Below are 288,358 nucleotides of genomic sequence, written 5' to 3'. Positions count from 1 at the left end.
AGTCTGTGGTCAGTATTAACAACAAGATAGTCGATCATTAAATATGTATGGACATTAGTCCCTAAACAAGGTGCTTCAGGATTGATTCAGTTAAAATCTGCAAAAATACAACTACAGCATGATCTTGCCAATCTAAGGTATTTTAAGTGACAATGTGGCAGACATGTTCATTTTTTCAGTTCATTTACTTCTCAGTCATCGACAAGGAGCGAAATGGCTTATCTCTGTCACATTTTTTACCAAAATTACAAGGCCATTGCACCGCAGGACCCAACCAGTAACCATCAGCCAACTGAGAGTGTCACAGTTGATAATGATGCTCATTTCAAGACACATGATAAAACAAAACAAAGTCAGCACGTAGAAAGCCAACCTCCGATCAAGATTGTCCAGTGCCAAATGAGCATCGCCAGTGCAGCTTTAGCAATTCAAATCACCTCTCTGCTGTGCTTTGCATTAGGATGCGGCAGAGAGAAAAACCTTGATAATGGTTTTCATTTACCCCCCAGCCAGACTAATCACACCAGCATTGGTTCCACTCACTGCTCTGGCTGATGCATTGAAAATACTGCAGCCCAACACTGTAGGTGGCGGTGGAGCAGGTCGATGCCCCCGCATCACCCTGTGTGCCAGTGCCAGTTTTCACCATACGACCTCGGGGCAGGAGCGCAGAGGATCTGCGCAGATTTGTCACAGCTCATACAAAACACTCACACATACAGTAAACACGCAATGAGTCCACGTATGGAAGTGCTTTTGCATGCTAATGTGTGCAAACTCATCACCAGGGGCCAAATGCATGAACGTTGCACATACACAAAGACCATGCATTCGTAATTTTTGTGATATTTATAAGGAAAGAATATACAGTAAGAGTGTGTGCACCACCACTTTAGACCATGCATGCATTTCTATAGTAAGGAGAGTGTAATACTGTATGTTAAAGGGGAAATGGAAAAATAATGCCAGAAACCGAATCTAATATGCAATGTTATTCTCTTAGGCTTGCTTTGCATCAGGATTGCTGCTCTGGCACTGTTGGAGGACCTCGCCAATGGGCTTTGATGGAATTGCGCTTCTTCTTTACAGTTGTTTTCACTGAGTCTGATGGAGACGACGGAGCTGCTTTTCTGCAAATAGCGTTTTTAAGGGTAATTATGATGTTGTGGATGATTTCATTAAACAAACTACATGTTATGGATTTAGCATATAACCAGCCTGCACACCAATTTTGTTGCGATGTATAACACCACTGAAGTATTGGGACATGTAGAGTGTGCAAAAATTAAATATATTAAGAATGTATATGGTGTGAAGATATTAAAGTTAAAGAAATACAGCCGAAACACTCTGAGATCAGGTTTTTCCTCCATCTCCATTAGAATGAGATCATGAAAAGTTTTAGGTACTTTCCAGACCCCCAGTTACAGTGAAAAAACTAGCCTAGACTGGTCAAGACTAGTTTGAACAGGCTCAGGCAGGGAGAAAAGGGGATTTCCAGAAACCAGACAAAGTGGTAGAGCGGGTCATCCACCAATCGGAAGGTCCGCAGTTCGATCCAGGCTTCCCCCAGCCCACATGTCGAAGCATCCCTGGGCAAGACACTGAACCCCAAATTGCTCCCGAGGGCTGTGCCTTCGGTAGTTAATGAATGTGTGTGAATGGGGTGAATGTGTAGTGTGAAGTGCTTTGAGTGGTCAGAAGACTAGAAAGGCGCTATACAAGTACAGTCCATTTACCATAAAAATGGAATTCATTTATAAATAGGTCATAACTATAAATGTAAAAAGGCTAAAAGCTTTAAGTTATAAAAACAAAGTAGTGTGAAAGAGGTTAAAACGTTTAAAAAGAGTTTAACAGGGTTAAAAACTTTAAAAAGTAGAAGGATTCCTACCTGCCAGGGGTGTTAATTTATGATCTACTTGTTGAGCCTTTTTGAGAGATGACGCTTATGATTGATTAGTCATGCCTGCAGAGGCCGGAAGGGGGAGCGCTCAGCCACGATGCCCCATTCTCAATGAAGCTGCCAGAGGGGAAGCATTGTATCCAAGCATCTTTATTGATATCTCCCCTTTTCAGGTAGAAAATGAATATTTATGCTCTTGAACGTTGGAATATGTTTGCTAAATTATTTTGTTTGTGTTTTATTAACGTGCTGACTGAATGTTGAGTGTTTTGGAAGCATTATTTAGATGTTTAGATTGTTAATTGGTATACTGTTAAGCAGCTAGCTAAACTTGGTTCCCTCAGTGGCTGGCACAGAGCGGCATGAGGCCAGCATAGGTGCAACTCATATTGGGTGCATTTTGATTTGTTTAGCTCAGTAAGACACACATACCAAGTATCAGGTTGCTAATGTGTATATGTGTGGTTAATTTTTACTGTTACGGTTAATTTTTACAGTGATGTTGACAGGTTTTAAATGTAGCGACCCACAGGTGTTTTTTGACAAATTGTAATGTTCTTCATTACATGTGTATCATTGGGATATTATCGATACTACTACTCTTATAGATACTTTTATCGGTTCTCTTCATTACTAAATAATTGCTTTTAAAAAATATATTATTTAAAAAAAAAATTCAGAACAGGATTGGAATTTAATATTTTAAATATTAAATATAATAACTAAATGTTGTTTCTAGAGCAGCAACAGTAATGTTTACAACAGCAAAGTCACTGTATAAACTTAATAATATCTCACTGAAAACAAATCTAAAATGTCAGTAAAATAAATCATATTCCTGACATCAAAATACTGAGTGCTGTCTGTGTTCTTCATTAAACTAACTAACCTAGACAGTTAGACTACATACAGACAGCTTTGTTTTAGCTTCTTTGTAACAATTCGCCATTAGCCGAGCTAGCTCCCTGTGCTTGTATAAAACATATGAGAGACTGCAGACAGAGCAGATTAAAATATTGCTTTCTACATGTTCACGTTTATTCTTGTTGAACCGGTGTATTGATAAAGTACTGCTTTTTACTCACAGAGGTTTTATTGCTCTTACTTACAGTAACGAGCGTAGTTGTTGTCAACTCGAGTAATCTCCACCGCCTCTCTGCTCTGTCTACTCCGTGTGTGTATTTGTGTGCATGTGTGTGTGTTCTCAGCCCCGACACAGAGAGCAGGTGAGAGGCTGCAGCTTGATAATAAATTACACCAATTTTTTTTGACAGCAAGGTTTCTTAGTTTCTAGTTTATTTCTATGATTTCAACACAGATTTGTTGTTCACAATGTAGCATTATTAGGGAAAAATTAGGGTGTCAATAGAGAGTTGCGTACTTTCGGATTTGAATGCATCAGAGACGCAGGATGTGTACCTAGCAACATCACTGTTTGTGTGTGATTAATTACTAATGCGTTTGTGTGTTCATTTCTAAAGTAACTGTCTGTAATAAGTAACAAGGAATATAACAAATAGAAGAGACAAATGGCTACCAATGTTTTACAAATTTTTTTTTATTTCCAATACAATTAAGTTTTATAATGTGTTAATTGATTAATAGACCATTTTTATAAATACTTACCTGTCACATTTGATTTTGCATGTTTAAGAAAAAGTGTGAAATGACAATATACTCACCTGGTTACTTACCTGTAAAAGAAAAGTGAATGAAAAGAAGAAAATTTGATTGTAAAGTTGGCCTTGAAATGGAAAGAAATTGCACATCATTGTTAGAATATTTTATATTGAAAGAACTTTTGTACCTATGTAAATAATATATTCTCAATGAAGCTGCCAGAGAGGATGCATTGTGTCCGAGCATCTTTATTGATATCTCCCCTTTTCAGAGCACAGCATATGCATATTTCTACCTTTTTACATAGTTTACAAGTTTACAAGTTTACTCTTGAAGCACAGTTTTAACTATCTTGCCCCAGAAAGCATCATACAATAAATGTACAGTGTGACAATTGCTTACTTCTGATAGGAATTTTGCCCTGTCAGTGTGCTAAGTGTGGACAGTTTGTGTGCATTTGTATCTATATGTGTGCATCATGACTGTCAGTATTCTCTACAGTATGTGTGGTGCAGTGCTGTTGATGGCACAGTAGTCCTGGAGCTGCAGTGAAACACAGCTAACATAATCCTATTAACTCTGGCATTTAAAGTACACTGAATTATTAAAGATACATTTGACAGTATCCACAGTACGTGAGTGGAAAGCTGTATGGATTATTCATCCTTATTTTTATTCCTCCATAAATATCCGGGGCAGTCAACGTTCACTCAGAGAATTAGATAACTGGCTTATAATGTTAGTCAATTCTTTCTGCAATCAGGCCCAATTCCATCCTGCTCTAACTCAGTTTGTTCTAGCAGGTTGGGTTTATTTTCACTCAGTTTATTGCTGTTTAAATAAACTTTATATAAAGTTAAATTAAATGCAGTTTTTGAATTTCCTGCTGATTTATCCCGGCAGTGGCCATACAGTTCGGTGGGTGGTACAGAAACAGCCAAGAACCCTTGCAGCTAGAAATCTCCACCAGGCTTTTGACAATTAATCATTCAAAGCTGAAGGTTCCATTTGTGGAGATCGTGTCCATTTGCCACATGGTCGAATAACTGAATAAGTCAACACAAACAATGAGAGAGAATTTGTTCTCAAAATAACCCTCCTGAGGCTGAAATTGAGACGATGAGAAAGGGAGAGGAAATGGGAAAGCCAAATGCATGCTGACACTGTGCACTATCATACTTGCTCAGCTCTCTATGAAATAATAATAATAAAGATGGGACACTGAGGTCATACTTTATTCAAAATAAAAGCCTCTTGTGTTTTTGTTGCAGTAAAAGACTAATAATAAACCCTGTCAATGTCTGTTTTTGATTCCCTCTCCTCTCAATATCTCCATAATAACATCAAGTCAAGTCCTCTGTGCTGTTCCAACACTAAATTAAAACAAAAGAAAGAAAGCAAATTACAAGAACCAGGTTGTGCAGCAGCATTTCTACGCTAGGTACAACACAGAGCGCCTTTATCAAAGAGGTATCAAAGTGTTTTCAGAGGTGCATAAATCTACCAGGAAATGTAATACAAAATGCTTAAATTACCAGCGCACGTTGATCTGGAAGTTTTCTTTTTTTCTGCAATGACTCAATTATCTGTGATTTTAGGCTTATGGATGTACTGCTCAGGATTTACAAACAAGAAATTCTAATTACAACAATGGTGCAAGGACAGATTTTCTTATTGTTTGCTGAGATGGTTGATTAGGTGGATGAACTCATTAGACAACATTTTCCTGCATAATTAACAAGATGCTGACAATCCAATTTAACAAGGATGATTATGATTTAACACTTTCAGTCCCAGCCAGAGTCAGCTGACAGAGGGTTTGAATTTTAGAACTGAATTAGCTTCACTTTCTAAATGACCCTCTGTAACTTTTCCTGCTCTGTGAACATTGTAAATCAAATATGGTAACGACAGCCATATTAATATTTACTAATTTAAAATGATGGTTTATTGGGTTTCTGTTAGATCCCTGACACCCATTGCTAGTGGTAATAAGATGTGGAATCACACTATTTCAATGGAAAACAATTCGGAAGTGATGCTAGAAAGATGTAAAGGAAATATGAGAAGCATAAATTACAGAATCATTCAGTATTATTAGATCCCCCCCAAACACACGCACACAAAATTAATTGCTCCAGATTGATAAAATGCCTAATGTTGTTCTTGGTGTCTCACACATTGAATGTGTGGGTGAAGGACAGTCTGGTTTTCTAAGATAGCTCTGAAAAAAGAAACTCTATCTTAACTCTTACAATCACTATACATACTTCTCTCTCTCTCTCTCTCTCTCTCTCTCTCTCTCTCTCTCTCTCTCTCTCTCTCTCTCTCTCTCTCTCTCTGTGTGTGTGTGTGTGACTTCATGCTCCATCTGCCTGAATGCTACTTCACTCCACTGCCACTGATGTGCCCTGTCAGGGAGCAGGAACATGGGTCTCTGACCTGTCACATTGTGGCATGGCATTGTTTGATGATAAGAGAGTGGCGAAGACACTCAGCAGCCTCTGGGGCGATGAGCTGCTGTAAAGGTGCAGCAATACTGCCTCAAATTTGTCTCGGGCTGTGGCCGAGGCTGTCACAGGCTGATGTTTTTTTCTAATTCTCATTTTATCTTTTTCTCTGCTTGCTCTCTTTTTTCCCCACCCTTTTTTCCATTTGAATGGGCTGACCCTTTGTCCTCTCTCAAGTTCCACTAAATCAGAAAAGACAGAGGCATGCACCTTTGCATGTTGGATTGTCTTCTTGTTTTTCTTGAAGCTCTCAGACCCAACTGTGCCTTAATCTTTCATCGTTTTGTATTTATTTAAAGGTCCAGTGTGTAACATTTAGGAGGAGTTATTTGCAGAAATGAAATATAATAAAAGTATGTTTTCATTAGTGTATAATCGCCTGAAAATAAGAATAGTTGTGTTTTCGTTACCTTAGAATAAGCCGTTTTTATCTACAGTGGGAGCGGGTCCCCTTACTTGGAGGCTACCATGTAGCAACGCCATGTTTCTACAGTAGCCCAGAACGGACAAACCAAACACTGGCTCTAGATAGGGCCGTTCGCAAGTTTCACGGCCACCGTAGTTTCTACTGCACGCTTGGAATGGGAGGGTATTCAAATGGTTGCTAACTGCAATTTCACCGCTAGATGCCACTAAATCCTACACACTGGACCTTTAACAATGTTGTGATCACTTTAGACTCAACTTTCAGTTCATCTTGAACTGCTTAATAATGAACATTTCTGCAGGAGCAAAGTTGTTTTGATTTTTACAATCCTCCCTTGCTCTTATAAGACATCACATCGTGAGCCTGCCAGGCACAAGTGTGACACATTGAAATGAATCAACACACAGCAAGCTGTGTTGGTTGCAGCATGGCCTTCACCGTCTTTGTACCACACACCGTAGCCTTTGGGTTCAGGGACTTCAAAGCCCTTTGGCTACACAGGAGAACTGCATCATGGGGGGAATGTGGGAAAAGAATGAAAGACTCTAAGAACATCCAACTTAAGGCTGCTGAAACACATAAAGACAGGTCAGTGTTTTTGCTCTCTCACTCGATTGGGTTTTATTTTCCAAGATGTTCAGTCAGCACTGAATTTTCTTAGAAATGATGATGACTAAGATCAGTTACCCAGTTTAAAATATTTGAATTACAAAAGAGAGCATGGAAATATATAGTGAGAAAACCTCTAACAAAGTTAACAAGTCTCAGCATTTTTGTTTTATAATTACTGTTATTTATTCTAAAATACTATCTTTTGGAGTCAGAATGAGGCTTAAAGGCAGTGCCTTGTGTTAACAATATGGATGATCTTTAAAAACGGTCTTCACTGCTATCCAGATCCTTTTTGCTTCCTCACTACTCTGAATAGAGCATTATCTTCCCTCCCTGTACGTCCTTTCTATCTTTTCTGCCCTCTCTCCTGCTGGTATTCTGTGTGACAGCTAAACACCCCCACTGCACCCCACTGATTTTCATCAAAATTGCATGATGATCACCCAATCATCTCTTCTGCTTTATATCCACCTGTAAGGCAATATGTGCTTAGGAAGAAGAGAAGGAAAGGTGAGCTGGGTGACTATGATGATAATGTGTCTCTGCCACAGAAGCAATGTAGCAAAATAATGAGTTAAGTTAATGAGTTAAGTATACAGTAAAGTAAATTAATGAAATATATTAAATTATATATATATATATATATATATATATCCCCTTAAATGGTTTGCTCTGATTGGTGTGCTTTAGCCAATCAGATGTTTTATCCTGCCCACTGATTTTGATAGATAACTTTGACAGTCTTCACATTTCAAACCTGGGAGATTTTTCAAATTAAAATGCACAATTCCATTTCATTTTTCTTTGATACAAGCTAAAATCAGGACATAATTCAAAAGCCCAGTTTGTATTTTCAACCTAAAGCTGGAGTTCAGGATGAACATCTGTCACATTCAAACCCTTGCCAAAGTTATGCTGATTAAGCCTATCACCGCCAGGTAAATCTCTCTGTATTTCTCAGTATACTGGAGTTTGGTGTCTGTGGCGACACCGGTAGTGATTGGTTTGCCAGAGCTGAAGGGGGTAGCAACCGTTATGGCGGAAAAACCTAAGAAGCATACACGAAACGTTTCTGATGCTCCAGATAAAAAAGAAACTTGACGTTCAGAGGAAGGATTACAGTCTAAAAAAAGAAAGCGATCGACGGCGAGGACAAACACGGATAATCATTGGTATAGCTTTTCCTCATTGGAGAGTGCTCTTGGATAGGTTGGTATTTGTAAAATATTTGGAGTAGGCTATGTAGCTATTACATTTACTCCTCCTAAATAATGGATTATTGTCTGTGGCAGTGTCTCTGTATTTTTGTAATTATTTCTGAACACGAGCCTGGGGCGAGCTCACCTGTAGGCATACATCATAAGCTGGCGTGGACAGTATTTGTGTAATTACTTTCACTGCCAGAAGGGGGAGACAAAAGTTCCTAACTGCAGGTTTAATTAGTCATAGTCACCGGCTGCCAATTTAAAAATGAAAATGTAAAATGTGTTTGCAATTTGATGCCAATATAACCATGCAGGGTTATATTTCGGAGTACATTAAAATATTACTACATAAACACCCGGTTTGGTTGTTTATGTGCCGGTGTTGGATTTGCACTTTCTCTTCCCATAACTAAAACGTGATCTTCTTGCTGTCTTTATCTTTCCGACAATACAGTCTTGAAAGTATCTTCAGTGTCTCTTAATCTCCATTAAGCTTGTTTGCGAAGCCTGATACATAGTAGTACATAGTAGTCTTTAGATGTGACTATTGCTGCAGTGTTTTTCTCAGTTACCTCAGCATACAGAATACTGCTGAATCAGCAAGGCATACACTCGATCCACAGAAGTGGGAAAGTTACTTCACAAAGGTTAACAGTTAGGCTACAGACTATAACTATTACCTTAAAACTGCCCAGTAGTCTGACATAAACTTTTGATGGATAAGCAAGAAACAAATGAGAGGAATACTTATTTTTAAATGTATAAAAGGTGACTTAAAGCTTTATAATTTAAAAGTTATTTTCCTCTTCATCTTTGTATATATCACTCTAAGTTAGACAGACAGAATAGGAGAGAATATATAGAAATATATTATCAAAAAGAAAAAGAAAGAAAAAAGAGGTAGAAAGAGGAAACAAACAGGTTAGTGTCTAGACACAGCTCTTGAGCACATGTGTGTCTGTGTGTGTGTGTGTGTGTGTGTGTGTCTCTCTCTCATATTTAGAAATGTCTCCAAGCATCTCTGATTGTATCAGCATGATATCAGATTTGGTGAAAACATGCGGTGTGCTGTCATCCAACATAGAGCTGTCAGTATGCACCAAGACACGGAAAGTGCAAATTGTGACGGCCTCATCTAGCGGATGCCCTCCTGTCTCTGTGGACTGCCACTGGTTCTGTTTGGCTCTTTTCCAAATATCACTGAGTTATGGATCTTTAAGGACAAGAAAACATCAAGACCAAATGTGTTGCCTCTTCCCTAGCCAATATACGTTATGGTACTGATATTAAGCCATATTGATTATTTGGCACCTCCACTGCCTTTTGTAGCAGATCTATTTCAGAAAAAATTGCCCGAACACAATGGTTCAAAGTGTGCTGCTTTTAAAGGCAAGTAGAATAGATTATTTGATTAGTTCTGATTATTGCCAGTCCTGCTACACCTAATGATAATGTATTGCACATAATCACACCTCATTTGTGATTGTGTGGCAATTGCACAACATGCCTCTGGCAACAAGATTAACAAATTCAGTTGACACGCCCTGTGTGCCCGTGCTCCGCAGTACTCCCAACTGGGATTTACACTGTATGCAATTAATTCAGGAAAATGGAGCCCCATAAGTAACCGTAGGTCTCCGATGTACCTAGAGCATCGGAATACATACTTTGTTATTATATATTATGTCAGCTGCAGGAAGCACTGACCCTGTGGCAGCTTCGCAGCTCATGCTTTTCATTCTTGCCAAGTAGCTCTGCTCCTGCTGGGTCCCCATCCTGTGTCTGGATAAACAGTCTAATTTCCATGTACTGAGTTCTAGACTGAAGAAAAGGCCAACTTTAAAATATAGGGAGTGTCCCCTGTCTTTGAATCAGGATGTGGCTCTTTAAGTTGGGCGAACAGTCTGTGTCCATCCCTGGAAATCCTTGTCAAGGATGTGGTCACAAATGACCACCTGAGCAACTTTTCGACACCGGGATGTCCCTTCGTTGCACTGTTCACACGAAGAGGAGGGAAAGAAATACATTTCCACTGACGGAAGCAATGGTGGGAAAGCAATGGCTGGTTTTTGCACTGTGAAGGTTTCTGGTTCTGACAGAAGGCTCCTTAACAAGTGCTCTGCCCCTGCTGAACCCTGTGACAAGTCATAGTGGTCCAGCAGAAGGACAGGTGGCCTGTTGGTGTGACCTTGGCCAGGGGCCAGACACCTGGGCGGGAGGGGGACTGAGGAGTAAGCTGCTGCTGCTGGTGATACCACTGTGGGATAAATGCCTGAAATTATTTAAGAAAGCCTGCTTATTGATAATCTCTGTGGTAATGGAGCCTACATGTTTATTTTTGGAAATATTTGTCTACCTCAGATTAACTGGAAAATGTTCAATTAATAATATGCCATAATTTAATAATATAGGCTAGTACAGTACTGATTAAAAAGCAGTGGACCTTGAGATGATCCACCCAACCAGATCAACCGGACCAGACACCAAGGCGGGTGCTGTGTGATCGCCCTAGGAGGAGAGGAAGAGCCGGGATAGCATCTACGCTGGCCCAGTTTGGACTTAAGGCTGTTCCTGGCTAATGTCTGGTCTGGACAAAATGGGACAGGCTGGCCAAGCAACAGGAAATCTGAGACTGTTGTGCCCACATCTTTACAGAAACCTGTAAAACATCCCAGATCAAGCATTCAACGGGCGGACTGTATTCTGAGCTGAAGGAGCGCAAGACTCTGGCGGGATGAGGGGAGGCGGATTCTGTTTACATCAAGCGGACTCTGTGTTTGCATTCTTTCTAATGACCAGCAGGGGTGACACCACTGGTTGCAAAAAGAAGTCCGATTGTATAGAAGTCTATGAGAAAATGACCCCACTTCTCACTGGATTTTATTACCTCAGTAAACACTTGCTTGATGTTCATTTTGTAAGTTATGGTCACATTTAGAGTAAAATAGACGATAAAGCAGGGTATGCTTTAGGGCGGGGCTACCTTGTGATTGACAAGTCGCTACAACAGCGACCTGTAGAGGCTATCCGTATCCACTGCACTGTGTACGTAGCCGTGAACTAGTTTTTGGGTGTTCGGTGGTCGGTGTTTTCGTCTAAGACCTTGGACCCTATCAGAGTGTGTTTTCAGTTCATGAAACTTAATTGTAGCATTTTGGTTGCCTAAAGCGGTCTTGTTCAGCGTTTGGTTGTACTAAAAGACACTCTAGGAGTCAGCTTTTAATTTTTTCTGATAAGTACATTTTGTTTTAAGCCATTTTTTTGCTAGCCAAAATTAGCATGCCAATTAATCTTCTTGACTATCTTGTTGCTGTTGTCTTGCATTCCACCAGACTCAAATGTATGTATATATGTAAATAAATATAGGATATATATAGATTGTACGTGTGTAGCATGAAGGCATTACTACTATGATATATAAATTACCTTGTACCTTGTGGTAATCACAACAATGTTTTGGTGAAATCATTTTTGCAACAAAGCAAGAATCCATTCATAGGTGACTGCAGTTAAGGGTGTGGAAAACGCCACTCAGAGTCTTCTGGTGATTTAAGTGATATAAAAACTACATATTCTGGGGTGCCCCGGTAGCTCAGCTGGTAGAGCGCCACCCCATGTACAAGGCTGAGACCTTACTGCAGCGACCTGGGTTTGAATCCAAACTGTGGATTCAACTGTTCCTATCAAATAAAGGCAAAAATCCCCAAAATAATCTTAAAAAAAATGCATATTCTGCAAGTCCAATTTTAGTTGGCAATAATACAACCCACCAATCAGCAGCTTTCCTCCACTCCATACCCTGTGATGTGGGGTCAGGGATACTGGAACGGAATATGGATATAACTTTATGGAGTGATGTAAGGACGATTAGTAGCAAAAGAGTAGGAATACCTTGGCAAAGCCCTACTAAATGGGCCATACCGGTCTGCTGGACCGAGCCAAGAGGTCCTGACTCCCACCATCAGTCAGGCTTTCTTCTTTCCAAGCTGGAGTTAGTGACAGAGAGTGGGCATTTGCATAACTGGTGGAGGATCACTCTGGCCAAGCGGGATAGAGAGATCTCCTTCCTGGGCTTTATCTTGGCCGGCATTTCAGCAGTTTTGGTAGCATGAGCAGAAGCGAAGGCTCTATGATGAAATCTCTGTCTGTCTGCCTTCGAATGCTGACACTTGATCATTGGCTGCGGTGGTGAAGGTTAAACCGTGGATCTGTGTGGACCGAAACTGAACTCAGTCCTCCTCCTTATGTTGGAAAAACCACGTTGCATCCTCAGAGCAGATTACACAGATGGTTGAAAGAGAGATGAGCCCTGAGAAAGAGGAGTTCATATCTTTCTTCTCCAGGCTGGTGATATTTAGCCAAACCTGTCTGTTGCAGATAGTGATCAAAGCTAGGACATAGCCTGTGGCGGTAGTGATGCAGCAAGACAGGAAATGCAACTGACCACACATATTTCTTCTTAGAGAGAGAGAGATCGGATGTAAGGCTTTTGGGCCAGTCTTAATTGTCCAAATCAGTGAATGTAAGATTTCAGTACCCTCATCTGTAGCAGTGAGTATTGAATAGAGGAGTGGTTCTGTTTAACATATGCACCACAGATGTTTTTGTGTCCCTGTCCTTTATGTTAATGTGATGAAACTGTAATTATGCAAATTACGTCTCTCAATCCTTTGACTTCTATTTCATTTCAATCTAAAACAAGGACACACAGTGCATTTTGTAGTGGACATGTCAGGTAGCACACATGCTGCTTAAATGTAATCTGCAGGATTTGTTGTCTGGATTTAAGGCCCAGCGAAATAGCATTAACTACATTCAGATACATGCTCTAAAGCACCTAAAGCTTTGGTGTAGCTGAGCTCCCATATATATGAATGCAAAACAAGCTCAAGCAAAACAGCATTATTGAAATGAATACAAGTTTTTATGAAACTGTTTGAGGTAATGCGTTGTTAAGGACCTACACTCTTTGTAATAAAAGACACTGTAATGAAAAATGAAAATTCTGATGAGAAAGTCACTTCTATAGACCAAGTTAATCAATCACAGAGAGCCTACTGCATGCAGTTAGCTGAACCATTGCACAAAACGACTTGATTACAGTTGCTGTTGATTTAAAGAGGTGTGATGCTGAACTGACGTGAACTGCTTTGTGACCGACAGAGATCCAACTGTCATACCTGTCTTAACGCTTTACACCTTTACCTTGTATCTACATATGAGAACCACTGGGATCGATATGGAGGCACAGAGGGTTGTTAGAATGGAAAACCAATGGCCACGAACATTCATTATGGGAAAAACAGCACCAAGGGGTTGTGCTTTTACTTCCTAGCGTCAGGTCGATGAGTTGCAGAGTCAAAGAGTCCACCTCTGACGTATGAGAATGAGTTATTGTAGTGTCACCTTTATCTACTGCAATGAGCCTTTTATGTGGGTTTCACTGTTGCTGAAAGGATTGGCCAAGTCAAAGGCAGTAGTAGATGCAAACACTACCTATGAAATATTAAGTGGAGTTTTAACGATTGCTGTGTGCACCTCAGCAGGAATCTGACAGCTCTTAAAATACAGGGCAGAGGTTGGAACACAAATAGAGGAATATAGGGAAGTTGGATTAAAGCTGATGGGGTAAACTTTTGCCTGAGGAAATTGAAGTCAGCTCCCTGCTGAAGATTTTGGATTAAAATTGTATAAAATGTGGCATGATCATGTGTGAGTATGTTAGAGGAGTGTAAATGCTGCTTCCTCCAAAATCTAAGTTATTTTATTGCATGGTTTCTTTGTAACAGCAATTGTATTCCACTGCTAAGATATAATTGGTGAAAGAAGAAGAAAAAAAAAACATGATCCACGTCCTCTCTCTCCCTGTCTATCTTCCTTTGCTCTTTCTTCCACTCTGTCTTTTTTCTTGTCTCTGGATAGCAATCAATAGTTATTATCTGCTGAGTGTCGCGATAGACACTGCACAGAGCCCCCATTCTGAGTTGATGGTGCTTTTTCATTATAGCTGACACTAGTCTAAACAAAGCAGGCCTATTTCCCTGCCACCAGACAAACACAGTCTCCATAATGGCACCAGATAAAAGAGAAGCAGGAGGGAAAATTGAGTTTCACATAATCGGGAATCACTAACTCGGGACCACTTCTTTTCCCACTCCATTTTTCCCTCTTCCACCATCTTTCTATGAAGTAGTGCCATATTTCTATGGCAAATACACAAACCGTCTGGATATTAATTTCTTACCACTTGCCATTGATCTTTCCATTCCATTCAGTCATCCCTATTCTCCTGCCAGTAATGATTTTGTTCATCCATCAAACATCTATCCATCCGTGCATCTGTCTGTCTGTCCTTCTGTCCATCCATCCATCCAACTGTCAGTCTGTAGGTGGGTAGGGGGTGAGGTTGTTTTGACGGGGTTGTTGTTTCATAAAATAAATAAATGATATCTGCGCAGCGGAGTGGAAAGCATAACGAATGGCAGTTGGAGAAAAGGCAATTTAGGGAGAAGTGCACTGGCTGGCGAAGGAACAGAATGGGTTTTTACTGTGAAGTATAACCAATGCATTACAAAACACATCAGAGGTTTATTGAAAAAGCCAAGTGCCCCTCACTCCCCCCTATGAAAATGGCCAACATTATCATGGCCTACATGGTTAGGCACTGAAAGTCACTTTCAGAAAGTCAAGGATGAGGTTTTTATTGCAGTGGCACACAGAAATAGAAGAGCCCCAGGTGAATGACAGAGCAAGAGGTGGTCGTTTTTCAATTCACTTACATACACAGGTGCAGATAAGTTTCATGACACATGGCATGGGGTCACCGTGGAGTGATACATTGTGATTTTTATTCACACTACGCACAACTTTGCTGTTCACACGCGTCTTAACACATGTAACACAAAAATGATGTTTTGCTTTCAGTGTGTATTTGTCTAACCAGTGAACTAGCACTGTTCTATTTTAACATGATTGCAAACCAAATCACCAATAATAGCTTATTAATGTTATGGCTACCTGCACTAGAGTTTCTAAAATTGTATCCCCAGTAAGGGATAAAACCAGCTTATAAAAATGTAATCCCTTTTCAAGTCATTTTCAAATTTAGTGTTGATATTTTTCTTATTATTAAAAAGAAGAAACACAGATATTTGGAAATGCCCTTTTTGCCTCCAAGCCTCTGAGTGGGCAGGCTGATGTTTGACTGACAGCTGAGCCACCAAAGGTACTAACTGCAGGTGAACTGTACTGTAGCTTAGAAGCCAAGGACAGGCAGTGTTTTGTTAGCAGTGTCACTGAAGAATAAGGTGCACACCATTAAGCATCTAAACTGACTGATGTTTGCAGTTCAGTTTTTAAGCAGTTTAATGTTTTACAGTTAAGTAGCTAATTAGCTATCTACTGTAGCCTGCAAACTGACATTTGTGATGCACTTTCCTCTGGATGTTTGTTTGGTAGTTCATTCAGCAATACAAGGTGCAACATAAGACATATGTGCTTGCAGGTAAGAGGGGAACATTAGCTAGAAAGCTAATGTGGGTAGCGCTTCAAAGTCTTTGGCTCTTTTTGTGTCATGTCGCTTTCTGTTGTCTATCATTGGCTGGAAGTAACACTGACTAACTGCCAGAGCGGTGGAGGTTGCTACCTTAAGCAAATACAGATTAAAATGGTTTATTAATAGACAGGGGCGCCGTCATGAAACCAGAGAAGAAGACAAAAAGAAAAACATGCAATTTAATATCAGTTAGACTTAAAATATGGAATATGATTTAGGCTAATATTATAAAAAGAACAGGACAGCAATTGTTATAAATGTTATGAGTTAGCAACATGCTTCTACAAGAAATGTGAAATGTAGAGAAATGTGAGCTGAAAAATCTACTTTTCAAAATAATTGCGCTGACTAATAGCCACAGCATGAGAAGTAACTTGCAGGCCATCAGGACACCCATAAAGCTGACTACCATTGGCAGTTCAGACATGGACAATTCTAAGCCCTCATGGGAATACTAGAGTCACTTAGCAACATCAATATATAGTATGTAGATATGGCCTTTGCCCTTTTTCCAAAGCAAAAAGAAAATTTTAAAGTAGAGAGAAAGGAAGTAGATTCACCATAATGATGCATATGCAGAAATGAGAAACCCAGCAGACATTTTTTCTCCTAAGACTATCCTAAGTTTATTCAGGTTGTCAGGAGTTCAAACTTTTTTCTTCTGTTTTTTTTAAGAGCAGTGGATGTGGATTCACATTCTGTAAAGCACCTGACTGGAAGCATTTCATCATCTGCTGTCACAATATTATATCACTATACCATAATGACTTCACTGGTGTAGGCATTCCTTCACATTTTATCAGCTATTCTTAAAATATACTTTCCATGGTCACTTTATTACATTTACCCAAATAGCAGGCTGTGCCATACATTGCATTCAGAGGTTCAGACACTGTTTGACAAAATGTTAGAATTAGCATGTTGGCTTTATAAATGCTCGCTGTCAGACATGAAACTTTAGTCATTATGTGCTGCACAAGCTGATCCTGATAAATGCCAATCATGTTTACATTTTAAGCACTCCTCCTTTTTACAGCTGCTCCTACCTACTATACAGTGCTGCTGCCTGCATGTGTTACTTAATCCTTCTGTTCCTGCTACACACCATTCTTTGCTAACTGTGCTGCTACTGTGCTACTTTCTCCTTCCACCACCCCTGTCTCCTCCTGTCTAGTTTATATTTATCATATTCCCAATGTATACTGCATATGTTAGTGATAAATGACTTTTTCTTTCAGAACCAATTACGCATTGGTTGTCACATACCCAAAATTGCTAATCAGAGATCGTCCTTCTGAGAAGAACGACAGAATCAGTCGCTTCAGCTAGTGACCCAAAATGACATACGTTGAAGTGACAAAGCCCTCTAGCGGACGGGGGCAAAGGAGGAAGTGAGGTGACAGGGTGGATGGATGGGTCAACAAAACTTTAACATGAGAGACTGCTGTTTGTTACCCGTTTCCAAATGACAGCCCCTGAGTCTAGGATGAGGCTGTAAAAAAACAACGTTGTCTGACTGATAAGAGGATGACAGGAGGGGACTGGGACAGAGATGAGAGTCCACCAAACACTACCGCAATCACCTGCTCTGCATATCTGACAGAGCTAATTCCAGGAGCTTAGTCATCTGCTGGAGCCATGCACTGTCTCTGTATATGTATGAAGCTAATGTGAGGTCATAATAACTGCACTGCTCCCTGCTTTGTGTCCCCAGGCCAATAATGAAGTGGAGTCAGGGCTCTGAATGCACTGTGAATTTGTTTTATCCAGAATGGCTTTGCTTGAAACACTCACATCTTCAAACCAGCTATAATTTCTTTGAAAAACACAAAAGGGCCTTTAATTTACTACTTTATACTTTGACTTGTATACTCCAATCCACAGAAACTGTAAAGAAAAAGCTGAGTCACTGAAGTTATAAATTAAAAGGCTATCAAAGCCATCAGCTTTTAGCAGTGACAGAATGAAATCCAACATGTTTCCTTTTGTCTGTTGTTGATGTTTAAGTTATTCTAACATTTTTGAGGATCTCGCAGGACATTTTTAGTTTATAAATAGAACTTTACAATTGATAGAAGTCAATACTTGCTGGAGTAACACCTCTCTGACTTTTTCATTTGCCGTTTTATGAAACCTCTGGTACAGTCAGAACTGTCTTGTACTGTAACTTATTTTCTTCCATTTTCAGATTTAGAATATGTTCTCATTATTGTACTTTTGCACAGATGTTCATTCACACAAACAATGATGATGTCGTCAGGTAAAAGTAATTTTTCTCCTTGCCTAAATCTCGGTACCCACTTACTACTTAATGTACATTTAAACTCTGAGTTTATCAGTGCATGTCATCATTGAATAAAAGATGTGGTGTCAACCCGAGCACTATCAGTGCTACACAGATTGTTCCATCATTTCTGCACCACCCTTGCTGCAGAACATTGTGTTCTCTGTGCTGTTCAATTGGCTCAATTGAATCCATCGGCTGTGACCATTGTCTGAAAACCAGGTAGGGTGCTCCATGGACACCTGAATAAAGTTGTTACATAGGAGTGGAGTGCAGACTGCAATTTTCCCCCTACAATACTATAGCATGGCAGTGTGAGTCCTTTGTGGGAAAGCATTATGGTGGGGATAATACAGCCTTGTAAAAAGCATGCCTCACAGTCCAAGGGGAATGACTGACAAACACTCAGGCATTATCACATTAACACCTGGAGCCAGAGAAAATCTGCCCTTCACTATAAAAAGTAGGTTACTGTGAGCCGTGTTTGCAGATGTATTGTGTTGGGCGAACATATTAGATTACACAAACAAAATGTTGTTCTTTTGGTTACAAAAATCTCAATATTAGAATTGATTGTATGAATATGTTTTTCTATACATGCAGACCAACCCCATTGCCAAACAGAACATTGATATTGGATTCTATAAAACCCCGGATGATACATTCAATAGTGAAATCTTTTCACGTTCAGTCCCAATACACTATCCATTCGTGTGTGTTACATCTCCAACATCTTATACTGTAATTACTATTCTGAGCAGGAGACTGTCTTCACAAGAAAACAGTATTTGTTGTTTGTTGAAACATCCTATGTTTATGTTTACCTGACCATGACCTATAGTGGACACATGAATTATGACTGTTGTCTGTCAGAGACAAAGGTGGAAGCAGTGTGATGTTGTTATAGAACCACAAAACCTCATATAGACGGGGTCAGGGTGGGTGGATGACTCAAAAAAACATGTGACTTGATCAAAGAGCCTTCCATCAATGCTAGACTTCAGCTAATACAGTTTAAGGCCATGCATCGCAATCATTTTTCAAAGACCAGACTTAATTGGATTTTCCCATCGGTTTTAACTATTTGTGACAAATGTAAATCAGGTGAGGGGTACCTGACTCATCTCTTCTGGGCTTGCCCTTTTAAGTTAAAATTTTTTGGGAGTAAATATTTAATTTACTTAGTACAATTAAAATAAATTGACCCAGACTGTGTACATGCTGCCATATAAGACCCAGCAGGCTATAATTTTGTGTATGCTAAAAGGGTTATTTTAAGAGCATGGACATTTACATCCCCTCCTTGTTTTAAGAATTGGCTCAATGATTTGGTTTCCTGTCTTTATTTGGAGGAGATTAGGTACTCCACATCTGACTCGTCTCATACTGTAAATTTGTTAAGATTTGGGGTCCCTTTATTGATTATATCAGAAAGTTACACTATTGTAACAAAGTAGTGCATATTGATTTATGTGCCCCTCTTGAGTGTGGCTTAATGTACAGTTTATTTGAGCTACCTTTTAAATCATACTCATTGTACATCCCCGGACTGTGACAATGGATGGACAATTACAACCTGTACGGACATTGCGATGTCTATAGACACTGGAGCTACAGCATATCTGTTGTTTTGTTCTTTTTTAGTATGTGAGTGGGTGTATCGGGTTAGGGGGCCTGTGTATAGTTGTTTTTTGTTTGTGCTTTTGTATATACTCAGTATGAAATATATGTTAATATATATTCAAAATGAACATATATGAAAGTGTGTGACTTGGACATGGGAGACTGCTGTTTGTTTCCTGTTTCCTACCAACAGTCAATGCTGTTTTAGCCTTGACCATGATCTTTCCCTAACTTCAACCAAATAGCCTTTAGCCACGCTACTGCTGTGGCTTTATAGATGGTCTGTTGGTCAGTCTACCACTTTGGTCCAAACTGAAATATCTCAATAACTGTTGGATGGATTGTTATGAAATTTTGTAAAGACATTCATGACCCCCACAGAATCCTAATGACTCTGGCGATCCCCTGACTTATCTGCTAGTGCCACCATGAGGCTGACATTGGACAGTTCATGTGGGATTACCATGAAACTTGGTACATACATTCATATCCCTTTCAGGATGAATTGCAATAACTTTGATGATTCCCTGACTTTTCATCTAGCGCCATCAACAGGTCAATATTTTAATTTGTCCAATGCTTTGGTTTATGACCAAATATCTTCAAAACTAAGGGCATTTCCATCAGCCTCAGATGCTTTGTGTTTAGTGTTGCTTAGCAAATGTTAGCATGCTAACACACTAAACTAAGGTGGTGAACATGGTAAACATTATACTTGCTAAACATCAACATGTGATCATGCTGAAATTAGCATGCAGCTGAAAGTGCCACTGTGCCTAAGCACAGCCTCACAAAGCCGCTAGCATGACCGTAGACCATGAGTCATGTTTAAACCCAAACCATGATCTTTTTGTAACTTAACCAAATAGTTTTTCTGCCTACACCTGACCTTCCCCAACCTTAAGCAAGAAATTGTAGTTCCTAGCTACAGTACAGTAGCTTATGTTAAGGGCAGTGGGTCTATTTGCTATATTTTATTAGAATATATTGGTTTATTTAGTTTTTGCAATGACTTGCTCGGATGGCAGTTGTGTCATGCTCATCTCAGAGAAAAACTGTAGGTCTGTGCTGTACAGTGTGTGAGTGTCTTTCATGCAGTCACAGCATTTGCCCCTGCATGCTGACAGCCTGAGTATTAGAGTGATATTAGAGTGTATCAATCGTCTGAGCTCATCGTTACCCAACACAATATCACAGACCTTGCTGTTTAAATAGCTATCTTGTGTATATTGCATTAAATTGCTTTGGTTGACGTACACACACACACACACACACACACACACAAACACATCTATCTATCTATGAGGCAATGTGCATGGGTGTTTTCTTGCTACTCTGTATACATGTGTTTATGTGTCTAAAGAGTGTTTACTTCAGTCCGAGATATCCTCTAGAAGCTATGGGGGATATGTCGTAATCTCAGCAGCACAAATACATAATGTAAAGATGATAAGATTAGCTTGTAGCCCTGTGTTTGCTGACTAGCTAAAGAGAAGGAAGGCAAGCATCTGTAAAGAGTAATGAAAGAATCCCACTATCAGCTGCTCCAGCACAGATAAATGTGCTGCAGGGGGCTTTGTATATATATTACAAATTAAACAGGAGACACTGTCAAAAGTCAACCTTCCAGTGTGTCATGATCGTTCTGTGACACTGGAACTAAACATCATTATTATGCCATCAGTGTCAAAGCTTTTATTAGCAATGCAGTGAGATTTATTTTGTGGAAATGCTATGCAGTGGATACCAAATGTACACAATAAAAGTTTAAAAGCAGTATACTTTTAGTTTTTTAATATCATGCATGAACGAGGTTGTTGATTCATTTAAACATGCATATAAGCTCAAAGTACAAAGTAAGTATTTGTGACAAGCTATTGACTTGAGGATTTGCATGTCCAAGTAGTGAAATGCATTATTACATGGTGGTGAGTTTTAATCTTTTAAATTAAAAAACAAGTCACAGTCACTTATGTTCAATCCGTATTAAACTTTAAACTTTATCTATTCGTTTTTCATTACCATTCTCATTTGGCAAATGGAACAGCCAACCTGTATTTGTCTTCTTTGTTCTTGTCACAGTTCATCTTTTGACTCCAAAAGTCTGTGCATCATAATACATGGTCCTTACCTGCTATTGATTATCCTTCAACCAGGTTTGACGTGGTCTCTTTGGAGAATTCTGCAATAGAATTAGAAACGAGGAGGAAGAGGATCAGTGTTTTTACAATATGGCTGAAGTCATAACCACTCCCTCCTACTAAATGGGAAAGTGGAGGTAAAGCCTCTTTCTGCAAGGCAAGGCAAGTTTATTTGTATAGCACATTTCAAGAACAAGGTAATTCAAAGTACTAAAGAGAGTTAAATAGAAAATAAAAATAAGATAAAACAGGAGAGAAAAACTTACAGTGCAGTGTAAGATATTAATCAAAAGCCTCAAATGTTATTTAATAAAAGGCAGCGGCAAACAAAAGTCTTCAGCCTTGGTTTAAAAGAACGGAATTTCAGCTGACCTGCAGTTTTCTGGGAGTTTGTTGCATAAAAACTGAACGTTGCTTCTCCATGTTTAGTTTTGACTCTGGGGATAGAAAGCAGACCTGTCCCGGACGGCTTGAGGGGTCTGGATTATTCACAACGCAGCAGAAGATCAGAAATGTTCTTTGACCCTAAACCATTAAGTGCTTCATAAACCAACAGCAGTATTTTAAAATCATTTCTTTGACAGACAAGAAGCCAGTGTAAAGACCTCAGAACTGGAGTGATGTGATCCATTTTCTTGGTCTTAGTAAGGACGCAGGCAGAAGCGTTCTGAAACAGCTACAGCTGTCTGATCGATTCTGCTGAGACATAAGTCCTTTAATCCTGGATATATTCTTCAGGTCTTAGTAAGCTGACTTTGTAATTATCTAATGTGGCTGTTGAAATTCAGGTCTAAGTCCATGACTACACCAAGAAGTCTAGCTTCATTTGTGGTTTTTAACATTACCGAAGGAAGCTGAGCACTGACTTTTAATCGTTCCTCCTTGGCTCCAAAAACAATTACTTACTTATTACTAAGTCCTTGGATGTACAAGCTACACAGTACAACAATATATCACATTTATTGATGCATTCCCTCAAGACTTTTAACTGTTCATTGGGGATATTTTACGTGGGAGTGATGTAATATCAAATATGTTGGACAGGACTGAAGATAACCTCTAAAATACTACAGTAAAGCACAGATGTTTCAGTTAATCTACTTTAAGCCTGCGTACAGTGCCCTGCAGATTTGTTTTTATCACTATTTGCAATCTGTGTGTCTCCTGTCATTTCACAAACTGAACACAGCAAACCACACAATCCTTCACACCTAACACTCACACTGTCTCTGATGCACACACACACACACACACATGCACACACGCACGCACACACAAACTTCAAAGACACAAGGGATGGTCACCTTCTCGCTCAGTGGGATGCTTTCTGCACTAGAAAAACAATACTGAAATATTGGCATTCAGAGAGTAGCAAGAAGCCAAAGGCCAGGGAGAGGACACACAAACCCAGCCAAAGAGACAGAAATGAAATGATTTCTTGGAGTTCAAACAAGGATAATAAATTGTATGTGTTAATAATTGATGATATATGCTTTTTGGACATTCATTTAAAAAGGAAAAACAATATTGACAGATACTGCATGAGAAAATAAGATAATCACTAAATAGAACATATGATTGATACATTATGGCTGGCACTGTTAGCAGAGAGCAAACAGTGTGTATTATTAGGCTCCTTGTATTAGCATAATGTTGATGCAAAAATAGTTCAACTTCTGGACAAATGTACTTAACTCAGAAACGCTCAACAGTGTAGTGTATACTTTTAAAGCTTTTTATTTTATTTATACACAGCAAGCAAGAAAACAGAAATCTTATAATTAACCATATCAATAAATACAATAGAGTACAAAAGTACAATAACAAGTACTAAAATATTTATACAATCACTATATTCCCCTGACTGTCTGATTATCACTCTGTTAATAAAGGCATATAGCAGTATTTTCACTCTTTCTGACACAAATTATTGTGTGTTTATTTAGGTGCTCAATAAAAATGACATTCCAAATTCCATTACTTTAAAATAAAAAATAAAAAATGCTTTTATTCTGAATGCATTTCAGAAGTCTATGCCAGAGGAACAATATTTGTTTAGATTATTTTTCCTGCATTTTAGCCTTTATTGATAAACAGACAGGAAACATGGGGAGAGAGGTGTGAGCGGGATCACATGCAACAATCGTCCCTGTCCGGAATTGAGGATACAATTATGAGTGTAGGCCTTAACCACTAGGCTTCTGGGATGCCCCCACCATCTTGATTAGGTGCTTAAATATTGTCCCTCCTTAACAGTTTAATAATCCGCGTGAACAGATTATATTTTTAAACCATGCATTAAGCGCAGTGTACACCAATTCCCACATCAATTTATACATATAGTATTTTTTGAGGGCTCAGCAAAGTTTTGTGATAGTGATTTACACATTACACTGAAACTATAATGATATAAAATGCTACTGTAATTGCTGTAACTTCTCAGCAGGCGTAGTTGTTTATTAGTGCATGTTTTAAAACCTGTAAAGAACAAATATTTTACTAATGATACCTAAAAAGTACAATATTATAATAGGGTGTGCACACGCAGTGTTTTGATTGTGGGACACAAGCTCACTTTTCCAGTTTTGTGACACTTTTTGAAAGGACTGTTCACAAAAGTCTCCTGCTCAGGTGTTCACTACATTATTGACCTTTTAGTCTTTGAAAACATTAAAACAGCAACAGGAAAAACAAACAAACAAAAAAAACATTACGTAAACACAGATTCACTGTATATTCACAAAAATTGTGAGACCCTGGATTTAACAGTAAATGAAACATAAAGTATTTATCATTTACACTCCTCTGGTCTATTTGCAGTAGTGCCTTATGAAGCACAGTAAACTGTACTGTAACATAACAAATATACTGTATTTCTTTTTCAGGACTCTCTTTATCTCTATCTCTAAATACTGCACTAATGAATATAGAGATAGGGTGCCTTATAATCCAAGGTTGCTAAAGATGGAATTGATAACTTGTGCGTTTGGTTTTGATTTGGCAGTAGCATTGTTGCATTTACAGAGCTATCAACAGAGTGCTGTTGGTGAAAGACAGAGATACTGAGCAGCAAATGGATTCGAACTTAGAATTATCTGACTGTATTAATTGACTATAAATACCATTAATAATATTAATATTCTACCAGGTTGTATTGTCTTAGTGTTGGTACTATAACCCATCCAACGACAGCCATTGTGTTGTAAACTTACTATCAGTGGACTTGTTTTTGCATAAGTGTCAAGTTTCCCTAACAGTGCAATGACATCAGCAGAATTGCTGAAGATGCACGGCAATGTTTTCACTAGCTTTAATTATTCATTAAAAATGTGCTGTGTGTTTGTCCTGATAAGCCGCTGGCTCATTCAGTTCTGTGCAGCCATGTGAGCATAGCTGATTTAGCTAGCTGTACTGTAGATGCTGTTCTCAACATTCCCATCTGCCCAGAATCAATGTCCTCCTCCACGAAAACAACAACAACTTAAACTGAGCCGGCCTCGGATTGCCTGTCTCTTGCAGCTATTCCATTAAAAAGTCTTTCGTTTTGAATTTGAATGCAAAAAAACATTACCCTTCCTCGTTTTCCTAAGTTATTTCAGCAATGTATTTCCGCTGCAAGTGCTTTATGTGGCTTTAACTTTCTGACAAAAAGGCAAAAGTTTAGAAATCGAGCCTTAAAGATTTGCTAACAATCAAGCTTGTTAGTGGCAGAGTGTAAGGTTTAAATTGGCAGCTCAGAGGTGACAGGTGTGTGGTCCTGCATTGCCTGTATTTGTATTCATCTCACTTTATAAGAGGTGGTGTGTGGAGAGGGGAGCGGAGGGATAAAAAAAAGACTGTCTAATCAATTAGGCTTTCAAGGGCTCTGCTCTGCTTTCACCCACCTAATCAGATACAGCTCTAATTCTCCTCTGCCAAAAAAACACACAAGGAGGCCACCCTAATGAAGAGTGAGGTGCAGCCATGTCAGCCCACCATGGAGCCAGTGGTTGCCGGCCCTTGTTTTTCCAACATTTCCAGCTCCCAAACATTGTACAGAAATATTCGCTGTTTGAGATGCTCAAGTGCCACCTTCACATCTTCCCTAGAGATGAAGTGGTTGTTTTGGCAGTAATGTAAACCTGGGCCCAATCCTCTCATGTAATGATCTGACAGCTGTGACCTTCATGGGAACCTATCCAATGACCCTGCAGGTGGATAGCTGCTGCCGCACCGGTGTTAGCAGACAGACAGACACCTCTTTAGGGAATGGGGTCCAAATAAGAGGAAATGTTTGGCGCAGAGGAGAGAGCAGCTTGGAGACACAGTAATTTGTCTGGGTCTGAGCCTGCCGAGCAGAGTCAGGGTCACATGGGGGTAAGGGCAGAGTGTATACTAACAGCACATGATGAGCATGTACTGCTACTGGAGCGTAAAGTCACAGGGCATGGTGAAAATAACCCATGCTGAACTCCACTTTTGGCTGATTTTGAAGGAACACAGAAACTCTCAACTTGCTTTTTCCTTCCTGTGTCACTCATTGACCCTTATTTAAAAAGCATTACAGGTGTCTGTAACCGTCTTCACTCGACAGTTTTAACACTCCGGATTGTTGAATCTTTTAATTTGAGCACACATCCCAATCCCTGAAATTCAGACTTTATAGCTGTGCAGTGCTGGAGAGTAGCCTTGTTTTCCAGTCATGCATACCTCTTCATTAGTCTTCTCCACAGTACTCTGAAAAGAAGTCTCACACACGATGTCTAGGCTTTTGCTGTGTAGAGCAGAGGTGTATTCTGGGGCCTGTGGCACCGTTCCGTTTACCATACTGTGAATGTAATTAAATCCAAGAGCTGCCAGTATTTACTGGCAAGGGGGGCAGCCTCTTTCTGCTCTTCAAACAGCCATCTGTCTGATTGGATTGTGGTCCCAGGCAGTACCAGACATGACATGGGCACTGGAGGAGGCAGCCCAAACCGAGGTCCCCCCAACACAGCCTCATGCTGTTTTTAATACAATATGACCTAGCCAGGGGGATTCAGATGATAAAAAAGATATTCTGTGTGTGTTTGTTTATGTATATAAACATGATAAGAGCAGTGACAATCCCTCGAGGTTCATGCACACAATTAGTGTTTTCGCTGTGATGTTTTTTCTTGATAGCGGAGCACAGCTTTGACAGATAGCAGATACAGTGTAGACTATAAAACGTTTAGTGTCAGCAGAGTATTGAAAGGGGCAAAGGCACACAGATTAACTGTCTAGTGGGTTTAATGACTTAATGGTACAAAGATCCAATAGAAAAATTGCAGCATTAAATACATCTCATTTTAATTGATTCCCTTGATAATATAATACATGCTGAAGGTTTATCTAGATGCAAGCAGGACTCAGTGACTGGAGTGGCTTGGTGACACTGTGTAAGATGGTCCTAACACACACTGGGAGATATTTACTTATTTACTAAATTACCGTCAGGGGCGCATGATTTTGCACCATAATTTTTTAAATTTAGTGGGGTGTCTTTGCGAAGACTCAAGATGTAAATGAGCCCGGACGCAGTTAATCTGATTTGCATGAAGTGCTGCTAAAATGATCGGATGCCGGATTCGAAGCGTGCAAAAAATTGTGCTTTCTGCTGCTGAACCTGTAATATTGGTTGAAGAGAAGACATTCTTAGAACTGCAAGCAAGTGTACATCTCGTGTACTGTATGTGAGGAAGTGTTAAATAGTCTGTTGTCAGCTCAACAAAAAGATCAGTGACTGAATGAGATGAAAAATCAACATTTCTTTGGTGTGTTTCACTAAAAGGCATGAAATAGCATCACTATTGTTCCATTTTCTGCTGATAAGACCCTGTTACATCCTGTTTTTGGACAGTTGTTCTTCAGCGAGTACAAAGACGGCATGTCCTTGTCATTAGCTCAGTGTGGAAGCACCAGTCTTACTTATTACTCTCCTGCTTTACCTCACCAAGAACTGTGGCCGGACATGGGATTCAAAAGAAAAAAAAAAGAAAAACTGTGGAGAGCGAAGGGGAGAAGAGGCAGAAGCAGATAGATACCCCCTGATTATGGCAGTTAGGGCTTCTTGTGTGTGGGAAAAGGTAGTGATTGAGGTGGGGGCAAGTCCTTGGGAGTCAGAACCAGAGTGAAAACAATGACCGTTATGATGAGGTCTTCTTGATGTGGGCTCTGCTGAGCCAGCGGGGCCGAAGATGGAGCTGTGGGAGAGGGCAAAAGAGCCCCCTGTGGAGACACTGATCAAATAGGGTGTTCAGTATAGCGATGTGATGCACAGAAGGGGCAGATAAAGACATATCCTTTTGGTCTGAGACACAGGGAGTAAGAAGGATTCCTTGAAAGGAAAAAAAACAACAAAGAAAATGAAAGGACTCTTGGAAGGTTTGTGTGTGGCAATGTGCCTTTAAGACAGTGAAAGAAGCACGATGTTTTTGAAATATTACCCTGCCGTTTCTGAGTTTTCCATTTCTTACTATCCTCCCCTGTGTTCTCCTCATATACACACTCACAATAATAAAACAGTCCGTGCCCCCCCCACATCCCTCTCTGCAGTCAATCTTGGTGAAATCGTTTTTTAGGCAATTCACCAAGGTTACACAGGAAGAAACCTCAGAACATGGCCATTTAGATGTTTACTCAGTTTTTCCTCAAACATGCATAAAGCAAGGGGGTGCATACATTTGACTCAAAGTCCTTTTCTTCACACACACGCCAACAAATATAATTTTAATCTACTGTAGCGTACACATATTGTTCCTGACGGTTGGTTTATCATAAGGTTTTATGCAATTACTGCAGTCACAGCAGAGCACAAAGCATTAGCCAACCTCCATCTCTCAGTTATTATTAATGACATATATTCTTCACTGTCTTCTTCTGATGGTAATTACATTGTAACAAAATTTTATTCATTTTGTGTCATATGTCCCTCTCTGGCTCATTTAAAGTACTCGATTTTGCTTTTCCTCTTATTCTCGTTTCCTATTTTTTCTGTCCACAGCCTTTCTCTCTCTTCTGTCACTTTGTCTTTCTCCGTCATGCAATAAGGAGTCTATTGGGATTTACAATGGTTAAAGGGGTGCACCCACTTGTGTAGGTGCGATCAATTAATTATGGCTATCAAAGAATGATCAAAGATAATCATAAATATCTTTAATGAATAAAGTCCTCGAGGGCACCACTCTTCCTAAAGAAGAGAAACGATTAATTAATTGATTGAGTCTCATAAAATACACTAAACTATCAATTTGGAACTCAGATTAATAATTCAATTAATAACAGTAACCAAAATTACCATTGATAGCTAGTACGTTGAAAGAGGAGTTCAACATAGAAGAGGTTGGCAAATTACTCACTCTTGTGCAACATTAAAGAAACCAGCATAATTATACACAAGCATTTATTAAAAGATAAAAAAGCAAAAACACACAATGTGAAATCTAACTCTAAATACTAAACTACAGAACAAAGGGGGTGTGTGTGTTTGTGTGTGTGTGTGTGTGTGCGCGCACGCAGGTCTGGGTGCACGCCAAAAGGAATGTGTTTGTGTGTTTCTTTGTTCTGCCTCCGTATGTCTCGCATGCACAAGCAGGAACCCACGTGGTCAGAAACAAAGGAACATGTGAAGCGGGAGCTTTAAAGTTACTACTCTCCACCGGGTGTGGTTGTCGTTCAGGACCAAAGTAGAGGTGTATGCTCTGTTTAGGATAATGGTTAAAAGAGTTAGTTAGCAAAGACTCTGACTATGTGGAGCATAGCAGAAACTAACATCAACTTAGTGGTGGCTGAGAACTACGGTTACAATAATAAGCTCACGTTAACCACGGAGAAGATCACAACAATAAAACCTCAATGAAAACACATCAACTTACAAAAGCTAAACAGTCCTTTGCTTAGCTATATACACTGTTACTGCTATGCCCAATTGTTATGTCACCTGTTGGAGGAAAAGAGAGGTGGCTTTGGTGCTGCTGTTAGCTGGAGTCAGTCTGTTGTAGACGAGCCAAGCTGGGAAGAATTGTTGTTCCGCTGTGGAAGCGTCTTTTGCTGTGCAGTGTCCGCTTGTAGAGATCGGAGAAAGCCGGTCACTCTGCCTGTGGTTGTCCTTACAGAGTTAACAGCTTGGTGTTAACTTGCTTCGGGCTTCTTAAAGTTAGCTAGAAGGCTTTGTCCAATAGCTATTGGTGCTAAACTTTATTGCAGAGATCTAACAGGCCTTCGCAGCACTGCAGTAGATCAGGAGACTTAGGTTCTGCTGTGTGTTTCTGCTCCGAACAGATTACACGGCGGTGGTAGCAAACCGTCTGCTGCATACTGGAGTTGAAAGGAGGAGAAAGAGAGAACAGACGATCGCTGACCTTTTTATTGACCTGATGACATCCAGGTCACAGGTCAGATTGATCAATGCTGTGTTCAGTGGCTCTCAGGATTGTGGGACAAAAGAGAATGCAGTCTCCTAACAAAAGTTCAGTTAACAATCACCCAAATGAATGAATTCATCTGTGGAGTCCCAACAACTCTATCCACCAGCTCCCTGTTCAGCTCAATGTCGGCATTCATCACAGCATCCAGGAACAACTCAACAGTCCCATTAACATGCTGTATTAGAGAGCAAGATGGGATGTGAGATGCAGCCTTTATCTAATTTCCCATAGCTGTAAATTGAAAAAAAAGGAAAGAAAATCTATGAAAAGGATGACAAATGCTGACAAAAGATATCAAATCAGCATTTTCTGGATACCCATCCACGAGGTAATCACAAACTCTTGAACTTTTCTTTGCAGCTGGAAAATCTGATATCAAACATTCCCTGTATGACACGGTGAGTTTGAAATAAGCTACAGGGGGAACTAAAAGGAAATAATACATTAGAAGGCTAATAATACATTATTGCTTTGGATTAAATATGTATCTCCTTGATGTGATATCTCACTTATCTCTCTCTGGTGCTTGCTCACTTCCGCGCTGCAACATCACGTACTGTATCTCATATGCAAGACAGCCACATGTATAATCCACAGTGTGACACAGGGTGTAGGCGGGTGGCAGTGGCCAAAGTGAAGAACTCTTTATTCCAAGGAGCACTTTGTGCAGTCTGTGAGCAACTGGAACAGGAACTGTGAAAACCCTGTTTCACCAATATCAGTCTTTTTCTTGTTTTCACTTCAGCTGAAGAGTTTTATGCTCTTCTATGGGTTGTGACATTTCTAAAACCAATTGGCTTGTAAAAAATAAACTAGTTATTTAAACTAAAAATACAAGGTTTTTACTAACAGTAGCAATATTTTGAGCAATAAAAACACATTTTTCAAATACTGCCACTGTGTCCTTGGTGCCCCGCTCTCTGCCTGTTTTGTTTTGAGAAGGGAGCGAGGTGGCTTACACATTAGCTCATTCCATTATCAGCTCCGGAAAAAACGATATGTAACTTCTTCAGTACAGGGACCCAGTGACCCCCTAGATGACATGATAATAAAGGTAAGTGTTTGAAAAACTATCAACGAATAGCCTATGCAAATCAAGTTATAATGATACATTTATCAAGTACATTGATTTGTTTGTTTGTAACTAAAAAAAACTTTTTTAATATGAATTACAAAACAATTATTCTTTTGATAAAAATTGTGTTTTTATTTCTCTTTCTGCTTTTAGTCTATTAAAGTGAATCAAAATTCCATTTTTTTTTACCTATGGCCTTGATGCCCTGGCATGTGGCCTTTGTGCCCTCAAAAAAATTGCCCCGCTGCAGGCCAAGTGGCCTTGTGCAATTCCAGGCCTGCTTGTCACCATACTGCTTGTTCACAAGCTTCTGCAGAATGTTTTTTATAAGCATGAATCAAACAACAAATAACATTTAACCACTTGTTCTTGGAATTCAAGTATTTGGATAATGAATCATGATCATGCGTTTCATTTAATTCTCTTCACACTGTTTTCACTTTATCTTAACAAATGTCATTTGATAACAAACAACATTGCTAAACTGTTACACGCGGTCTGCTTATTCTTAACCAAGTAAACATTGTTGTTCATGTTCTTTTAATGATTGCTCACACACTTAAACACAGTGATTGTATTCAATTAATTATTACTCTTAAGATGCAGTTTATCATGCCTGTAGTGATCTTGTTGTTTTGATGGCATTTATTTCAAATGCGAGAATGCCAAATTTAGATATTTAAAGCAATAGTTTGACATTTTGAGAAATATGCTTATTAGCTTTATTGCTGAGAGTTAGATGAGAAGATTGATACCACTCTCAATTCTGTACAATAAATATGTAGCTGGAGCCAATTAGCTTAGCTAAACAGGGGGAAACAGCTCGTCTGGTTCTGTTCAAAGGCAATAAAATCCTCCCAGCAGTACCTCCAAATCTCAATAATTAACACGTTATATCTTGTTTATTTAATATGTATAAAAACTGAAGTGTGAAAACGATAATTTGCTGTTTTACAGAGGGTATGTGAGACTATTTCTTGGCTGGGACAAGTGACTTCTCTGAGTTTCTGCTGGTTGCCTGACAACTGTCTTTTATGCTAAGCTAAGCTAACTGGCTGCTCGCTTCAGCTACATATTTACGGGTTATATAGCAGATGGAACTCATGCAAAAGAAAATAGTAAACTCCCACATGCTATCAGTACTGAATTTATTAAAAAAATCTAAGTTCTTATCATAGATATTTAAATGCTTGCTGGATTTGCAAGACTCATTCGTTAAATTCATTTGTAAGCAGGGAGTTTTGTGCATTTACTGGAAGCAACCAAAGTGGATAAACTTCACTCAGTTGTTCTGTTAGTCTTATCGATATCCAGTCTATCACAAACCTGAATAAATAGAAATTATATATTGACTAAAGTTTTGTGCTGTTATGGGTTGTAGAATGAGAGGACAACTGTAATTTGAGAATTTTTAACACAAAAGCAAAGAATGAATTTCTTAAGACGAATAAGAGTATTAAAGCCAGAGGCATGATGTGTGTGAGCTGTGTGGCTTTCAAGTCTTTTTACTTCACGTTCTTTGAACAAAAAAGAGAAAAATAAGTTGTACTTCAAGAATAGCCAAGCAGGCATTAAACATTGCATCAGCATGGTCAATTTTAGTTTTTTACATCCAAATGTTGAATCTATTTTCTACTTTCCTACTGTGTGAGGGTTACCATACAATAACATTTCTTTGAATAACTTGACATCAAAAAAGCATGGACTGAAACAAATTAACATGAAATGCATGTTACAGGTTACATCATCAAAGTTATTTTACATCATGTGAGCAGTGAATTACCTCAGTTTAGCATGACCTCTCACTTAATTACCCTCCGGATAAATGTAGCATATGTCTTTTAACAGACACATGAATATGTAATAGAAAAAGGTTAGTAACGCCAGGCAATTCCTTTGATTATAAGGAGTAATTATTAAATAGAACCTGAAAGCTCTCCCACATCCCTACACTTCTTATAGATGACACATCTTATCATATCCATGGGGAGCCTGACTTACCAGCAGGTTTCTATGGAAGACAGTTGGACTTCATTGTTGAGTAATGGGCAGCAAGTACAACATGTAAAATGACTGAACATATCAGACCTCATTAGGAAATCTGCTAACCTGGGTTTTTCTTAGCCTTATTAAAGGTATCTAATAAGCATGGATAAAGTGCCGCTGGCACATCCTCAGGCATTTCCTGTAGCAAATGCAAGCTCAGTAAGATCTATTTTGAAGCTGTGAATAGTTCTTAGAAAAACAGTGTCTACCCCAGTACCATTTATGTTGCTGCATTCATAATAAAGGCATTCAAAACAGCTTCCAGAGATTCCAGTCTTAAACATTTTCAAGAGTACTTAACAAATTTTTAGTGAGTGTTAAAACAAAGGGGGTGAAGGTGGCTGTAATGTGCTGTTCTCTAGGTGTATCTTTGTGGTCCCTTGAGATGAGAAGAACTCAAATGCATTCTGAAGAGTTCTTTTATTTCTCCTGTAATGAGCCGATAGCCGGCAGGTAGCCGTTGTCTCCTGCTGTCTTATTCTGTATTGATAGTTTCCCTTTTCAAACACATCTCATCCACCCCCTGCGGCCTTCAGTGCCAGGTTGCCACTGTGCTTCGTAGTTTTCCCTGACACTAACTCTAATCTTTAGACGCAGCAAGCAAAGAGGCCGACATCCCCTTTCAAAAGAGAAAACAAGGACAGGTTGTGTTCATAGAATATGACATATGACTGAAAATCGATTCCTGTTATGCTGATATGGCTCTTCCTGAGGTGTTCAATTGCCAACCCACAGCAGGTGACCACTGATTAATCTTTCCACCATACTGACATTCAACCAACAGTGTGGCGGAGGGAACTCCTTAGATGGATATCACAGAGTTGGAGCGAGAATCTGTGAGGAGAAAGGCAGAGAACACTAATATTGTATCCACCCAGGGTTCTTCAGCACTAGTGACGTGCTACTGTGTCACATGTAAAAAAAAAAAAAAAAAAAAAAAAAAAAAGACATCTTTTCCCCTGAGTGATATGTTGCATATGTTAGTTGTTGCTCAGCTGTATTCACAGCAGCAGGACTGTCAATGTTCAGAGAGAAACCTTTCTCATTATCTTGTCCAGAAACAAAGAACTCAACTCAACTCACCTTTATTTATATAGCACTTTACACACAACACAGTTTATCCAAAGTGCTTTACAGCACACACAGAGAAAAACAAAACTAAGGAAGGAAACAAACACAAGGGAAGAAAAATCAGGGTGATGTAATAATAATAATAATAGTAAAAGCATAGTCACACAGAACCCATAATGACAACACAGACGTACAGAGACTTCAGGAGAAGTACCTGAGCTGGTTAAGTTAAGCACAGTTAAAGGCTAATGAGTAAACATGTGAAGGGTAAAAATAAGAGGGTTTAAAAAAGCCTGTTTAACAAAAGCAAAGCTGATCTTCCACTTATCTCTTATCCACATTTTCTCTATCCAGCAAGTTTTATCAGTTGTTGGTTGGTAATTAGAACAAATTAGTTTCCTCTCCATCCTAAAATCTGAAATAACACAATATTTAACATAAACAAATCCTGAATCAAAAGTGCAGTCCAGTAAATGTAGAAATTTACTTTGCATGGAAACCGGAGGCACGTATCTAACTGTGTGGAGTATTTTTGATTTGGTACTTTGCTGATAGATTGGTTAACAAACCTGAGCTGATCTGGCCATTAGTAAAGAACACAACAACCTTTTTTTCATGTTGGTGTTATATAGAGGTTGTGGTAGGAGTAATTAACAAAGGTGCATTAGGCTAATGATTAGCCTTGCAGAACCGCATGAGTGAAATTAAGGCTGCAGGTTCTGAGGTATGCTCCAAGTTCATCTTCCTGGAGGTGGTGGGAAAGCTTATTGATTATCTCCTGCTGTTTCTGTCAAGTCTGAGAAAGCTCGGTCGAGGAAGTATGCAGCTCCAGTCCTCTTTATCACAGGTTCAAAGAAACGAACGGGTTTTGTTGTGCTTTGAAGCTGCCAAAATTCGTGGGGCATAAGTTAATTTGTGTTTTAATTCACTTGAAATAACATACACATTGTCAAAGGCACAAATTATTTATAGAAGGTTGAAATTTAGTGTGGTTGGAGAGAAGTAAAATATATTCGAATGAACATTGAATGTGTTTTTAAATTGATTTAAAGGTAATCAAAGAGGGATCTACACTAGTTGAGTAATTATCAATACTATAGCTGTGCAACTAAAGCCAGAGAGGAAAATGCATTGTGCACTGTTTTTAAGCAACTAACATGTTTATATTTGATATATCTGTTTTGCCACTATTAACCAAGAACAACATAAGATTCTATAAAATATTTTTGTTAGATTTTCACTGATGTATGCTTTTAACATTTGCAATATGTATTTACAGTGACTTTATCTCCAATAACGCAAGCCATGTCTGAAACCAGAGAGGTTGTGGGAAATTAAATCAGCAAGAGAAACTTTAAAACAAATTCTGAGCAAAACAAAGAAGACCACCCTAATATGTCACCTAATTGTTCATTAACTATATAATAAATCACTGTGACAATGACAGCTAGTCCCAATTACAAATGTCACGGTTGGGCTGGCCCTCTATCAAGCTTCATTGTCCCTGGAAACCATACTGTTTACAAATCATCTTGTTTACTTGATGCCAGAGCCATAGGTCATGTAAGAATATATAGTTCTTGTATAACAACATAAAAAGTACATATTCTATATATATGTTAAATACATGTTAGCCATCAACCAATGTATTAAGATGATTTACTTCATTATGAAAATCAAAAGCTAAATTAGGACATGAGAGTGGGGAAGCTGGTTTTAACCACCAAAGATAGGAAGAAGAAATCAAACAAAGGCTGTGCAGTTATACAGTATTAATGCTTTTTTTTTTCTTTTATAATAATGAACATAAGATACTGGAGATGTTGCAGTAGCTTCCCCAGATTGCAAGATTTTCTTTTACTGGCTTTCAGGACTCTTCCAAAATAATAATGATTAAATATTCATCTTTATAAAAGTGGTTTCCTTAGGCAAGGTAAGAATTTGGTCATTTGGTTTTATGACTGGAGGATATTTATTCCAGGATGACATTTAATAAATGGTTTATAACACAGTGTAGTGTAGTTGTAAGCAGGTATTTACTTTAAATCCCTCTATTTAGCATTCAGGAGTAGTAGTAGGAGTTGTAAGCAGTTATAAGTGTTTATAATGTATTTGTCAACAACTATAACTCCTCCTTTGAACACCCATAAGTGTAGGCTGGTGTATTAACAGATAATGAATGTCAATATAGTAAAACACAGGTGTAATAATATAAAATATGGATTCAAAGGAGAAGTGTAGGTGCAACAGCTTAAAAGGCATTAAAATATTGCAGTAAATGCATTAAGAGGAAGTAGCGGATTTACACTCACTTCCGGCTATCAGGAGGAATCAGTATTTATTTAAATAACAGAATTTAACTTGCATTGAATTCACCTCGGGGCACCACCCTTCAAAAAGGGAAAATTGATAGGCAATTAATTTAGTCTCATAAATCAGTCGCATCAAATATACTAAACTATCAATTCGCATTCTGATCAATTATTAAATGAATAACTACAACTAAAATCACCACATCAATAGGTTGGCAGCATTCACTCTTGCAACATTAAATAGACCAGCATGTATAGTAAAAAGCATTTATTTAAAAGATAAGAGTAAAACACCCAATATGTAATCTAACTAAATGTATTTAACAAAAGATCAAAACGGAGTGTGTGTGCACATGTGTATGTGAGAGATAGTGTGCGCATGTGCGAGTGTGTGTGCTCAAGTGTGCGCATGTTGGGTGCACGACAAAAACAATGGATGTTTGTTTCTTTGTTCTGCCTTCATTTGTTCCACGTGCACGGACATGAACACACGGATGTGAAGCAGGAGTTTCTAGTTTCCTCTCCGTGTGTGTGGCTATGTATGTGATCTGTGTAGGATAATGCTGCCAGGTTAGAACAGAGGATGTGTTAGTTTGCATGCAAGACCCTGCGGAGCCAACTACCCAATAACCTAACTATGAAAAGAGGTCACAACAATAAAGCTCAGTGAATAAATGTATTCTCTCGGTTAGCGGTGCGTACTTAGCTAACCAGGAATCTTAGACAATTTAATTCTTTGAGGGACTCAACAGAACCAACAGCTCTTTTGCATGCAGAACAGGCCACAGACTTCAGATAATATCAGTCTTTGTTCAAAATGAATTCAGTGGACAACATAACATGACTGCAAATTCTTTTATTAATCAGAACATTGTTGTAACTATTTATTCTGTTGATTTATCCAGAGCTCATGCAGATCCTATGAAGATTCAAATAGGATTTCTTACTTCTGTTGCTATTTCATGCATGCACTTTTGCACGTTTTAAAACAGGTGAGTGTGGTTGTGGTGTCATGGAGGCACAAGTCGGCAGGGTGTCCTCTCAACCTGAAGTCCCTGAACCCTGGGGATTCAACCAATAAGGTCTTGGCCCTGCTGCAACTCATTCTTTGTGATTTTTCCTCTTCCTCTGCACTGCACATTTGTATTCTGGTTGTGTCTGGATGCCGGCAGTGACAGCTATTTAGCATTATATTTGAATGCCTTTAAAAGGACCCCTTCAAAGGAGCACAGGCATGGTAACAGGCAATAGAACAAATAGCAGATGGTGTTGAAACTCTATGTTCACATCGGGGGGCATTGCAAATGTTCATCATTCATTAATGCTGAGGACAGTAATTTGATACTAATATATTCCACATACTTCCTTCATCGTGTTATTTTGTGCACTGTGAACTACACAAGACAAGATTTATATGTGTATAGAATGATCGAAAGAGGTCAATCATTATGGATGCAGGGAGGGAAGGCCTCCTAGCTAGAGAGGTCATTATCTGGTGTGTACTCTGAAGAGATGAAAGGATGGACTGCGAAGAACTATCAGACTGTAAACACACAAATCAATTTATTAGCAGGAGTAATTGATGGGGCTTCAGCATTTGACCAGTATCGCATAGTAATTTTCATAGCTGCCGCTGTGCCTTACATAGTTAGTCATGCAGCAAATCCTGAAATAATTTTAATACTTAGGTGTCAATTGTTGAATATATTTACGGGTTGGACTGTGGCGCCACATGGTCAAACTCAAAGCTTTCTGTCGTGCTACATTAATGCAGGGCAAGACATAGCTTATTAAAGATTCATTATGTTACGTTTTTTCTCAACTATTTAATAGTCTGTAATGACTAATAATAATCCATTTTACTTCACATACTAATCATTACTGAGCTCAATTGGTTTGAAGGGTCTTAAAAACGTGGAGCATTTGATTGAATGGCCAAACGTGAATGAGGGATGAGAGATACATATATTATTTATGTGTTTTAGAAAAACAAAACTTCTGTCTGAGTGGCTGTGCAAGCAATTTATTCCATGTCCATGTTGAGGTCAGTTTTAAGATACCTACTGCCTCATCCTGGGTCTCTGATATCTAATCAATAAATAATCTGCGACTGGATCTGCACTACCAATCCCCCATCTATCAGTCACTGATCTTCCTTTGTATCATTCCGTGAATTTATAAGCCACTGCCTGCATGCTATACTAGACAACAGTGGTAAAATGCCCCCTTAAATCCTCATACTTTCTTGGATTCATTATGTACTGTAGTTTCTGTGCTGCCTCATATTTTTGGCCACACCAACGGCAGAAAAACACTCACTCTGCGAACATTTTCTCACTGTCTTTGTTCAAAAAGTCTCATTGTTTTGCATCATCCGCTTGTCTCTTGACCTTATCTCTGTTCTTGCCAAATAGACAAAGCAACAGTACACTCATGCATCCTGTCACCAAGTGCCAAACATAATTGGTTTGTTAGACTCACCGCCTGAGATTGAGCACGGAAATCTTATTTGGTTTGCTGTGTTGTTTCCTCCTCTGTCTCTCTCACTTTGTTATAACTTGTTCTCCCTCTTCTCTTTTTAAACCAATTCTACCATGTCCTCTCTTATTGCCCTTACACCCCCTATAATCCCTCCCTTTCTCTTTCTTGCTCTGATCCACTCTCTTTATATAGACCTGTGTCGCTAGGCAGTGGGAGGTACAGACAGAGGCAGGATTCAGAGGTCATTTTACAAGTGTAGCTGCTAATTAACAGAAATGGAATGAATCATTTCAAAGGGAAATGGTGTGGACACACAATTTAGCCCTCCATTTCATCTTGTTGTGTTTTTTTCACTCTTGCCCGGTGTTGCTTCTCTTTCAAAAGTACTCCAAAAACACTTGATCACTTCTATTTCCATGGACACAGACACTGCTGCCGGCTTGGATTAGCACATTTCAAAGAGTGAATGCCACTTGGACAAATCCACCCAATTTTCTCATTCTAGAGATGACATTTAATTTTACATGTACAGCTCCTGCTCTATCAGTTTTCACCATTACTGACCTTAACGTGAGGTCTCTGAGAATCAATATAGTTCCCACGTGTCGAGTAGCACTAAGAGCAAGTATGGATCCCTATACAGTCTCTTGCAGGGCACTAATTCATAATCAAAATCACCTGCATTTTCCAACCACATTAACAGTTACTTTGTTATTCAAATGATGAATATTTTGGAACATATGTCATATTAAAAGGAGAATACTTTGGGTACAGTACTTACCATTTTGTGAGACTATAATTTCAAAAGATAATATTTTTTATGTTTTTGACTTCATGACTACTTTTATATGGCTGCAGTCATATGTATATGATGAGTTCTTAAAATTTGATGTACTGTTCGGGTTTAAACCATCCATCCATCCATTTTCTGTACCCATTATTGCTGATGAAGGCTTGATTACCAACCAGGCAAAGCTCTAGTATTTGTCGCTTGGTTTGTGGTAACTTGATTAATTGCAAATTAGTTTGAGCTTTAAAGTGGAGACTGCATTATTACCTGTCTTGTCTACCTCTTTTGTGGAGAGGTTCTGTGTCAACATTTACATGGTGCATATTCTTAAATAAAATTATGTCTAACAGTCAAAGGTGGAGTGAAAAGCCAGGCGTCATGGAGAGAGAGGAGACGTGATGTTGTTTAAATATTTGGCGGCACATTTTCAGGCAGTCTCTCCTGGAAGGCATTTGTAGTTTTGCTCTTGGTTGTGTACATGAAAAGTGCCACAAATAGTTGTGTGACAAATGCAAAAAGAGAGAGAGTAGTTCAAACCCTGGCTCCTTTCTCACCTCCGCACAGCTGGCCAATTACAGCATGAAGTGGGTGTGAATGTCGGATTGTCGGTTTCGGAAAGTAACAGAAATGGTTGGACACAGCCCCCCCATCTATCACACAGCCAACAATACCATATAGAAATACAAACACATACCCATTAGTGTCGACCGTACCATGTTTGGACTGTAACAGGAAATCGTAGCACCTGGATGAAACAGACATGTGAGTATAAACTAGCCAAAGGTTTATAGTGTAATTAAATCTCTCACAACACTCGAATACCTCTTATAGGTTACAGCTGTGATCATATAGGATGCAATTTTCCTCTGCTCGAGTGCATGACGCAGGATCAAGAGTTACACTGATTGCTCATGCACAATACAAAATTTGTGGAGCGCTGTTAAAGATTGGTAAGAAAAGGCTTTCACCAATGAAAAAAAGACATTTCACTGAATAAGGAGGTGAAATATATTCCTTCTACAGCTCCTCTATACATTTACCCTTGGAACAGTGTAGCTTCTGTCATGGATTGGCATGTTCAACTGAACTTCTAATCAATAATTCAAGCATGCAAGCACCCATCCTCATCACATGCCGTTATATTCAGACTTTGAATGACGGGCAAACTTAAGTGTGTGTGTGTGTGTGTGTGTGTGTGTGTGTGTGTGTGTGTGTGTGTGTGTGTGTGGCGGTGCATATGAAAATAGTAAAAGCAGAGGTGTCTCGTTACAGGTGATGATATTGCATTGCTAGATTGATGCCATAGTTCTGCCTCTGCCAAGGAATCAATGACATGGCTGCCGGTACGAATCAAGCTCACAGCTGCCAGGAAAGTGAAGTGCAGCTCGGCTTAGATTGGAGACGGGCGGATGGATAGTTTTAAATAAAAATTAAACAACAATGGGGTGGTAGATATATTGGAAATATTTATTTATGTTTGTGTGTGAGAAAGAAAGTAGAAAAAAGAAAAAGAGAAGAAGAGTAAAGCTTTAATGAGTTTCTGTGAGATAATGGAAAGGGATATAAGCGAGGAGTATTTTGGTGAGGGTTGAGAAGGGTTGGCAACATAACAAACACAAAAGACATTCAGTCCAACTTTATTATACTGTATTATTTTTTATATATATTTTTTTGGTTTCATGATGGCGCCCCCTAGTTTTGCATTATTTCGACGTAATACAGTTCTGGAGAGAACTTACTTAAAGCCAATCAAATCTTGCATAAAGCAGTAATGCCAGTGTTCCATCACAGGCAGAGCAGACGGTGCTGCTACACAGCAAAAGAGCCACAAACTTTGAACAACAACCAATATTAGCTTTCCTGCTAAAGTCTCCTTCTTATCCAACTGGCAAACACGAACACACATCTTGTCCTGCACCTTAGCTTGTCGAAAGAGCGACCAAACAAACATTCACCAGGGAAAAACGTGCTGCTAACGTCAATTTGCAGGCTAGATGGCTAATTAGCTGCTCAGCAGCAGCACATTAAACAGCATGTAAATGTACCTGCAGTTGTCACTTGGGTCCGGTCAAATGCTGGTGTGGTCCTGACTATTCAATACCACTAACAACACACTGTCTGCCCATAACATGTAGGCTACAGCGCAAGTTTGTTTACTTTGTCTCTCGTTCCCTACGGTTTAACACCAGCACTCTGGCAGCCTGCCAGCTGCTGTCAATCAAACACAGGCAGGGACACGCCCCTCCAGCCAGGTGAGACGAAAAAGAGCATATTTCCCCATAGACCTCTTTTCTTCCTTTTTAATAATAAAACTACAATAAACCAATACATTTAAAAACTTTAAGAAGGAAACTCACTGCCAAGAAAAAATATAGGATTTAAATGTGTGAAAACCCTTACACTTAATGTACAGCCAGAAGACTTGAGAGACTGAACAAGGCCTAAAGCAGTCTTTTTTTTCTCCCTTCACACACTAGCTTACGCTCTCACCGGTCACCTCAAAATGGGTGGAGGTCATTGTTAATGGCATCAAGAAATAAAAATGGTGTCTGTTGTTATTCCAAGGAATCTTTCTCTCACTTGCCTCCGCCATAGGCCACCTTTCATTAGTCCCATCAGCAAGGTAATTCAGAGTAAAAAATGAAGGATAAATTACAGTGCGTGGGAAGCCTGGTATATAATCACAATGCCGACATATCTAGCCTTGCTTGAGGAGTGGTTAATGAAGAAAATGAGACACTGTCAAATGCCCAAAGTATGAATACATTTTTTGCAGTACACTGTAAAATATAGTAACATTTCAAAGGCTGTGTTATCTAAGCCAATATCATCACCAAAATGGCTTTTACCCTGACGTTTCAATCACACGTACACTAAACAATTTTGTCTGAGCTGATAGTCAGAGCTACATACAGTTGATGTTTAAAGGTGCATGCTTTCCTGTGACACTTGAAAGTAATTAATCAGATCAACAAGGGTAGTAGTCATCTTTCAGTGACATCTAATACAGTAAACCTCCTCATATCTGAGATATTAGTGCAGGTTCACAGAAACAAAGCCACCGTTACATGTATCAAATAGCGTAGATCTTGAATTAGAATAGCTTTGTTAGCTCTCGCACAAAACATACCCTTTAACTTCAGCTTATACATTTATCTGAGTGAGTGTGCAGTAAATGTTAGTAGGTGCAAAAGTGTAAATGAAGTCAAACACTATATACTGTAGTTAGAACAACTGTTTTCAAATACATCACTGCTGAGGTTCCAGCTTGCATTTCACTCTGATTCACTGAGATGATGGATAGCACGTGTTCTACTGCGTCTCCCAGGGTGAATCAAATTGAATACACTCACTGGAATAAAACATGGGGATTCACTGGTTTGTGACTGTCAAATAATGTGCCAAATGTCTCTGTGTACCTACAGTATGTCACAGAGGAGGGGGGTTCCATGAGGCAGATGCTGAGGAAAAGCTGCTAAATCATCAGATAATACAAATGTAAATATAATGAGAAAACAATGGGGCCAAGATGGAAAGCAGGTGCAGTCAATTAGAGAAAATAAGACATTTTAAGAAGTTTAATTAACAAATAGATAAATAGAAATGCATATTTGAAGAAAATATGTTTGTATGTACCTACGTATCCACATACCTTCCTTTCTTTCTTCTTTCCTCATCCATTATTCATAATGGTTGTACTGGATTATCTATTGTACTACCATACTTAAATAAACTTCATTTGTGAAATGTTATTTAATCCAATTACTGTATTTTAACCACAAGCTAAATAGTGATTTAAAATGCAGCTTACTGTGTATCTTATTTAAAGAAAAGGCTGCTGAAAGCTGGATTGCAGGTCTGTGCCAGCAGAGTTTTTTAAGTTTAGAGCTCTGCAAACGGTTATCAGGTGAATAAGAGGGAAAGCCAAAGAGGGAAGGTAGTCATGGGAGCAAGTTCTACAAAAGTTGTTTTGGAAGGTAGTGAACACTTTATGCTGAGTAAGGCCAAAAAGTTTTGGGACGAGCAGACATGCATCATAATGTTGTACAATTCTATGGGGAGAAAGAGTAATCGTTCCTTCAACCTGTGATCCAGCACCATCTGAGGTGCAGTGTATTATAATGAACAATACAAGCAGTGAGTTTGGATGAATGAGTGTTATTAAGAAAAAACTAATATTTAGATGGCTTATGATATACCAAAATACTGGGCCAAAACAAAATGAAATCATCATGCAATCCAGTTAATGTATACAGCTTCTATTAAAGGGATATAGCTCCAGCGATTTAGTATTGCACTTCCATAAAGTTGGAGGACTCTCAAGAGACAGATCTAAAAATTAGAATCAGAATCGATGCAACAGAGGACAAGATATCCTGACTGTCTCTAGTATGGGTCAAGCTCCTGAAACACACTACAACTTCCCATAGTGCAACTGGATAGCATCTTTCATCAGATCCCCACTGCCCTCTAAATGCCCACTTCTTTCAAACCCCACATCCCAGCTGATAACATAGGTTTCCTGTTAAAAATTTTAACCCTCATGCCCAAGCTATGATAACCCTGACAACATCATCATCTTTATTTTTTTAGACTCGACAAAGCTCCTCCAGAACCACAGACAACATTATACAACTGCCTGCTATACAGGCTGAGTAGTACTTATCATGGCAAGTAATCTGTTACAAGTTTGTTTCAGTGGAACTGGATGTATTAATCAGATTTTGGCTTACAGTAATATTGTACACAGTACTCTACAGGGTACACTATCCTTGTCAAATCAAGGTGCTTTGAAATCAGTGCACAGATACTGCACGACATTCATAAAAATGTGCATATTACAACAATATATTCACAAAACACGCCATACATTTTCATAAAACTGTGCTGCTGCAAACAATTACAGCTGGAAATCTTTAGTGTAAATGTGTCCAATCCTCAGCTGGTTCCTCCATGGGGAATACTGACATCAAACAGCATATGAAAGACCTATAACTACATGATTATAACCTTTGCATTTAGACCATATTTGTTGTTGTTTTAGGTTCCTCAATTAGAGCAAGTTGCGACAGAATGGTGTTTTCCTCAGTCAAATGCTTATCCTCATCTCAAAGGGTTGGAAGCACAGCACAAACATGCAATCTGGTAATAGAAACTGAAGTCTTTGATATTGGTCCCCATGGACGGCATCAGCTTGAATTCCGCAATGGGGTTGTGTGAATCCTAACAGAAGGCTCCTACTGCAGGGTCAGAGCTTCACTGGGAGACAACACGTGCTGAATACATTTGAAAAACACTAGGCTTTGATATTCAGATCAGGCGGTTCTCTGTTGGGAAGAGCCTTATTATTATCATCCAAGGGAGTACATCTATGAAAATGCATGTTGACTTTTTGCACTGACTAAAAGCACACAAAGATGTTGCATACCAACAGCTCCAATCTCACTTAATGACTATGTGTAGCTATATCTATCATTCCAATGAGATACATGTAGAAATTGCGTGAATATAGAAATTAAGTTGGTAATATAGAAGCAGAAAGATGCACAATTTATTCCTGTCTTTAAAACAAATTAGTCAATTTGTTGCAGTATCCAGTGCAGAAACCAGTCAACTGTTGTTAGTGCGGTAGCTTTTTTGGCATCATTTCCATGATTAAGGAAATAATGAGCCGGTGTCACTTCTGTGTTTCGCATCAATCAGGTCTCATGCAGAAAAAAAACCATACTGGTGTCTTTTCAATGCACTGAAAAGGAACATTATTTAGTAATCAAAAGAATAAACTAGATTAAATATTCTGGAATCAACCTTTAATTATATCACTTCCTATTCCATCTCAAGATTTAATCATTGCACAAAATTTATTTTTCCACTGAAGCAAGAGTATTGTAACCCTAAGGTTATATGGGCTCTGTCCTCTTATCTAATCACCAGATAAAACACCAGTGGTTTTAATTATTGATAATTAACCTTCTGAAATGAAAGTGATTCATGCACCCATCCTCTGTCTTTTTCAATCCGTGTCTTTCTCATTAACATATCTCCTTTTAATATTTATATTATATATGTAGCCTTCATTTATCCTGTAGTTTTAAATTTAAATGTATTGTTTTTTTGCTGCCTATAACAGAGTAAACCAGATGATCTCAGACCTTATCAAGAGCACTTAATATAATCATCAAATTCATGCTCTGGACATGATGTCATATGGCCCAACACAGCTGCTAATCTGATCCATGTTATATTGAGCTGAGAGGTATCCTCGCTGGGTGATGGTTCTGCTTCTGCATACAGTCCAGTAATGTCATATCATGCTCTACCTCTCATGTTCCCAGTCTAATTTCCGTTGTCTGACCCAACCGCCCTCCACTTGAAAGGCTGATCATGGAGATGTTGCTTTCTTCCTAGGATCTCATTAGAATACCCTTTAGCCACTCAATCACTAGACCAGTGACAAGTCTGTGTCATCCGCACACCAGCAAATACAAGGATTTGACTGACAGCTCTTTTTATATCCATATCCATATGTACACTTAAGTATTACGGGCGTACATGTGTATACATCGGTACACAGACAGTACACACACTCATAAAACAATCATTTGCGAATTCCCTTGACTACATACACACACTTTCCTACACCCAAGTGTTCACATTCATACACATACACACACATGTATGTTCCTACACTCAGCATTGTCTCTCCCCACATGCGGAATATCATGCGTGCCGAATTTATGAGCAAAGTGATCAGGCCTCCAGGGCTCATCAGCTGGCTTAGTGCCTCTTCATACACCCTCAGCTGCACTGGCCGGCATAGGTTTGTGATTGGTTTGACAGCTCCATTAAAAAAGAGAAGATGATTGCATCCTGTTCCATTCCCATAGCATGCGTGACTAACCAGGCTCAGCAGGAAGTGGGAGAGACCCACTTGAGCTCCGTTCCATTGGGTTTATGTCAGTTTTAATACAAAGCTTTCATGTGAGGATGGCTTTACCTTTCACCACTGTCCTATGAACTGAGAATGTTAACAAAGGGGTTCACTATGTTTACATGAACAGAAAGGAACCAGGTTACTTGGAGAAAAAAAAAAAAAAATCTGCATTCAAATACAGTTCAGTAATTAGATTTTGCCCTCCAATTTCTCCCCCTTTTTTGTAACCAAGACAGCTGTATTATCAGGGTAGTTTATTAATGTGCATGAAGATTTTTTTTTTCTGGGAGAGAACAGGCTTTGTATTGAGAAAGCACGCTTATGAACCATCTCACGACAAGCTTGTAACTCACGGTTGACCGTTTGGTTAACCCCTCCCTCGAACAGCGATTGCCCAATTATAGCTTAGCAACTGTAACTACAGTAGGCACGGCAGGCCTGTCAAACTCTGGATTTCTTCACGTGTTGAAGCGGTGTGCATGGGGCTGTAATAAAAGAGATTCTCTTTATCAACTGTAGAGTGAGGAGGGAGGTGTCTTTTTTTTTATTTATAACAGCGAAAATGTGTGTTTATCTGCTCAACATAAACTCTTGGGAACTTTTGGGAAGTTTACACTCCAGCAACCCTAGCCAGTCTTGTTATACGAAACGTTATGTTCTGCCAAACTTATCCTTAACAATGAAGCATAAGTCGAACCTCTGCTGCTTGTCCAAGTATGTTTTTCTATAGTATGCTAAGCATCCAAACAGGTTTTATGTTCAAGCAAAATTAAAGTCTGATCTTACATTTTCCTTATCATAATGCAATACTAGGGATAACTAGCTCTACACTGCAATGCAAGAACAATGCTCTTTCTTCTCTTTTATGGACCATTAGTTGGTGAGGATGCTGACTTTATTCCTGGGACATGTAGCTTTAGCTTCTGTCTTTTAGCATGATATCATGTATCAAGCCATCAGTTGCAAATTGAAGACCCATTTACATGGTTCTTGTTTTAACTAGTCGGCCTGAGACCGTTTTCAACCAACTCACAGAGTTAGCATTAAATAGCTAAGTTTGTTTTTGTTAAGGAGAGGATAGCATCTTTGCACTTCCTTAATATACAAAAAGCCAACTGGATGTTCCTGCAGTTGAAACTGGATCACCTGGGTTCACATTTCTGTAGAAGTGATAATGCTTTACATGCATTTATTTGTACAATATCTGTACTATCATCTTGTGCAACATTTTCCATTCATTCAGGAAGCTGTTGAATAAGGAGAATGTGAGTGTATGTGTGTGAAGGAGAAAACAAAGTGCACTTGCTGTGATAATATCAGGAGTTGGGGAAATGGAGTTATTATAGAAACAGAAATATTTAACAAATTCTTTACTCTAATAATAGCTGCCAACATAGCCAGCAACAACATCTGGTAACACTGCTGTCAGAAATACAAGAGCTTCTATGTTTGAACAAGGATAGCCTTTGTTACCTCATCCAGAGCTATTTTATTTTAACTACCCCAATATTTCAACCACACCTACATACTCCTGCTAGGCTGTGGAGATGATTATTTGCAAAGGACCAAAGGTTCTACGTTGTTCTTCTTCCTTCTTCTTCAATCCCTTACCCTGATTAAGGAAACTAGGTTTCTCTTTTACATGTTTAAGAAGTCAGGCTACTGCGAAAAGCTAGAAATGTCTCTCAACAGTACCCATAGTTATTTTCCTGTGTGGAAAATGTAAAAATACACAAAGCATGTCAAACTAAAGTCAATAAAACAGTAATTCTGGCTGAAATGAACTCCAAATAAAACAAAACTTTTATTTACAAAGTTAATCTGAGCTGAGAGTGCACAGAACACTGTACACATGGGGAATCATTAACATAACATTAAAATTGATCCAACCGACCCAGTTCACCACTGCAATATTTGAAGCAAATTGGTTCGGAGGGCTATTTATTCTAATCTGGGTGCAGAACGCAAGTGTCAACATCAGGATTAAACCCAAACAAGACAGATGAAAATCGCCTTAGCATTCCCAAATGCAAAGGGCTCAGAGTAAGCACTGTCACTTTATGATGTCTACATTTTAATACATTGTCTTTGATCTAGCCTGTGGAATGGTGCTGTTAATTTATCATCTACAAATGTCTATCAGAGTAACAGTTTCCTTCTAAAGATCAGTGAAAAACATGTAATACACTTTATATTGAATTAATATTACTTACATGAATGAGAGGATATGTCTGACCTTCTTATCTTCTAATCCAAAGATTTTCCAGCTTTTTGTGCATGAATAGCAGGTGTTGTTTTTTTTTTTGTTACATTTTTTCTGGTGCTTGAATGATTTCTATTACGTGAGGCATTTCAAGTAAATAGGTACAGTATCTTTGTACACAATGACAAAGTGGTGAACGTCGTGAGGCAGGCAGTCACTAACCATTATGCAGGACGTCAAAAACAGTTCAAAGCAGCTAACTGGAGTCTTTCCGTCAACAAGGTCAGAAATACTTTGCTGTTCAGAAAGTGCAGCAAGAATAAAGTGACTGCATATGTGTGTGTGTGTGTGTGTGTGTGTGTGTGTGTGGTGGAGGGGGATATGAACATACAATACATAAACAAAACAAAAGATAGAGAATGAAGAAAAACTTTCAAGATTCTTTGCAAGGGATGACACATTATGTACAGTGTGTATAAAGCCCACTGTAGTCTGTACTTTAGAGCCTTTGAACAGTTCACACACTTCCATGAAGAATCGTAGATCAATTAAAACTTCTCTCTCCACTAATAACTCACTCAGGACCATCTGTTCCTGCCAGTCCTCCTCTGGTGTCTCCATCCAAAACACTGGGTAACCGGGGCAACGGGTGCACGCGTCATCAAGTAGCGCCCAGAGCTCTGCATTTTTAATTGCAATACACTGTTTTCCCAGAAACAAAATATTGTTATTTTTAAAATGCTAATTTATTTGTGGATCATTACTAGGATTGCAATCAATTATTTTTGCATGTAACATTGTCAAATCTAACTGATTAAAAAACAGAATGCAAAATACTAGATCACATTTTTAATTCCTCTTTCATTTTATTTATGGCACTATGATGGTATTTAACTGGAAATGGTTATTGTATGGATCATTGTGATGACAAATAAAATCGCATACTATTACACACGGAAAACATGTTGCCCGTTGGATCTTCAACAAAGGGAATTCTACGTCAAAAGATACATCATTGTCTCTCTCTGCAGCATATTTGAGCTGCTGTATTCATTTTTGAAACTCTGCATATCTCGTTTGACAAATTTCCTCTAAGAAAAACTCTCCACAGGTACTGTAATAGCGTCATGACAGGGAAAGCCCAGTGTTTAAAGGGGATGAAAGTAAAGAATGTGATTGGCCAAGATTGTCACAGCCTCTAACACACCCACCTATAATGTATCGCTACTGGATTCACGAAAATAGAGGCCTAGGTTTCAATACATTTTGAGCTTATCTTCTTCGAAGACAGTTTGGGGAAAACATGCTTCACAGGAACAAGTACCAAGTGTTATCAACGAGGCACTCCTGCACTGAGTGACATGCAGTGTAGCTTTCAAACCAACAGGGGGCAACAAGCTTATGTTATGTTTACATACCAAGATTAATTACTGAATATGGCTGCAATTAATATTTTAATTATTGATTACTCTATCGAATACAATTCATTGAACAGGTAGTGTAAAACCTGTAAGGCTATTAAAGCGAGTGAAGTTGCCAGAGCCCTAAGGATTCTCGAATTGCATACTCTAATAGTAAAAACACAAATTACATCTTATTATATGAAACAGAAGAAATTAAACAAATCATCACCTATGAGATGCTGTAACCAGTAAATGTTTGGTGTTTTTACTAAATAAATGACTGCTTAATTATCATAGATTAATTTACTGTTGATCAACTAATTGATTAATCAATGTGGGTTCTTCCCTCAGCTTGAAATTAATTTGTTTTTAAATTGCATTTCCAGATATGTTGTTGTATGTAAAACCTGAAAACTTAATTATTGAGAAGATTTATTTTAATCCATTATTTCTGACAATTAAATATGGATATCAGTTTTTGGTGCCTTTTTGACTTGCCCTTACATTGCCCATAGAATAACGGCATTTATAATTTTCACCTTTTGGAGGCAATTACACAGCTGCCCTAATCTCATCAGTTAGGGAGACAGTAAGAGAGACAGCTGTTGGAGTGTTTCATTCTTATCTCTTGTGCCTTTTCCTCACTGTCTTTCTCTCCTCCCCTCTCCTCCATCTTCCTCAGGCTGGGTGGCTGGCACGTCTAGTGACAGCAAGTCCTTGGCTCCATCTCACACTGGCTCAGCCTTTCATAGCACAGAGCGTGTGCAGACAATTATCAGAGCTGTGTCTGCACGGACTTCTTGTTTTGATATTATTTGTCCGTCCTTCCTCCTTTTCCTTCTTGCTTACAGTCAGAGCAAGTCCGAGTTAGTTGGTCATTTTAAGTAATCAGCTCCGTGACCGCAATAGGACAAGCAGCAAACAAGTGAGTTGGATGTAAATCCGCATTCCAAGTGGTCAGTCCATTAAAATCAATACCGGCTCATCTCCATATCTAAAGCTCTGGCTGCTGTGATAAAGCATTTGCCCTCTCTCAATTCCCCAACAAACTAAAGGATGAAACATCTTAACAGAGGGGCTGTAAACATTAGAAAACCATACGTTGACCGAAATACTCATGTGACACCTTCAAATTGCAAATATTTACCAAATATCTCACTCTTCAAATACAAAAAATAGCTCCAATAGAATCCACTTTCAGCATCACCTTTGTGTACTGAGCAAAATTTATTTCTGTGCCTGTTCTCTCTGTCCGAATGACAGTTCCTTGGCAGTGTACTGTCCAGCCTGTGAGTGGTGTGTCAGCCATGTTTATTTTGGATGACAGATGCAATCTGCCCCTGTATCAGCTGACGGGTCAATCTATATCTCATTACTCTTTCCAAACAATATCATCTTGGCTGAGATTCACCATGGCATCATGATACATTCCGTCCCAGTGATACCATGTTTGGCTACTTTAGTAAAGCACACTACAATGTAGCAGCATGTATAGTAAATTTGTTTTGTTTTTTTTTGCCTCTAATGCAACAACTTCAAAAAATATTTATTTCTATTTCACACCCTTATATGTTTACTCTTCATTTTCATCTCATCCTCTACCTCCCAATCTTTATTCTCTCTCTTTCTCTTTGCTATTATTCACTTTTTTTTTTCAGGGCAGCGCTAAAGCAGGCTTTGCTCGTGTGATTTACTTTCTATTAGGGGATTAAAAATCAATTATGCAGGAAGCCATGCGTAGGCGTGATTATAGCTGCGCATGACGGCACCATTCATCACAGGACCACTCATCTCTACAGCCGTTAGTTACACAACACACACCAGGACAGCCATTTTTTTACCATGAACTCTGCCCTCATCTTTTACACATTGTAAATGGAGTAGGTCCACCATATAATATAAAATGAATGACTTAGCTACTTTTGCAGTTTAAAAAACCCAATTTGTATAACATAGTGAAAGAGGTGGGAGTATAAAATGTCCAAAAATACTGCATGTAATATCTACAGTACAAACAATAAAAAATAATAATTTATGAAGAGAATTCATTAACATCCATCCCAGTTGAATGCAGCCAATTCTAACAATTACAGACCCATTTACTGAGAGTAGAATAACACGGTAACAAGCTTGACGAGGCCCTGAAACAGTACTGAAAATGCATCAATAATGATCTTTCAAATATTGTCAGGTGTCACTTGAATTACATTCTTATGAATGGTGACTTATCCTTCTGTGGGTTGATCAGTGATACTGACCCCAAACTAGATCTCAGACCAAATGAAAGATACATCCTTCTCTCAACAGGTCTGAACTACCTATTGAGAACACAGTCATGGATATAAGAAAAAAAATCCCTGCTCATGACAAAACAAGTTCAGCTCTGGTAACTCAGCTGTGTTCTTCAGTTATCAAGGAAGTACAACAGAATACAATCTCATACAATTGGACAATTCAATTATTTCCAAGGATTTCAGGCACAGGAGTAGACACTTTGGGGGCAATTACCGTGACAACATACTGTATATTTTTTTAAATGAAATGAAATAAAATGTTTGAGCATGGAGATTAATTCTTGAACTTGGGATCTGTAATACAATATGCCTCTGAGCTTATTAAAATAAATTCCACTTTCTCTAAACATTATGAAATATGTCAGAGATGGCCAGTATTAATCATGGCATTCTAGTGTAAAAATCACAGCGCTATACCTCAATGGACTGAGTCAATAAGTCCTTGACAGACGTAGTAGTAGTTGTTTAGTTGTTTCATATGAATGGACACTGGGCAGCGATTCTAATGTGTTTTGAAACATTATGCATTGCTTTATCTGGATTAGTGTTTTCTGCCTTTTCTGCTAATCACATTTGACCTTAGCAGATAATCCTTAAGCCCAATGTTTCATTTCAGTATTGGTCAGATAAAACCTAACTCTAACTCCTGTTAAATCCCAATGATCCATATTCTACACAACCACAATACAAAGTGATGGATGTCTTGGAACCTTTCTCCATTTATTTCAGTACATTTCTGGACAGCGCAGATAACATGGAGGCACTGTGCACTGCGCACACTGTGTGTCTTCTCCAAGAGTCTCAGGTTTTTCAAACTACTCATCTGAGGTGGCTAGCACACTGTTATGGCCAGTGATGTGCTGGGGAGAAAACATCAATGCTGGGGATGCTGACAGGACGAACAAGCTGGTGATGAAGGCTGTCTTTGTTGCAGGGCTGAGTCTGAACACCCTGGAGGAGGAATAAACTGAACTCCATCTTAGACAACCCCTTTCGTCCTGCCCCTTCTATCATGCGCTGACACTGCTACAGAATATCTTCTGCCTTGTCCCTCCAAGGTGCAACACCAGAAACACAGATTTTTTTGTGCTAGCCAGCATCAGACTTCTTCCTGTTCAAATGGATCTTTCCTCAGTCACCTCGGAGAGAGCCAAAGCAGGAAGACTGCTCTGCACTGTGCTGGTCTAATAAGCTACCATGTCCTGCTCTCTGCGGTGCTCTATAAATACAGTTATTTGCTTTGCTGTTTTCTCTGGACATATTTCAGTACATTCCTTGTGAATATCATCCTGCATATGAAACTTTCCCACAAAACAGTATGCTACCTCTTTTATATCTGTCTCACTCTCTTCTTTCTTCTCTATATTATTATTATTTTTTCCCAAACACACGTCTATGCACTGTCTGTAGGCTTAAAGTGAATTCAATGTGAACTTGCATAACATATACAATTTCATTTCAGCTCATAGTTAGCTTAATAGTGCTACAACTCCTATTGTGTACTACCATTACATACTACCAGCTTTTTAGGCTATTTCATTTAAAAAAATGTTATGTACCCCCACTTACATTTTATATGCCCACATTGACATGATTGGACACTGGTCAACTGGTAGCCAAACAGCTGATGAATGAACTACTGATACAGACAGTAGCTTTGCTTTACACCTCTTCTAAAACCCAGACTTTAATGACAAGATTTTTCTAGATTATTCATCTAAAACTGAAGATGTTTTTGCCATTAACTGCAAACAGACCTTTTAAAATTTCACTTTCATCCTTTGTGGTGCTGAACATTTGCCAGGAGCAAACAGAAGACGGTTTGAGTTTTTCTCAGAATTACTGGCCAACATTTTCACATCAGTAACTGTGGTACATACACAGTCATATTTTGACAGAGCCACGGTCAGTGTTTGTATCTCTGAAGTTTCACATGTGATGCACATACACACATGTACACACACATACACACCCGCATCCACCACCCTTTTCGTGCCGATAAGAGCCCAGACTTTGCGAGAATGGCACGTCTGTTTACTCTGAAAGGTTCAAAGATAATTTACCTGGATTAGAAGAGCCATCTGTGCCTGCCATCCCAGATTGCTTTGCAGGTGTCTCAATAAATACTGAGCAGGCTGCGTGGCAGGCAGTGCAATGGAAAGGCAGTAAGAGGTTTGCTCTAAAGCAGGGCTTAATGTCCCTTTTTACATCAATTACTACTGGGTGCAAACTGGTGAAACCCCATGACCTCTGTTCATCACTAGTCTTTGGAAACTGGGCCTTTGTCTGGCCCACAGCACAAACCAAACACTAGAGGACATACATGTAAGCCTGCATTGCGTATGGAGAGATTTTTGCACTTCTCAACTAAACATACAGTGAAGTCAGAGTACTACAGCAGTGATATGTTTTTCATTGTTTTGTTTTTTCTCCAGCACATAGAATTTCAAATGAAACAATGACTAGGAGGTTAAAGTGTTGACTTTCAGCTTTGACTCTGGGTGGTTGGTGTTCACATCCATATTAGGCAAACAGTGGGGGGGGACTATGTAAAAAAATTAATTAAAAAAAGGCCTACAATTGCTACACAGTTCATAGGATGTCAATGTAAACACCCTCAAATTACAGCTAAAGGTCAGCACTTTAACACCACAGTTTCAGTTTCATTTCAAACCCACCATGCTTGAGTGCAGAGCCAAAACAACAGAAAATGTCTCACTGCCCTAATACTTTCTGACTGCACTGATGATGTGTTCATAGAGATTCATCAAGTTTGTGACAAACTCTTTACCTTTCTGGACAGCTCTGCCATACAGACTGATGTAATGAGGCTGCCATGCAGACAGGAGCCTGAAAAGCAAACTGAAGAGGCAACATTGCGGCATCACAGTTACTTTGACCTGTTGTTTATTAAATTTAGAGCACCCAGTCACCAGTGTGGAGTATACATATTTGCCACTTCACATTTTATGCTCATCTGTAGTGGTGTGAGTAAGAGCTAAACTGTTTGTAGATGTTACAAACCTACATAACAACTTCCTAATGTAAACCTTTGTGTGAGGGTTCATTTAAAGTACATTTAGACAGTCTTAGACAGTTGTAGCGAGTGGGAAAGTGGTAGTTTTGTAAAAAAGAAAAAAGAAGCATAAAACCTGCCTAAGGTGAAGGTATTGATTTTTAAAAAGGCTGCATCTGGTGGTTTCTCGAAACATGCTGAGATGCAGAAACACCTCCCCTCTCTATCTCTCAAACTCACAACCCCCAGCACATTACGCTTTTGCAGGCACCCCCCTTACACACACATTTAATGGAGACGCCTGTTCAGATGCCTAGTTACTTAGTTGCACAGTCATTAGATTCTATGTAGGAGTTTGAGGAAATTATCACTAAATTAAGTACATGCCTGGGGACACACCTGGGGCTGAAGTGAACAGAGATCCCACCAAAACGTCAAGTAGTATACAAGTGGTCAAATTGTCCACACTCTCAGCACAGTTCAGATTTAGATACTCGCCCATATTCAGTTTTGTCTTGTTCAGTCGCCTTTTTCCAAGGTGAAATATCAGGAGAGCAGAGGTGGCAGCTGAGTAAAACCTTACATTCAGTAAATAAATGGTTGCTGTCATCCTTGCTGTGATTAGAGTGGGGAAGATTGGACCTGAGCAGCCATATCCGGATTATTTCTCAACTGCTGCAAACAGGAAAACGAAACAGCTGCATTCATTTTGAGAGAAGTGAAAAACTGCAGTCCTGGATGTCAGATGCACCATCTCACTATGCATACATGTGAACTTGAGCATATGCGTTTCTCGCACTTGGGTTCACATGCCTACACACTCCCTTGCTTTCCCCCAAAGTTATGGTACAGCGTATGTGTGGTGAGGTTGTAAAGAATGCAGCTCATGCTTCTGTGCCACTGATAAACCTGCCTTTACAGGGGAGCTAGGGGATCTATATTCTGCTGATGCTGCGTACACCCAGGGATGCACACACCTCTCTCTCTTACACGCTCATAAGTACATGCATGTACACAGACACTTCACATGTGGCGCACACACAAGTACATCACACATACTCAAGCAAAAAAAGGCGAGGTGTAAAGGCCATTGCTCACACCAAATGCAATCTGTACTGTTGAGAGGGTGAACACTAGAATAAATAGAAGAGGTATGCTTCCTCCCTGGTATCATCAATAAGAGAAGAATGCAGTGTTATTAAGGTTTATGAGACTAATATGCTATTGTGAGATTACGCTCTACCACTACAGGATATCATTTTCACTCAGCAGTCCTTTGAAGACAGCCATTATACTGTCTTGATGTTTTGCAAATTGTCGACTTTTGGTATGAAACCAAAAAGTTTGAGCACGAACGCCTTACTGCTCCTGCTCGAGCATGATGATGAAATACACTTTATTCTACATCAAAAGCATTGTACCCTTTTAACAGCAGAGATGATCTTAAAGAAGGCCATTTTCAGACCCCGCTGTCAGGTAGGTGCTGAAAGATTTGAATGTTTCATGAATCAATTTGCCGTGTGTGAATGTAGTGCTTATAGGAATGGAACGTTTCACTCCTAGGTGAGGCTAGGGGCTGCTGCTGCTGCTGCTGCTGTACAGCACTTGTCTGAAGCAGATTCAGTGGCATTGAGTATGTAGTTTTATCTCTTGCGCTACACAGATGCCATTCCATGAAAGCAGTTAGAGAGGGCAAAATGAGGTCATATGCAGCCTGACTTCAGTGAGGTCACACAACCAGAGGCTCCTGCTCTCTTGGTCTTGCTCTCCCACACACATTTCAAAGGTTATGAATCAGTTGTGGGGTCCTCTGTCATGTTTAGGTCATTACAGCACTCGTACTATCTTACACTGAAAACCTCAACACCCCGACCCCTTTTAGAGTCACATAACTGTACTTGCAAGCTGAAAACACACATGTACAAGCTCCTTTTTCACCGTGTCTCACAAAGCACTTCTCTCTCTCTCTCTCTCTCTCTCTCTCTCTCTCTGTATCTCTCTATCTCTCTCTCTCACACTACACACACACAAACACACACACACACATTTTGACACAGGCGGATAGCGAAAGGGAAGAGGATAGATGACACATTTCCTGAGAAGAGGCAGCCAATGTTATTTGTTATAATTCAGCTCTAATTTCAATATTTTCAAACCTTCCTGGAGATTTATATGTGCTGCCTGAAAGAGCATCCATCTTGACCGAGCCCTGGCCGGCCTCAACTGTGCCGGTGTCACATGATCGATGTTTTCCCTGGCCTCCTGACATCTTCTGGGGGTCACATGGGCCTCTGTCAAGCTTGGTTAATTTTGCACTCTCAACTCCACAGCTATTAGCATATGAATATCCTCATAGCCATACATATTCTACAGCCATGCATGGGGATTTCAAAAAGTGGTACTTTTTAAGGGGGATTTTGAAAAGACCGGAGGGGAAGAAGAGGAGGAAGGAGTGGATTGGGGGCTTGGCAGGATGTTTTCACAGCTGTCATAGGGATGAATTAGGCTCGTATGATTAATCTGTATTTAAATGTAACATTACCATCTCCAGACAGTTAGACCCAGCCCATTTTCAGTGGACCGTGGCCGTCCAACAGCAAAACATGTTGATTATATTGAACACCACCGAAAGGAGCAAATCAAACACTGACTACATTATTAGCCCTATTAGATGAAAGGCATTATTTATAGCTTATACATGGCACTTTAGAAAGTAAAAAAATAGTAAAGCTATTAAGATGTGCAAGATCTAAAGATAACAGTGACGTAATGTGAACTTCAGCTTCATAATCCCGGTGTTGTGGTGAAATGGAGAGGCACTGAATGGGTGGCTATAAAAGCTTCCTCATCCATTGACTCTGTGAGGACAAACTCTCCTCCCATCTCCATTGTGTCTCTACATGCCAGCTTTTTAGAGCCAAGTTAGTGTTAAAGGGAGAGTTGGGCTCCCACCCCTGCCATTTAGTTCCCACACGACCTTGCGGAGATACAAAAAGCGGCCACGCCGAACAGCTGCCCACTGGGGCGACAGATTTATGTAGGCCAAATCAAACCTCTAAAACTCCAACAGCTGACCTGAGCGGTGAAGAGAAATAAAAATCACAATGTGCATATTATTGCTCTTCTGAGGCTCTCGTCCTCTCCAGTTCAAGGCTTCAGCTGTCATTAGTTTTCATAATAAGAGCTTTCCCATATGCTTCTGTCCACAGATGTTATGATGGGATGTAACGTGTTATGACTGCACATTCCCAAACAGTGTTACGGGTCAAGTGAGGGACAGACTTAGTAGGAGTCCAAAAGGGGACGAGTTGCCAGCGAGCAAGAGTTGTGGTTACAGATGCTGACAGAAATCAAACATGATCTGATGTTAACTGTGCTTGGCAGGCTGAAGTGACAGAGTGTATGCTGACTCTGCTATCCTAGTTTCTATCAGGTCAGTTGACTGTAAGAAGAAAAAAACAAAGCTCTTATATTGGGTGAGAAGGTTGATATCACTCTCATATCTGTATGGTAAGTATGAAACCACAGCCAGCAGCCGGTTAGCTTAGCTTAGCCAAAAGACTGAAAACACGTGGAAACAGCTAGCCTGGCTCTGTCCAATGGTAACAAAATCCACCTACCAGCACTTCTAAAACTAATTTACACGATATATCGTGTTTGTTTAATCCATACAAACTGTAAAAAAACGTCACTTCCAGGAGTCTTGTTGTCACAGTGAGGTTGCCAGCGGAAACTCACAAAAGTTACTGCACCTGACCAAGAAATAGTCAGGCACATAACTCCGCATAACACCACAATGTGTCGTTTTTACACTTCGCTTTTTGTATGGATTAAACAAACGTGATAAAATGTGTTAATTAGGGAGTTTCTGCAGAGCCAGGCTAGCTGTTTCCCTCTGTTTCAGTTCTTTATGCTAAGCTAAGCTAATCGGCTGCTGGCTGTAGCTTCATATTTACTGTACAGACATGAGAGTTGTATCAATCTTCTTATCTAACTCTTGGCAAGAAATCAAAAATAAATGCATTTCCCAAAATGTTGAACTATTCCTTTAAGAAAACATTATTTTTCTCATTATAGAATATCAAATACCAAATATAATATCCGATCCAATTCCCTCAAGGCAATGTCCTGCTAATAACTGCCTGTGCCATAAACATGTCCCTTCAACACAGATATACTGTATGTAGTCTTTAATCTGATGCCAAAGTAATCCACAGGCCAAGTTTATTGGCATTATTTATTTTTGCTTTGCTGGATGTTCTTCTGACAATTCCTTATTACCAAACACCATGAAAACCATCTGTTTTGAAGAGATCCAGAACCACTGTTGCATTGTTTATCACCACAGGGTTATTTTAATGTTGAATAATAAAGTCACTGCTGTTTATTGTATTTATGAAAGTAGATGGTCAGACCCGGCTCTGAATTTATGTCCATGAATTTACTCTAAGATTTAATTCAAAGAGCCATCTAAAGGTGGCTGATTGAAAGGTCTGTGGAGATGGTCTTTAGTTCCTCTTGCCTGAGCTGATTGGAGAAGGGGAGATAAGAATGCCAGACCTGACTATGATTAATGGGTTGGTATTGCTACCCGTCTCATGCAAACCAGCAGGCACTGTGTAAATTATGCTTAAAATACATATGAAAGCACTTTGTACATTTCTGCTTGAGGCCCCTGTGTTTTACTGTGTATTCATGACATCAGAACAGAGAGAGAGTGGAAATAATTTGACAAATATTTGGCAGGTGGAGGGTTTTTAAAGGACGGGAGCAGGAAATAGGATGGGACACATTTTGATAGTGAAGCCACAGAGCTTGTATAATGTGTCTTAAAGAAAAAAATGTCGATCTGATTTAAATTCACATATACCACTACCATCTCCCACCCCCTTGAATTTTCATTCCCCCAATGTGAATGCCAACATTTTTTGACCTTGCCTTTTATGCTGCATGCTAATTTATACAAATGTAAGCATTTCTTTCCCCTTCATGCTCTATAGCTGGAGTTTGTTAGCTTTTTCTGGGTGGGTGACATCCTGCCTCGAAACACCCAAATCTCTTCCTCTCTCTGTCTGTCCCCCGGGACTAAAGAGTGTGTGAAGATGGAAGAGGGAGGGTGGGGGTCATAAGAAACTGAAATTAAAGCTTTGCAGCGGTTCACTGCCTCTTCACTTAAATTAAAGACATTCATGCATTTTGAAAAGGGAAAGAGCATTTTAATGAAAATGTATACAGTGTGGCAAATGTCTGTGACTAAGAATTGGAGATGGGCAGGGTAAAAAAAAAACAGGGTAATGTATTTTGGAGGATAAACAGAAAGGGTAAACATTACGGAGGTAAATAGTTTGGATATGTAGCTCCCTCATCAAAGCTAATGCCCTGCTGTGTAAATTTGCCAAAGTCTGTGCGTAATTGACTCACGTAGAGGATGATAAGCTGCGTTTTGCGATAAGAGAATGGTTCGAGGACAATGCTGTTAGAGGAAAAATTGGAATTTCAATCCAAGTATTTCACGCAAAGGACAAAAGTAAATGAATTATCACAAAGAATAGGTTGAACATCACAAAATAATCAGATTTAATTTTAGCCAGTAATACTGAATCCAATTATTCTATTCATTTTCCCTCAGAACAGTAATAAAGTGCATCTGAAATCCCTGCAGAATTAGAATTAGCTGTGTTTCTAACATGTAGAGGTTAATGATATAAAGAGCTGCATGTGTACTGTATACTTGATGACTAAGTGCTCTTGCAATCAACCCCTGCAGGCATATGGTGCAATTCCTGACAAGTCCAATGAGAAACACTGAGTCACACAGTTTCCTATATAATAATGAACAGTCAGTCAGTGACAGTCGTTTGAATTTTCAGCAACATCTTCTTATCTGAGAAGTAAATATGTTGAAAAGGAACTTTCTTCACTACTCTTTTCGCCTCATTCCACCCTGCTGCTGGAGAAAATTCTTCTTAACTCACTTCTCTGATGAACTTTATTGAAGTAAAGAACAAAGAGAAAGACAAAAACCTAACCAGGCAGATGAAAAACATCACAGGATCTCCTTTACTGAGGCTCTAGTGCTCACCCTAATATGCACCCTCATGTACACACAAGAGCGTGGGTTTGCATATGGGCGGTACCCTACCAATATTTTGGGAGGACAGAATTGTCCATACCAATATTTGAGCAAACTCGTTTGCATTATGTTTGGAGTGAAGTCACATTTGATCATTCCGATGTGCCCTCCCAGAGGCTACGTCAAATTATTGGCCGAGATACATGTGACTATTGCTTAGCTGTTGTTTCAGAACAATAGAGAGAGAGAGAGAGAGAGAGAGAGAGAGCTGTTTCTAAGCGCCATGCAGATTTTGATAGAGAATCGTCCAGAAATTAAAAAAAATATTTAGCGCTGTGCTAATGCTACATTCTTATGTGAGTGCTCTAATTAATAAGTATTCTGTTTTGAAACAGTAGCCTTAGGGCTTGTGTCCGTATAGTGTTTTTTTTCTCTCACTGCACAAGCGCTTCATCCCAGCACCCTGCTAGCGCTTTTCTGCCCTCCGCCCACCCCTCCCTACATGCCACGTGATTTTTTTACTCCATTCGTCTGTTCATCTTTACCTTTGTCATTTTTGTGTTTGATAGTGATTCTGTCTACTGCTTACCTTAGCCTCCACATCCTACCTTTATCTCTCCCTCTATTTATGTCCTGCCTTTCTCCTCTCAGTGTGTGGTGTTTAGAGGACGTGAAGGCTGAATCATCTTGCTGTCATGTTAAACCGAGGTGTTACGAGGAGTAACTCAACAAAAGCAATTTAGGCACAGGCAAAAAAATATTAGACATACTAGTAAAATTGTGGCCTGTTATGAAAACTGACAAAGATCAGAGGCCACGCAGCCATGCACACAGCTTCAATGCACAATAGAGCACATTTTACACCAATCAATGTACGTGTGAAAGTCTGTCTTCCCTTCCTCAGTATTCCTTCTTCTGTCTATCATCTCTAACCAGGGGCAGAGGGCTGCTGGTTTAATTACAAAGACAGAGAAGCTTGTGGTGTGTGTTACTCTTAAAATCAACCTCTGTGCCTCTCAAATTGCTAAATGATGAAGTAACTAACATAAATTATAGACTTCATGCTTTTTGTCACCAAAGGACCAACACATTTGATTGCAGGGATACAATGCTTTGTTTGGTGCTGTGTGTCAGTTATTACAATAGCTTTTACCTATACAGCAGCAGAGCTATTGTGCTACTTGCAGATTGTGTGTGGTGAAAATTCTCCCTGTTTCAGAAGACATGGCTCTCTCCCTTACAAAATAGAACACACGTGGGCACATGCACAGATACACGAGAACCTGACAATCCAAGAGAATACGGGTAATTTCTATTTTCTCCAGTGTAGCAGAGGTTCCGTAACAACCCTGTCAAACAGAGTGAAATATGACAAACATATTCATCAGAGGTGTTTATCTGAAAGGTGCACTTTTACACACACACACACACACAAGCACATGAATGCAGATGGCATCAAATGCCACATACGTACACGCAAGGCTTGGCTAGTAACATGTTTCTTGTAATAAATTATATGGACAAAGCTGGTGAGAAAAAAAAGCAAAAAAATATTAAGTATTACACATGTTTTAAAAAAAATTTACATTTGAAGTACTTAAAAATGATGAACTTAAATGCTGCTGCTCTGCTTCAGTGTTAGACTTTCAGGCTGTGTCTACATTAGGCTGGCTGACTGTGACACTTTGGACCAGGCAGCAGCAGATGGTGGTGACATGTCTGCATTGGTCCGATGCAGCAGAGAAAAACTAAACACACGGCTGTTTAGTTACAGGAGACAGGAGAGACTGTGGACGCAGAAACTTGTGGGAATGGAGGCCACAAACAAAGGAGTTGACAGACAGTATGGGCAGGTTAACCTCCGAACATTAAGTATTGACAACTAAGGACACATCATTCCAAGGAGGTCCCAAGCAACATCAAGTCTAGTCCACACAAAGAAATGATGTGTTCTTTCATTCAAACCCTCATCACAGGTGAAAAGTGCAGTTTTATCTGAAAAGATGTGCATTGGTAGTCGTTTACCCTGCGTACAAAGAAAAATGTAGCCATAGTGACATAACTTGCATAAAAAAAACAAAACTATGAAGGGTTATTTTTGCATTACCTTTGTGAAGGGTGTCTGACTGAACAATGCATAATATCTTTACCAAACAAAACAATTTGTATACCATTCACCAAATATAAGCTACTTATCAAAAGAATACATCAGAATACTCTTTTCAATAGAAATTATACTTTCATGACTCCAGCTTGTAAGCAGCCTGCACGTTTTCATTCAGTGTTTTACATGCAAAAGCAAAATCAAACCAGCAAAAAGGCTCAAAAACATATTTAACATACACATCCAAAATAAATGACAGCATTAAAAAAATATATTTCGTCGTCACCTGTACATCTTATTTACCGATTGGGCAAAACTTATAATTAGAGGTGTAGCTTCACATTCATATTTACAGTGGGTAGCCACTCTTGGTCACAGCAAGAAAGCAAATTGTTAAGTAAACCTAAGACTTATTAGTGGCCAGTTAAGGATCAAAAAGTTTGGTGAGTACATTTCTCTCACCAACGTTTTGTTGCACTCTGTTCTGAAGTTGTTAGGTTGAGTGGGTGGATGGAACTCTCACTCTGTCATATTGCATAGTGGCTGTAACATTTTGCTCAGGCACAGTTTTTTTTTTTTTGCCTCACAGAATCTGTGCGGCACATACAGTAGCAGTCATAAATAAAAAAGTTAAGGCTCTCTGAACTTCTTGCTTTCAAATGTCCAAAAGAGCATTCAGTCACCATTCTTTACTTGAGACAAGCCAACATAATGCTCCTGTGGGTTTATGCTTCCATTAGCATATTGCTTCATAAGGCAGGGCATTCCCGGCTTCTTCACTTTGTAGCACCACTGCTCTCATCTTTCATGTAGCCAAATTTGCAAACATACAGGTAAATACATCATACATACATCATTTTTAATCAGCATGCATAAAGGTATACCTGTAATCACAAGAAGCCTGTACATTTGTTTGTCCAGGTACTTATCAAAATTTGTTTCAGGCTGTTTAATTTCAGTGTGTGTGCAATCCACTTCCTCCAGGCACTGCTGCATGCTGTGTGCTTGGTAAAAGTTAGTAATGAGGCCAGGGTTTTTGTTCCTTTCCAAAACTGAATGCTGCTTGCATAAGTATATTTATGACCACATAAAAAGCCCAAATAAAATAAAAATACAAATACAAATTCAAACAATCACTTGAACAAAGCACTGCAACCAGATTGTTATGCTTACTGTAGGTTAGGTTTTGAGTGAGGAGAATTTTACCTATTTAAGCATTGCTTATATGAAACAACATATATCAGTCAGGAAAAACTAGAATCATCAAATCAAAGCACAGACATTTGCTAAACAGTTTAGTAGTAGTTGTTCCAGTGCTACTGAGTTACTGGATACTGGGTGCTTTACTCTAATGACAATACTCTCACATTTGAAGTGACACATTTTAAAATCAAAGCATTATTAACTAAAGGCTAATCATTTACAGATATATTGCCAGCAGTGGTCACTTTTAGGTCTGTAGTCATTTGGTCTTCATTTAGACCTCTTAAACACTGTTAACTTGTCCACAGATTGGGGAACTGGTTTTAATGGTTCATGAAATAATGTTAGAGGTGACTTAGGAGCTGATCAAAACCATAAAATATTTTGTGATTATGGTAAAAGGACTTTACTGTTCCTGACAGAATATATTTGATATAGAAATGTATTGGGTCAAAGAAACAAATTCAAACTAATGTGATTTCATATACATTTATACAGTACTGGGAGGGATGATGTTAATAATACACTGTCACCATTTTAACTTCCCTATTTTGAAATCACACAGTGGAGAAAACTGGGAGGATGCTGCACTTATTATGGACTAAATGACTATGTTTATGTTCTGGTCAGACACTGCTGTGTAATTTCAATCAACCAAACTTCCCCCACATAGAAAGCGCAGCTCATTAACACTCACCTCTATGGACACACTGTTTTGTTCCCTTGATTGGAGGGCCTCAGCTCCAATTAATATCTTAGAAGGCTGACATTTCAAACGAGGCTCCATCCTCTCTTGTTTGGAGCACATCGCCTCATTTATTGAAGGTGCACAAATAGGAATTTCTGATGTGGAAGAAAAGGGGCGTTTTCCTTTGATCTTTTTTTAATGTTGGCATATTCTATGTGTATCAGCAGGTGTGCTGAATGTGTTCCCTATCGAAAAATATCATCACCTGGTATTTTTAAATTGATTTTTGATTTTTGCACAAGAGTCAGGTTATTCATTAATGAGATTCCCAGGACTGACTTAAAGACAATGCATTGAGGGGGAATGTGTGTGTGTGTGTGTGTGTGTGTGTGTACCAGATCTAGCCTTGGTTGTCTAAAGGCTTGCTTTAAAATGGGACTCACCTTAAACATACTGTTGCAGCTCAGGCTATATTACTTTTATTGCTCAAACCTCATATTTTCCTCTAATGACATATTATTGATCGCAATATTCATTTTTCCTGAGCCAGAAATTGCAATCTAAAAGGCAACGCTAATAGTTTTCTTCATTGCTAATAAAATTCAAACAGTTGTCACAGGCTAATAGAAAACATGACAGCGTTTCTTCTGAACTGAACTGAGATTCATTTAAAGATTTAAAGGGAGAGAAAAATGTGAAAAGAGAAAGAAAAATGTCAGACCCTGTTTCATATGCAGAGCTACATTCTCTAAGCCATCAGTCCACGTAACCTTTCTCTTTTTGAGGTACGGTGGATTTCAAGCCAGCCACTATCTCTTTCTCTCACTCCCACATAATGTCGCTCCAGCTGGCCACGCTGCTTTAGAGATGTCATGCCAGGTCACATGTGTGACGCTATTTCCCTTCCCCCTCACGCCAGGCCCTACAGGTTGTTTAGCATTTCAGACAGGGCTCTTGTGTTGCCGAGCAGCCGAGCACAAGGGCACTTAGGGATGTCATCTCCTCAAAGCTAATTGCTGTGCCCTTCTCTTAACGAAACAAGCTCAGGAAATAAATATCTAATGTGCCCCTTGGTACGCTCATTAGCTTACTGCAAATTCGCTGTTCCACAACTTTTCTTGCTTTCACCGTCTCACTCCATCTCACTCTGCTTTCAATCCGCACTCCCAAACCACCTTCTACACACACACGCACACACTTCTGCTCGTCTTCATTCAACTTTATTCTTCTCCATTCTTCCCTCTGTCACATTCTGTCTTTCCCTCTGTCGGGAGAGATCAACGTAATGAGGATGTTAAAGAGTCTTTCTTGCAATTCCTTTGAAGAATTCTGAACCAATTAAAAACAAACAGCTCTATTCAGTCAGAAATAAGAGATCTTGTTATCATTCCTGACATAAAAGCCACTGGAGTCAGTGGAATTTGACACATTCTTTTATGTGGAATTCAGTGACGGGTGAAGGTGCCGTGAATTGTTAGAACAATGTTGCAATTGATGAAGTAGCTAACATTTATAGCAGTTATATTGTTTTCAACTTACTGAATAAACTAGTATGTTCAAAGCAGTGTTACATTTTGTAATAATAATCGTCTTTAAAAAACTAACAGCAAGATAGAGTAATTTTACTTAATCAGGGTCAGTAATTTAAATTGGAAATATTCTTTGTGGCCTGACGCCTATGTCAAATCCTAACGGAATGTGGAACATTCAACTCTACATTTTCTTCCAGTTTGCCCAGTTTCTTCCTGCTGGTTTGACAAAAAAAAAGAAGAAAACTTTATACAAGAATAACTTTTTCCAGAGCATTCAAGTGCATATCAAGCACCATTCCTCAGCGGATGGAGTTTGCTCAGCGGAGAGTCAGACTTTATACACCACTTCTGGGTTTTCAGGACACTCCTGACTTGCAATAGATTAAAGGAGCTATATGTAAGAATTTTAGTTTAAAACATTCAAAAATTTGCTAAAATTATCAACAAAATGTGAAGAAATAACAGTTCTGACGTTATGTCAAAGACGTCCATGTATTGTGTTGCAGAGATATCTACTGAAGTTGCCAGCTAGCCCCAGCCTGTCTTGTCTCGTAATACCACTTTGTACCTCAAGGGGCGATAATGAGTCACTGTAGCGTCCAGTCTACCCTCAGTCCAACATGAGAGGATAAAGAAGTAGCGCTAGTAGTGCTGCCCCGAGGGCAAGACACCACGTTCGGTGGCAAAGAAAGAAGTGATAAAAATAGAAGCAAAACAAGAGTTAACATTGGCATTGCTTTCCACCACTGGAGACAGCTATTGGCAAGTAAAGGGATGAAGTTTGATGCTGAATCCACAATGTTTCTTCTAGACTGGTAAGTAAACAGCTGTTAATGCTAACATTGGCTATGTAGCTATAGCTTATAAAGGTAGCTAATTGTACAATGTTACTAACAGTGTTATGTTTGCTAAGTTAGCTGTTTGTTGAAAGAAAGAATGGGAGGGACTGTGCATTTCCTTGTTTCTTATGATAGCGGTGGACACCCCAACTTTCTGGTGATATGCTGCCCCCAATTTGTTTGGAGTATGAATTTGACAGGTGGCCAATTCTTACATATAGCTTTTCAAGGGAAACCCAACAGGAAATTCGAAATTCTTCACAGACTACAGGAACATGTAACTCCCATTAACCAGAACAAATTGGATCACAGTTTTTCTTCTTTGTGTTTAAATGTAACGGGAAACAAAGAAAATACTTTTGTGTTTTTTGGCAGTGTAGATACATGGTTTTGGAACTGCTACGAAGCTCAGAAGTATTTTTTAATCAAGATTAAGAAAGGTCTCTGACTTTTCTTGCTGAATTTAGCTTGTAAAGATGTGTCAGTTCCCTGTCTGAAATTTTAATTGCTTGGTAAGTTATTGATTCTGACAGGGAAATGTATTCTTCTTAAATGGAGGTAACCCCTCTGCTACCTCGTGGTATATAGAGAGTTTTAATTTATTTCCATATGAAAGGATTAGGTCTGTTCTTAATGGTAATGACCTGTTATTTCTGAATGTAAGGAGGCCACATCTGGACTGGATCTTCCAGCGGAGACATATTGCTGAATGGACATTACTCTGGAATGGAAACCTTCAGGTCATAACGCTGGTACTGATTTGAGAGGTGGATCATAATGATATGGCTGATAGTGGGTGGTCTTTGGGGCATAATAATTGTCCGTTGTCGGTGGGAGATGGGTGTTTTGTTCATGTTTGATTAAAAAAAACTAAAAAGGGGGTCCTGGGATTGCCCAAACATCCCTCTATATCACATCCATGGCTATCTCTCAGCCATCTGTAACTAGATTGTATACCCACTGAAGAAGCTGAGCAGATTGATTTTGAAAATCATGAATCTTTAGAGTAAAGGCTGGCTTATTGAGCTTAATGTTAAGGCTAGGTGATATGTGGACGCAGCTCAAAACTAATGTCTGTTTAAGCCCACAAATAATCAAAGGATGTATCATGATAAACTTGAATAAACTTAAATGGTAGAAAGTGAGTTTCACAAAGAAAATATTCTACTATATTCTACTACAATATCAACACAAGTTGCTCTTATTTTAGACAGTCCACTCCAAAGGCAAACTGTCCTTGGGTAAGCACAAGCCTTAGGTTGTTGAGGCATTAGGTTTTAGTTCTCCATTAGAGAACTATAACTGAGACATATCTGTCATTAAATGGATGTGCTCACAAGTGTAACTTGATAAAATAAATAATACAATGTCACCTTTTCATAGTTATCTCTAACCTTCTTTATGGATTTGTCCTGTTGTAAAACACTGCATCCTTGTACTACTTGGGTTTAGCAAATGAAAATGTCACCCTACATGCCATCACAAAGGGTAAAAGAAGATAAGAGAGAATTGCTAAAAGCACAAGTCCCATTGGAGCTTGTGTTCAAGTACAAAGGAGCGTATCTCTCTCAAACCCAATTCCTGTGGGGAAACGGGATAATGTAAATATGTCACTGCATGCCAAAGCGCAAAAGCACAGAATACTGCATATGTGCATACACACACACACACACACAGCTCTCAGATGGGTTTACGTTTGGCTAATGAATGACTGGCAGAGAGACATGAATACCTATTAGTCCCTAATGACTAACTTTTAAAACATATAACCTCAGACTCCAATTGAGCAAATTATTGATTGTTTAAAAGAGAAAATGTCTATAGAATAAATTATTTTGTCTAGACCTTGTCACTAAAGCCGGAGTAATGTCCCATTTAGCTATACAGCATGAAACCTGCATTCAGACACCATGACGATGAGGAATGTTCCCCATGATATAACTATGGTTGTTAATTACTTCACATACCAGAACCTCACATCAGTGATGCACTAGCGACCAATAGAAAGCCTGTACCAACTTAGTTTAGATTAACCATGCATGTGGTGGGGCTGAGCAGCAATTTCTTAACTAAATGGCTCTGCCTCAGGTAATGGTAGAGAACCGTAGCATCTCCCAAATTAATTTTGATTTCTGAGCTCAATTCAAACCTAATCAGGTTTCTCTAGAGTGCCATGCTTTGCTTTTATAGATTTTCCATAAATACACACACACACACACACATACAGGGCACCATCTTGGAACACAGTGTTCAGTTTTCTGAATACATCTATGGCCCTGACACACCAAGCCACAGTCAGCCATTGATGCCACTGGGCCATGTGTGCCCAGCCGTTTATGTAGTTTTTGCAGGGTGTCCAGAACTGTTCGCAAAGCCTTTTGACGGCAATTCAGCCGATTCAGCATGTTGAATAGTTTTCAGAGGCTGTTGGTGAGAGAGAGCTCTCTGACTGACTGTCCAGTCTAGTGAATCAGTTATTTAATCATTTAGTGCACTTTCTTCTTATTTGTTGCCTCTGCCTTTTCTTTCCTTCACCCACAAGCAGAAGATCTTATGCTGACAACAATAATTTAAAGAAAATCAAGGAACATTTTACATACTTTTACTGTTAAAATAGATTTACCATATTATGAAAATGGTTGGCTGGTTTATTTTGATTTCTTTGCACAAATACAAACTCCTTTTTTGCTTTATAAAAACATTCTTTATGACTATTTCCTCTCATGCAGGAACAGAATGTATACGTGTTGGCATGTGCATGTCAACTGGCTGTTAACTGTGGTCTTTGCCGTGTGTTCAAGTCAGCTTGGTGTGTCATGACACGTGTCATTTACATAGCATGAGTGATGGATAAGAAAATTAACTGCAATGTGCAGTTTGGTGCCACACTGTAACATCTAACATTCATATGCTGCCTACCGTAAGTTGGCATTGTTCGGATAGTGAGGAGCTTGAGTTGGTCAGAAAAATGTGTATTTTGACAAGCATATTTTTTGAACACAGATATTGATACACCCTGGTCAGATCATTTACAGCTTGATAGAAATCACTTAAGGCAGCCATGCTTCAAACCACAGAAAATAATCAGTTTGCTCAATGCTGCAGATCAGCAGTTATCATGGGTGGACAACATGAAGAAAATCACTGTTTAATCACAGTTCCATGTGACTAACCAGCTTTAAGGCAGCTCCATATTGGTAGCTGACCGACAATATCTTGCACCTTGTTGATTACCTTTAGGACATTCTGAGAACTCAACAATACCTCTACCTGTAGTAGTGCATACATGATTCGGGGGAAGTGTAAGGACCCCCACATTTGCTCCTCTATTTATCTGTTTTGCCCCCATCCCTGCTACAGTAAATGAGAATGGAAGTCTCACCGAAAATTGACTGCTGTTAGAAAATATATTAAAGTTTAGTAAAAGAGAGAATAGGAGGAAAATAGAAATCAGGAAATAAAATGGAATTCTCATATTGTAGGAAAATGTTTTACAGTAGATAGACCTACTGGGTCAAATTCACTCAAAGATTATCTATGTGGTATTAAGACACTTTTTTTAAAAGTTCATTACACTGAGGCAAACAAAGAAGGTACAATGCTGAAAGGAATACACTTTCTCAGTGTGAGAAATTGGAACGGGTCAATTTGACTTGCAACATAACAGGAGGTAAAGACACCATGCCTTTTTTTACAAAATCTTGGCAGAGCATGCTTCCTTATAAGTAGATACACCCACATACAAAAAGTATGAGACCTCAGAAATTCCCCTTGCATTTTAATAATTGAAAACTGTGAGTTTTCTCCCATTGGTCTTCATGTGATGTACAACAGTGTCTGGGCTGCTGAGACCACTCCATGCATTTAGATGTGGTGTTGCTGCCAGGCTCAGTGCATGAAAACGAACAGTGGATTGAATTGTCAGGCTGGAGCCATACTAAGAGGAGCCACTCTGCAATGAAAAACGGACTTGCAGACTAATGTCTCTCCGTGGAATAGCGTCTCTGCCTAAGAGACAACAACAGTCTCTATCTTGTATCTAAAGGCATCGATGACAACAACTCTACTCTATCTGTGTCTGGGTTTGGGTGTTTGACACAAAACTCTGGAGAAATAGTATGGAGAAATAGTCCCTCAACAATCACTCTGTGAGGCTAATCAAATCAATTCTCTAAAGAAAAATGATTAAATGCTGTTAGTTTGAAGTCTTCTGCTATTCCACTCTGGATTTCTGAGAATTAAGAGTTATTGCTAGATGATTGGGCTGTAGCTGAAATAAAATTACTGTATCACTTCTCAAATATAAAACACTAGAAGTCTTTGCAAACCTCCTACAAAGAGAGGATGAAGGTGGGTAAAATTTAGCCCCAGGGAAAAAAGTTATTTCACAATACTTCTCACATTGTTTTTCAGAAACTTAAAACACATGTCCAGCAGGTAGAAAAAATGAGGGTTAATGTCATGACCTTGCCTCTGAGTCTGTTTTTACAGAACCAGTGAGCACAATGGCAACCTGTGCTCACACTGATATTTATGCACATAATCATACACTCAAGCCACCAGAGCTACCTGTCAAAACCAAGAACCAATCTGCAAGAGTGATTAGTTATGCCTGACTGAGTTTGCTGAACATTCTCCATCTGCATGCACTAGTAATGTATGGAATAAGCAGAGTTGGTAATAAGGTTGGAGACTGACAAGGTTAAGATGATGCAGATGCAGGATAAACAGTTTGGCATGGACAGAGGTCACTAAGGTCTGACAGTTTGAAAGGTTCTTGTAAGTTTTTTTTAATTATTTTTCAGGAGGATAACAAAATGGACAAAGGTAGAAAAATAAAGCCAAATACATACTGTACTATCATGACTGAGCTGAAACTTATTCGATAATTACAGTTTTTCGAGGCTGATTCATGTTAAGAACAGTAGCAGCAGTGTAACAGCAAACTGTAATGATGAGAACATACTGTATATCTTGACATCTGTATACTGTATATCTAAACATCATGTGGTTAGCACAGATATCTTGCTATCTTGCCAGCATGGCTGAAAAGTCACCACAAACTCATCAGACTCAGAGACATGTTAAAAATATTTCACATGTTCTCTGCCTCAGCCATTTACAGTTCGGGGACAATAAACCACAATCTCTCAACTTTTATAACTAGTATTATGTTCCTTTGCTTGTGTTGTCAGACATTGAAACCACATCGACTGGTGAAAGTCAGTAGCCGGTCAGTAGTGAATTCCTCCAGTACAACAAATGAATGTTGTTGTCTTTGGACACATAGGCTGTTCTTACAATTAAGTGAAACAGTTACATATTGGCAAAGTAAGACTAAACAACAGTAACTGCACTGAAGGTTACCTTTTTCTCTGAGAATGTGTTCCCATTCCTTCTTCTAGCTGTGTTGGTGGTCACAGAGGGAGAACCAAGTGCTTACCTTTGTACTGTATCTATATTGATTTGACTCATTGCAGACTGAACCACAGATGGGCCATTTAAGATATCACACACAGACAATGACAGAATTTTGTCAGCACTCTGTAACTCTGGTTGTTAAAGGATACATGTTGAAACCTGCTTCACTGTATTAAGAAGTGAGTGAGACTGTCATGTTTACCAGATAACATAACAGCACACTGTCTTTCTGATCATATGGCTTGTTTTGAATGACTTAAAATAATAATTGTTTAAATAAATCTTGGCAGCAGCACCACCTTGGGTGACATCATTCTCACGGAGAAGGAGGCCATCATTTTCTCAGAATTTGACACCTAAGATTCATTCGATTTATATGGCTAACAACAACACACATTAAACTTTCAAGAAAATACCGGAAAGTGTTCTCTCAACAGAAGCCGTTCATCAGCAGGAAAAAATTTGCCAGCCTTTTCTTCTTTTAGTGGGATGGTATCATGATGTAGGAAATAGCTGTTTCCATCAATTGTTTCTAATGGCTCTCTTTCTCTTTTTATTTTGATCTTAAGCACAGCTACAAAGATCACTATACAGGTCTTTGTACTTAAAGATATTGCACATACTGTACATTTCATGCTCAAGGATGCTGTGAAGTTTTCAAAAAACAACCCTATAGGAAAGAATACAACTTATAAGTCTTATTATGGCTAATAATCCCTCAGGGACAGTATGGTTCATCACAGTATATGCATGAAAACAGAGCATAATACCATACAGTGACAGTAGACACCTGCCTACACACATAAATTCATACACACAAGATCAAGGTAATCTGCTTTTGCTCAGATGACTGACTGCTGTAGGGATAAAGGATCTCTTACAGGGTGTCCTTATATATGGATAAAATGACAACTGACACTCATTACCTGAGGCCTCTTGTATACGGTTACATCATATAAGTGTTTCCCCACCAGTTTAAGACTAAAAAGGCTATAACTGGTTCCTGCAACTTGTGTGCTAAGGTTGCTAAACCATAGACAAATATTGAGAATTAATATGTGAATGCTGTCTGCCAGACAAACATAGACTCTTTGTAGTACAGCCATACTGACACCAAACCAACTCAGAAATAATGAAATATTAACTGGTTTGCCTTTGTAGAAATAAAATCAATGTTATTTGTAAAACTCAACCTGTAATGAATAAATGTGGACAAAATTAAGCAATTTGCTCTCAACAGATATACCATTCAGTCTTACTCTGTTCAACCAGCCTGTTGAGATTGTTGTCTCATTTTCGTAGAAACATTCATTCATCATAGGTTGAGTTTTATATTTGCAGTTCATTTGTGGTTGATTGTTTAAGAATGCTCACATAAATGAGGCTTCCATTTATATTGAGGTCTAGGAGTTTTTGGAGAAGGTGGGGTAAAATAAGTAGATAGAAGCTGTGACTAGGTTTTGGTTTGTTGTAGATATTTGGACAACATATTTACCATGGTGAGAGAGACATTGTCCATGTCCCCGTGTGCTTTGTAAGCTGCAAGAGGTCCAGTTGATCAGCTCTGGAAAGCTCAGAGAGTTGCTCACAAGTCTCTTCACAGATTTAATGTGATCCCTTTTATAGCTTGTTGGCACACACTTTAGGAACCACACACATCGTTCATCGCAGCCAAGTGCCTTTCAGGGCTAATCAGAGAAAGACAACGAGTAACTTCTCTCTGAGGACAATATACAGCAATAAATATCCCAACATAAGTTTAATATTGGAGCAAGACAATGATCATTCAGATTTCCTGATTCTCATTTGGAGACACCGGGTGCAATTCCTTGTGCTTTTTTCAACCAGTGTTCAAGCTGTAGCTGAAGGGCATTTAAACTAGCTTACCAAAAGTAATAGGTGTCTATGTTCTCATTCCAGTGTATGCCACTTTTCACCTCCACTACCAGTGTCAAAATCCTGTCTATGGCTATGAATCCATACGGTGGTGGTGATTTGTATTCGTATACCATCCATACAATGATTTCATCAGTGGGGTTAACTTTGAAGATCCTGAAACTATCAAAATAAACATCTGCATTTTGCTCAATGGTTGAACTTGGCTAATGGTTGCAAAGGTAACAAGGTCTGAGCACAAGATTCATGGCAAAACAGGCTGTAGAAACTGAAACTCCACACTCCACTCATTGGAGCGCATTTAAACATTTCCCATGTCCTCCACTGCTGCTGCAACCACATTCATATTGGGAGAAGTGAAGTATAGCGCCATAGCTCCAGCTCCATTTCCCATTGCTCACAGCTGCAAAAGCAGCAGTGGGAGGGACCTGCCATCTCCCTGGGTGTCAGTCAGATTGCGGTCAATAGGAAATGACACTTGAGCTGGCCACATACTGTGCCTGCTTGGTGGAATAAAGGCACATGTCTAAAACCCTTAGCACATTAATGTGATTTGCTTTAGAGTGCAACAGGCTTTCACAGAGCACAGAGAATTATATTAGGATTATGATGTCCAGGGATGTGGGCTTCTTAGACCGTAGACTGTGAGGAAATCCTTGTCAGCTGTCAGTCAAAAGATCTGTGGCAAAGACATTGTATCTATGGTGTCCAAGGCTCTGACGCTGCTGTTTCAATCATTCATAAGAGGGGATTCGTTCACAAAAGCTGCAATGTCTTAAGTAGACCGACTGACAGAATACAGCAGAAGTAAAAGGATTTCACACATATGAAAGTACATGTTAGGGGCTTGATGTTTGATAAGCACTCGTATTTTTCTGAACAATGCAGGCAATATAAGTATGCCATCCATAAATGTCAGACTGCACCTGTCATAATGTACAACAATATATGTGTTTATTCTGTGATGAAACTTTGTTTTCCACCATTTTGTTTATTCATAGTTTCAAAGTATCTTGGTATCTTGGTATCTTTCATCCAGCAGCACTGCAGTTCTACTTTATTTACAGCTAGCTCATCATACTGCAGTTCAGACAAGCCTTGGTCTGATGAACCTAATTGGGTTAAAGCAAAATGTAAGTGTATTTTCTCTTGCTGAGTTGACAAAACTGACTTGCAGGGCTGGAAATGTCAATAATTAAACACCGGCATGGCAAAACCTTCTTGGTTCACAGCTTGCATCTTCGCTCTATTTGATCTTCAAGGCTGGTGCAGTCTGGCATTGTCAGTCTTTAATGTGGGTTCAGGGTGGATTCCCAGCACTGAACCCCACCCTCTAAAGTCTTTCCGTCTTCCCAGCTTACTCGAGTTGGGCCTAGCAGGAGGCTGGGATCTGCCTTTTGTGTCAACCCTCTGAAGGTGCCCCCGCACTGAACGTATTTCTCCTGCTGTGCTGAGACACCTTGGAGCTTTGCACACAACAGGTACAAACACACCCGTGGACAAAAAGTCAGTTTGTTTTTGCCTGTGTGTGTGTGTACACAAATATATATGCTCTCACACACAATGACACATGTGCACATACATTTCAAACAGGTTATTATCCTAAAAAAAATAATAACTGCGTAATGCTTAATACCAGTTAAGAAAGACAATGTGAACCCATTGCTAGCACTGACCATCTCTCATCAGAATTCTGTTTCAAGGTCATCACCACTGACTTTGGTGACATTTACTTTTCCCCTAGTACCACCATGAGATGATGATGATGATGATGATGATTATGATGATGATATTCCCATTAGCCTCAGCTGTACTTTGTGTTTTGTTCTAATTAGTAAATGTTAGCATGCTAACACACTAATATAAGATGGTAAACATAATTTTTTTCTAAACATCAACATTGTCATTGCCACTGTGGGCATGTGAGAATGCTGAGTATGTAGCTCAAAGCATCCGCTGTGCCTAAGTACAGCCTGACAGAGACGCTAGCATGGCTGTAGTCTCATGTTTTTCTCGTCAATTTACTTGCCACCAAATGATTGCAAAAAATCTAAACGTATTGTAGTCTTGCATACAGGGACTTCTATTTATATTAATAATAAAATAAAAATGGTGACATAAATTGAGAGGATGTCTGGGAGACAAATGAGCGAAGTGGGAAAGAAAAAAGAGAGAGTGAAGCAGGTGGATGGAGGAGTCTCTGTGGTGCTCTGTATGGCCCTGATTGGTGAGTAAGAAAAGGAATGGTGCTCCTCCATCCATCCATCCACAGGCTGTGTTTCTCCCCAGCCTAATGAAACCGTAATAGAAGATGACAGGAAGCAGGGTGGGAACGCGGCCTTCATTGATACACTGACTGGACCTGTACTGTAGATCACTGGTTTTGTTTGTGTGTGTGTGTGTTTGTGCAGCCCTATTGTGTCGCTGTTTGGGGAAGGACAAGAGATTTAGTAAACAGGAACATACAATTAGAAATGGTTAACCATAAGTGTGCCAACTGTGTAATGTGGAAAGTCATTGCAAATGTGGTTTCATTTGAAAATTGTACCACAGTAGCAGGCTGTTAAATAAAATCAAAACTAATCAGTAGTTCTACTGTGCTGGACCCAGCCAGATGTCTCAAATGAAGATAATGCCTTTTGCCTTTAAATGATGGCTCATTTCTGTGAGGGAGAGGAGGAGGGCGGTGGGATTCGGATGAAGGATATGTTCCGTGCCTTTTCTCTGTTTCCCTGGTTTGCTTTTTTGAGTCTGTTAATCCCCTGGCAAACTCTGATGAGACTGCAACTCCCTGGGAGTGCTAACAGCACATCAATAATACATCCAGTCCAGCTGCATCCACTAAACACTCCACACACACACACATCGCATACACAAACATGCATGCTCTGTATCTCTCACACCCATACATACACCCTTCCCATTCTCCTCTCAACCATGGCTTGGCTCCTCGCTGTCACTGTCATAAAAGCCTTGCATTATTTATTCATGGCAGACCCAAAATATGAGCTAAAACTGTCCAGAAAAAAGGTGACACGTGAGGCATTTTTCAAAGGCTGCTGTATCATTTAAGAACAGACTGATTGCTTAGTCTGAAAGGAAGGTGACAAGTGTTGTTTAGGCTTCAGCGTTGGTACAAAGTGCCTCTGTGTTTACACTTAAATTGCATATTCAAGGTGGTGGCTTTCTGAGATCCCACTAAGTGCACATCAGGTAAAGTGTTACTGTAACTGGAGTAAGAGTGTCATGCTGCAACATGGCATCAAAGACTTATTTTTTTTAATTTATGCATTACAAACTATTGATTCAAATTAACAACGTGAAGGGTCCAAAGTTGAAAATAATGCATATTGTTTGGGGTAGTTTGTGGCTTTAGACACTGGGTACTTCATAACAAGGGCTATTGCTCTATGCACGTTGTATGTGGTTTCTGCATACAATGTTTTAACCTGTCCTTTGCCTTATTAAAATGTGCATTTGTGCATTTATTAGATGACAGGGAGCAAAGCTGTGAATGCAAAATTGTCTATTTGTTATTCCACTCTGCCAGAAGGACAGGAAAAATAAAAAAAAAAACACACTCACAGAAGTTCAGTGGCAACCGTCCAGAATAACTGTATAATTAATTTCAGTGCATACCATGAGTGCATCTTTTGTCTATTTCTGAAGGTTTATAATCTTTGGAGACCATAGTCAAGGCCAAAGTGGAAATGGCTCGTTTTACTCACATACATAAATGAAACCTAATCCTGCCAGTCTCCATCTGGCCTACTTCTGTGTTTGCAAGTGAGACCAAGGTTGAAAAATAAAATACAGGGACATTACTTGACAGATAGAAAAATATATACAGCCATACACAGACAAATCCAGTGCATACAGAAAAAACGGTGGTGGTCAGTTTGTTTTCCATTTCTTAGCAGACACATTTACAACCAGCCAAAAGCAACAGTAACAACAATAAAATGAGGCAGTAAAAGTAAAAAACATTTCATCCCTTTTAGCAAAGAATAATACTAGATGACAAGGATTACATTTATCATGATTATTCACTATATCTTAAATACTTTGTGATACTTTTCAAGGAGGGGCTATTCACCTTCTGCCAATTATCAGAGTTATTGTCTAAAATAAAGCAAGAAGCTATTTTCTATAGAATGTATTGTGGAAATAATGAAATAATGTGTTATGCTTCTGATTGATGAGTTCCATCAGATCAGCGTGATGATTGATGGAGCTGTTAAAGTTTTTGCACTTAATAGAACCCTTTAAGCCCTAGACAGTCTGCTGGATGATCTGAATAACAACTGAAACTCTAAAGAAATTTAAGATGAAATATATCAGGTTAAACTAATTGAAACTTGTTGGCGGTGCGAAATATTTCACCGCAGTTTTTTTTATTTCAAAAGACTCAACAAAGCGATTTCTTCTAGTTCATGAAGTGTGATTTATTATTATAAAGATGCATATTGATCCCTACTCATTCTTGATACTTTTTAAAAAATCTTGCTGCACAATACCATTTCACACGCTGACATGGCCACTGATCATTCAATGTCCTTTTACTTTAATTTTCTGTTAGCTGTTTGAAAAGCAGAAATTGTACAGAGGGTTATCAGAGCTTGTTTGCTGAAAATGGCTGGAAAACAGTTTATTAAGAGTGGTGACAGAGAACACTGACACAGTCCGCATACCACATAGTCATTTCATACAACATTATTAGAAAAAATGATGAGTGATGCAGCCTTAATAATAACAAAGTGAAAATAGTTAATCTTATCTGTTAATATTCACTATAATCATGCACATTACCTAAGATACTAGAGTATGGAAGATTTTTTTTAAAGCCAAAAGGACCAGCCAGCCAGCTGATTATTCCTCTAAAAGATCAGAAATGTCAAATGTTTTATTTGGCCATATTCAAAATACTGACACATAACAACAAATTGTGCACAGGCAAATAAACTCTCTTCTTCAGTCAACATGATTACACTGTGTGGTAGCACATGTTAGGGAAAGTATTCTCTGTTCAGTAGTCCACTGTTTATCACCACCTCCTTCTGGTTCGCTCTGTGCTTTGTCTTGCCTTTCCATCCTTATTTTCTTCAGATAACAATTGAAAACAGATTGCTTTTTGGTGATAGCCTAATTGGGATGACATGGCTCATCAACATGTAGGCTGAACCAACCATGTTTCTTTGGTCCAAGTGGGAATACGACTCAGAACAAACGAGAGAGAAAATATTTACTAATTCTCTGGGCTTATTAAGGGACAACCAGGTTTTATTGGCTCCGCTATCTTTGATATATCCCTTCAAACAAACACAATCCCTTCATGCTGGATGTTTGAAAACAGAAATATTTCTCTCTTAACACTGTATGTAAGAAAGCCAAAAAAAATATACTTGTTTCTGATATACAATAATTGTGTGTTTTTGAGGTACTGCAGACTGTTCATCCATCTGTACGTTTTCTATGCCAATTATCTTGTCCAGGGTCACAGGGGCCTGGAGCCTATCCCAGCATGTGTTGGGTGAAAGGCAGGTGTAACCTGGCCTACATGCTGGACACCACTCTATCACAGAAATAACACATATAGACAGACAAACAAATCCATAACTATGGGTAATTTGGAGTTTCGAATCCACCTAACCTGCATGTATTGTACACTGAAAAGATCCAGCTTGCTGGCAGCTTCCATCCCAGGACCTTTTTGCTCTGCGAATCACTGAACCATCATGACTCACTTCAGCTTCATCCAAACTCCTAAATTAAATTCCAAGAACATCTTTTCCCCTTCATGTTTATTGGATAGTATGGCTCAATGTTGGGACTAATGGTAAATGGCTAAAGTGCACATATACTTAGTGGTTGATTCGGGACAATTTACTTATGATGTTAATCAACATATCACATGTTTATATTCATATTGATATTAGGAAACACTGTACCCTCAGGTTATTGTATTGCTGTTTTGTTTGGTTTTTCCATTTGTAGGTACAAGACTTTTGCATAGCTGCCCCTAGAAAAAGTCAGACAGTAGTTTCTCTGCAGATTCAACCATCATTTTCCAAATACATTACCAAAATTTGGGGGCAGAAAACATCATTGATGCTTTGAGGCTGTAATTATGATAGCATTTTACCTCACATTAGACTGGCACTTTTGTGTATTAGCGATAGAACTCCCTTTATGTAGAAGAAAACACATTTCTGCGTGAGATGTATTGCATTGTGGGATACTGATGATAAAACAGGGATGTGTGGTAACTCAGACAGGAGATGGTAAGATGCAAATGACTCCTAGGTATAGCACACACTCAGAGGTAATCAATATCTGCCCTATTGCTTTGACAGAGAGAAGAAGGAAGGTAGAGAGAAAGGTGGAGGTGGAACCAGAGCTAGAGAGAAAGAAAGAAGTCCTCTGGGATTGGTTTATGGAGGCACCTCAGCTGTTTTCCAGCTTTACTTCAAACAGAACCCCTAAACACTCTCACAGAGCAACAGCAAAGGTTATTCAAAACCCAGAGGTACCTGCGTGCTGGATCTGTTTTTAGTGTTTGGCCCAAAGGTTAGATTAGACAGATTTTTCTGGTTGTTGTCGGGAAAATAAAGAAACCACCAACACAATGCATCTATAAAACAGATTGACATTATGACACATTATGAAACAGCAAGTAACAACAATAAATTAAAATGACACCTCAGATCTTAGTCATCCAATGAGAACAAGTAAAACTCTAATAAAAATCTCATTAGAGAAAAATAGACGAAATCTTGAAAGACATAGTCAGAATGTCCTGGTGAATAATACAGATCTAGCAGAGCATTGCATCAACAACTGCTTAGTAATCACCATCATTGTCATCTTCAGGGTCATTATGAGAACAATACCTGGTGCCTAAAGAATAACAACACACTGTGTAGCTATGTTTGAATTAATGTTGGAAGGGGGACATTATGAGGTGAAAAGGGAGACTGAAAACTATACCTGTCACTAAAGTAGTGAGAATGTACTGAGTGTTCTTTCTGCTGCTTTACATACAGTAAATAAGTGACTGCAATAAAAGAAAATAAAGTTAGGTTTTTAGTCTATAAGAGCAACCACACTACCCGCTCTGAGGCTGTACGTAGGCACAGTGGTGCTTTGAGCTAAATGCTAATGTCAGATATAATGTTAACCATGTTCACCATCTTAGTTTAGTGTGTTTGCATACTAACATTTGCTAATTAGCACTAAACAAAAAACTGCTGAGGCTGATGGGAATGTCATTAGTTTTAGGTATCAGGTATCAAATACTTCTGTCTCAAACTCCTTTATAAGAAAACAATTTGGAGGTTTTCCATTTTGTCATTGCCTTTCTTCATTCTTTGATTAAATGATAGTATGTTCCTTGACCTTGACATATTTTGGGATTGTTGCTGGAAATTTAAAGACAGCCATGTGTTCTAGTAAAGAAATTATCAGTCTGCAGAAAACACTATAGAGGAGTCACACCTTGTTCAATAACTAAGTAGACTGAATAGCAGTCAAGAGTTAATGACGCAGCATAGTAGGACAGTGGAGCGGCTCCTCTCTTCTGTGGATGCTGCTGTCTCCTGCCCAACTTCAAAGCCTGCTTTGAAGTCCCTAGGTGGAGATATCTCCGTTCTCAGGGAGATATCTATCCTCTCTTCGCTCTCTTTTGTTAGCTAATGCACACCGATGAAAATGGGGTTGAGGCTGAGAGAATGCCAAGGGAAGATCAAAGCATGAGGGGCAGAGGAGCCATGCAGTTAACTGCTTTGCCAGTATTTGACTGAATGGATAATAGAAGAGGTGCTCTCTCATTCTGTTGGCATCTAAGAAACACCAAAGCACACTTAAACCTGCAATACACAACATCAAACTAAAAATAGATAAATAGGACATGCATTTTCATGTGTTCTGAAATTGACTTTTCACTGAGCCCCCGGAAACCACCAGGCTATAGAAGGATTTTGACATAGTGGCCATAGTGAAATTGCAGGTCACATGATGCTCTCAGGCCCAGAAACAATAACATAAAAAAAGAAGGTGTTAAACAGTTAAGAAAATGTACACTCAAATAAATGTGATCCATTACATCCACGAAAAATGAAAAACAGATAAAGAGCCTAATCAGTGTATTATTTGGGGGTGTTTATTTTCAGTTCAGCCAGAGAAGGGTTGTAATGCGCATATATGCTATGGGCCTAAAAATGCAAAAGCACCAGCTGAGCAACTTTCTTTGGAATGAACAGGGCAGCATGTTCAAACACAGTATCCAGTTCTTTTATTGTAATACATCCAAAAATGTTAGAAAGCAATAAAAAAAAGGTGTTACAGCAGAATGTGTCGCAGACAATGCTTTTTCAAAAACGTGGGTGAGCACTGGTATTTCTTTTTACACTGCAATTACTTGTACTGACTGTCTGCTTTGTCAGAGCCTGTGGTGGCTTTATATACACCTGTTACTTCCGCCTCAGGCTAGAGACTATTTCAAAGTAGACAGCAGGATGATTGGCAAGTGTTGGAGGGTGAACCTGACCAACTGAGGAGGAGGAGGGCAATAATACACGTTGCAGCCTCATGTTGAATAGCTGCATATTGAAGGAACTGTTTGAATATGGACGATACTGCTGTTTCCATACATACAGTGCACTTGTATGCATGTCCCTGTATCAATTTATATTCATGTGGAAGCATGTTTTCAGATGAACAATGTTTTTGTTTTACTTTTCAGACTGTCTTGATTTTTCTTCAACCTCTACTGGGTTGAATAATGCAGCGGCACCTTTGTTTAACCCTTTTAGATTGGAAATTACATTCAACTGATAAACTTCATTATCAATGGGATGCTAATAAGTTAGCAATTTAGCATCATGCATCAGGTTTATTAAAGTGTCCCAGTGATGAACGCATACATTTATATGGGTGAAGCAAATAAAGTTGAGTTTATGCAACAAATAAACGAGTAATGCCATGCCAATATGAATCTACCCTACATGAGCTCCCGAAGCATCAAAAGAAAATATTGCTCAATTTAAATTTAATGACTGCTTCCGCTCAACCCGGCACTGGCAACTGGGCACAGCGCCCATGCTCTAATAACTATAATGCACTGCTTTATGAAACGCCCTTCACACAAAAATGTATGTGTGTGAGTGTGTGACTAGCTGAGCACAGCACATTAATAACTTGGGTCCTAACTAAGAGGTTGAGTGCCTTGAGTGTAGGAGCAAAGTGCAAAATTTAAGTATAAAGCACCATTTCAATCTTCTTTTGGAGTGTGATGGATACATGTGTAAAAAGGCACATTGAGACTCACAGATATGGGAAAATCCTGGATTTGGGCTATATGCTCTTCAAAGGTATGTGTGATGACTGCTATAGGTATTTTTAGTGTGTTATGACCATGCATTGCAATCAGCAGACTATTCAAAATAACAGTAAAATAAGTAAATTAGAGATATACAGCATATTTGTACATGCAGAAATGGTTGTATATGCAATTTTAGTTATTACTGACTTCGTGGGCACCATATAATAGCCTGACTGCAAACTGATAAAGGCCTTTGTGGTCATGCAAATTGCTGTTATCTACAAGTTAAGTGTCTTGGTATCCTTGAACTGAATTTCAAATGTAAGCCTTGTAGCCAAAGAGGACTGATTTTGTGTAATTTATAGCACTAAAGAATGATACTTTTAGTGTGTTTGGGTCCATCTGTGTTGGGGTCCTGTTTAGTTAGCTGCACAGTGTGGGATAACATTGTGGAAATGTTATTTTCGAGAGTAGTAGAGCAGAAACAGGAAGAAAAAGACCCAGCCACTTGAATGACATATCAAAACACTCCAAAAACGTGATCTCACATAAGTAGCCTTTTAAAGGTAGCGGTCTCCTCCAGCATCAAATTATTCTCTTTTTCTCTCCATCCTTCATTCAGCCCTTAAGTGTATGATAATGAGTAGCAATCAAGGATAGACAGTTTTGCTCAGTGAGGAGTTAAGGCAAGAAATGGGTACTATATACCTACACACTACAAAAAGATGTGGTAATTTAAGCCCTTTATGAGAAAAATAATGGTATATCAGCCTGATACAGAGGAGATGTAAAGTAAATTGTGTTGAGCAGTAGTTAACTAGCATTTTGTATGGCTTTGGTGCACTTACACAGTAATCCAGCTGTATGAGCTACTATAACCACAGGGGGTGCTACTGCATAATTTAAGTGTATAGCCAGTGGTAAGTCATGCTACAATAAAAGCCCCTGATCTCTGCTGCTATAATCCTTAAATAAAAACTTTTGTAATATATTGTGTATGAATATCATGATAAATATGCAGTCATAGTGGAAGAGCAAATGCTGATCCCCAGAGGCATGTTACATCAGTGCTTCATGGGAGGGAGTTGTGCTGTCAATAATATTTCCACTCTACATGACCACACACACGCACACACACACACACACACACACACACACACACACACACACAGTTGTTTATGGGCTACTTGTCTCAGTTGTTGATTTCAAAAGTGAATTTAAGATTTGGAATTGGAGACCTGCCCCCACCATCTGTGCCACAACAGCCTCTTCTGATGGCACAGAGAGGTAAATGGGTTTGACCCGCTCACCATGGTTCTGTCCCACACACCCACCTTGATCCCATAGCCTGGCTTTTCAGAGGCCCACCTCATCTGCGAGCCCTCCGTCTGAATCCGTCTCCACCTCCCTCTGATTTCTCATCTCGCTTTTTTTTCTTTAGTCCTTACTGCATCCCTGTCCCCACTCCCTCCCCTTTTCACACACTCATGAATTTCTCCCCTGGTAAATCCCTCTCCGCCGTGCTGCTCTCGATTCTGTATCTGACGTCTCAGCCTGCATTATCCATTTGCTCCTCTCTTCATCTGAGCTGCACAATTCATTGTCTGTCCTTAAGAATGAATGCTGACAAAGAGGCAAATGTAGATGTGTTTTTGTATTGAAGGAAGGGTACGGGAGGTGGGCGTTTTGAACTGAGATCTAGAGGGCCAGCTGCCAACACGTTAATCCCTTTCTGTGCTTGAGCAATGGAGCATTTGGCAAATCGGTCACCATACACACAGCAGATATGTGTGTGTGTGTGTGTGTGTGTGTGTGTGTGTGTGCGCGTGCTCGTGCCCTTGCACGTGCATGTACAGTGTAAGAAAACAGTTTGACACTGGTCTCTGCGTTTCTGTTGGTGGCTGGTGGCTTACCCCCTTTCAGATGGATAGAGGGAGCACGGTGAAAGCAGAAAATTAATCCAACATAGCAAAGCAGCAGAGGCACAGGAAACAAACTGTATTAGCTCAACACCACAGCAGACCCTCTCAACATCGTTTAACGCTCCGTAGAGCATCCAGACCACACCAGTCCCTGCTCTTCAGCCAATTACTCAGATATTCTACAAGTGTAAATGAGGTCTTAAATTGTGCAACATCATGTGAATATATATTTGGGCTGGATATTTGTGGTCAAGGTGACCATGTAAATGAAGACAATAAACCCACAATCACAATATCAATCAAAACCATGAAATTAGTCTCAAGTGGAACTTAACGCACTTTCAAATAATTCCCACTGTTTTAACACTCCTTGCTGTAAAAGTGAGCTTGTTCTTTGTAAGTGGTGAAATATAAATGTTTGATGAACCTAACGCTTTTTGACCACCATCTGTTGACAGACGCTGCAGTTTGAGCCATGGGGTTTTATCCAAAGTGAAAAGTTTAAAAACACATCCGTCAAAATATTGTTTGGCCATTCACCTCACAGCATAGGGCATCAAATAAAGCTTGCAAGCTCTTAGTTATTTTCTCAGAGCCCTCAAGCTCAGCATGGGGTAATCTTGCAAATATAATGTCTTTTTTGGACAGTCCCATTAGAAGCCCTCCTCTGTTTTCCCACTGAAGTATTCAGGGGGAAGAAAAAGAAACAAACAAATGCGTTAAGAGGCACATTTGTTGCTGATTATGGAAGTGAAATTTAACAGGTGCTGTTACACCGACTCCAATTCTGTGTGATCAAACAAAGAATCTCACATTAATTTGGGGTCATTAATCATTAAAAGCTAGCAAATGGCAATTAGTTAATGTTGATAAATGTTTAATGAATGTATCAATAAATGGTCATTAGGGTAGAGTACTCCTTGGAGGAAAAAAATAATGGAATTCCTGGAGTTGCCAATCCGGTGTGAATGCATTTGTGTGGATGTTTTAGTGTAAATACACATACTATACCTGCCTTAAGTGCAGTTGCTTGCGTGTCTTGTGTTTTTGCATGTTTGGTGTGTTTCTCTGGTGTACTGTCGTACTGTTATCGTACTGTTAACTGTAATTGTATCATAGAAATATATAGAAGGGGGTGAGTATCAGTATTTGACCACTAGAGTGTTAAGCAGATAGATAGATAGATAGATAGATAGATAGATAGATAGATAGATAGATAGATAGATAGATAGATAGATAGATAGATAGATAGAGTCAGATCTGGTCTCGACATTGTGCAAGGTCTGGTTTTACTAGTGTGGTAAAGTTTGTACAGTAGAAGATGAAACATCATCTTTGACTGATTTTCCCTGTACTGCCAAGTCAGTGAAAATTGCACTTGGTACATAGTGGATAGGTAAAGTTGTGTACTGTAACACGCACACACTTCTTTAGTGTGTTCCTATTTCTTTTTTATTGCCAGCTTTGGTTGTTACAAAATGTACAATATGATATTTTTAGTCACAAACTGCCACAGATGGCAAAAAAATGTACACTCTTAGGTGCCATTAGGTGTTTTGCAAGGCCACAGTTAAAGTACTAAATTGCAATGACTCACATGGCTGCTTTCCATGTGAGGGCTCAGGCTATTTATTGTAGGTTTTTGGGTCTCTGCCACTAAAGGATAGATGTGCATATTGCATTGTTTAAGGAAGAGGGAATTTACATATAAATTGGGAAGTGGAGGTAAGTGAGAAGGGTAAAAATGCAGACAAGGAGGGAGGCACTGACAATACAAGGTTGTTGTGCTATAAGCAGGGCTGGCATTTGTGATCTCAACGCATGTTTGCAGGATTGTTTTGGTGGCTCAAATCTCCATAATACAGCTGCTGGGCCTCCTAGATCCCCCTCACAGTCTCTTTATGTTTCTCCAGGGAGAGGAAGAGAATAAATCACATGGAGACAATAGTTAACAACAGGCCTGCTGATATGTCTTCACCCCAATCCCTTGGACCTTTACCCAGGTTGCCTTGAAACCAAATCATAGGCCTATCAAACTGTCTTTGATGCATGCATGGCAAATTGTGCATTATGGCTCAACTTGATTGTTTTGTCAGAGAAACTTAGTCTCAAACTGCCTTTTATCAGTCTCCATCGCCCCATGCTGTTGATCACAGCGTTTCTATGTATATTCAACCATCTCTCCCAGTATTCCCCAAGCCTTGTAGATTCCAATCAGCTTACCTGCACAGGTTTCCCTAGCAACAGTGATCCAGGGGAAGTTTGACCAAATGTTAACTGTGATCTGATTTGCTATCTGATTGACTTTTTAATGTGACTCCCCCACTGTTTACACATTTGAAGGTTTGGAAATAGTCTGAAAAAAAATAAAGGCCATGTTGACAACTTAAATAAATTATTCTGTCACAGGGTTGCTTCTCTTTTATTACAGGTTTGACTCTACTTTCCAAGAGGTGTAACCAAATACAGCTTTCAGCCGAGGAATGAAACCATAAACAGAGACATTATTCAAATATATACAGATAATGCACACTAAACAGATATGAAGGCACTGAAATACCCTCCGGGTTATGCTGTAACTGACTCATTGTTCCTCTAGACACTAAATGGTGGCGGCACACACATAGAGAAGCAGCGCCACAGGCTTCCAGTGCCACTACCTTTCCCTTTTGACATATATTTGAATGACATGTGAGTCATGTGAAAATAAAACATTGCACGTAAGGTACAGTAATGTAACATGCTATTGTTACATTTTTATAATTACATTAATGTTACTGTCATTATATAAGTATCAAATTGATAAAGGAGAAAACAAAAAAAGAGTATACATGTTCCACAGCTGTGCTAAGGTTACCTTTTTTAGTAGACACAATCTGGCAACCTATTGTATAAATATAACACATTATGTGGCCTTGCAAACCCCATGCAGTGCTGCTTTCAGTGAAAAAACAGATTGAAAATTTCTGTGCTCTTGTTTCCTCGTGTTTGTACTCCTGTGCCGTGCACCAGTTTCATTGTGGCTGTCACATTAACATTCCCCTTTACAGCTTTCAGTGAACCATTTCAAAGTGGCTGATTTCAGTCAACAAATCAAAATGCAATGGTGTGACGTCTGGCCACAACCCTGCTAAAAAGCATCAATGCAGTTTGAAAGCCAAACAAATAGAAAGGTGTCTCCTTATTAGTGGCATATTAGCAGAAAATTGATTTTGCTTGAAATAAAAGGTCAGGATAAATGACTTGTGAGCCGCTAGCTCAGCTATTTATTAGCCCTCTATCTACAATCTAACAAATTACTGCTCTTGTGAGTCTCAGTGGGCAGAACAAATAGGAAAGCAGGGAAGCTACTTTTGAAATGTCATTCCATAATGTCAAACTATGGATTATATGTCAGAGTCTCAAAAATACCTTGTGTTCTTAATATTGCTTTGCTATTGTCTGATAAATCGGTTTCTTTGGCTATGCTGATTTGACTGTTTTTGTTGCCTCCCACTCACAATCATCGTCTCCCATTGGGAAGTTGGCGCTTACCTAGCAGGATGTGTGAGAGTTGGCACACTTCTGTTATCATCCTTATCCCTGCTTTAGCTGTAGTTAATGATATAGTATGGAGGTGATTAAAAAAGGCAGGGCTGTTTTCATAGGTCAGATGCCAACAAAATCGAAAGACAAACATGTCCCTACTAGTTTTATTACCTTTACAAATGGATGAATTGGATTAGCAGGGACAAAGGTATTAAGACACTGTTTAAATTGTCCAATGGCATTGAAATGAGAGGATATTGTTTAATTATTGAACTTTCTTAATCATGATGCAAAATGAAGGGTGTGCATGAGTGTCAAGTCCCTTTAAGCAATGAAGGCTAAAATCCACGTTTATGCTCAATGTATCCTCATACAATGGTTTGTAGATATATTTTACGAAAAGTAATGCACCATTTTTCATGCATAATCCTACCAATGTCCAGCAACCAGCAACAGGTGTACTTGACCTTTATCGTCATGGTAACAATAAACCTGTGGTTAACGTTGTGAAACAGTCGTAGTTTGGTTAGGTTTAGGCACCAAAACTACTTGGTTAGGTTTAGGAAAAGATCACAGTTACGGTTAAAATAAGTAAGTTACGTTAGTAACTCACAGTAAGTCATGCAATGTAAACACATAAGTCACGTGAAGTAAATCACGTGGCTTAACTTACGTAGGTAACGTAACTTAAAATAAGTAAGCATAAAAACATTGACTTTTGGTTTCACACGGGACACGAACCCCAATCTCCCAGGTGAAAGTCCTGTGTTTGACGCTCTTTATACTTCCTCATCTGACTTCCTCCTTACATCCCGTCAAAATTACTGGGGCCACTAGAGGTCGCCACCTAATGATAAATCTAACTGCCTACGTGGGTTATATACGAATTATATTGCATTACTTTTCGTAGGTATAACTACAAAAAGTGAATGAGAACAGCCTCTTATGCTTATATTTCATGCAATGCACCCTGCCCCTGTCCCTGTTTGGTAAGCAACATAGTGTTATGCGGTAATGAGTATAGTGGGGGGATGGAGAGAGAGTGAATGAGAGAGGGGGAAAGAGAGAGAGTTGGGTATGGGAGTGTTTTGCATGCTTTCACCTTTGATTTACCTATAATTACCATTGGATTTACCTTCAATGACTCAGTCGCTAAGCCAATCTCTTAAATTGGATTTCTGCATAAAGTAGCTTTCCCTGCAGATTGGTGTCCCTCACAGCTGCCTCATTACAATTTTATTCATCCTCCTCACCCGCCACCCCCCCCTTTCCACCCCCACTATCAGAACGGTCATAGAGGGGGAAAATGCAATAAAAAAAACTAAAAGTTTTTGGCTTGACTTGTCTCACTTTGACCAATTTGATGTGGTCGTCATGGTAACACAGCACCCCCTCCTTCCAATTGTGGTGGGGCCACAGCGATGGGACTTGGCTGATGATGACTCCATCTCTCATCCAAATGATGGTGATGAGACTGCTGCTCTCTGCCTCAGTACATAAACACAGGCTACAGGAAGGAAGATAGAGGACAGAAGAGCAAGGAAGGCTGGGAGAAGAGGGGAGTATCACCCCGCCGGGACAAGCTCTGAGATACTGTACCAAAGCCCAGCAACAGTTCTGCAGCAAACAAGCAATTAATAGGGCAATTATGCATCATGTACCGGAGCATTTACATTCGCATTTGCTCACTTTATTACCTCTTACTGCTATAGACGGAAATTTGATAATGCAGTTAGTCGGGATTGGGAATATATTTCATTCTGAGCAGTATGCTGTGGCCTTGGCCTTAAGCTTTCTTCAGCTCTCACCCCATGCCAGCCATGCTTCTGCAATGAGACACAAAACAGCTCAAATCATGATTTTTGGTCTCATTCTGCCTGGTGATACTTATGTCAGCAATGCTACATCTTTCGGATTGCACACACAAACCATATGTATCAATATTTGTTTGCATATATCCCAAATACTCAGCTTTTTGCTGGTAAGGTTTTAAAGCAGGCAAACTCTGCATGTGTTTGCAGATACAGATGTCCTCTCTCTGTAATTGAAGATGATGAAGAGGCTGCCCATGTGTAGGGATATTGCTCATGGGCCACTTATAAATCAAAGAGACAGAGTTTAGTAATTGATGATGTGTTTTGTAGAATACAACCGTCTTTAAACAGGGTTCTCCCCCCATTTCATTCCACACAATAGCATGAATTAACTGCAACTGCAGAGATATAGAATGGAGCAGTCTTTGTCAGCTCTAAATCTTAAGGCTGACAATAATAATAACAGTCATGACAAATCCTTTGTCAGAAGCAATTGTTGAAGTAGTGGTGTGTGAATGTAACATATACCCCACAAATAGCTTCAACACCTCATATTGGAGAAACATACAGAATTCATGTATCTGTGAACAGTCTCATCGGTCTAATGTGCAGCTGTCCACGTACTGTTCTGCACGACTAGCAGGTATGGTGGAAAATAGAGGAGGTGTGAAGGAATGGAAAGCCACATCTGGACATGCCCTTCCCAGGAGGATCCTGCTCTCCTCCAGCTCTGTAACCTTTGACCCGGGAAGCCTGATTAGCCAGCTCCCATGCTTTTATGTAGAAAAGCAGGAGAAATGCAGAGCCACGAATATGCAGATAAGGAATGCACCCTGGGCAGCTTTAACCACTCTGGAGTCTGAGTCAAGGTCTTCTACACTGTCATGCAGTAAAGCCCATGTAGTCAGCAAGGTTTCAGTGCTCACATTGGGCCTTGAATTTTCTCTCAAAGTACTGTAGGAGAAAGATATTTAAAATTGGATTATTAGTTTCAGAATATATATATATCTATTTTAGGATGTTTTTCCTAAATTTAGCTTCAATTGTTGCTTCTTTGTTCATGGAAATTCAATGTTATAGAGAAATACACATGTTTAAACCAAGTTTTCAGGAATTTTAGCCACAGGGGTGCTGTTTTGTTGATGATCTCTAGATGGGCAAAAAAGATAATGTTCCTATGTAAATATAACACAATATTTTGGTCTATGATTTAGTCCAATATTAGACCAGTCATGGTACTGTACTATCTGAGGATGAATGTAGTGGGCCGCATACATCAAATGTCTTTCTTGCACCTTAACAAGCATCATGCCTTCACTTCACACATCATTCTCGTCTCTAGGAATTCCAAGAGTATAAGTTTAAGAAAACACTTTGCCCAGATTTTCGGGATTGCATGAAATAAAGTGCCCCCCACTGTGATGGTAATAGGATCGTAATAGAAAATGGACAGAAAAATTAAACTGGAGCATGTGGGTATCTCCAGAGACAGAATATGAGGCAATAATGGCATGACATTGATTGACATTTCTCTGTTGTTTTTAATCATAATAATATGCTTTCAAGTTAGGCATGGAAATGACTTCATGATCGTATAATGACAGCTCAATAGCTGTCAGGGTACTGTGTAGAGGATAACATCTTTATTGTTTTCCATCATTGTATGCTGACAGAGCCTTGACTTAACAATGAAAAAAGTTTCTTTCTGGGTGGTTTTGATGTACGATTAATGGTCATGGTTATTCAAATCTGTGGTTGCTTTTTGTGTCACCCAGCACCTTAATTGTTTCTGATACCACACATTTTAATATGCTTTCTTTTAAACTCAGCATCTTTTAATTTCCTTTTTTTTATAGTAGCAATACATTTCAGTTATGACTTTGGACAGAAAAGGCATTATCATGCAGACCATTGGTACAGGAAACAAAACTTTTGTTTTGGAGAACTGACAACAAAAAAACATATAGAAGCTATAAAGCAGTTTTGTAAGTCCGCCAGTCTAATCCAAGTGACTGCCGTCTGATCAAGGGCTATTCACACATATCAAAAAGCAACTCTCCATTCAATACAATACCATGGGTAGAAAGGCTAGAAATTTGCATATTACCTTTGCTGACAGCCAATTACAAAGAGACACTATTTGTTGTTCCTTTTCATTCTGTGGTCTGGTTTTTGAAACTATCAGCCAAGGTGAGAATGCATATTCATGACTGGGCTACGTGCAGCCCATTAGTGGTGTGTGTAGGTGGACTCAGGCTTATAAACAAGTGGTGCCATTAAAGAGCGTATGAATACCCCTGACTCTGTTGCCAGTACCTGGACTCTCCTCAGTGAGTAATTACTAGGAGTGTTTTGATTAGAATGCAACAGGGAACTTCTTTTCTGTGTCACAGAGAACAGGTACCTATGTGGATCTTGACCAGATTCAAATGAAAGTGAAAGAGAAATGAAGTTGCCTTGCACTTAAAACAGTAGTTTATTTTCAAAAACTGCATGGTGCCCCATCAGATGATAACATTTCAGCTCTTATATCTCCTCAACAAAAAAGAAATACTACATACTGCAGCAAAGGTGAAATGAAAGTTTGACAGGTATTTCACAGTTAGAGTGACCCAGTTACAAACTTCAATAGAGATCATCTTTTAAACATTTGTGTCTTTAACTCAGTTATTCTTATGGCTGAAAAACAGCTTTACATTTGCTTCTTGACTCTCATGTTCAGGGTCATTAACCTTAACGCTTGAAGTCCCATCTCAATCCCATCTCAATCGACGAAGGTACATAAGGATAAAATATTGACAATACTAAGGACTATTGGCTCATTAAGGACCTAGCCTTGCTAATAAGCCTGAAAGAGTTCAATGCAATATTAATGGTATAGGATTTCTTACAGCCACCATTTCCAGAGACTATTCAGTGAGGTCTCCTAATTATTGATGGGCCAAATTACAAGAAAGACTTCATTACATCTCCTAGTGAATGAAAAATTCATGAAAGCTTGCCGAGTGCACTGCATGCTAATGAAAAACTGCAATAAAGACTATTTAATATGTGTATCATCTATTTGTGTCATCGACACTAGTCCAAACAAGTTTTTATTCTCTCTCCTTTGAACCCAGATTTGGAACGTCAGTGCCTTCTCGTTAAATGCATTCATGGTTCACCGTTGCGCTGGAAATTAATGTTGATTGGTCAACATCATCAATACATTATTGGGGGGGAATTTAATACTTTCAGAACTTGTAGGAGAACGAGGGATGGGAAGATGTTATTATCAAGCCAGCTGCTGAAGCTGGTCCTGATTTTTACTTGTCAAGCCGCAACAGTCACAACCAAAAAGGAGGATGCTCTGATTCTCTGCTGAAGCCCTCTTCTTCTTCTCCTCCTCCTCCTTCTTCTTCTCATTCTTTTTGGGGAAGTAATAAAAAATATCAGCACAGAAAGACAAATAAACATCTACAGTTTAATAAAAACATAATCAGGGGACGTCTTCGAGTCACAAACAAATGGACGAAGAAGCACAAAATTGGAAATGCTTTCAGATTAGTTAGAGAATGAAGGGAAGGAAAGGAATTAAAGGAAGCAGCAGAGAAGTTCAAACCTGATGAAACCTCTTGGATGAGGGATAAAATATCTTTAAGAAGAAACAAGTCCAGCTGCCTTTGACTTATAACTGAGACAGTTCATTATGAATCCTTCATAGTGTCTCTGCTGGTCTGTTCCACCTAATAGAAAATCTGACATTGTATCTGGTCATATGTGGTCCAATCTATTCTTGTGTACTTTAAATAGAATTCCATGTAAATGCATCCTTACCTTTGAGAAGATATTGTGGAAGAAGCGCAAGATACGGTTGCTCTTCTTTGTCTTGGTCTCTGCAACATCAGCTTGGTTATTACTAAGACACTCAGGCTGAGACTGGTCCACAGAGCTCTGGATGAAGGTTTCTTCATCCTCGTCACCAGAGTCAGTGGATTGATGACTTAAAGAATTGTTCATCTCTTCTTGGAAACCATCATTCGTAGCTTCAGCCATGGGTGGGTCCTCAAGGAATTTGGACCAAGTGACCTGCTGTTCTGGTGGAATCGAGCTGGTAGAAGACAGAGATGAAACAACATTTCTGATGTCTTCTGGTGTCTCATCTTCGTCCTCCAGGTAGTCCACCAACTCTAGGTGAGGGGTCCCAACGTCTGCTCCCACAGCAGCATTGGAGGGGGTGGTGGAGGGTGTCTCTTGAGAACAATGAGAGCCCTGTTTGCTCTCTTTGGTGCTCCTAGATGTCAAGTCAGCCCTGGCTGACCTGAAGGCCTCATCCAAATGTTTGAGTGGAGCTGCCTGAATCTTTTTCCTCCGCCATCCACTGAAACACCTCTTCCACTGCGACTTCTTCCTCTTGCCTTTACATCCATCCGCCGGTGTCTCCTCTTTACTTTCATGATTTAAACCTTTGTCTGTCTGAATCCTCCTCCTAATTGCAGTGCCTCGTCCTGTGAGGAAGGATTTCATGGTTGTGATAGCTCCCTCCAAAGTCTTCTTGGCTGCTCTGTCCTTTGACACCAGGCGGCTGGCAGCAGCAGTGATGCTGGAGGAACCTCCATCCACAGAGGCTTGTATGGCCACTGATAGGACAGAGTTGACCTCATTAATGACCTCTCCTACTATGGCCTCTGTGAATTTGGGTGAAATCCTTCCAGGGGTGTCCGCACCAACAACATCACAGAGAGCCTGTATGAAGGAACTTTCCAAACTTCTCTGCATGTTGTTCTCAGTGATACCTAAGTACTCAATGAGAGGTGCTGAGTACAAGGGACTCCTCAGGGTCAAGGTGCCAGATATGGAACCTTGATCCTGATGGATGGCCTGTAAGATGTTCTTAGCAACTGACTCCAAGATGAACCTCAAAACATCTGTGCACATGTCAGTCAGCTGCTCCTTCACATCCCAATTGTAAACACCTTCGCTTGCTTCCCTCCATTGCCTAAAAAAGAAAGAACAAGAAAAGAAAGCTAAATAATACACACAAATGTTGTAAATGTATTTAAGCATCCACAGGAGTTTCCATGGGGAAATAGATAACTTACTCTTTACTGAGACTCTGGAAAAATCTCCTTATTAAGGCAGTGATGGAAGAATTCAGGACAAGTTGCCAGTCTGCTGCTGCTTCTTTGTCCTCCTGTGAGACTGCAAGATTTCTATCATCTTCTGAGGGACATGGAATAAAAGCCTTCAGAACTTCATCATGAGAGTCTGACAACTCTGGGAACTTCTCGCCTCTTCCTGGAAATCATTCACAGTTTTGGCCAGTGGTTGGCTCTGTGACTGGGGGATTGCATTCACCTGATCAGCTGGTGGAAAGGAGCTGGTGGAGGGTGGAGATGGCACAACGTTCCCAGCCTCCTCTGGTGTGACATCCTGTTCCCCCTCAGCCAACCCTAGAGGGCTAGAACTCCGGTCTGACTGGGGAGGAGCATCCCTGTCCTTAATGGTCTTGACAGGCTTAGTGGCCTCCGGTGTCTTGACAGTCTCAGTGGACTGCAGTGTCTTGACAGCCTCGGTGGTCTCCAGTGTCTTGAGAACCTCGGTGGACTGCATTGTCCTTACAGCCTCAGTGGACTGCAATGTCTTGACAGCCTCATCAATCACGTGGGAGACAAGCATTTTGCCTGCCTTAGTGATGGCTGTGTTGGTGGAGGAAGAAGAGGCACAGGAGGCAGGTCTCACGCTCTCCTCTGACCTGATGGAAAGTCTGGAGGTTGATCCTGTCTCGGTGGTCCGGACTTTCTCTTTTTCTCCAAAATCATCTGCCTCTGACTCCAGGTTCTAGGGATTCAAGAAGCTTTTGACATTTTTTTAATCTCCTCATCGATATTCTGATCAAATGATGTGATCATCTCTGAGATGTCTGAGTCAGTTGAGGAACACCGAGAGGAGTATGTCAATATGCTCTCCTCACTGATGGTTAAATAGGAGCAAGGGCAAGTGACTTCGTCATTGTCTAAAATGTCATCACAATGCATCAGCTCATCAAGATCCACAATAGTCTGATCGATGATTTCTGACACAGGGATATTGGTAATCTCAGCCGTCTCTGAGTTTAACGCAGGAGAGCTGGAGATTTCGTCCATGTTCTCTGCTTCTTTGTCCATGTTACTTAATTCAGAAATCTAGTGAAGAAACACAAATATTGTAAAACTGAAGCTAGAAGAGGAGTTGAAACCCTTTACTTAAACAGAAGTAGAAGTACCATTCTTGTATTTAGAACTGAAAAGTGTTTAGTGAAGTGTAGATATCACTGTACAACAGCGGGAAGGAAATAATTGTTAAATTTGAATTATGGAACCATTTAGTCTAAATCAAAGATCTTAATATAATAATAATATAATATTTTTATAGTATGATACATATCCTTATTTGTACTTTTTCTGACTCCACAGTTCATCAACATATATATATACCTGTATATAGTATTTATATATAGTATGTATGTATATACCTGTATATGGCTAGTAATAACCATGTTTTTATAGTGTGTCCATGTGTTAATACTGCATATGCAACAACGCATATGATAATTTGTCATAGTGATTTGTGTCAATATTTGTGTTTTTGTATGTATGTTCTAATTCATGGCTCTAAAATTTTGCTTATAGATTCTTTATCAAGATCAGTTTTTATGGTTTTCCTCCTTGTATTTCTTTCTGATTTTTCCTATTTTATTTTAATTTTTATTCTTCTAGTGTTATCTATGTGTTATCCCTTAAAAAAGAACATGTGAATTCTCATATCACACAGCACATTTCAAATGTGATAAATTCAAATATGGACAAGAGATTTATCACATTGTCACATATCACATTAAACAGCACATGTCACATTTCACATGTGATCAATTTACCTATAAGCATATTAGATTTTTTGACACATGAAAACATAAATTTCACATGTGCTTGTGGCTGCATGCATTTTAATATTTGCATGCATGTGTTTACATAAGTGCATTGAGTTTACTTGCAATGAAATTTGCTATGTAAATTTAAGAAGCTGTATATATTAAAAAACTTTCCTTCAAAAAAAGACACATTTTAGGGGTAAAATTCTCTAAATTAGCAGATGAATTATAAATCACGGTGTGATAATACATGTCAGTCAGCTTTACTCATGTTCTTTTATATTAAATATGCATACATCAACACAAATTATCTGGTACACTGTTTGTTCAGATGTCATGGCAGTAAAGTTTTCATCTTGTTTGTGTAAAGTCGGACAGATGACCAGAAACTACCTGTCCTCCAGCTCACACTGAAACTCACTCACTGCTGCTGCTTCTCAGAATTTCCTTCACTAAAAACTTCATCACCTGTTTATATGTTTTTAAATTGTGCAAATTAATCAATAAACTATAAACCAGTTTAGTGTTTAAGCTTCTGTATAATGCATTTACTTACCTGTCTGTCTATACTGAACTTCTGTGTCAGTCTGCAGGACGGAACACTGGTGCACTATAACGTCATAGAACTCTCTGTGTTATAATAGAACTTGTGTTTGCACTTGTGACTGATTTATTATTTGCATTCCAATTTATGTATCAATGTATGTGTGTGTGTGTGTGTGTGTGTGTGTGTGTGTGTGTGTGTGCGTGTGCGTGCGTGCATGAGAGATAGAGGTTTTTCAGTATCACAGAGACACCGTGAAGTTTTCTAACCTCATGGTTGTATTAACCTGTTTGGAAAAATTGTCAAACATTTGCTGTTGTTGGTAATTTCAGTTATAACCACTTTATCTAGGAATACGTATCATGTGAGCACAGGACTCCTCTACATGACAGGGTCAGATAACAAGCTAATACTGCAGGGTCTGGCTTAGTTGATATTAGTGGTAAAAAATCCATAACAAATGTGCAAGTAATTAAATTACCCAAAACCAGTTGACACACTATGATCTGCGGCCCTTGGGCCCCATAGGGGTCTGGGGCCCCTGGGCAGTGGCCTGCTTTGCCCCTCTGGTAATCCAGCCTTGGCTGTCTGTAGTGGACAGAGACACCAAAAAGAAGAAGACTACAGGGCAGGAGATAAAACAATATATTTGTGATTCAATAAGAGGAAAGAAGTAGAGATAACAGGTTAAAATAATTAGACATAATTTACAAACAATACCAAAAATACATGAGAAAAGATTACTTAATAGCTACACTGTAAAAATGGGTTTTAAGAATTGTTTTTCCAAACACATCTCCTGGGATATTCAAGGGCATGAACTTTAGTCCTCAGCCTGGAATTAGGACCAACCAGTGAAGCATTATCAGAGGATCTGAGGACCTGTATGCAAAAGGTAAATTATGCCTAGAATGGGATATCATGTAATTCACTGTGATCATTTTTAGGGATGTTTACATAGTAGTTATGGAAATGAGGCTGAAAATTCACATTTTATCAAAGACCAAGATCTACAAAATTATTACCCACCCAAAGTGCCCACCCCTGCCATTCTCCTCAATTCGACATTTCAGTAAGAGTGGCATGGCTTCTTTTAGCCTACTTTTTCTTATTCTTATAATAAAATGTATCTTGTAATATAAAACTTTAAATCATTATTGTTTGTGATTCAGCTTTAACATAAAAATAGTATTTACTCTGAAGTTACAGTTAGTATGGAATTTATTAAAAAAATAATTGAATTGGGTGGATATGGTTTTGGTTCTTTTAAACACTATGAAGGCTGGTTTATGTTGATATAGGAATATGAATAGTAATCAACCAGGAAGATAATAGTATTAGTAATGGTATCTGTTTCATGGCTCTGCAGCTATATTCAGAGTATTAGATTTATTCTGAAAAACACACTTGTATCTGTAAGATTGCATGTTTCACAGTGGTGGAATCTTAGTAAGTAGATTTACTCAAGTACTGTACTTTACTTGAGTATTTCCATTTTATGCTGCTATACCTCTACATTTTGAAAGCCAATATTATATACTTTTTAATCCACTACATTTATTTGACAACAACTCAACTAATAAATTATGGTGTATTATTATGGATCAAGCTTACCCACAGTATATAAAGTAGCTGAAATTAGCTGCACCTTCGCCAGCTGCAACATTAGTAATACTAATAGTGACGCAACATTAATGCATCACTAATTATAATCCAGTGATGTATTATTATTCTGAAATGGCCCTTTTATGCATAATGAATACTTTTACTTTTCGTACTTGAAGTATATTTTGATGCAAATACTTATGTACTTTTACTCAAGTAAGGTTTTGCATGCAGTACTTTTACTTGTAACAGAGTATTTCTACACTGTGGTAGTGCTCCTTTTAATTAAGTAAAAGGTCTTTTTCCACCACAGTTGTTTCACTGTACCGGCATTACATGGCTACGATTGTATGTACATACACCCATATATATGAAATGTGCAGTACATAGCCTACAGGAAGAGATTATATTATGCCTGTTTTTCTTTGATGTCAAGGCTGTCCAATGTAAATTGCTGGCAATACGGTACAGCCATTATCAACGGTTCACAGTTAGAGACTCTGAAAGGACCTGTATTGTTTTGTTCTGCAGGAAAACATGTTTGTTAAAGCCACCTTAATTAAAAAGCTTGACAGTACTGCACAAACAGTCTTAGAGCACTCTCAGTGTTCAATTTAAAACAGATTTCTCTCTGCACTTAATGATGACTTGTCAGAGAAATATGGCAGGCGTTGACAGGACACTACTAATCATGGAAGAAAAGGAAATTCAAGAAATGAGGAGTTCAAATGAAGAGGGAAATGCGTAGAGTTCTCCTATAGATAGTTGCCTTTAACTTGTATCTGTCAGCCCACATGCTCTCAATGCAAAAAAGAAACATAACTCCCCTTCCGCTCTTTTTTTCCTCTTCCGTCTCTTTTTTCTGTGATAGCCGAGCGATGGTCTGTGATCACATTAGAGGCACTGTCTACAGCAGTACCACACACCTGTCTCTCATTAAAATCCGGAGTACAAGTGTGAATACACTGACCCTCACATGTGTGATTGTTTTTTGTTACAAGAGCACCCTTTTATTTATCTACTTTTATGAACGCCCCCCCTTTCCCTTTCAGTTTCACCATACCTCAGCCTTTTGTGGTGGCTTTTGTTATTGCTCACAGCTCCCACCTTGAATTCTGAATCTCTCACAGATATAATGCAGAATCAACAGTCCCTTCTTCTCGACTCTATCTCCTCTCCCTATCCAGGGGGCGATGAATGGTAAGAAAAATGCTGTGAGACAATTAGAAAAGGCCACATGATGCTGTAATGGCTGAGCCCACTCTCCCACAGCGACACGGACATTGATGTTCCTCCCAGAGGCTCCACACACTTACTTACTAACTTCACCAGCAATACAAAGCTATTACCTCACCAGGATGCCTCATTATGGTGGCCCCTACAAAAGCTGCTATTAGCCAAGTTGTCTACGGCAAAACTGGTTGTTCTGTCAAGGACTGGGGATGAGGGTGACCTCACATGCTGAGGCTGCATGTAGGGAGCTGCAGGTGTCAGAATGTACAGATCTCAACTCTCTTGTAGAGATGGGGACATCATGTTGCCTTGAGGCAATAATCCAGTTTTTATCAATTGAACATACTATTCTTTCTCTTATGTTGCTACTCTTTGTCAACCTTTGTCGTACCCAACTTGTGCTTTCCTTTTCCCTCACTTTGTGCAGTAATTTCTTTCTTTTCCTCTTCCGCTTCTTCTATTGAATGCAAGGATAAAAATTTTGTTTCCTTCATTCATATATAGAAAATACTCTCTCCCCTATATGTACAGAATTACAGGGCAATTTGAAAGTGGGCATTCATGTATACACTTTCTCAGCATGCAGTATCAAACTATCCTCCTGTGAACTAGGTATTATTAGCTGGCCATGCCTAGTGAAAGATATTTGATCCCTCAGCTGTTTTCCATCTCTGTCAAACCAAACCCTGCAAGGTGTTTTGTATGACGCATTAAGACATTTACATGGATTTCTTATAGGACGTATCCATTTATATTCCTGTTTCAATCCTATGGAGCTATAGTCTGATTCATGGCTGAAGACAGCCACTCCACACATACTGTATGTGTAAATATAATCTGCCTTGCTGTACTTTTGTGTGGTCCAAGCTGGGAGGGAGGGATGTTGGTTGCCTCTGGCTTATTGCACACGCAGTGTGTTGATCAATGTGTTTTCTGTTGAGTTGAGATGTTGAGCCACTGTACAGGGAGAGTGCTCAGTCTGGAAAACGCACATTATCCATTTTGAGTACTATGTACAAATATTGCAATAAAACTCAGAGTGCTCAGAGCTTTAGCTGTAGTTTTAACAATATAGAACATGGACTTTTGCAATATGTTTTCCCTGAAAAAGACACAGCACTTGATAAATGGCCACTTGTATCACTTAAAGCACAGAAAGTGTATCTGTGGTCAAGAAAGTGTTTAGGAATAAAAATCCCACAAATCCCACATGTATGATGATTCTATGATTGAACTTTTAAATATTATATGCACTGAAAATTTTAAGCTCACATGCTGAAAAAGAGGCATAGCACTATTGCACATAAGCATACACATTTACATAAGTGCTGCCAGTGATGTTTCTCTCTCTGCTTTTCATTTAAAGAAGACAAAAATGTGATTACAACTGATCTAAAATGGCAACCAACACTAACACACAAAGCTCTACCCTTTAGAAAATTGATGTCTGTTCTGCATCAGAAGACATGATCACCAGACTTTGATAAATTCCTTGTTTGTTCAAATGCATCTGTTGTCTGTTAGAAAAAAAATGACTATAACCAAGTTGCTGCCTCAGAGAATTTCCTTCTTTGAAAATATCCTCAACAGTGACACCATTATCAGTTTGTCTCTCTACAGTAGAAGGAGAGGTGTAGCAGGTGGTCAAGGCACAAGTGTGTATGTTAAGAGAACACTTAGAGCTGTCAAGACTTGCAATGCCATCCTCTTCTCTCCTCTCAGAGAGAATTACACCTAGCACTTGATGCTGAATTTCTATGTCTTCTCTTGTAAAATGAGATTTACGTGACAGTAAGTGGGATTATAATGCACAGAACTGTCATCATGGGAGCCATTTATACCTGTGGCTGCCGGTAGCATATATGAGTGGTCAGAATTTCTGTAAAGTACTAGCTTATAGAATCCAAGCAACGATATTATACGACTTATTTTATGTTTTGTGCTTGTGCAATAAGAGGTTCTCATGAAGAAAACCTAGTTAAAGCTCTGTTCCTGAGGCTTTTTGTTTATTTCCTTTACATGTAATGTGATTTTGTTGATGCAAATAGATGCATTATCATGTACTTCCTTGTTGTGATGCTAAGGATTACACTTTTTCTGTGTAATTTTCTCATATATGATAAATTAATTTTTTTTATGTAGTTTGTGCATCTTAATGACAGCATCTATAAGTCAAATAACCATGCATGGTTCATTATGGCATCCGATTTTCTCTTCATCCTGGCAATTTCAAAAAGAAATGGCATGTTTCATTTGTAGCAGTGCCAGAAGTATTAAAAATAGGTATTTGGTAGCTTGTCAGGATGACGGACATTGAAGCCGGGCTTAACAACAGTGCCTGACATTGGAACCATTTCAGAGTTTTAAATTATACATTTTTTAGGCTCTGTAGTGGAAGCAAGCCTCGCTTGAACGACATATTGAGAACTCCACCTGGCAGCAAAATGAGAAAGCCAACATGATTTGCATTCTGTGGCAGGGCTGTTAACTTGTCATCAGCGTCGCTTGACAATTGAATGAAAATAAACATCTACAACCTGCACTCTGTGGAGTTAAAATCCAATTTAAGTTAGGAGTCTGAAGAGGTTTTGAAACATCCATTATTACCTTGTTCTCTTGTTATTTTCTCCCTTCGTTTTTACATTAAGTATGATTCCCAGTTAATTTATTATTCACTTTCACCCTGTACTCCTGTTTACAAACACCAGCTACTCCCATCATGACTGTTACAGTACGTATTGGACAATGTGATGAAGCTGACTTCAGACGAGTCAGAATTGTGTAGCTGAAAAAAAAAAGGAGCCTAATGTTTGTCCGAACAAACAGTTATACCTAAAATTGTTCCAGTATGTGTACATGTAGATATTCATGGCACAGCTGACTGTTTTCTTGTGATTGTGTGTGTACTGTATGGGGGAGGGAGAGTCGTTATTTAAAGACTGAAATTAGAATTTATATTTATGTATGTTTTATTTATTTTTCTGCAGTGACAGCACCCCAACATTAGTCTCTTCCAGGGGGCATTAATTTTTCGTTCCGACTGACAATGTGGGTAATATGATTGATGCAATGTCTGTGTGGGCAGGCACTAAAAATAGTTTGTAATATCACTTAAATTTTAACAACCACACGGGCATTTAACCAGCTGCGTGGTCAAGGTTGTTAGCCACTGCTTAGTCTCTTCTGCGATTTCAGCACTCAGTACATTACTTTGTGTCATTATTCAAATCACAGAGTAACATACAAATTGCTAAGGTTACAGGACTACCCGTTGCTGTGAGTTTTGACAGTCTGGTCATTTGCCATCACCACAACTGGACCCATGAACGAGAGACAGCCAACGCTAGCTAGACCCCCCTCTTTTGTATAATGTGAGAAGAACACAACACTGAGTTGTGCAGGAGCTGCCAGGTGTTGATATTACATGAAGGAAAAATACTGTCTAGAGGGAACATGGATATACTATACCGAACTTTAAAGAGGGTGCCCAGTAACTTGAATGAAAATTGCTCGGACAGCACATAAGCCAAAAAAGTTTTCTGGCTTCTAGGTTTACTTCCGTGTTGTGTGGCCCACTGCACATGTGCGTTAGTGCTTCTCTTGCTGGTTCTGCCTGTGCGTTCCCTCTCGGCCCATAGACTTCACATTGGGATGACGTCACGCACTTCTAGGCTCTGGGAAAGTTTACATTAAACCTCCATGGATTAAACATTCATAACATCTCTTTTAAAATGGTCCATGGGGAAAATGCTTTTTTTGCCGCAATACCAGGAGTAGCCACTGGGACAAATTAGCTGTGGATACATGCACACTTTTTTGTCATTCTGATTGAAATCATTTTCATTGAAGATTTTAGGTCAGCTGTTTATATGGATGTGATCTAATACGGTCTAATACATGCACTGACATTTAATTGGAACAGCTGTGTGACATGAGCAAAAGGGATGAATACTCATGCATCTGTCCTCCTCAAAGGCTACCTGGCATGTGTTTGATCAGCTCACTGTAGATGGATATCTATCCTCTGATCAGCACAATATTTGCCGTTATTGTGTTACTCTTAATTAATCATGATAATGCATGCTTTTTTTGGAAGTGGGGAATCATATGTCCACACACATTTACAGCACGACGGAGGGGATGCGCGGAAAGAACGCAGCCGCAATTCTACATCAATAAGAGGGAATCAGTGGTAATGTTTGCTAGTTAGCTTATCTTGCTAGCTAGCTTGCTTCCACTTTCCGAGTGGAATACAAACCTAACAGCACAATGGGTCCTCCCAAATTTTTTATGTTGTAAAAAGAAAGACATTACATCGCTAACAGTACGAAACTACCACTATGTGGGCTTGTTGAAAAATAATCAGAATCAGAATCAGAATCAGAAAGGTGATAGAAAGGGGATAAAACGTGTTCCAGCCAGTAGTGCACAACAGAAGTTGACAGCATGTCTCTTAGCAGTCAACAGCTGCCATGGAGATAACCCATCCAAAGGCTTTTGATTTGCACAATAGCTGTAGTATTATCATCCTAAGTTTTTAGGACAGACATCTGCAAACCACAAAAGGAACAAAAGAACATCTGTCAACTTCTTTTATCAAGACTTTTTGCATAAAGAGTTGAGCCAGTAACAAATAAAGTGAGTATGAACACTTTTTTTTGGTACCTTGTAATATAAACATCAAAAGGCTGGATGTGTGTAGATAGTGGAGGTGCTGGAGAGAGATTCAAGGAGACCGGCATCTGGCTGGTCTGCTCAGTGTTCCACACTCCAGGCTGACTCCACCAGCTTTTGAAGTCAGTCTCTTTTAAGTCACCTGGGGATACATTCTTGAAAGAGAAAGAGCCATCGATAAGCAGTTTTTTTACTCCACATCTACAGAGCTCCATAACACGCACTGGGATAAGAATGATAATAATCTCTCTGCTCCTGACCATTCAGACAGATAGATTGCATGGGAGGCAGGCCTGTGCTCATGTAATGCACACAGGATTTAGCAACAGTATTAGCTGGTTGAATGGATGGATGGATTGACAAGAATACTATGCTTTTGGGTAAACTTAAATAACTTTTCAGTTATTAGCTCTTCAGGAAATCTGAATTTAGAACTCTTAAACAATGAAATACAACTTTTTCATTCAGAGTTTACAAGTGTGCAACTCATTTACTCTGGGGTGCAGCTGATATAGAAGTAAACAACACATTTTTATTCACAAACACACCTCTGTAGAGATGCGCAGACATGAGTGCCCCTCTGCCCCCCGCTGTGTACCTGCGTAGCTCAGATGTTGGCTACAAACAGGCTCACAAGCTGCCTGTGATCTATACATAGAAGTGAGGCAAACGGCAAAGGCTAACTTTGATGGAGCATTTTTTATTTTTTTATTTTTAAAGCATAACAAGCACACATATACAGGCACAAAATAAAAACAGCAACTTGTTGAGAAAGTAAAGTTAGATTGAAGATAAATGTCACTCAGCCTGACTCAGCCAATGATCAGCATTTATAGACCAGAGCAGGGGGTTTATATTTTTCATCCATGTTTTATGTAAGAAAACAGAGTATGATGCTTAAAGGCTGTGTATGCAAAATATACATCAGAGTCAAAAATAACGATAGCTCCATATTCAGATTTATGCAATACAGCATACACCAACAGTACATACATTTATGTGTGTGTTTCATTGCAGTACATGTGATGATATGAATCTCAAACAGCAGAGCTTTACTTGACTATCGATGAATCTCAGTTTGCACTTCTGCTCTCCAGTAATCCAGAGAGGGCCAACCCCTAATGTTTTTTTGTTTGTTTTTTCAGTGTTGATCATATTAGATTGTACTATTTCATCTTGGACTGCAGATATTCCCCCCCAGCACAGATCCTGCAAAGCAATAAACCAGGTGGCATCAACATTCTGAAAAACGTAGTGTATTACTACGATGTCTGTACTATACCTCCAAGTTTGTCCAGTATAACTAAAATTTCACCAATCATATCTGACTTTGATGATGTGAAATATGATTGAGACTTAATACAACAGAGATACTCTGTTAAACAAAGGTTAGAAAACATTCAGAAATATGCTTAAATGATGTTGTTGGGGAAAAAACTACCATGACTTTCCGGTGGAATTATTTAAAAGAATCTAAATAAGCAACAAATAGTATACATAGTTCATTCTATTGAATAGTATTATACACAAAGTACACACACCTACAACTTAGACACAATATATCAACATTTGCAGACAGACACACACATACATACACAAAGAAGAACACCACACACACACACACAGAGATGATGACACACCTGCTGTTATCATCAGAATGTCCATGATGGTTATAAGATGAGCACAAGCATATTTACCCATCTCATTCATCTTGTGCTGTCCTATCTATCTGGCAGGGCTGTACAGACACATATATCTCCCTATCCAGGGTACAGATGCAAGAGATCTATTTAGCTTCACTCTGCTATTATCTCTTGTTCCTTCCCTTTCCTGTCTTGCATGCATCCTAGATTTATTTTCTTCTCCCATTCTGTTTGTTTTCTCTGTATCTTCTGTTCCCTTGCTGTTAGGTCTCGGTCTCTTATATTTTCATCCTTGTTCTCTCCATCCATTTTAGACAGGTCATTACATTAACTCTCCTCTCCTAAAAAAATGTTTGCACTCAAATCTCATTCTACTTTTCTGTTCTGCTTCCTTCTCCTATCTTGGCCTGTCATCTCCTTTACTAGTCAGTCCTGCCCTTCCCCCTTGTCTTGACCCCCTTCATCTTTCCATTTTCCTGTCATATTTTCTTTGGTTGCCTCTTCTTTCTTGTCCTGTTTTCTCCTCCTATCCTACTCTGTGGTCTCCTCTCCTCTCCTCTCCTCCTCTTACCTCTCCTCCTCTCCTTCAAGGATGTTAGAGTCTTATTTTGTTCTAGGAAATCCAGTCAGCCTGGCCCATCTGCATGATTATGCAGAGCACCACTGATTGGTTCCAGGGAAATCATTCCAGTGGAACATGATGTCCCTGGATTGAAATAGCCCACAGAGTAACAAAATAACTCACACTTCCTCTCCAATTTCAAAGTTGTAAACTTTATATCCACTCATTTCAAGTCTGATCAGACACCCAAGTCAGTCCTTAAGTGATTAGATTAATATTTCCCCCATATTATGGATTACAGTAATTGACAACTCTATCCTTTTATTTTAAGGCCCAGGGCTTCAGGGATCAAATTTTTCATTAAATCAAAACAGATCTGACAAGGTAATTTGATGCATCTGCTATTAGGTGACAGTTTCATTAACTAGATTATTTTTCCCTGACACCTGGATTATCACAATCTATAGTCTGGCAGACTACCTGTTAAGACAGGTTCCTTTCTTTAGCATATAAAATTGATTGAGCTATTCTAATTATTTTTTGTTAGATTGTTGTTGTTTTTTGCTATCTAGTCATTCATTTGAATTTTTTCCTCGCAAAGGATGACAAAAGGAGTACTTGTATTAGAAACGTCTTCAAGGTTAAAGGGGAACCGTATAAAGCCTTTTGTGGCTCCAGAGGGAGCTGCATGAAATCTGATAAATTGCCTCTAGTGATGTCACTTGGGTCAGTGTCAGTTGGGTCTGAAGACTACAATTTTGAAAATGAACAAAATCTTGGGGTGTGAAATTAAAAAGAAGTGAGCATACAAGACCCATAACATTCTTGCGTTGCATTTTAGGTAATGTAGGCACCAGATTTTGACAAAGAAGAAGAATGCGTGAAATAAAAAAGACTATATTAGGTTCTGCTGCATCAATTTTGAGTTTTTTTAAACTGTCTATTGTGAGTCTGACAATGTTATAGTAGTGCAATACTAAATTGGTGGAGGATTTATTTAATACAGTTTGTGTCTTTTTTCTCATCTTGTTCCATAGTCTCTACAAACCATCTCAAGTGAGGGAGTTTGAAAGGGATTTGTGGTCAGTAAATGCTAGAGTCTGACTTATCTAGTTCAAAATGATTTGTCACTTACATTATTGTAAACACATTTTATTAATCAATATCATCTCTCTGTGATAGATGTATGGGTGGCACACTGTTTTTAACACATTTGCTAAACTTCGGGAGGACATTTTTCATTGGTTTTATTCTATTTACAGTATGACAGGAAGATACAAGTGGATTATGAACTGGTTCTTTTTGGTTGCTATGACGATGCTCTGTTGCTGCCTTTCAGTGTACAAAAAATTGTATGTTTGGGATGGTCACAGCCACAAGACTTGAATTGGTAATCCACTTGTTCACCTCCTTTTTAACAGTGAATGGACAAAATGTCTTCCTCACTGTATCTGGAGAACACTCACTATGACAGAACTGACTCAGCTAAAAAAACAACAACATGATTTTTGGACCGTTTTTAAGTTGTCTGGATAAATATATGGACTCTAAACCCCAATAAGGACTGTGAAAGAATGCTGACTTTTCTGCATCTTCATTTTTGTCTGTAAGCATCATGAACGTCATAGGAAAATATGTTAATAATTTGTCCACTGTCTCGCTTTTTATTTGTTTGTTTTTTGTCGTGTTTCTGTTTTGTTAGGCAGTGGGTAAGAAGATCTAGTGTTTGATGCACTGGATGTAAATACTTTGAAAGACCTTAAATAAAACTGTCAAAAAAAGAAAGAAATTGAAATATCTTTAAGGAATATACTAGTAAAAGTTTGAGAACCACTGCATTAGATACTGTAATGGTAGCTCATTTCACAAAGTTGCACTGTAAAATTTTTCTTGCCAGTATGTGGAACATGCGGTGGCCCTGAGGGTCAAAACACAACGACATTTCAAAAAACACAACAACATTTTAGATTACAGAACATTTGGGACAACACTTTTGGATCGGACAGAACCCAAGTCAACTCAGAGTTTATTCAATGGATGTGTTAAGGTAGGCTGGTGCTAGATTGGATCAGCCGGAGGTACGCTCTAAACTCTACGCTGCTGTGATTGGTTGTTTCGCTCAGGCAACCAGTGGTGGAGGAAGTATTCAGATCCTTTACTTAAGTAAAAGTAACAATACTGCAATATAAAAATATTCCATTACAAGTAAAAGTCCTGCATTGAAAATGTCGCTTAACTAAAAGTATGTAAGTTTTATCAGTAAAATGTAAGTATCAAAAGTAACTTATAATGCAGAAAAATGGCTCCTGTGACTGGTATATAGTTACCAGCTGCGACAAGGTGGCTAGTATTTTTTTACCTTGTAAGTCTGTGTGTCATCATGGCAAAATGTGGTCCTGGAGACACCTACTGTAGAGGGAACTACCACAGAAGCGGTTTTGAGTACTTTGCCAGGTGTTTATATGTCTGTATGTCTGTGGACAGATTTTGTCAACACGATAGCGTCACAACCGTGCAAGATGCAGTCACAAAACTTGGCAGGTGTTGAGCTCAAAATGAAGGCTGAGTTCGAAGATGGGTGTGGTCCGAGCAAGGGCGGCAGAAATAGGGGGGTAAGAAGTAGGGAAGAGGCCACTGGCGCCCCCACTTTACACCCCTGGCCCATGTTAGTTTTAAGTCGCTTAGCTTTGCCTACATGCCAAGATCCAGGCAGACAAAAAAAAAAACATATGGCATAGGCAGACAGTGATCCAGCACAATCTATATAACATTCAAAGTTTATTATAACAACTAACATGATACATCTTACGTAGTCTACACATACTAACAGTATTTTGCACAAACATCCTTTGAGAACAACCATTAGTAAATATCATGTAAGGACAAAGAGCATTAACCCTTTGCTTGGATGTCTCCAACCAAATGGACTATAGCCTAATCTACACATAATTATTACCAGCTGCAATAGGGTTCCACAGGACATTTTAATGTCATGATTTGTTGAAAGCATATCGAGAATTACATCATATGAATGTCCTTTGTTAAAATATTCCCTTATGATTTAAATATCATCTTCCATCCTTTCAAACTCAGTTTAAAATTAGTATAAGGACACTGCTGAGAGTAGTACACAATGGAAATAGGAAAGGACATTGGCTGGCCAGGGACTTTGGTTCTGTCCAATCACAAACAAGAAGTGTTGTCCCACCTTTTCCGTAATCTGAAATGTCATTGTGTTTTCTGAAATACTGTGTTATGTGAAATGTCGTTGTGTTTTGTGAAATGTCATTGAGTATTGTGAAATGTTGTGTTTCCTGAAATGTTGTTGTGTTTTCTGAAATGTTGTTGTGTTTTGACCCTCAGGGCCACCATAGGAACTGCTTATGAACCTACTGAAAACAGATTATGTCCAAATAAGTAAAACTCATGTAGCAGGGACAAGTGTTCAATAATCAGTATTCAAATTTGAACAAATATGCCTGAGTGCCTCTCCAGTAACACTTCTAACTCTAAACTCACCTGCCAAAATCATACTGGCCCAGATGTTGCCTGTATTAGCAAGGTTCACGTCAAAGGGAACCAGGATCAGTTGGAGTGTTACTTTGACAGCAAACCCAAAAAGAGGTGATATATGGAATATATAGAATTTTTAATAGACCATCATCCACACTCACTGAGAAACATCAACATCTACCCAATGGAAAACCAAGGTAAAGACACGTCTGTTATCACAACTGGAAACTGATGAAGTGCTAAGATTCAACACCACAGAGTACAGCTCCAAGGCCCCACCTTTTAGAAGACATAGCAGTCAAGACCAGACAGACCAACTTGAGCACAGCAGGGACTGAATACAGAAAAATAGTTTTTTTTTTTTGTGGAAGGCTATAACAGCAAGTTTTCTGAACATGCCTAAGGCAAAAACAGAATGTTCAGCTTACAAGCATATTGAAGAACTTCAGACAATCTCGCCATGTGTCCAACCTCACCTGCACATACAAGGTCAGTGAAGGGTGGACACATAGTAATTTTTTCTTAAAAGAAACCTTGCTTCTTATAAAAGTCAGACACACATACTATACACACATATTCTCCCAATCCAACCTCATGTCTGCCACGTGAAGTAATTGGCCTGACTCAGAGGGAAATTGCCTATCTGAGCAGCAGTCTTGGGCTGCAGATTGCCATAGGTTGCTTTCTCAGACGACCTGACCCAGCAAGGCTCAGCTTATCTAATGCCTGATAGAAGGTTCTGCAGAATACACACACATTTAGGACAGACTTTATACACACACACAGACAGGAATGTGTACACATGAATACAAAAGTCAGCCATGCACATTACACTGCATTACATTTGTGTGCAAACACTGACACACATGCGCAGGCACTCATACACACAAGCACAAACACTACCTTAAGAGTTTGTTGGTTCTCTTATCCTCCACATCACCCAGTCAGTGTTAGCCTTGGACAGTCCCTTTGATGTCCAACACTTGGCAATATTAAAAACTATCAACAACAATAACAGCAGCAACCACAACAACAGCTCCAGCATATGGCTATTAAATCTAAAAGGCGTTCATGCATCAAAAGGAAAACTAGATTTCTATCATTATTATCAACACTATGTGGATGCTTCAGGGGCTCATTTTAGCAAATATCATTTCCTATAGACAACAGATTGGGCCACACGATGGGTTGAGATTGGAATGAACAAATATGCTAATGGGATGACAGAATGTAATGCATAGAGAATATGTACAGTTCCATGCACAGATAAACAAACATAGAAAGAAGAAAATAAGTACTGCTAATGGTTTCCAGTGTTGCAGAACAAAACAAAGATAAGGTAGAGTTCGAGCCTGAGAAAACTGTCAAGTTTGTCGACACCCACCGTGTCGTGTTTGGCAAATTATCCCTGTAATATAGAGATCCACAAGTGCATGAGATTAAAGCTTCCCATTCTGACTGTATCTGAGGGCAGGTCTCTACCCCGCTGAACAATGCAGCCTATTATATTTTATGAGTGTGGGACCGGGCTGCATGAATCTCGGTTCCTGGCCTGTAAACTACACTGAAATCTAACCTAATCCTGGCTACCAGTTCTACAGGTCAAAATGAGAAACACTATATAGTCAATATGTAAAGCAAGCTAATCCCATTGAAAAAGTGACCAAAGAATGCTTTGAGTTCACTTTGAGAATGGATATACTCATATACAATATCTGCATTCAGACCATTCTGTGTGAGAATATATCAAGATGGCTGCTACCAACATGAAAACACCTCACCTCAAGTTTCTTACTGGATATACCATTCTACATTGTGCCCTTTATATAGGCCCACATCACCCCAGTGTAATAAGTTAAGTGTCAGAGATCAGCCCTTGAGTTATGATTATTGCGACCACAGGAGAGTACGGAGTGTTGGATTTAGGGTGCAAGGCATGTCTCATTCACCCTTCAGCTGTCACAAATCTCCCCCAGAGGCCAGGCCTCCACTGACTGACAGGTGTAAGTAATGACTCAAGTTCAGAGGTCATGAGTCAACATAAGCACTCAGGCTAAGCACAGCTGCATGCAGACCTTACCTCCCTGAGGATTCCATCATTTAGTGAGAATTTCCATCATTTATGAAAACTCTGCAGAAGTAGTGCCTGTGAACAAAAGATGTTCATTAATAATAACAGATTTTCACTCCTAAAAAGCAATTAATATCTTTTATATGATTTTTCTGCACTTTCATTCATTATAATTGGTTCATTCGAGGAGTACAGAATTATTTGGGGCTCCTTTATTTAAAAAAAAACCTCATTCATTTATCAAATGAATTCACTTTCAAGCTGCACTTCATGAATTCGGAAAAATAATACTTTTCATTACCTTCTTTCTTTCGCCATTTATCAGCTTGTGTGTGCCATTCACCTTTGCTGCACTACAGGAGGAGTGCAGCAAAGGTAACAACTCTTGGAAACAAGATGGAGGAAGAACATGGTAGATGGAGGAGGGGGCAGCACTCATTATGGCACCGCGCATTCCAGAAAGTGAGAAATCAGCCTGGAGGTCCTCGGCAGCTGACAGCAGCTGCATTTCCCAGCCTTATGAGGATGGTGGTGGTGATGGTAAGTGGAGAGGACAGTAGAAAGGAAGGCAGGGTTGGAATTGGGATGGAGATATCTGGAGGGACTTAGTTATCATTCAGCATTCCTCTTCTTCTTTCATCACTTTGGATAATACCTCACATGTGTGTGTAGGGGGAATAGGGAGGTGTCATGGAGAAGGGGTGGGTGTTGGAGAAAGGAGGGATCTTTTTCTAGACAGACACAATTTTTGAATTGTTTAGAAGTTTTGTAGACACCACCCCTCCTACTCCCTCCCTACCCTTGTTCCTCCAGGCTTTTTGAGCTTTGACTTGTGACAAACACTCGTACCACAGGCATCTGATTTGGGGACAATTAAAGCTTTCACTCTTGATGACGGAAACACTGAATACACGCCAGGGTTGAGAAGAATAAAAACCTGTAGTAATGGACAAAGAGAGGAATGGAGTCATTTGAAACAACATAAAATTTTAATTTCTACCAGGACATCATGCTAAGAAAGCAGGAGGTCTATCAAATGCAGACATCCAGTGTCAGAATTGGTGGGTAAATTACTGGCCAAGACAAGAGCACAGGCTCTATGGCAATAGATTTTACTCATTCATTTCTACTTTTCTGTCATTATAATCCATTCTGTTCCTCTGGCATACGTGACTGGAGGAAGGTGAAAGGCCTCTGTGAGTATGTCAGAGAGAGCAACTGAGAGGGGACATTCAGATGGCTGCCTGTCTATAGCAATCACACTAACCAAGGCTGTGTGTCTGTTTTGGCTGTTAGTGTGCGCTGAGGCTGTTGTGTCCCTCTCCACTGTCTTTAACAACCGATCGACTCTCCCCTGAGAGCCACTTAGTCTGTCCTCCATCCAGCCTCTTGAGTTACAGCTCACCAACACACATGCTTCCATCAGAGGAGCTGCCATCTGGACACACATACATACACAAACACGCACACGCATAGGCTCCAACACACACATACACGGAAACACTCAAAAATGGACACATATATGTACATCCATGAACACAGCAATGTGTACAGCACTCTATTGACCATATGAGGCCATGAGACAGCTTCTCAGATTCCTGCAGCCATGAGATATGGATAATTTTTCTATGCTAACTCTTCACAATAATCCCAGCAATCGGCAGATTCTAGTGGCATTTGTTAGGTGAAGTGGGTAAAAGTTTTCCAACATACACCTGTAGTTTATTTCTTCTCAAAAGGCTTTTGGTGGACAATGTGGGGATGCAGCAGAGTGAGATAGCCACCTGTCTGAGCCATTATCAAACTGTCATGGGATCGTTTCTCTTGTAAAAATTATGACTACAAAACATCTTTTCTGGGCAGACATGTTGCTTTTGAGTGTTATTTCTGTGCATTTTCAGTGCTCACCACAAATATAATTCCACCTACCTCCATTATCTTTGTTCTGGCAGCAGAAATCTCAGAGAAGGATATGTTAAAGCCTGGAAAATAAAAACCAAATCTATCCGTGTGGCTAGATACCATAGAGGTAAGTGAGAATTACGTTTTTTCTTTGTTGTTTTTTGTGTAATTCCACTATACTTCCACTAAGCAACAAACTGTAGTGTCCTGGGGTAGGCGAGCAGGGATGCCGACTCATGGACATAATTCTCATTGTATCTGTGTTCTTACATTGTTACTGGTGTTATTGTGGTCTACACCGTTTCCACATGAATTTGGGTGACCTTGAGTTGTGTTGTGTGCACTGATGTCCCGCTGCAAAACACTGCAAAAACTTCCACTTCCACTTTTCTTGTTGTTTGTCTGTTTTATATTATTATTTTCTGCATTTGAATGTCTTTATCTGATAGTTGAAAGTAGAGAGATGACACAAAATGTGGGTACATACTGATAGAGAACGACATGCAATAAAGGACCCCAGCCGGATGTATTCCAGGACATTGCGAGTCATGGTCAGACCTTAACCCCTAGGTCACCAGGGCACTCCATGTTTTTGTAGTGTTAATCGTAAACCAGATGCTACCAATAAAATCACACTGCTATGATGCACTTTTGGTTTTGTGTTTAACTGACACAGGTCTGTTTTTATTGGGTATTCTAGCCAGTCCGAACTGGCGACTGGAAGTATACACTTTATACATTCTTTAGTCAGTATGCCCACACTGGCAAGTCATAAAGCTGAATCTGTATGGAGCTCTGCAACAGCCAGTTAACAGTCACATGAAGTATGACTGTACAGTGTATCTCTCTTCACCAAGTATGAATACCATTATACCAGCTTAAGTGCATCTATGGGATGTAGCTCTCAATGCTCTGAGCATCTGTTAAGATGGCAGGCGCTGGTTAAGAGCAGTAATAACTGCCATTAACCAATGTTTCACTGCTCTACATAACTCTGCTTCACATGCGTCACTACTGTGTAGTGCTTGGCCATAAGAACATACTTTGAGACATTGCTCTAAGTGTGGAGAAAAAGTGATGCACTGTATTTTTATGATGAACCGATTTATGTATCATGCAGCCAAGGAAGGTTTTCATTAATCAGCTGCGGTCATGATATTTCAGGTATGTACTATATAGCAGAAGTAGAGATAAAGTGTATATGTCCTCTTTGACACAAAAGGCTCAAGGCAAACTTAGTAGGAAATTTACATATCTTTATCCCAACGCCCTCATTAGAGAGAGGTCAGCTTTGTCTATTATCATCTGCTCTCTTGCTGTGAGGGCAGTCAAGTGAAGGGCATTGTAGAATTTCTACACAAGAACGACATAGTTTAACTTCTGCACTTACCCAGAGCAAAGACATCAGAAGGCCTTTCAATAATACAACAATATGGCAGGGTTTCTACTTCCATTTTGAGGGTTAGATGTGATAAAACACAGTGACAGGTCTCTTTGCACATCAGGGAAGGAGACAAAGAGAGGAAAAGCTTGTAGCTTCTGGCATGGCATGCTGTGTGCACAGCTATGGCTTAAAACATGGAGGGATGTCAGCCGATCGGATGTGCTTTGGCAGCCAAGGTTATGAGTTATGAAGTTGGTATTAGAGAGTTGGGAGCAACGAGTGGGAAGTGCATGACCTTCGTCACTCACTATCTCTTATTTCTCCTCTTCCCCCCTCTCTCCCTCTGTTCTGCAAGCCATGAAGCAAAGGAGCCCTTTTGTGTGAACTCCCTAATTAGGAAGACCTTGACAGGCAGATTGCCTCCATTGTTCCTCTTCATTTTGGTGGGAAAATATTTCATTGATTTTTGTAGCAATCGAAGGCGGGCGGAGCTGAGAGGGGCTCTGTGTGGGATTAGACTCTGCGGGGGGTTTCTGGGATGGGTGGGGAACTTGTGAGGCAGTGTGTATGTGTTTGTGTGTGTGTGTGTGTGTGTGTCTGTGTGTGGAAGGGGGGGGTAATGTCCCTCCTCATAACCCTTACCCCTTCTCACCCTCTGAAAGAACCAATTACAGCTGTGATCCTCGATCCATCATAACTCACCTCTTCCTCCAGCGCCCATTGTTCACTCTGTACCTGCTGTACAACTGCAGACTGTCTTTCTTCACATATTGTTATGATAAATCCAGCTCATTTACAAACATCTGGATTTTGCAAGGCTTTTGTTTATGTTCCCCCAAGCGCAAATATGATGAAAGATGGCAGTGTTTTCATAATCAACCAAAATCAAATTCTTGTCACATGTTCTTTTTTTCCAATGGGATTGGATACTAAACATCGGAATGACACTTACATTGGTTAAGTTGGGTTTACATTTTCTGTCATTTTCTAAGCTCTTACTGTAAGAAAGAGGAGACTGTAGCAGGCCGACTGCTGTCGTTTCCCAGTGGAGTATACAGTCACCCGTTTCTGTCTTTTTCTCCCTCACTCTCTTCCTCCTGTCACTCTAGACTGTCTCTAAATTACGCCTTATCCCTGCAGGTGCCAACGTCTCTCTGAAATGATTATTCCTACCACACAGAAGATTGCTTTTGGTAATTATATGTATCATAATTAAATTTGATGAACTCCTTCGAGACATAAAATCTCATTTGACCCAGGTGCTGGATTTCTCTTCCTATACACAAAAGGAGAAATGTCCTCTACTATTAAGAGAGATACACTTTGAATCTTACAGCTGACATCTTGATTAAGCCAAGCAGTATTTCCACATTTACCGAATTCACTGAGGTCCATCAGTAACTTAATTACTGAACAAGTGAAATGCAAATTCTTCATCATTACGGCGGAATGAATTGAGGATTAGCTATGTTGTTTCACAAGGGCCAAAATTTGGCTTCTGAAGCAGGAAGAATAAGCTGAAGGTCAATACCTGTTCAGCCAGACCACACGTGGCTGCATGAGTCAGAGGGCTCCACATGTGTCCTGACACTGTTTATAGAAGCAGACACAGAGTACAGTCTCATTTACGGTTTGTTTTTTCATAGTCGAAAAAAAGTGAGCTGTAGACACATCAGCTATGACATTCTCACGACCAGGCAGATGTCTGGGATTCTCATCTTCGTCCTCACCTCATATCACTTCTCCCTTTGTATGAATGGTATCCTTGAGTTTTGCCTCTTGTTTGTACATGTAGTCTATCATCGTTTCAGATGAGAGTCATGAGAGATGTGGCCCAGGTCCTTCTAGTTTTGGCACGTGATATTTACTTGACATCTTCACAGATCCATATTCTTCATACATGTTTGCAATCTATTTACCTAATACTGTCATTCTCTTTCTATATAGTGTAATTTAACTATTATTATTATGTGTACTGTGTACATACAACATCTATTGCATGTCCATCCCTCCTGAAAGAGGGATCCCTCCTCTTTGCTCTTTCTGTGGTTTATTCCTTTTTTCCCACATTAAAGGTTTTTTTGGGGGGTGGAGTTTTTCCTTAACCAAGGGTCTAAGGATACTGTACTGTACAGATTTGAAAGCAAATTGAGGCAAATTTGTGATTTTGGGCTATATTACTAAAATTGACTTTTAATTATAGACGGGTGATAATTGATGATAATTGGTGAAAAACCTTAATAAATTAGTGGAGAAACCATATATAGTGCATAAGGGGTCACTAAATGGTTTGATGAGTATGAAAATGACCAGCGTCACCAGATCTCAACCCGAATGAACAACCTATGGGAGAGTTTGGACCGACGTGTAGGACAGCACTCTCCATCACCATGATCAGAAACACCAACTGAGGGAATATCTTTTGAAGAAATTGTGTTTCATCCATTCAGTAGAGTTCCAGAGACTTTAAGAATCTATGCAAAGGAGCATTGAAGCTGCTCTGGTGGTTTGTGCTTTTTTTTCTTTAATTTTGCCACCCATCTTCGTGCTATATTTAATTATTTGTAAAATTATGCATATCAGGAACCAACCCAATCCTCCACAGAGCTTTTGAACCATATTCAGACTCAGGTCTCCTAGAGCAGTTTGTGCTGCAGGCTTTTCCTAGGCCCCCCAAGATCACCATAAATATGCAGACAGCTTACAGAGGCCCTGCAGCCAGCAAGCGCTGAGATTAGATTTAGGCCTCGGACAATCTCACAAGGCGAACAACCAGTCACTGGGGATCGACACAGCTCCAGTCATTTTATGTTCTCTGTGTTTTGCTAAATCATTACTTCTTTTAAAAATGCACGCACAAGGACAAGGATTTGAGAATTTCAGTTCTATCATTCCTCTCTCTCCCTGCTGGGACTCTCTCTCTCTGTACCATCATCTTTGTCCCATGGTTGTAAGTTCACAATGTTCCTCCACTGTCCTTCACTCAGTATTCACTCCAAGTTTTCTACTCCCACACTCTGATCTGCACCGCTGGATGGATTGCTTTTTCTCCAACTCTCTCCCCTTCTCTCTGCAGGAGTTCCCTGCTGTGCACCAATGCCTTTCTCACAGGTGATTGCTCAGGGAATATTGATTAAGGCAAAGATGTGCTGCTGAGAAGTCACTTTTCAAACTTCCTGTGACTTTAATGTGAAATAAAGTGAGCTGACTCCCTCGTCAGTGATAAACACCCTGTTATGGATGAAGCATACTTTAAGAAAATGCTCTCCATACTCACCTGTCTTCATCTCTTTGGCTTTCTGTCTGCCTCAATCGGTCTATCTCATCCTATTTCTCTTACACACACACACACACACGTCAGCTTTCACACCTAATGTAATATAGCACTCCTTGTCATGAGGGCATATATCTTCCACTATCTCTCTAATTGCTCTGATTAAAGTGACAAACAGGTCCAATTAAGCTAAAGGCGTAGGGGAAGGATACCATAAAGAACATCACCATATCAAAGGTCATTACATCTGTTTAACTATTAGTGGAGCTCTAAAAGTGCAATTAAAGCATCCACATGACCTTGAACTGTGTCCTGAGCAATGTGACATCTCATGTGAAACATGGTAGTATGTGAGAGGGTTACTGTTAAAGCATTTCCTTTTGAAGACCATATCCATTAAAGGAAAATTCCGCTTTAACACAACTTGGGCTTTATATTTGTAGGTTTACCTCTGACAGGGCAAGAAACAAGCAATTGCATCAGACAATTGCTTTTTTCCCCAAAAGCTTTTTGGCTAACCTTGTTTTTTTTAGCTACATTCCTAAATCTCAGCAGTTAACAATGTTACAATTCTATTATTACCACTGGATGCCCAAAATTACAAAAATAAGACTAAAGTTGTATAAAACTGTACTCAAAACACAAAGCTGACATGTTAACGTAAGGCATAACTTAACACCCTCTGAAAAGCTTGTTTTTGCTGACCTCCAGTGATTTAACTTCTCAACTTGCTGTAGTGATGTACAGGTGTACACCGGGACCCCATGACATCACTGTTGGGTGTGGGTACAGGCCTAACCACACCCGGAGAGAGGTAAAAACAGGCTTGAAACTTTCAACCAGAGGGGGCAGTGAAATGCCTGGTGTTACTCTTTAAAGGTCCAGTGTGGCATCTAGCGGTGAAATTGCAGTTTGCAACCATTTGAATACCGCTCGCTTCACCCTCCCATTCCAAGCGTGTAGGAGAAACTACATTGGCTGCGAAACTCGCGAAAAAGCAAATGGCCATATCTAGAGCCAGTGTTTGCTTTGTCCGTTCTGGGCTACTGTAGAAACATGGCGGTGCAACATGGCAACCTCTGTGGAAGGGGACCCGCTACCTATGTAGATAAAAACAGCTTATTCTGAAGGTAATGAAAACACAACAATTCTTATTTTCAGGCGATTATACACTAATGAAAACATACGTATAAATATTTTATTCCATTTCTGCCAATAGCTCCTCCTAAATGTTACACACTGGACCTTTAATTCAAAGATCTCAACATTTTTATCAACATCATGTCAAAACATTTTTAGGAAAACAGCAGATGCTTTCACCACTTCTTCAGTGACATCATTGCATACACCCTCATAAACGGACAGTGAGAGTGAAGCACTTTATTTAAATATCACAAACTTGAAAAGACAGAAAGTTAACCGTTTCATGAATCTTGTTGGCTTTCTCTGTCGGTTTGGCACAGCTCCTGCACAGCAGTCTCTCTGCTAATATGAAGCTGGATATTATCAATCAATTTGAGTCAATAAACTGTTATGGAGTAATGCTGAGACTTGGATACATCCCCATATCTTTTGACTCACCCCATTAACCATATCATTACTGTTCAACAGGCTTTCCAGTGTGTGAAGTGCTCTAAAAGTCTCTGTTTCTGGCAACTGGAATTTACAAGACTACTGTGACTGCTTGTGTATTTGTATGCGTGTGTGTGTGCAAGTATGCATTTGAGATCCAGATAAGAGTGTAGATGGGAGGATAATTTCCACTAGTTTGTCAAAATATTGTCAGTTTCCTTGGAGAGCCATTCTTTGGGTTAGCATGTAATCTGAGTGACGGCTTGTTTATTAGTGGCTGATGGCTTTTAACATGTGCTGCAAGCCAGACCGGTGGTGACAAAAAGCTGTTTATTTCCTTAGCCATTATACAACCAAGCATTAGACGTCACACTCGCACACAATGCTGACAGTAGTGTTACTGGATAATAACCCTTCCTCTCCACTTTCTTGACTCACCATTAATGAAAACAGAATTATCGCCCAGTCACACACCATAAAGTGATTGACTTGTTTTCCAAGGCGTTTATTGAGTGCATTTTAGTACAATAGTTCTCAGAAAGTTACAGCTTACAAACTCTTGACACGTACTTGTCACAATTTACAAGTGGTAGCTATACAGAAACAAAAAAAAAAGAAACCGTTCACACTTTTATACAATGTACCTGTGCACACATAAATGTCTGTACACACAAATGTGCCCGCTATGCACACACACATACATTAAGTCTCACACACGCACACACACACACACACACACACATGAATAAACAAACTGTGACATGTGCAGACTCATATTCAGCTCCACCGTCCATTGTGTACCATAGAAGGAGGTTGTGACTGGTATCCTGGAAAGGTCCCATTTCACTTGGTCTTCCTCCTCATTGGCTGCCCATAGCAATTCTTCTGTGTTCACTGTGTGTGTGTGTGTGTGAACATGAAGTGTTGCGTGTATGCTGTTTTATGTGTGTGTGTAAATCTTTGAGTCCACAGTCTGAAACAGAAGGGAAAAAAAGAGAATGGAGTAATTTAATAAGTTTAGTTTTGTAGGGTGTCGCGTCAGATCATTTTCAGGTGAACACGGCTTCTACTGTTCTGACCTATAAATGACAGGCATGAAATCGGCTACTAAAAGGATCGTTGGTCACTTCTTCGACAGTTACAGCACCGTGAAACATTTAACAAGCTGTTCTTGTGTTTTGTATCAGTGTGTGATGAATGGCTTCCATACGAAACGGCTTTCAGAAAGAGATGGCGAACCGCCTTTCCATTCATCACACTGGAGTGTCATTACAGTCAGATATTTAGAAAGACAAACAGAGCAAATGGAGGGAAAAAAAAGAATTACACTGTTGCATAATGAATACATTCTATTATCTCATTCACAGGCTCCTGGGTTGAAAAGCAAATACATGAGACTGAGCTGAATAGAGGACTAATGCATTCAAATTGAATCACTGGCTTCAGCGAAAGGGATTTATGCCAATCTCAAGGAGCATGTGATTATATTTAGGAATACTTGGTAAATCAATGACTAGGGGAATTCAAAAGAAAAAGCTATTGATTTTGCTCATGAGGCAAACCAGTTGCTTGATTACAGTATTTTCCATTACCAAACTAAACCAAAGAAATTAACATTTATGTAATGACAAAGATGTTGCAGCATAAAAAACACATAAAGATGAAAGAGGCTGATTCACCTCAATGAATAAACTTTCTAACTTTCATCTAACCATCCTTTCTTTATGACACTTCTGCCCTGCATCTCCCCCTCCTGTAAACTGACTCATCCGCCTCTTTCTATCACATATGCACACACTCTGTCGGGTCTCTGCCCACTTTCTCTTCATTAAGCATCAGGCTGGAAACCAGACGCGAGAATAGCATAATTGAGGGTTCCTCAGTGTGTGTGTGTGTGTGTATTTCTTTTTTGACAGTCCCATCAGTCTCCCTCCCTGTGGCTGATCAGATGCCTGTCAGACGGGGGTCCCAGCAGGTGTTTGCACCCCTGCCTGGGCCCACTGGAGCATGAATCCAACGATTTCTCAAGCTGGCCCCGGCCCAGCCCAGCCCAGCCCAGCCCCGGCCCAGGACAGCTTGGTTACACCCAGGATAAACGAGCTGGAGATGTGCCAGCCAGCGGGAGTAGCCAGGGAGAAAGGGCAGGACAGACAGAGGATGAGAAGGAGGAGGATGATTTGAGGGGGGTGAGTATACTTAATAATCTGCTAATGGGCCTGCCATCAATTTCTAATTTTGGATGCAAGGTGGTTAGAACCGTCGTCACTCATGTCTTTTCAAATAGGGCCAAAAGGGATTTCAGCAGGGTCACAGCTGAAGTATCAACTGAATTGATACTACAATAGCTCATGATAATTGTCTGTGAGCTAAGGGATTTTGCTGCCATGGCTGTATGTCAAAGTAATATTGCCACAGGAACATTCAGGTCAGTTTGCTTTCAGTAAAAGGCCAGTGCTGTTAACATTATTTCATCAACAGTTGACAAAACTTGATTTATAAAATATAACAACAATTCCTCATAGCTTTCCAAAAGCCTGAGCCTGAAGCAAGTGACCAGAAAAAAAGTACAGAGCAAAACCACCACTACTCATCACCAAGCTATCCTGAAGTTGTTGCCACTGTGACACTATCGCATTGCACAGACCAATCACAGTGCAATCATAAAGGACCATCCCGAGACTAAAAAAGAGGAATCATCCTTGTGCACTATCCAGAACTATGCTCAAAATATATTCCAGAATACTGCAGTGTAATTTCATAGACAGTCATCCATGGCATCCCTTGGGCATAATGTAGAAGTCTTGCAATCAAATACTTCCAAAGATTTCCAAACACCAATTCCTGCAGCTATGAGTTATGGCAAGATTCATATATCAACCTGCCTACCCATATGGTAGCAGCATAGAGTAAGAGTGCATAGGTTTACTCAGCAGCTTAGCTGCAGCCGTCTATGGGAGGCTGCACTACACTGGGAGCAGTGTGCCCCTGTGGGCTGTTTAAGTCTCTGTGTTTATTGGAATGGCATCAGGCGTCTGTTGGCAAACCTCAGCCCAGATGTTCTTTTTCACTGTGTAGAGAAGTGCTGCTGATTCACTCTGATTTCCAGTGCCTTGATTAGCTACTCTCCTATGCATTTCACACTTGCATCAAATCTTGCCTTGCCCAATATATTTGCCATATATATGGCACTAACTGGATTTGCCTGAAAGATGTTGAGTAGAGTTTTTCCTGTGTGATCAGCGGGTACTTACCGTGGATTTGGGCTGGCCAAGGCGTGGAGTTTCCTTCCCCTCTTGATGGTGCTGAGCACTCCCAACACAAACAACAGAACAAAAAACAAACAAACAAACAAAAAAAAAACATAAAACATATCTGTACAAGTAAGTGCTCACCAGCAAGAGACAGCATGTGTACACCCACATTAAACATGATCTCCAATAAATGGATATTTTGAACTCCTACAGCAATTTTCATATAGATCTACAATATCAATTCTCGCCCACAATACCTTTAATCTTTTCCTCAGGTTAAGATTCAGTCAGGATTGTCCTTGTGTCCCTGGAACAGGGAGACATACAACCCAGTGTCCGTTGTTCAGTCGTCTGAGGGGAACCAGGACACCGTAGAAATCTACACATTGCATGTGTCTATCACAATCTAGTCAACAAACATGTCTTTGCCAAAAATGCAAGCAGAGAGTTCTGTACATACATTTTCATACATATCACCTTCAATATGAAGGTTTATTATGAAAGATATAATCATATTTAGCAAGAGATAAACATATTTATATTCTCTGAATCTGGGTGGGGCTGGTTAAGAAGTCCTTTGGCAAGGCCTTCCACCCAGGACTCCACAGGTAGTGTTAAAGTTAAAATACGAGTGGACGGCGTCTTGCTATAGTGATAAAACAAACAAACAAACAGATGGTAAAAGACAAAAATATAACTAGCTCTGAATTTTCACCAGTCCGTTTACAATACATTTTTCAAATTCTCCAAACAAGCAAAAGATGATGTGAAAGTTAAAAATGGTGCTCCACTGTGCATCCCTGTATGCTTCTCCCTCTAATTATTACTACTTGTAATTGCTTTTTCTTCTGGGACTTATTTCTGGCCAGGTCAAGGCATCTTCATTGCACACATTGATGACGGTAAAATCACAGGTCACACGTTGTTTCTAAATGTCTCACACTTCTGTTTACAATTTTAACATCTTCTAGTCCGGATAATATAGAAGTACAATATCACTCGTTTTACCATACAGTCTGAAAATGTGAGAGATTCCCTGTGTCGATGTCTGATTGTTGGAGTTATTTTGGTTTACAATGACATTAATGGCAGTCTATAACCACAGTAACTGATGTCTGTCATCCTTTTGTGGATAAATGGAGAAACAGTATCAAGTCTGGACCCTGAACTCCTGGCGTGGATTGCATGAAGTGTGATAGCTGTTAACCGTGTGGTAGTGTAGACCCTGGTCTCCTGTTGTCATGGTAGTGGATTAGATTAAGACAATAGTCTCGACTCTGGCGCGTTCCGATGGATCGGGGGTCATTCGAGGGCTGCCATTGTTGTTGGTCCTGCGAATGCTGCCCGCTCCGTGGCACAGCGCCCCCTGTAGTCATGCCATAGTCGTGGGTGACTGACTTATCTGCACCCTCATGGACTGGATATTACTGAGGATCTTCTTCTGGTGGCCTGCCAGGGTCACTCCTATTCTCAGCAAGTCCCTAGAGAGAAAGATGCAAAAAGAAAGAAAAATGAAGAGCAAGAATATATGCAAGAATATATTTTGAAGCAATAGATGAATGGATTTCCATCATACTGAAGATGGAATGGATCATTTGAGTATGAAACGATTATATTAGCAATCATTTTCTGGTGCATTTACAGGCCTAACATCACTATATATGAAAGCACAATTTCAGGATGGAAATGAACAGAAAACACAAATTTACAAAATTAATTATATCACTTGAGAGAAGACTTACTAATGCATGTTGCTTTGCATTGCAAAGAGACTGCATAAATGCCACCCAGCCCCAAGCATACATTTTTAATAAAAAATGTTAGAATGATTTTACATTTTCACATACATTTGTAGACCAAGCAACACTGTTAATTAAAATAAATGAAGTGCAATATTTGTATCTATTGGTAACACAAGTGCTATGAGAAATGCTGTCATGACCCATGCATTGAAATGTTCCACATAAACAGCAGCAAATAAATATGCCTCTTAAAATGTGTATTTAAAGGATTTACATTTTCATAGAAAGTCCTTAATTATTAGATAATAATAATAATAATTGAAGAGCACAGATGGAAATTTTCTTAACACAATGACAGAATGATTTTCTGTTATAATGACTTATATTTTTATGCATTACCCATACAGGCTTTACTTTGATGCAATCATTCAAAGACTTGAGTCACTGGGTGCATTCATGTTAAAAATACACGCACTTGTCGTTGAGTCATTTTATACAAGTGTGCTCATCAAGTGCCATATGGGTTTGGAACCCTTCATTTGCACATGAGCAGGTGAACTCACTCTGAGGTCATTTGAGCCACCAGCTGCAGGGAGGTAAAGCCTGAGTTGAGGAAGTTGTCTCTGTACTGGCTCATCTTGATGGCAGCGAGCCAGTCCTCTACTGAGCTGAAGGTGTTGAAGTCAGGTATGGATCTGTCCAACAGTGGCTGAGAAGGCCTGGAGGGGGGGGTTAAGAGGAGCTATATAGCAGGGCTTTGATGCAATATTAAGCACAAAGGATTTAAAGAGAAGGAGAGAAACTGTGATTATGGTGTTTGCATAGTGTGCCTGTGTGTGTGTACTGTGTGAATACTGGCTTTGGAAAGTATTCTGACCCCTTCATTTTACACTACATATTATACCTACCAACGTACCTATCTATAAAAATGTTTAAAAAGAGCAAAACACGTAAAAATATTATCTGGCATCAATAGAGAAAACCTCCACTCCTGAGCCTGAATGCCAAGTGCTGCAACTAGATAAACAAACATACCCCTCATTACCTGGCTGATACTATGCCTACAATGAAGCATGCTATGATGATGCTTCTGTGTCAGATATTGTTAAACTGGTCACAATTGAAGAAAAACATTCTCCATTACACAAACTCAAACAGGGCCAAAAGTTCACCTTTCAACATGGCAGCAACCCAAAGCACACAGCCAAAACAAGTGGCTTCAGGACAAGTCTCTGAATGACCCTCAGTGACCCAGCCAAAGCCTGGAGATTGGAGTGGAAAATCTGTGGAGAAACCTGAAGCTTGCAGTTCACAGACAGTCCACATCCAATCTGGCAGAGCTTGAAAGGATCTTAGGCGAAGGGTGGAAGAGACTGTCCAAAACAAGGTGTGCAGAAATGGCAAAATCGTATCCAATAAGATGCCAAAATCAAGGCCAGTGGTGCCTTTACAAAATAATGAATAAACATTCTGAATATGTACAGTATGTAAATTAGATGTTTCTGTATATTTTCAGTTTTCTAAAAACATGTTTTTGCTCTATCATTATGGAGTATAAATAATTTGTATAACACCACAAAATGTGGAAAAAGTGAACTTTCTGAAGCCAATATGGGGGTGTGGATGGGTGGGAGGAAAAGTTCAGGTTTGATGCAATCAACAGTAATAAATTCATGTTTATTTTATGAGAGGATAAAAAGTAAGCATGTGCTTGCTGGGTTAGTTTTGCAGACAGCATGTGTAAATAAAACAGATGAAAAGCATATTTGTGTGTCCACTTCAGGGTGAATGTGCATGTTATGTGCTGTTGAAAAAGTGTTTTTACTTACACTGCAGGGATGTTGGCTACAGCTTTGAGGCTGGTGGGGTTACGGATCATCTTGTCCAGGGTGCTGACGATGTCGTTGAAGCGGGGTCGTACGTTGCGGTCCTTCTGCCAACAGTCTAGCATCAACTGGTGCAGGGCACTGGGGCAGTCCATAGGTGGTGGAAGACGGTAGTCCTGTTCAATGGCATTAATCACCTGGGGGAGAAAGGGTGGGAAGGGGAAGCTCGGGATGTTATTTATTCCGAAATTGAGATAACTGATATTTCTATATTATAAACCACACTTAAGTCATACAGTAATTACAACTAACTGCTCTCAGTTACAGTGTTTTTCTACCAGCTGGCTGGTTGTCAAAAATATACTTCATTAAAAACAAAATACTAATTTGAGTTTTCAGTGACTGATGACATTAAGCATATCCACTCTGTAATCCTGACATGCTCATCCCTGCCTCAACAACATCCCCACCAGCACCCCACCCCCGCCCAATACAGATACACTCCCTCTGGTCACTCAAGAGATAGTTAGCATTCAGGCTGATGTACCCTTCCTCTTGACTCTAGCCAATCACGTGTCACTCCTGGAGGACAGAGCAAGGAAAGAGACAGAAAGGAGAGCAGAGGCAGTGTAGAAAGAAGTTGCTGGGGAACGGGCAGATTGTATATAATTAACACTGTGAAGTACAGCCACTTAACACATGTCTCTTAAAGGCTGCACAGGATATCCTGGCCTTGTTATAGAGAAGCTATGACTAAGAGCTTCAGGGTAGTCAGAGTTAAGAGTCAAGTGTGAAGTTCAATCAGAACTTGAGGCAGATTTGGAGAATTAGGCAGAGGTGGAGTACCTATAATTCAGTGACCACCCCTCACACTCCACACACTGTTTATTAGCTATAATGTATGACTGTAATACATATACAAACAGTGAAGTCAAAATAAATATATTATATCAAAAAATCTGCAGCTATGAAGCCACTTCTTAGACACTACAAAGATTTACCCAAGATTACACAGATTGCTGCATTGCACATTGATGGACCTAGCTCTCACCCATATCCATATATCCATACTATGTGTAGATGTAATCTTTTCTTAAAAATGCATAGTTGCAAGATAAGGGTCTGATGTGAAATCAAGTGTAAAAGATACTATCATTAAAAATTAGAGGCTGCTCTGTAGGTTGCCAAATCCACCCTGGAGTTGAGTGCAACTCAGCAGAATCTTGACAAATGGTGCATATGGAGAAGTGGTTGGTTTTGTGTGTGTGTGTGTATGTGTGTGTGTGTGTGTTTAAGTGTGTATGTGTGTGGGGACTGAGCAGCCGGACATGCTGAACGTTGCCAGTCCTCTTCTCTGCATTAGTCCCACCAGGCAGTGTTTGCTGCTGGCCCACTGAGGCAACATCTGTTGGGTTGGACGGTCCTCGTGGAGCAGGGTCCATAGAGGCCTGATGGTTGGCTAGTTGTCTCACTAAAGGAGCTTAGGAAGAGAGACCTCATAGTACGGGACTATATCCAATGGCTGTGTGTGTTTGTGTTGGTGCCTGTGTGTTTGTGGGAGTCTGTGTGTGTGGACCTTATCCAAACGGACATGGAGAACAAAGCAGAGCTCTCAGCAATCATTCATTGCTCTCAAAAGCCAGCCAGGAAGGAAAGGGGATAGTGTGAGACTGTCTCCATAATAAGTCTGCTTTCAAAGTCAGAGTCAAGGACATCTTCAGTGATGATGCTATGAGATGAGAACTGATAAAAAATGTGTGATTTATTACAGCTTCCTCTCTTATGAGTTCTCCTCCATTGTGTATCTATGTGATGAAAAGACAGTATATAACCACATCTGTACGGAAATGGCCATCCTAATAATGAAGTAGTTTATTCAGATTCAAACTTGTTTTTTACTGCATGAAAGTTGAGAAAAGTGATAACACTCAACTTAAATGTTCGTTTTTATGATCTTTCTTAAAGCTCCCATGAAATGGGCAATTGAACTTCCTAGAAAATTGCTACCTCCTAAAAAAAAAAAAAGGTGCGTCTTCAGTGATGAGGTCATGCTGCACTAGTGGGTGTAACTAAAAACAAATTTTTTGACAATTACACCTTTCTGCCTGTCCTATCTAATAAAACTGCCTTTCTCCTCATAATTGGCAGCCCATTTATCTATCACTGTCCAATATCCTTCCCCAACATCCTGTTTCAAAAGGAAATACATCACATTAGGAAAGTAATGATATCATTTCATGGGATGTTTACAAATAAACACTTACATCCTGGTTGGACATGTCCCAGTAAGGCCTCTCTCCAAATGACATCACTTCCCACATGACGATGCCGTAGCTCCACACGTCACTAGCCGAAGTGAACTTTCTATAAGCGATGGCCTCTGGTGCTGTCCACCTCACTGGGATCTTCCCACCCTGAGGAAAGGAGAAAGTAACAAAAGGGGCAGAAGGTGAAATTAAAGAAATTTTGAGTTCCAAAAGTTTGAGTAAAAAAAAAAAAATTCAGTTGTCACACGTTTAAATCGGCCATTACCTAAGTCGGCTTGTCTCGACTGTCCTACTCCATCTCTCTAACTCTCTTTCCCCTCATCCACCCAGCGTATCAATCCTCCAGCAGCCAAAACATACACAAGATTCTGCCTCTGTCTCAGCAGCAGCTCCAGACAGTGTTCGCCCTTCACACATCGACCAATATCACATTTAGCGTCTCCTCTCCAGCCCTGTTTGAATAAAGGAAGATAGGCCCGGGCTTCAGCTCGTACGTCGAGCATGTCTGCCTGTAATTGGGCTACTTGGGCCTCAGGCATGCCATGCGCCCTGTTGACTGAAATTGACAGCTGCTTGTTTAAAATTCCACACACATCCTCACACACATAACATAAGCTCCAGCACAGACATAGATGATTGTATGTACACACACACACACACACACACACACACACACACAGCACCTCCCCTTATATCTGAGTTGAGCTCACCACCAGTTTAATAATGCCAATTAGCTGAACCTGAACATTTGCAGATAAGTCGCCGTTTGAAACGAACCCAAACCCGGAGAGCAACCTACACAGACTACCCTGTTCCCTGGGAGAGGGAGGGAGAGAGGAGAAACAACAGATAAGTGAGGAGAATGAGATACAGAAAATAGTTCTTCTGGGGTGTTTTCATACTGCAGGCTGATGTTTGAAATGCTGGACAAGAATAATCATAAATAGATTTACTTGTGTATTTTCCTGTATGTGTGCATCTATACACACTTATGTAGGTGTTACAGGTCAGTGCTGTGTGGCACTGCGGAGGTGGAGAGGCTGAGCTCATTAATGAGCACCTCTTTAGGGTTTGACCTTTGAGAAGTTGCTGACCCTGAAAAAAGATTGAACATCTGACCCTGAATGGAGACTGCTGTCAGGACACACTGCAAGATGCAGAGGCAACACTCAGCTCTCAGTGAGCACACCAGCCAAGAAAGGGACATGAAGCACTGAAGGAATTAGGCAGTGGTGCAATGTGTGGTTGTGTGAGTGTATGACAGACAGAGAAAATGAGAGAACAAGAAAGAAATACAGAGAGGAAGAGATCAATAGTCGAATAAAGGCTATCTAAGCCCCAGCCACTTCAATGCTTTTCTCATATCTCAGACTAGTTCATATCTCAATCGTTTCATCTAAACTGAAACCCCAGGACACTTTCACTTGCCCTTTCTTTTGACTGAGGGCAAATGGAGTTACGCAGACACAAGCCAAACCATCCTCCGTACAAAAATATAAAAAGGCCAATCCCCTTCTTCTTCATCTGTCACTCTGTCAGGGGCAATGCTTCAAGTCAATTATTTTGTGTGGATGAACATACATAAGATGAAAAACGAAAGAAATAAACGCAGAATAACATGAAAAAAATTGCTGCTCCAAGCAAAATGCTGTCTATTACAGCCCGTCTTTATCAGTACTCGCTTACTCCCTCCCTCGCTCTGTACATCTAGTCTCATGCCCCAGGACCCTGTTGGGATATGAGCTGAGTGTCGCTGGAATGGCCTGAGCAAAGACACAGGCTTCACATGAAGCTCCCTGTGCGCCTCCAATGAGACAGACTTTAGTAATAACATTTCCAAGGCGAGTGAGTCAGAGGCAGCTATGCAAACCCTTGGTAATTACTGCTGTGGGCCAGTGATAGCTCTGCCAAAATCCTGCTTTAATAACACGAAGTGCTGAACAGCTCATGCATACAGGGAAGAAGGCAAAAACATAATGAAAAGCATTGGAGCTTTTTTTTTTCCCGGGAAAAAGAGCGTTAATACCACGTGCTTTTGTGCTGACCTAATGTCAACACAAAAGCATGAGTCCTTTGTGAAGCCTCAAAGCATGGGGAGAGCTCTTTGGATATGATATATCATGCTGGCTACTGAAAAAGGAACAAGCTGTTTTCTGTTTGCCTTCAAGTGAAATATTGCCTCGAAAACAGAATTCACACACTCCTATTATCTCGGACAGTTAACTCAGAATTTGTGTAGATGAGCCACTGCTGCTACAGAACTTCTAGGCCTTGAGAGGAGTAATCTGTAATGATATCAAGTGATACTTTGCAAAACTCCCTTGATAATACATAAAGTGGGGGACATACAGTGCCTGATTTTCCAGAGATACTGGATGGGTCTATTTTCAGTTCAATAAATATTGGCACTATGAAGAAAAAGCGAGTGGTCACGAGGGCGTGAAAACCTGAAATAAATGTGCCACAAAGATACCTTACCATATGTTGATGTCAAAAAACCTTTCCTCATTTTCCACACTCTTTGACATTAGCAATTTGTTTTTGTTTTTCTGTGTTTAAATTCCCACATCATGCATGTGGACAACACATCCAGCCATGTTTTGCACACAGAATTCTCATCCAGAACACCTTGAGCAGACACAGGAATGTGCTGTCACCCTTATGTCACCAGAATGAGATTACAGTATGTGACTGGTTCCACCTGGTTGTAACCGCCTGTGACAGGTTGTGACCAGTTGTGACAGCTAGCAATATGTCTGGAGTATGACTGCAAACAGAGATGTTCTGGGACTGCCAGGTTCAGAGGTGTCACGGTGAGATGAGTGTGTTCCTGTGACAGCCAGGTCTGAAAGATGAAGGATAAACATGTGGTAGCCAGGTAATATGTGTATTTACTAGTGTCTGTTATGGTCCCTTGGCCCATACACATAGAAGGATATGAAACACCTGTCATGTATTTGCAGTGGCTTAAGCTATGCATCCACCAATGTGCCAGATACCTTCATGTTGACTGTCACTGATATGCTGCTGCAAAATGAAATCCGGAGCGAATATACCTGTCAGAGTGCAAAACAGTCATCACTAACATGCAGCAATGTCCCAGATAAACATAGTGTAATTGAAAAAGAAGAGTCCAGTGTTTGGTCTTGTTTTCACTCAGCTTTTTCACTTCACACAAGCTATTTAGAGATTCCAAATAAACTTTCTCCTTCATTTGGAAGACAAATATGTAGATCTCCCTCTCCCTTTCTTTTTTTCTCCCTGTTCCCTCTTCTCCTTTCCTTTACTCCTCCAACTTCAGTAATCCATTTCCAAACAATGCACACTCAAATGGACTTGAGCACATTTACTTAGGCTGGGAAGAGTGCTCCATCAACATCCTTTTAATGAAATCTTGAGAGCAACGATCTGCCCTGGATGTCTGCCCAAATAGAATGAGAAAGAGAGTGAGAGATATGGAGAGAGGCCAAGAGAGGAAGAGTGACATGGAGAGATGGGAAGAAAAATAGAACAAGAAAAAAAGGGACGGGGTTGGTGACAGAGATGTTGGTTTCTCAGACACCCATGGGAATGTCTGGTGGAGAGAAAGACACAGGTCTTTGCCTTATATACCATGGAGTCATGCAAAACTTGAGGGAAGCATTTGTCAAAGTTTTATTTTGTGCTCCAAAGATCACAGTCAAACAGTCTCACATTAGGCTGGGAACTCTTTGAGGCTTTTTGTTTTTAGATTTGATTAACAGATGAATTCTAAAAAATTCTTTATGCTGCGTGGGAAGATAACAGAGGGGAATGAAAAAATACCATACACCCAGAATAGCCCCCATAATTGCTCTACTTCTGAAAAAAATGAAATTGTGATCAAGATCAAAATACCTACAGTATGCTTCATATTGTCGGGAACCTTCTGTCTGTAACATTCTGATCCCATTTTTTAAAATAATTGCTACGAGAAACTGAAATCCAGTCAGGTTACAGTATAAATTACAGAACAATACAGCGAGACACTATTTTAGTGATATGTTTCATGCACCCCTTATTATTTAGAGTGTGCTTAAAACTGAGAAATAAGGCTATCTTAGTCATGTCACTGACTAGTGCGCAACTCCAACTGCATCCAAATAATCTAATAATCTATAAGGTAATAAAGCTAGAGGAAACTCAACATAGGGAATTTGTAACTTAATTTGTTACATGTCTCCTATGTCATTAAAAACTGTTCAGGACTTCTTTACTGTTTCAATACTCTTTATTGTCAACTTAATTCTTAGTTCTTGGTTCAGCTTTAATTCCTGGATTCCAGAGTTTACGTTAGCTTAATTAACTAGCTAGCTGTAGCTGATAAAATCTGCTAGCAACAGTTATCGTTTCAGCAAAATCGATGGGTGTCGTCTAGAAATGAGAAGTCTGCGTTTGTCTAAAAAAAATGTCTGAAATCAAGGACCAATTGTTTAAAAAATGACTAAGAATTTTGAGTTGTAAATCTGCCACTGTTATACTGCATAATATGTGCTATGCAATGGAAAACTTGACAGACAAAGCAACAGTAACTAAGGGGGGTGAGGCTTACATTTTCCAAATATGGAATATTACTGCTCCTCTTGGGCATCACCTTTGAAGTATAATTGACAGGTCAATTATTACCTAACTAGACTTGAGAGAATGGTGACTTGCTGACTTCTATGTAGTGTTGCAAAGTGAATATCACTGTCCATTTGTTTAGATTTCACCATTAGAAATACAAAATATTACCTTTTAAAGTGATTATGTAAACCATATTTGTATGCAACCTGCATTTCAGCCACAAATGCAAAACCAATTTGGCCTGATAAACAAGATTTAGTGAAGGACACAACAGTTTAAACATTTTCAGCACCAGGTGAGAATTGTCAATTTGCAGACTAAATTTTGTTTCCGCCAAAGCAATTAGACAACTAATACACCACATGTATTTTATTATTATAGCTACAGCTTTGCGCAAACATTAATGTTTAAAGGGACAATTAACCCCAAAAGCAAAAATACATATATTTCCTCTTGCCTTTGAGCAGTTTTATGTAGGAACTATCAGTAGAAAGGTAATAGTTCCTACATGAGAAGGCGCTATAGCATGTGGATTTGTTTTTGTGTGACGTCTTGAGATTGTCTTTATTTAATTTGCATATAATACACATGTCCATATGTACCATCTAGGCTTCTCTCAGAAATGCCAGACCCACCTATGATGATTTTTATGATTTACTTTTTTGTAACTTCAGATGTTCTTGCTTTTTTATTATTTACTCCATTAATTATCCCCCTTCCCCAGCATCATTAGCACCTGCCTGTGTTTTGTTAAACAGAAGTTCCAACTCCCTCAGGGAAACCTCACCAATAGACCTCAACATGTCTGCTGTCAAACCTTGCAAGTATCCCATCTTACTTGTACTATTCCATGCTAATATTAGACAGTGACCTTGGCCCCATGATTCCTTCACAGGATGTGGAAAATAGGCAATTACATCTACAGACAGTCTTATCAAACTGGAGCACAACCTGAATACAGATTCAGTCAGATTTTCCCTTTAATATGGAGGCTAATATTGTTCCTCATGTTGTTAAAGCTACTGGGAAGGTAGTTATGAAGGCCCCTTTAATGAGATAACAATATGAAAAAAGCAATGGTTATGTCAGCGCTTTTATTTTGAAGATTTTAAAAGCAGAAGTCCTTATTTGGAAGTTACTGCTTTGGTTAACCAACACACTGAATCTCCCCTTGTGACTGCAGTGTTTTTATGGAGACAGGCTCAACAACAGAGAAGGTATCTCTTTCACTGGTTGTACACAAACCACTTTGTTGTGAATCCTGCTCAGATGCAAATGCAGTCCAACAGCCACAGATGGTGAATCAATGCCCACCTTATACTGACTCTGGCAAATGTGACAGAAGGTATAAATGAAGGTGAAGTGCTTTGGATGGTTGCTCCCTCTTTGATGCAGGGACCAGGTATGGTATCATTTCCATTCCTGGATATTTTTTGCAGCTACATTTACCACAAGACTGAGCAAATTAAACTCTACAATCTTATGAATGAGCGTGACTGGGGTTCAAATCCCAGCAGTAGCGCCTCCAGCTTGGCAGGACACTTAGGTGGGAAGCCAGTTGGGGATCATGCCTGGTCACTGCAGTGGTGACTCATACTTATGGGGTCTGTGCAGGAGAGCATGAAATTTACATGATCTCCCAGTGAAACTGAAAAGTACGTACCTGGCATGTGAATGTACTGGTCTACGCGTTCCCTAAGCTAAAAAAGGGAGTTGGAAATGGCAGGGTATTATGGGAAATTCAAACAATTACATTGAGGAGAAAAGGGGGGAAAGATTTCTGAGGTTCCTACCGAACATCACATGTGAATGACATGATGTAATCCAGATCCAAATAGTCAAATTATACATTTGGCGATATCAGCCCTAGATTGTTTTCCAACATGACTGATACTACATTAAGCTCCAGCTGCAAACTACAGCTAGTGGGAATTGGAGAAAATGTTTTTATCTGAATTTGTGTTGTTCCAACTACAAAATACAAGAGCAGCATTTGTTTTGGAACTTCAGCAATGTATGTGTATATATACAGGTTGTCTTTGAACACCAAAAATAGCCTACAGTAAACCTAGGCTTGTTGAATTACTGAGGGAGAATGAGTGATGCTGTGCATCATCAAAGAGAATCAGTAGATTACGTCTTCCCTTTACCTATACCAAGAAATAAAGAAAAAAAGCTCTTGAGCTTAAAATGTTTTGATATTAAAAAGAGTGAAGCACATGTCCATTATTGACAATAGTGTAGTGTGAAATTGCCATGTGGCATAGTGTGAAATAGACAGCAAATGTGAGACCTATATTTACAGCTGGTCTTTTTTTTTTTTTTTTAAATGCAAGCACTCTTAGCGGCTCAGTGAAAACAACTGTTGCCTTATTCAAATGCTTTTTAACCCAGATTTTGCTAAATGTATCTTTTTCACATGAAAATGGTGTGATGTATGGACATGGGCAGTGAAATCAGTTGTGACCATCATGGTGACACCACAGTGCCTCAGGGAAGCCATGGCAATAGCCACAAAGGGTTTGCTGGTTAACATACAGTACTGGTACAGGTGTAATGTCTATGTAAATATGTATTTTATGTTTGTATACAAATGTGATATGTTAGGATACAATTATCTACAAGAAAGTTCCTTTGTTAGTGTTTGGTCTGGTCCATATGGACATGTTCCCATTTCACTTCTTGTTCTCTCAGAGACTCTGTCCCTTTAACTTGCAGTGCATAAATATTTCACTACAAGTTGAAAAGACAAGCCAAAAAAGCGCATGGGCCTGAAGCCAGAGAGAGGGGGAAAGGATGCAAATAGAAAATAGACAAATGACAGAAACAACAGTGCGGTCCACATAGTGTGAGCACTGGAGCGGAGCTGAGAGAATGTCACTCAGGTCACAGGGATTTGACGGATGAGCTTTGTTACTGGCTCTGTGTGACCTCGCCTTTCAACCCCTCTCAGCCTCAATGACATAAACAAACAAACAAACACACACACACATAGAAAGACACCTGGGGGACATATATGTGTATACCCAGGAACACTTTAACCACATACAGTACATGCTCACTCACAACATACAGTACACATCGCGTGACATGCAAGGCAATGACAGCAATGACATCATCAGCTGAGGCACAAGCAGAAATTCCTGACCCATACCTGCCCTCCTCACTATGGCCCTATGGGCATGAACCTTCAAGAGAAAGGGTAACAACCGCTTGTCTAAGCTGTTATAGACTTGACATGCTATTCTCACACACCAGATTTTGGAAAAATATCCACACACACACACTCCCTATTGACCACTTGCTCTCTTATCTTAGCCACAAACTGTGCATTAAACCCCAGAGACCATGCCCAGATCTCTGACTTTAACACAAAACACACAATAAAATATATAACACATCACCACCGCAAACAGTTTGACGCATCATTCATCACACCTACACTGAGTATGCCGTTCCGATGTGCCTTTGTGTTGCTCTGGGAGCCTTGAAATGGGAAAGAAGTGGACAGCTGGAGAAAAAGGAAAGATAGATAAGTGGACGCATGGATGGATGGCTCCTTAGAAGGATGGATTGGTGAATAAAGAGAGGGTCTTCAAAAATCAATCCACTTCTTTGTCAGGTAAGCAGGGTCACTCTCATCTCACCTGGACTTGTGTGTCCCAATGGGCTACTTCTTAAACCATGCAACGTAATCAGGCAGTGATGCAAATACAAATACAAGAAAGCAATGAAACACAGAGTCTTTAAAATAATTAGCACACATCACCTTAGCAAGACCAGCGCAGTCCTAACATTGTCCTGTCAGCATAATTAATCACGACTGGTGAGCAACCAACAGAGAGGGAGGACAGCCCCCTTCTGTCTGAAACCTCCACAACATTGCTCCAGAGTGAACCCACATCCAGTGTTAACACAATTACCAACATGTCCTCCCAGCCATACATCCAGCATCACACCACAGGCACTGTAATTGGTGGGCTAGAATTGCAGGGAAAATTTTGAAAAGCAGTAGAGGGAAAGAGGTGATTAATTTGCTGGAGTAGGAGGTTGATGGTGATGTAAATCACTGCATGTCAGTGCAATTTAATTTCCCCGATTCCCTCTGCCACGCCAACCTTGCTCGCTGATTGGTTAGTGTCAGGTCATAGCTGAAGTCATGGAGTGAAGGGCACCATGCATAGCTTAATTACAGTATAGGACCCTGTATGGGACCTGTGGACCCCCAATTCCAGCCATGCTTGTTTGCATGTCCCCCTAATACAGGGGATGAGGGATCAGTAGGACAGGTGACATGACAGTCTGTGGCAACATCAGCTGTCCACATGTTAGCTGATCACATTTAGTTCAATTTAAGAATTTACCAGGCATATTGCTGGACCTCTCAGTGTGTGGCGGGATATGAGTAAAAGTGCTCTGTTGATTTGGAAGGAACAAAAATTGTTATGGAAGATTTCATCTGGATGCTTATGATAATAAGACAACACTCAGTATGAAAGTGAAGCACAGCCAAAGCTTTGATGTGCTCATTTTAAAATCTCTATCAGTAAAAAACACACCATCAAATGGTGTGTTACCATCAAAACAGCTCCCCAGGTTCAAACTTCAAACCTCACCTGCTCTATTGACTCTCCAGATAATGCCCTCAAGGAGACTTTGTTTGCATTAAACAACATCAAAATGCCGACCACAATCTATAATCCAATCCCCACCTTTTACACCCTGTTTTATTAGCAAGCTCAGTGGTGCAGACAACAGAGGTGCTGCTCTTCTTTGTTGCAACATAAGACCCATTCAGCAAGGTTTAGCCACAGGGGTCAGCCATACAAAGCAAGCTATTCCTGGGGAGCAATTAGCTCTCAGCCACACCAATGTGAGGTCATGTCTCCTCTGGCCCTTATGACACTTCCTCTTCACACCAGGGCTACCACCTTCTGCCAATCAGTAACCTCGACTGGGCTCACACTGTATGTTGTGCATGTGTGTTTTTGCATATAACCTAAATTAATAATTCTAACAGAGCAGTTTCTACCGAAGCTCAGCCACAAAGGTGGAAATAAAATAGAAATAAAATGCATTGTGGGTTTTGTATTATTGTTTTGTTTCGTCACATATATTTAGATGAAAACAAATTATTTTGAGAACTCTCTTTTCATACCTCGGTAGCTCTGACATACATAGGCTATTTGACTGCATGCTTTTGATCTCAAGTTTTACATGTGTTGAAATACCTCTGAAACTAATCCTAAAATAGGCCCTTTTTATAGTATAATATATTCATATTTATGCATAATATATACAGTGCTACCACAATGCTGTACATTCACAGTGTATACAACGAATCATTTTCAGAAAGAGTCCCCAAGGCGGTTTTATGAAACACGTGAAAATCTCCTCTCCCAGGTAAAACTGGCAGAATAGGTTGTGTAGTGTCACTGGAGACTGGTGACCCAAAATAAGAGGAAGACAGGTAAAATACAGGACATGACTCAGTGACTTGCAAAATAAAAGAGTATGGGAAAAATGTATGGCTATTGTAAGTATAAATATATATATATATATATATATATATATATATATATATACACACAGTTGTATGCAAAAGTTTAGGAACCCCTGACAATTTCCATGATTTTCATTTATAAATATTTGGGTGTTTGGATGAGCAATTTCATTTTGATCTATCAAATAACTGAAGGACACAGTAATATTTCAGTAGTGAAATGAGATTTATTGGATTAACAGAAAATGTGCAATATGCATCAAAACGAAATTAGACAGGTGCATAAATTTGGGCACCCCAACAGAAAAATCACATCAATATTTAGTAGAGCCTCCTTTAGCAGAAATAACAGCCTCTAGACGCTTCCTATAGCCTGTAATGAGTGTCTGGATTCTGGATGAATGTATTTTGGACCATTCCTCCTTACAAAACATCTCCAGTTCAGTTAGGTTTGATGGTTGCCGAGCATGGACAGCCCGCTTCAAATCACCCCACAGATGTTCAATGATATTCAGGTCTGGGGACTGGGATGGCCATTCCAGAACATTGTACTTGTTCCTCTGCATAAAGGCCAGAGTAGATTTTGAGCAGTGTTTTGGGTCGTTGTCTTGTTGAAATATCCAGCCCCGGCGTAACTTCAACTTTGTGACTGATTCCTCAACATTATTCTCAAGAATCTGCTGATATTGAGTGGAATCCATGCGACCCTCAACTTTAACCAGATTCCCAGTACCGGCACTGGCCACACAACCCCACAGCATGATGGAACCTCCACCAAATTTTACTGTGGGTAGCAAGTGTTTTTCTTGGAATGTTGTGTTCTTTTGCCGCCATGCATAACGCCCCTTGTTATGACCAAATAACTCAATCTTTGTTTCATCAGTCCACAGCACCTTATTCCAAAATGAAGCTGGCTTGTCCAAATGTGTGTTTGCATACCTCAAGTGACTCCGTTTGTGGCGTGTGTGCAGAAAAGGCTTCTTTCGCATCACTCTCCCATACAGCTTCTCCTTGTGCAAAGTGCGCTGAATTGTTGAACGATGCACAGTGACACCATCTGCAGCAAGTTGATGTTGTAGGTCTTTGGAGGTGGTCTGTGGGCTGTTTTTGACCGTTCTCACCATCCTTCGCCTTTGCCTCTCAATATTTTATGTGGTCTGCCACTTCTGGCCTTAACAAGAACTGTGCCTGTGGTCCTCCATTTCCTCACTATGTTCCTCACAGTGGACACTGACAGCTTATATTTCTGCGATAACTTTTGTAGCCTCCCCTAAACCATAATGTAGAACAATCTTTTTTTCAGGTCATTTGAGAGTTGTTTTGAGGCCCCCATGTTGCCACTCTTCAGAGGAGAGTCAAAGAGAACAACAACTTTCAATTGGCCACCTTAAATACCTTTTCTCATGATTGGATGCACCTGTCTATGAAGTTCAAGGCTTAATGAGCTCACCAAACCAATTGTGTGTTCCAATTAATCAGTGCTAAGTAGTTACAGGTATTCAAATCAACAAAATGACAAGGGTGCCCAAATTTATGCACCTGTCTAATTTCGTTTTGATGCATATTGCACATTTTCTGTTAATCCAATAAACCTCATTTCACTACTGAAATATTACTGTGTCCTTCAGTTATTTGATAGATCAAAATGAAATTGCTGATCCAAACACCCAAATATTTATAAATTAAAATCATGGAAATTGTCAGGGGTTCCTAAACTTTTGCATACAACTGTATATATATATATAAGTTTATTGAACTTAAGAATAAAAAAACTATCTTTAGGTTAAATAATATGCTCTTTATCCCCTATTGATCAGTTTTGCTTGAAGAGAACCTTACTGTCTACCAAATGCAAGCAGCAACACACATGATACATTGGCAGTAAACAAGCTAATTTGCACCAAAGTCTCAAAGCAGAGTCAATGAGGTGATACGAGACACATGCACATGCATGCCTGTGCTAACACACACATATAGACACTCGAATAAAAACATGCGCACAAACTCAGGCATGCCGGGAGTCCTAATGACCTGCGCCGTGTGTTTGCGAAGGTGTAAGAGTGTGTTTTGAATTAGGAAGAGGAGAGGCAGAAGATGAACTAATGATGGCTGCTAATAATTACAGATCTGTAGTGTGGAGGAGTTAATGAGGAGCCAAAGCCTCCCATGATGCCCCAGTAATAATGAATGAGGAGTGAGAGAGAAGAGGGAGGGAGAGAGAGGGGGTGGTAGCTGTCAGTTTGAGAGGCCGCAATGCCCTTTGGTTTCTCTGCACTCTGGGCATGTCAACGAGAGAGGAGCCTTCCCAGAGGAGGCTTGTCTCCACACTAATGAAGATGTGACAGACCTCCGGTCCATGACTTGCAGAGTATAGGAAAGATGAGGAAGGAGGATGAGGAAGAAGAAAGAGACAGCTCATATAAAATGAAAGGCACTGAAAAGGTTTTAAGATTTTCAAACAGTATCTGATAGAAGCAAAACTGATTAGACTGATAGGTAATGGTTTTTAGGATGTTTTGATTGCTGTATATGTGAATAAAAAGTTGGCAATAAAGTAAATAAAATTGATAATGTTGCCCATAGCATTCAAGCAAAATGAAACATTGCAAGTACTCACTAGAGAGCTGGTATAGCTGGGATCAGATGTGTCATCCTGTAGGTAGCGTGACAGGCCAAAGTCAGACACTTTACACACCAAGTTGCTGTTGACCAGAATGTTTCGTGCAGCCAGGTCACGGTGGACGTAGTTCATTTCTGAGAGATATTTCATCCCAGCTGAGATCCCACGCATCATCCCCACCAACTGGATCACCGTGAACTGACCATCATTTTGCTAGAGGACAGAGAGAGAAAAACAAATTAAAACTGTTATTTAGATATTATCTTTACCATGATCAACATAAATGAGAATAGCTGGAGGATAGAGATATTTTAGCAAATGCTGAAAGATACTGTTGACAAAAAATTCCAGGCTTGAATGTTGTTATTTTAAATACCACACTGTTTAAATCTGATTCTCTATTAGAAGATATCAGTGCAAAACAAATTACATGTTTTTGCAATTATCTGATGTATTATAGACAAAATGTAGTCTTACTGTCTTCAGAAATGCAGTTACCATCAAGGCTGCCCAGTGGGACTCCAGAATTATAAAAGCCTTGCAGTATATCACCACAGCCAGAGGGTACATCCACATACAGTGACAATGGGACATGATGTGTTGTCACACCTGGCATGTACATAAGAGACAGTCTAATCTACCTGATTTTCCCCATCTATTTGAGGTTGGAGCTACTTTTTTTTTCAAAGCAGGTAATTATGTTCACTTATTTCAGGTTAGAGTTTTTTTTCCTTCCCTTAGATTTAAATCATTTGTTTTTTACACTATGTCATTATAAAATCGAGATGCTGAGCTCTTTTCTTGCCTTTTAAATCCTCTTAATGTCCAGAGGAAAAGTATACTTGTATTAGATAAGCAAAATGGATTCCTGGAGCCAATCTTGCTCATGGTAAGTGTTAGCGCATTGTTCCATTCGGGCATGCAGGCATCCATCTCTTTAACATCCACGCATGGTGCCCCTACCCCTGTGTGAATGCTCTGAAGAGCAAGCTTTGAACCCCCGAAACACAGTAACAAATAAGAGGGTAAGGGAGATCGATGGAAACACAAGTCGGATGTGGCGGTTAGCAAAGCCAACTTCAAAGAGCCCCTTTAAACCCACCCTAGATCAAAGTGGAATAGAACACCAATCCATGAGATTGAAGAAGGAAAAAAAGCGAGTTGAATATTGATTAAGCTGCATGTCCGCTCAATCCTGACTATAAAAGAAAGAGTGAGGAGTCCATTAATAGCAGAAATTAAAGGCTGATGGGGCTAGCTAGTGGAAAATTTCAAATTAAGAATGATTGAAATCACGTTCATTGTCATGAAACATATTCTCTGTTGGCACAAGATAGGTTTAGAAGGCTTGTTCTAATTTGTATTTGGAGGGATCCTTAGTATGAACTCTTTTTGTGGGACGGTTTAATGACTCATTTCTAATTAGCTTCTCAATTCCATAATGCAGTGTTTCTATTCAACTCCTGAATATGACTTTTTATCACCCCATATAACTGTTTGCAATGTATGTGTTCACAAAAATTACTCACCCTAAGGAATGAGTCAAGGGCACCATTCTCCATAAACTCTGTGACGATCATGACCGGGCGGCTCTTTGTGACTACACCCTCCAGACGGATAATGTTTGGGTGGTCAAACTGGCCCATGATTGACGCCTCAGACAGGAAGTCCCGCCTCTGCTTCTCTACGTAGCCCACCTTCAGGGTCTTGATGGCTACATAGATCTCCCTCTTACCAGGCAGCTTCAAACGGCCCTTGTACACCTCCCCAAATTCACCTAGAGGGGAAACAGAGAGAAGTGCGCAGTGATTGCTCTGTCAAAAACAAGAACTGATCAAAAAGTGATCGGACAAAAGATTAGTGGAGTTGATGAGATCTAAATCTTTTCATTTATCAAGTTTATTGGCATCTCCTGTCCCTAAGCAGAAATATTACCCAAAGGGCAATTTTAGATCTTGATATAGTCTATATCAAGCATGCTGAGTGTTGTCCAATTCTCCTCTAGTGTTGCTCCTTCATGATATTCTTAACAGTGTGGCTCCTCTGACTCACAGTAGTCATCTATCCTAAAAGCCTGCCAAGTGTCTTCATATTGCCCAATCAAAGAATAACAGTCAAGCACTATCTGGTAAATATCTGGAACCTGTTTGATTAATTATCACCACCTTGGTGTCCTGCAGAGACACCACACAGTGAAATCAACAAAAACGGAAATCTTTAATTAATTAGTCCCCTTGCATCCTTACCCCTATCCTATCTCTGTCACTTCCTCACACCTAGCTTGCTGAGTAGGCCAGTCCTCAGGAGCTATTCCAGGCTCAGTCTCATTACCAGGGGTATTTTAGTCTCTGTATGAACCAACACATATAATATCAGCATGCCCTCCCTGCTGTAAAAAAGGTGTGTCCTGTCCCAAAGAAAAGACATGTTGGAAAAACATGGACATACTAAGCTGAAGCTATTTTAGCCTCCAGTTGCTCAGAATTTACTTCAAAGCAATCAGCTCCTAATTACCTGTTCATGAATTTTAACAGACATTTTAACAATAGATCTACATAAGAGAGGATTCTCAAACATCTCTCAAAATGAGTCTACCTATTTTACATGTAAGGTAAATGAAAAGGGATGATGCAAGGTAGAACATGTTATAGAGGAACACTAATAGGATCCAAAAACAGAGAAGCACAGGGAATAGGGCGCAAGGCTTGAGTTATTTCTAATGCCATTACGTCCCAGGGTAGCTGGCCTATATGCTGCTAGTGCACTTGACATAGGCCCTTGACATGTTCCCATCTGATGTGGCTGCCAAAAGGGCTGGGCTTAACAACCTTGAACAGATTCCGGCTAATCTTGTTTGCACACAAGCATGCAAACATATACATACACATATAACATATATAAATACATGAAAATATAGCAATCCACATTCACCTTGTGTACACGTGCACACATAAGTGCACACACACACACAAACAGATTGTTCCATAGCACCCATTCATCATACCTGCACCAATGACCTCCTCAATCTTGACAGTGGAGACGTCAATCTCCTTGGCGAATTCTCGTACAGCTTCGTTGGGGTCTTCGTAGGTAAAGGGATCGATGTAGATCTTCATCCCCGGGGAGCCTGAGAAGTGGGTCGGGCAGCCCAGTGGGGAGGGGCAGTTAGACATGTCGGCTCGCAAAGAGAGTTCTAGAACAACCAAAGTGCTCAATGAGCTTTCCAGAAGAAACTGTTCTTTTTCTCTTTGGCTAATGTCTGGTGTTAACGACTGATGAATGCAATTGCCCTTCAAGTCATAGCTTAAATCACAGTGTGACACAGCATTACTTACAATCACTACAAGCTCTTAAATGATGATAACTATTTGTTCTATGGTCCTCCTCAGAGACAGGCAAGAGCACTACAGTATGTAAATTAATATTAGCACATATTGCACACATTAAATAGTATAGGTGGATGATAACAGGAACAGCCTCAGTTACGAGCAGAGCAGACAACAAAATGGTGGTTTGATGATTCAGTACATGGAAGGGGGAAACAGACCAGAAAAAAAACAGAGAGAGAAAGAAAGATGAGGGGTGAGGGTATATAAAAAGAGTAAACATATACAGATTATTTTTTTTTTTTTACCCTTTTATCCCTTACCCTAGCAGTCTCTGCTCTTTGATAGTGGTAGAACCAATTTCCCCACAGCCCTTCCCTACAGGAGCTCATAAAGAGATAAAACCACTGCGCTATCAACTAGCTCTTTATGCTGTTCTGCAATAGGTGAGCTCAGTTCACAGACTGGAGATGTCTGCAAACGGAGGACAGATTTTCTGTGTCGACAGGCTGGGTGGGGAGAAATGCCGAAAGGCACTTGTAAACAAATTCAGTGCACGCTGCCACAAGACGGACATTACAGCAAGCAAGCAGACGTCAAATCATCATTTCTACAGTGACACCCAAGGGCAGCCCTCTTTCTCAGAGCTGTTTAGTCAAAACCTTGGCAGCCATGATTGGAATAAACCCATCTCCATCAAGTCAATTTGTGCCTGCTCATTTGCATAAGCCACATAGAGAGTGAGAGGGGTCTCTAGAGACAGGACGAGGATAAGGTCTGGTCTTGGAGGGATCAAGGTGCCTCACCTTGCTCTCGACTAGAAGCTGATTCTAGTTACCACACTAATTGCCTTGAACCCTGTCTGTGTGAATGTAATTTCTCATTAGAGATTCCATACAGATTGGATTCAAGTTAATCCATCAGAGGGTTTACAGTTTTGCATTCCATAAAGTCATTCTATTTACAAGTGTCGCCAAGCTGCTCACTCAGCAGCACCACAATCTCAGCAGGGAGCATATACACCAACAAATATAAGAACACATACTCTCAAAATCTCAAGTATGAGAACATGTTGGCTTTTTTTAATGATTTAGAGACTATAATAAAGGTTTTTTTAATATTTCCATCGTTGTTCTTATTTTTTCTTATATTCTGGAGTGCACTTCCACATACACATACTGTACGTACACCCATTACTTTCTAATTCACAGTCCAGAGTCCACTTTCATGTATAATTTAAAATGCAAACAGTTTATCTCTCTCCCTCCCTCTGGTACAGCCCTGGTTAACTGCACTCATCTTTTTATGGCCATCAGATAAAAAATAGATTCCTGCTTTAATATTTCAAAGCTCCTTCATCTGAGTGTATGAAGCAAATGTATCTAAACGTCAGTTCTATTTTTACCCAACATATAAAATAACAAGCCTGTTGGGAGAGAATGTATGGCTGCTGCAATGACTCACAGGCATTTAACACATATCATAATTTCGTATCGTTTTCAATTAATTCATTGAATTTGGATTATAAATCTCAACTAAATTCCTAGGCTACAACACAATTGCTAAAATGGTTAAGAGTATTTAGTATTTATTTAGTTGAGCAGCATTATACATTACAGTTTACTGCACTGCACTTAACCGTTATTTTCACCAATGTCCAGCATTTAGCCTGCTATTAGTCTGCTCTGCTCCTTTACTGAATGGCCCTAATGTATCCACAAATCAACCGTATGGCAGTAATGCTTACATTAATCTATTACTAGCTATGGGTACAATCAAATTACTGCTTCCTACTACACAGAATTTAAATATTAAGACAAACAGCAATGTCAGTAAGTGAAACAGTAACTTCACAAATGCTCATCTTTTTAAGTTAAAGGAATTCTTTCATATGCTAGTCTTTCATCAAGGACATATTTCTTCTAATTCCTTTTGCCTGACAATATTTGTAATTTAGCAATTTCAGTACATAGTAATTATATGTTTTATGTGATTATCCACTTTGAGAAATTAACATAAACAATTGCAGGACACTGTTAGCCTATAGTCTATACATCCATTTCATGTCGGTCCAAGATGCACACTAATCTATTATGTGGCTCTGTGAATATAATGAGTTGAGTTTACTTCCTAAACATAAACTAATTATACATCGTTTCATGTCAGAAAATTATTTGTCAGACACACACTGCAGCTTATTAGCTTGTAAATCACAGAGAGGATCTAAAAATGGTATGGGATTAACAGTCACATTTGTATAGATGTTAGTTTGGGTTTGTGGATTTCTGCAAGCCCTCACTTTACAGATGTTTACCAATTCTGCTTAGTTAACTCACTAAATTCACATGAATGCAGTATGCAGTGGCAAGAAAAAAGAAATAACAGTATAAACATATTTGGCATCTAACGATAACTAGATCTGGTAAATGGGCTTTCGAATCCCATTTTCATTCAGTGTGAGCACCAGATGCTGAAGCACAAACAACAGCTGAAGCTACAAAGTGACAAACAGGGTTCGAACATTAGTGATTTGAAGATAGTCATATGCAGAGAAGCATTAAGGCAAACAATAAACATGCAGTGCTTAGAAATGTCTGTCTGTTAATTAACTGATGTTGACAAGGTTGTTGATGTGTGGGAAAGAGTAAAAGGGAATAGATGCACTAAGAAAAATTGTAAATGCTTAGTGATGCAGTGCATGTGTGTAATATGTTTGGATGAACACTGGTGATGTTGGGCAATTAAAACAAACAAAAAAAAATTACCCTCCAAGTCGCACAAGCAACACTTGATTCATTTGTGGGGATGATGTATGTGTGTGTTCCAATCTGCTTGTCATGACATCTCCACCCAGTGTTTGGTGTAGTGTTAGAGGTCTGATTTTCATAACCATGACCACTCAGCTGCACTACTGAATTTACAGTATGAGCAGCATCCCTCTTGACGCCTGTCATATTAGGTGGGCTGGAAATGAGGGGACATCACCTGACTTGTGTGGCAACAGCTGGAACAGTAGGCAGCTGGGTGAAAGCCGGCAATACATTTTTGGAGATTCACCCAAAACAATTGACTGAGTGGCGCTATTTAATTGTTGCGTTGAATACTGTAATTACAAAATTGTCAATCAAATCTTGAGAGAATAGAAGAAAACAATGAATCAAGGCGTGGGGGATTACTTCATGAGAGTTGGCGGTTTGAAGGGTGAAGGAATAAACCTATGAATAGGATCCCTTATCAGCGTTTTATTTCCTCTCCTATTCAAATTGCTTATTCGATGATTAGGGCTACAAGCGTCTGTGATCTTTTGTTTATTTTCACCCCTTATGTTAATTGCATTTGGTTTTCCCAAAGATAGCCCATGACAAAACTGACTCCTCTGCCCACAGCAGTTTTAATGAGCCCCCGGCTGCCACTGCTGTAGCTATGACACAAAGTAACTGTGTTGAAACGCTTTGCTGTGTCAGGCTAAACAAAACTCTATCCCCTCGAGTGAGCCCCTTTTCAGATTGCTAGGTTGGCAGTACACAGGGCTTTCATTCGAGGTACAAATCTTATACACACCCCTTTGTGTGTGTGTGTGTGAGTATGTGTGTCGGAGGTTATACTGTATGTGTGTCCCTCCAGGCTCCTTCCCCTCATCAGTCGGTGCCGGGGTGCTTAAAACATGACTCAGTCACGGCTATCGTACAGCCCTGAGAGATGTCTGTCAGTCAGTGTCATTGTGTAAAGGAAGGAAAATGTCATTTACATCGTCAAACATCTGCTACCTGAGGTAATTTCCCTTTTACCTTACCTCCTTTTCATTAATGCATTATGAGTACATGCTTTACGTACATATCATATATCATAAATGATATGACAGCAGTAGAGGGCAGTATTACTAATAATAGAGTAGATAGAGTATGTGCATGTGTCATCTGATTTAGATGCAATTGCACAATGTGCTCAAAAGTTAATATAGGTTATGTCAAATAGACCATTCTCCTGCAATAGTATTTATGTACCAAATTTGTTAAAGATTGGATGAAATTTGTTGTAGGAGTCATAAAAAATATTGTTATGCTCAGGAAGAAATCTGCGTGGGCTATACTGACACGTTCATCTTGAACCATGAAAAGTGTCACAGTTCAGGAGTTATGAGCCAAAATGTAAAGTACTTCATAAAAAGCCATCCAGCAAATTAACAGACAAACAAAACATATGGGACCAAAAACTTACTACTAGCTTATAGAAGCCGTAAGTATTAGGGTGAACTCACCTCTTCCTGTGCTGTAATGTTGCAACTTGTCACTGTACACCGCCTCCTTGGTGTATGCCCTTTTCCTGGGGGAGCAATGAATATTGAGAGAGAAGAGAGAGCGATGACAGGATGAAAGGAAGTGTAAATGAGGCCTTATTACTGTTCATGTTTCTCTGTATGGCCTGAAAATGACATGGCTGAAATTGAATCAGTTGCAGAGGGTTAGCAATGGCAAATGAAGTTTATGAAAATGAGCTGATTTTTAATTAGACCTTGATAGGATCGCTCTGCTTTTCATCTGTCTCCTCCGCCTCAGCATCAAAAGAGCCTGGCCCATTTGATGAACACTTTACTTGCTCAAAGTTGCACACAGCACTGCAGAAAATGTGACTTTCATATATCTAAAGCGGAGCAAGATAATGTGTGACAATGTGACAAACTGCTGCAAAAGGAAATTGGCTTGACTTAAGCAAGTTAACAGGGCAAAGTAGGAGTTGTTAGGTTCTCTATGGAATTGAATATTCCATTTCCAATATATCAACTTAGCTTTCCTTTCCATTAAATTGATTGCTATTACTGAATGCTCTATGCGTACAGTATATGCAAGGAGCTCACATACTACTATAACTACTATAACATACTAAGTATAACCTGGGAATGGGGCTATGCTGCTAATACTGTAGATCTCTCAAAAACACACTGTAACACCTGAGTTTCAGTGTCAAAGAATATGAGTAATTTTAAGATACATTGTCCTGATATATCACTGTACACTGAATGTTACTTTGACATATTGTATTATATGCAAAGTAGTCATATATGGTTCAAAGAAGGTTCTAAGGTTCAAAGAGTGCAATCCATCACAATGTGATGGAAATCCATCTTCATGCAATGTTGCCATCTCTCTCAATAGTTATTAGCAAATGGGGAGCACGCTGTCCACCCCCTACATTTCCTACAGTTCCCCACAAAGCTATTTACTGCCATTGCAATGGCAAAAGTGGGCTACATTTGTTGCTATTTTCTTCTTGAGGAGAAAATTTGGCAGTCTGAAAAGAAGCTAAATAATTTATCACGGACAAATGTAGCAGAAAAAGGAAAATGTGGTTACCTGCTGCACACGATGGAGATAGCAACAAGGGAAACAATAAAGACCACTCCTGCTGCCGCTGACCCCGCAATCAGAGGAAGCTGTTCTCTCAGCTCAGACTTGAAGTCATCTGTGTTACACAAAGAGAAAGACAGACGGACAGACATTGTGAATGGCTTAGGTGGAGCTTAAGGAGCATGGCTGTGTTTATTTTGAGGTGTGTATGTGAGTGTGTGTTTGGGAAGTAAAGGGAAGAGATAGAGGGAGAAGAAGAGGCAGAGTGGACTGTGTGTACTGATACATATAGATCTCTCTGTTGAGTGGTGCTGACTGAAATCTGGTGAGCTTTAGCAAGACTGACTGACAGGTTGTGTTTGATAAACCAGGGGAGAGACAGAAAGTGAGAGAGAAAGCATAAAACTGATGGTAAGAAAGAGCGAGGAGGGCCTCTCAGCCTTCTCTGTTGCAATACCTGTCAGAAACGAGCGGACAAGAAAGTGCACCTTGGAATGTTGTTTCTCATGTGTTGAAAACAAAGTCATCTACTGCCAATCACACATATAGCCCAAACATGTTTTATGTACGTAGAGGACACAGTCCTCTGTCAGAGGACAGCTTAAATGCCTAAAAACACTACACAGCAGAATCCTCGGTTATCTTTTTGTGTGCCTGTCTGCCCACAATTTTGGCACCAGCAAACACTGTAGTTAAAGCAATGCACGATTTAGCATGCTGCAGGCAAATCAGCAGCTTCTAAATCCAATCCCCCGTGTAGAATGGGCCTATTGGATTAAAGCGATAAAGGGAGAACTAATGCATCTTCGGAGCAGTGCGAGAGTTGGGATATATGAGGAAACCCAATGTGACAGGAATTGCTCACTCTTTTAACTTGCACATGTATCAAGTACATTTCAAGCAAACAGTGTGAATGATATTCCAGCTCCTCAAGCTTCCAGGCAGTCTTCCTGTTCTTTGTTGATGCATATTTGACGTGAGAGGTCCAGATAAATCTCCCCTTCACCCATATGAGAATGGTGATTTTACCTGACAGCCAGAAATCACACAGCTACCTGTTCCAGTGGTAAATAGGCTCCTATTACAATCAGTTAGTTCTCGGGGCCTCAGCCTATTAGAGAACTGGAGAACTGAGACATCAGTCACCTCACTGATGGACCAATCACCTCTTTTTCATCACAACTGTCAATCAAGTCTGCACTGCTTGCGAGTTTGTGTTTGTCTGTGGCAAAAGGACACCTTGTGGAAATGTATGAAAATGTGCTGACAGGAAGACACAGGGACAAAGGGATTATATGTTTTTAGAAAAGACATGGATGGAGAGCAGTGGTTGGGTGTCTTCATGAGACAGTGGAGCGGCTTGACAAGGGGAGAGGAGACCAGTAGGGCAGGAGGTGGAGCTGTGGATGTGATTGTCACCAGTTCTCCAGCGTCTGCCGCTAATTGCCTGGACGAATGTCGTGCTATGGCAGCGAGCCAACGGATGAACCGCTAACTGTTTGTGTGAGAAAGTGTGAAGCGTGTGCGCGTATGTGTGTGCCTGCATATGTGTTTGAGGGAAAGACCATTTGCGACCGTGAGGGAGAGCAAAGGGGTCATGATTGTGCCACTACATCTGCTCTGCACAAGTAAATAGCCCCAATGATCACCTTCATCATCATTATTATCCTTCTCATCTTCCCGTCCCTCAAGATCTTCACCGTCTCATTCATCGTTATCATCCTCATTAACACAATACAATATAGAAATGTCACTCTTGTCTTTGATACATTATGAACTATGGCCACACATGCATAGTAGGCTAGTTGTCCAGCAATGCACTTTGGCAAATATTGTGAATGTTACACATATCCAGTCAAATGTTTAATCCATCCCAACTGAATCATGCTGTGTTAAGTTTAGCATCAATTTCACTGCCTGGCAAGACTATAAAAAAGTACTACATGAGGAAGTGATATGCAACTACCAACCCTGTACACACACCTTCTTGCAGTTACACTAATAAACATAGTTCCACAACCTTGCCAGTATAGCAGGTGTTGCAGCTCCTCTTCAGCCCCTTCCCTCTCCACGAATCCAGCCCGCCCCCATGGAAAAAAATTAATCTCATCAACTACTAATCACAGCTATGCATTCTGGGACGGCTCTCTAGCAACAGAAGGGCCGGGTGAAAAACCAATTAGCTAAGCATTTTGGATCAAGCACAGTTAGTTGCACAAACAAAAGACACTCAGCGTTCTACATATTCAAAGCACACACACAAACACACACTCCTGACCGTGAAGGAAATTAATTTAGCTGTAGAAATAGAAGTGCAATCAAACATTACGGTTCCCCTCTATCTCACCTGCTAATAATAATGCAACAACAAATACAAAGAGCGACAAAAGTGTTAGAAAGAGTTAGGGTGTGTGTGTGTGTGTGTGTGTGAAAGAGCGAGACAAAGCGAGACAGAGTAGGATAGAGAGAGACAGAGAGAGCTGTTTCTCCTGGCTCTGCAATCCTTACCATCTGTGAGGGTTTGGAAGCACATCTTGCTGCTGTATTTGCCAAAGCCAGCCACAGTCCGTGCCCGCACCTGTACCACGTAGACTGTACCCGGCCTGAGGCCCTCCACGCGTGCAGTGTTAGTTTGGCTTCGCAGGATGGTGGAGTTAATCTCTGCATGGTCCTGAAAGGAGCAACGAACACAGGGAGCAGGTTAGAGATGACTTATAGAGAAGATGACAGCGGGAAAGTGTTAAACCACACAGTTAAGACAAGATCCAGTGGTAGTAGCAGGAGTTTGACAGTGAGACAACAAACAGGCTTATCAAGCATCATATATTCAGGAAACAGTACGGGGAAAGTGGACCAAATCAGTTTAGGCTATATATATTGTAGTTGTTGTAAACCAGAGATACAGGAAGTGCAGTGTACCTTTGATAAACAACACTGACAGTGGACGGATGAAAGCAGTAGATAGTAGAGAGGCGTGGATAAACTGACAGAACAGTTAATGGTAGTGAAGCTCTCTTAAAATGTACGTTTTAAGGGCCCATTTAAATGGCAAGTTGTAATATGTTTGTTATTCCAGTTTTTAATAAGGCTTTGGTCAGTTTAAACTTCAAATACACACATTAAAATACACACACACACACACACACACACAAACACACCACTCACACAAACACACAATATTTCCCATTCATAGAGTAACACACATACATAATATGGTAATTAAAGGCAATAATTTCTTGCAAATTACAAAGAGCAATAGCTACTTCTGAACAGTAATAGAATAGCATTGTATATTTGTCTCTTCAGATGTGCTTTATCAGGCAGTTTAATTACTGCAAGAAGTTTGAACATTACATCCTCTTGTTTTGTTGTCTGAAGAAGGTTGCTTTTTAAATCTGATGGCAGGCCAATTCCATCCACAGAAAGCATTTTATTTTTTCACTGAAGGAAATGCTATAAAAATCCTTTGGTCAATCATTGTTTGTTGTAACGTTCTATTTAGGTATTTGCCCTCTTTCCTATGCTCTGTTTTTAGAGTTGAATATCTGTTTAGATCTTCGCAAAAGTTTTATTTTCACCCTTATGAACGTGCATTTGTCTGTATGAACGTACATTATGAATGTATGCATTTGTTCAGGTGTGTATGGATGCATACATATAGCCAACCATTATGTAAATGTTTATTCTGACCATGGGACCTGTCCTGTATCCTGTATCTCTGTCTTTCTATCTCCAGACTCAAGAGAGCTAGTCAGGCAGTCTGCTGCAGTGTAGTTTGGGGCTTGCTGGAGGTATCTGCTATGGGGGATCAGTAATTACTTAGGCCTGTCACCTTCCCATAACCCAGAGTGAATACGACAGCCAGAAAATAAGACACCTACACTACACCCACTACTGCAGGCTGCTGATAGCTAGATGCAGACATACTGTGGAGAAGGAGCGGGGCAGTTGAAAGTGAAGGGGCAAAATTCACAGTGTAAATTGAGGCATGCTGTTTTAAGCTTGGTAAACACACCATTGTTTAATGCTGGAATACATCTTATAATACATGTAGGACTGCTCTGAGAAAATATGAACAAAAAATCTGAGTTGACAACAGTGCAGTGGAAAAAGTAGATAGGCAAGGAGAAAGAAAGGGAAGGAGGAGGGAGGAAGAGGATGGCAGGAAGCGATAAGAAACTCGAGGCAGAAGCAACCCACATCGAAATCATTATCCAATCTGATTGGTGTAATTGAATCATTCCGGTTGCTCCGTCATTGAGCAGACGAGGTAAACACAGCTATGAAATCTGCCCCCACTCCCCACATAATGATGTGTGCAATCACATTAGCTCTTATTGGACACTCTGGGCTTGATGAAGACAAATGTTTGGACTTGGGATTGAGAGCATCGCACCAACAAGCTTTCATTCTATCTCTAAGAGGAAAGAGATGTTTCCAATGCTGCATGTCTCTGGAATGCTGCACGTAACTGGTTTAGAGAGTTTAATCATTTCACAGACCGTTTGTCCATAGATCACACAATCTGTCATCTCTCCAATGTGCTGCATACAAATACTCTATAATTCTCTTGACTTTAAAGCGACAGCTTGTGCATTTGAAAGAGATGCAGAAGACATGAAGCCCCATGAGAGACTGGAACCATAGTTCATAGTCATAGTTTGAATGGAGGACAGGTGAGCAGACAGATGGCTAACCGCCAATAGGGGAGCATCCCTTGAGGGAGCACCAGCTAGGAATGGCCCTTTCATGCTGCCAGTCAAATGGGGATTATGTGACACATACACACATACACACCCACATCTGCCACTTAAAAATGAGCTGGCATTTGGCACTCCAGCAGGTTAGGGGATAGCCAATAAAAGACTGTGCCAGGAGGGACTTCCAGCCACGAGAGGTCCTCTCCTGCTGCAAGTCAAATGGGGATTAGGTGGACCACACCCTAACTTGCTAAATAAAGACAGAGTTGCAGGTGGGAAGGCAGATGGCAGAGCAGCCAATCAAAAGCATTGCCAGGGGTGACAGACAGGAAGCACTGCGGGGAGTTTGGTCTCTGCAGCAAACAGTTAAATCACTGAGACAAACGTAGCAAGAATGGTCTCCCTAATATATATTGTTTATTGGTTACTGTCTCATGTATTGAATGATGGTAAAGCACACTCACACCTTTTACATTTACTCCAGGAGGGAGCTTTAATAAATCTTCCCTCTCCCTTCTCTAAAACCCAGTGAACTACTGGACTTATTTGAACATTTTATAGGATTGACTACATTTACTAGATGTACTACATTAACAATTTCCTACCAATTGCTATTGCGTTGCCAGTAGACTGCAGATGGGAGATCTCTCTTTGAATTTCTTTTTTACCACTTTCTGCCATTTCCACCTTATTTTATTACTATGGTTAAAGGTCCAGTGTGTAGGATTTAGTGGCATCTAGTGTTGAAATTGCAGTTTTCAACCATTTGAATACCACTCAGATCATCCTTCCGTCCCAAGCGTATAGGAGAAACTATGGTGGCCGCGAAACTGGCGAAAAACGCAAAAGGCCCAATGTACAGCCAGTGTTTGGTTTGTATGTTCTGGGCTACTGTAGAAACATGGTGGTGCAACAAGGCGGCCACCGTGGAAGGGGACAAGCTCCCTATGTAGATAAAAACGGTTCATTCTAAGGCAATGAACACACAATTCTTATTTTCAGGCGATTATACACGAATGAAAACATACTTATACTTAACTTAAATTATTTTATTCCATTTCTGCCAATAGCTCCTCCTAAATGTTACATACTGCACCTTTAAGGCCACCAAGACATTTTATGTGATATTGGACAATAAAAATAAACCTGACTTGACATGTGTGTGTATGGGTTGGTGTATGTGTGTCTCTTTTTCAAAAAATGCCAACCACCCAAAATGGACAGCATGGCCACCTGGCACAAAGACAGACATGGTGGAATACCATGTGTCCTCTTCACAGGCTCACACACATGAACGCATGCAAACACACGCACACATACACACACACACACACACACACAAAGGGAAAGAGGGGGAGGGAGTGTATGAGGGAGAACATTCTAATATTATGTTTGTAAAGTGGAAATGAAAGAAAGAAATCTCTCCCATTAATGTTAAAATTATTAAGTATTGCCTACGGTAGAAATAAAACAAAAGAAAAGGGGGAATATGGGCTAACAATTTAAATCTCAGAGACTAGATGGGTTTTATTACAAAATGCAAATAATTACCATTACCTCATGAATTCTAATCTAAAACGAAAATGGTAATTATTTTGTATGGAAATACAATGGTGATAAAATCTGATATTAAAGACCATTAAAGCCGCTTAATCGTTTTGGGAAATAAAGAAATTAAAATAATGTAAAAACAAATTATATCACCATACGGCAACAAAAAAAATTGGAGGATTTTCCTCTTATTCTGATTCTGCAAAGCCACCAGCTAAACACTAGTGAGCTTGGTAAGAGAGAAGAATCATTTTATCTACAGTAAATTTGAAGGGAAATGTATTTGCTTCAGAGCTTTCAGTTTGTTTTTCTTGTTCTTTGCAGCCACCTCCTTTTGAGATGACTCTTTGTATGCATTCCATTCACCTGGAGACTAACAAGGAGGCCTGAGTGAGCAGGGTGGGAGACAAACAAAGAGGGAGAGAAGAAGAGAGTCTGAAGGTGGAAATGTGAATTCCCTTGCTGGGGGACTGTGGGAGTGCTGCACAAGTCTTGCTTTTCACAGGTTCCATTAAAAATCTAAACTTGTCTGTACAACATCTGTGTGTCTACAAAAGTGTTGTGGTCGACTCTGAAAGCTGGCATGGAGAGTAGAAAAGAATAATACTTCATACTTAATATACTTTCTCCTGGCTTCTCTTCTGAGGAATTGCTAATTGTATGTAAAATACAAGGGGGCTTTCAGAGTGCCAGAAATGCAGATGGTGGTCAGTATGCTGTAGATTCTGGTGTCATGCTGTAAACTTGTATTTGCTCTTAAATTTCTCACATTGCAGTATGACAGTACTGCTGTCATCCAGAATGGATACACCTGAACTACTACTGACACTCACACACAAACACTGATGCAAGCTCACACACACATGCACACACCCTCTCTCTGACACCTACACGCACAGAGCCATCAGTAACCAGAGCCAGTGGCTGCTCTGCTCCAGCCTTAATGGAAGGCCTGACCTCCGCTATGCTGAGTTATTTCCACCCTCCCCAAATTTTCAGGCAGCCAGAGGAAAAAGGGTATGAGAAAAATGGAGAGACCGGGAGCATGAGATTCTACTTTTTCTCTGCAAACCTTTAATTCATTTCATCTTGCTTCCCAATTTACAGGGTCCCAGGACCACTTACTCTGTAATGAGAAGGTGGGTTGAAGAAGGGAGTGAAGCCTGTTAAGAGAACAGCCTTCAGCACTCACCACAGCTTTCAGGTGAAACTGTCAAAATGCAGTCATTTCAGTCATTATCACCCCTTCATGCGACTATAGCTTAAACTGCCACTGTACTGTAGGTGGAAGACTGTGTCTTATTTTTGTAGTTTGAGGAAATATTACTATTGGTAACACTGTATGCACCAGTATAAATGCAGAAATTGTGGACATTAATCAAACACATCTTTAAAATTATATCTATTAAGGACACAGAATACAAGCCTCAGACAGGTTTAATTGCAATATTACCAATTTCTCTGAACTACTATTACACTGAATATCTGTTATAATTTTTTATTGCATCAACCAGTGCACTTTGACATGTTGTAGGCCTACTTACCAGAGTTAGGCATTGCTACAAAGTTGTTTATACATATACGTATATATATATATGATCTCTATAGTGGTGCCCGTGGTCATCAGAGCACTCGGGGCAGTGACCTCCAAACTGGAGGAGGGGCTACAGCAGATCCCTGGAAGAACACCATACATCTCAGTCCAGAAAAGTGCAGTACTAGGAACAGCAAAGATACTGCGCAGAACCCTCAAGCTCCCAGGCCTCTGGACCTGGGAGCTTGGACCTGAGCTCGAAGGATGAGACCACCCACAGAGGGTGAAGGATGAAGTTTTCATATATATATATATATATATATATATATATATGTGTGTGTGTGTATGTGCATAAATATATGTACATATACATATTTATGTGGACATAGTGAGTTATAACTTTTTACTTTTATATCCATATACTTTTCAAAATTCAGACTAACTTGTCCGACCAAAAAATGCAACCATCTCAGTCATTTGAATGGAGCCAGTCCGTCTGCGCAGGGGGGGTGCCAACGGAGGGGGCTCCTGCAAAAAAGTTGAACCAGGCTCAACTTTTGCAATCAAATACATGCAAGTGCACATTCCTGTTGGATTACTTTGTACATGTAACATGAACAGCGTATTTCTACAGTTTACCGTGCAATTTTCACAACAAAAGATAAAACAGTTGCCGCCGTGGTAACTTTCCAGAGTTGTAAAATCCTGTCTGTGAGTATTACAAACCGTTGTGCAGTGTTTTGGCGTCTGATAAACCTATAAACACATTAAACAGTTCTTCTTAATACATCCATGCTTATGTGAAGGTCAAGGTCACACAACCATGTAAGCACAATGTCCACAGTTCAAAACCATCTGGGGACCTTTGTCCCATGTCGTCCCCAACTCGCTCTCCATACTTTATTTGTCACTCTCTACTGTGAACTGTCAAATCAAGACAAACATGCCACAAAAACAATCTTAAAAAAAACAATTAAATTACTTAAAACATTATTTACAAAAATGTGTTCATGTGTCTACAAAAATTAAAGTTGTGAGAAATATGTTATCAGGTTGATGGCTAAAACTACAACATTAAGCAAAGGTCGGAAATAAAAGTATAATTTTCTTTTATGGTTACCCTGAAGTATTACTCAACACAGAGTGTGACAATGCAATGCTGCTGGAGAAGTTGCTATTGTAAATGGCCATATGGGGCTTTTCTGTGAGATGGAGTGTACAGAGAAACAGCTCTCTGCTGTGCTAAGGACTAGCTGACTGCGCCAGGCACACTGAGACAATCAACTCCAGAACCATAACGGTGTGACTACTTTCAGATTAATGCAGGCATCGGTGAGATGCATAAAAAAAAGAGTATAACAGGGCAATTTTCATATAAAAACACCAATTTTTTTACTATTGTATACTCCAGCATATAAATTACCCATGGCGCTGAGTAAAGCTGGGAGTGTGCAAGGGAGTGTGTGATAGACATGGTGAGAGACATCCCTCCAAAATTGCCTTTTATGACTAAAAGGCCACATCATCACATTACGGCTGCATGGAACTTCCAGATTTTCTGGACCTCTCAAGCGTTCAGAGAATCAATGGTGAGCTGGCAGGACTGACCTCGATGGAATGCAATTTAATTCTCTGCTCTTCCATATGCAACAAGCAGGCTAAACATGCATGCATGTAATCTGAGCCAACGCTTGTGACACTGAGAATTTATGTGGACTTTTCATAATGCATGTGTATAATAAATGTGAACTGGTATGGAAATTACACACATGGCATATACTATTATATATTTGATTATTTTGCCCAAATTTGCCACCACTTGCTTTTTTCCTTCTGAGGTTTAGTGCTTAATCAGGCACACAAACACATCTACAGTGACACTTTAGACAGCAGTGGCTAGCAGAAGAAAAGTCTGTTTAGAGCCTATAAAAAGCCTTGTCAGATCCGAAACTCAGAGTGTCAAAGGAGGACCGCCAAAGTGTAACTCTCATCTCCACAGCCCAGTGTGTCACAAAGCAATCACTCTGACTCACGTTCTGTGTCTTACCCACATCTATGTGGTACATTTTCTAGATAGACACACGTACAGGAGGATATGAAGGTACATTAAGACAGAGGTAGACCGCGTAGAGTGCAGCCTCTCTGTCACCTGAATCATCCCAGTGCAATTAGCAATCTTGTCCTCCTTAATTCACTAATTTGTGATTATGCCGTGCTCATCTATTTGTATTGAGGACACGCTACATAAACATCAATAGGATTAGGTTTCATTGATATTCATGAGCTAATGGGAGGCTGTATAAGTGTTATTTACACGACACTAAGCTGTCTGGCAGATAAGGTTTCTCAGGGCCATGGCAATCGGATTCAATTTTATGACCTGTGCAATGCTGCAGGGGGAAACAGCAAGCAATGCAGCTATTATTGGATAACTGAGTTTCCAACTGCAAACATCATTTAAAAACATGATTGTTGCTCTCTCTGATAGAAAATGCTAAATGTGACAAACACTATTTGGAGTTGTGAATATTGATCCATGAACCTTAGCCAAAATGACTTTGTGTGAAATAAATAACTCAACAGAAAGAGAAAAACTCTTAAAACTCTATTGATTTTTATCTTTTATTTGAAAAGCAGAACATGGGTGAAGGTTCACCAAGTCTCACAAAAGTCTTAGCTTAAGATGACAAACACTGGGGAAAACATGCATGGCCAACCTTGCTATACCTATCGATCAGCTTTAGGATGACAAACAAGGGCCCAAACAAAAAGCTAGAGTCTCTGATCTCTAGGTATCATTATGTCCCAGGCCTTGGGAAAAGCCTACAGGTCAATACTGGAGCAGCACAGGCACTGTGGGGTAGGGCTGGCGACTTAATAAAGCAGACGTATTGTGTGTGAGCAGACGGGTCGATGTGACTCCCCCCAGACGCAATGCATTTTCACAGCGGGACAGGTTGCTACACTGTGTAGAGTGGGCCTGGAGCAGAGGTCAACCTATTCACTTCATCAGCAGCAGAAACCAAAGAACAGTGGGAGAGATGGAGTGAACACAGTGAAAGAACATATTATCAACCCAGGGGACTCTGCTCAAAGATATCCGGGAGAGCTTAGATTTTTGTGGGCTTTACATGCTGTGCATGTGAAGAGTAGGCGATAACACCTAGTATCTGAAAGAGCTGGCACTGTTGCAGATACACGTGAAAATTACACATACAAATATACACTTACAGTATACTGTATATGCAATCAGTCATAAACATGTAAATTCATGCATTTTCAAACACACATACGATGTATCTTACCTTCTCATAGTAGCGCAGCTCATAGTCCAGGATGATGCCATTGGGCTGTTCTGGTTGTGGCCATGACAGTGTGAAGCTATTCATGGTGGAGCTGATCTGGTGCATGATGGGAACTATGGAGGGAGCTGTAGGCCACAGAAAGAGTAACACAGAATCAGTACATTTCTAGAATAACAGATTATTACAGATATGTCTCACATACTGTAACAACAATAATATAAGTAGGTATTTACTTCCAGATAAAAAAAAACTCTGCAGTTATCCAGAGGTAGTATAACAGTTATGAGAATCTCTTGTGTTAATGCTGACTGTCTGGTACCGTGAGGTGAAGACACTAGTCTGGGAAGTCTCCTTTGATTGTCCAGTATTCCTTCAGCCACTAGGCGAGAGTTTGAGAGAAAGTTAATATTAACCTAAAACCTAAACATGTGGAACTGTGGCCTTTTGTAGCCATAGTGATGCTTTATTTTAGATTCAAAATAGGCATATCAAGCCAGCTATAGGACAACCACTTAATTACTTTTCATGACAGCTAGTCATATATGGTACATTATCCACACTAATAATTTCAGGAATGATGGTGCACATTATAAAAATAGTGCACAATTGCCATACATATCATCCAATGTGTGTACCTAGAATAAATCATCATTCGCTATCAGTACTCTGCACAGAATTCAAGTTTAAACAGTACAACTGCCACTCTCATCAGTAACCAGGTAGCCAGCTGAGTCGGGCTGATTAGTGCTGCATTCTGGCACTGCAGGATCAAATACGTGCCGGCTTTGGCCAAAATAAGGCTGCCAGATTTGAGGGTGTGGACTTCAGCTGAGTGTAAGCTCCAGTTAGCAGGACTCAGGCTACCTTTGCGCCAGAATTGTCAAGTCACCACGAGTCTGGCGTGAGTCCGGCAACCAATCGTGTTGGAATCAGTCTGCTGTTGGACTGAGTAATCTTGGCTACTTGAGCAGAATATAGGAGCACTAAGTGAGGCATCCACAGGGTGCACTGGATGCAGTAATTAACGCTGTTCCAAAGCTTTATCAATTCTCAAAAGTGGCAGTTGGTTCATATTATAAATTTTCAACAAAGGTCGACATATGGCTAAGCTAAACAACATGATGTAATTGTTTAATCATGACCTTCATTGTTTTTGTCAAATTTGATTATGGCTGGTAAGAAAACTAATTATTTGTTATTTCAAAAGATTCTGGTTGAATATAAGTAATTCACTTATGTACTGTAATCACATTTTTAAAAATAATAATAATAATAATACCATGAACTCTGTATATATGTGTGTGCATGTGCATGTATGCTTGTGTTTGTTTCTGTGTCTGGTTTCACATCTTTAAATTGCTAAATTAGTATAGGCATTATTAAAGGCCTAAGCCACAAATAATGTACAGAATTACCACACACTGTTGAAACACTGTATGTTTCTTACTCTGTTTCATAAAATCTTTTATGTATATATGCTGCCCTCCCAGCCATCTCTGCAAGCATTCACCCTTATGACCAGAGGCCCAATCCCCACTTTTGGAGCCGGCCAGAGGGCCCTCCACATTCTCCTTGTAGTTACGGGGGAGCTGTTTGGCCCAGCAGTGCAGCAGGCCTTGGAGAGGGGAATCCAGGCGAACCAGACTCAGGAGCACTTTGCCAGCCTTCAGGACCTACACCTCTACTGCAACCCATGGACCTTGCAATCCTTCGAGCTGCATGATCACTGCCACTGGGCTCCCACGTGGTTGCTACCTCAGATGCAGAGGGGACAGGGGTCCGATTATCGCACTACAGACCCTTGGGTGGTGGCCACGCTTTCCCAAGGGTACAGTCTTCAGTTCCGATGCTGGCCCCAGGACCTCAGGGCTTGCCCCCCTGGCCCTTCGGGAATGAGACAGGAATTATCCACTCTCCTGGAGAAGGATGCCATAGAGGAAGTAGAGCTTCAGACACAGCAAGGTGGGTTCTACTCAGTTTATTTTCTAATTCCAAAAAAGAGGGTGGGTTTTGCCCTATACTGGACTTACGAGGGCTGAACAAATTTCTGAAGGTGTTGCCCTTCCACATGCTAAGTACAGCAGATGTGCTCCAAGCTGTGACACAGCAAAGTTGGTTCAAGTCCACAGATTTGAAGGACGCATATTTTCACATCCCAATAGCGCTACATCAAGGCCTATCAGTTCAAGGTCCTCCTGTTCTGTCTTTCCCTAGCCCCATGGATCTTTACGAGGTGCATGCGGGCAGCACTGTCTCCGATGCAAGCCAACAGTATACAGATCCTTATTTGGACAACTGGCTGATCTGTGCTACAACCTGGGAACGGGCAGTGCAAGCCACTTCCACTTCACGGCCCTTCTATGTCATGTGAGACAGTTGAGGCTTCCCATCAATTAGGCCAAAAGTTGTCTAATACCCAGCCAAAGGGAAGGGTTCATTGGATTAACCCTAGACTCCTGCCAAATGCTTGTCTCCCCAACTCCAGGGCGAGTAGAGACCATACTCCAGCTTCTCCGCCATTTTTGGAAGAACAGGTGGTTGAAGTACAGCCTTTTTCTCAGGCTGTTGGGTATGTTGACGTTAGTGACATCTGTAGTGCCACTGGGCTTTCTGTGCTTGAGGTACACTTGTGGTGCCCCCGAGGACTTTATTCATTAATGTTAGTATTAATGACTATCTTTGATCATCTTGATAGCCAAATTTAATTGATTGCACCTACACAGTTTGGTGCCCCTTTAACCATTGTGAATCCCAACATGGCACAGCAGAGGTGGACCTGTTTGCCTCAGAGTCCTCAACCCACAGCCCCCTTCAGTTCTCACTGATGAAGACAACGAGTCCATTGGGACAGGACGCCCCTGCACATCCATGACCAGATCGCCTCCTCTCTGCCTTCCCACCATTTCCACTGATAGTGGTAATGCTACACAGACTGCAGCAAGGCAACCACTGACTCCTGTTGGTCGCCCCAAACTGGCCCTAGTTTCCAGTGATGCACAGGCTTCTAGAAGGGGTTCCATGGTGCCTGCCCAGGAACAAGACCTGCTCTCGCAGCTGGGGGACCACATCTGGCATCCAAGCCCGGAACGCTTGTAACTATGGGTCTGGCCCTTGAGGGGCCTGAACCACTCCTAGCGGCGTTTGATCAAGCGGTAATCCAAACCATTATGGACTCCAGGGCACCCTCCACCAGGGTACTTTATGACAACAGGTGTAAGATTTTTTCAGAATGGTGTAGAGCTCACAAGGAGGCTCTTGATAGTTTGTCTGTGCCAAAAATACTGCGGTTTTTGCAGTCTTTGCTGGAAAAGAAGCTCTGTGCTTCCACCCTGAGGGTCGAGGGCGATTTTGGCCAGGCATATTAGAGTGGATAACCAGACTGTGGGGTCTCATACTCTGGTGACCCGTTTTCTTAAAAAAAAACAAAAAACGCAGGCATGGTTCCCTCTTGGAACCTACCTCTGTTGCTGGAAGCCCTTCGTCTCCCCTCCTTTGAGCCTCTGGAGCAGGTGGGGCTAAAGTGGTTGTCAGCAAAGGTTGCTTTTCTTCTGGCAATGGCATCAGTTAAACATGTGAGTGAGCTTCACACCTTGTCAATGAGTGACGCATGCATGTGCTGGAACTCGAATGGCACAGGGGTGGCACTTTGGCCTAACCCGTCATTTATCCCAAAGAGCCCACTTTAATCAGGTCAAGCTGGCAGCTTATGACCCCTGAGGTCTACTGGATGAGGAAGCTAATTCAGCAGAACTACTCTGCCCAGTGAGGGCCTTGCGGCATTATATATGGGCAACTGCTGGCTTTTGCCACTCTGATAGCCTTCTTATCTGCTATGGGGGCCATAGGACAGGGCACCCCCAGACCTGTTTCCAGGTGGATTGTTGAGGTAATTGAGGAGGCATACAGGTCAAGAGGACTGCCTTTGTCTCTTAATATCAGGGGCCACTCCACCAGAAGTGTCTCCTCTTCCTGGGCAGCACTACAGGGGGTGCCTCTGAGTGAGATTTGCGCAGCGGCCACCTGGGCTAAGCCGTGCACCTTTGCCCGTTTTTACAGGGTCACTATCGCTGCTCCACATGCAGTAGCAGCAGCTGTCTTTCAGGAGCCCTCAGATCATTCCCGGTAAGGTGGGATTCTTCGTGACTATGATGGTAATAGTCATCCAGTGTTAAGCACTGCCTCTGGCAGTCAGGAAGAATGAAACAGAAGGAGAGTTACGTATGCAACTATGGTTCTATGAATTCTGGATGCTGGTTGAAGTGGGTGGGGCTCAGTTGAAAAAATGTGATGTCTCGTACTTTCATGCACCAATCAGGGTAGAGTAACATTTGAATCAGAATTTAATGACAATTATGGGGTTGTTTGCTCATGTTGCCAGCACTGTCAATAGAATCTGATCCAACCACACGCACACAGTCCTGATGAAACAGATTAGCTGAGTTTTGAGTCATGGCTATTTAATGTTATAGAGGATTTGAAGGGGCTTTAAGTAGAATCCTTAGTATAAATACACCAATCTGTGATAGAGACAGAAATTTGAAAATGTCACAAAATATTAAATAAAAATACAAATTGCTTAGCTTTTATGTACAAATCAATCTCTTTTATGGCATGTGAATATGCCCCAAAATATAACTGTATGATCACAAACTCCTCCAAGGTGCGAAGATAACCTCTAATTTAAAGTTCACGGATGAATCCAGTTCAACTTACTCATCAAACCAATTTGCAAACATACAAGTAGGTTTGATTAAAAACTGATTCAGTGGCTGCTTGTATTAAGTTCAAAGCCTCGGTGTTTGTATACAGTGCTGGAAAGGAATCTCCACCCCCATGTCTGCAGGCATAAATACAGCCCCACACAAGCCCATGCTCTACATTTTGTGCCTATCAGCCTCTTGGCTCTCGGCCTGCTTGCTGCTGAGGCCTAGTCATCACTCCACCTGGTCTCCACTCACCCTCTTTCTGAATCTCCTTTTCAAAAGGCAGCAAATGGCACCCTTGCTTAGCTAAATTAATAATTTTTATCAGACTCCTTAATGGTTATTCTACCTATTTACCTATCTTTCTTCTCTTCGAACGTCTCTTCCTGATGTTTACACTCAATGTGGTTGCTTGGAAATCGCGTTAGGAAGATGGCTTATTCTATAGTTTTGATCAGGGTAAGTATTTCTTAATTTGTGTCAGATAATTACCTTAAATGTAAATGTAAACAAATGAATGAGCTCTGTTTATCCTGCGAATGGATTCAGCTCCGTCTGCCTCACTTGGCTCTCACCTCACCCCCGCTGTCCCTCCCTCTCTCCCTCTCTCATACCCTAGATAGAGAGTGTGAGGGCTAAGCTTCACCTCGGTGCACTTCAGCCTCTGCCTCTCAGGCTGGTTCACGGTCCAATGACCAGGGCTAGGGCTGCCTGGGCTGCATTATCAATTACCTGCCACAGGCACACACTGTTCCTGACAGACCCAAGGGAGGGGCACTCAGAAACACACACAGAAATTTCTGCAGTGGAAAAAGGGGCTGAGGAGGAGAGGTATTTCCACAGCCCCGAGTCCTGGTCCCAACTCAGTTCATGCATTCAGGCACACAGGAAAACATACCTTTTTACATGGAGACTTATTTATGCATGTTTTCAAGTGTTAAGTGTCTGATGTATAAATGTATAGCCTGGGTTGAGACCTCTGAATCACCACCCATATCTCAGATTTTTTTTCAGTGATTCAAATACGTCTGGTGTTGTGCTTATTGACGGCTGTTAACCCCATTTGGAGATACAATCGAGCCGATCAGAGATTTGCAGGTGGGATTAAGGATTAAGACATCATATTCCTGTGCCAGAGCAACTCCTACATCACGGAGCTGCTCATGCAATGTTTTTTGTTTTTTTGAACTTGAGTTTAATTACTGTAAATTTTCTATTTCAACTGGAAATGACAAGGAAGGATATTTCAGTTACTACGGATTGGTTGAGGCAAAAGTAACCCTTACTAACATGAACACAATGTCAAACTTAAACTTAATAATGAAGTGAAAACAAAATGTAAATTTAGTCTGATTATTAGGCTAGCAAGTGTAAGTTCTGAATATCTAATTATAAATTTCTATCTTTACAACACAGATTCTCACTACACTCCCTGAAGGAAAAAAAACTTTTCTCACTGGCGTGTCCCACTGGACAGTGTCCGTGTTTTCGAGAGGAAAAGCAGGAGAGGGAGAGATAAACAGTGTGTGCACATGTATGTGTGTCTGTGTATCCTAGTAGCCAATGTGTGAAGAGCCTGTCAGAGACAATGTGTTGTGCCTATGTGAGGGTGAGGTTCAGCCCAATGAAGCACTGCTGTCCCCTCCAACTGCGTCCCCCACTGTCACCCTGGGACGATGATGCTGACAGTGATTGGTGACTGTGTCCTGCACTCCTCTCTCCTCCCTCCATCCCTTGCTCCTGTGCTCCACTTTTATCTGGCCCCACTTGCTGCCCCTGGCTTTTAATGCAGAGCTTGGCTCACCATTAATCAAAGTCAAAGCCTCCCAGTGTCTGGCTGAGACAGAGAGAAAGTGAGAGGCAGAGAGAAAGGAGAGACAAAGAGGGTTTGAGAGAGGGTTTGAAAGAAAGTGATGAAAGAATGAAAAGCTTCTTTACCTATGTATAATAAATCTACTGTGGAATACAGATGAGTTGGAGCATCATTTTACATGTCTGGCACAGACCTGAGCCTCCGTTTTCATTATTGTTACTTCAATGTGCAGTCACCATAATTCACATGGTATGGTGAGGGGTCAGCAAATCAAATGTGCTGTTCTACATCTTACCCCAGTGTTTTAGTATTACACTTCTATAAAGTTGTGAGACTCATAAGAGAAAAATTAGAAAGAATGGTCAAAACCGATGCAAAGATACCCAACCATTATATTTAGTCCCTTGCATGCCTAAAGCTTCAAAAACTCAGGATCCTACATTTCCCAAAGTGCAACTCAATAGTGTGTCTTCTTTACACACTCCCTGCCTGGTAAATGCTGACATATTTCAAACTCCATGCTCCAAGTTTGTGATGCAGGCTTTCTGTTAAAAATTGGTAGTCTCCAAGCCAAATGAACCATTATGACATTAGCAAGGTTATTTTCTCAGACTTTCTCATTGAAGACTTTATACAACTATTTGGCTGAGAAGTACTCCCCATGAGTAACAAACTGAATTTGATGTGAAGTAAAAATTCTATCTTCTGTACCGCCCAAAATTAGCATAACTGTTTTAAGTCTCCAACTCTCTCTCTCCTTTCATTGTGTCGTCTCTCATTGTGAGATTCCTGGGATAGACTGAGTGCAGACAGCAGTCGGTGTTCCTCATGCAGCTCAGCTTTCACATCTGAATTCCCAGTTGGAAGTTCCTGCTCTGCCTCAGTTACTCTCAGTGAAATGAGTGGACAGAAAGTTGTACTATAATTGGTCAGCTGAACTTGCACCAAAGGCTTATTCAACTCTGTGTAAAGAAAAAACACACAAGTGCACAAATACATATGACCATATTCACAACCGCATATGCAAGCTGAGTTGTTCTTTAGTACACTTGCGGTTTGTGCATTAAGATGCTGGCACACCATTGAACCATGCAGCCTCCTAAGAGGGGCTCAGTGTCCCAGATGAGGAGAGCAGCCTATAGTCATGTGCTGTGCCTCTGTCAAAGGCATATAGGTTTAACTACTACCCTCCCTATTAGCAGGGGCTCAGAGGGCCAAGCCAGCCATGACTACATGGTAATGGGCCTCTCTCAAACATCATAAAGAGGGATCAGTTCAGCACCATGGATTTCTCTCAAGGAACCATGGCTGGAATTATTTTCAAAATCAAATTATACATGGAGGATTCCATGTACATCCATAGCTGTATGTGGAAAAAAAGAACCTGAAAACTGAAGGAGCATACTTTCCCATAGACACAAACACACACACACACACACACACGCTTCCTGTCATCAAGTAATATACAATATAAAGATATCAGAATTGACGAGGGTGCTCAGTAGCATTCTAGCCCACACTTTTATTTTTGCCTGCAGCTAATACCTCACATTCTGGGTCCAGGGACAGGATCCAACATTTATGAGAACAGGCATCAAATGAAATAAAAATGGTACCCGGAGAGAGCCCGAAGAACCATCTAAGATGATGAAACTCTTGGACACCCTAGCTCTGATACATAGAGGCGGCAGTGAGAGGGGAAAAAACAAGGAAGAAGGCAACCCCCCCAAAAACAAATGGAAAGACTCTGTAGGATGTAAACTGAAAAGACATAATGAGTAGTGTCTTGAATACCCTCCACAGACATGTTTGCCTAACATCCCATCTGATTTTAGAACCCCACAGAGCGCAGATCTCTAATTCATCTGGTTGTTTGGATTTCAGTCTAGCGCACTGCATCTTGAGTATCTTGAATGCAACCCACCCGGTTGGACTTGCCCATAGAAGGCCGAGGATAGTGATGTTTGCATTTCTGTGGGAATAGCTCTCCAAACAGAGCAGCTAAGTGGAGGAGGATTGTTTGTAGATATACTTGGCATTCTGTGGTCTGAGGGATTGTTGGCACACAATCTAGGTCAAGAGGGCTGTGCCAGTAAAATCAGAGAACTGTTGAGCATCAGCCATTAGTTGAAAAAGATTTTTTTTTCATGCATTGTTCACCAAATCAAGCCCCGCAAAACCATTCAGAGAAGAAAGGAGTTGTAAAATGTGTAAAAGATGAAAACTACCCTCTTCATCTGAAGCAGTGGTGGATGTAGTTTAAGTGTCCAGCATGGATTACATAAGAAAACATGGCTGCCATGTCTGTTGTTTTCACCACAAGTACTTTTAACGCCCAAAACATACCATACGGTATATTTATCTTTGTGGTCATTTAGCAATTTAATAAGTTCACTAAAGGCAGTGTCTTGTACCCCTAAAATTAAACCACACTATTTCAGAAAGAGACATAAAGTGGCTATTTTTCTATGGCTAACATAGATAAATATGACTAAACTCAGGCCAGGCGTGAATGATAGCCTAAGACGGGGCAGTATATAACCTTTGTGTCTCAGTATCCGTATGTGTGTGTGCGTGTATCTCCTAGAGAGCACAAGCCGTGAATGAACTCCTAAATCACACTATTGATCAGTTCTTCCTACCAGACACACGCTAGGATCGAGGGCAGTTAAATGGCCTCTTCGGTGATTCATACTAAATCCCTTCCACTCCCTCCTCACCTCAATTATTCCCTCCTCTCCTCCTCCACACTCCTCCTTTTCCTCCTCTCACCTTTGTCTTCTCATGGCCAATTTACACCATAACCCTTCTAACTACTGCTGCCTTATTGTTTCATAGGTGGTCTCTTGGTTTTCCTTAATCCCACAACAGTCCATACTAAAGCTATGTCAAGTTGAAAAAGCAAAGACTCCATTGAAACAAGCACAATTTTTTAGCACAATTTTTTTCTTTCCTGGGTAATCTGACTTAAAGGACCACTTCACCTATGTGTTCTCTCATAGGTTGACATTCTTATAGTACAAGAAGCCATCATTGAGTCCTTCAGATTCTATGTCTGCCAGAGGTTTTTAACAGTGTTGGTCCCACTATTTTATCGATTGTAAATAGCTCTCTGTCCACAGGCTGTGTTCCCTCTTGCCTTAACGACGCAGTAGTGCACCCACTTCTTAAGAAACCGAGCCTTGACCCTGCAGATTTTAAACATTTTAGACCCATTTCTAAATTGCTATTTTTATCAAAAGTTTTAGAGAAGACTATTTACTTAGAGTTGACTCCTTTATGAATACTTGTGATATATTTGACAAATTTCTATCCGGTTTCCGTGCACATCATTGCATCAAATCTGTTCTCATCAAAGTGACAAACAACCTTTTACTTATAGCTGGATGCTGGTGATTGCTCAATATTAATTCTTCTGGATTTGAGCTCGGCATTTTATACTGTGGATCACTCCATCCTACTGGACAGCCTTGAAAAGTGGGTTGGCATGACACTGCTGTAAAATGGTTAAAATCCTATCTATCAAACAAGACTTTCTCGGTGGTCATGAGTAATGCCTCCTCTTCAGAGGCCCCTCTGACCTGTGGTGTTCCCCAAGGGTCTATCCTTGGCCCCTTGTTGTTCTGTATATACATGCTGCCACTGGGACTGATCATAACTAATCATAAAATCCAGTATCATTGTTATGCAGATGACACATAAATTTATGTCCCATTAAAAAGTGATGAAGGCAGTTTTAATCATATGTTATGCTGTCTGTAAGAAATCAAGTGCTGGATGTCGTAAAACATCCTGGATTCTCCAGTAAAATGAAAACAAATTGGAAATAATTATCTTTGGTCCCCCAAAGTCCATCCCTATTTTACAGAAACATCTTGGATCCCTGTCATCAAATATCAAACCTGCACCAAGAAACCTGGGTGTGATATTTGACAGCAAACTTTCATTTGAGAAACAAGTTACAAATGTTGTTCGATCACGTTTTTATCAATTAAGGAGCATCTCAAAGATCAGGTCTCTTCTTTCCCCGACCTGATCTCGAGAAGGTCATTCATGCTTTTATTTCTTCTTGGTTAGATTATTGTAATTCATTGTATTCAAAAACATTTCACACCTTCAGCTGGTACAGAACGCAGCTGCTCGGCTTTTAACAAGCACTAGAAGACAAGATCATCAAGATCAAGACTAAAGGTAACCAGGCTTTTGCAGTCAGGGCCCCTCGGCTCTAGAACTCCCTGCCTGAGGATCTGAGGCTTGCTGAATCAGTAACATCTTTTAAATCACTTCTCAAATGTATCTTTTTAAAAAAAAAAGCCATTTATTAATTCCAGCACTCCGTTTAATTGCCAACATATCGTATCTGTTTTATTATTAGTAATTATCTTTTTTGATGGGGATTTTATTTTATTTCATTATATTGCTCTATTATGTTAACTGCCTGATTTTATTTGCCTCAGTCCTGTAATGTTTTAATCCTGGTTCAACCATGTAAAGCACTTTGTAACTTTGTTTTTGAAAAGTGCTGAATAAATAAAGTTTATTATTATTATTATTAGAAGGTTAATAATATACCTTTACCCTTGTCAACAGTCTATAGCCTTTTTCACACATAGTTCCCAGTAAATTACTGGGATAACTTTTCAGGCACCGCTAGTGATGTATTTAATGTTTTTTCATGATCTACTTGAATCAGAAACACGCATTCGATACATTAAAAGGAACAATAAAAGAGCAGATTCAAATATGTCATCAGCGGAGTGATTGGTTCGCTCGTGCGTGTCTTTTGTCAGACAACATAACCCTTTACGTGCTTGTCCTTGCAAAGTTACCGCTTTCATTCACAACTCAGCCATACAGACATTTTCCCTGAAATGTTACTAGGTCTTGAGGTGGTAAATTGGAGGTACAGATTTCCGTGAATATCGATCCCTGTTCCCATTCACACATGACCCCATGCAGAAAATGTTCCGGAACATTTCAGGGATAGACTGCGTGTGTGAAAGGGGTTTATATCTCATCAGAAGGCTCTATTTATCCCCTAATCCCATACCTGATGATGTTGTTTAGAGCTCAGTAGAAGCAAGAAAGACTTATTTTGGTATGTAGGCCTCTTGTCATTCTTTTAACCAGACAGAACTGTGAGACTCCAAAAACTTTAGGCTTTGATACCAGGAAAACTGCAGTTTTGTCTTGCTTTTGCTTGGCCTGAAACACCATCATCAGCTGAGATTAGATTTTGGGGTGCAAGTGTAATGCTGTATATAAGCCAGTCAATATAAGGATTGTAAATTATGATAAGGTTGAAAATTGGTGAAGTAGTCCTTTAAACAGTGATGTACTGAATGTGACTGACATTACAGGCCCTTATTTTCATGACATGGTCCCAGTGACATCCGCATTCACTCCTCCAAGTTGCACAGAAAATTAGTGCATATATAAATACATTTGCAATTTACTTTCATATTAAGCGGCGGCACATCCATGCATGTTATTTGCTAAAAAAGGATGGGTGAAATGGAACATAAATAAGAGGGTATGTTGATTAATTGTTATCTGCTAAGCAATCATATTACTCATCTCCTCCATCATCCTTTTTAACAGCTGTGCTGAGCACAACAGCACACGACAAAAATGGCTCACCTTGAAAGGCAGAGCCAAGAGGGATTTAGAGGAGACTAGGAGAAGTGCACCCTTTACACTTTAACTCCACTTTTAAAACTAAGAAAAACAAAATAAAAATGGTCAGATTACTTTTTATGATGTATAAATATGTAAGCTTTTATACACACTTCCAAGGCATGGCTTTGTTAATACCACACTGTCTAAATCAGTAGCTTTCCAGAGTCATGTTTTTGGATACCAATTCAAAACAGAATTGCAATGAAAGTATTCAGTTGACAAATTTCAGCTTTCACATCCTAGATATCTGTGTACCTGTGCATTCTCTGATGTGCATAAACATGGCCATGTCAAATAAACAGAGAAATCTGTCTAGTCTACTGGTGGTCTTGGCTCTGGGATAGACAGGACATTATGGGTTGTGCATTGTTTATTGACAAATACAGTAATTTTACCTCGCAGATCATCATAACTTCGTAACACTTTATTCAAACGACAGAAACAAAATACAGCTCACCAAAACCGTCTTGGTTAGTCTTTCCACTAATCCAACAATCACCAACTCTGGTTTGGCCGGTGCGAATTCAACAGGTTAATTCACCGAGTTAGATGTGAAAATATTGGGAGAGGAGCGAGAAGGAGGTTGGGCATCAGAGAGACAGAAGGGAGAAACAGCGTGTAGAGCCAGAATATTTTCACATCTAACTCTGTTAATTAAGGGTTTATATCAACCAAACCAGAGTTGATGATTGTTGGAATAGTGGAAAGACTAAACAAAATGGTTTTGGTAAGTTTTATTTTGTTTCTGTCGAGTTTGAATTAAGTGTGTTTTACCATGATCTGCGAGGTAAAATTACTGTATTTGTCAATGGAGTCTGATGGCTTAGAGGAGAGCAATACAACAGCTGTTTCTGGTTAAACAAAAAGGATCTTCGTCTTTAACAAAAAGGTCTATCTCTGTAGGGTCCTTTCGATAATGTTGTCAGACACTTATAATAACAATCTGAACCTGTCAGTGGCAAAAACAAGCACATTTAGGGGACATACACTGAAGGTGCACTGTTGCCCCAGAGGATTACGTTGCAGCCAGTTTGCGGCTGGCTGCAGCGCTCACCCTCAATACTGGACAAATTTCAAAGCTTGTTGTCCCCATTAGTCACTTAGACACAAAAAACATGGGAAAATATGGTCCAGGTTGAAAAAATACACAAGTTTCCCTTTAATAGTGAGATGAAGGAAAAGTTTGCCTAATATATGGGCACCAACACCCTGGATACCATCTGAATAGAGGAGTGCTTATGTATTAATTTGGATTATAGGTGTTGTTTTTTTGTCAAATTCACATTATTTCCCATTTGCACCAATTACAATATATTCAATTCAAACACCTCTCCTATTGCTATTTCATTTACATGGAACTTGCATTTTGTTACGCCACCTCTCCCAACCTTGCATCATGCGAGGGCGCACAAAAATACCAAATGAGCGGACAAAAGGATTTCAAGGTTCCAGAAAATGGCAACATGTTGTATTTCTTAATGCTAGAGTCTTCATGAACCCACAAAAACAGAGCCCTACATTTTAAAGAGTGTCTCCACTTTTAGTTTTTGAAGTGCAGTATCAACATTAATCCCCTCTGGATCCTTCTGAAACCCCCTGTCGAAACTAGGAACAGTGCAATTACCTGGCTACAAAGGGCCACATAGGGTTGGACATAGGCCTGGCAGATTACTGGCAGACACCTCATTACTGCAGCAGACTTCAACAATAGGCCTTGGCATTGCTTCTTCTACATCTATCTGTCAAGTGTGCTATTAGCCTGTCAAATGGGGACAGTCAGAACCATTAGGCCACCCTGATAATCAGACCTATTTACGCCCTCATTTTCCTCTCCTTCACTGTCACAGTCTAGCAGTCTGGTTAAAAAAAGTGCTCCCTTTCTCCATCCTGCCCTGTCTTCCCTCCTACTCCTCCCCTGACTCATTCTCAGACTAAGACGTTCGGTTGGTCATTACATTCCTCTGAGAGTCAACGTAATCAAATACGGTATGCCCTCCACCACCAAATTTAATTTCAAAATGTACTCCAATACAAAAGGGATCTGGATAAAGCAATTTCTATGTCACCGGTCTTTAAGATAAATGTGAAATAAGTTCATTCTGCAAAGAAAGTGGAAATGAACATGAGTAATTCTGAATTAATTTGACATTAGGTATTTCATCATTGGATCAGACTATGTATTTGCCGATGCAAGCTCTCAACTATACATGATAGAAAACATAACATAGAAAATCTTGCATGACCAACAGGGACCCACACTGACAAACTTGTAACTCTTTCCATATGGGAACCTTGCCAGTATGAACTCAACCAACAATCTCTTGTCTTTCACCACACTGTAACTCCACTGCATGTCTGTTATTAGGTCCCACAAACTCACACTGTCCTTTTCACAGTCCACTTCATCCACAGAAACACAGAAAATGAAGAGATCCTCGTTTAAATTTTTCACTTGGTCAATACTTGTCCCTTGATAGGAGCTTCTGTGTACAAATCAAAGATCTACAAGAGCATGAAAAACACTGTAGCAAAAAGGACCAGCAAAGACAATATCCTCGACCTGTCATTTCCATTGGCTGGGCTCAGGTCCCATCACTGGCGCAGTTAGAGGATGAGCACACACAAACATAAAGAGAGACAGACAGGGAGTAAGAGAGAGAAAGATAACAGGATGAAGGTCATTTTCATTGGCTGGGCACAGATCCATCACAGGCAAAGTCAGAGAATGCGCACACATGCACACAAACCCAAACATACAGAGAGACAGACAAGGAGAGACAGGACAGAGAGAAAAAGAGAGAGAGAGCAGGAGTGAAGAATATTTCAGCGTGGCCTGAAAACAGCAGCTGTCCATGTATCTATGTTGGGTCTGTCTCCTCCAGTCTGACATTAAAGTATTGAACAGTGAACAGAGTTGAACCTGGATAGATGTTATACAACACTAAAGGTGAAACTTGTAGTTCAACATGTCTGTATCTGTTGTCAGCTAAGTTAAGAACAGTGCAACAAATAAATGATGGCTTTGTGGCTCACGCCTAATGTTCAGTGAAACTCAAATATGTGACAGAGACAGAATTAAGTAAGATTTATCCTCTTTGTTGTTTTTGTTAATTCAGGGAGCAGGATAGTATCAGTGTATAAATCTGAAGATTTACAGACAGGTTTCAACTGGGGTGTAGCCTTCCATGAAGAGAGTAGTGTAGTGCCGCACAACAAGTACTGACTTGCTGTGCGGCACTGCTATCAAAACAAAGTCTCATTAAACAAAGACCAAAGAAAAACAACAAAGAGATGTGTCAGTCTGTGAAGCAACCAGCCTTCAGCCTTCAGCCTCCAGATGTGAACCTCAAAAAACAGGCTTCATGAATGACTCATGTGTTGTTTTTGGAGGGATGCTTACCTTTACCATTGTTAAAAAGCAAGAATTCCTGGAATTCCCAAAGAGAAATGCAAACAGGGGCCATTTCTATCATCAGATTTGATTTGTAAATAAACTACAAAGATGGTGCAGTGATTTGTGCTTGTCCTGCCACAAAATGTAACATGCTGTGTCTTGGGTCTGGGTTTGAACTCCTCCGTCGTGTTTTCAAAAGGGAAAGCTATTACTTTGATTCAGGGAAGGAAGGCTTAGAAAGAGAGCATGTATGTATAACTTTCACTAAACCAGCTGGCCTTGCGCCTCAAGCCTTAAAGTCATTATTCACGGTGGAGCGACGTGAAATCTTAGTAGCCCTGAAGTCAGCTATGCCATGAAGTGAAATTCTGAAATGCACATTGTGCAAGATGATGCTCTTTTGAGGTGAAATGATTCACATTTATGCAATAATAGTATAATTTGCCATTTTGCAAATGTAAACTGAAATAAAACTTCAGCCATAGCAGCCACTTACCAGCCTGGTTGGTGGTGATGTCTATGGAGACATGCTGAGCAGGGTACGGACTCTTATTGCTGACTCCATTGACAGCTTGTATCTCAAAGCTGTAGAGGGTGTGAGCCCATAGGTTGCTGATGAACACCCTGGTCTCAGTCAGACCCAGCTGTCGAGGGATGAAGTCCACATTGTCGTCGCAGTGGGAGCAGGAGCGCCGGTCGGCCCGACACTTCTTGCACACTATGTTGTAGACGACATCATCACGGCCGCCTGTCTCCCTGGGAGAGTGCCACTCCAGGATTACAGAGGTTTCGTTCACAATGGAGATCACATTCCTTGGGCTAGACGGGACACCTGTAGACACACAGAGAAAAGATGTAAGCCAAGTGCCATTGTAGCTATAGGGTCATTTACCTTTATAGCTAGACTCATTTTATATGAGAAAATGTTTCATCATAAGGCAAGCTGTCATATTTAAAGCAAAATAATGCATTGCTTGTCAAGAATACTGTTTCATATATCTGCCTGCTGTTAGGTCAATTTAGTCAATTTACAACCCTGTAATAAATATAAGTGTTGTTGTCCAAGTGCAACTTGTCTTTTTCTTCTTTTTATTCATCTTTAGCACAATTGGAATGCAAATTTATTCCATTCACACCCAGAGAGATCATATAGCGAAACGTTTGTGTCTATCAAACATTGGTTATTTAGCAAAATGCAGTGTTGCATGGAGTATTCTTATCCAAGTGGCTCTGGAGATTCACGCTCCCATTCACTCCCTCATAGCCCGCAGCTGGAGCAGAACCTCAAAGATGATATTCAGACAGAAATCAAGAAATAATAAAACTTTTGTTTTGCTTGAGTGGTGGCTTAATATTAGGGTGCAGAAAAGTGGCTTGTTCAGCCTCCTGCAATTGGAGCACAATTCTTTAACAGTTCAAATCTGTTCAAATGGCAGTGTAAAATTTTGCTTAGCTGAGACTCCGGCAGCTCAGAGGCAGCTCTTTCTTCTCATACCAGACACTGCCGATAAAGCAGAAGCTCGCCAAAGCCCGTAGTCAGTGCTGCTTAGGTTAAGTGAGGCTGCCCTGCAGAGCTGATCTGGTACCAATTCATCCTCCATAAAGCCTGCCCTTTATCATTAAATAGAAGTTAAACTGACAAACTATTAGATCCATGACTACTATGAAACTAAAAATTCCCTCAATTCCCTTTGAGGAATTACTCAGCTCTATAACAATGTACTTCCTTTCCTCTTCTTTCTTTTTACCCATGAGAAAAATATAACAACAAAAGGAATACACATAGATTTTTAAGCATATTGTGTTACAGCTCTTTTGTTTCCCATATCTATGGGCATAGGGCAGATAGTTACTTCAGTCAACACATACACAATTAATCATTGTTGCTGCAAAGCCATGTGGGATAGCCCTGGGGAGCTGGGACAAAGCGGCAGAACACACAAGGGTGAGGGAATGGCACTGTTACTGCTACGATCTCGGTTCTGTTCCTCAACAACAGAGAGGTCAGTGACAGGAAGGACGTGAACTCCGTAGTGTGATTATTATGGTCTGGCTGAGAGGACAGCTAGTGCTCTGGATACATGGTCAAATGGCACATAATTTGGTCTCTGGATGCTACCAGATGTATTGTATGTGGAGGGAAAATATGGCAAAGAAGGGTGTGTGGTGGTACGAACAGGCCATATTGGCAGCTCTTTAGCTTTTCCCCTTGGGGACAGCACAATAGGCACTTCATATTGTGCTCACACTGCTTGTATCCTCTGTATCATCCATCACATGCATGCACTCGCCCCCAACCTTGCATTGCTGGGAAAAGCAATGCACATCTGCTCATGTGGAAAATGCATGTGACACAAACACACATGCCTGAACTATCTGTTCCTGTGTATTCATGTCTGCACTGTCTGTATCAATGTATTCATACAACGCTGGAAGAAAATAATATTGCCTTGTTGAGGTGTGAACGAGGCACCACACTCCTTCGTCCTAATTAAAACCAAGCTCCACATATGCAGGGATGGCACAAGAAATCAGATGTGACTGCTACTTAACCAGTGATTCACAGACTATTACTGCAGCTTTTGGCTATTTTAATTTGCCATAGGATTTAATTTGTTGAAAACGTTACTTACAGGCTCTCAGCTGGTGTTCATTTAGCTATGCCAGTCAGATTTGGTTGTGCTCACATACATGCTGCTTTCACTCAAGTTATAGGAGCAAAACATCATCTCCATGCACCTCCTGTGCTCTTTGTGACATGTACTGTTTCATAACACAGTAAGAGCTCTATTTTAATGGTGCAATTACATCAACTAGTGCAAAGTGTCAGGTCATTTGCAAAAAGGACAATGAGGACAAATCAATGCACATGTATTATTTTTGTTCAGCTTGGGCAATTGCATTATGCACAAAACGTTTTGGTGAAGGGGAATGTAAATAAGACTCATGCAGTGATGAAGCATATCTCCTCAGCCGGTCACATTATTGGTTTCATACCCTTTAAACAGCTATGGCAATCATAGGGGTACATGACAATACTGGTTAACCAAATGGACAGGAGAATGCAGACCAGCTACTCCAAGTAGGAAATCAATATGGTTGTCCAGAAAGCACAGAACAATAAGGCACAAATACAAAGCGAAGCAAATAGGGAGCCAGATGATACACATTTTTAAACTGAATTTGTGGAGATGGTAAAGTCTTGATGGTAAAGTCATAATGCACATTTAAGACAATAAACCATATAACTATTTTGTGTTGTTACTAAGGACAAAAAATTTAGACTAAAAATAAAATGTTATATTGTTTTGCTCTTTGCTTTTGGTTTGTTTTGCTTACATGATTAATAAGGCTATACTCAATTAGATTCGCTTGTGTTTACATGCAACAACAATGCCATTGCTGCCAAAACTGTGAGTCAAGGAATAGTCTATGTAAGCTGTTTACATGGTTGCATAGACTAACGATACCCCATAACAATCCCGTTTACATGACTATCTAAAGAGAGTTTGGGATTTTAACATGTTTCATGATTCTGCTGTATTACATCATATTGTAATTAAAAATGCATTTTACACCTGATGATCTGCAACCATAAATTACACATAGTATAGGTCTAATTTATGAATAACATGGAATCAAATTATTAATTGTCACCGAGATGAAAACAGACTTGACTTGATAAAGTTAGGGCTGTTTTGAAACAGACCAACATTTAGCCTCATGCTCTTCAGGTTCATATAACACCCAGATTGTTGCACCACACAGCTCCTACTTTTGCACCTAGCAAGCTGCGTGGGGTACATGAAAATACCATGAACTATGTGCATGTATGGGCAAATATGTCTTTGTGTGCTAAAGTCTTTGTGGGAAATAAAAGGAGAGGTGGATCACTTCTAAATTAAAGCAAACTCTAAAAAAGTTTAAATAAGCATATGTCCGCACGATAAACTGCCATGTACTGTATATGTAATTGTAATGTGCTACCCTGTATCTTAAACTGATCTGGATAAGTAAAAATGGCATTCAGCAAAATACATACTAAAATTCTGCAATATCATGATGTGCATGATAGATGGTACTATGCCACACACCATGTCTTCAATGCACATAGATGTACTCAAAGGGACTGTCTGACTTGTGGCTACTGCTACAGGTGGAGTCACAGTCCAATAGGTAGCTGCCCTGTTCATGATTGAGCTTTAGGTGCCACCTGGGCTGTAAAAGACCACAGCCCAGTTTTCTCCCTCAGCTGCTCACATAAAGAGTGCCCCAGTGCCCAAAATAAACACTTCTGCACATTGTTTACTCATCCACCCTTTGAATGGTCTGAGGCCGGCACTTCTCTTCTTTCAAACTGTTTGTTTTTATGATGTGAAACAGGCCACGAGGGACCAACAGAAGGTCCCTGTGTGGAGATACTGATCACAGCCAGAGGAGCTGGGAGAAAGAAAGACGGATTGTGTGGGTTGGTGAGACATGAAATAAAACATGTTATAAGGACTAATAGTGTCTGAATGAGAGACTGAGAGAGTCAGAGATAGACTGTGTGTGTTAGTGTGTATGAGAGCATGCAGTGCAGCTTGGGAGATGTGGGGGCATCCACAATGACCTGTCTGAGGAGACACAATATGAATACGCAGAAGCTTTTCTTTAACTGACTAAAGGATAATCTACACACCCACATTACTCTCTACAGTAACTGAAACGTTAAATTACCTTGACTCTGCATGAAAGGGAAAAGGGATTAGAGTAGGCCAGACAACTACCTTGACTTATCTCCATTTACTACTGCATTACTGAGAGAGGAAACTAGCCAGCTGACTGCTGTGGGAAGTACCCTCAACTGACTCCAGAACTGACAACAGAGTTGATGTGGAGAAAAAAAAAATTGGAGAAAAGGACTGAATATTTATGCACTTTGATGGCTCACTCCTCTTTCTCTTTGAAAACAGAACAACGAGAGAGGAGAGACGGTGAATAGGAGAGCAAAGAAGAAAAAAATCTAAATGGGATAATGACGAGAATGGAAAAGCATATAACCCCCTAATCTTTTCAGCCAGGAATTTTGATGAGTTTTGTTTGTGTTAAGAGGTGTAGACAGTGTTTGACAGGGCTCAAGGAGATTTCCAGGGGACAGGCCACAGATATGAGTATTGAGTGTTGAGTGAGAGCTGCAAGATTCAGGGCCAATGTGGTACAGATCAGGAATGTAGAAACCCATCATGAATTGGTTGGCTGGCAGCAGTGGTTTCCAAGATGTAAACATGCATATGCAGCATGTTTTTTGTTTTTTACATAACATCGTATTGTGCCTCACTGGGACTCTTTCATATACTGTGTTACTGTGGGCTATGTGTAGAACTTCCCCAAACAGCTCTTTTAATCCAAGTCTTCTAAATTCAGACTAAACCTTCAAATGTACAGATTCAAATCTTAGTTTGTCACATACTGTGTTACTGGATTTTTTTTTCTATCTTTGTCATTAGTCCTTCCCTCTCATAATTCCCTTCCCTTCTCCACTATTCCTCACACCAGGATGCTCCATCACTGCATCCCCTGTCCCCTACGGACCAATCAGCACTGGTTTCACCGTCGGACTCCCCACATTTACCACTCAGCTTGTCATTGTTCTCCTCTGACTCACACATTGAGAGAAACCCACTGGTCAGCATGCTGGAGCTGGTGGATCTCCCCCCACCACATCGTACTCACATGCACACATTAATTATTTTTCACATGTGCACACCCATGGGGCGGTAGAGGTACATCAGACTGGGGCCTGGAGCCCGAAGAAGGGACCAGGAGGGGATGCAGTGCAATGCAAACCACTGCCCCAAAGCGCATTATGCTGGATAGCCAAGCTAAGAGGAGTGGGCTTCACGCTGTGAGACAGAACACTTGGTGTTCCTCCCCTCAGACATGGCTAGTCAGCACAAGACAGAAGATTGGGATATAGGAGGGGCGTGAGGTGGAGGGGTAGTTTGAAGTGCATCCTAGGCTTGGCATATCCCTGAGGGAAAAGGGGGGGGTGTATAGTGTGAAGCCCCCCCGCTGACAGCGCCAGGCGCTGGACAATCCATCAGCAAGCTAATCAGACTGATCTGGAGCACAGAGACCCACGCCTCTGATGCCAGCAGAGAAGCACTAAAGCTACAGCTTCTGCTGCTACAGATTGGCCTGATTTAAGATACTCTAGCAGTGCTCTTATCAGGACCCGCAGTATTAAAGAGATTCTTACTAGGATGATCTCACAGCAACCCCCGTGAGATCTAGGGCACCCTGAGCATCAAGCTCAGCTGCTACTGTATGGTTCAACCTTCAGAGACTTTGCTGTTGCAAACGAATGCTGTTAACACATATTGAGGAGGAATTGAAGTTGGTTTAAGATGTTAATGTTGAAAGGGGTGGTTGGAAATTCTCAGTAGCATTTTTCAAAGCACTGGGATACAGTCTCTTGTAATGAATATTTTACTTTACTAGTTTACTAGTACCTTTACTAGTGCACTGTGTAACTGTGTTTGCAGAAGTGGACATTGTGGACAAGAACAATTATGTAACCGGGTACCTAGGATGTGTTACCTTTAAAAACCAAATATATTCTAGCCTAAATGTTAAGATATTGAAAGGATTGAAGTTGTACTGAGTGTGAGAGAAAAACAGAGTGTGAAGCAGAGGGAAAAAAAACCCTGAAAGAGAAGATATGACTAGAGAGGAAGTGGCGTGACTGAAAACAGAAAAAAAGTAACACAGGCTGCATTCAGAAACTGAACACAGACCGGAGGGATCTGTTCAAGAAGCTCCACTGGGGAGCTGTTGTGGTGATTGCTTGGGGAAAACTCAAGGCCTCAAGGTAGAGGCAGATGCTATACTTGATGAAGCGTTCACTAATTCACCAGAGAGCTATGTAGTATACAATGGGAAGGTAGAGGAAACTCAAGGTGAAAGTGGGGTGTCATCCGTTGAGAACTTCCATCCAAAGCGGGTGTGGATGGCTACACTTGGGAAGTGTTCAAACAGTCAGACAGACAGCCATGCTGCATTGGGGTTCCTCTGCAGCTTTAAGGCACTTATTAAGAGTTATAAAAAGGAAACATTGTAAAAGAGGTGTATTCAATACACGTTTCAGCTGTGAAGGCTGCTAACCAATTGGGAAAGGAATATGTTCCTGAGCTCATTGCTGAGGCCAATTAGCTAGGTCTATGTGAATAAATCAGGACTAAATGAACACATAACCTCACCAATAATGCTTCCACGTCTGCTGTTGTGAGGAAGGAAGGAAGAGAGGTAAACAAACTTTTTGGGGTCTAACAGTGCTCTCCTTCTGTGTAACTGTGTGTCAGCAGGGAACGACAGGAAGGCTTAGCATATTGCTTTTACATCATATTAAGATAACTATGATGCTGTGAGAGGCCTTATTGGATCTCCAGCGGATAACGGCAGGACAGTGTCGAAGCTTCGCAGCATCTGCCTGAGTAATTAGGACTTCAGGGGATGATAGCAGACAGAAAGAAAGAACCATGGCAAGAAAGGGAGACAAAGAGAGAGAGATAACTGAGGGGATACAGAGAGGAAGCTCATTGGCACAGTGATGGAGACGTAAATGACGGAAACCCTGCAATGTGATTATTATGACCAGACTGAGAAGACAACTAGGGCTCTAGATACATGCTCATTTAAATACGACATGTGCTGGTTTGATGACAGTGAGAAAGAGACACAGAAGGGAATGAGATTTAAAAAAAATCAATCTCTACAGTGTCGTTCTGAAAATATAGTGGAATATATGCATGACCAGTGTATTCAATATTGATGTCACATATACATTTACAGTAAAATGGATAATGCATACATGGATATGCCTATTATCCTACAAGAATTTAAGTGACAGTGTTAGAGTGTGTATGTAATGTCATGCGATATACTCACTGGTGCAGGGTTCATCCGGTTGATCAGCATCGCCACGGTAGTAGCCGTTGCGGCACACACAGATGGTGGCGGCCTCAGCTGTGGAGCGGCTGTTAGGAGGGCACTGTAGACACAGACCTGGACCCTGGGTTGACTTGAAGGTACCTGGCGGGCATGCTGTGAGAAGAGAAAAACAATGTCAGAAAATGAATGAAAAAAAAAAAAATAATCCACCAGCCAAGTCATGAGCCAGGCATCTGGGTCTAATATATGAGATGAAAACAGACTGAGATAAAAAAAGAGTCCAAGTTGAAACTGACTAGAAGACACAAGAGTGGTATTGATCTTCTCATCTAACTCTTGGCAAGAAAGCATATTTTCCAAATTTTCCAAATATATCCAAATATTTTCCAAAATGTTGAACTATTCCTTTAATATTGAGTGTATAGTCATGATAATTCTCCGAATGTGCACAATCAGTAGACTTAGTCTGTCTTATTCTAGCAGCCCTGATGCATCCAGTTGAAAGTTGACCATCTGGTGCTGTTGGACAATTGTTGAGTGCCTGTGCAAATTATTCATAGTTTTTGCATTGTGGTGGTCACCATTGGCATTTGTTGGCCCTTATCAGCACATATTCAGCCATTTCAGCATGTTAAATCAACAGCTGAGGCAGTCAGTAAGGGAGAACTAGAGAATTTCACCTAGTTCTGTCTTATTTTTCACCTCTACTGTTTCTTTTCTCCTTCCACAAGCAAAAGAACACAGGCTGACAACACCAGTGTAAAGTACAGAAATGAAAAGCAAAGAAAAACTGTACAGTGCCAGTTGCAACATTTTATCAGACACATTTTCAATTTATATTCTGATGATTTAACACAACTGTTTAATCAGATTGATAGTGACATGAAAGTGGTTGGCTAATTTGCTTTGTTTTCTTTTCCATTATGTTTTTTAGATTAGGAATATAGCCTGCCAACTATATTTCTTCTCCAGAGGAACAGAACATATATATCTGTCAGTACTTAGCTGGCAGTCAGCTGTAGCATTTGCAGTATGTTCAAGTACAAATTTTACAAATTTGACAGAAGACATGTGGCAACGGGATGCATCATCCCATTTGTGGAGGTTGGCTTGATGTGTTTGAGTCCTAAATTCTAAAGGCCATGCTGGAGGACAAAGATTATTGTGGCTGATATCACTGCGCCTAAGTCCAGGCAATAACCTAAACCATTTACTCTCACATCCCAAAAGAATACAAAGCTGAGGAGTTTCTGCACTGTGTGGAAGGATTTACTGACTATAATAACCATGATAAATGTCTAATATTTTAGCAGGCTTACTGATGGGGGAGGAAGCTGTGGTGCTGCTGCACTCCAGAGGGGGAGGGGTTATAAATTTAATGGGACAAGCATCGTACAGCTTCTCCAGCTGCGTCTATTTGCCTGAGTAAAACACTGTAAAGGCTTGACTGTGGCTGAAAAGTGGGATGTAGAGTATACTTATACTTGTGTAAAAAAAACAAGTTATATTCCTTTTTTGGGGAAAATAAAGTATGTGCAGTCAAGATATACTGTATATCAAGAACAAAAGGTTTCATACAAGGTCTGCAGACAATGACAGACTTTATCAGGTAACCAAAATGATGAACCAGTGGTTAAGTGTTTTAGATATTAAAAGCAAAATAAATCAGTTAAATCAGTATTGAATTTGCTTGCCACAAAATGATTATATGTATCTGACTAAAAGCCCTCTATTCCAATATTTATGAAGAGCTTGGTAAATGAAGAGTTATTGAAAGCAATAATGGACAAGGAGTCGGTCCCATTCCCCCTCACTGCCGGGTTAAACAGTGGAGAATGTAGCACAGTAGCTATATGAAAAAAACCTTTATACATTTGTATCAACAGGCTTTAAATATTTAATTAAAAAATGTATGCTTCATTAAAAAATGCACTAAGATGGTGGGGTTGGAAGCCGCAGTCTACTTTATTTCACTGTAAAAAAGACAGGTTCCTGTTTTTATTACTCTTCCATTCATACCATTCAGACAGCCTGGGCTGATAGTGAAGGATAGAGAGATAAAGAAAGAGCGATAAAGAAAGCAGGGGAAGGAGAAAGAGGAGGCATCATACACATAGACACAACTCAAGCTGCTGCCCCCAACAGCGGATGCTCTCCCATCTTTGGTGGGGCTGACAGACACACCAGAGGCTAACTGACTGACTTCATGTCTCGTCACACAACACTGTCCAAACACAGCCAGACCATCACACACAAACACACATACATGACCAGACCACAACAACTGCAAACAGCTTATAAAACAGCCCTAGGTGCTGTAAGGCAGATCACAGCTGCAATGCACAAGGATATCCCCGTGAGCAAAACACATTGCTATGCTGTGGATGCTCCATAGCTATCTTGTATCTAAAGATGCATGTATGAAGGAATATAAAGAGTTCTACAGAGTTAGTAAGACAGTACTATAAAGGTAATAATGTTTCTATAGGGGAGTGTGAACCTCTATATTAGTGCGTGGGAGTGGAAGTTTGCCACCTCTCTTGATTTCAGATTTCATGTGTGAGAAGATCAAACTCCGTCCGCTAGAAGAACGCTGAGACTCTTAAAAACCCTCCCTGGCCATATGGGGAAGCACAAACCAGCTGCAGAGCCATTTTATAACGCAATAACTTCCAAAGATATCAGAGATTACAAGACGATAAAACACAGATCAAAAATTCATTTTCAGCAGGAGAGGGGGAGAGAACTTATGTGTCATCATCTTCCCTGTATAAAATTCATACATCAGGGTGAGCAAAGAACCACACGCATGCACATGGCCATCACACACACCCACGCACACACACACACACACACACACACACACACACACACGCAAGCTTCAAATCTGTTGCCCTGACTCTTATGAAAAGGGATCACAATAAGTTGTTCAGTGTGTGTTTAATGGGGTGTGAGCAGAATATGTGCATTGGGTTCTGCCCTCAGGTTGTGTGTTAACAGACAGACAGTAGCTAGCATGGACACTCATAAATAGGCAAAAGTGAATAGAAAAGCAGGGGAGGCCGTGCTGAATCAGCCGTCTGATAGCAGTGCTGCAAAAGTGCTTCAAGGCAAACTTGTGAGCAGAAGAATGTATATACACACACAGTCTTATACTCATGTACACACTCACTCAAATAAACATACACCCTGAGAAACACTCCCATTATTGACATCAGTTCTATCCTCACCTCAAGAATACATTTACTGAACTGATTTACACAGTGACACATGTAACCACTACTGACCCCATTAAATGAAATGGTGCACCCACATTTTCCGCCACTTGACTAGCATATGTTCTACAGAACCTGAGATAATTTAATGCCTCTCCTTGGACTACTGAAGATGCTGCGATCAGCATTACAGGAGGGGAGATAAGTGACAGCCAGGCAAAAACAAACGGGCAGTGACACAAACATGCAAACACTTCACACCCAGCGCAGGATGAATGTCCGTCTAGATTATAGCTCCTACCTTGGTGCTGAGGCTCTTTCTCTAATTGACATATAATATGTGCATCAATCCTAACATTAAACTCATTAATTATAGCTGCTCACTGATCTGCCTCACAGTGTGAGAGGGAGGAAGAAACAGATATGGGCAAAGACAGAGAGAGAGAATGAGAAAGTGATATGAACAATCTTAGCAAACTCTCAGAGGTCTTGTTCTAAGGGCGGGCAGTGGTGGGTTGCATAGTGTTATGCTTCATGAATTTGGAACTGAGCCCAAAGTCTTTTCTCCTGATTTGTGAATATTTAGATTGGAGGAGGCCAGTAGTTCCTGTCCCGCAGAAAAAAAAAGCACATAGACCCATCACTCATCAAATGTGTTGGTTTTCGGGGACAGGAGGGGATAGAACATTAGATCAACAAGCAATTAGTCCCCCCAGTGGGAGAATAACCCACAACTGAACTGCCTGCATGCAAAAAACAAAACATTCCTCCCTTTCAAGTGGTCTCTACAGTGTTCTCTCTGCATTGTTCACTCCTCTTCTCCTTCTTACTTCTCTGCCCTCGCATCTTTTTTGTCTGTCCTATTGGTAATGAATTGCTCTCTCTCTTCTCCTACCTTTCCTCCCCTTGTTGTTTTCTTGCCTTGATTGACAGGTTTGGATCCTTGTTAAGGATGGCTGTCTTACTCTCTTCCTCTCCTTCTGTCTCTAGCTCACTCTGCCGTGAGTTGACGGAGGTATGGCAGCTGTGGATCACTGCTCGCTACTCATCACAGTCTAACTGTGGTGACCTCATGTCACAGCAAGCCTGACCAGGAGAGATGAGATGATGATCTCTTCACGGTTAGTCATCTTCCCAGCAGGTACTCTTCCTCTTTAGATTACTGATAATGACAACAATATCAATCTGAATGTAGCTCATAAACAAGCATGAGCAACTTTGTATACCACACATTCCAAATCCCATGTTAATTTAGAGAAAACTTTGATCTTCTTTCTACACAACAGTGATGTATTGATTGGCCAGGACAAGTGCTACATGAGAAGATTAGCAATATGAGCTAGTCTCTCTGAACAGGCTTTAACAATGGCCAATGTTAAGAGCCGGAAGTTAGGGCTCAGGGATTAGACTAAGCAATGTGTTTGCTGTGTATAATACAGTGCACACTGCAGGCTATACATCATACATGGAAGCACACTGGCACTGTGTCACATAAGGTGCATGTTTTTAGAATGCACATAGCCCATCAGTATCCGAAGTAATTGGAAACATGGGATTTATGGAGTCAGTGGAATAAGAATTACATTAGCTTGTCATGTAAGCGTCACCAGGTGTGTGCAAGATAAAATGGAAATGTACAGTTAGGAGTTGCAGGAAGCCAATGCAAAGGATTATGACAAAGTTGGGTTTGGAAATGACTTTCCTACTCAAACCCAATCAAAGATACAGTACACTAAGGCCTGTCCTGGCTTTGGCATCACTACAAAGTATGTATGAGGTTTTAAACCACCAGAAATGGCTTGGCAGCAAATTGTGGGAATCCAATCAAATGTATGCAGCAGTTGATGTAGAAAGGTACTCAAGCTTATGTGATAAATCTGAGATTTAAAGGAAATCAGAATCAGAAATACTTTATTTCTGATTCAGATTCTGATTCTGATTCTGAAAGAGTTCCATTCTATAATATGATATATTGATCACTTGAAAATTTCTCCAGCACTCCAATATTGACTTTTGGCACCAATGTCACATTAAAGTTATGAAACATGTTCTTTCATTCTTTAAAAAATAGCTATTTGCCTGATGAAATCCACATATAAATTGTTTCCCCAAAATGTATACACAGTCTTTTGGAATTAAAAACTTTTACATTTTGTTTTACCAATTTCAGCTTTGAAATACCAACTCTGCTTGTCTGAGGTTTTAAAACATTGTGCAGAGAGGGTGCGTGACCCACAGAAGGGCACAAGTTGTGAGTTAGCATCAGTGACCCTTAAATACAACTCTTGGCCCCGCCAGTACAACCTTAACCCTGGCCCTCATCCATCACATGGGATGGATCACACACATGGTCTTACAGGCTTTGGAGTCATGCATACACCCCCTCACTCACAAACACTCATACAGACAGGCTTATGATTGGGTCAAGACCCCAGTTGACCTCTATTTCACTATTTTGTTGCAAAGTCACTCAAAAAGACAGCTCTCTTCCACTCAAACCACAGGAGGCTGCTTACATGCCAAGTGCATGACTCTATAGATTTGCTTATATGCTAAATCAGAGAATATCAGTCGAGTGGTGAAATGAAAATGTTTGTTTGACAGAGGGGACACAAAATGTGGCAGGACAGCCAACATCTTAAAACAAAAAGGCAATCAGTGCTGCAGCCTATTGGTATTCACTCTTGCTCTTCTGTCATTGTTCATTTTCCAGCTACAATCCACGTAATGAGCTGCTTTTCCAACCCAGGTGTTCCATTTCTCCGCAAGGTCATTGAAAAACACAATACAATTATTTGAGACAGAGGCATGGCTCGAAACAAAGGCTTGTCAGAATAATCAGAAAATGCCCACAGGATATTAAAAATCGAGGTAAACTGCCTTTTAGAGTTATGATTTATTCATTCATAGAAACTGATTTAAGAACAAGTTTGCATATTTATCATAAACTGCCAACACGTGTCAACTGGGACTCATGAAGCAACATTTCAGTCCAAGATCTGGGACTAAAAAGGAAGTGTAACTTGCGGTCATATCTTCTTTACTTGAAGGCATCCACGGTTCACAGTGGTGACATCACTTGGCAAGTCTGGTCTATGTAAGTCTCCACTACCCCCTGTCATCGCCTTCTAATCTCACAGAAAGAGAGAATGTGAGGAGGAATAAAAGAGGGCCAGAGAGGTTTTCTCAGGAATTGAAAGAGTGCAGCGCTTGAAGCATACCTCGTCTGCTTTTGTTAAGAGCTGCGGTGCTGAAGAGTTCCTCCCACAGAATGCTCCCCCTGATCATTAATCATCTGTCCATTCTGGCCCTGTCAGAGCCTCTCTTCCAAGCTAAAACACGCACCTACACCCACAACCACCCACGTACACACAAACTCACCTCCACACACATGAATTCACACACATACAACTCTTCTAAACTTTCTCCTCTTCACCAAACACCACTCATCTTGACATACCTGTCCTCTCATCTAGCTAATACAGCAATGTCTGACGCTGCAGAAACCCCAGTGAACAATACTAAAACCCCCTTGAGAAAGCTGATATATCCTCCAATTAGGCTACCTTTGAAACTCCATAGAAGATACAAGACTACACTTCCTCTGATGAATTTTTGACACCCATTAAAGTCCTAATATTCGGTAAATAATAGCAGTTCAGCACCATACTCCTCGTGTGAGTATGTTTATAGAATGAAAATTAAGTCTGACTGGATTCAATAGAGGGCAGTGCTGCAGTAAAATAACTAGAAGATGAGCAAGTGTCCAGCTAAAGAAACTAAATAGGCCTGTGTGTGAATTCTCCAAAATAATCTGTTTACTTCACATTAGGATGTGAAATCCAACAGTCTGACTGCTAATGTTAAAGAACAGAGCAGGTGTTTGCTAGACAATGAATGTAGGAAGACACACTCCGTTAAAATTAAGGTGTGTGTATGTGCATTTGTGTGTGTGAGCCTTAACAAACCAGCGCACAATTTAGCAGACAGCCCACGCCCCTGGGCAGGCTGTTACCATGGTAACCTCACAGCCAGTATTTTTTTGGCCCACACTTTCCCTTTGAACAGCCGGCCAATGACAGACCAGCCGACTGGGAAATCTGGCTTACTGAAAGCGCATGCATGAGTTGTGTGTCTGCATGTGCATGCGCATGCATGTGTATGTATGTCTGTGTATGTGTGTGCGTGCATTATATGAACACGATACAGATCAAGGGCGCTATATAATCTCTTCGCTCCACACAGACTCGTCATAACCGAGTGTTGCGTTGGCCGCTCTGTATTGCGCATGGCACATTGGCTCAGGTCAATTTTATTTCCAGAAAGATGCAGCTATGTGCCAAGGCACTGAGCATATCTTTCAGATAGAGGAGTGGTCTGAGAGGAGCAGGGGAAAGAGATAGAGAAGACGAGGAGGCATTGGTATTCCAGGAAACTCCACTGTGCCAATCCATCCCTGGCTGGCAAGGTAGTAGAGAAAACCGCTCTCCGAAACATATCGCCGCTCAGCAGGCAGTAACATGTGCTTGCACTACAATCTACACTGTAATCAGAAGCTAACAGGGGACTGACCAGGCTCATTTCCCACCGCCAACTAACAGAGACAAAAAGGGGCAAGATAGACAGAGATAGAGAGTTACTTGATGAGGGGTGAAATCAGTCAAGGGAAGTTATGTGAGCAAGGAGCATTTTATTGTCAGTGCTTGATTGCAATATGATTGCACTACTGATTCAATCAATCTAACTTCACTCAGATAGCAAACTGAAATCACAAAAGCCTCCTACCTTACCAATTTAGGCACATTAATGTGATGGTGTAAGGATATTCACAAATGTTATTGTCACTTTAAATCCTGATTGTCAACTCTCTCACAGAAGTTTATAATCAGAAATCAGCTGTTGTGTCCCGTGTTGAGTTGTCTGTGGATTATGACTTGCAAAGAAGGATGATCAGAATGAGGTAATAAAATCAGCAGTTACAGGCCCCGTCAATTACCTTGTGATTCTGTCACACGGTGAATAAAGTATATGTTCCAAGATAAATAGCTTTCTCTTTCTTACCACTCCAAACTGTGAGAGACCATTAGCTTCCTCTGTCTCAGCACTTGTCTCTTTTAAAAAGGATCTAGCTCATTAACTTCATGGCTAGATCAATTAATCTATAGCAGTTAGCCAAAGATGCCCACTCTTGCTCTTTTTGCTCCTTTGCTGTTGTTCTGCTCAACACTGCTTACTTCATTTATGGCCTTCAAACCTTTTTTTTTCACCGCTCATAGCTCTGTCATGAGCAGAGCTTAACCCGATGAGAAACTGTAGATTGTAAACAATAAATCATTGCTGGGAATGAATTAAGGACAGAGAGAAAAAGCTTGCTCTTCCATAGAGGTACCTTTGCCTTCTGTATGCAATTAGAAATTGGAAAACTTTTATCAGCCAATCCAGTCATTTGGCAAAACAGGGACACTTTACCTGTGTAGCTTTGCCTGATGCATAATGCATATGCTCTGGTGCCAAATTAGTTTTTCTTGTTTTTGTTATTTCTTCACAATGTGTGTAATTGAAAATGAAAGTGGATGTGAACAAAGATTCAGGCAGCAGCTTCAAGCTATGGATGTACCTTGTAGTGATACAGTCCTGCAAGATGCACAGCACATACAGATTAGAGCAGCCACAGTAATCTATGTCAGTCATTACAGAAAACAACAAAGGAAAAGGGTAGACTGTGCAGGTAGGTGTTGTGAAAAGAAATCTCTTCATGTAAATGAGAATTTTGTTTTTCCATTTATGATCAAAGAGAACCATCAGCTTCTTGATAGGCTTTGTTGTTGTTTTTATATCATTGATTTTCTCTTTTGTTTTATTTGATTAAAAAAACTTGTTCTACTAATAATATAAACAAAGATCTGGTGAATAGTATAATTAAGTGGTTATGAGTAGCAGCTAACTACAAAACAAATGATATATCTTGCTGCTAATAAATGGAGAGAAAATTATTAACATTAGTTTCTAATTCTAATTAGAGATGATTTTGTATTTCTATGTATATCTCTATAGAGCTCAGGCTTACAGATGAGTTACTTGGCATTAAAGCAATGTGCCTGTAATATTGATTGAATATAAAACTTTTTATGCAACAACATAATAGGAGTCACTCTCAGGTGTAGTATTAGAGTAACAAGGATTTTGACAGATCTGCTCGCTGAGCCAACAAGGCCTTTTCTGTGGATTGATTTTTTTACTGGCAGCTTGTTTCATTCCTATGAACTATAATTAACAATGCCATTCATTGTATGTATATTTCTAAATGTATATAAATATAATTTATATTTGTCCTAGTTGTCCTGCTTTGCAATCCAAAAGCAGTGAACTCTAAACAGTCAAGTGATTTCTGCACAGCAGCTGTGTTCAAGGAAACAATCTACCTGCTGGTACCATGGCAACATTAGCAAAGGGAATTTCTTATAACAGCTGTGAGGTTTTATTATTCATTCTCCCCGCCCATCTTACACTTTTTCTAATTACATCTGAATACCACGGTAATGATTTTAACTAGATGAGATGATAATGTCAAACACAAAAAAGCTTAAAACTAGAAGCAATGTAAGGAGAATTTAAACCAGATTTCTTTTTATTCAAATGTGCACGTTTACATTTTGATTTTAAAAAAGAGAGAATCTGAGGCTAACACACTGCCCCCATCCTAATCTAGTTGAAAAGCCCTGATCTCAAAAACACATAATTCCTTACCAGCTCATTTAATGTTAAAATGCTTTGAGAATTGTTTTAGCATGGCTTAAGAATAGCTTCAAACACCGATGTATCCTAAAATACCCAGGCCCTTGGCTCAGGGTCGAGGCCACTAATGAGTGTAGAGGCCTGTGAAGGGGGATGAGTAATTATGCACATTTGAAGGTAGCAGAGGAGTAGAATGATAAAACAACTGGAAAACGAAGGTCCCTTTACTGTTTACCATTCCCTAATTTGATTCCTAATTGAGCGTACATAACACAATGTTTACACCAAAATATCCTGGCAAAGACAAGCTCCCATGGCAGAATCACACAGCTGAACACGGCCTTCTCTTCCCTCCGTTGATCTCAGAGAGTGTAATCACCGTAGGCCCTTCCATCCCCAACACCATCACCACATAGAAGTGCAGTGACATGTCTCCAACCTATAACCCACTAGTAAGTGTCTGCACCCTGTCATGCTGATGCTGACATTTTCACACATGGCAAAGAGGCTGTCAGACACAGTAGGAGGCCAGAGGTTAGCAGTAGATTGGATTTGGAGGTGGATGACAAGAAAGGAAAGGAGAAGAAAAACACAAGTCTGGCTTTGTGAAATCCAATGGCGAGCTTAGATCCAACCCTCGGGCTGTAGACTGCATTGCTGATGACAGGACAAGAGGTGGGTTGGAGAAAAAGATGAGGGGACGGGTGGCGTGAGCAACACGGTGATGGAGAGGTCATCAGGAGCAGTACTGCACCCTGGGATGCTGATGACATCAACTATCACAGAAACAGCTACATCAATACAATTATGCATTCACTAGCGAGGTGTTCCTCCAGCGGTACTAGCATGTCCACCATTCATCTGCTATTATGCCTAATGGGAAATAATGATAAAATGCTCTGCATCAAAAGAGAAGACACAAATTATGTGTGAAGCGTGGGAGAGGAAAAGTGACCAGGATCAGGGAAATAGAGTGTGAGAAAGGGAGATACAGAGAAGTGGGAAAGTGAGAGCACAACAAAGTGAGAAAGCACTCAGGAGTGTATCTTGTCACTCAAATTGTTAGTGGCAGAGTCCCACAATATGTGTGTTGTGCAAAGCAGCCATTTCTCATTGCATACTAAGTGACAAAGCTATTATTTCTAAAGCTGACAATAGGCAACAGGGAATAAAAAAGGCTGGATAATAAATGCTGTTTAGAGGGACTATGCATCTGTCCTGCTCAGCGTAGACAGCTCCATTCATGGTTCAGGATGGGTGTGCTTTTATACATACAAAAACAACGATTCTGTTGACATCAGGCCCAGGCATGACCAAATAAAACTCAATGGATGAATGACGTGAATGAAAATGTATTTTTACTTGTACTGTACAAAGACAAACGGATGTGTTCATCAAACCTTCTGTTGCCGTGCAGCCATGAAATCCTCCAAAGGTAACCGGTAACCCACAGCACATATTCATGTCATATTTACATCTGCATGACCTCTACACAAGCTTATCAGAAAGCTGTATTCCTTTCCAGACAAACAGACACGGTGTGTGTGATGGTGAACTGCAGCCCCCACCCCACCTGTCCAAATCTGGACAGCACTGACCTTTATCAGGCAGCCTTACTCAATATGCCCTGAGCTATGAAACTGCCAAACACATGTGTCCATTGTGTGTTATTGCATGGTTGTTTGTGTGTGTGTGCCTAAAGGGGGTGCAGCCATGTGGAATGTCCTTACGTCGCATGAACATATTCACGCATTGTCAGATTGATGGAGACCAGAAGTCATTCATTTGGATGAAGAGTGAATGATGGACAGTGGACAGACAAGTGCTGATGGATAATGAATATCTTGGATATTCAAAAATAGAACATCAGAACAACTGAAGGTGGGAAGTAGAAGGTGGAAGAAAGAAAATATTTCTACTTTGTGCGACGGTGTAGTCCCTCATTCGTCCAGGAGTGTTCTATCGTAGAAAAGGTTTCAGTCTTCCGGATGGGAGCCGAAACGTCTTGATTCCGAAAACAGTGTCCAGATGACTACGACTGAAACCTTTTCTACTTTGTGTAGATGAAAAAAGCAATTGCAAGCCTCACAGCAGTCTCACAGCGAAAAGTTTAGCATTGGTTTATACTGATGGTTTGTGATAATTATAACCTTATAAATTATACAAATGTATGAAATGATATATATATATATATATATATATATATATATATATATATATATATATATATATATATATATAATGTATGTATACACAAACACACATATACATATATATAAATCTAGATTACACTAGTGCTGAGGACTGAGGACTAAGACCTAAAAAGGAATAATAAGAAAATTGGCAAGCAACTTTGTCACAGAACTCCTGCTGTTTTTAAGTATTAATTTGATTATATTGCAAGGCTAATTCCACATGCAAAAATCAAAAATGGTGTGGTGGTGTCACAATTTTGATTCTAAATTGAAAATCAATCTAAATGAGAGGATCGGCGATTCTCCTAGTATTTTATTTTCTCTTCACCGCCGCCTACTTGTGCACACCTGGCACGCATCCAACACACTTCAAAGATGACACAGTGTACACTACTGGAAGCCTGCAGCTACACTTTTCGTGACACCATGGCCACTGCTGGAGTCGGAGATGATGGTGAAACAACAGAACTGGAAAATCCTCCTGCTCCGGCCTTAGTGTGGTACATTCCAAAAAAAACAACCCAAAAATCATCTTCTTCTTTACAGATCAAGACTTGACAGTCTAACAATAACATAGCCGTGCTGGAAAAAAAATGTTTACATCGAATCGAATCGTGACCTTGAAATCAATCGTCATCAATTCAAATGGATGGATTTGGAGAATCATGACACCCCTAGTATGCACAACAACCCTGTAAATTCGTAGCAGTAAATTGCGCAAATGAATACACTCTCTGATGTATACACATGGTCAATTAAATAAGATATGCAATGACATCATATATGCATAATACACAGACCTCTGTGCAAAGAATAGCATGGAAAAGTCAGACACATCTCTGTAGATGTCATGTGAGTTCCAACATGCCAACAGTCATGCACGCATACATACATTTTGCATGCAAATGTTATGCAAGGGCCCTTATAAACTGTGTATGCATTAACATCCAAAAATGCATCAACACATGGGGTGTACACAACTACCCTGACATGTGGTGAGTAGGAAACCCTTAGGTGCACACAAATGCACAAGCCAATTTAAAACACACACACACACACACCTTCCCTGGGCAGGACATATTGGATTAGGAGTGATTTTTTTTTTCTTGGCTCTGTCTCAGAGGTGCTAGATTAAATGCCATTCCCACTTTACTACAGATGGCTCGAAAATAAATCATACTCTCCATATACACACACAAAGAAATTTGCACACAAACTCACAAACACACCCACACACATACAGTATACACACACACACACACACACACACACACACACACACACGCACACACACACATAAATACAGAGAAACAGTCACACAGGGAGATATATAACATGTTGGCACACCCAAACACTAAAGCACCTGTACGGTCTAGCGTGTCTGCTCTTTGTATTTCAATCACTGAATCGATGGTTCTAAATTGATTGTAGCTGAGCAGGGGCCAGAGATGTTCCCCCTGGCTTGCTGCCCTGGCCCTCTATTGATTAGATCTGAGAGAGCCAATTGCTTTCACACTGGATTAAGGTGTTCCGGAGCAATGAGCAGGGAGAGAGAAACAGAGGGAGAGAGAGATAGAGTCAGAGAGGAAGAGAGGGAGAGACAGAATAGGCTTTGCAGCCTGAGAGACACACCAACAAAGCACTAAGATCAGACCAACAATAACTACTAATTAGTTAACAACCCCTTTCTATGAGGAGAAGACCATGTAAGCACATGGGTTTCTCATACACACACATACATACACGTGTATAGACACATCTTAAGGGATTATAGTACTTTTGAATTGGACACACGTCATAGATATGTAAATTAATTTACACATTCAAACTCTTTCTATAACACATGCACATATGCCTGAAAATAAACACACACACACACACATATACACACACACACACACACACTTTACGTTGCAATCCTTCAAATCAGAAGGCACTAACACAGATCAAGGGTGTAATCTCATTTGACCCTGGAGCTAAGTAGCCCAGGGCAACAGCATTACACTTCAAAGCTTCACTCTGAGTTTGTTACACTTTCCAGCTCCAAAGTCTTATGCACTGTAACCTAGAGGAGTCAAACCAAACTTTACTATCAGCCGGCATCACAGGATCTGTTCTGACCTGGATCAAATGATAAACTGCGAGAGGTGGATACATTTTTTTGTTGTTTTTTACAATGTAGTTCTTCTCCTCTTCTCCTATATCTGTCTCTCAAGTCTGCATTCATCTTCCTCTTTGTCACATTCGAATTCCACTGGGGGCAGTGTTAAGCAGGACATCCACTCAACATCCCATCACTCTTCCTCTCCATACAACAATTAGCTGCTCCTGCTAGGGGTTCTGTATGGAAGAAGGGAGGGATGGGGCTAAGGAGGCCCCAGCCTCAGCCAAAAACAAGTCTTTTTGTCTGGCCGGGGGTCCCCCTCTCAAATAATTTCCACAATGGAGAGGCTTCCAATCCAGATTAAGCGCTTATGAAAATGAAGAACTGTGTGCTCTGAGATGGGGCTAGCACAGGCGACGTGGACCAGGGTCACGAGAGCCAGTAAAAGGGCCCCTCACTCCGAGTGCTCACAGAGGCGTTTCTCAGGCAGCAGCAGCCCTATTCACATGGCATTAGGGGTGTAAAAGCACCACATTGACTGCGCAAGTCAGGCAAGCTCAATATACATTTGGTTAATACCTCTATTGTCACACTCCCTCTATGACTGCTCTCCTAGCAGAACACGAGAGAAGGAGGACAGTGGTTGAGAGGGAATTAAAGAGACAGAAAAGATGAGATAGAGAGAGAAAATAAGGGAGGGAGGGAATAGGATTTGCTGGCCCATTCATGCCGTGATGGGTGTGAAGCGCACACACAGACATGCCTGTATGCACACACACATTTGTGCATGTACACATGCACACACAATAATATCCTTATAAAAAGGCTGCTCTGAGTCCTGTTTGTTGGAGTCTGACATGACACTTTGCTGACACAATAAACTTGGTTAGAGTCAAGAAACACATAAACAGACCTGCAAAGTCAAAACACATAATGATAGGCCATCCACAGTAGCCAGTAATATAAAGGTCAGTTTATAGGGAAGTAAGAAAGAAAGATAGGTAGGGTGAAAAACAGAGAGGGAGAGAGAGGCAGAGAGATTGTGAAATTGACTGAGTGTATGAGCATGTGTGCCTTTGTGTCCTTATCACTCTGTGTTTGGTTCATTCCCCAAAGGGTCTTATTATGCTTCGCACTGGCTCCAACACAAAGGCAGTGTCTCTGCATCTCAGCCCATCCAGCTCCCCCAGAGAACATTCTAGACACAGCAAATCCATTTGTTTGTCAGCTTCTGCCTCTATTCGAACTTGGACTAATCAGATATCATTCTTTTTGAGAAACATACCACTGTGCAGTTTGGCCTAGCACTACAGTAACAGTGGCCCAACACAAGATAACATCTTTGCTCTTTCAGAGAGGACTTTTTTTATTTGTAAGCACTGTGCATAGACATCATAAAACAGTGTTAGAGGGTTAGTTATAAAGGTATCTCTCAGTACATCAAATAATTATCTTTCTAATATTGAGGTCATTACCTCTATAAAATATCTCTCTATATTATTCACCAATTACAGATGAGCAACAAACTTCCTTTTGAAGGGTGTTGTCCAAGTAGTTGGCCCTTGAATTGGTTGAGGATTATTAGGATGTTATTGTTAACTGCAAAATGTGCCTAGGTGATCATAAAAGTGTGAATGATCATCTGTAGCTTAGGTTATGACAGATCTTTGGCAATGTTTCTTAAATGGAAGAAACATGTATGGGTCAGTGACATGTACATGTATGTTGATCAAAGTACATAAACTTTTAAATTTCTAAGATTAGAACTCAGTTGGAAACCGATGGTAGATTGCATCTTGACTGTACACGAAATCAATTGCTTTAAAAGGGTACTCCACCGATTTAGAATTGCACTCCTACAACACTGTCGGACTCACGATGGAAAGTTTTTTAAAAACGTCCCTGTCAAAACCTGATGCCTACATTAGCCACAATGCAACTCGACTGCCGAGTCATATCTCCGATAGTTCTGTCAGCGAGTCGGATGTGCTATGCTAGTAGCCTCAAGCCGCTAGCCTCAAGTACAGATAAGTAGCAGGCTACACAGGTCTGGTAAACTAATTCTTTATAACGCCGCACCCCCAGATTTTTTTTCATTTTCAAACTTGTAGTCTTTAGCCCCAACCAACCAGAAGTTTATCAGATTTCGCATTGCTCCCACTGGAGCCACAAAAGGCTTTATACAACTTTTTTTGCGTAGCACTCCCCAAGACTTTGATGTGTAAAATCTGTGGAGTTCCCCTTTAAAGAAAAAGAGAGACATTACTGAATACAGAGGACACTGCACTGGTGACAGCACACCTACGTATATACCTATAGGATAGTAGAATAATCTATATCCATTAATTGCATAGTGTGAGTTACAGTAGCCTAATTTCCATTGTTAGTGATACCAGCCTATGTCCATGAAAAGTGTTTCTGAAATCCTGAGTCTTCTCCAAAGCAGAGGAGAACAAGCGTATGCAGTGTACCAAAGATTAGGGCTATCAACTCTATAGTGTTGCGGCAATTTTGTAATCCCACTCTGACAAAGAGGAACGCGCAGCAGTCAGGCCAAGGTAGAATTCAGTCATAGGTTACATTGTACAGAATTGAGCATGATCAAACATAAGGGAAGTTAATATGATTACATCAAGTCAAAAGCTACGTTGGCCAGGATTCAGCATGATCAAACAACTTTCCCTTAAAGTAGCTAGATGTTTTAGTCATCAGATTTCAAGTATTGTTTGAATTGGGTTTCACATCATTCAAGCTACTGCAGCAATGTGCAAAGGTTACCTCTTTGAGCACAAAACATGAATTGAACCTAGTCTGTTTTATACTGCTGATTTAATTAGTGAGGACTGAAATGTCAGGATTGCTCAAAATGCAGATTGAAATAGATGTGCAAAACAGTATCATGTTTGATGTTTACTGTGGTAAAGTAGGTAGTAGTTGGTTTTACAGTTGGTCATATTAAATCTTACTGAAGGTCTGTAAACTGTAAAACACAAGGTAATGTCCACTGCAACACGTAGGTAGCATTCAACCTGCTGACCCAGACTCTGTTCCTACTCAACACACAGTGAAAGCATGATGGGTGTGTGATGGGTTTGCATTACAAAATGCAGCCAGAAAGAGACTGAGAAGTTAGCAGTCTTGATTGGACTACATAAAACCACACACACTTTGAAGATTTCATTAAAGTCAAGTTGCCCCAGCCAATAAGGATACGCAAAGCTCTCACCTCATCTAAACTGCACACACACACATATATAGAAATAAACAGGAACACACACATGCACATGCATAGGCGCTGCACAGATCTGACTACAAGTTTGGCTATGCTAATTCCGGTCTGGGAGAAAAGCTGCAGCCCCCCAGCCAGTGTGGGAACTCAGTAAACAAATGGAGCACAAAGCGCAAAGTGCTCAAAGAGAGGATTATCAAGTCGCTCTCTTTCTCTTTTTTCACACTGCCTCCCAAACACACACGCATATAGATGCACACACATTCCTCCTCTCCCCTATCTTGCTTTCAAGATTCAATATTCACACAATGTCTTCTCCAGTGGGCGTTTTCGGAAGACAGCCATAGCAGGGGGCCCTTGGCATGAGGAGTGACAACAAAGCCAAGATCAATAATTTGTCACAGAGATGTGTCTGCCAGATTGAGCTTCATAGGCTCTTCCTGTCTGTCAGTCTGAAAAGAGACGTTTCCTCTGGTTTCAGCAGAACCACATGCCCTGACCCCAAAAAGTGCACGCTGTGTTTACTGTCAATGAAAACATGCAATTAAACACGCACAATGACATAGTGTGATGCAGATTATGGGAGTTGTCTAATTGCCAGATAACTGCATATTGTGAAGGTTTTGAGGTTGTGTTTGATATGACCTGCCCAGTTATAGGGAGCCAAGTTGGTTTAGCATAATGCATGGTGTCATAACATAGATTACACAGACATAATTCTTCATGTATGTTTAATCAGGGATACTAGGGAGCACTTAAAGTGGAACTGTAATGCTGTTTGCTTCAAGTGTACGGGAATTATGGCAGACATGATTAGGTTATGAAATTGGACACGCAAAGTTCAGCTTGAGGTGATGGAAATCTTGTGTGTGTACGTGTGTTCATGTTTGTGTGTGTGTGGATTTGTGTGCAGGACTCCCACAAAAGAGAACAACCATCTTAGAAACTCTGACCCAAAGTCCAGAGATTTTGAGCTTTGAATTGATTTTAAGCACCCATACAATTGACAGAATCAACACATGGAAGCATGGAAGAAATGCACTTTGGCTTACAGGATTTGCTTATTGCAAAAACCAATCTCACCATTCTGACTTTATGCTGAGCAGATTCAATCAGTTCATCTACAGGAACTGTCTAGGCTACCTCAACTACCATTAAAAGCACAGGCTTGTCACTTGGAGTCTATGAGACACCAAATTCACACTCTTGGTCAGTTGAATTTTTTACTGCTAAGACTAAAAGGTCAATTCACCCAAACTATAAACAACATATTTTCTCTTCTTACAGCTGCACAAATACTTTTATTTGCCCAGGTTCAGTCTGAAATTTCTGCTGCCACCCAACACAATGGAGACAAATGGAATTTTTACTTGTGGTGCTTACATAATTTAAAATGACATTTTAAAAAACAACAGCTTTTTGACAACTTTGACTTTGCTATCAACAGTTTTCATTTTAACTACTTTCTAAACAAGAAATAGACTCTATGAGGGACTGGAAGAGGCAAAAATTCCAAAGATGGATATCTCAAAGATGGATATCTCAAAACTGAAAATATTTAATAAATAAAAAAATAAAGCCAAAATTATTAAGTGATAATATATATATATATATATATATATATATATATAAAAATTGGGTGAACTGACCCTTTAATCTGCTCCAGTAATAGAAAATCTGGAACTTGAACCTGATAAGCCGCCACATTCTTCTCGGTTGCTAGTTCACAAGTTCCACAACATAACCTTGACTAATCCACATCTATCAACCTGCTGCTGATAACCTCCAGGAAGGGATGAGACAATTTCCTAGAATTGAAATGTGTCCCTCTGCCGTCAAACCAAACAGGCCTGGCTGTGTTATTAGCGGAACAGTGAATATTGATAGACAGTGATGAGGGAAAGGGAGAATCAACAAATGAGGGGCGATGGAGAGGGGGGAGTGTTTGTACTTTCTCAACCGGGGTGGGGTGGAGGGTGGGGGCACTCTGTGGAGAGGCTCACCACGTCTCCTCATTACTGCTTGCTAAAGCATTCTCCAGAGTGGGAAGAGGAGAGAAAGAAGAAGGGGTGAGTTGTGGGGGCATAAAAGTACAAGAAGAGTGAGGACAGTTTTCTACGTGCTGTCCAAATTGACATTTCTCTTGACATTTAACTTTTGGTCCCTTGTGAAGACAACACAGAGATAGACACAGACACTTTTCCACAGCATTATTGATGATGTCTTTGTTGTGTTCTTCAATGTGCAATCATAACTTAAAAGCGTAAAGTGAGGGATTTGATTGATGGGGGTCACAGCTGGGGTGAGGGGGTGAAGTGGAGCCCCTTGTAGAGCTGGGCTTTTGTGTTTTGCCAGCGAGGATGACATAGGCAAATTAAGCAGAGCCCCAGCCATCTGCTGAATGTTAGGGCTCCTTTGTCTCCTTGTGTCCCTGTGTTTCTCACTGGCCTCAACACCCAGTGTCCTACACTGAGTGAGGAGAGGAGAGGAGTAGACATATGAGAACTGAAAACATGACTGAGACTGAAGTAGAGGAAGAGAAGTGAAAAGGATTTGACGAGGAAGATTGGAAGATATGTCGAGTCAAAGTGGAGCCTTCTTGAAAAAGTTCCTGTGCAGCAACTAAGGGAAAGACCAAGTGAGTGATGACAATGAAAGCCTTAGAAAAAAAGCCCAGTGACCAAATACATGGCCTGAAAGGGCCTGAAGGTTAGAGAACCAGACAAAAAAAAACAGAGGTTGAAAGAAAAGATAGAGAGAATAAAAAATAATAGGAGTAGAAGTATGTGTCACTCCATGGAGGATAAGAACAGCTCTGTGTGTGGTGGGTATTTCCATTATGTTTGAACAAAATCTCTGAATTCCCCTCGCATTATTAGGGACCGACTGTCATTGCAGTGAGAGCAGCACATCAGTGTTTGGGGTCATTATAAACACTCTGTTTGGGCCTTAAATTCAAAGAGTCTTTGTTTGGGTCACACTCTTTCACCGCTGCTCTCTGCCATCCCCTATTCAGCCCATTGAGAGCCATGGAAACAAGAAGTCTTTCACTCTCTGCTCTTTCTTACAGCTTTTCTCTGTCTCTTCCTCCCACTACTCCATTTTTGTCTTCATCACACTGGTCCTCACTGCCATAGGACTAATAGGAACAGGAAGAGTCAGACGCTTACTTAATTGGGCTTCAAGGTCACTTAGTAGATCTTGGTGTGTGTGTTTGGAGTTTGTGTGCTGGTGAGTACACATGGATGCGTCTCTGCAAATGAAGTAAACTCTGTGGAACGGAAGTAGACAAGGCCAAATGGGCTGGAATTGGCTCTAATAGCTTACCGGGCCTTTGTGGGTCCTGTCTGCCAGATCCTTTACACTCAGATAAGACATATAAAGAAGTAATCAAAGCATCAGTGGAGCAGGAAAATGTAAAACCAAAAGTTTACAGTAAATCCAAAGCCAAACTTTAAAGCTCTAAATAAGTTTAAATGTCTGTAGCGATTCAGTGGTTGTATGTGTTTTGGGTATGATTTGAATTATCTTATTTCAGTTAGATTCTCTAATCTCTCTAATGCAGAGAAATAAGCCAGGGTGGTTGGTGTCCATGACAATGAACTCTATAGGGGTATATATTGGGGTTTATAAGGTTTTAGGATGGGGTTAGAAATGTGATAAATGTGCCTCGAACACTACATTTTACATTTTGAAAATGCACACATGGAAGAACTAATACTTTTTCTGAGCGTATGCCCAAGATGTGTGTTTATGTGTGTGTCAGTGTGTGTGTGTGTGCTCATGCCCCATGATGGCAGCCATTAGACAGGAGTAAGGCAGCCATGATGAATCGGCACTTAGCCCAGGGAAGCGCACTTGCTCAATGGGCTGTGAATCTCCCGCTGCCACTGTCAGCCTGCAGAATGTTAAATAAAGTTATTCGAATATTTGTAATATTAATGTGCCAGCATGTCAAAAGCCCGCTGGAGCCTAACAGTAAGAGAAAATATGAGAAGATTCATATTGTCGGGTAGGCCTATAGGACTGCTCTGGTGAGGAATTTCTGTAAATACCCGACTAAATAAATACAAATCATGGACAGTGCGTTAGATTATAAGGATGGATGGATGAGATAAAATAGAGTTCCATGAATAAGTAACCAGAAAATATTGTGGATAATAATATTAGTCATTATGTTTCTTATTGCTGTATTTCACTTGTATCCAATTCACATCTTTGCAAAAATCAATAGCTGAAACAATGCTCCCTCCATTCAAATGCTTTTACTATAATCTGTCCCCAACCCAGTCTCCAAGTCCATGCGAGTGAGGAGACTCTGAGCAGCTATGTGCTTTGCATAGGAATGGGCCACTGAGGTAAAAAAAGGGAGAGTTAAGCTTTGAGTGTGGTTAACCAATTACAAAAGAAGACAAAATATAGTAGAGGGCCTCATAAAATAAGACTGCCAGCTTTATAGACTCCAGGCAGGCATTTATCAACTCATAGAAAATTTTGTTCCCCAAAGGAAAAAGTGTTAACAGCAAAATGAAAAACAGGCAGTCCAAAGTTTTGAACTGCTCTTCATAGATTTAGAGTCATTTAGCCCTATTTACTCTGAACGTCAGAATAATTAGCTTACCAGGGAGTTACAATCACTTCTCACATATATGAGAATACATGGAACATTAAAATGATCAATGATTATATCAGATTATTTAAAAAAAACAAAAAACAATGCAGAGATGGATGTGAAGCAAACCTAATCAAGGTGATTCTATCAATCACTCAGCTGGGGACCACGACAACGACCATGAGAGGGTTCAGTAAAACGATCAAATCAGTCTTTCGTAGACACTTGAGTTGAGCAGGACACACACACAAGACAAGCTTTGCGTTGGTGGAGGTAGTGGGGTGCTATTGGACTGTCTCCGCTCGATTTAACAGGGAGGTGATAAAATATTTAGCAGATTGCTTACATAGCCAAGGGGGAGAGAGAGGGAGAAAGAGGGAGAGGAAGAGAGAGAGGGGGATACCCAAATGGCGTGTGTGGGAGCTAGGGAGCTGGTAATGAGGATGGCATGCTGGCATCATCGTTACAGAGCACAACAACTCTACATGGTCTCTCTGCCCAACTGACAGCAGGCCACACACACACACACATATATACACACCACGCTACCTGTCACTAATTAAAACATATAGATTACAGAAAGTGCAATCAGGTACAGGGAGGCTCACACACACACTCACACACACATACCCAGTAGCAATTAGGGTTATTTTCTGTCATAAAAAATGACTTACATATTTTAAACAAGTTAAAAAAAAAAATGCATGTTTCACTTGAAAACATTGTTTTCTTTTAAAGTATTTGCCTTTCACTGTGCAGAAATAAACATATCAAAAACTGGATTTGTGCAAGATTGACACATTTCTGTGACTGGTGACTATGTTTTGTTATGCCATATACAGTAGCGTACAGTAGGAGACTGAATTTGTGTCAAATGTTAATATACATCACACACAATATTGTCCTTATCTAGTTTGATATCACGTGAGATTGATTATTTTGTCATTAGCTGGCTTAAGCCAGTTAAATTCATTTTAATGTAGAATGTTTATGTGCACACCAGCTATTCACATATGCACCAAATGGACAATTTTCACATTTTCAACAAAGTGGGTGTTGCAAAAGAGATCTTCATCTCCATGACATTACCTGATTAAATGTAGGTTGTATAAATGAGGGAATATCTTGTGGAGGAATGATGTTCATCCCTTCAATAGAATTCCACAGACTGAAGCTGTTCTGGAGGCTCGTGGTGGCCTGACTCCATACTAAGACACTTCATGTTGGTTTTTCCTTTAATTTGTCACCCATCTGTAGTTTAGCAGAGCTCAAAACAGAAGCAATTGCTTTTCATTTTTTGATTTCCCACTGTGCTTTTAAGCATCACAGTGCCCTCCCTTTCCTATGTAATACCTTTCCTTCTCATGTTGCTCTCAATGAGGGGAATTATTTCAGCATGAAACTGCATGCTCTCATATTCTTTTTGTTCCTGTTCCTGTTACTTCATCTCTAATGGGCAATTACTTCAGACCCAATGCTGAGACCATGTTATTGCACTAACCCCCAATTGATTGGTTGCCCATAGTACTCAGCTTCCACAAGCACTTTAAGGTTAGATTTCCTTGTTTAAATAATGGATTGCAAGCCCATGAAAAGGGACTGCGTGGAAAATAAAAGGTTGAGATTGTTCTTATTGGAGGGGCCTTTCAGTGGAGATGAGAGGGGAACAGATTCCATAGTAGTCTCCAGAGAGTAAGCTAGTTTTCAGAGACAGAAATGGCAACATTATCTGTTTCTCTCTCACCCTCTCACTCTTTTTCTCTATCCATGCATGTTTGTGCGCAAGTTTGTGTGTGTCCTTAGGCGTCAAACTACACAACATTTTACAGGTTTATACTACACCCTAACAACTCCCTCACTCTACAGGCTGTTTTTCATACCTCCCATAATGCTGCATTTCCATCAGAGAGAGAGAGAGAGAGAGATGTCAAATTTAACACAGCAGGAAGTCTACTTGCTGTGGGTACTTAGAGAAGGAAGTCAGGGGGATTGTGGGAATTAGTGAAAATATACGTCTCCTCCTCTGTTCAAAGAGTCTTTGTAGTGCAGTGCCTACCGGGGGACTGTGTATGTGCACATGCCCGTGTGTGTTTGTGTTGTTTACAACAGTGCCAATGCCCCCCACTAACACAAGCCAGAACAAGCCTCCTACCAACACTTGGGGATGGATACTTTAGGCTTCAATTACTGTGAGTGTGTATAAGGTTGAGGTAAATAACGGAGGAAAAAAGGAAATTCTGTGGTGAAAAGATGGACAAAAAAGAGACATGGATCAGCATTGAGTAAGTTTGCAGGACAAAAAATATTCATACATTAAAGCCTGGAGGTTTGTTTGCATTTGAGGACAGGCAAGATTATTTGGCTCCTTTGCTATAAAATTCCTGTACTGAACTTTGCGTACATGTTTAACCTTCAAACAATATATTTCACATATGACTAGCTCTGGTGAGTTATAGCCACAAAGTGAAATTAGTCTAAAGGGAGCCACACATAGTATAGTCAATAAAAAAAATGTTTGTTATTACGCATCTTTGATCAAAAAGGAATCTTCATGGAAACAATTGAGGGTGGTTTTATTTCATAAGAGTACATTTAATAAGGATAGAAATAGAAAATCATTCAAGTTCCAGTCATATTTCGAAGTGAAACATACTGTACCTGATATAACATACTGTTTAAATATGCTGTGCCAAAAAGATGTATCATTATCTAATGTATAAACAACAGCAGAAACTAGGAACAAAGGTACAGATTTATTTAAAACAAAAATAGAAATATTAAATAAATATAATAAACTGCAGTCACAATGGTCAGACAGTTGCTTGAATTATTTTAAAAAACAGAAGTAACTCTTTTCAGTAGTGTATCAAAAGCACAAAATGTATTTATTTGTCTCATTATAGGATCTTATTTGGCTTGAAATGCTGTCAAATATTCAGCTGATTTTTTTCATCAGTTTGAAACTTTCTATTAGACATAATGATGCTGAGGTTGTTTAGAATATCACACCACTCATGTTTCCTTAAAAAAAATTAGATGGCATTATTATTCACAGCAGGCAAACTAAAGCCTGTTATCTGTAAAGTATTAGTTTGCACATAATGCACTGAAATACTTTTTCCGTAAGTATGGGTTGGACAAGAAAGTTCCTGTAAAATATGGAAATTAAATGTAACTTGCAATGGGGTAAAAAAAGATAATAACAGAAACAAAGTCATGTGAAATGAAATGACCTGTGAACAATGTAAAACACAGTTGTGATGAGATGACAACATTTGGTGTGAAATGAAAACTTCCAGTGATAAGCTAACTAAAAGCAACCAACTTTTGCCTTGTCATTTTCATGTGAAAGTCATTCCACCTTAGCCAAGGACTGTGTGTGTGTTTGGGTGTGTATGTTAGTGTGGGTGTGTTTTGCGTACAACATAAAGCAATGCGAGAAGGATACAGTAGACACAGTCACACACTGAGCTTTGTAGATATGTGGCACTCTCATATCTGTTTATTGATCAGAGCAGATGTGCGTCAATCAATCTTATCTGGGCTCCACACACTCTCCAGCTAACCTCAAGAGGCAGGCCAACCAATACTGCACCATACTGAGAGCCCCAGCCACTCATATTATCATCAGACACCTTGAGCAAATTTTCTCTTTGTATGTGTGTGTGTGAGAATAACACGGTGCAGAGCGAAAAGGTGCATTAGAGGACAGACAGAAAGAGGGCGAAAGTGACAGCTTGAACCAAAAACCCAGATTAACCTCGTCTTTATGTATGCCTTATTATCTATTCCTTAGAACTTAGTGCTACACACTTCGTACTGAGGTACAATCAAACCTCTCGCCATCTGTAAAGTAGGCTGCACATAAGGCTGGCATTCGCTACAGATTAAGAATCAATGCTAATGTGCCTTTCTAGTATGCCGGAGGTGGATGTGATCAAGGAAGAAGTACGGCACATCATGCTCAGCAAAACGCATGAAACACAATCAATTCAGCCATTCCAATGATGCAGAAAATTTGTGATCCAAGGTACGCTGATGCCTTGTTATATGCAAGCCTAAAATAGAACAAATCATGTCGCCTGTCTTCAGTGGAGTGATTTGTTCTATCATGAGTAGTCCATCATTTTAAAAGAGAGTGAATGATTAAAAGCAAAGAATTTGTAAGTAGGGTGCTTGCAACTAGCAGAGGTAACGTTCTCAAATAGCGACTATAAGATGTTTATGACAAATGTATCTACTTCTACTTATTACTTACCTCGACATACGTTGCCATTGTCAGGTTCAAACCCAGCCTTGCATGTGCAGCTACCAATAGGAACCATCCACTCTCCGTCTCCATTGCAGTAGAGCTTTATAGGGACATCTACTTCCTCTGAGTTGGGAATGCAGATTCCTCTGGCAATAACCAGGGATGTGCTCTCAGCCCCTGTCATGGTCTCTGGAAAGATTGCAAAGTTCTGGACCACACTTGGGCACTTCTTATAAAAGACCCTGACTGACAGCAGAGACATGCAGGCGCCATAGTCCTGAAAGGCCAGGTAAAAGCCATTTTTAGACAATGGGCCGAAGCTCCGCACTTCTGTGTTGACTTTCATCAGGCGTCCGCCAAAGTCCACCTGTGAGAAGCTTTCATCTGCAGCAATGGTGTCCACCTTGAGGTAAGGGGCCTCCATCCAGAAGGCGGTGCCTTTAGTGGCAATGACAGCATCAGTTTCATAGTAGTAGAGATTAAACGTCTCCTTGCATGAGCCAGGAACGTTGGGGATGGAGCTACAGTCGCGCACGGTGAATCTAATCTCCACATAGATGCGCTGTGCTCCACGGCGATCAATGAAGGTGGTGAGGAGCCAGTTGTTTTGACTGGGCTCGAAGACATTACACACCTGGTAGGTCCTGATGGTGTTGAGGTTTTCATCATAGCCACTCACCTCCTCCCACTATAGAAAGAGAAAGAGCGAGAAGAGGGAGAGAAGAGTACACATGGTTGATTAGTAATCATCTGTGGTGCTTTCTCATTTTTTGATAGAGAATACTAATATTGGCTGAGCCACAGAGCATTTGTACACATATCAGTAATCTCCCTAAGGCACTAAATTTGAGTGCACTTCCTGGATTAACAGAAAGGAATCAGCTCGTCGAGCTGTGGGGCTTATTCATCCATTGAGAATACACAAATGTCCTTGTTTTTCTGAATCATAAACAATTCCTTAAGTGCAGCAACAGCACAAATACCACTTTGCCGTCTTGTTCTCTAAATACGCTCAACAGCTGTAGTATGTGTACTGCCACTGTATAAGCACAAACCCAGTAATTACTTTGGATGCACTGCTATTTACCATCTATGCCGAGCGTGGCTGGGCACTGAGTTGATGCATTATAAAATATGGTGTGTAAAAATTCAAGATTATGCAGTATTTAATTACAATTAGACAGATGGGGGCTACTACATGGCAGCCAAGAGCCGGTCTGATGGAAAGGCATTTGTGTGCAGACTGAACTGAAATACACTGCAGGCCATTTCTTGCAGGTGTGACCCAGGAAGTATGTTGGAGGAACATCAGAAGCCCCTTGGGTTATTAACTCAGTGCACCAAATCATAATGAAAATGTGCCATTAACATTTTGCTGGAATCACTGACAATCAGGAAGAGAAATCACTGAAATAAAAAAGGAGCTTGCCTAGAAGCTTGCTTTCAGATGAACATTTCTGAGTAATTGTGCAGTTGTGCAAAAGCTGGTCAAGCTCAAATTGGTACAGACAGTCTACTAATATTCTAAATGTGTTAATTTCTAAAGCTAAGGCTTTTGTGCCGCATGAATTGCAACAGTCACATAAAAGCCCCAGTGACTTGAAATAAAAATTTTGTGGAGTAGAGACAGTGATATGAAACAGTTTTGAAATGTTCCTTCTCAGATCACTTCCACTGTCTGTAATACCATTTGTTTTACTCCTATTTGAAGCAACAGCTTGGCTCAAAGATTTATTTCTCCAAACCCCCCCAGGTTTGGAGGAGTTAATGAGGTCTATAGTGGAGTGAGTGGGCCTCCAGTCAGTTCATGTTTCTTGTGTGCATATATCTTCTGGTGCTTCCTCCTTCTTCTGACCTTTAAAGCCCCAGCTGCTCAATCAGGGCTAATGGAGAGGAGGAGACATCAACTCTCCACACACAGCCCCAACAACCAGTCAAATGACATGTGAGCCATTTAATTTGGGGTTTGGAAATATACAAAAACAATGAAGATGATAAACTAATAAATGGCAAGAAGTTTTGGGTCAGGTGGGGGCAAGGAGAGCGAGGGGGGAGAAGACACGTGGAGAACAGTGACACTGCTGACATGATAAACGAGTTTACAGAAATCTGAGGTGCAAATTAAACCCTTTTTTCACTGCTGCTCCCTCTGTGCCCACTTCGCTATACTCTTCTCCCCCTCTCCTCTCTCCCCCTTCTGCTCTCTTCTCTCGTCTCTGCTCTGTAATGACCATTCATCAGCATTACAGGAACCTGTCCCTTTCAGCACTGCCTGTTCATTAATACAGCCAGCCCTAGGCTCCTCTGCACCCGTCTGCTCCAGTCTAGGAGGGGGTCCTCACCACCCCTCGTCTAGCCAAATGACCACCATCTTTCACGCCAGAGAGAGGCCTGAGGCGTCTCCGATAATGCCCGTCTGAAATCTGTCCAGAAATTCATTGGCTCATATAATAATGAACTGCAATTTTTCTATTTCCTCCTCGGTAGATATTTGGTGTCACCATTGTGTCAAAGACAAACAAAACTATTACAGGTGCATCAGTTACTTAGCAGATATCAAACTTTGTGACACAATTTCCTCATATCCTTTCAGTGCTTTGTATTCATCTGCTGTTTACATCTGTGTGTTTGTGTGTGTGCATTCAGAGAACGTGCTGTTTATAATTTGATGGTTTACCGACCACATATTGATTTGCTGGTTGTTGTTTTGCTGCTGAAGCACTTGAGGCTACATGCCACATTTCTACTTCTGTAGGTCCAAAATATTTGATTACTGTGAGTAGTATTAACATTGATATCCATTCTTTAGCATATTTATCATTTGCTCTGTTCTAACATTGAAATGCATGTGAGACATGCATTTAAGAAGCAAGGACACTATCTATGTAAGCAGCACATGCCCTACAATCACATCAATACTCTTCCTATGTTTCCTATTTCTATTTCTTTGCTCTTCTGCAGACCTTTTACATCATTTAAATCAAATCTAACTCCTGCACTACTCCATGACATCTCTCTGACCTTGCCAGAGAAGAGAGAAAAGAGAAGGCATCATCACCTGTCACCTTACTGATAATGGAATTCCCTGGTCCTTGCATCCATTTCCTCTTCAAGGATTTGTGTAAAAAATAAAACTGTTAGTCCTGCGCTGTGTATATTTAGTCTTATGCATTATGGCCTTAAGCACAGATGTATGTTCCAGGCATGTACCATTCATACTGGCTCAAGGTGAACAAAGTATAGGAGAGAGACTGAAATGTGATTATCTTATGTTCCTAAGTGCATCTACTCTTTAGTACTACCCCACCACATATTTTCCCAGCTCAATAGATCTCCCATAAGTTCAGGTGATAAGAGATACTGCTCTCTTTGTGGCAGTCAGTTAAGAAACCACAGAGCAGAAGAGGATGTGGATTACATTTTTACATCTTACAGTTAAGGCAAAAACAAAAATAATACAGTGGGTAGACGCTTTAGCATGGAGTGTGTATAAGAATGATCAACATTACTTTTGTCTTTTACATGTCTCTATAAAGTCAGCTCCCTCTCAATTTGTTTTAATGTGCATATTTCTGCACCACTATATCTATATTTTATCATTACCAATCTCACTGAACACACTGAAACTTTCTTGCTGATGAAACACCAGACAAATATTTAGATCCTCTTTACACAACACTCATTTTTACGCTAACCAAATGTACCCATTGGCTCCACTCTAATAGCTTTGCTTTTGCCAGTAATATAGGAGACACTCTTTGCCTGGCCCTGATTGTCAAGTGTGCCTATTGTGTGTGTCATTATGGCTGCTCTGTTTTATGGGCAGTAGCGAGGAGATGGAGGAGCTATGGATTCACAGAGCGCTTAATGTTTGTGTTAATGACCAGTCACAGCTAGCTGAGCTGGAGAAGAGAGGGTTGAGGAAAGAATATATTCAGAAAAGTAATATATTCAAACTGATGTTCCCCTTCCCACAGCCTCAGCTCGCTGCCATCAAGCCATCGATACTCTGCCCTCATAAAGGCCATTCATCACATTGATCTCCTGCCATTACCTTCAAAGGCTAAAATAACACAGAGCAGCTCAGATGGCCACAGCCTTGCTCTTGAGGACTAAAGCATCCACCAGTGAGCTGGGGACAAGTAGAGTCCCAATCACAGAGCTGAGAGTGACCTATCAGAACATGGATGTAACACCTGTGGACAACAATAGGAATAGGAATGGGCTGAACTAATTATTATTTAGAGCAGACATGGTGGGAAAAGGACAGGAGCTACCGTAAACATGGTGCAAGATTCCACTCAAGCTTTATACTGATACTGATATAACAACAGCACAAAAGGTTCCTTTTCACCACAGGAACTTTTTTGGGAACACGGGGACTTTTTCAGGAACCCATGAACATTTTTAGGAGCTCAAGAACTTTACTTGCTTTTGGGTCATACTTTCTGTCCGACAAAGTCCTTGCCCTGGGGGTTGTACTTTCTAATGGCCAAGGAACTATTGGGGCACATTTTGCCATGCCGACTGTTGCTGATTGGTCAAACACAAGCCTCAAAGCTGCTACAACTTGTTTACAGCAGTCACGCACACAATCCTCAGCAGTGGGTGCCAGTAGTATCAATATTATAAACAAGAATGGGAATTTCTTATTTACATTTAAACAAGGTTATTTAGTAGACATTTTGACTATTGTAATATAGATAAGATAAAGAGAGAGTGGGTGAATAGTGATTGAGTGAGCCAGTGAAGAAGAACTTTTATTTTCGAATTGTTTCAATGCTGTTACATACTAAAGCAAATATTAAACAGAAAACACTCACTATTCATCACTATTTGGGAGACAGGTGCGTTTTTGGCGTTTTCAGTCTCTCCCTCTCCCTACAGGTCTCCTTTCCAATATCCAGCTAAACAGTTGCACAGTTGTGTTGTTGCTTTGTCACGTGAAAAGAATGTTCCTCCAGAAAAAGCTGTTGCTTTCCATTATGGATAATTTACCTAATCTCCAGGGTTCTTCAGATGCTGTGGAAATGCAAACAAGAGTGCACAAAAAGGACCTTTATTTCCTGATTTAGTTCCTAAATTCCATTTTTCCTAGGACTACTTAGTGGAAGGGGCCACAAGATGAAATTCAGGAATAAAGTATGAGTAATACGACTTCTGTCCTGATGTACTGTAACTGAACCCTCAATCATACAAACCAGCCAAAACACTTGGCAGCAATGGGTCTGGTTGTGGCTCAGGCTTAACTACACATTCATAAAGACTGGTCATAACTACTTTCAGCTCATTTTTCAACTTCAGTCAATTCACACAAAATGGAGACTTGAATAAAGAAGCATCTATTGGACTGATCTTTAAACTCCAGTCTGCTGTCTGATTCTCAGTGGAGTCCCAAACTGCTTTTCAAATCCATCAGCACCAGTTAACAGAGCTACATGCTCAGACATACTGAATACAGATGGATGATGAGCAACTCAGAGCATTTCCACATTTAAAGATCCTCAGCCTAGAAAGGTCTACAAAATGCCATTGCAAATAGTAGATGAGCGTCTGGCAACTGTTTCTTGAACAGCCGTTAAAAGTCCCATTACTCAGTCTGACGATGGGCTTTTACAGCAGGACCCAAGGCAAGAGATGTATTAAAGAGTAGACAGAAATGGCCAAATGGAACTGCACCACCGCTACCGTTCCCCTCGACTTTGTCCCCGATTACGCTCTGCTTATGCAGTTTACAACTGATTTTTTTGTGCCCTTTTCAGTTAAACTAATCGACTTTGGGCTTACTGTTTGAAGGAAAACAGACGGTGGGAGAGGTTGCTTCATTTTTTTATGTGTTCCCCAAACGATTCTGGGACTAGTTTGTGTTTATAGAATGTTTCCACCAACAGTATGGCTATGGTGTTGTGTTTACATCTGTAATGACTGGCACATTTGTGAGAACTTTCCACCCAAGAGTTGTCTGTTCATCTATCATTGCAGGACTAAAACATGTGGGTGGAGGCAAGCAGGAGATTGCTTTTCATACTACAGGCTTAGGATGGACATTTCAATAATAAGCCTATTTGTTATTCATGACAACACAACATTGTACTGAGGCAGGGAAAGTATACCTTCATAGAATCCATTTTTAATAATTAGGCATGAATAAATCTGCATTTAAAGAGCTGGCTTTTGATAAAAAGAGAGAAGAAAAGAAAAAGGAATGGCACACATGCAGGTGAAATTCACATTGATAGATTTGTAAAGGCCAAGGTCTCAGAAGGACAGTGGATTATAGCTGGACATGAAAAGCTGAGATAGGGATTGAACTGCCCCTGCTGAAAGATGCTCTTCTCATTTTGCAAAGCTCACCGCTGACGGTAATCACAAGCCAGATAGCTTTTTCTTTCCAACGGCTGTTTCGAAAGCCTCTGACTTAATGAGGATATTTGCATTTCAACCTTTAGGTCTGGTGCTTGAAGTTGATAGAATGGACATGTCATATAGCAACAGTTGGTTTGCTTTGGTAACTGCAGCTACATTTACTCACATCTCTACACAAGCTTTGAGACACATGCTCATAGTCTCTTGTAAATTCACATATTCTTAAAGCTACGCCTCATCTCCCACCTCACACACACAACCAGACTGCAGCCACTAAAATATGCAGTGGCATGATTGCTATTATCATTTCTGATCAGCTGTGTTATTGAATGAGGGCTGCTGTCAGGCCAGTTGCATGGGAATGATTATTTTGCAGGGCATCTGTGGCCTAGTTCCGCCTGGCTGAATGTGATGGATGGGGAGGAAATGGTGATGTCTGAAACACTCCCAAGTCCTGCCAGATCCCAGCCACTCTATAATTACAGTCACACAGTTTGAATAAGCTGAATAGAATAGATGTCCATCGGCATCAGAATGAGACTCGTTAAAGATCTGCTCCCTGACCACGCCCATGCCCCCAATCAATATGATTATTGAACTGAGGTGTTAAGCAAGTAAGTTCATGTTAATGTTGCTGAGTATAAACAAAAACTAATCAAGGCTTTTTTGTTTTGTAGGTACTGGTGGCTTTCATACCAAACTTTATCTGAATGTGTGTTTATACAATGTGAGAAATGTGCTGTCTTGACACATTATTTGCAATTTGGTCTCATTACATACTCCCAAATGTCTTTGATATGCCTTTTTTCTTAGATCCTGTAAGTGATGCACATAATGTGGCAACACGCTGCACCATTCAAGTGAACAATCCACCCAGGTGCCTCATTCCCCCACTCCATCCAACTTTTGTAATATCATTATCAACGCTCGCATTTTCATTCATGCTGGTTACTTTGAAGTAGCAGTCGATCTGCTGGGCTGAAGATATTTTTAGATTGAGCTGTTAATAAACACAACCCTCCTAGATATTGTAGGAGTTACTAAAGCAGCTTCTAGTGTTTACACTGAAGACAGCAGGCTTAAAATGCAGTTTTTTTTTCTCCCAAGAAGAATGAAATGTAAATGTTAACTGCAGGCAATTTAGCCTCATCATTATTACAGAAGATTTAAAAAATCTAATTATTAAGACAAACATAATTCACAGAGATTGGTGAGTGGTGGAGCTTTTACAAGGTTGCTTGACGTTGTAGGTGGAAAACAGAAACAAATGAATTATTGAATTATACAGCAGCTGATGTTTAAAATAGACATAAATGTGTACTGGATGACTTGTGCTCAATACATTTGAATGATATTTACCATTGAAACATGAAAACGGTATCACTTGAATTATGGCTACAAGATTACAAGAGATCATTTGTTTGTGATGATGATTATTGATCTGTAGTCCTGATGATTTTAGGAACATATTTAGTCTACTGCACATTTCATATCTTGTGGCATCAACATGGACATTCTCAACTATAGTTGTAGTTATTATAATATCAGTAAATTATTTCATTTTGACTACTGAAAAAGGAAAGTGGTCTTTTGTGCAGGTCTGTGTGGAAAAAGTATAAAACTGATTAAAGAATTGTACGTGTCTTTCTTGATTACACAATTACCATATTAGAAATGAATGAGTAAGCCTAAAAATAAATCAGTGAAAGGTCTGGAAAACTTCATTACGTCAGTATTTGAAGGACAAAAACAAGGTTAATGTAATTGTGTTGAAACAGAGAACCGTTTCCTTAAGACTTTTATCTCATGATGCACCTGGCAACACCCACTCAGGTACCTTCAGAAAAACCATGCAGCTGACACTGGCTCAGGAAGGCTTTCAGTTACTAGCATCAACATCACCCCGCGTAAAAGGCTCAAGCCGCGTGTTGTGTTAAAATCTGACAGCCTCTGCAACCTTATGGATCTATTGTGGAAGATGATAAGAAGGAAGACTTAATGATTCACCGTCACTGTGTGTATTTATATGGAAAATATATATTGAAATTGGAGATGTGCCCTGATGCACCAGCAGGCATGTAAAGAGAAGAAAATTAAAATTCTAAAAGTGGAAGAAGAAAGGTAATAGAGAGAGAAATCTACAGAAGGGGCAGACAGAATGTAAAGAGTGAGAGCTTAAATAATTCAGAGTGGACGAGAGGTATAAAAATGATGAAATGGAATGTTATAACAAGGGGTAAAGGGAGTGAGAGAAAAGCAAAAAGGGAGTGAAAGAGTGAATGCTGTCACCTTAAAGGCTCCCTGGCAGCCTATGGCCCAAGGAGAGGCCATTTAGGGACAAACAACAAAGAGTGTGTCAGCAGGGGATGGTAGAATGGCAAGGTAGCAAGGCTTTTGGATGCAAAGGGGCCCCTGCCTGTCTATGTGTATGTGTGTGTGTAAAATCTGGAATCACCCAATTCATTCTTAAACTAGAAGAGTGCATTCAGTAGAGTGCAGACCTCTGCCAGCCTGGTATCACCAGATGGCGTACGAGTAAGGCCAATGCCTTAAGTCATTTCGCATGTTATTACAATGCCTTTTTTACTTTTTGTGTGTCATTTTGTAGAGATGGGTGGATGACACCGAAGCTCCGAAACTTGTTCACTCCTGTGAAGCGCACTGCTTCAATACATTGTGCCGCAGCTTGTGTCAAATGAAGAATATCACATGACTGATGACGTCCGAAGCTTCAAACGGCATTGGTGCTTTAGAAAGTTCTTCATTCAGTTTGACAGTTTTGAAAGTTTTACAGCTAAACTATGTGATCGGCACATTAGTGGGATAAGAAGAGAGGAGAATAATTGAGAAATATGGCAACGTACATTAGAAAGACATAATCATACGTAGAACAATTCCTCCTGAAACCAAGTAACGTTATAGGCTAATTTAATGAATATCACTCTCCAATCACATCACATTGTGACTATGAAATGTCACACAAATATCAACCATTAAGTTTACAAACATGAGCCCACAGTGACAATCTAAACTACTCCGAAAAGGTACATTAGTGTTTCGTGTCAGCAAAAATATTTTATTTCCAGGCTTTTTGGACGACGCATAATTATTTTACTGTAACATATTGCACAATAACATATATATTTAATGCAGCACTTCTGAGCAAAAGTATAGCCTACAGATTTAATAATAACATGCAGGCTTCTTGGACTTTTATTGCACACATGAGACTAAAAGTATTAATATCAGCGAGGCGTGGTGCTGCAGCCCCACTCTTGAAGTTTTACAAGCTACCAGTATCACTGTGTTTGCTGAGTTTGAAGCCCTAAAGCTTCAAATCTTTTTCAGCACAAATAGAAAGAAAGCCCCAAAGCTTCATATGGCTACATCCGCCCATCACTACCCTGGCGGAAACAAGATTCCAAAAAAGATTCCCCTACCGGCCAGTTAAGCGGAGTGAGGAGTCAGCAGTTAATGGCAGTATAAAACGGAGCAGTCAGTAAAATAGGTCTGATGGTTCAGTAGCATGCAAGATTAGCTGTGAACAGACAGATACACACACGCGTGCACACACACACGCGACCAAACGCATGATCCCCTCCAGGCTTACAACTGGCAGAGATAATATATTATTACCTATTTTGAATTCACAATGACCTTTGACCTTTGAGTCAAAACTTTCACCTATTCAGAGTCCAACCAACTGTGAAATATGGTCACAATCTACAAGCTCCTCACTTTATGTTCCTGAGTTATGGTGTTGAATAATGGCCAAAAAAGTGTTTTTCCAGGACATTATGATGTCACAGTTAAGTTGACCTTTTGGGTAAAAAATGTCATCACTTCATCGTTGTATCCCATTAAACATCTGAAATTTTGTCAGAATTACCACATCAATTTTTGAGTTGTTGTTTGTGAAGGTCATTTTGAGGTCACAGTGACCTTGACCTTTGGATCAAAAGTGTCACCAATTAATTGTCAGTCCAACTGTGAAATATGGTCATCAATTCTTGGGTTATGGCCAAAAACGTGTTTTGTGAGCTCCTAGTGACCTTGACCTTTGAACACCAAATTCTAATCAGTTCATCCTTGTGTCCAAGTGGACTTTGTGCCAAATTTGAAGAAATTCCTTCCAGGTGGACGGGACGGATGGATGGACGGACAGACAACCCAAAAACATAATGCCTCCGGTCACGGCTATTGCCGGCACAGAGGCATAACATGGAAAGAGTCAGTATGGGTAAAAAGATGGAGGAGAAGGATGGGAGGATTCACTGGTATTTCTGCCAGCTCTGTAGGACTGCTGAAATAGCAGGTACTGCAGGTACTGGGGTAGACACACAATCACTCCCACACACATAAGTCAGACTCAGCCTCCAGCCACTCCTTCGCACTAATCCAAATTCATACCAAATTAAGGATAGACTCATTTTTCCTTTCTTTTTCGCCCTAGTTCTGTCACTTTGTTCTTTTATTTATTCTTTGACGAAAAAATTGTCCTTGGTTCCTAATACATCCAAGAGAATTCTTACATGTGAAATGTGGAGCGGAAATCCACAGGAAGGAAATCAATAATTGAGATAGCCACATGTTATTTCATTTCAAGTAGGAAAATAGAAAATGGAGAAAAGGTAAAAATGAAGAAATAGTCGGGGAAAATGGCACACAATTTCAAACCAGCCTTAATTAGCTTATAACTATATTCTATTTGTGATGCACACATACGGTAATGTTCTGCTCTGTCTGTAATATGTACTGTAAATGCTGCTGTCTTGGCAAGTAAATTGCAAATGAGAACTGGAATGTTAAAGAAATCTTACCTATAAAAAACAAATGTTTAGAGCTAAAATATGATATGGGAGTTGTTCAACAGAAGGCAGAGAATAACACAATTACATAGACACAGACACACACAGACAGAAAGCCATGGATGCATTGTGATCTAAGTGATTCGTTGTCATACTATTCTGGTCTCCATGTTGAGCAGAGATGTCTGTGTCTGAGCTCAGAGCAAATTCAGCTGTCTGGCTACACACCTAAATCACACTCAATAACCATCGAGGCAAAATGAAACAGGTCTCCCACTATGTATGTCTACAGTATGGTAGGTATATCTAGGTATGACTATGTCAGCTGTGTGTGTATGTGTATGCATTTGCATGCATGTGTACATACATTCAATTTCTTTTTAACAGTAACTCATTCCTGAATAGTTTATAAGGGGTCATATGTGTGAATGTGTGAACGAGTGCATTTGTGCATGTGCACATAAAATTCTTATACATGTGTGCAGTTTCCGTCAGTTTGTGTATGGGCGACTGGGTGTGTGTGTGTGTGTGTGTGTGTGTGTGCGTGCATGTAATGAAGGCACTCTTCTCACCTGGCAGCTGAAGCGCAGCCAGCATGACTCACGGTCATTTTTCTCCTCTCATTCCATTTCAGCTCTGGCTCTGCAGGTTCAGAGTTCACCTCCATCCCTGTCTCTCACTTCCCCACTCCTCCTCACTCATCCTGTATCTTTTTTCTTCTCCATCTCTCCCTGACTCTTATTATCTACATTGAATCAACCCCTTTCTCTTTCCTCTCTAACTTTGGCTCTTTTTCACTTTCATCGCTTTACTTTTCCTTCCTGTGTACCCTTATGCCCGTTGAGCCACTGCCTGTCTGTCTGTCAGGGCATGAATAATTGAGGTGTATTGAGTCTGGTCAGCAGATGGTGAGATGGCTATTATGGATCTATCAGTGCTCTTTAGGAATTGCTGAGTGTATGCTGACACCTGTCCAGTTAAGGCCCACAGGAGCTTTGCTGAAGCACAGGGCACAGCGGGGGATATAGGCTGGGCACGCCCCAAAAAAGGCCTCTCCTCCAACACCACCTGCACTTACACACACTCACATATGCAATAAATAAAATAAATAAACAGCACACTCAGGCACTTGAAAATATGCCTGTGGAAATACAAGGAACTGTAAATACAAACAATCATGTCAGGGTGAGATCCATTGTGTCTCTCTCCATTCTTATGCACCTGCTGCAACCAAAGGACAGAGGGATTTCTCCAAAATCCCCGCATCTTTCTGCTTCCGACTCACTCCTCTCGCCTTTTTCCTGTCCATTGTGTTCCCCAGCATATATCCTCCACACCCCTCTCTCTGCTCACTTGGCCCACTCTTTATCCCTCTCCTCCCCAAGCCCCTTACAACCACACCAACCTGCTCCATTTCTCCACGCTTGACTGCACCCACAGCCTTTGTCAGCGCAGCCACTGCCGCCCTGCTGACCCCATAACCTCCCAACACCCCTCCCCTCAAGGCTCTCACCTTTAAGCCTGGACTCTGTGACCTCTCAGAGTCACATGAGTTAACCCAAGCTCTCTTCCACACGCACATCCACAGCTTGCAGTTCTAAAGGCCGTTCATTTCTCTCCCCAGCTCCTCTCATGCCCTTCCTCTCTCCCTCACCCCACACTCCCCTAATCCCATCTGCCCCCTCCCAAATGAAAGAATTGTGGTTCCCCTTTTATCTAAATCATTCAAGAATGATGGGGGGGTTCGACTAAACACATTTTTTCAGGTTGCCAGCATCTTTAAATTTTTTTCTTTTTTGATTGTTTTACAGTTGACTAAATCAGGGTTTTTAAGTTGTTATTACTGCTTTTGATGGCAAAAATGGGAGAAAAGCTAATAGAAATTATGACAACAAACATATAAAGAATAATATACAGGAGCATATGGGCCAAACACTGACCTGGTAAGACTGTGTTTACGATTTTTATATTTATATATTTCCCTGTGGTAGAATAGTGCTACAGGCTAGTTAACATTATGGGCCTCACAGTATCTCTAAGCATTTCTTCTGGTGCTTGTTCCCAGTACCATCCTGCTTTTAAAAAACACCCAATGGACACACAGCCTTACTCACAGCCTTACTCTTCTGCCTCACCCTTCTGCTATTCTTCGTTTCCTCTATTTCACTTTCTTTTCTTACGTCATACAATTCACTGCCTAAATGTTTGTAATACAACACCCCAACTTGTCACCTTCCTTATCTGCACAATGTCTATGCTTACATCATGTTCACTGGAAACCAGATTACTGTGAGAAATCAAGTAGGAAATCAGATAACACAGTTATATCCACAACAAAAGTGGGATAGCTCTAAAACCCCTAGTTTCCAATGAATTGGTGTGTAATCTGATTTCTGCCTGTCTTCTACCATGTTTTGATAGATTGATAGGTTTTGTAGATAATCAGCATTTGGACTAGGCTCTGTAGTGGGAGCAGGCTCAGACTGGCAATCTGGCAATTCTGGTAAATGCCAGATGGGCCAGCAACACCACCAGCAATGTGGGGGAAATAATTGTGGGGAAAATTTTTTTACTTCATGTTGGAACAGCCCATCTGATTGGGGGTTACGTATACTGCAAGGCAGGTGCAGGAAGTGGTACCGACCATCGTCACCTCCACCCACCCCTTCAAGTGGATCCGTCCATCCATGTAATGTCAGAGGTCAAGCAAGAAATAATCAAATGAAATCTGAACAGAAAGAGCGGAGTTCGAATCGAAAATACAGAAAATTGCCAGGTCTGATACATGACCATGAAATCGTTTTTTCTTCAGCATGTTGAATTATTATATTTTATTTGTCATAGAGTAAGTGTGTGCGTGAGAGGAAGACAGAGAGTGAGAGAGAGTGAGAGAGAAAGAAAGAGAGGACTGACTCATAAGGATGGAGGTGAGACAGAAACAGAGAAAGATGACATGGAGGGGAAAGTCCACAGAGGGAAAGAAGGAATATATCCAACTGAAATGAAACAATAGAAGCATGGATGAATGAATGGAGCAAGAATGGACATTATGAGGGAATTTTGTAATATTGTTTGCTCTACACATCTGTTTTCCTTCTGAGCTCTCCTTCTCTCCAGCAGATGCTAACATACGCGCGTGCATTTGCATACTGCCGCTCCATTATACATTCACATCACCAGCCCTGATATGTCCTCGTGTTTACACCACTGGAACTAATGACACTGCCTCTGCAATCCTTCAAAATTAACCCTTCAGGTCAGCCAAGAACAAACACACACCCAGACACACATATACACTTCTTAATAACTCCTGAAGGAGAAGTTACTAAAGGAAATTAATGAGATGTATTGAAAAGCACAGGGACAACACTAGTGTGTGTGGGCTTTTTCTTTTTTTGTGTGTATTTGTAAGATTACCTTGCAAGGCAGCTGGATTTGCGAGATCACGTGATCACGCAAGAGTCCCCCTTGCCAGGCTTCAAGATACGCTTGTGGCCGAACCACATTGGTTCGGACCAATCAGCATCCTAAGAAGAACTACTAGCAGCTACGGGCATGGTTTAGGTGTGACGTCAGCAAGAAGCGAAGCAACTGTTTGTTTGTTCGAAAACAACAATGGTGGCTCCTAAAGAGGTTAGCGTAGATGCTGCTATAGCATCAGTTATATCAGAACTGAGCAAAGAACGGCACAATCAAGCCGCATCTCTCACATACTACCAGCCAGGCCAAGGCAGCTGCATAATGGGGTAAGTTCTTCCAGTGAGCGGTATGAGTGTATTTATTCTCCCTACAGCAGGTCGCTCTCTGCCTGAACTTTTACACCAGGAGTAGCTTAAAAAACTATTCTCAACACAGACAAGAGGCTCTGTGTGCCCGGAGGCTTGCTGAACTGAAGAGGCTTCGATGGAAATAGCACTGTAGATGTCTCTACTCAGTAGGTCTTACTGGATATCTCTTCACAGAAAAAAGATGTGTCAATGTGAGGTTGATCCATGAAAAAATTGTGTTTGTTCCATATTATGCAAGTGTCATGAAACATTGTCATATATTGACCCAACTGATCATTTAAAATGACAAAAAATGTTTTTGTTTCACAGCATTTCACAGCACCAGGGGTAAAACCAACATGCCTCATCCCTAAAGAAGAACTCAGAATTTCCAGATTTGGTGCAAAGACTGAAGTTGTGCAGAAAAGTGTGTAATTCTGAAAAGGACAAAGACCTTAAGCAGTTTTTGTTCTGACACAATCTTACAATTGACAGACATATAAACAATTACTTAGCTGTGAGGTAAAAAGTTATGCATCCTCACTAACACATAATAAAGCTTTTGAAATCAAAATATTAATATATGAATATACAGTATATAACATTTGTTCTAATTACGTTGGCTGATCTGCAACATAATCAGTTGCTCATTTTAAGTTTTTTCTGGTGAGGAAAGTCTCTGCTCACGAGCTACTTATCTTACAAGTTCTAATGATGTTGTATTTATATACAGTAAAAAAAGACAACATTTTCCTACACCATGTAACCTTTGCATTAAAGGACGTTCCTTTGCTGATTCTAGAAAACAATATTTGGCATGGAAAAAGAGTGGCATGACAGATGCATTATTTTGTTGGGTGAAAATATCATTATAGCTTTTTAAGGATGAATGTTATTCATATGAGCAATACAAGCAGACATAAGCAAGGTCTCAGCTGTGATATTCTGTTAAGGTGATTGTGCACATGCACGCACACACACATATGTTGGTATACTCATAAAAAGAGAAAAGTTATTCCAGGTTGTTTTAGTTAGTATTCCTTCTGGGAGACAAAAAAAAGTGGGCTGCCACACTCTCCAGTGTTTAAACAGAGCCAAAGCTCTGTTCAAGAGCAATAAAGGCTCCCTTTACACGTGTGTAAAATGCCTCATAAAGACCCGAAGACCCAGAAAATGCGGGAAACAGTCATTGTCTATCCTGGACAGCTCCTTCAAGATTCATGCTATCAGCGTTAGTCTATGGAGCTTTTCATTGAATTATTGAATTACAGCACAGAAAACAAGGCCTTAAAATTCTCTTTAGGTCCATTAGTGTAATAGGGCAATCATACTTTTGATACTGTGATTCTTTAAAAATATAAAAAAATAAATAAAATAACACCGTTCCCATTCTGATGACTTGGCACTTTCTTCCATTTCCACTCCTTTCATGTGCATGAAACTACCTGAAAGTTGAAAATAGTTTCCCTAAAATATGAAAAAGCCCTGAGCATTTCCATCCTCTTAGCTCCTCCTCCCCCGTTTCATCCTAATACCTCCACTTCCCTACATAAATGTATCATTACAGTATCATTATGTCTATGGTATCCCCCCAGCCTCCATTTACAGGGACTTAGGTACTGTGTTCTGGGGCTTACGTGGACCCATTATGTCATTAAGTCATTATGAGCTGGGACAGAGAGAAAATAATACCCATAATAGGAGCTACGTTGGGCACTACTTAAGTCTATACTCCCATCTTGCCTTCCTGCCCATTTGTCTGTCTAGCTGTAGATCTGTATGTGCACTGTGTTTCATGTTACATATCACCCTATCATGATTTGAGTTTGAACACAAACTTCTGAAACGTTTTTTATAATCAGCATGCATATGTGCTGGCAATGAGCGACTCACCCCAGAATTAGGATATGCTGTCCAGCCCAGTTCCGCTGTGGCCACCCGAGTGTCCATCACGGTCTCTGTAGCAAAGAAAGAAAAAGAGGTAGAGAGAGAGAAAGACAGCGGTTAGCTTGAAAAAAGCTATTTTGAGTATCATTCCAGAGTTGAACTGCATTCAAACCCCAGTGATCACTTGACACTATCATCGATGAACAGAAAGAAGATAAATCCTTCACAGCATTTCATCCATCTTTGCTACACTTCTGTTCAGACAAGAGACATGGAAACAAAGCCTTGGCACTTTGGTGGAAGGGATGTCTGAGAGCCTCTGTCATGCTGTTAAATGCTGGGCTTTGTATTGTATTCTCTCTGTGTGAGCATGAAACTACAGTATGTGCATCCTGCCTTTGTGTGCGTGCGTGTGCACGTATTTGCACGATATGTTGTCATTTGTTGAAAAATGAGTGGATATTTTTGTTTTTGTGTGCGTTTGTGTGCACATGAGAAACATTGTGTGGGTTTGCATGTGGTCGTGTGTGAGTGCTGAACTTTGTCACATTGTTTACCCAAAGAAAGCAGCTTCACAAATGCAGTGGTAGCCTCCCAAGGCGAGGCCATTGCAGTTTGTTTACTCCTAGTGGGGACATTCCCTGAAAACTAGGATGGCAGAGAGCTTTAATAGAAGGGGAAAGATGTCTTGTGTTTCTCTGTGATTTTCTGAACATTTGCACAAAATCTCAAGATGCACCTTAGATTACTATATGGTACACTGGTTGCACACAAAGAATGAGACAATAAAAAGTTAAAACCTCAAAAAGGAAAATCTGCCATAGTGAGGAGCAGTTCAGAGAAGATTTGAATTCATCTATCTCCCCTCTTGCTAATCCTCACTGACACACCGTAGACAAATAAGTCTGGCAGCTCACCCAAGAAGTTTGTCAGCACTGTTTTGATTAATATCTGCCTTGCTGGCACACTGAAATCAGGAAACCTGATATAGAGCCAGGAAAGAGGAGAGAAGTATGGCAGTTATCACCAACCACTGCTCTCTCTCTCTCTCTCTCTCTCTCTCTCTCTCTCTCTCTCTCTCTCTCTCTCTCTCTCTCTCTCTCTCTCTCTCTCTCTCTCTCTCTCTCTCTCTCTCTCTCTCTCTCTCTCTCTCTCTCTCTCTCTCTCTCTCTCTCTCTCTCTCTAAAAAGATTTATAGAGTGATGGACTGGGTGACATGTTGGCCTTAGCAGTGTAATGATAGATTCATAATTTCCCCTGTAACAGACAGTTTATTCTCCAGCCTAAACCCTCCATCTTATTGAGAGTGAATCAGGGCATATTTCTTGTTTTTTGATGTCCCCTGCCACAACAGGCCCTCAATTGAGTTTGTTGTGACCAAACAGATAAAAACTGGGAGACAGAAGAGGGAATTGTATGTCTGGGTGATGATCTGTAGTAGATAAGCAGGGCGTGTGAACATTTTCAGAGGAACTGCAGTTGCTGTGTCTTTGGCTTGGACATCATCCACTATCACAGCAAATGGTTGGCTAGCAACGCCCACACGTGTTGTTGATAAGGGAGAAATCTCACTCCGATTAAATGCAAAAACATAACCAGCAGACGCTGCCCTCGTTCAAAAAGAAGAGGTTTCAAGCCCTCAGCAGCTTCCCTTTACCTACTCCTCTACAGGAAGCACACACCCGCAGCTGTTCCTTATTTGGAACCTCACTGAACTTGCAGTGACTTAGAAATCATTCCAAATGATGGAGCACCGTCATCTGCAGTTCAAGTGGTAAAAAACAAGTACACTGAGGATGAGTGACAAGCCACCAGTAGGAAGGAAAGAGGCCTTTCATTCTCAATCTCCACTTACTGTGAGAAACTGTCCTCAGACATGAAACCAATTAGCCTAGGTAATTCAGCTGCACAAACAAGCACTCACACAGATACAAATTAAGACACACACACACACACACACACACACACACACACACACACACACACACACACACTTTCACCAGCAAACTCAGAGAGCAATTTTCTGTGTACACCTACAGTGACAGTCTTGTTCACACCCGGCTTCCATCAGAGTATTTCAATTTCCCTAAGATCAGCCTTGCCTTGTCTAGTTTCCACAGCCAGCCAGTCTCCCAGCTCCAGCCTGCCTTCCTGATTGTACAACTTGCTGTCAGCTGGGGAGATAGGAGCATGAAACAGCCCTCAGCGCCAGCCAGCGTTGTGGGGACTGCCAACCCTTCCTCAGGGGAAATCACAGAAGCTTTAGTCAAATCACACAGACACTTGGAAGGCCATTTTCCATTTCCTTTTAAAAGGAAAGGAGGGGGGAAGGAGGCACCTTCATCTCCTGGTTGAAGATGGTGAAGGTAGGAGACAAAAAAAAGGTCAAAGGCCCATGGGAGGGGTTGCTGAGTCGTGTCATGTGACCTAATGTCTACCATTAGCAGAATATCAGAGTACCAGATGAGTAAATGGAGTATGCTAAGTGGTTATTAGCAACGGGGTGGGACTCACACAGCCGTCATGCCATAGCTCACACACCTGTCCACTGGCACTGAGGATTTGGTAAATGTCCCTTCTGTACATGTATGTGTGTGAGTTTTAAATGAGCTGTTATGTGGACCATTCATCCATTTAATCATAAGTAGATTTGAAGAGTTTCATTTTAAAATGAGCTTCCCACATTAATTAGAAAAGCCAGCTCTTTCAAAATTACAAGAGGCAAATTTTGGTTTATTGCTGAAATTATAAGTAATCCAGCGACCTAAGCTTACAAAACAATTAGGTTTCGGAGGAACACACACACATATTATATATATATTTAATTAATTTATTTCTTTTTAAAATCGACCTTTTGTATAGAAATATCTTTCAAATAAAGATACAAATGATACATTTTGGGATTTCTCTATTTAATGTAGACCTGTGGACACAATTATTTGCTTAGACAAAAAATGATACTGTAACTGTAAATTTGCATTTCAAGCAGCTGGGACACTTCCTCTGATTAATCTCTCCTCACTGTCTGTGGGTTCCAGTAGTTTAACGCTGGGTTACTCAGCTTAGACCATAAAAACCTTGTAAAAACAATTAGTCGTCCTTTTCCCTGGCTCCCTGATTCTGATCGCATTCTGACCACGCATCCCGTCTCTTTCAGTTTTCACCAAGTCATTTGGAAGACAAGGAAGGACAACAGCTAGCTACAGTCCCTCATGTTTGGAGGGTAGCCCAGACTGTTTTCTCCTGCATTCATATTCTGCTATGTCAGCTCCACCTGCAAGCGCCAATAAATTAAAACACAGCCAGGTTCACTAGCAGTTCAGTATGTGGGAAAATTATTAACATAGAGAGCTTAATGTTGACTATGTCACCATGGCTCATAAATCTATTGGAAAACAATAGCTTGTAGGTGTCAGGGTAGCCGGCTTTAAATGGATTCAAAGAGCTGCAAGGCCGGGGGATGTATTGTGACTACATTGCAGAATATTAGTTACTCTAAATCATACAATGGATGTGGGTTGGCTCATTGTGTAAGGCTCACTCAAGCTGATACACTGCCTGTGTACTAGTCAAAACCCAGAAGTCGCAAGCTGAGCCAAAACCAAGGCTCAACCAAGGGCCTATAGCTTCCATTCCCAGAAGGCACAGCTCCTTCTCATTAGCAGCAAGCGGTAGATCAATACCAAATGGTAGGCTGTTTCCACAGATAGAGAGAGAGGGATAGAGAGAGGGAGGGAGAGAAATGAAAGAGCGAGAGAGACTGCATTAAACATTGATGGGGCCTTGCATTACAGATCGATAAGGCAGCCCTCTTCACACAATTACACGTCAGCAAGCAATCGCATGATACATCACATAGACATGCATGATTACATATTGCTAGCACTTGGGCCAAAGAACATCTATAGAAAGAGAGTTCAGAGAGGAAAGAAAAGCAGGTATGGATTGCACAATCTTTCCACCCTCTTTGAGCCTTTATGTATGACTTTAATTCTACAGTTTGTAAGTCAGAAAGGCAACATGTCTGAGTGATTCCCCCCGATGTGGCCATGTGTGTGATTGTGTGGCTGCTGGTCGATAGAACACGTGCTGAAGCGCCTCTCTGAAGCTCCCTGGCTCCTTAGTCAATATGGTAGACAATTCTCCGTGGATTTCCTTTCCCATCCCAAAACCCATCTTTTCCATTCATCTATCTTTTACCCCCTCCCTCTCCACTGTGTCCTCCTGTTCAAGGATGCTGGTACACTTTGTAATTCAATGAGACAATCATGTCCAGATGCTGGATGCTGGGCTTAGAGGGCCTTCTCTTTGTGACTGTAGCAACAAACTGAAAAAAGATCCAAGGGCCTTGAATGACATTATTTAACAGGGTTTTATCATTTCTCAGAAATGGAATCAAGATGGGAGGACAAAGAGAGAGAGAGAGAGAGAGAGATTGAAGGGAAAAGACAGAGAAGACAGAGATGAAAAACCAAGAGGCGAAATCAGTGGGATTGAAATGAGCACTTAACAATGATGAAGCCCCATGGTAGCCTGCTGAGTCTGGCATCTTAATACGGGGCTGAAAACAAAGTGACAAACAAACAAGAGTAAAAGCTGCTGCGTCTCCCAAACTAATCAGCCGTCCACTCGGGAATTATGAATAAAAAAAGGAACATTTTTGATGGAGTGAAGTATTTTCAGAACAAATCGTGTGGAAGTGAGACTATTCACTCACTGCATCCTGGGAAATCACACAAAAAAAGATTGTTTATTGGACTGGAAGGTAGGACTAGCTCAAGTCCAGCATGGTCGAGAGCACTGAGCTGATTTGAAAACTGTGACTGGGTTTATGGCACAGCACTGCTTCAGGGTAAAAAGAATATGAAAGAAGTGATATCTTTGATTGAGTCACCGTGTTCAACAGAGAAGACAATCCTTGCGAACACAGATGTGAGACTTTTCTAATCTGCGCCACACTAAAGCTGTGTCACTCATACTGAAGGCTTTTCGCTTTAAATAGAAGATACAGAACAGTCAACAGAAATACATCAAAAGAAATATGTTACTTGTATGTCTCCCTGAAGACAGAAATGACAATGTGGCTGATTTGAAAATTGAACAGAAAATAATCTGCCATCCTCTGAGACATTGGCGTGGAGTGATGGGATACACAAGTCCCGCATCGCTGAGCCACAGACAGAATTAAATGAACAGGCTCACAAATCACAGATCGCACACACACTCACACACAAATGTATTAACAGTGTTCTGGGCTTGTAGTCACTCGCTCTGGCTGAGTGAAAATAAAATTTTCAGCATGAAAGAAGACCAGGTCAATATCAGAGACAAGAGAGAAAGCCAAAAGAGATAAAAGAGAGGAGATACAGTGGAGGGGAGCTACAGAAACCAAAGTAAGATCAACAACAGATGTTAGGAAAAATGCCTTGCAAGATAGGAAAATTAATTTACATGCAGTATCTGCAGAACCTGATGAAATTATCCTATCATCACAGCAAGGTGACATTCTCTTGGCCTTACACATCTGGGCTGCCACGTCGCATAAAACTTAAGATTCAACCTTGTGGCACTTGGTGAACAGGCACACTCTCTTTCCCCACCATTACCGGTTTGTAATAGAGCTGCTGTGGAAGGGAAGCAGGAAAACACAACAGCCTCATTGTGCATCATGCATCTAATCGTATCTTAGTGGTCAGTCACTCATTAAGCTACATGCCTAACACAGAAACAGCACATTTATATATAGCACATAACCTCCCCCCACTTCACACCTCCCCCTCTCTCCTTTAATTTTGCTCTCTCTCTCTCTCTCTCTCTCTCTCTCTCTCTCTCTCTCTCCTTCCTTCCCCTCCCCTGGTCAGGGGAGAGAGGTTAGGCACATCATTTGCATTCATTAACATTACATTAGCAGACAGAGTGATCTTTAGAAACCAGGCTGCCGGAGAGTGTCATCTTTAATTCATCATAACCCCACCACCCACCCACCTACCCCTCTCGCTCTCTCTTTACCTCCACCTTCTTCTCCTCCCTCTTTCCTATCCCACTCATCCATCCCTCCTCTCCATCTCTCCCCTCTACCCTTAATCCCAGTGCATCCTTTCTCCTCCTCTTCTCTGCGCGTTTCTTCACTCTCCATTTACCAATGTCTTTCATCTTCTTCACTTTCCCCCTGTCTGCTTTTTGCCTTCTTGCTTCCATTCCTTCCCCTTATCTTTCTTTCTCTCTGCCTCCTGTTAATGACAGGCTACAGGGGGGTTGGATTTCTCTTCCTGCATGAGTTCTATGCAGGATAGCAAGGAGAAGGGACACACCCAAAAAACACACACTCATCAGCCTTCTGTCTGCACCATATACACCTTATAAGCATTGGTCTGGGAGGCAAGACTGAGCTGAGGATCTCCAGGCTTTACAGTATACAGGGCTCTTCAGTGGGACCCTTTGACCTGTGCTTATTACAAAAGAAATAGAGCGTCCAATCAAAGGACTCATCCTCAACACACACAAAGAGTTGGAACTACAATTGTGCTTATTACGCTGATACATTAAACAAGCATTGACTGGATGTAAAGGTGAGGAAACCAGTGCTCTTCTACATTCTAACCATTACCAGAGACAGATAGGAAAAATCTAACCAAGAATTAGTCCCATCCTATGGGTCAATTAAAACAAACAACCTAATTACTTATAGCGTAAGTGCAAAAGACAATGAATTCTCCTCCTCTTCTACAGAAAATAAGAAGGCAGTAAGAAGCAAACATGGGTAATAACTAAACCACATAATGAAGGGGATGCTAAACACAGATCAATGTAAGCTGAGCAAATCTCTAAAATATTTCATAACATATGTATCAGTTTCAGGCCAAACAGCGGGGATATTAACATTTCCATGAAAAGGTTAAATTATATCAACATAATCTGGTGAAACACAGTGTTCAGCATTCTGAGGATATGCCATTTCAAATGTCTCCTTTTCTCTCTGCTCCTGACGCACACAGCAGAAATATGATCAACCCTCAAGTACATTTTTGGAGTGAGTCTGGCAGTGATGACACCGCATAGGGAATTCTGCAGTTACTTTAGCAGACCGTCATTTAATGGATTCTCTCAGGAACCAATAAAAAGCCAGCATTTATGTTGTTGTCCCCCACTCCCCTATGGTGAAGATAATGCTTGTCTTTTTTGAAAAGAAAATACACAATATGGCATGTGCACGCATATACAGACACAAGCACATGGATTATTATACACACAATCACTGACATGCAGCTCCTGGACAGATGTTTGAAGGGCTGTTCAAGATTTTTACCTCAGTGCTAATTTTAGAATATATTAAACATAAAATATCTTGTAGATCTGTTTGAAAATAATAAAAATGTCTTCTTCAATGGAAAAATTTGAATATTTGAAAAAATGTGTATTTCATATATGTGTATATATTATATTACAATGCAAGGTTATACATATTCAATAGGCAGCCAAACACAGTGCAAAGAAACTCAATATTAAACCATTTTACCTCACAGTAATGAGCCAGGATCTGCTAAGGTTTGCTGTAACAGCAGATGAGCAGCAGTGACCAAGCAATAATCCAGATGGAAAAAGCGCTAGCCTCCCACAACCATCACAATACTCATTACTGCTGATATTACCTCAGCAAGCCTGTCTGCTTTTAAGAAACCTGGCAATTTGCTGCAGTAAAATGAGGTAATTACAACTCTTATCAGGCTCCTCACCTCACAAAACAGCATTTAGAGAGAGGGAGACTACTCCCCAATGGTTCACTGGCTGTGGAACAAGGCTTTGGCTGGCTTCCCAAACACTCAGCCACACCCACCAACTGTCATTTATTCTCTTTGCAAGTCCTGCTCCTCCCACTCTCCTTTCTTTCCAATAAAAACAATAAAAAGCAGATATTTGATCACTTTAATGACAAAACTAAAAGAATTCCTTGATCAATGCCCCAAATCATCATATCACTTTACAGCACAACAGCTGCACTGAGAAAAACTCTCCTGCTTCCAAAATGGAGAATAGGAAAATGACGCTCTGAGAACAAAACTCTGTGTTTATGTTGGATAGCTAGAATAGAGAAAATGGCAATGTAATTTAACCTTTTCACATAAGGAGTTTGGCTTTACAATGAAAGTCTATCCAATAGCTTTGACATTTCTAACCTTCACATATTAAAGTTAGTAAGTTAGCCCTGACTTGGCCCTAGTGTCACTTCTCCTGGCTAGAGACACAAGTGGACCGATGGAGAAGAACCATGTCCAGGTCACACTGGGATTGTGTGAGCCTGACATTTAGCAGTATAAGCTAGAGCTAATGGGCTATCCGGGGTGAGTTAAAGCATATTTGTTTTTCAAGCAGACCAAGAAATAGTGCTGAATGAACAAAATTATGTTACTCAATTACCTTCCACTGCTGTCCTTCACCCTAATCAAGACAGTAAGGATTGTCATTAGCACAGGCCTGCATGTGTGTGTGTGTGTGTGTGTGTGTGCGTGTGTGCGTGTGTGTATGCGTGTGTGAGTGAGAGTATGTGCATGCTGTTGGAGTGTGAGGGGGAAAGAATCACAAAATTAAGTACAAAAATAGAGAGAAATAAAGGAATCAATAAGTTCATGTCAAATATGTGCACAGTGTCTCTGATGGCATCTCAGTGTGACTCGCCTGGTTGAATTTTATAGCAACTGGGGGTTAGGAGGGCGAAAAAATAGACAGAACTGACTGTCCTTTTCTTTCACACTGTCACTAACTTGAATTGAGATAACGATAACGTAATATGTGGAACCAGTATGGAGAGCAGAGTGAAAACCGAGTGAGATAGTGAGATAAAGAAAAAGAGAAAGTAGGGAGAAAGACATGATTGAGACAGAGGGAGAGGAAGAAGGTTGCAGTTCATGTTAAGACAGATACTGAATAAGATATGGAAGGAGTAATCAGAGAGACACTGCGACAGAGAGGGCATCATGTGGCAGCGCCCTGTGTTATCTTATCCAGAAATGGATCTAACCTTAGCTGAACACAAGAGTCACATCATTTCTTAGAAACCACTTGACCCCATTTCTGTCCATTGCCTGAATATACAAAGACAAGCTCAGCTCCTGTGTGATTTATGAACAGTAAAACACAAGAACAAAATGGTCTCGCCTTAACACAGACATGAACATCACGCTAACAGCAGAAAACGGAAAGCGATAAAACAGAAAGACACAATATATGCATCCTCACAACACCCATTAAACACAGCAGAGCCCAGCTGCTCCTCCTATCATCTCCACCGGTACTCCCTCAGAGTCTGACTCTAAACTTTGGATGGCATTTATCAGAGCAAAGTGACAAACTTCCCCTAAAAAAGAAAACACAGATGATGAAAATTCATACAGCCTGCCCTTTAATCCCCAAAAGAATAACTTAATACTTCTTAACCTCTTTCACTGCTAGTTTTTCCCCCAGAATAAGGCAATGTACCACTGAAAAGTAATAAAGGAAGAAGTGTTCAAGGGGGAGAGGCAAACACCAGCTAGCTATAGCCAATCTCATTAAACACTGTTGTTAACCATGTTTGGATGCACCTCAAAATTGACTTGTGCCCCTTGAAAAATTCCCCGATTGGCAGAGAGGGAAACAGACAAGAGAGCACTGGAGAGAGTCAGAGAGAGACAGAGCCTTGAGGGTTTGATGCCATGCTCTCCCTCCATCTCATCTGTGGCAGTAAAAGAACAACCTTCAACCACCTTGAACCCACTGGAGCTGAATTTCAATAAAAGTCAAATTATCACCCGTGCCCATGGGGCTTGGGAAAGGCACTAAGCCTGAATTGACTGTGCATATAAGACGATTTAACAGTCATATGGAGGTGTGAGTGAGTCAATCATATGACGCACTTCTATTTCTCACTGAGAGGGAGTCTCGGGGGTGAGCAGTGGTTACTGTACCCTGTTGGGAGAGGGTGCCACTGGGATGGATCACTGATTGTTTTCTGTGAGTGTGTGTTTGCCAGCGCTTGCGTGTGTGCGAAAGCACATATGCCAACGTGCCATTAGGAAAGTGTTATTCAATTTAGCCGTGTTCTCCCTTGACCGATGTAGTGAGATCCAGGTAATTGATGCCTTAGTTTGGTATTCCCCAGCTGTGTGCTCTTCACCACAGGGACAGTGCTGGCTAAGCCGGTGTGAATGAGAGGAAACGCACAGTGTGATCTCACTCTCTAAACCGCGAGTGAGGTGTTCTTCAGGGATCTTGTTAGTGCAGCTCCACTACACACAAACACACATACAGCTTCACCAAAAGCACACTTACATAAGCAGAGGATACATCTCAACAGTCTGGCTAAACTATTGGTGACCGCAGACATACTCAGGTTGAGATCACCTCTCTTTCTCCCCTTTATTCCTCACTATTTATCGCCATAAAAATCCAGTGGCCTCTCCAATGCCTCCAAGCAAACACTAAATCTGCCTTCTTGCAGCATATACTCACATGCCTGGGGAAGTCTATATATTTTTGGAGATGGGCTTTGTTTTTCCTCTGGGGCTTTGCTGGAGTCGTGGGGGAATAAGAGATAGAAAATAGTCCTGAGGCTAAAAGAAAAACTTTCAGCAGAAGATCTTGACCTTATAGCATGAGGCTTACAGAGGCGGGTGAGATTATCCAATGAGAATCTATAACAAGAGTGAAGGAAAATTTTTACCTCATGGGAGTAAGAGTAAGACAGACCTTTTTGAGTATATTTGTCTGGAGGTCTCTCATCCTGTAAACAACAGTACATGCCCTCTCTGTGCTTTTCAGTACTTCTTTAGAGTTGGGGAATGAAGATGGTAAAAAGAGGAAAAGGCTGATTCTTTTAGTTTCCAGGAGGAATTTGTGTTTGATGTTTTTCCATTTAAGGCAGCTGTTTTTACTTCCACCATCAACCTGCCCACTCTTTTCTTGTTGCCTTCTTTTAATCAGTTGTTTGCTCTCTTTATCTCTCTCACTCTCTCCACACTCTTCTTTCTCCGAGCCACTCTGAATGCAAAGCCACAGCTCAGTGAAACACTGAACTCTTCTGGGAGAGTAAATGTCATTTCACAAATTACACTCAGTCTGTTTTGCCACAGGGACGGTGTGGGTAATTTTGATCTTGTGCCACCCACCCACACAAATACACACACACACACACACACACACACACACACACACACACTGTATCTGACCTCATCTGACTTGGCATCCAGGATGCCCTGGTGCTTGAGCTCTGGCCCAGAACGCAGCCCCGAATGTCACAGCTGTCCAGTGACACTAGTGGGGAGCACAAACATCAGCTATCCCCCTGGCCCTCTCTGCTCTCTCAACAGTAGCTATGCTAGTACTAGCTGACATCTTTTAAGCAACATCCACCAATACCACTAACATTTTTCTTTTTTTATCCTGCCATTTTGGATCTTCCGAGCCTTCTGTTGATTGCTAATGTAACGGAGACAACATGGGTGGATCAGAGGGTGAGCTTCTGGATGCAGTAAGACAGCCTGTTGTTACCCTCTCAGTTAAAGATCTGCCTGCCAGAAGAAAGCAGAGAGTTTCCAGGCAGCGCTGTACTTGGCAGCCCTGCCAGATGAGGCTGTTTGCTGGTGTGATGGGAGGTGTGCTCCAGGAGTCAAAGTGCGACACTCTGCTTACTGAGCTACAATGGTGCAGCTAAAGAGCTGAGACGCCTCGTTAAATATGTAGTGCCACCGACCCACTTCAAGCTGTTCCTTTACCTCACACGTAAGAAGCAGTGGTAGCAAACACTCACTCACTGCTCACTTTGCACACTCAGAAACGCACACATTCACACATCCACACATGCACATATGAATACGGGAAACACGAGCAGCTTACACAACTGTAAAAGCTGCTCCAAGCTGTTAAATTATTTCTCAATTATGTCACTGGGTTAGAATATATGCAGGTGTCTGTCCAGTGTGGGTGTGTGGGTGTGAGTATCTGCTGGTAGTGTAAACAGCTCTGATGGGAGACACAAGTGGTTTGCAAGTGTTTGGAGAAAACAGCACCCCGTCAGGACCTACTGTATTTTAGATGAAATGGCAACAGTGTTTGTGTTGGAGGGAATAAGTGCACCTTTGGGTGCATTGTGTGTGTGTAGGAGAAAGTATATAATACTTAGCATTTGTTTGAAGCTGCTTGGAGGGCAAAGCTGGAATTTACTGTACATCTGTGTGCCGAAACATTTAGGCAGTCAGTTATATTAAACAAAGGCAGTGTTGTCAAGCTGATTTTTATCTCTAGTTTTTCCTTACCCCAATCGAGGGTCTAAGGATAGAGGATGTGTCGAATGCTGCACAGATTGTCAAGCCCCTTGAGGCAAATTTGTTATTTGTGGTATTGGGCTATATAAATAAAATTGATTTGACTTGAAACATGGCAAAAAGCTGGATACACAAGCGGTAGTTTATTGATCCAGAGAAGCCATGATGACTGCAGGTGTTCCAGTCATCTCTGCCATCGACCTGCATTGTGTTGGAAGAGGCAAGCCAGAGAGAAGGAGGTTTCATTACAGATGTTAAGTAGAGCAAAAAGGCTCTATCTCTTGTACACACACACATTTTACATATTGACCACTGTTATGCCAACAAGGATAATGACTTAGTTATTTCCCATGCAGATCTTGAATAGGTTGGAAAAGCCTCTGAAGCAGTAAACACTAAATCCTTCCATTGACATCCATACAAATGAGTGGGTCATCATTTCTCCCAGGCAAGCTGACTTAAGCTTCTTACTCAATGGCAAACATTACTACTTTATAAAGCAAGTTATTTAACTGCTAAATTAATAAATGATACAGCAGGGCTGTCATTTTTTCAAAAAATCAAGTGTGAAAGAATTAGAGCTATTACGTAATACATTCAATAAATTCAAATCCAACACACACAGCCTAATCTTCTGTAGAATTAACGTTGTCTCCGCTGCTCCACGTAAAGCAGTAGCCTTGATGATTTTCCAGGATTTATCCATATATGGTGTTGAATCCTAAATGCTTCCACATATCACTTTTCAGATGGTTTGCTGCCATAATGATCTGTTCATTACGGCTCATTTTCTCCATATTGCGTTTGCGAAGAGAACAAGTTTATGCAACAAGGCATGCAACAGATCAGAGTGTAAGTGCATTTTAGGAATGCCCCTTGTTGAATTTGAGGCATGCAATGTTGAGCTTTTACACATTGACTTTTGAATTCGAATACATCATTACAAATTAAATAATATTTTTTTTCCTACGTTAGCTCGAATTTCAAATAAAAAGTAACAGCCCTAATGTGTCAAGGCGATATCAGACTGTTTTTATAGACAGTTAAGGAGGAAACTAACTCCACATATCTACAGTACATGTATGCCATAATACTTATGAGCGATTGAAAAACAAACACAATGTACCTTTAGTCATAAGCTCAGTGCATACAGCAGTTGTATAAATAAGATAAAGCACAAAACACTGTGTGTGACGGTGGCAAGAACAAAGATTTCATCCACTATAATAAAAGACAATTTTCCAAATGTTTGCCAGAATACACAGTGCATTTCATAAAACACTTTTGCTCAGGCTTAAGTGTATGCTGAGCAAATATGACTTCCATTTCATGAAGTGTTTGTTATCTTCTGTTGTACAAGTTATTAATGTAGATGGGTGTTGGAATGACTCCCAGAGTTTTCACACACTACTACTCCTCTTTTCCCCTCCCCAGGGGTGTTGTTAGCCTGTGTGTCCCCTGACAGCTCGCTCCACATAATGAGGCTGACAGACCAAAACAAACAGGTACCAAACATAGGTAGACCAAAAAAAAAAACAGCAAGTAGAGCCAGAGGAGATGAAGGAACGAGGCAGGCAACTCTCTATATTTGGCAAGACCTATGGCTACTGCTGTGGTGGCTGGGGTAGAGTATGAGTCATAACACTGCTCTTTTACATCCCCATTCTGTTTTTTTTTTATTATCTGTTTTTCTTTTTTTTTCTGCTCTGCTGTACACAGATGCAGTTGGTCATGGCCTCTGTAAAGGCATAGGGTGATAATTGATGGTGAGATAATGCACTGTGCTATCTCCTCCTTTTTTATTCCTCCTTTCCTTCTCGCTGTCTCTTGCTTCTGTCTCTGCCCCCCCCCTCTCCCCAGGTGTGCTGGTGGCTGGGGCTAAATGATGAACAGAGCCACAGTGTCTGCTGTCTCTAATGGGGACATTATGCAGGAGGATGGGAGAAGTGCTCACACCAGGCTCGTAAATCACACACTCCTGTAGAGAGACTCACTGCAAGGCCTCACTGCTCCACTAACCCTGCAATGGATACACCCATATAAATGGAAAAAAGCTACTCAGACATACACATATATACATATGCAAACACATATCAAGTATTTGCATACATAGACACACGAATCATAGACACATCTGCACTTGTGCTGCTACTGCACAGCCCATTTACCTGACCTCCAGCGTGTAGTCATCATTTGCCACATACCGTAACTACTGGGACACAATTCACTTGCATCTGTCCAGTGACAGCACCTCTGCCAACAGGACAGTGTGCTACACCAGAGCTTGTGTCAATGTGATTGAAGTTTGACAGAGCAGTTAAAGCATTATTAGTGCTCCCTGTCACAGCCCAGCACACACAGAGGCCTGCCAGTGGCACAGGTGAGGTAAACACAGGCCCCATTTAGCATATTACCCATCAGTCAACACGACAGCGAAAGGAGATAAAGAAATGCACACCCACTGTGAGTGGGAAAACAAGCACTCCAGTCTGCCCCGTCTCACAAGGAGGGCTATATGAAGGTATTTTGGCAGGTGTGTGCACAGGCAACTCACACACACACACACACCCACCCACCCACAGACACTCATACCCACACGCAAAAACAATACCACGCAGAGACACATGCTTCAATGCACACACACACACAGGTTGATGACAGAAGAGGCATTATCCGAAGTGAAATATCTCCAGGAGATGCCTCACATAGCTAATTGACTGTGATGAGCCAGTGCCAGCATGCCTTGATGCTTTCTTTTTTCTTTTCTTATTAATCCCTCAATTCCACTTTATCTGCACAAAGATAATCTGGAGAAATCCACAAAATTGGGTATTTCTTCTGTGTGATTTAAAAGCCACAAATCCTTGAAAATATCCCCAACTGCTGATGCATGGCTTATTGCTACTACAAATATGCTAATCTTCAAATCCGAGGTGAGGAATTTGATTCATTATCTGTTTCAATATAACTATCGCTTCACAACAACATACTCCATTTGACACCAGTGATGTTGGAAGTGAAAGAAAATGTCAATCTCCGCTTCCAAGACCATTTAGGGGGAAAAAAACCTTGCCGGTTAAGGTACGAGTAATACTCATGGGACTTAGCATACACTAACAATGGTAAGCTTTTAGCAGTTAGCGTGTTGCCAAAAGGCAGGGGGCCATGATGTGGCAACACGGGCTTAGCCAACAGAGCTGTTTGGACTAGAAACAGACAGCTGGCACAGTGGTAGGGAGACCCATTTAAATGCTCTCTCCTCAGGAGGCCATGAACCAAGTTGACCTTCGCTGACTCAGTCAAATGTAGACATGCATAACTATATACAAACAGGTATTCTTAAGTAACTGGCAGGCTGCAGGAGCCTTTCGCTTGCATTTTGCTTTTCATTGTGCCGCAATGGCAGACAAGAAGGATGTAAAAAAAAAATAAAAATTAGAGGTAGGTTAAAAAAACAATAGAGTGAGACAGGCTGACACAGAGCAATTGATACAGCAGGCAGAAGGGAGACAGCACGCATATTCTCACTGCAATGTTTACACAGTCTGCTGGTATTTGTCTTACATCTTTGAAATGGCATGAAGTAAACTTTATCCAGCATGATTCCTCCCTGAAGATAATGGATTGTGAACACAAAACCTCCTCCTCAAACCTCGTCTTCTGCCCCTTCCTCACTTCCCATCATCAATAGACACACACAAAGAAGCGCAGAGACTGCAGACAGACACACACACACACACAAACACACACACACACACCTCTGTAAACACTCCCTGAGGCAGTAGTGTTAATTCCTCCCAGCCTATTCTCAGTCACACATGGCCATGGAGGCAGTCGCCAGTGGAGCCTCACTGCTAGATTAACCTTTGCTCTCACCACAGATCTGTTTTTCAGTGGGACCGGCAGTCGGACAGGGGCCATGGCTGGCCGATAGTAACTCATTGTCAGAACACTGTCAGCGCTGGGCCCTGCATTAGTGGCTTTTGAAAAGAGGGACTGTTGACATGGGCAAGGTGCCAACAAAGAGAAAAAACAGGCCTACTGCCCCACACAGCACTTAACCTGACCTCTCCCCACAGGATGTGGGAAAAGGGTGGAGGAGCACGAGAGTGCGTCGCTGTGTGTACGTGCGCACACGTGTGCACATGCGTGGCGGTGAGAGTTAAAGTGTTTTCTCTGTGCTTGAGCAAGTGCGTATTTTGGCTGCTGATAAATCCCAATGCTAGAGAAATAAAAACAATACTGGCACTTTCTTCTCATTTCTCTCAATTTCTCACTGGTGCACAATGTGCGATCCTGTTTTCCCTATTCCCCCCTGTGGTCTGTGTTACATTTACCAGAGGAAAAGGTCACATGTCATCGTAAATGTAATGAGCATGTTCTGGAGAAATACAGCCACTGGCACTCGAGCTGCACAGTTAAAACAGAAGCAAGTACAGGAGCGAGTAAAAAACACTGAATTTGGCTTTTATTAATCTATTTTTTTCTTTTTACATGCTTGTTGGCATGTACACTCACTTCAGCAAAATTGCATGTAAAACCAAAGGTTTTCACACAAGCTTTAGTTAGGATCTGTGGTTCAACTGATGGATTGACCCACATGTACAGCAGTAGAACTATGAAGTGAATAAAACCATTAAGAATCAATTGGCTTTGAAGTATTTGTTTTGCTGTAAAAATCAATACTAAATGCCTTTCACTTTTATCAATAGAATACATTTACAACACTCACTGACTGGTCTACATTCTCACTTACAGCACTTACTTAGTCAAGTGTTGTGTAGCAGTAATGGAGAAATAAATGGCTTAGACTTTCACGTTTTTTAACTTAATAGACTAGAACAGATTTCAGAGTACAGAGAAGGAGTGAGAGACAATGAGGGAGTGAAAATATGTGATAAAGAGACAACATGACAGAGCTGCTGAACTGCTTTGCTGCAATTTTGACAAGATATTAGCCTTTACATGGCACCAAGTTCAACCAAGCTGCCACAGAAAAGGCACAGTGGACAACTAATTTCCTGCAAGCGAAGAATGGTCAGGGGCCTGTGAACATTCCAGTTCCACCTGCCTCAGCTCCACTCTGCCAAAATCCGGTTTAAATGACTTATAATGTGGGGAGGGAGGAGGGGGATGAAGGGGTGGAGGGACGGAGCAGGAGCAGCCGCCAGCAGCTTTGTACTTCATTGTGTGGTTTGAATAACACGGAATGGCAAGATAGTGCCAAACAAAAGCGGAACAGGAAAAGGCCATTGGAGAGTTCCTTTCAACAACCCTGTGTCTCTCGTTCTCCCCCACCCCTCCACCCACCCCCATGTCACCCAGGTGAGTCTTCCTTGCTCTGCTGCTAACCAAGTGAAAAGCCATTTCTGCCAATGGGGTTCCCAGGTGGGTAATGTACTCTTTAGAGCACCTTATTCTCAACTAAGAGCAGGCAGGGGCTGCAAAGTCATGAAACTAAACTGCTATTAACAGCAGGCCCAGCCCAGAAATTGAGCAGGCAGGATGTGAGACTTGTTGGAAGGCTGTGAGTGAAAAAGCGATTTGGGTTTTAATGAAGCGCTGATGAATGGGTCTCAGACCCCAGCAGCAATAACTCAACGCCCAGGTAGAGACACATGCCTGGCAGGGCTAAGAGCTGCACACTGCTGGTTCACGGCAGGGCCACAGTAGCCTCACACTTCTTAGCCATGGACTTGATAGACATGACACGTATTGTTGAAAGTCTGGTTTGTAAAGCAGCAAAAAGCATTTAATTTTAGTTGTTCAGAATAGATTTTTTGTTTTTAGGACTGGCCACTGTTTGGGTATAAGCAGATATGTGCAAGTATGGGTGGGGGAGTATATTGTATGTGTGTGTAAAACCCAGTCATGCAGTCAAAAAGCACATTAAATGTTCAGATTCATATGTCAAACCTAGTGGACAGGATCATATAAAACCTTGGACAACGTCTAAGCAAGACCTCATGTCTGTTCCACATTACAGAAAAAAAGCTAAGCACATTATGTTTATTAAGCCTCTTGAGTTACGGCATCTTTCATAGTCTTTCCAATAAAAATGTCACAATGTTGCTCTTAGTCTTATACAGCCACAGATGATGTATTTTCCATTTTTGCTATGAGCAGCTATGTAGACTGTAAATATGTAACTGCAGAGGATATGCTCTTGAGATTCTGACAATGAAAGATTTCACATTTCGTAAAACTGAATGTCCAAAGTAAATATGTGTATAATTGTGGCAGATTTGAATACCAACATATGCAGTATCGAATTCATCAGAGTGGTGTCCTAGTCAAATGCCTGTAAAACCTGTAAACTCATCTGCTGAACAAGCTACTGTAATGAAGTGTAAAATTGAAAAACTGTCTCTGCTTTTATTTTCAATGGATTTTTGAAGAGTGGATTGATGTTTGCTGTTCCAGTGTTTGTTGGAATTACTGTACACCTAAATAAAATGTCACTGAGGAAGTTGATTGTTGCCCTGCTGTTGACAGGCCTTCTGTATTATTGCCCATTAGTTTGATGAAACTACTTTACTGTCTACAATCATAGCATTGCCACTTATAAGGCATAATTATGCTCATCTGCCTCACTGTCCCCTTGGTGTCAACTTTGTTCCATGCAGATGCAGTGGCACACTGTACACAATATAGGCACCCAGGGAGTCCTCTAGAAAGAAGTGGCATCAATTGATCTCAACAGCAATTGGCTCAAAAAGCTCACTGTAGTTCCCAAGGCTCAGAGATCTCATAGTATCAAGAAGGGGCCGAAACTTTCATGTGCACAATTTACAGAAAGGAAGTAGAAGAGGAATAGCATACAGAAAGTCATGGAGAATGTTTTATTCTGTTAGGTAACATGTTTTACTTGTAAAATGAACAAGTGGGTAGCCACTAGAGACTTTTTTTCCTTTTACAAGTTTGCCACTTGGCTGAATTACTTATAAGAAAAAGAAAAATATTGGCCAGAACACAAGACAGTTGTAGATATTTCATGAAAGGTTCATTTCCATGCCTTAACTGTGATAAAAATAGGTAGAAGGGTGACAAGCCTATATGAACTGTAACCAATGGGCTACCATAGTTTCACACTTTAATAAAGCCAAAAAAAATCCTTTCACTTCCATCCAAGACTATAAGCAGCATGTTTCCTATAATTCATATAATATCCAATGAAGCTCTGAGTCTCCCCCCACAGCTATAGGTAAATTAATTTGCCTTTATTTGTCAGTCAAGTTGACAGACAAGTCTGTATTTCTGCACAGGTTTTGGCTTTTTCATGGCTGGATAAGTGAGGATATAACTAATACATCCATAACTGTAGTTAGTGCATATGCATGAGCACACACACAGTTACACACACACGTACATTCACTTGCATGAAACTTTCCACTTTTAATCATAAGCTACCATATGTCTCCTTTCTGTAGATCCCCTGCGGCCTCACTCCCAGCCAGGCAGCAGAGCTTTTTGGGAGTCCACCTGTGATGGTTCCAAATCCAGCAACGCAACTCGGCTGTTGCACTGAAAACCTCTCTACTTGGTTTCAAAGTGGCCTAAAGCCAGTGCTGAGAGTCATGCTCGGTTCAGAAAACAGCTAGTGGGAAAAAAACGCTGAGGACAGGCTCATGAATACTTATGCCATAGTAATTAAACTCTTCCGGCTGCACTGTGCTCTCTTTTTCATACTACTGTTGCTCTTTTCTTTTTGCCCCTCACAGCCTCACAGACAGAAACACACATACCTTCCTCTGTCTAAAGGACAGAGCGGACTGGCAAGCAGAAAGATGGCAGATCGCAGCAAGGCTATCAGGGATTCCAAGACAAACCTTGGACACCTTTACTGTGCAGCACCTGTGCCAGCAGCAATGCACATCTGCCTTGCATCTGCTCATTACAGGTGATTAGCAAGATGATATGGTGTATTCTCCACTGTCTAAATGTTACCCTGCAGTAAACGTACCTCGTGTCTCTCTACATTCTAAACAGCACTTACCTAAAACATACCATTTTGAAATAAGGGGAGTTTTAAAGCCAGAATATGTTTAAAAATCATGTACCCCATCTGTCCTGTTAGGCATTAGAACAATAAAAAGCAAACATATCTTCTTCTTGTTGCTTTTTCTTTATGCCTGGCCTTGGTATCCAAACTGCTGGGTGGGCTTAAAGATAATCTGTCAGACAATACACCTACATCACAGCAAAGATGACCCAACAGGCAAACAAACACATGCAAGACTGACTCAATAACCAGCCCACATACCTACAGAAGATGGCATACCAGAAAACAGCTCAAAGCTTTAGCAAAAAAGTCAAAATGTGCTATGCTCCAAAAATGTTGTCTTTTATGGTGGAATATATTTGGAACGACGGCCTAGGCAAGACAGTGACATTTCAAATCCACGGGTTTCTGTTCTTTTTCCTGTTTTTTCTTTTCTGTAGGGACGTCAGCACAGCCATATGGGGGAACTGCAAAGCATCCATCTTTTGGACTGTTTGGTTAAGTGACAGGGACGAAAAAGACAAAGGGAGTGTAGCAATTATCCAAATATTCAAACGTCAAGTTAAGTACAATTAAATACATTCAGGGCAAAGTGTGGACTAGGGAGACAAAAGCAAACTATCAGTATTCCTATGGACAGTGAGAATAAACTATTAACATAACCATTTACAACAACAAAATAGAGCACAGAGTTGAGATATGAACTCACAGGACTCCAAATTGAGAGTCACAGACAACCAATGGCGGGTAATTTGCAAATAATATCAGTAATTGAAGCAATTAACTTTGTTTTGTTGTGGAAAGGAAACCATTTAGACACTCATGTTTGCAAGAACACACACACTCACTCTCAGACACAAACATAAATACATGTACGCAATCTCTCTCTCTTACATACATATACACACAGACACAAAACATACCTACACTAGGGTGCGGGATGATGAGGGTGCAGCTACAGCTCACGGTGTGTCTTTTATTTATACTTCTAATGCAGGTCTGAAATATAATGCTGAAATGTTAAAATCAGCATCATATGTATAGCAACTGACAAGAGGCCACTTATTATTAAGATTAATAATCAACAAACTGTGTTAAAGGCATTCCAAAATCAGCGTTGTCTCTCTCATTTCCACAGTGTACCAGATGGTGGTCCTCTCACTCCTTTGTTAACACATTTTTCTTTTGTGTTATTTTTGTGTCTACTATACCTCAGTCTACCAACAGACAGATGAGGCCTTGGACACAAAGCAGGCTAAAAGCATCCACCCCTCTGTTTTCCACAATGGCTGCTCAGATAACTAGCTCACAGTCTTTCATGCAGTGATGCAAATCTCTGCCCAGTCTTCAGGGTGAATTTTTCAGCACACCTGCTGAGATGAGAAGGCCTTCTATCAAAACAATGCCACACCAGACAGTTTGAATGAATTCTGATGCGAGCCTGAGAGAAGCAGTTCTTTAAAAGCCTTAAGTTATGCATATATTTGTCAAGAAGGAGTAGCTAGCTTTCTAAAAATAGTTGGCAGTGACAGCGCCATTTTTATGCTGCTGTTTTCATGTTGTGTTTTCAAAAGTGAGTTGCATAGAAAAGAGAGAAAAGTGTAGAAGGTATATGCTACAAATATAATATATATATATAGTTTGTATACCAGGCATTTATTCCTGGTTTTCAACATCTATTATTTACGGAATTTCTAAACCTTTTTTTAGGTTGTCAGAAGATTTGGTATGTTATACTTAGTATTCTCTTTTTAAGAGCATGAATGGAGGTCCAGATAGAACGATAGATAGAACAATAGATAGATAGAACGATAGATCGATAGATCGATAGAACGATAGAACGATAGATAGATAGATAGAATGATAGATAGATAGATAATACACAGCAGCTATAAGCTAACAAACAACACTGGCTGATATTATAATTACCTTGATAGTATCATCCTCTAATGATGCAAAACCTTGCTTTTATCTCACAGTGAGGGAGATCCTCTCCTGTAGGCGTTAAGTAGAATTTCTCATTGCAGGATACATCCTTAGATGTGAGCAGCTTGTGTAGTGCTACATTACAGGCAGAATGGCAATTTTACGTATGAATCTCATCATGTTTGTTTAATGCTCAATGAAAGAAAATCAAGAACAGGTAGCAATTGGAGACTGTGTTATACAGGTAACTCAGCAAATAAAGACCATGGACCTTATGTGTTAAAATTCAGCTTTCAACATATTACATACATTCTTTAGGTAGTCTGTTTACATAGCATGTGTCTGCCGTTTGACGCTGAATACTTTGAATGAATACCTTCAATTAAATGTATATTATATTCCATGACAGTATTTTGACCATTTCTTGAGCTATCCAAATCCTGAGCAGACTGCTGAGAATCAATGTCTCTCTAAAGTCCTGGAAGTTAAAGAAGGTAAGAGGACAGCACCTAATCTGCTGATCAATAAGAGGATTTAACTTCATACAAAAGACTGCTCATCTGCATTCACCACAGCAGCCGCGGAAGAATCCTGCAGAGGTTCCGGAATACTATCTCTCTTTCCCTGTGTTCTTTTCCAGCCCTGCCTTTTCTCCATGTTCACCTTTCGTCTGTTAATCCCTGTCTTTCATGCCAACAGGAATGGGCGGATTAGAGCTGGGAAAGTATTCACACAGCACACAAACCTCTCATACTCTGGCTATATATCCCCTCCTCAACCCACACTCTCTTCAGCAATCGTCTGTACGTGTGTGTATATGTGTGCAGTGTATGCTAACCACCATGAGACTTCCATGTAGGTGTGGGATGCGTGTGGGTGGTATAGTGCTTTACAACATAGTATAATTTACTGTGAACAGTTCATCACTACTTCCTCTAATCCTGTTTAAATTAGCCAGTCTTCTGGAGAGACACTCAACACACACACACAGACACACACACACACACACACACACACACACACACACACAAACTGTATACACAGACATTTTCTTTGTCTTTTTCTCCCTCACTTTTTCTCCCTCACTTTTTCTCCCTCTCACACACACACACACACACACACACACACACACACACACACACTCCACCACAGCTGAGTCTATTTAGCAGGAAGGATAAACACACCTGTTAAGAGCAGACCTGTCTGTCTTAGGCACAGTCTAAATGGAGTTAACTTTTAATCCTTTTCACTCTCCCAAATCATTCTTGGCCTTCATCTGTGGGCATAGCTAAACCAGACCACGAAACACACACACACACACACACACACACATACAGTCAAGCTGCAGTCTCACTTGAGCTGAGTCTTTGTGGGACTGAAACAGCAAAGCAAGCAGTCACAGATGATGGGCAAAGACTTGCAGCATCTAATAAAATGGTATTTGATGGTCCAATCTGTGCAATCCATTTAGGGCTAATGCTTCTGCATTCCTTCTCATTGCAGGTGGTTTGGGATATGGATTCATTTACAGACCTCTTGCAGAGGCAAGCACTGCACAAGAGGAGGGTGACCCTCTCTCTCTCAGGTCACCTTCACATGCTTGATCAAGCACAGATGCGCACAAACAAACATTTATTCTGGGCTTGGAGTGGGTGCTATTTCTATCAGCCATTAGTAGTTGTATTAACGCTTCAAAATGGCCACCTAACATTTTGAGACCTCAGAGCTTTCAGTAGTCTAGTGAACGATGGGTGCTCTTAAGGCACTTAAATCAGCAGACAGAGACCCTGACACAAACAAACACAAGTGCACATGTCCATACACACAAAAGCCATTTAGTCTTTAGTGTGTCAGCCAAACCAAAATAAAAATAGATAAACAAGGCACCAATGCTCTCAAAAACATCCAGAATAAAAATATCTAATAAGAACACAAAATATTTAGGTGTAAAGAGCAATATGGTCACCATCACAAAACACTAGCACATTTTCGAAAAGAGCGACCACAACAGGACTAGGCTATCATGCCATGAAGAGCATGGGAGTATGCATATTTCCATTCCAACCAAAGACAACACTTGGTTATTTCTGCTAATTACACAGCTCAGTGAAATCATCTGGTGCAGTCTTAGATGGTTGCCTATCCGTGATCTATAGTATGTGTGCTACAGATCCTCAATGACTGAGTAGAGGGAATGCTTATACTGCACAGCCCCAAATGATGGTTTTGCATTATGTGCCAAGCCAATGCAAGACAGAGCAACATTTAATTAACATTTCTAATTGTGCCTTGAAGGCTGCCTCGATTTAGTGGCGGCTTCATCCGCAGCTGATTATGTCGCAATGATGAAGTTAATGGTGCTGGATATTTGGCTGCTTGGCAAACAGTCAGCGTGAGGATGCTGTAGGGTCTATGTTGCTCCTGGCAACCCCATATTCAGATGTGAATGAATAGCGGTTATGTATAAGTGTGTGTATATTCATATTACAACATGTATATGTGACCTTGACAAAGCCACATGCTTAATGTGGTGAATCCATCCTTGACTTAATCAATTTATTCAGTGTAGGCTACTTATTTTTTTCCTTTAAGACAATGATTCACTATTAGAGTTGCTGTGCACGATCTCAACAGCACTTCGGAGTCAGAGTATTCAGAGCATGAGTATATTCTGGAGTTGTGCTGTCTGTATTTAAAAACACCACTTCTACCAGACTGCCACGGTCAAGTGAGTCATATTGTAAGTCCCAGGCCAGTTAGTGGCTCTGTGTGTTAGCCTGGACTATCTGATAGATAAAAACTGACACAAAGTTGTTGAGCCACTCATTTGGAGCAAATTCAAGTAAAGGCTTCCACATAGAGAATCATGGGCTGCACCAGTCCAGAGGTGTAGCACAAAATTCTGGACCCTGTACATAGGCATTCTTTATTGGCCCCTCCCCGCATCCACAGCTGTTCATTTTAGTATCTTTGTCGGTCCTCCTCACATGAGGGCCCTGTGTACTCAGTCCCCCCATTCCTATGCCCCACCAGTCAAAAACAAACACACAAACACACACACACACACACACTTGGAAAGGCATATTTCAGCCCAGCACACTCAGGCCATATTATTCTGCCTCACTGAGCTCACTTGACTCTCTGCCAGTATAACTGTAAAAGTCACCCCCCACCTTCCTTACTTCTGTCTACCCTCCTGTCCTGACTTTCCCTATCTTGCTCCATCCTTTTCTCCTTCCCTCTTCAATTGCAGCTCTTCTTTCCATTTGAAAATAAACACTGTAATCCTGAAACGAATGAGGGACATAAATGGGTACTTGGTTTATTGTTAACAAATAGTCTACAACATGGCAAAGCATTCATTAGGACGCAGAGGCAAGGGCCGTTTACTATGGCCGTCCAGTGGAGAAGATGGAATTGGTAGAGCAAAGATAACAGCTGTAAGATAACAAAGACAAACCTGCTAACACAGAAAGACTCAGAGAGGCACCCAGAGATCTGAAAGCCATTAACTCTGGTGCTGGCTAGGAGGAATGGGGTCTGTGATGGCCTATTTCTGTGGGCTCTATATCTCATCAGGGGCTCTCACCCCAGACTCCATGTTGTGTGATTTATTTGGCCTCAAAATCCTTCTCTCTTTTTTTTTAAATCAAGTGGGTGCATGTGTAAGCCCAGTTGTGCAAACCTGCCCCATCTATGTGTTCCATCACCCAAAGGCCTCGAGCCCAGTTGTCATGGAGATGGGACACAGGTGCTCCAATGGCTCCCTAGACACTTGTGATGTCATCATGGAACAGGAAGAGGAAATAGTTCTGTTCTAAATTCCCCTTGCATACAGAACTACTTAATCTTGGCCCCAACATTGTTATGACTCAAAACTTGAGCCTCAGCAAATTTCTGGGTCACTAATCTATGTCATACTATTGAGCTTGTTTCACAATGGTCCATTCACTGTGCACTTCAGGCCTGCTGGTAAGGTATAGCATCCGGACACAGCCAAAGACTCTATAATGAGACCTAAAGCAGTAACTTTTTTTCTGGCAGGTACTCTCTTGACAAAATACAATGCTGACAGATGACCACCACATTCGTGCTAAATGTTGATGGGAGTTGAGGTCTTGAATCAGTGTCAAATGATTTGAGTACATTGACACAGGCTATTCAATAAAAAAAAAGACTCCTGCTCCATGTGTTTAATCATACATAAAATTTCTACATGAAAGAATTTCAGATGTTTATGGAATCCATTCTCTTGTGATGATCTCTGTTACTACACATGCACTAACACAACTGAAGAGTAGGCACTTGGCAGAACAGGAAACATGGGGTTAATGCCCGCCTGTCCTCAGGTCTCAAATCTGAGGCAGGAAATGAGCTGCTGTGTCCACCAATCACTTTAGATAATGGAGAGATTTATTAGAATGAGGCTGCTGCTGCTGTGCCAACCCTAATTAATTTACCTGTGTGTATGTGTGTGTGTGAGAGTGAGAGAGAGAGAGAGAGAGAGAGAGAGAGAGAGAGAGAGAGAGAGAGAGAGAGAGAGAGAGAGAGAGAGAGAGAGAGAGAGAGAGAGAGAGAGAGAGAGAGAATAAACGAATATTTCCATGTAGGTTTATGGGTAACATTTATTTTGTTGAAAGCAGCAGGTTTCAACTTGACTTGCACTCCCTTCGTTGTGAGACAATGTAAAACATGTGGGTTTGGCAAACCAGACACCTATAGATCAGACGGCCAGGCCCAGCCAGATGGCCCCGGCCAAGCATCCCTTCTCTCTGTCAACCTCATCACTAATTACCATGTTTACATTGGGCGCATGTGTCTGTGTGCAGGTTTAAGAGCTTCTAAATTAGCAGAAAGATTAGTGAGGTGCTAGTTGAAACTGCAGTGCTGCAGCTTTTGCTGAACCCTCACAACTAAATGTATTAAGTGTGACGTAGTCATAACTGGGCAAACAATGCATTTTGGATGTTTTAGGCAAATAAGATTATTACTCTTAACTTGCAAGTCGACATTAAAGAGATATTTTATGGCAACATAAATCATGCAGTTTCAGAGCTACATTTTAAAGATTCTTTGGTCCATGTTTTGTCCTGCGCTGTGATTCACCGCTACTTCTGTGTTTGAACATAACAAACAGGTTGATGCAGCTTTAGAAAATAACCAAACTCAACTGTGTCTAGCTGGAATTCTTTATTCATACACCTGGAAAAAAGAGGTTTATCAAGATGTGCTAAAGAACTCCCTCACACACCCTACCACTCCCACATCTACCCTGCTGCCTTTATAATAGCTATTCAATGAGAATGACATTGCCTCATCTCCTCTCTGCTAAATCACTGCCCTCAGTTTCTCCATGGGTGACCAGTTCTTTTCTCCTATCAATCTTAACTTCTGCCACCACTTATTTTGTACCCCTCTATTTTATATCAAAATGTTCTGGATCGCTCTTGGTTTCTCAATTACTTACAGTGAACCCCCCTTCTTTTTCCCAACACCACATCTCACAATTTCAATCTCTTCCACACTCTCTACTGTGCTGCTATATGAGCCTGGAACCACAGCAGTGTGATGGCTAACAGCAGGGGAACATGTTGAGGGTTTACTAAATGTTTAACATACAGTCAGAACCGGGCACCCAGCCAACAAGCTTGTTTTATTTGCAATAATGGCTTCCTCTTAACAAAATATCTGTTGGCGGAGGCAGTTGATGTCTGTGTCTGTGTGTGAGGGAAATTTATATATGTCAAACATGAGCGGCCATAACTTGTGACTAAAGATACTTTAACCCGCTCATCATAGATCTTTTATTATGTGTGTGTGTGTCTGTGAGTGATTGTTTTTTGATACTGTGCTACCCCTCACAATACATCTTCTGTAATGGCTGGCTGACTGGGCAGGCCCCCTTCTAGATGGTGGGGTGGCATAAATCAGAGTTGATTTGGCTTCCTGCCACAGATGTGTCAGCTCACCCTGTCCAATGAGGATCCAACAAATAGCATTCCACATCACTCACATCACACTCCATAGATCTTCCAGGCAGCTACAGTATCCCTCTGCCTTTTTAAGACAGACTCCCCCAGACCTCTGGTAGCGTCCCCCCCCCACACACACACATCACTCCTATGGATTTGCTGCAATACAATGTCATCTCCCTTCCTTTGGCCCCTCAAATAGGCCTGTCAGAGTATTTCCACCAGATCAAAAGCCCAGATGGCTACAGTCAGCGGGAGCAAGAGGGAAAGCCTCCAGTATAAAGACTGGAATGGAATCAGATGACATGGAATATACTGGGTTCAAAATCTCATTGTGCTGCAAGAACATAGGGACAGATTCATTCATGTGCAGATCAAATAAATGTAGCAGGATATGGCGAGGAGAACATGAGAAACAGAGAAATGGTGACGCTGAGAGAATCCCTTTTTCCCCCAGGCCATACCTGCTATTCTCAAGTCGCAGTTGTTTTTGTGAGGGGAGCAGAGCATTGGTCCCATTTCTGTGTAAATGTGTGTCTGTGCATGTGTGCTTGCTGCCATGTCTGCTTGCTGTGTGTAATTTCTCCAGTGACCATGACAGAGAAGCAACTGTACAAAGTGTGCAATGACAATGTGGTGTGTGTTGTTCATGCTGCTGCTCTCTTCCTGCCTCTGCAGTAGGACAAGCAGATTGATGCTACAGCAGTGGAGCACTATTTCGCTAGCATGTCAGGTCACTGGCTGCACTCTGTGCCTCAGGAGAGAGCAAAAGAAGAACATGGTTCCCTCTTTGTCTATGTCCTTGTTCGCTTTCTCTTCCTCTTTCTGTCTCTCTTCCTGACCACAGGCTTTTCTTTCTCCTCAAGTTAACAAGTTTTACAAAGTGCCACCCGTCATCTTCAGTGTTTGACTCCCTGCAGACACAGCAAGTTTCCCCCAGTGCATAACTTCTGCACAACACACAACACAGGTTGGCTGAGCGGCTGAAGTCAACAGGATACAGTGCAGCTCGGTGAAACGTGAGAGACTGCAAGGGCGCTTTGTATCGAGCCTCAAGGTAAACACTGGAGACCAAGTCACTGTATTAAATTATTAGCATCATTGATATCGGCACTGCAACAGTCATTTGATTTAGAGATGTCTCATTTTCAAAAGCAAGGAATCTGTACTTTGTTGTCAGAGGATCTTTGAACATCAAAAGAATCAAACACTGATATGAGAAGCGCAAATTAACTAACATGCACACACACACACACACACACACACACGCCAACACTGGGGACAGTGCAGAACATCTGTGATCAGCATTAGTCAGATGGATCCGCTTGAATTAGCATGAAAATCCAACTAGCAGACAGCGATAAAGACGAGATTCTTTCGGCACATAGGGAAAGAGGAGACCGACAGACAGCAATAGAGAGAAACGGGCCAACAGAGACTGGGATGTAACCAAATAGTTTGATATTTTCACTCCCAATGAGCACTAGCTCAGTTTTGTTATTTACTTACAAGGGCAAGGCAGCGCGCCTGAGAACATGAATATAGTTTGAGCAACAGCCTGAGCGAGAGGGATATTAGATAGATAGGAAGGAGAAGAGATGGAGTTCAGAATAAATAGGGAGGGGAGGAAAAATGAGAGAGGCAGACAGGGGAACTCATTAACTTCTCTTTAATAAAGCCCAAGTCACATGGGGACCCTTTTATTCCTTCATCTATCCAATCTCACACACACACACACACACACACACACACACACACACACACACACACACGCAATACGCTGTAGTGCCACATTGATCACCTCCAGATTACCACACAGATAGTGATCATAACCACATCTCCACAATCATTTGACTCACATTAAAAATCACTAACTAAAACTTCATTAGTGATGGGATGTACCTGACAAACCTTTGCGCCTCTAAAGTTACTGCAAATCATTGTCAGCGCTGACAATAACCTCTCCTCTACTTTATTCTGTGAATAAATTACTAGAGTGCTGACAGTGAAGACGCTGAATGTAAATATTTTGTAGGCTCAACGCAACTCTATACCATAAAGAAACTCAATATCTTAAAGCAACAGCACACACCCTTCGAGAAAATCTGCAAATATCACAGAGAGGAAAAAAATGTTTCAGCCCTTTTCTATTTGCAAGCCATCTTCAAAGACTAAAAGGGAAAAGCATTTCCATGATAAACATTGAAACTGGCACTGGGCCCAGTTCCAGATTCCCTTTTGTCGTTATCGTTTGTGGGATTCGTTTGCTCTGACTCGGAGGCATAGGAGCGGGATGGTTGGATACTATAGGGAAGGAAAGCAGGGATTGTAGCATTAAAGCTTCTTCTATATCTGAACATCCATGTCTTCCCTAGGGGCCAGACAGCAAGGCTAATTTAAGAAGCGTGGGCCCTGTCAGCTGTCATTAGCATGCGCGCTCACAGACACACACAAACAAAGTGGGCACAGTTATCCAAAAACACACATAGCACACATGCACTCGCTACACAAAGCTAATTCCAGAAATGTGGGCAACTGTCAGAAGCCATCATCTGAGAGTACAAAGCCAACCAACATGTTACACAACCTGGCGTTCTAATGGGTGGAGGGAGGGTGATAGAGAGAGACAGACGGATGGAGAGAGAGAGGAAGAATAATTTATTAAGGCTGAATAAGAACACAACAAACAAAAACAGAAAATAAATTTCAAGTGTTCAAGTATCAATCCCGGCAGTGTGTGAAGCAAATTCTATATGACACTTTTGCCATGTGAAAGTGTGTTAATCACATGGGCGACTGTTTGGGTTCCCCAGGAGTAAAAAACATAGCAGAAAGAAAGACAACAGAACTCCTACACACTATGGGATAACAGAAATCTTGCAGGTTCATTGAATGTCACACTGTGTAAGATGCGTCTAATTAAAATCTTGGTCACAATCTGTGTCAGACTGTACATATACATTGTTTATAAGTATTTGTGGGGCATTTTATGCTTTTATTTGAGAGTCCACAGTAGAGAGATGACAGAAAATGAGGGGAGAGAGAGATGGGGAACGACATAAAACAAAGGTCCCCAGCCAGACTCAAACCAAAGACTGTGAGGTTCATGGTTGCCATCTTAAATGATTTTTGAGGCATGTTAAGATTGTGTGATGAATGCTTAATGAATTTTAACGCTACAATGTGAGTAGGAAAATAATTTGTCATTTTATGTCAGTTGGTAGTAGCAGTCAAATTGTGAAGATTTGGTCTTTCATTTCTGAGACGGTCTGAACTTTGGCCGCCGGTCACCAGTGCTCTAAATCTGCCATCGGCAGACGAGTCTCACTGAGCTAGGAGCACTGTTTTTACTGTTTCTCGGTAACTGTGAGCAGGAATTCATTTTCCCATGATACTGTATGACATTCCTCAAGCAGATTTCCATCTCATCGTCACTGTATGCACGATCGCTCATTCACTCATATGATACAACTTAGGGGTTTGGCACTGAAATACATTAGCATTTTAGAATATATTAACATACCCAAAGGGAACTGCGGTAACATTGATTACAAGTAACCACATGCATTTAGATGCTGCTCTGCCTCTGATCACACACAATATGTCACTACACCCTTCCCCCCTTGAATACACACACACACACACACACCTTGTCTCAGTGAAGCAGTCCCACCCCCTGCTGCGAAGCAGGTGCCGTGATATGATTCTCTCTACCTCCATGCATGCTGACACACACGTATGCACACAGACACACACACACACAAGTACATGCACACACATACAAATGCATGTCTTCAAAGACAGAGCTGTGAAGCAGAGGTGACAGGTCTCTGGTTCCATGCCATCTTCAGCAAATGTATTGCTAATTGCCATTCCCCCACTGTTAGAGAGCAGCATGGCTCCAACATGGGGTCCATATGGACCCCAAGATGGAGTCATCTCCTGCCCACTAGAGGATCATGGGAAGAGAGAACAACCAAGTGGTGTTTACTATGATATGTAAGACACCTGAACAAAATTTACAAGGAAAATGTCTAGTTGTCAATTAATTTGTGTATTCAGCCTCAGTACATGAACTCATATTTGGCAGCTGGGCACAGGCACATGTAGAAGCTGGTGTTAGTATGACAGCTGATTAGAGAGATCAGAGATTTGAGTGTGACACCTCTAATGATCTCTTCATCGGATTGACGGGTTAGGCAAGGCTCCAATTCACACATCTTGCACATCACAGAATGTGGTGCATATACAGCAAAGAGGGTCAGTGTGTCACATACACACACTTCACACAGACACACAAATACGCCACACACACTGCTCCACTGAATGTTAGAAAAAGACTATTTGCTTCCATACATCCCTCCTGTGACTTCCAGAATATTCCACTATTATGTTGGCCCTAGCAGGGCCATTTCCTCCCCCAGTTAGCCTGTCATCAGGGCATTGTACTGTATTGTCTGGGAGCAAGCCTAAATGGGGCCCTTTCAGGGGTATTTTCAGGTACTTTCATGGAAGAATGGAGAGGATATTCATATCACATTTCAGTTTTTCTCTCGCTGAGCATACACAGACACGCCTGCATTGACACACACACACACACACACACACACACGCAAACACACACCAGCACTTCCTTTGCTGACCCAAACGAGGGAGTCAAGTACATTCCAGCTCCCAGTGATTTCCTCCATCTTCTTCCAACAGACAGGATCCCATTACAAGCACCAGGCTGTTATCTCTCACACAGGCAGCAGCAAACATTGTAATACACATTGCAATGGGAATGTCCTAAACATTTTCATCTTACACTTATTCTTCTGGAAGAAAAATACATGACCATTTTATTGAACCTCTGACATTGACAGCCGTTTCTAAAACTGTTCTTGCAAAAACCTATTTGATTAACCTGCTCTACTAAACGAGGGCAAACTGATCAGTCTGGATTTCTTAAAAGGAACTGGCATGCTGCAGCAAGCTTCTTCACTCTCACTGATCCATCTCGTGATTATTGGCAATTATCTGTCAATTAGCAGGTGCTGATGTCACCACAATGTGAAAGGCAAAGCAATCAGGAGCTGTTAGCGTAGAAATGTTCGTCCATACTAATGACCCAATCTACTGTCCAGCTTGCACAGAGGACCCTGTGTGTGTGTATGAGTGTTTGGTCCAGTAACTAATCTCCAGTGTGACTGTAGCAATTACAGTGGAGCAGGCCTGTCAACACTGTTTCATGTCTACACTGCTCAGTAGTTTCGGGGGCTCCTAAATAGGATACATATGCCACTCAAAACGACCTTGACTGAAACGCACTTAACCCCTCCTTCAATAGCCCTCTTTCCACCCATCACCCCAGTGAGGTGCCCCATTTCTTTGAGTAATATTAAATCTGGAAAGAATGTTCAGGCAATATAATAGAATTTTGATAATTTCGCTATTAAAATGATCTGTGCTTAGAGAGGTGGTGGACGTACCCCCCAAAAGAAAATTAGAATATACAAGGGGCAGAAAAGTTAAGACAATCTTTGAAATACATGTTAAAAGCAATCATTACAATTCTATTATATTACTTAAACTATAAATGTCCTTGAAGTGATTTTTTTGTTTTTTGTTTTGTAGTTATACTTGCTAACTTTGGGACATTGTTCTACCTGGGACAAACCCTTTGTTTGCCCTGTTAAATGTTTACAAAAACACAAAGAGATACTTAAGAGATGACAAATCATCCTTGTATCCACCAAATGCAACCAATCCATCAGACACACACTCGCCTCTCAAATAAACAGAGGACGCATACAACATCTGTCATTCCCTCCCCATGCTGTGATCCATGATATGATTGCAACGCTCATACGTCTTGGACGATTCACAATCAATCTCCAGAGCAAAGGCAACAGACATACAGACAGACAGTCAGAGAGACAGAGAGAGAGAGAGAGAGAGAGAGAGAGAGAGGCTTCTTGTTTGCTTTTTGTCTCTTCCACTTTTTCAGAAGCACAATGACCATTCATCATGCTGCCGCATGATGTTTATCAAAGGAAGTAGATTTTCAAAGCATTACCTGAGCCTCAAATTGATTGAGAACATGTGCGGAAATGCAAGTCACGCTCCAGACTTTCTCCATGTTCTCTACATTTCTCTACTGTCAATAATAGCAGATAGAAGGTGTCCTCTTTCAGCCAATCATTACCAGGTGTCTGAAAGCCCTTTTAGAGCAAGCTGAGTGATTTTTTTATACATGCTTGAATCTGCTCGCACAAACATACCCACAGACACTCACACAGTGACCTTGTCAGGAGGTATAACCATCACATGAAGACAGCATTACACATATGTGTCTCTCTGTTCCACCTTGGGTTAGTTAAGTCCACATATCAAGTAGCCTTCATAATGTGAAAATGGATGATGGGACTGTTCGAAAAGTAAAGGCAAACCGTTCAAACCTTGAAAATAGCGTAAACATGGCTGGCACCAGGTGGGCAGTTGAGATTTTAATGGAGGCCCTTTATTCACTTACAAAGAGGGGAGTCATCAACACACACACTACTTCACACACTATGAAAGAAAGAGGACAGTATCAATACATAGTCACACATATCTTTGAGTGCAAAAACATGCAAGTATGCACACACATACACAAACACACAGACAGACTAAAACATTTCTTGTTATTTCATTAGATGGAAAAAAAACGAAAAGAAAAGAAGAACTACAAGCGTGAGTCACAGTGGCCTAACACACTCACGCACAGCTTTTAAAAAACATACAAATACAGAGACATTGTTTCTTCATCGCTCTAACTTGTTTAGTGTCATCTGAGGAAAGGAAAGACTAAAGCCTTGGCATGGAGAACACAAGCCTGAGAGACTGTCACACTACAACAAATCCCTGCATGACTCTGCTTGGCCATCTGCTTTTGTCAGGATAGCCGTTTTATAATTGGTATTACACAGTCAGTATTGACATTAACACAGGTTGGAACATGATATATCCAACTGAAATGGTTAGGTGGAACTGAGCAATGTGCTTCATTCAAACCTAAGTATGTTAATACTGAAATGATGCCCTTAAACATACTGTACTCAGGCATAAAAGTGATAACACACAAAAAGATATCCAAGATGCCCCTGTTAGAGATCAGTCTTATTTAGTGTGTCTACAAAAATATTCAGTGTTATAGGGATTTCAACAAATTCAAGTTTTTTGACATATCACACAGATTTACTATGCAATTATAAATATTAGTTATTATGTAAATAAATAAAGTTATATTATTACTATGTTAGTATTTATATTGTACAGTATTTCAAGTTAGATTAAAGGGTCATAAAATTGTGTGGTAAAGCAAAGTGATGGAAAGCAGACCAAGGAAATAGCCTATATCTCCCAATTGCCTATTGAAATCTTACATAGAAAAACAATACATACATTAAACTGCTTGGGCTTTAACATTTGATTCAGAGCTTTTTGTCTTAATGTGTTCAGAACAACATCACTAGAGAGGCAGCATCAACCTGAAAACCTACAGACATAATGAATTGATGGTGTGAACAAAAATGGCTGATTAAATGCTCAATAAATCATTAATCGAAAATGTTTGATAGACATGTGTGTTTGACATCATGATGAGAAACAGAGTTGGAGCCAAACATTTTCAACAAAAGTATTTTTGTTTAATGTACATGTTAAATTAAGTGATTCTCAAACCTGTAATGTTTGTTATGTGAAACTTGAAAATGTCGGTATGGTTCAGCTCTATACCTTGAAATACTACGATATGCAAATTACCATCATAATGATAATAGATATTTTACTGCACATCACAGACTCACAGATAAACTTCCAGAGTGGAAGGACAGGCTAGGACAGTCTAATGTAAGAGATTCTTAGAACACAATAGAATCAGACACACACACACACGCAATCTATGTGATAATTTGTGAGAATTGATTTAAAGAACAATATACACTCCCATACATACATATTACAGACTTCCTGTCAAGTTAGGCCTTTAGAAATCATTTATCATTTACTGAGCCTGTCGTAGAGATCCAAGGCTGTGCTGCAGTGCATTTAGATAGAGAATTTATGACAAAAGAGGTCAGCACTGGATATGTTACATTAATAATCTCACATCCCCTATATGTCAAGGATGTATCTTTTGATATTGTCGGAATTTCCTCTAAAACTGATGTGACACAGTTGTAAAACACAGCCAGGAAAACCACTGTACAATTACGTTCAGCTCAGCTTAGTGGGAACGTTTGTCATCTTGACAAATCATCAGCTGAGTGCAGCACGGCCATTGTGGGAAATTTGTGGATCTGAACGAGCACATCTGTTCGTTCCCGTCCACATTCCACTTTACCTTATTTAAAACTACCTGACTGCATGTCATATGCATGTACAGTATATTCCAGCAGTTCATTACCCCAGCTCTCAGAAATGGGCTGACTCCGCCCAGACATCACTGTCAATCTGATGAGTGGGTGTCTAACAGTGTGTGAAGCTCACATCAAAGGCATGCAGCTTTAAATGCCCAGCCTTGGGAGAAAGCAGGGAGGGGAAATACTTCATAGGAATAAGGGATGAGGAGGGAGGGAACAATTGGAGAGGGGCATGGATTTTATACGGTTCAGTGAGCCCCATTAGAGAACAGGTTTGGGTTGAGAGTGTATGACTGAGACTGCTATATTAACTAGTTGAATCAAGACATCCAGATTTAGCAGCAACCTTAACAAACAAGCAAATACACACACTACCCTCATTCACTGCACCAAACAATCTTCTCCACATCATTCATTATAGCTGGGATTTTTATAAAAAGGCAAATAACACTCCCCAAAGACATCCAAGGAGATGTACTCTCACAAAGATACACGTAGGAATACACACTCAAAAGGGCTGGATGTGCTTAGGGGTTAGCAGCCAGAACCACCAGCGTCCTCATTAGCACAAATAAGATCGTAGGCAGATACAGGCCTATCCCTCTCTCCCCCTCTGTCTCTTTGTCCCTCTTCGCCTCTGTTCTCTTGCACAAATGAGTCCTAATCCTTGTCTTCTAGCTCGCCTCTAACAAAAAGAATAGCACATACAGCTGTAGAAGGACGACACAGATGAAGGAAAACTACACCATCTTTATTTGGGAAATTTCTTCTTGACTTATTTGTTGTGCATCTTCTTAAAAGTACATCTTCAATAATAGTGGGCAAGATTTATGACCTACGGATGTTTGGTTGTGATGTGACCTCAGGTTGTATTACATTAAAATGAGTCCCCTTGACCCTTACTGTCATAACTATTCATGAAGGGGCGTGTAGGTCAACAGGCCAAAATGGGCTGGGATCAGTTTGTCAGGTCGGTTATCAAAACAACATATGAATATAATGCATATGCAAACTGGGAGAATATATTCAATTATATTGAATATTAAACAACACAATCTGATACTCACAATCTTTAATTTTCAACCAATAGACATTCCAAGGCTGGTTCCTATGTGTTTTTTCCCTGATATATTCTGTTTGCTTAAATACACAGAACTTGAAAGCCAAACAAACAACCTGTGACCTTGGCTCTTTTAGGGAGATGCCTCTTTCACCCCGTCAGTTTTCTAGTTGTACTCTAGCCAGCCAGCCGACTGCTGGTAGATCGAGATGCTGTCCACTCATTTCCCATTACCCTTTGTGCTTCAAATCAATAGTTAATTACCTCCAAAAAGCTCGCTTCTTTTCCAGCTAGAGAAGTGGACAGCACAGGGCAGGCAGAAATTTGCCTGGCAGAAGGATTCAGTGTTATGCAGGGTGAAAACTGTCCTCCCACCACTGCTGCTTATTGGCCCATCAGTGTCCCTCTCAGAAGCTGGCATTCCATTTTGCACTGCGCAGGCACTTCATTTCTCTCCACCAGAGAATTTTCATTTCTCATGCTAACGCAGACACACACAGTGAGACACAAATATTCATGCACAATTTCTCTCTATCTGCCACTCTCTTGCCAAGAACCCAATGTTTAATAAGAGATTACGTTTATGGTGAGGAGAAGGGCAGGCGAATGGTGAAATATGTCCACATGTCCTGAACCTGGGAGAGGCGTTGGCACTTACTCATTAATAATGGGACAGGGATAGTCCCAGGCCCTTAGCTCTCCGTCTCTACTCATTTCCTTTCCACACATCAAAGCTATGTGTGTGTATGGCTGTGTATGTGTGTGTGTTAGGGCTCTTGCACATTCACATCTGTGCTTGCATGTGTGTGTGTGTGTGTGTGTGTGTGTGTGTGTGTGTGTGTGTGTGTGTGTGTGTATGTATGTGTGTGTGCTTGTCAGTCCCTATGAGAAACAGCCTGTGGAGGAGCAGGCTTTTATTTAATCAGAAGTGGAGCAGCTTCCACCACCATCCGTAATTTCAGCCCTATTAACGTTCTGCCTTTAATTCCTCTGAGCGCTGGAGATGCAGCAACCTCTGGGCTGCTGATTCACTTAAAATGCAAAAAGTACCACAAAGTTGTTTTTTTCCTCTACAGTAGCAACTTCATATACTGTACATTTAGACTTGAGAATCAAGGGATTTGCTATGTAAACACAGTGATATGCAGAGTTTGAAGTGTGTAGTTACTAAGTGTTCACACACGCTAAACTGATATTCTTATCAGTTTGATTGTAGACTTCTAAAAGTTTCCCACGCATTGAAAGTCACAATCACAAAAACACTGCACCACTATACTCGCCTCCCCCAACTCCTTAGTCAGCCTATGCCCCATAGCTTTTCTGCTTGCAGCCTGAGCCTTAGAGCTTAAAAGTCAAATTAAATCATTCTGGGTCTGACTCAAAAACAGATCTCATTATAACAATCATAAATGAAGCTCTTTGTTCCTACAAGCCTGCAACCCCAACAGTCTCTTTACCCTCTTCCTGTTCCTGCCAATGCTGCGTCTATTACGTCTTCAGAAGGACAGGCTCATATTTCGTTTTTTCCCCCTTGTAGTAAACCCTATAATGCTTCATAAATGCATCTGTTTTTAACTAAAAAAAGTGTGGGGGAAAGAGGCAGGTGAGGGAGGGAGGAGGGGAAAAAAGAAGGAGAGAAGCCGGTAGAAATAATCAATTATTCCCAGGCAGGAAGGTTCAAGAGAGGAGATGGGAGAGATGGGGGTGTAGCTTGCAACTACTCTCAGATTTAATTAAAATGTATTAAAAAAAAAGAACAATCTAGCAGGCAAGAAGAAATGGCCAGGAAGTCGAATCAACAACAGGCTTTGTGGATCTGGACTGACTGAAGCTGATGTATGGAGGGTTGGGTTGGACAGGGGCTAAAGGGGCCATGGGGTGGAAGAGAAACGGTGGATATGGGGCTGTAAGCATAGAGGCCCCATGGAGCCAGACTGCATGAGCAGTGAGAAATAAGACTCGATAATCAATGCTTTCTCTTCTCGCCTCTCAACTCAACAAATATCGAAGAGCCTCCCCTTTCCTGCTGAATGAACAACAGTCACCCAATCTCTAGGACAGGTGATAATGGAGAGAAAAAAAGCCTGAGAGACAGACAAATAATGAGAAAAAGCATTTTTCCCACCACCATCCTTGAGTGGTGGGGAAGCTGGGTCACTGCGCCCCATCAATTAGCATTGCCATTTTCCACTAGATCTGGCTTGGAGGATTATCTCTAAGTTTGTGCTCTTGTGCACATCAAGCCTTGGTGAGTATGTCTGTGGGTATGTGCGTCTGTGTCCGTGTTGTGTGTTTGCCATTTGAGAGAACTGGCTTTACCAGGAAACAGATGACTCACACAGTTTGAGGTTGAACTGTGTCACGAGCGTCACCGCTTTCACTCCTGTGCTCTCATGTGTTTCGTATGTTGCTGATGCAGTGGGTCTGCTTATCCCCGAGATTGGACAGATAAGGCCATAGCCCTCGTCCCACAGTCAGCCACCTGCTCTGATAAGGGCCAAGCACGAAGCAAGACAGGCGGAACCTAACACTGCTGATAGCATCTCCGCAGCAAATCTCTGGACACAGGAATATGTGGAAGACACTGGAAGACAACACAGTGAAGGACATGAAATATCAGCACGGCGAGACAAAGAAAACAAGACCCAAGATTGGAATGGAATGGAACAGGACACACAAATACGCACAAACACACATATAGTATAGTGCATACTGCTCTCCTCTCTCTCTCTCTCCACTCTCTCTTGATACCGCTCATTCTCAGACGTACACAAAAATGTGCACATGCATACCAGCCCCCAACCTGCATCCACCATCTGGCCTTCCCAAGGCTCAGATGTCTCTTGGGTAAGGTGAGCTGTGAGGGGGACACTGTACATATGTGTTCTGTGTGCATGTGTGTGTGTGTGTGTGTGTGTGTGTGTGTGAGAGAGAGAGAGGGAGAAACAGAGAGATAATGAGGAGCCACTGATCATATTATCCAAGAGAAAATACGCACTATACAGTATACTGCAATTTTGTGAAAAACCATATTGTGAAGGAAAAAACTTGCACAGATCACAGATTCTTGCCACAATGCCTGCATCCATGCACAATACTTTCACAGAAAAGGTAGTACAACATATTTACAGCACTGCAGGTACAAGAGCTGTAGGCAGAGGTTTGCACTGGGGGTCGTCATAGCTGACTAGACCACATAAGCGCACCTTAACACCGAGTAGTCTTTTCACTGTGGGCAAAATAAAGCTTCCATTATAGGATGAGGCCATGTCTGCTGACCCTGCCAGCCATAATGGCTTTAGAACTCTACTGACGACACAGGCACCCAAACGTACAATACACACACCGCGGTACAAAACGAGTGGAAAATTGAATTCAACTTCAGGTGGTCCCAGGTCAGCAGTAGTGCCTGTGGCCAAAATACACTTGTACACTCATGTGAGCACTCACACACACACAATCCTGTAGCGCTTATATTTTCATTCTTCTCTTTTCTAACTATTTGACACGAGAGAGCAGCAATCTTGCATTCACATCCATTAGAGACTCAACAGGACTCTTTTCACAGGCTGTCTCCTCTGCACAGCTGGTGAGCTCATACGCATGCACAACTCACACCATCAAGTAGTACACTAGCTTCACAAAGCCAGTCTATAGCACTACAAGCTCAGTTTTCACTACTAGATTTAAACTGAGAATCATTTGAGCCTGACCACGTTGGATCCTGCAATGTGTTAGGATGATGATGTAACTTACCCCTCAAGAAAACTGCAAAAAGTTTTACTAGGTGTAAAAGATATAAAATGAAGCATGGCTGGCCTATTTTTTGCCTAAGACTGATTTTGGTGGATATTTTAGATGAAATGTGACATTTCCAAAACAGCCAACATGCTTTTCTGGTTTAAAAATGCAAAGCAATAAAAAATAACAACATTTGTCCAATCAAGTGCATGAAGGGTTCATGTGGATGTCTGAGTGAAGCAGAGAACGGTCAATCCTCTGCTGTGCACCCGACTTGAACTGACATCTGTCTCATGCAAATGCCTCTTGAGCCTTGCCAAACCAAAATACATGCAGCAAGATGGTGGTCTGGCAAAGCTGTGTGTTAGCTTTGCAAGGCTACTACTATACTCAAGTCTGATTAGAAAAAAGAACTCACCAAGACAATAACAATAATGTGATTCATTATGAATCCCGGGAGGCAGATTGACTTTTGTCCACAGTGAGGTCAGAGCAATGGGTCAGCTACGAGACAATGCCCCTGGAGCTGAGTCAGTGTCTTGCTCAAGGACATTTCAGCAGGGCCTTCGCTTGCTGAGACGGGGGCTAGAACTTGCCCTTCAACACTCCTTTAACCTTTCTAATTAATGTGCCACTCTTGCACTCCTGATTAATGTATATCAACAGTGTGATTCTGACATCTGCCGTAACTATCAACTGATGCTTAAGCTATAATTATTATTGTTTATTCAGGAAGCTACAATAATTTCCATTCCATCCACTTGACCCCTGAGGATGAGGAATTTCCATAGTATAGTACAGGTACTTAACACAGCATCCTTAGGGACTGGTTACAGCAAATTACTAATGTTCTCTTATCAAACTCATATTGAATGCTGCAGCTGTTTTACCCCAGTGTAGCACGGCACAAGTGTCTATGTCAAATAAGTGAGACAGCCCGGTGTTCGTTTACTTTCACAGCCTTGTTCAATTGCAGGCTACTAATTTGTAAAACATGCATACTGTATCTTTTCTGAAACTCGCTGACCTCCCTCTATCAGTCTCTCTCATCTTTTTATCTCCCTCTGTCCCTGTCTATCTTTCAACCGCTGTTTCATCCCCCTTCCCTCTATTCCTCTTCCCTCCACCACCCAGTTCCAGGCCATTAAATGAGCGGGCTTATCTAAGCCTAATTGGTTTAAGGGCAAACAGAAATAAGCAATGGTTCTATAAGTAGGGGAGAATTACTGCTGCTGTTGGCAAGAACCATCCGCACACCACCGAGAGAGTGAGCAGAAGAGGAGAGAAGGGAGACAAGAGGGGAATGGGGAGATTAGTGAAGAGAATTACTCAAGACAGAGTGGGATAGAGAAATGAGGGGGGAAAAGGGAGGTGTAGAGGAAAGTAGGCAGAGAGAAGGTGAAGATGATGGGGAGAAATGCAGAGAGAAGACAAATGAGGGTGAAACAGAGCACTGCACATGCTTCTTTTTCTAATGGCATGCAAATCCCCGTCTTCACTCTCCTCTCTGTTAGCCCTTTGCTTGGTCTGATTGCCCCTTCTATAACTTGTCAGTGAATGCATTTCTGTTTGCAGATATCATGTTGTCATGTGTGTGGGATAGTGTTTTTGTGCCTGTGTCGGGCTGTGTGTGTGTGTGTGTGTGTGCTGTAAAGTTCTATAATCAACTTTACACTCAATTAAACGGTTTTGGTCCTTCATCGCACCTCATTCAGACACACAAACACACACCTTTACACTGCGTACTCAAGCTTCAACTCTCCATCTCATTTTTCTTTAAAGCTCACCTGTCTCCCATCTATCCATAGTTCCTGCTTATGATTTTCATCCCACGGTTCATCAATGATGTGAGGAGGCGTTTACTGTGAGTGTGTATGCATGTGTTGGGAGTTCAAAAAATTCATACAATTCATCGTAAGTATGTGTCCATATGGTCAAGTGGTCAAGTCACAAACACACACAGATCTCTGACACTTTGTGATTATCGGCTGATTTGGACTCGTAATTAGATTAAGGTTGACAGGAAAGCCGGGGATAATATGGTCAATGGCTCCACTCTCTCTCACACCAACACACACACACACAAAATGAAAGAGCAACAGATTGGAGTTCAGATCAGTGAAGATTTTAACCTGCCCATGGGACAACCTCCTTTCAATTAGCGACCCAAACAAGGAAATCACTTTCATCCTTGTTACCGAGGAAACTCTGGGTCCATCTCCCTGCCCATCTGTTTCTTTCTCATCCCATCTTTTAGAGAAGAAATCCCACACCCTTTTCCTTTCAGGGAAATTTCACTCCAACCTCCTGTCCTTCACTCATCTATCTGAATTGACATTTCTACTGTCATTTCACACTGGGTAAACATTTGAACCTCCAAATATCCATCCTCGCAGAGGTAGCAATTTGGGCCTGGGCTTGGTATCCATAGCTGTGTTGAAATCTGATGAGCACAAACAAGAAAGCCACCATCGAATTACAGAGCACAGCCAGAGCTGGGAACAGTCCAGGAGCAGAGCTGTAAATGATTAAAGAGAAAAGCTGCATGTGAGAAAACTAATTTTTTTGTGCTTCTAATTTACTTATTTGTGCTTTTGGGAATAGATACAGACAGCCATGGGAAGCTGGTGTGTTCCTGTGCATGTTTTATTGGAGAGGATGAGCTACTGTGCAATAAAATGACAGAAGGCACTATATATCCACGATGCTGCCGGGATATCCATCCAGCAGCCAATGTCTGAGGCTACAGCACAGTGTTCGGTCCCCAGGGTCCCACAGCGGAAATGAAAAACATGTTTAACTGAGGAGATATTAGCTACTAGTGGCACTACACTTGTCCAGATGAGTGTGGGTGGGAAAGAAAAGAGGAAATAGGAGGAGATGCAGAAAGACAAAGACAGAGAGAAGGGAATGGAGAAGGAATGAAGAGAAAAAAATACAGGGACAGTCTAAGAAAAGGGGAGAGGCAGGGGAGTGTTTTTTTTTTTTTTTTTAATAGTAGTAAGTGGTTGATTGCCAAAAGTAAAGAAATTTACCCCAGCATACAATTCATGTTACAGGGAGACTTCCAACCAGTGCAATCCACAATTTAAGAGAGTTTGTCTCAGCAATTCAAAATGCCACAGAATGATGCTCAGGGGCTTGTCGTAATAGTGTTTCATATGTACAATTTAATGACAAAACGTGACAGAAATCCCTGGAGGTTTGACAGGCACTTACAATGTAGCCTTCGTTTCTCACTGAGCAAAAATTAATTGCTCATGGGATAGTAAGAATCTGAAATAACACGATTTATAGAGGAGACTCCTCCTGTCCCGCACTCCTGCCGTATAGAACGAAGAAGACTTAAGAGTGAGAAAAACTGATTTTAGCACATAAACAGCCACTAATAAACTACCGTATGCTATTAAACACATTTAAATCAGACAAAGTATCGTTCGTCACATGGACAACATCAGTGACAACCAGCGAAGCGGGAGGGCTGCCACTCTGAAATAAAGAAATAGCAACGACAATCTGCTGCGATCCACGTGTATGACATCCCTTGTATCCCTATGCCAGAGGCGCAGCACTGCCCAACGGGAAACGTTGCGAGCATCACCAACACAGCGCGTCCTGGAAAGTAGCATTTCCATATCTACAACAAGTATAATCCCAATCTCTCATTTACCTTCCATCGCAGAAGATGTGATGACCAGTACGCATAGAAGCGCAAACAAATCCACTGTCATGGCAGAAGGGTAGTCTCCACAGCCTGTCCCCAAATAACCAAGACGCACGGTGCGCGTCAAAAGAATCCTTCACTTGTCAGAGCGGTACTCCAGCAGATAGCCTGTGTTGTGAGTCACATTTCAAGCCGTAGTAAACAATGTGTGACAATCAGCACAGGGAAAGAACAGAGTGTAGGGACTGAGGGGTGCGAGGAGCAGGGGGAGGTGGCGGGGACCCGACATTGCCTGTTCACAGTCCCATTAGAGCGCCGAGGCCAATCACCGACTGAGATCTGAAACTCACTAACCAATCACCAGCCCGCCGCTCCGCCCACCTCACATTGTCAAAACACAAAACTTTTCCTTGACCTATTTGAAGCGGCGTCCGCTTCACTGAAGGGAAATAGCGCCACCATCCGGGTGACTACAACTACTGCATCCCAAGCACACAGAGCCAAGCCTACTCCCGTGGGAGACGATCTAAACGGCTGTATTCTTGCTCAGTGCTCTGTCAGCCTGTGGTTCAAAACAATGCTGCTGTTGAACTATTTATCAGGCTCTGTGATGCCCCATATGGCTTGATCATTTTCCCTTGATCACTTTTTTAGTTGAAAGTGTGTTCTACAATGAATAGTATCCTGACTTTGGACATTAAAATATTCATTTATAAAAATCACAAGGATGCCTTGTACAATTAAGACTCCCCAAAGCCGGATGAGCTAGGTATTTTACTCTATTTTCATTACTAAACAACAGCCTGACAGTTTGTTTGCCAACTCTCCCTCCCCACCCTGCCAAATGAGTAGACACCAACTAATACACCTGATACGTGGTCTGGCACCCTCACTCTCCCATTATGCTTACAGAAGAGCAAACCCATTTGCAATGAGAATGTTCTTTAATAGCTTTAGCAAATCCAAATGCACCTCCTAATGATATTAAACAGGCATTGCACATCAGCCCCCCCCTACCCATCTCACCTCTTTTGTGTGCGCGTGTGCTGCAACAGATGGTACACACAATGGGCTTTTCCCCGCAGGGACACAGAGGACCGAGGTCTGCCTCAGCAGAGGAAGGGGGCTGTTGCTGCCCTGTAGCCCAGAACCATACACCTGTCTTGGGCTAGATATGTCCCCCAAGTCCCTGGAGCTGAAGAATTGGGATGGAGTTGTTAATCTACAGCCTGAGTAGGCCTGGTTTTACCCGGGGCCACTGGATGGCCTAATACCGGTACTTCAGTGCTGTCCCTTCACAGCATACTGGCCCAGATACTTTTTACCTGCTTTACTTTTTATGTACTTAATGAAGAGGTCGAACAGTTGGGTTTTCAAAATATTATGTAGCTTATAAAACGAAAGCTTATATTTTATTGTACAGTTTGTTTTTGTGGATCTGAAAGAGGCCACACTTCACTTATAAGTATGTGCAGCTTTTTTTTCTCAACAAGCCTGAACTGTTTTCTCTTTTGTGCCCCTTTGTGATTCAACTCCTAACCTTTACAATGACAAAAATCAAACACACTGTAAATGAAAAGTGACTCACACTGAATAAATGGTTGTTCCAATTGTGGCAAAGGCCAGCAGATGAACTGGGGCAGACACAGTGCTTCAGGAGCATCAGGCAGCGGTAGCAAACTTGGGAAAACAGTTGATGAGAGCATTTGTCATTTTTAATGGTGTGGTGAGGAGTGGCGCTATAGTGTGACATGGCACAGCACAGCATGGCCCCTGGTGCTGGCTGCCATGTAGGCCTACGATAGCCACCTGGCCTTATTTTTCACAAAGCCAGTCATCATCACCTATGACTCCATAGGTCATCTCCAAATACAGGAGCAGCACAGAGCAATCTGTCCCTGTTTGCTGTCCACACCCTGGAGGGGGGAATATGAGGGGAGGTAACAACAATAGTGCTGCTGCTGTAGCACATCCTCCCTCACAATGCACACACAGACAAACGCATGCATACAATAACACAAATGTGCTTGCAGTCGCTCACCCACACAGCATTCTGATAATGATCCACACAAAGCCACACAAGCACTTGCCTACTTCAGCTCAAGAGCCTCAGCCCAATACCAATACTGAGCCCAAACACACTGCAGAGAGCCTCTCATTCTCTCTGTGGCCTGATTTCTTCTGTGTGGTTAAGCCTGTAAGTGCAGCATCCCAGTTCCATTTTGTTTTCGTCATTCCTCCATTTCTCCATTCAAAACCAGATTGAAGGTAAAATATTCAATTCAATTCAATTCAGTTTTATTTATATAGCGCCAATTCATAACAGAAGTTATCTCATTGCACTTTTCCAATAGTGCAGGTCTAGACCGTACTGTTTATAATATTATTTACTGAGACCCAACAAATCCCACCATGAGCAAGAACTTGGCGACAGTGGCAAGGAAAAACTTCCTTTTAACAGGCAGAAACCTCAAGCAGAACCAGACTCAGGGTGGGCAGCCATCTGAAAAATAAAAAATAAATAGGCAACCTCTCCGGGTGGGATATTCTCCGACTTGTGTTTGATTAAATGTTTTTCCATTCTCTGCACTCTGTGAGCTGACCCTAAAGTTATTGTGCTTTTGACCTGTAAACATCCAACCAGCGTCTCCCTCTCCATGACCAATGTGCCATGACCTTTACATTTCTCCTGTCTGTCTCCTGTTTCCTGAGTCCTGTTCGGTTGCTGGGAAAAAAACTGGAAAACAGTTGTTCTGTTTTTCCAACAAAGTCAGGCAGGAAATACAAAATGGTGTTAACTCATTCTGTGCACTGACAACAACACTGAGAACAGATAGTACCTGCCATACACAAGGAAGAACCTTTAGGATGAAAAGGCAGTGCATTTTATAGAGACAGCCATGTTTACTCAGAGCCTGGCACATTATTTAGATATGTGATACAGGAGTGCATAAGAGAGGTTTAGCTGGTGACAAGCAGACATATTTTAATTGCACAGAATGAGAAAGGCAGAAACAGACATATAGGAAAGAGAGAAATGTTTCCCAGAGACCATGGACACTGGAAAGTTTTGTCTGGTGATGAATATGAATGCATGAAAATGAAATGCCTAAGTCAACATGGAGACAGTGCAGGGACCCAGGTGACAGAGGAGTGCAGTGCTACACCCACCCTGGGGGGATAGACTGGTTATTAGGCTGGGCTTTAGCTTCATCCATCTTCAGGAGTCTGGGCACTAGCCATTGACAATATGAGTACAGGGCCAGGGCTGAATACAGATGTGCTCTGGACCAGTGTTCCCCAAATAGAGGGTCAGGACTCACTAGTGAGTCCCAGCCACAGTCGTACTTTCTGGGTCACGGCTCAAGAGAGGCGATGGAAAATAGATTCATTGTGGGGGGTGCATGAGGTTGGTTAAGTTTGCCTCAAAATGTATTTTTTAAAGGCTGCACAGGCAAAGGCCAGTGTCTTTGGAGTTATACTCCAAAAACAATTTTCTTCAGTGGACTAAAAATGTAGATATGGCTGTGAACAATTCTCACTCCCTACTGGCCAGTCACATTCAACTAAAAAGTTTGAAGATTAGTGTTATGCTTGTGGTAAAAACTCATTTAAGAAATAAGAGGTTTTCAAGAGTTTCAAGAGTAGAATGACTCTCTGACGGTGGGTCAGACAGGGAGACAGGGCAGGAGCTAAATACAGCACTCTCATTAATCTGCCAATGATGCCAAGACTGATGGTACCTGTCCCCTGCTATCAGCACACAAAGACATTCAGTGCACTTCTCTGACACAGAGCGACACACAGAAAGACACATCTGTAGAAAAAAGCAAACAGGCACACAAACCTACGCAAAAAGACATAAAAATACCTGTACGCACGTACAGGATAGCCTAAATAAGTGTTTATGTTTTTGTGTGGGAAAGTGGGACAGAAAGAAGAGGGATTACACTCCATTTCTCCTTGCAGAGATGCGGTGAAAGCATTATTTGTTTTAAGTATTGCAGTTTGATTAATAAGTCATTAGCTCACATTCATTCTCTTCAAGATTCAAGCTCTTTAGTTACCATTAATCACAACAGCACAATGGGGAGATTCTGCTCAGCGTTGAATGAGTAAGAGCATCATTATAGCTTGCTCTTCATCAAGTGTGTGTGTGTGTGCATGTGTGTGTGAGAGAGACAGAGATTGACTGTGAGTGCAAATGTACAAGAGGCTATGTTCCTATTTGTATTTACTCTTTTGCGTGTGTGCATGTATGTGTTCACACTCAAATGTGGATGAGTGGTGCGGCTGACTCAAACACAGAATGATGGATAATTTATTGGTGTGTCCCCCTCCTCAGTCACTCCATGCTCTGTCAGCTGCCATAGGGTTTTCTGTTGCTGACAATGTTCTATCAGCAAGCGTCCAATCCATCTCTCAAAAGGTGCCACCAGTCCACAAACAGTGTTCAAAACACACAAAATGACGCAAAATCCATAATCATGCACAGACCCTATTCACTGATTACTTCTTTTTCTTGGTCATGGTGATTATGATAATAATAATAATAATAATAACTTTATTTATATAGCACCTTTCAAAAAAGTAAAAAAGTGATTTACAAAAAAATAAATAAAAGTCAATAAGATCCAGATACAAAACAAGATAAAATAATTTAAATAGCTACAATAAATACTGTCAGATAACAAAAAGCCATAAGATAAAAGTGAGTTTAAAGAAGAGATTTATAAAGGTCATTGAGTTTGCCTGGCTGAGATCCCCAGGCAAGGAGTCCCACAGCTGAGGGGCCCGGACAGCAAAGGCTCAGTCACCTTTGGTGACAAGTCTGGATTTTGGAACCATTAGTAGAGCCCTGCGAGAGAATCTCAAGCAGCGATCAGGCTCATGGGGAGTTAGCAAGGACGCATTCATGTGCTTGTGATTAGGCACCTCTAATCACAGATGAGGTTAATGGGGTTCTCATTCATTCATATATTCATTTGCAGCATATAAGAAAGCTTCCTATTAACCGTGTGGCCTCAGCCCCCTCCAGTGCAATACACCTTTCAATTTATGCACCAACATTTTCCACCTCCTTCAGAAGAGGTGCCTTGACAACAACAACATCTGACACATGGTAAATTGTTTTTTGTATCCCTGAACATGTTATCATGGGCAAGTAGACTGGAGAGGCTCATAAAGTAGTTTTCTGGCTACAAAAGCAACATTTAGGAGGTGGACTTGTTAATGAGGAAAAACAAAACTAGCCTGACAGCTCATCACTTTATGTCAGCTCCCAGTGACAGCCAATCCCGCTCGTTCCCCTTCTTGTTGTTTGTTTCACAGGGACACCATCAAAATGCATCCCTCCCGTCTCCTCCGACCTGTCTTTTTCTCCCCTCCCTGGCCTGTGACAGATAGTTCAGTACAATCTATCAACCTCAGTCTGCCTCAGTCAGGGCCAGTGCTTTGTAGAGCCACATATGGACGGAACGCACACACACAACAGCCCGCATCCCTGAGTCCGTCACACTAAACAGGATAAACATCTGGCAGTGGAGAAAGAGAGAAAAACGGAGGTCAAATCAATCTGCCCTCTGTCTGCCATACACTGATCCCCCTGTCATAGGCTGACCGCTGCAAAACCCAGCAAATGAAACTCCAGTGTCACATTTGAACCAGCCATTTGAGTGCAGGAGTCATAAAGATTATAATCATTGACTTCAAATATAACTCACACACATTTAAATATGCAGCTTTGTGGTTATTACTGAGGCAACAACATGTTTTACATTGCAAACAAAAAAGATCAAACATTTTTGGGTTCATCTAAATTAAAATATTTATGTGTATTTTCACTCACTTACCTCTGTTGGTATCTAGCCATGCAGATAATCTTGGTTTTATTTGACCAGGTTTTGAGATATTGAGATTTATGCCATCAACTCAATACAGTGGAGGTGAATGGTGAATGGAGGTGAATGGAATTTTGTTTGTGGTGCTTAGTTGGTAGTTGAATGCTGAATACGTCATAACCATTATGAATGCAGATAGAATCTAAAAACTCTGAGGAAATAACACAGGGACACAGATTAGTACAAGCCAAGGCTGAGGTTGTTGTGCAGTTGTGAAATTGCAGCCCCTTTACTCAAAGTCTCAGTGTGTCTATCTCTCCACTGTCTAATTAATTTCAGTATCTGAGACTGATTCAATTTAATTAAAGTTCTGTTTGTTTTGCTTTTGCAATTTTGCATAGTCTTTTCTTATTACTTGCTCTGCCAGAGTGTTGTAGTTGGGGATTGCATTTTGTTTTTTTGAATTAATTGTTGTGATTTTGTATTTCATATTTAATTTTCTAATTTGTGATTTTATTCTGCACCACAAGGTCACTAAATTAAATTTAAAAAGACGCATCTTAGTTTCTATCATACTACATTCACATGTAAAATGCAAATGTAGGCACACACCAAAAAAAAAAGTCTGAACACACAGCAGTGACAGTAGAAAAGAACAAAAGGATTCATAAAAAGATTCACAAGCCATCAATAAATGTCATAACAGTGGTGCTCAAAGTGTTTTGCTTGGAGGACTGAAAGTGTAAAATGATACTTGGCCGTGGGACAACAATGCACTTGGACATTTATTATTTAGATAATGACCTCATTTAACATACACACATTTACACAACAGTTATGCAGCCATGCACACATGCAAACAAACAATAGCACCTAGTTAACACGTTGACCTTCTGATATTAACATTGACCTTTGAAAGCTATCGTTTCTCCCAGCATGCATCATCAGATCAATAAACACTGCTGCCAGGTGATGCTCAGAGCATTATCGGCCTGTTACAGGCTCAGTAATAGGGCACACATGCACACACACACATTCATACACACACAAAAAAGCAACAAAGCTCATGCCAAATCCTAAATGTCAAAACCTTGTGCTGCACACAGAATGTGTGTTATATTAGTAATTACCATTGAAACACACTCTCAAAACAAAGTTATCACTCAGCACTGACTTGTTGACCATTACTAATTGATAATCAGTGGTTTGTGTTATGTGGTTAGAAGCAATAAGCACAAGTGAGAAAAGCAATTAACAGTTCCATTTCCAATCTTTCTGCATCTGCCTTTTTCTCTCATTTTGCCCTCTCATTTTTAGTCTATACCCTTACCACATAAATGCAGGTGGCTCAGCCATCTCTCTGTTCTTGGTTCAATCTCCTTATCCAATCAGAAGCAGACCCCATTACCACACAGTTGCCTAGTCAATGATTTCTCATTTAGACCATACTCCCCAGATCCTCAGCTCATTGAGGGCTTGATGGATGGCCTGTAGAATATACATATGTGTGTGTGTGTGAACGCATGTTTGCGTGTGTGTGTGTGTGTGTGTGTGTGTGTGTGAGATAGGGCCATGTGAGGACACAAGACAGATGTAATGAGAAACCAGATTTAAAGGACTGTTGAGTCAGAGATCTACTGCACTCCCATTCCTAAAAAATGTAAATCTTTCATAGTGACAGCATCTTCATCAAATGCTTTTTTTGTAACGAAGAATTTGTATAAATAATACAAAGCGGTGGTAACATGTTTTATTATAATCCACTTCATGAAATATTTTTGAATCAACACACGATAAATGATCTCATACAGATCTCTCCTGATGAAGAAATCATGCTTTTTGATAGCTACAAAGTAACAGCTGCATCAGTCTGTCCTTTCCATATGTTAATTTTCAGTGCACTGTTCCCACTGTCGGCTTGCAGTGGCATGGCAAGCAGACCAGTCCAAGCATTACCCCAAAACTTCCTCCACTTCTTCTGAGGAGATCCCCACTGTCTCACAGCTCTGGTGGGAAATGTAGTTATTCAACTGTTATCAAAGATTGACACAAGAGTTGCGTCCCAGTTCCATACTGCACACAAATTCGAAGCAGATTTTGAGTATGTAGTGCGCTCACACTGGAAAAGGGGACAAAATGTATATGCTGAAAAAATGTCAGTATTCATTAAAAAAAAAAAAGCTTGAATTTTGAGTGTGCTGTTGAGGCACAGTGTTCTAACACAATGCATTTAACAGAGGATATGGAAGAATGTAATTAAATTGTGTATGGTAGTGAGACAGCTCGGGGATGTCTTGGTTCATTGATGCCTGTGAGCACACATGTTTAATAATTTCCTGTTAGTACAAAATTGTAAAGTACAGATTTCTTGTATACTAACAGTAAAAACAGTCAACTATGACACTTAGTATACTGTATTATACAAAATACTAATAGGGTGTGCTGTAGTACAAAATTGTGACACAGCAAGAGACTAAGTTCTGCCTTTATACAATTTTAATTATCACTAAACTGAGCACACTTAATCTTGACATGTTGTTGAACACAATTTCAAAATCATATAAATTTTCCATCATTTCCTGGCACATAACAAAATACCAGTATAAGGGATCTACTACAATATTTCTAGTGGTGGTTGGCATGAAAACAGCAGGATGGATATCAAATTCCCAATTCGCTTTAATACAGTGTCAAATACTCTACAGAGAGAGACCACCTAAACCCTGATCACACAATCATGCTTTAGCCAAGAAACTGATGTGAAGTTCACAGCAAATGTTTTAAATTAGTGTTTCAGTTCACCTCAGGGCTTCACAAAGTGGACTGTCCTCTTCTTTTGTCCTCCCAGATAGACAGAGGGACAAGTTCAGCAGACTGGCCTCCCTCCAGAGCTCCTCCAGCCACTCCCAGCTGAACTCAAGGAGCAACATGACAACTGAGAAGATCAGGGGTCAGAGGTTATTATGGATTGTTTCAGGTCACAGAAGATGGCTTAAGTCCCATGGGTTGCTCAAATGTCAACTGGATTCATGAAGTGTCACCAGGAATTGTTCCAAGCTGCTGGAAAAGTGTGTTGACACTGTAGCATTTGTGTTTGTAATTATGTATTTGTGTTGCTTTTTTCCTTGTGTGTGCAGCATGAGGAAGGAGCACCGCCACTTCCCAGCACTGAGTGAAAACACATCCTGTGGTGCCAAACAACACTTGATTTACTGCTGTGTTCAGCCATGTGGTGATACCACAGCTCCATCTGGCTATCAAGATACGCCACTGTCGTTAGACGTTGCTACACACGTTTTTGGGGCTTACCCTTAAACAGTCAGACAGATAGAATAAAATTGAGCTTATGTTCAAGGAACATACCCAAAAACTCTTCATTGGGATACATGAGCTATATGTTTGAAAGCAAGCAGATAGATGTTTATTTGAAACAATGTTTGCAGAAAAAACAATGGTTTCTTGACAAAATATAAAAAGAATCTGATGTCATTATCTACCTTGAGACATTTATTGTGAAGTGATTTATTTTTTCTTGTCAATTTGTGGAGTTTATTATTGTTAAATTATCTTTTATTTTGACAAAAGAGATTTCAGTGTAGCCGTTAAACAGGTTACATTCTTTGTTTACCTATTGAACTTGATGTATAAAAGCAACATTTTGTCAGTTTTTGTTTTTTTTCCCCATAGCCTGGCACAAATAATATCCTATTTGTACATGTTGCTGTCGCCAGTTTCCAGATCCAGTACTACAATATGATATGTTGCACCAGAGATTATGTTTTAAAGGTAATGTGTAACACTTGGCACTGCCTGGCATGTGTGGGGTGCTAATACTGCAATACCTTCTTCTATTGTTTCACACTGGCACAAACTCACAACAGCTACTTCTTCTGCTGTTTACCAGATGCATGCAGTGCACTCTGCTGTGTGTGTAATACAGGAGTGGACATAAAACTGCACCTACAATTGTAAAATAATTAGCCTTTTTTCCCATAAAAACCTAAATGCAGTTCTGTTTATCTGTGTGTTCTGGCCAGCTCCTTCTGTTTATAGATGTCGGGGTTTTGAAGCCTGAGAGCCAGATAATGTTCTGAAAAGTTACCTGAAAATGGCACTTAAGAATGATTTCGTATCATCACTTGATAGATACTTCCCATCACTCTTCTTTGAGAGCCAAGGGTCATTATTAGTTATTGCATGTATATTCTGAACTGGTCAAATTTTAGAATTGTTATGTGTGTCTGTGAGCGGCGTTTTGCGTGATAATATGTTTCTGTTCAAGGATGCTTTCAAAAGTCAAAAACTTTCTTGTCATTTATAGAGCCAAGTAATCCTAAAACTGTGAAAATGTGCTGAATTAGCTTTGGCCTTTGACTCACTACATATCTTCTCCTACAGTACTGTAATAAGGAACAGTAGCCTCATGTGAAGCCTGGAGTCAACCATCCAAAAATACAGCCTTCCACTGAAGAACAACCTCAGTCAGTCTAGGTAACATTGACCCCTACTGGTGACATTCCATCCTGAAATTCATAGTTGTTGAATTGCATAAATCAAGGAATAATATAAATTCTTTGTTTGCAGTTGTTTTAATGAGCACTTTGGGTCTAGGCATCATCATGGATAAAAAATAAAAAAACAACTTCAAAACATTGGACATGGTGGTTGCAAATCAGTCAGAGAGGTCAGATGCTTCCCTAGCCAATTTTTCTTAATCCCTTCTCCCTTCAGTCTCATTTGGTGTAACTACCTTCAGGATTCCATTATAGTGTATTTAAAAGGAACAGTTCACCCCCAAAATCAAAAATACATATTTTCCCCCCTCTTACCTGTAGTGGTATTTATCCATCTAGATTGTTTTGGTGTGAGTTGCCGAATTTTGGAGATATCGGCCAGAGAGATGTACAGCAGATGTCTCCAAAACTCGGCAACTCATACAAGGCAAAGCAATTGTATGCATCCTAACAAAATGTAACCAAACAATTTACATTTAGACAACTGCGATCATACAACACAGACATTAGGAGTGAAGCAGTTATTATGGACATTAAAATAAAAGTTCAGCCTTTGAACGATAATTTAACACCAAGCTAAAAAATGTTTTACAAACCCTTTCTGCTTGTATCAATTCTATTGACCACAGCCAGCATCACTGTTGGGTGGACTAAACACCCTGACACATTGTAGTAGGTGGGACCTTCAACCACTAGAGGTCGACAGACACAAGAGTTTTAGCTGATAAAACTTAGTTATAGTTTACAAGAAATAAGTACAACAACATATCCCATTAGTCTTAGTAATTACCATTCTGTCAAAGCCTCATGGGGGCTGTAGATACTTTTTAGGAGGACTGATCAAAGAAACATGAGTTGTAAGTAATAACTGGGTCTCTCCTCTGACTCACAGAGAGGTTGATCATTTCCAACAAGGCCACTGTTATCAGACACTTGTTCCCATGAATGTGAGTTACACTCAGTTATGCCAAGGTCATGCTATATTTAATATACAGTGGTGTGAAAAAGTGTTTGCCCCCTTCCTGATTTCTTATTTTTTGCATGTTTGTCACACTTAAATGTTTCAGATCATCAAACAAATTTAAATATTAATCAAAGATAACACAAGTAAACACAAAATGCAGTTTTTAAATGAAGGTTGTTATTATTAAGGGAAAACTAAATCTAAACCTACATGGCCCTGTGTGAAATAGTGATGGCCCCCAAAACCAAAAAAACTGGTTGGGCCACCCTTAGCAGCAACAACTGCAATCAAGCATTTGCGATAACTTGCGATGAGTCTTTTACAGTGCTGTGGAGGAATTTTGGCCCACTCATCTTTGCAGAATTGTTGTAATTCAGCCACATTGGAGGGTTTTCGAGCATAAACTGCCCTTTTAAGGTCATGCCACAGCATCTCAATAGGATTCAGGTCAGGACTTTGACTGGGCCACTCCAAAGTCTTCATTTTGTTCTTCTTCAGCCATTCAGAGGTGGACTTGCTGGTGTGTTGTGGATCATTGTCCTGCTGTAGAACCCAAGTTCGCTTCAACTTGAGGTCACAAACAGATGGCCGGACATTCTCCTTCAGGAGTT

The 288,358-nt window shown here is 40.6% G+C and overlaps 2 protein-coding genes across 11 annotated transcripts; both read right to left on the bottom strand.

Annotated features, from left to right (window-relative positions):
• Window positions 1-94,928: 94,928 nt before the first annotated feature.
• Window positions 94,929-100,765, bottom strand: LOC122886603. Of its 3 annotated transcripts, XR_006380391.1 has the most exons (5): window positions 99,719-99,758; window positions 97,355-98,437; window positions 96,090-97,251; window positions 95,875-95,998; window positions 95,540-95,679 (listed from the first exon to the last, which is right to left on the bottom strand). XR_006380391.1 is itself a non-coding variant. In XM_044218993.1 (4 exons), exons 3-4 carry the CDS (start codon window positions 97,188-97,190, stop codon window positions 95,548-95,550), a joined length of 1,233 nt encoding a protein of 410 aa, XP_044074928.1. In that variant the 5' UTR covers window positions 97,191-97,251; window positions 97,355-98,437; window positions 100,188-100,765; the 3' UTR covers window positions 94,929-95,547. The 3 variants fall into 3 exon arrangements, 2 of the variants coding, with proteins under 2 accessions (XP_044074928.1, XP_044074927.1); XM_044218993.1 differs by lacking the exons at window positions 95,875-95,998; window positions 99,719-99,758 and adding an exon at window positions 100,188-100,765 and having other exon boundaries at window positions 94,929-95,679; XM_044218992.1 differs by lacking the exon at window positions 95,875-95,998 and having other exon boundaries at window positions 94,929-95,679.
• Window positions 100,766-123,623: 22,858 nt separating this feature from the next.
• On the bottom strand, window positions 123,624-276,727 carry LOC122886643 (ephrin type-B receptor 1-B). Of its 8 annotated transcripts, XM_044219076.1 has the most exons (19): window positions 276,436-276,725; window positions 231,391-231,455; window positions 214,563-215,244; window positions 188,212-188,367; window positions 180,779-181,114; window positions 164,694-164,818; window positions 156,112-156,274; window positions 153,610-153,718; window positions 152,517-152,581; window positions 147,937-148,125; window positions 146,462-146,709; window positions 144,930-145,145; window positions 140,252-140,320; window positions 132,223-132,372; window positions 129,962-130,155; window positions 128,696-128,851; window positions 126,648-127,871; window positions 126,391-126,441; window positions 123,624-124,112 (listed from the first exon to the last, which is right to left on the bottom strand). In XM_044219076.1, the coding sequence occupies exons 1-17, from the start codon at window positions 276,494-276,496 to the stop codon at window positions 127,763-127,765; spliced, it is 3,093 nt and encodes a 1,030-aa protein (XP_044075011.1). In that variant the 5' UTR covers window positions 276,497-276,725; the 3' UTR covers window positions 123,624-124,112; window positions 126,391-126,441; window positions 126,648-127,762. The 8 variants fall into 8 exon arrangements, with proteins under 8 accessions (XP_044075011.1, XP_044075010.1, XP_044075012.1 ...); XM_044219075.1 differs by having other exon boundaries at window positions 126,391-127,871; XM_044219077.1 differs by having other exon boundaries at window positions 126,391-127,871; window positions 147,937-148,059.
• Between the last annotated feature and the right edge of the window lie 11,631 nt (window positions 276,728-288,358).

The sequence above is a fragment of the Siniperca chuatsi genome, linkage group LG13 (assembly GCF_020085105.1).
Source record: "Siniperca chuatsi isolate FFG_IHB_CAS linkage group LG13, ASM2008510v1, whole genome shotgun sequence".
NCBI classification, from domain to species: domain Eukaryota; kingdom Metazoa; phylum Chordata; class Actinopteri; order Centrarchiformes; family Sinipercidae; genus Siniperca; species Siniperca chuatsi.
The sequence above is the reverse complement of the archived record's forward strand: the minus strand, read 5'-3'. Positions and strand labels throughout refer to the sequence as shown.

Coding starts and splice junctions, on each gene's coding strand:
- LOC122886643 (XM_044219075.1), bottom strand. CDS start 276,496: ATGACAGTGGATTTGTTTGCGCTTCTATGCGTACTGGTCATCACATCT. Junction 145,146..146,461: donor CCCTTGACTCATTCCTTAGG/GTGAGTAATTTT, acceptor TCTGTCCTCTAG/CAAAATGATGGTCAGTTCAC. Junction 127,872..128,695: donor GTGGCTCAAATGACCTCAGA/GTGAGTTCACCT, acceptor CTTTCTCTCTAG/GGACTTGCTGAGAATAGGAG.
- LOC122886603 (XM_044218993.1), bottom strand. CDS start 97,190: ATGTGCACAGATGTTTTGAGGTTCATCTTGGAGTCAGTTGCTAAGAAC. Junction 95,680..96,089: donor TCCACAATATCTTCTCAAAG/GTAAGGATGCAT, acceptor TTCCCCAAAAAG/AATGAGAAGAAGAAGGAGGA.